This window comes from Oncorhynchus tshawytscha, linkage group LG26 (genome assembly GCF_018296145.1).
Source record: "Oncorhynchus tshawytscha isolate Ot180627B linkage group LG26, Otsh_v2.0, whole genome shotgun sequence".
NCBI lineage: Eukaryota > Metazoa > Chordata > Actinopteri > Salmoniformes > Salmonidae > Oncorhynchus > Oncorhynchus tshawytscha.
Genome location: NC_056454.1, coordinates 38,350,565 through 38,638,922, shown reverse-complemented (window position 1 = coordinate 38,638,922; position 288,358 = coordinate 38,350,565). Strand labels below are relative to the sequence as shown.

The 288,358-nt window shown below is 43.1% G+C and overlaps 4 protein-coding genes across 9 annotated transcripts; 3 read left to right on the top strand and 1 right to left on the bottom strand.

The window, feature by feature from the left end:
* The first annotated feature begins 19,611 nt into the window (after positions 1-19,611).
* On the top strand, positions 19,612-113,159 carry LOC112225600 (integrin beta-5). Of its 2 annotated transcripts, none has more exons than XM_024389692.2 (15): positions 19,612-20,251; positions 20,942-21,027; positions 21,462-21,669; positions 21,957-22,206; positions 23,055-23,223; positions 24,637-24,798; positions 26,961-27,056; positions 27,371-27,460; positions 37,916-38,050; positions 51,192-51,621; positions 89,906-90,128; positions 101,716-101,816; positions 104,818-104,937; positions 111,314-111,480; positions 112,108-113,159. In XM_024389692.2, exons 1-15 carry the CDS (start codon positions 20,170-20,172, stop codon positions 112,201-112,203), a joined length of 2,415 nt encoding a protein of 804 aa, XP_024245460.1. In that variant the 5' UTR covers positions 19,612-20,169; the 3' UTR covers positions 112,204-113,159. The 2 variants fall into 2 exon arrangements, with proteins under 2 accessions (XP_024245460.1, XP_024245461.1); XM_024389693.2 differs by having other exon boundaries at positions 19,647-19,665.
* Positions 113,160-136,976: 23,817 nt separating this feature from the next.
* Positions 136,977-151,023, top strand: LOC112225599 (tumor necrosis factor-inducible gene 6 protein). Its single transcript, XM_024389691.2, has 6 exons — positions 136,977-137,261; positions 143,335-143,472; positions 144,655-144,816; positions 150,142-150,370; positions 150,546-150,586; positions 150,766-151,023. The coding sequence occupies exons 1-6, from the start codon at positions 137,075-137,077 to the stop codon at positions 150,891-150,893; spliced, it is 885 nt and encodes a 294-aa protein (XP_024245459.1). The 5' UTR covers positions 136,977-137,074; the 3' UTR covers positions 150,894-151,023.
* A 9,460-nt stretch (positions 151,024-160,483) lies between these two features.
* Positions 160,484-192,102, top strand: LOC112224865 (telomere-associated protein RIF1). The gene is given in 35 exon segments (XM_042306589.1): positions 160,484-160,655; positions 166,623-166,758; positions 166,934-167,012; positions 167,117-167,213; positions 167,367-167,592; positions 167,866-168,055; positions 168,270-168,362; positions 168,543-168,681; positions 168,942-169,093; positions 170,986-171,097; positions 171,437-171,613; positions 175,553-175,663; positions 176,356-176,418; positions 177,300-177,403; positions 177,570-177,656; positions 178,027-178,100; positions 180,673-180,853; positions 181,026-181,133; positions 181,746-181,895; positions 182,005-182,104; positions 182,202-182,506; positions 183,009-183,211; positions 183,403-183,496; positions 183,580-183,705; positions 184,229-184,371; positions 184,532-184,621; positions 184,730-184,790; positions 184,989-185,996; positions 185,998-189,027; positions 189,234-189,365; positions 189,635-189,721; positions 189,993-190,108; positions 190,662-190,815; positions 191,023-191,143; positions 191,337-192,102. Coding segments are annotated over 34 exon segments (8,298 nt in total). The 5' UTR covers positions 160,484-160,655; positions 166,623-166,648; the 3' UTR covers positions 191,612-192,102.
* Positions 192,103-192,988: 886 nt separating this feature from the next.
* LOC112224863 (nebulin-like) lies at positions 192,989-286,760 on the bottom strand. Of its 5 annotated transcripts, XM_042306584.1 has the most exons (134): positions 286,686-286,760; positions 285,360-285,446; positions 280,535-280,606; positions 278,947-279,057; positions 278,593-278,700; positions 278,244-278,453; positions 277,939-278,043; positions 277,069-277,173; positions 275,337-275,441; positions 275,108-275,215; positions 274,388-274,504; positions 273,634-273,735; positions 271,699-271,806; positions 271,364-271,468; positions 270,804-270,902; positions 269,770-269,874; positions 269,393-269,500; positions 269,152-269,265; positions 268,640-268,837; positions 268,328-268,435; positions 268,008-268,106; positions 267,648-267,752; positions 267,318-267,425; positions 265,982-266,293; positions 264,711-264,917; positions 264,426-264,530; positions 261,991-262,098; positions 261,544-261,855; positions 261,122-261,328; positions 260,912-261,016; positions 260,594-260,701; positions 258,260-258,571; positions 257,948-258,154; positions 257,726-257,830; positions 257,456-257,563; positions 256,942-257,253; positions 256,561-256,767; positions 256,339-256,443; positions 256,139-256,246; positions 255,741-256,052; positions 255,450-255,653; positions 255,149-255,253; positions 254,851-254,958; positions 254,411-254,722; positions 254,120-254,323; positions 253,817-253,921; positions 253,527-253,634; positions 253,084-253,395; positions 252,793-252,996; positions 252,490-252,594; positions 252,202-252,309; positions 251,759-252,070; positions 251,468-251,671; positions 251,165-251,269; positions 250,941-251,048; positions 250,523-250,834; positions 250,167-250,370; positions 248,480-248,584; positions 242,881-242,988; positions 242,237-242,548; positions 241,901-242,104; positions 241,598-241,702; positions 241,334-241,441; positions 240,889-241,200; positions 240,548-240,751; positions 240,293-240,397; positions 239,973-240,080; positions 239,572-239,883; positions 239,220-239,423; positions 238,913-239,017; positions 238,572-238,679; positions 238,160-238,471; positions 237,178-237,282; positions 236,863-236,961; positions 236,566-236,667; positions 236,251-236,358; positions 235,646-235,957; positions 234,047-234,151; positions 233,786-233,890; positions 233,304-233,408; positions 233,002-233,109; positions 232,503-232,613; positions 229,253-229,450; positions 228,186-228,290; positions 227,722-227,826; positions 227,490-227,594; positions 227,279-227,386; positions 226,940-227,053; positions 226,617-226,814; positions 226,072-226,176; positions 225,737-225,841; positions 225,188-225,295; positions 224,868-224,975; positions 224,380-224,487; positions 224,022-224,126; positions 223,504-223,608; positions 223,169-223,267; positions 222,876-222,980; positions 222,493-222,597; positions 222,221-222,325; positions 221,648-221,752; positions 221,339-221,443; positions 220,951-221,055; positions 220,647-220,751; positions 220,433-220,537; positions 219,917-220,018; positions 218,089-218,190; positions 217,754-217,861; positions 217,342-217,446; positions 217,010-217,114; positions 216,668-216,769; positions 216,432-216,536; positions 216,032-216,142; positions 215,761-215,871; positions 215,470-215,571; positions 215,042-215,146; positions 211,913-212,008; positions 209,346-209,456; positions 208,984-209,088; positions 207,908-208,012; positions 207,110-207,214; positions 206,256-206,366; positions 204,744-204,854; positions 203,976-204,089; positions 203,505-203,609; positions 203,159-203,263; positions 197,202-197,294; positions 196,621-196,713; positions 196,021-196,128; positions 195,584-195,770; positions 195,371-195,463; positions 195,023-195,163; positions 194,173-194,276; positions 192,989-193,970 (listed from the first exon to the last, which is right to left on the bottom strand). In XM_042306584.1, the coding sequence occupies exons 2-134, from the start codon at positions 285,417-285,419 to the stop codon at positions 193,797-193,799; spliced, it is 18,627 nt and encodes a 6,208-aa protein (XP_042162518.1). In that variant the 5' UTR covers positions 285,420-285,446; positions 286,686-286,760; the 3' UTR covers positions 192,989-193,796. The 5 variants fall into 5 exon arrangements, with proteins under 5 accessions (XP_042162518.1, XP_042162519.1, XP_042162521.1 ...); XM_042306585.1 differs by lacking the exon at positions 206,256-206,366; XM_042306587.1 differs by lacking the exons at positions 204,744-204,854; positions 206,256-206,366.
* Between the last annotated feature and the right edge of the window lie 1,598 nt (positions 286,761-288,358).

Here is a 288,358-nt window from a genome sequence, read left to right as displayed (position 1 = left end):
TTTCACATTCTTAAAAAATCCCTGTCTTAGGTCAGTTAGGATCACCACTTTATTTTAAGAATGTGAAATGTCAGAATAATAGTAGAGAGAAGGATTTATTTCAGCTTTTAATTTTTTTGAGAAAAAATTGAGAAAACCTCAATTATATTTTTTTAGTTGAAATTTGATGACTTCTCCTAGGGTGACCCCAAAATTAGAAAAAGTGAACCATCGCCTTTGTTCATATTTTCTTTCATGAAAGCTGTACACCACCAGGGTACAAAGATTGTCTTAGGGTCATTTTGAAAAACCACAAAGACACAAACACACACACACACACACACACACACACACACACACACACACACACACACACACACACACACACACACACACACACACACACACACACACACACACACACACACACACACACACACACAATGAGAAATTGAGATTGAACTCAGCCAGCAGCTCCTGAAGCGGAAGATCACCATGGTTGGCACAGTTACTACTCGCAACAAGGGGGAGAGAGGCCTTCTCATCAAAGTTTGTCTTCACCTCCACCATCACTCTAGTTTCTTACCTTCCAAAGAGCGCACTGCACAAAACGGCTGAGATCAGTGATCATGAGGACAGGAAGCCAGCCATCATCCTGGACTACAACCACAACAAAGGAGGCGTGGACAACCTGGACAAGGTGATTGGAACTTACAGCTGCAGGAGGATGATGTTCGCTAGCCCCTGGTCATCTCACATAACATCATTGATGTGTCTAATACATTGCCTTTGTGATATGGAACAAGATCAACCCTACCTGGATGCCTTATAAGTGGAACAAGAGGAGGGTGTTCCTGGAACAGCTGGGAAAGGCACTTGTAACCCCACACATTCAAAGAAGGGAGTGCCTCCCCCGCACAGCAGCCTCTGCAGCGCTTCTGAAAGCTGTTCAGGGGGCTGAATCTTGTCCTGATCCACCTGAGGCTGCATTCACCTGCACTGTCCATGGACACACACTGCATACTGTCCTACATGTGCTAATTAGAGTTGATTTATTTATTTTCTTCAGGTTTTTGTTTAGTATCTATTATCTTATTTTATTCTGATTTCTTATTGTTGTTTATACACCTTGTGGGTGGGGGCAATGGTTAAAAAAATAGGAGAAGACTAGTATTTTGTAGATTAATTCCTCATTGTACAGTATATAAAAATGTATCACTATGCTGCCAAAAAAGTTCAAGACTGTTTCCTTTCAATAAAATGCAGGTTTGTGATGAATGACAGGTTGATCCTTCACGCAAAATAGATTTGGGTGTTAAAATTCAATCAAGCTGCTTTATTTTAGGGGTTTAGTGAAGGCGGGTCATTTTTTACCCTTAGGACAAGGGAGTTTACAGAATGTTAAAGACTACACACGAGTTAAACCACATCAGGAGACCACTTGAGGTCTGGGAAAAATCAAATAATTCTTAGTTTTTAAAAAGTAGTTACCCTTTAATTCAAGTGTGCAGGCACCTAGCACTTGATTAGCTGTATTTCTGTAGCGTACGCATGAGATGGCGTATGCAAAATAAATGGCCACTGGATTGATGCAAATAACCACGGTATCGTTCTGACAGGTAGGCGTAGACTATTTTGTAGCTAGTTAACATTTAATGGGTTGTTTAACATTTAATAAGCCATTCCATCTACCAGAAGACAGTTAGACCTATCATTAGCATCGCTATATTTCTCCTGTTCCTTAATTGTTCGAAACCTGGACGTTTTACTTCCTGTTATGAGGCATGTCTTACCTTGCTTCAAATCAGCCTACAGCCAAAATCCCACCATAGAAACGTGGAGGCAATTATTTTTATAAGGACTTACTCATGTGTTCTCCTGTTCTATTGGTTTTCTTTCAACTTTTCTTATTGTCTAGCACCCAAAGGCATTATCCTAATAATATTAGCAAACCATAATAGTTGTTGCATCTTTAAATCCCCTCTCTTTCTAAGTATAATTACATCTCTGTCCATGAAACCATGTGTGGTGCTCATTTTAGAACTGTGTTTTCCCGCAAATATAATTTTGAAATCATCACACATAGACCTACTGCCGTGTCACACTGGTGTGACTAAAATGTCAATAAATAAGAGTTTAGCAACCTTTTGAGCTAAACGTTCCAATCAGCCCTATTAATTGATACGGCATATACCTCCACATCACTACTTTGATACATATCAGTGGGGATTAAGAATTGAGTATATGCAATGCCCACTGAAAAATAAATGGGTATACAGAGTATATCCCCCAACTATACCACTGCAGTTAGGCCTATGTCACAGATCCTCTATGCACCAGGGGTGATCCAGATGCATATTGTGCCTTATAACCAACGTGGGTTTCAAAATGCAATGAACAACTTGGCTGGTAAATCAACGGGAATCGCTTCAAAATGTTCAAAACACACTATTCAAAGTAATAAGCACAAGAAGGATGCTTCCTCTTACAACACAAATCTCATAACCAATGGATTGCATGTTCACTTTTTAACTTGAGCTAGGCCATTTTAATACAAAATAAATAATATTGTGTCCAACCCATTTACAGTATGTAGTCTCCCTCTCATTGCTTTGGTACATGACATGCATTAAGTTCCTTTACTTTCAATACAGCCCCTCTGTCTTTGTCGATAGAAGAAGGCTGGAAATTCCTTCTCAACAGGTATAGACCATGTCTATCAGTCCCAGCACTTTCTCTGTACTATAATTAGAGAATGATGAAATAGTCTGTTTGTACGTCCCATTTCTCCACCCTTCTCCAGAAGTGTGCACTTGCAAACTCCCTGTCATGGATTTAACAATGGTGGAAACTCTGTCCAGCTTACACCATTCCATCCTTTTAAATCTAAGAAGGGAGTGTTCAAGTGCACATTTTGGGAGAAGTTTGGAGAATCGGGATGCAACGTAGGCCTAACTCTGTACGTTACAGGTCTGTGTTTGACCTGGTGAATGTCACCCGTTTCCAGGAGCTGACCCCAAGCTGCTGGGTTGGTACTTATCCCTGCCTGTAGAGGACAGGAAGTTTATACAAAGTACAGCAGGAACCAGGAAATGTATTACAGAGCAACACAAGCACGAAAGCTCCCATTTGTGTCATTATAGTTTGGCAGTCGAAAACAGTTGTATAGAATCCCTACCCAGTGATACCAAATGACTATAAAATATGAATTATATTGACATAGCCTACTTACTATAGACTCAGTAAAACTGAGCAACGGATTAGTTGTCCTTCCCCTCAACTTTCTTCTCCACAGAGGAAGGAGTATTCCGTCAGCTTCTGCAGAGGCATCCTGCTCTGGAAGTAGCCAGACAACTGGTTTATGTGAAACGTAATGGCTCTGCTTGAGTTATGGCTCTGCTTGACTTTGAACTATTTTCTGTTTTAACCCAGGTTTAATGATCCTTAAGGAAGAATAGCCTACATACCATACTCACATTACTCTGTATATTTTACTCAATTAATCATTTTCTTATACTTTTGTAACAGTTTATATTTGATAATATAACATTTGCTTTTTTAGGAGGAGGAGGAGTAGTAGAAGTAGGAGGAGGGGGAGGAGTAGGAGGAAGAGGAGTAGGAGGAAGAGGGGAGGAGTAGGAGGGGGAGGAGTATCAAATCAAATCAAATCAAATTTATTTATATAGCCCTTTGTACATCAGCTGATATCTCAAAGTGCTGTACAGAAACCCAGCCTAAAACCCCAAACAGCAAGCAATGCAGGTGTAGAAGCACGGTGGCTAGGAAAAACTCCCTAGAAAGGCCAAAACCTAGGAAGAAACCTAGAGAGGAACCAGGCTATGTGGGGTGGCCAGTCCTCTTCTGGCTGTGCCAGATGGAGATTATAACAGAACATGGCCAAGATGTTCAAATGTTCATAAATGACCAGCATGGTCGTATAATAATAAGGCAGAACAGTTGAAACTGGAGCAGCAGCACGGTCAGATGGACTGGGGACAGCAAGGAGTCATCATGTCAGGTAGTCCTGGGGCATGGTCCTAGGGCTCAGGTCCTCTGAGAGAGAGAAAGAAAGAGAGAATTAGAGAGAGCATATGTGGGGTGGCCAGTCCTCTTCTGGCTGTGCCGGGTGGAGATTATAACAGAACATGGCCAAGATGTTCAAATGTTCATAAATGACCAGCATGTTCGAATAATAATAAGGCAGAACAGTTGAAACTGGAGCAGCAGCACGGCCAGGTGGACTGGGACAGCAAGGAGTCATCATGTCAGGTAGTCCTGGGGCATGGTCCTAAGGCTCAGGTCCTCCGAGAGAGAGAAAGAAAGAGAGAAGGAGAGAATTAGAGAACGCACACTTAGATTCACACAGGACACCGAATAGGACAGGAGAAGTAATCCAGATATAACAAACTGACCCTAGCCCCCCGACACATAAACTACTGCAGCATAAATACTGGAGGCTGAGACAGGAGGGGTCAGGAGACACTGTGGCCCCATCCGTGGACACCCTCGGACAGGGCCAAACAGGAAGGATATAACCACACCCACTTTGCCAAAGCACAGCCCTCACACCACTAGAGGGATATCTTCAACCACCAACTTACCATCCTGAGACAAGCCTGAGTATAGCCCACAAAGATCTCCGCCATGGCACAACCCAATGGGGGGCGCCAACTAAGACAGGATGACCACATCAGTGAATCAACCCACTCAGGTGACGCACCCCTTCCAGGGACGGCATGAGAGAGCCCCAGTAAGCCAGTGACTCAGCCCCTGTAATAGGGTTAGAGGCAGAGAATCCCAGTGGAAAGAGGGGAACCGGCCAGGCAGAGACAGCAAGGGCGGTTCGTTGCTCCAGAGCCTTTCCGTTCACCTTCCCACTCCTGGGCCAGACTACACTCAATCATATGACCCACTGAAGAGATGAGTCTTCAGTAAAGACTTAAAGGTTGAGACCGAGTTTGCGTCTCTGACATGGGTAGGCAGACCGTTCCATAAAAATGGAGCTCTATAGGAGAAAGCCCTGCCTCCAGCTGTTTGCTTAGAAATTCTAGGGACAATTAGGAGGCCTGCGTCTTGTGACCGTAGCGTATGTGTAGGTATGTACGGCAGGACCAAATCAGAGAGATAGGTAGGAGCAAGCCCATGTAATGCTTTGTAGGTTAGCAGTAAAAACTTGAAATCAGCCCTTGCTTTGACAGGAAGCCAGTGTAGAGAGGCTAGTACTGGAGTAATATGATCAAATTTTTTGGTTCTAGTCAGGATTCTAGCAGCCGTATTTAGCACCAACTGAAGTTTATTTAGTGCTTTATCCGGGTAGCCGGAAAGTAGAGCATTGCAGTAGTCTAACCTAGAAGTGACAAAAGCATGGATTAATTTTTCTGCATCATTTTTGGACAGAACGTTTCTGATTTTTGCAATGTTACGTAGATGGAAAAAAGCTGTCCTTGAAATGGTCTTTATATGTTCTTCAAAAGAGAGATCAGGGTCCAGAGTAACGCCGAGGTCCTTCACAGTTTTATTTGAGACGACTGTACAACCATTAAGATTAATTGTCAGATTCAACAGAAGATCTCTTTGTTTCTTGGGACCTAGAACAAGCATCTCTGTTTTGTCCGAGTTTAAAAGTAGAAAGTTTGCAGCCATCCACTTCCTTATGTCTGAAACACATGCTTCTAGCAAGGGCAATTTTGGGGCTTCACCATGTTTCATTGAAATGTACAGCTGTGTGTCATCCGCATAGCAGTGAAAGTTAACATTATGTTTTCGAATAACATCCCCAAGAGGTAAAATATATAGTGAAAGCAATAGTGGTCCTAAAACGGAACCTTGAGGAACACCGAGATTTACAGTTGATTTGTCAGAGGACAAACCATTCACAGAGACAAACTGATATCTTTCCGACAGATAAGATCTAAACCAGGCCAGAACTTGTCCGTGTAGACCAATTTGGGTTTCCAATCTCTCCAAAAGAATGTGGTGATCGATGGTATCAAAAGCAGCATTAAGGTCTAGGAGCACGAGGACAGATGCAGAGCCTCGGTCCGATGCCATTAAAATGTAATTTACCACCTTCACAAGTGCCGTCTCAGTGCTATGATGGGGTCTAAAACCAGACTGAAGCATTTCGTATACATTGTTTGTCTTCAGGAAGGCAGTAAGTTGCTGCGCAACAGCCTTTTCTAACATTTTTGAGAGGAATGGAAGATTCGATATAGGCAAATAATTTTTTATATTTTCTGGGTCAAGGTTTGGCTTTTTCAAGAGAGGCTTTATTACCGCCACATTTAGTGAGTTTGGTACACATCCGGTGGATAGAGAGCCGTTTATTATGTTCAACATAGGAGGGCCAAGCACAGGAAGCAGCTCTTTCAGTAGTTTAGTTGGAATAGGGTCCAGTATGCAGCTTGAAGGTTTAGAGGCCATGATTATTTTCATCATTGTGTCAAGAGATATATTACTAAAACACTTGAGCGTCTCTCTTGATCCTAGGTCCTGGGAGAGTTGTGCAGACTCAGGACAACTGAGCTTTGAAGGAATACGCAGATTTAAAGAGGAGTCCGTAATTTGCTTTCTAATAATCATAATCTTTTCCTCAAAGAAGTTCATGAATTTATCACTGCTAAAGTGAAAGTCATCCTCTCTTGGGGAATGCTGCTTTTTAGTTAGCTTTGCGACAGTATCAAAAAGGAATTTCGGATTGTTCTTATTTTCCTCAATTAAGTTAGAAAAATAGGATGATCGAGCAGCAGTAATGGCTCTTCGAGTACTGCACGGTACTGTCTTTCCAAGGTAGTCGGAAGACTTCCAGTTTGGTGTGGCGCCATTTCCGTTCCAATTTTCTGGAAGCTTGCTTCAGAGCTCGGGTATTTTCTGTGTACCAGGGAGCTAGTTTCTTATGAGAAATGTTTTTAGTTTTTAGGGGTGCAACTGCATCTAGGGTATTGCGCAAGGTTAAATTGAGTTCCTCAGTTAGGTGGTTAACTGATTTTTGTCCTCTGGCGTCCTTGGGTAGACAGAGGGAATCTGGAAGGACATCAAGGAATCTTTGTGTTGTCTGTGAATTTATAGCACGACTTTTGCTGTTCCTTGGTTGGGGTCTGAGCAGATTATTTGTTGCAATTGCAAACGTAATAAAATGGTGGTCCGATAGTCCAGGATTATGAGGAAAACATTAAGATCCACAACATTTATTCCATGGGACAAAACTAGGTCCAGCGTATGACTGTGACAGTGAGTGGGTCCAGAGACATGTTGGACAAAACCCACTGAGTCGATGATGGCTCCGAAAGCCTTTTGGAGTGGGTCTGTGGACTTTTCCATGTGAATATTAAAGTCACCAAAGATTAGAATATTATCTGCTATGACTACAAGGTCCGATAGGAATTCAGGGAACTCAGTGAGGAACGCTGTATATGGCCCAGGAGGCCTGTAAACAGTAGCTATAAAAAGTGATTGAGTAGGCTGCATAGATTTCATGACTAGAAGCTCAAAAGACGAAAATGTCATTTTTTTTGTGTAAATTGAAATTTGCTATCGTAAATGTTAGCAACACCTCCGCCTTTGCGGGATGCACGGGGATATGGTCACTAGTGTAGCCAGGAGGTGAGGCCTCATTTAACATAGTAAATTCATCAGGCTTAAGGCATGTTTCAGTCAGGCCAATCACATCAAGATTATGATCAGTGATTAGTTCATTGACTATAATTGCCTTTGAAGTAAGGGATCTAACATTAAGTAGCCCTATTTTGAGATGTGAGGTATCATGATCTCTTTCAATACTGACAGGAATGGAGATGGTCTTTATCCTAGTGAGATTGCTAAGGCGAACACCGCCATGTTTAGTTTTGCCCAACCTAGGTCGAGGCACAGACACGGTCTCAATGGTGATAGCTGAGCTGACTACACTGACTGTGCTAGTGGCAGACTCCACTATGCTGGCAGGCTGGCTAACAGCCTGCTGCCTGGCCTGCACCCTATTTCATTGTGGAGCTAGAGGAGTTAGAGCCCTGTCTATGTTGGTAGATAAGATGAGAGCACCCCTCCAGCTAGGATGGAGTCCGTCACTCCTCAGCAGGTCAGGCTTGGTCCTGTTTGTGGGTGAGTCCCAGAAAGAGGGCCAATTATCTACAAATTCTATCTTTTGGGAGGGGCAGAAAACAGTTTTCAACCACCGATTGAGTTGTGAGACTCTGCTGTAGAGCTCATCACTCCCCCTAACTGGGAGGGGGCCAGAGACAATTACTCGATGCCGACACATCTTTCTAGCTGATTTACACGCTGAAGCTATGTTTCGCTTGGTGACCTCTGACTGTTTCATCCTAACATCTACTCTCTACACTCGCCAGTTTTAGCTTTAGCCAGCACCATCTTCAGATTAGCCTTAACGTCGGTAGCCCTGCCCCCTGGTAAACAGTGTATGATCGCTGGATGATTCGTTTTAAGTCTAATACTGCGGGTAATGGAGTCGCCAATGACTAGAGCAGGGGTGTCAAACTCAAATACCCAGTGGGCCAAAATGTAAAACCTGAACAAAGTCACGGGCCAACATTGAACAAATTAACCTTTTAATATGGACCCAAACAAGTTTTGCTTTAACATTGAATATGGAACAAGCATCGCTTATTACCATACAATATATAATTTAATTGTGGAGACATGCAAAATCGAATTTCAAATGAAAAAACACATCAATGGCATTCATTTATTAAATAAATAAAATTTAAATAAAAATTGTATGCCTCTTTTCTATTTGCAGCCTTCTGATTTAAATACCAAAATAAACTTTTTCCACTGGCTAATAATTTTACAAATAAAATGATAATAAATCAATCAACCATTCAAGCCCATGCCTTGTAGCAAGAAAAAGTGCATAAAGAAAACGTTAATTATTGCACACTGGTCTAATCTGATGTGCCCAAGCCAGATACCTGGCATCTCTTCTTGGATGCTAGTTCATCAATGTCTGGGCTCAAGCTCTGAGCTGAAGAAATCTTCAGTATCGAGCGAAGATGTTCATCAGTCAGACGTCTCCTGTGAGTTGTTTTGGTCATCTTCATCGAGGAGAAAAGTTGCTCGCATAGATAAGTGCTGCCGAACATGGAGAGCATCTGAGCAGCTTGGGTGCGGAGCTGAGGCATTGTGTCAGGGATGAACCGTGGAAACTGTGCGGCGCCCACAGCATCATACTTTGACTTCAGCGTGTCGTTGCACTGGAGTTCAATCAGCTCCATTTGGATGTTGGTTGGTGCATTTTCCACATCAACTGCGAAGGGATTACTAAGCAGTTCAAACTTGCATTTCTGGGCATCGAAGTCGGCAAATCGCCGGCTAAACTCAGCGGCGAGAACACTGAGTTTTTCAGCAAACTGTGCGCATGGGAACACGGCGGTAGAGATCTGCGCTTTTATGGATTGGCAGCAGGGAAAATGGCAAGGGTTTCCTTGCAGCATCTGATTCTCCCACAGGCACAGTTTAGTTTTGAAGGCCCTCACTGCAGCGTACATGTCTGTGATGATGCGCCCCCGCCCCTGAAGCTGCAGGTTCAGCGCATCGAGATGGCTCGAGATGTCACAGAGAAAGGCCAGCTCACACAGGAACTTTTGCTCCCGGAGCTCTGCTGTATCCTTCTCTTTGGTTTCCAGGAATTGACATATTTCCTCACGCAGCTCGAAACATCTGTTCAGTACTTTTCCTCTGCTTAGCCATCTCACCTCTGTGTGTAAGATACGGCACGTCTGCGTATTCCAAACCACACTCCTCCAGAAAAGATTTAAACTGGCGGTGATTTAGACCTTTGGCTCTTATAAAGTTAACTACCTGTGTTACTGTGGTCATAACATGTTCCATCTTTAGGGCTTTGGCACACAGTGCTTCCTGATGTATGATGCAGTGGTAAACAGTTCTCTTCCCGCATCTTCTCCCGAACCATGCCCACCAGTCCACTCTTTTTACCGCACATCGCTGGCGCACCATCTGTCGTTAATCCAACGAGTTTATCCCACGGCAGCTTTATTTCAGTTACACATTTGGAAACCTCCTCAAAGATTTCCTTTCCTGTGGTTGTGCCATGCATTGATTTGAATCCTAATAGCTCCTCCGTAACACACAGATTTGAGTCCACTCCACGGATGAAGACTGACAGCTGAGCAGTATCAGATGCGTCGCAGCTCTCATCCACAGCGAGGGAGAACGCAACAAAATCTTTTCCCTTTTCCATCAGCTGGTCATACAGATTGGTGGCAAGATCACATGTGCGATCAGCTACTGTGTTCCTGCTCAGGCTCACGTTTGAAAATGCTTGTTTTTTCACTGGGCATACGAGGTCACAAACCTTCATCATGCACTTTTTCATGAACCCTCCCTCATTAAAGGGCCGGGCTGATTTTGCGATCTCTGCTGCCACTATATAACTAGCCTTTACAGCAGCCTCGCTTTGTGATGTGGCTTTTTTAAACATATTCTGTTGTGAAACCAAACTTCTTTTCATCTCCTCTACTTTCTGGCTCCTTTGAGTCATGTCCAGGTCCTTGTATTTGTCATGGTGTTTCGTTTCATAGTGTCGTCTAATGTTGTACTCCTTACTTACAGCCACGTTGACTCCACAAACAAGACAAACAGGTTTGTCTTTTACATATGTAAACAGATATTCTGCCTCCCACTTGTCCAGAAAGCTCCTGTTTTCTGCCTTTCTTTTCGCCATTTTTGGGAAGGGTTAGCTCGCTGACAGTTGTAGCGTCTATGTTGCTATGACTACTGTCACAGAGGAGAGAGCATTTCTGGGTCCTGTCCTGATTGGCGCGCGAAAACAGCAGAGCATTATGGGATTCGAGTATTAGTGGTGAATGCGCTGTATAATACCGGCGGGCCAGCTCTAGAGATTAACACATGTAATATAAACATGGCAGATGAGATCTGGGTGAGAGTCAGCGAACCACAAACTGTATAAATCAAGGCTGTGTGGATGTACTACAGTCAAAAAAATGAAAAATGTATAAACAGAAAAGTTACAAAACCAGAGTGAGGCCCCGTACACACATATACAGTCTAGATAGTATGCTGCTTCTTTTTCTTCTGTTTGATTGCAGACGGTGTCATCTTGGCCTTTGTAATTTGGTATTGTCTCGCGGGCCAAATATAATTACCCCGCGGGCCAAATTTGGCCCACGGGCCAGAGTTTGACACCCATGGACTAGAGTTTTCAATTTGTCAGAGCTAATGGTGGGAAGCTTCGGCGTCTCAGACCCCGTAACGAGAGGAGTAGAGACCAGAGAAGACTCGGCCTCTGACTCCGACTCGCTGCTTAATGGGGAAAACAGGTTGAAAGTTTCTGTCGGCTGAATGAGTGACACCGGTTGAGCGTTCCTACAGCATTTCCTTCCAGAAACCGTGAGAAAGTTGTCCGGCTGCGGGGACTGTGCCAGGGGATTTATACTACTATCTGTACTTACTGGTGGCACAGACGCTGTTTCATCCTTTCCTACACTGAAATTACCCTTGCCTAACGATTGCGTCTGAAGCTGGGCTTGTAGCACAGCTATCCTCGCCGTAAGGCGAGTACAGCGACTGCAATTAGAAGGCATCATGTTAATGTTACTACTTAGCTTCGGCTGTTGGAGGTCCTGACGAATCGTGTCCAGATAAAGCGTCCGGAGTGAAAAAGTTGAGGGGAAAAAAATATACATATAAAAACGGTAATTAAAAAGTAAAAACCGTAAAGTTGTCAGGTAGCAAAATAGGTTGGCAACAAAACGCACAGCAACTCGAAAACAAGTCTGCAAGTTGTGACCGGAAATGACGTCAACATACATAGGAGGAAGAGCGGAGGAGGAGGTGGAGGAGGAGGGGGAGGAGTAGTAGTAGGAGGAGGGGGAGGAGTAGGAGGGGGAGGAGTAGGAGGAGGGGGAGGAGAGGAGGAGGAAGGAGAGTAAGAGGGGGAGGAGTAGTAGTAGGAGGGGGAGGAGTAGGAGGAAGAGGGGAGGAGGAGGTGGAGTAGGAGGGAGAGGAGGAGGAGGGGAGGAGTAGTAGGAGGAGGAGGGGGAGGAGGAGTAGTAGAAGGAAGAGGGGAGGAGGAGGTGGAGTAGGAGGGAGAGGAGGCAGAGGAGGAGGGGAGGAGGAGGAGTAGTTGTAGGAGGAGGGGGAGGAGGAGGAGGGGAGGAGGAGGTGGAGTAGGAGGGAGAGGAGGAGGAGGAGAGGGGGGGAGAGGAGGGTAGGAGAAGAAGGATTAGTATGAGGAGGAGGATAGGGAGGCGGAGGGGAAGAAGAAGCAGGAGGAGTAGACAGTAGTCGTGGAAGGAGTAGGAGAGGGAGGAGGAGGAGGCGTAGTAGTAGGAGGAGGAGTAGTAGACAGTAGTAGTAGAAGAGGAGAGGAAGTAGGAGGTGGAGTAGACAATAGGAGAAGGAGAAGGTGTAGGAGGGGGAGGACGAAGAGGAAGAGGAGTAGACAGTAGGAGGAGGAGGAGCCGGAGTAGTAGTAGTAGACAGTAGTAGTAGACAGTAGTAGTAGTAGACAGTAGTCGTAGACAGTAGTAGTAGTAGTAGTAGCGGTAGTAGTAGTAGTAGCGGTAGCAGTAGTAGTAGTAGCAATAGTAGTAGAAGAAGAAGTAGTGGTAGTAGTAGTAGCAGTAGTAGTAGTAGCGGTAGTAGTAGTTGTAGTAGCAGTAGTAGTAGAAGTAGTAGTAGTAGTAGCAGTAGTAGTAGTAGTAGTAGACAGTAGTAGTAGAAGTAGTAATAGTAGTAGTAGCGGTAGAAATAGTAGTAGTACTAGTAGTAGTAATAGACAGTAGTAGTAGTAGAAGTAGTAGTAGTAGATGGTAGTAGTAGTAGAAGTAGTAGTAGTAGTAGTAGACATTAGTAGTAGAAGTAGAAGTAGTAGTTGTAGTAGCAGTAGTAGTAGTAGTTGTAGTAGTAGTAGTGGTAGTAGTAGACAGTAGTAGACAGTAGTAGCAGTAGAAGTAGTAGTAGAATTAGTAGTAGTAGCAGTAGACAGTAGTAGTTGTAGTAGTAGCAGTAGTAGTAGTACTGGTAGTAGTAGTAGTAGTAGACAGTAGTAGTAGTAGTAGTAGTAGTAGACAGTAGTAGGTGTGGTAGCAGTAGAAGTAGTAGTAGAAGTAGTAGTTGTTGTAATAGTAGCAGTAGTAGTAGTTGTAGTAGCGGTAGTAGTACTAGTAGTAGGAGTAGGAGGAGGACTTTATTAATCCCACGAAGGGACATTGATTTCATCACAACAGCATCAAAGTTGTTTTGCTTCAGCTTCCTTGTTTCTTTATTTTGATACAACCATGTTATTTTGTTCCTCTTCCCAACAACATGAAAGAGGATCTAAATCTGTTCAACTGTTCAGGGCACAGAGGAGTCCAGACAGTCTACCACCAGGTGGCAGCAGGAACAGTGCCGCAGTTCAGGGCCTGTCAGCCTCAGCAGCCCTTCACTACCCCAGCAGTGGGCTGTCTAGTCAGCCTATAGGACAGCTTCCAGTCAGCCTGTGGTGATACCAGTGGCGGCCATATTGCCACAGAGGATTCTCCAGGCCGACAGGACGGGCACTGCACCTAGGTCCAGCTGATGTCTCAGCTGTGGGAGGAAGGAGGGTGGCAGGATGGCAACAGCAGTAGTTTGATGGTGTGTAAGGACCCGTCAGTCCAGGCTAGATTCTCTCTGGATATGGAGCTGGAGATGCAGAGCCTGTCTGCCATCCATGACCAATATGAGTCCATGGTCATCTCCATGTCCATGCACGACCAGACGGCAGACTTCCCCATGTTTGACCAGGAGACTCCTCCAGAGAACTATAGTTTCAACAGCACTAGGATGGAGTGTAACAACAGGGGTGCAACTTTGGTTTTAGAAGTGGGGAGACATTATTATTATTATAAAAATGTATGTCAGATAAACACTCCAAACAGCCTACCCGACCTCTCTGAGGAGTACGCATGGTCCTAAAGCACACCAGTGCCTCGCTTGTATCACATTCCATTGATAAAACCTGGGGGGGACCCATCCCCAGTGAAAGTTGCACCACTGTGTAACAACACCACCAACACCAGCATCAACACCAGCCAGTCAGCGGAGCCGGACTGTGACGACTCACTGTCACTCGTGGTCACCAAGGGAAGCACTGAGCAGCCCAGAGGAGCAGAGGAGGCGGTGCCACCTGAAGGCAGTATAGTGTCTTCCTGCACAGGAGACTGCAGCGAGTACTGTGATTGGATTTACGACAACTGCCCCGGGATCCTAGCTAATGAGGAGGAGGCCTCGAGGTACGAGCCAGCAAATAACAATGTTAACTATCACAGTGTTATGGATTAGGATGGGATTGTTTTCATGTATAAAGCAAGTAAATGAGGGGACACCTGATTCAAACGAGACACCCCCACTAGGCGAAACCAAGATGGATCAGTCTCAGTGCACACCAGACTCCACCAGAAGGTGCCGCAGGTCCTGAAGGTGGACGACAGAGAGATGAGATAGGTCCTGTCGGGTACCCCTCGACCAGCTCAGACCCCTGTCTGTCGACTCCCAGAGGATCACCTCGGGGACCATCTACATCCACCCTACAGTTGAGCATCCTCTAGTACCCCTCCTTCCTCTCAGTACATTTAGGGTTGTACTACGCAGTCAGATAATTGACGAGTCTTTGGGAAATGCTCTGTCTGGGTAGGTATATTAATGAATTAAAGAATGAATGGATGAATAAATAAATAAATAAATAAATGAATCGAGTTGGCTGTTGTTGAAATGTTATTCTTTCTATCCTCCAGCGCCTCAGATAGGAGATCCCAGTAGTTGCAGGGGATAGGTAGGGGATATTCGCGTAGAGGACGTCAGTATAGGTGGTGAAGAAGAGGGAGAGTTAAACAGACTGGTGTCCCAGTCTCTTTCATCGATTCTTGGGACAGGAGGGTCCTATAGGGGAAAGGTCCAGTGGTCCACCTGGAGACTGAGGGAAGCAGGTCTGGGAAGGCAGTCATCCTCCTCCCAAAGCAGCCTGTGGCCAACCGGGGGGCCAGGTAACGAGACCTATTCACTCATTCATCCATGGACATGTTGAATGAATAAACATGCAATGCGTTGCACTATGGTGTTCCACAGTGTTCTCAGAGCTGGTTCAGATCCACCTGGATTTACTAACTCTCACACTCAACAGGTGGAACCAAAGACCACAACTCCAGCGAGGCATGGTACAAGGCAGCGGAGGACCGTGGGCCTGAAGGTGGGGCACTGAAGGAAGGAGGTCTGGCTGTGGTCGTGGAGGAGGGTGAAAATGGCAAGTATTTGGGTAGTGGAAAAAGCTGCATGATGGACAGAAGATTTTCCATACACAGATGTTTGAGTTTCAAGTGTTTCAAAGTGCATCGTTTGGGATTGGGTCGTAGTTCAGTATTTGACTGAATATAGCTGAATTTGATGTTTCGGTAACACTACCTATCGGTAGCTACATAAGGACTTCATAACACATTCATAAGAAGTGTTTAAACATGAACTTATATTTTCCTCTAGGAGTCATTAGGGAAAGGGAGAAGGATCAGAGCTCCTTCCTATGCCTACCCTGTGATGTAACGGAGGTAAGCCTCAGTATGAGACAATGTCTCTTACTCAATTAATCTTTTCTCAATTCCTTGAGACTGTTTTGGAGAATGTCCAAGGTCCCTCCCCTTTGGCCTTCTCCAATTCTGTCTGAAAGGAAGCAAGGAGATAGGATGTGAGGAATCAAGTAAAGAATGGAATTGGGAAAGTGTGAGTAATGTGACCACCAGAGAGCAGCAGATCCTAATAAAAGTTCACTGCCTGTCCGATTTTACAGGGAGAAGTAATGCTCTTGTTTGAGAACTATCAGGCATCTGAAGTGAGCAACAACCTCAGTGTAGACTGAAACTACATAACTGTTGTTACACAAAGATGTCAACATAATTACAACTAGATCAATAGCAGAAAGACTTTTGTATTACAAGGGCTTTAACCCTCCACATGAACGAATGGACTACATGTCAATGTTTTCACCTACGTTCTCTGTTCCTGTAGAGTTGCCAAAGTGACCATGAGTGGTCCAAAGGTGGCTGAGAGTGCAGTGCGTGAGATGGACGGGTACAGTATGCCGGGACAAACTGTGCAGGTCGTTCACATTCACTGACCCAGCAACACTGGGACCCCGGGTCAGAGTCAGGGCCAGGGGCCAAACCCAACAGCAGCAGTCAGGTTCCACAGCCAGCACAAAGACAGGGCTATCTGGAGACGCCCCAGGCCCCCAAGACTACAAGACAACACCTTTGTTTTTAAACACAGGTTACTATATTTATTGTCAATTTTGATTCATTTGAATGAGGTAAGCAACTCATCCACTATGTTTAGTTTACTATGATACACAGGCTATACCACCTGTTTTCAAGTCCATTCCCTCATTTTTCACTCCTCTGACATGCAGCAATGATTAATAATGGTGTAATAGCCTACAGTTCTCTTGACATTTTGTTTTATTTATTATGATAGGCTGTTTTACCAGTACGCCTTACTTTCACCCCTGCACATCTCTCATCATCGTGTATGTTCTCGCACGTCTCTGTCTATGGCCAGCAGGTGGCGCAAGCTTCCAGGTTTTTGTTTTTTGTTGATCACCGAATACTTGACGAAATATTCGACTGAGCCATTCTAGTGAGGTGTGAACCGTTGGGGTATCAATGCATATGTAAAAGGGGTGCTGATTACATGTGCTCCCTGGATAATGAGGATTCACTGTACACACGCTCTATCGTATCACTTAACAGAGATCACATCACATGACTGCGGACTGTGCTCAATAAGGCAATTAGGTTATATATTGACTAAGCAGAGACAGTTTTTGTGGAAGACATTATACTGTATAGCTTAATTCTCACTTTATACCATCAATAGACTGGGCCAAGAGCCTAATTCAATATCCTCAATAAGCCTATTTCCTCAAATGGCAGTCACAGCCCTAAATGTGAAATGTATGGTGACCTTACTGCTGTTACAGTAGCATACTGCCTATTCTTTGTTGACTTTTGTAGGTCAATATCATGGATTTGTGTGTCAGCTACCAAGGTTTCAATGCAATGTGTTAAAGCAGGGTTGTCAAACTCATTCCATGGAGGGCCAAGAGGCTGCTGGTTTTTGTTTTTCCTTTCATTTAAAACCTAGACAACCAGGTGAGGGGAGTTCCTTAGTGACCTTAATTAATCAATAAAGTACAAGGGATGAGCGAAAACCCAGAGACACCCGGCCCTCTGTGGAATGAGTTTGACAGGTATGTTACACGCTGATCACACCGACTGACTGCGTTGTGTGCACCAGCCATGCAAAATAATTTTAGACATACATGTTAAAGGCCCTGCATGGTCAATCTGTGTCTGAATTGGCCATGCAATATTTACAGTGAATCGGCCTCTGCAGGGCATTTATACTTCTTACGTTTCACGGAGCAGCGTGGAAGTTGTCAAGGAAGGGAGTTTGTGTTTATACAGGACCTCCTGCCCTCACCTACCATCAACCAATCATGTCAATGCAGAGCTATACGGAGCCCTCCGCAATGTTACAAAATTTGAGAAGTGCATGACGATGCGGAGATGCGTGCCTCCGAAGGCTTCGCAATTGCGTCACACCATCCATATGGTGGCTCCAACCACATTGTCAGTTCAATCATAAATTGGCTCTTACATATTGCATTCTAAAAATATTCAGACCCCTTGACTTTTTCCACATTTTGTTACTTTACAGCCTTATGCTAAAATGTATTAAATTGTTTTTTTTCCCTCATCAATCTACACACAATACCCCAGAATGACAAAGCAAAAACAAGGTTTTAGAATTTAAAAAATATATTTTAGAATAAGGGCTGTGACATAACAAAATGAGAAAAAGTCAAGGGATGTGAATACTTCTGAATGCATGGTATATGGAGCCTTCCGCATTGTCACAAATGTGGGTTTTTACGTTTACATAAGTATTCAGACCTTTTACTCAGTACTTTGTTGAAGCACCTTTGGCAGCGACTATAGCCTGGAGTCTTTTGGGTATGGCGCTACAAGCTTGGCACACCTGTATTTGGGGAGTTTCTCCCATTCTTCTCTGCAGATCCTCTCAAGCTCTGTCAGGTTGGATGGGGAACATCGCTGCACAGCTATTTCCAGGTCTCTCCAGAGATGTTTGATCAGGTTCAAGTCCAGGCTCTGAGTGGGCCACTCAAGGACATTTAGAGACTTGTCCCAAAGCCACTCCTGCGTTGTCTTGGCTGTGTGCTTAGGGTCGTTGTCCTATTGGAAGGTGAATCTTTGCCCCAATCTGAGGTCCTGAGTGCTCTGGAGCAGGTTTTCATCAAGGATCTCTCTGTACTTTGCTCAGTTCATCTTTTCCTCAATCCTTACTGGTCTCCCAGTCCCTGCCGCTGAAAAATATCCCCACAGCAGGATTCTGCCACCATCATGCTTCACTGTAGGGATCGTGACAGATTTCCTCCAGATATGACGCTTGGCATTCAGGCCAAAGAGTTGAATCTTAGTTTCGTCAAACCAGAGAATCTTGTTTCTCATGGTCTGAGTCTTTAGGTGCCTTTTGGCAAACTCCAAGCAGGCTGTCAAGTGCATTTTACTGAGGAGTGGCTTCCTTCCGCCATAAAGGCCTGGTTGGTGGAGAGGCTGTAGAGATGGTTGTCCTTCTGGAAGATTCTCCCATCTCCACATAGGAACTCAGGAGCTCTGTCAGAGTGACCATCGGGTTCTTGGTCACCTCCCTGACCAAGGCCCTTCTCCCTCGATTGCTCAGTTTGGCCGGCCAACCAGGTCTAGGAAGAGTCTTGGTGGTTCTAATCTACTTCCATCTAAGAATGATGGAGGCCACTGTATAGGGAGCACTCCGCATTGTCATGAATTTGGGAGGCGATGCGGTACGGAGCTGAATTTGGCCTCTGCATGCCTCTGGAGGCTACGCAATTGCATTACACCCTCCGTACGGAACCTCCGACCACATTTTCAGATCGAGCATAAATGGGCTTTTATTAAAAAATGTCATCCTAACTGCTCTCACATGTCAACGAGCGTCTGCATAGCCAGGCGCTAAAATAGAACTTGGTTCTATTTGAGACACCTGAAGCACTGTCAGGCCTGCGTTACCCATCCCCTCGTTGTTTTTTATGACCATATACCAATGTGGGTGATTGAAAGATGATTGAGGTTCACATTCCAGTCCAGTTGGTTGCAGTAAAGCATCTTAAAGTTGGTTGCCCAACCGCCATATAAAATCCACAGAAGAAGAAGAGGACAACTACGAGAGATTACTAGAAACTGACTAGGTGTGGATTAATTGTAGGAGTAGAGAATTAAAAAAAAATAATACTTTTTACATTTTAGGTAAAATAACAACACAATTTTTATATTCAAGGACAAATTATCTAGCAACAGCAAGCTAGCTGGCTAAATGTCCATGAATGTTTCGACCTGACCAAAATAATATAGCTGGTTCAGAGTTCGTTTTGATATTTCAACCTGTGTCCTGAGCGAGTCTGGTGGAGATAGACAACGCGAGCTGGTGTGGAATGGTAAACAAAGAAAGGGGTTAACGGATACCCCCCCCCCCTTATTTGGAAATGTGCGGAGACTCAACCCACCAGCGGCAAGTGGGCGGAGTCTCCAACTGGCAAAGCGTTGAACACAGCAGGGGACTGAAGAACAAACTTGTTGGGTAGGGGTAAACTATTCTCGTGAGCTGGAATTCTATTCTACATTTAAGCCAAACTTGTACCTACATTTAATTTTATCAAGGGAATTGTTACACACCAAATAAGGGGTTATAACGGATGGGAAAGTATTGGAAAACAAGAGCCAAGGATGTCGGCTATGGGTGAACTACGGACAACATGATAGGCTGGCTCTGCATAACTATTTGCAAAAATCACAGCTCTTGACTCTGAACCCAGTATTTAAAAAATATTGTTTTGTTTCTGTTATGTGGAATACTTCTGTGGGACAATGAATTGCAATGTTTGTTTAGAGGCCGCGTAACATTGTCGGGCCAATTCGCTTTGCTGGAGTTTAAATGTGACAAAGACTTGTTCACTACTCTGCACCGACGAGAGGACAGAACGTGGATCTATCGAAAGGTTCGACTGTAGACTTTAGTGCCACAAACGTTCCAGAAAACTTATCGAAACGAGACTTTTGAATAACTTTCCAATACGAGGAAATTATGTGGAACCCGTGGCAGTTGTTGTACCGTACAGCTCTTGGCTGCATGATTCTGGAAATATTTATTCACAATGTTGCACAAGGTAAGATCGTTTTTCTTAAATGTTTTGATACCCAGTTTTCGCGAAACTTGTCTTGTAATGGTCTATAATGGCAGTATTCCACGGGAAAGTGCTGACTAGTTTTGGTTTTAGAAGGCAATCGCACCATACGTGTATTAACATCTGGTCAGTTGTTACAGTAGCCGCGAATATCCTGCAACAATGTTGCCATATACACTAGAAAACCACAAAAGGGTAACGTTATTTAGTGTTTAGTCTTTCTCTTTGAAATGTTTGAGAGTATTGTCATGTTGCATTGAAGTATAAATCATATTTAGTAGAAAGAGGAGGAAGGGAGGCCACAATAGTACATGTTGGTAAGGTCCACAATAGTACATGTTGGTAGACAGAAAGTGCTCTTTGTTAAAAGGGGTAAATTGTTCATCAAAAAGAAAGGAGGACCAAGGCACTATGTTTCACTCTATGTTTCACTCTGACGCGTAAGAAATCATTCAAGACTAAATTGTAATTTGCCATATCCTACCTGCGCGCTTTAGCACGAATCAAACTGAATGTAATGTGTCAAATAGTAGGCTATTGTATTACATCGTTTATTAGACTGTGACTTTAATACATATGTCCTGAGTTTCATTGGCTAGTAATCAAATGTCATGAATGATCAAATAGAATCTCTGGAATAATGTTGGTAACTTTGACTTTTTCTACTTTCAGGTCTGAATGTGTGTATGAGTGGCAGCGCTCTGTCTTGTGAAGAATGCCTCATCATCCATCCAAGCTGTGCCTGGTGTGCACAAGAGGTAGGGCAAGTGCCACATTCCTCCAACTTGTTGGGTTTATGATGCACCACGTGGTGACAGTAGTAATCCTCACACTACATTTCTAAATGTGGCATACTGAACCAAATAGCTGGCTGAGTGTGCGTGAGGTGAGGACTCTCATATGGTTAATATTCTATATTCTATATACTCAGGAGTGATGATGGCATGTTGTTTCAAAGAGCCAAAACATGTCAGTGTACCAGTGCAGTTCTGGAACCATTGTTGATCTCTGTTTATAGTGGAGTGTCTACATACCTCCTGTTATAGAGGACCTAGAACTAAACGAATAATATAAAAGATTCCCACCTCCTCTATTTTCCCTTACCATACTCAACAGAAGCCAGGTCTGAGTCAGACCAGTGTGCTAACTCTACACGGGATTACAGGCGCTATTTGTTTTGTTCTTCCGTCAGAAGTTTGGCAGTGCAAGGACCCTGATGTCGCGGTGTGACCTGCGTCAGAACCTGCAGAAGAGGGGCTGTGAAGCCCATCATATGGAGAGTCCCCGTAGCAGCACCAAGGTAGTGAAGAGCGAACCCCTCAGCTCCAAAGGCTCCGGGCCTACCCAGTATGATGTCATCCAGATCATGCCCCAGAAGATCTCCCTCAGTCTCCGACCAGGTAATCCTCCAGTCCTAGCATAGTAGTCCAGTTGGTTTGTTTCATGTATGGCATGAAAACAGGGGAAGTTACCCACTTTACATGCAATATAAGGTAAGCCTAGTTCACCATCTCAGACCACAATGTGCTGCCAAGGCAACAGAGTTTGAACCTAAGGATTTGGAGAGTCCTGAGCTGTACGAGAAAAAAAACAACGTAAAAAGGCAACCTAGCAGAACAATTTGTGTGCTGATTGATTTGTCAGCCTACTAAAGCAATGACACGTTATCCATATCCCCTCCCACAAGGTGACCAGACATCATTCAAAGTGCAGGTGCGTCAAGTGGAGGACTACCCAGTGGACCTGTACTACCTGATGGACCTGTCTCTGTCCATGAAGGATGACCTGGACACCATCAGGAACCTGGGGACCAAACTGGCCGATGAGATGAGGAAACTCACCAGCAACTTCAGACTGGGCTTCGGATCCTTTGTCGACAAGAACATGTCCCCCTTCTCCTACACGGCCCGCAAGTACCAGGACAACCCCTGCAATGGGTGAGGACTCAGAAAGGGCACTACTGCTACTGACTTACAGTAGCATGGTCATGGGTTTGGGTGTAGGATTGAGAATCAAAAAGGAGGATTGCAGTTTAATTTTGGGTCCATGTTGTGACTGTGGTTTTTGCTGTGCAAGTGCAGATTTCTATTTTTTACTAAGAAACTGTCACCAACAGACACAAAATGGACACTGTCCTCATACTGTAAGGTTAGTGATTCTGAGGCTTGTTGTGGATGATGATGGCAGGCTGAAAGGGACCAGACATCACACACACACCACATTTTCCCCGAGGTGAGATTAAAGCTGCACTAACTTACTGACATCATCACACATCACTTCCCAGTTAGGTTATTCCCTGGGTCCTGCGTGTGGACTGTGTGTGTCGCAGTCAAAGAGCCAGTACTGCTGGAAAACATTAAAGGCGCAGAGGACAGATCATAACATCTGGGCCTCTCGTCCTTAACACAGCCCTGCCCTCTTCCCCCTTGCAAAAACAAGCTATACAAATGACTCAAATTCAGGATCTGTGTTTCCTCCAGGATGAAGGGTGTGTTAGAATGTCCCAGAGGTCTTCCTCTTGGGGAAACTGTTTTATTTACATTACGTACACATCCTCAATGTAGCCAACAGACCTAGGTTGAAACAGTATTTCAAATAGTTTGCCTGAAGGAGAGCCTGTGTGGATGTGCCAGATGGGCAGGGTTGGCACTTTTGGGACCATTTAATTGGTTCCATTTGGGACAGACAAGCTCAATTGAACGCAGAAAAACAATGCCAGGTCGGTTACATGCATAGCATCCTCTATGTAGTTAAACATTTTATTTAAAACTTTCTCTCTCCACAGATACAAACTGTTCCCCAGCTGTGTCCCCTCCTTCGGGTTCCGCCACCTCCTCTCCTTGACTGACAAAGTGGATCGCTTCAACGAGGAAGTACAGAAACAGATGGTGTCTCGCAACAGGGACGCTCCGGAGGGAGGCTTCGATGCCATCCTGCAGGCTGCCGTCTGTAAGGTGAGCTGAGGCCACGGTGCGACTAAAGGGACGTGACTGACTGGCATGTCAACCTATAACCCTAACCTTAACCCTAACCAATCAGGACCAGGTCTGCTGTAAGTTAAGTCCTTTTAGTTTTTTCCCTGTAAGCTGTCAGTCAGACAGACATGGTGGATTTAGGCCCTGGTAGTGTTCATTGGCACACACAATGGAAAACTCAAATGAGCATTTCTTATTGGACAAGTCTAGGTAGGTCCTTCCTGTTCCCGGTTAGTTTTTTTTTTTACTGTTGGCCTAATTAACCCAAGTCACAAACACTATTGACCAGGGGGTTGAACAGGAATTGTAGTCTGGTGCAGCTGTTTAAATAAGGAGATAACTGACTCACTAACAGAGAAACAGGCCCAGTCATATCCCAGTGTTGGGCTGTTGTCTGAACAGGAGTTAATTGTTTTTACTGGAAGAGAATGTCTCCCTTCCCTCCCAGCTCTACCATGTAATTGGGTGTAGCACCTTGGATTGGACAGTTTGGTGGTTGGTCAAAACTTTTTTGATATCTTTGTTTCACTTACTGTGAATGATGAATAATTTGCATTGTTGACCAATTGAAGAATATTCAGCTATATGTACCTCTTTGTTCCCCTGTAAAAATAAACACAAGGGGTTCCCTTCAAGGAACGTAAATAGCAAATGGGCATGGTAACATGCTGAACTACAACTCCAGCCAAAACACATTTGAAGTATGGCATAGCTGAATATGACAGGGATGCATCTAGCATGCTGTTCAAAAAGACTGTGTGCCAACTCACATCTCTTTCTTTTGTGTACTGTGGCACATAATGTACTGAGTTGGGCATCACATGGGTGCCTTTATATGCCTACACACTGGTGAAAGGTCAGGTTTGTTTAGTGTCATGCCATTACTCATCACTGTGTTGAGACTAATGCGCTCTCTGCTTCTGTGCTCTTTTGTTGGCCTCTGCTTCCCGTTGACAATGGCCTTGTTCTGGATAAAACACTTGTGTTACCCTCCTTGTTTATCTGTGGGTCAGTGGTTGTCAAGCTGGTGGAAAGTGATAGGGTTTTCCTTTCCTGTTCTTAGTGAAGTGATATTGTTTCATAGGGTCTGGAACTGTTACTCTCTGTATAGCTGAGAGGTTGTGTTGTTGTGCCAAGGTCTTTTTCAAACTCTTTCTAGAACAGTTATATCTCAAATAAATTCCATAAACAATTTCTCAATAACTATCTAGGATCAGTTGGGGAACACGCCTCTTTTTTGTTATTAAGCCTGCATGTTCACATCTGTTTTGATCTCACGGACTTATCCCCTCTGCATTTACACATAGCCTACTATGGAGGGGACTAATGTAGACCCAAGTAAGGTGTCTCTAAGACTTTCAGTGATGTGGCCATCTCCTTTCCCCTGTGCAGGAGAGGATAGGCTGGAGGAAGGAGGCCTTCCACCTGCTGGTGTTTGCCACAGACGATGTGCCTCACCTGGCCTTGGACGGTAAGCTGGGAGGGCTGGTCCAGCCCCATGATGGGGAGTGCCACATGAATGAGAAGAATGAGTACAGTGGCTCCACCAACATGGTAAGACAAGAGTCATGGTTACCATAGATCTACAACATCACTGTCATTATATCATGGTTACCATAGAGCTACAACATCACTGTCATTATAACATGGTTACCATAGAGCTATAACATCACTGTCATTATAACATGGTTACTATAGAGCTATAACATCACTGTCATAACATGGTTACCATAGAGCTATAACATCACTGTCATTGTAACATGGTTACTATAGAGCTATAACATTACTGTCATTATAACATGGTTACTATAGTGCTATAACATCACTGAGATCATTATAACATGGTTACTCTAGAGCTAGGACATCACTGACATCATTATAACATGGTAACTCTAGAGCTAGGACATCACTGACATCATTATAACATGGTTACCCTAGAGCTAGGACATCACTGACATCATTATAACATGGTTACTCTAGAGCTAGGACATCACTGGCATCATTATAACATGGTTAGTATAGTGCTATAACATCACTGACATCATTATAACATGGTTACTCCCAAGCTAGAACGTCATTGACATCATTGTCCCATGGTTAGTATAGTGCTATAACATCACTGACATCATTATAACAAGGTTACCCTAGAGCTAGAACATCACTGGCATCATTATAGCATGGTTACTCTAGAGCTAGAACATCAATGACATCATTATAACATGGTTATTATCCACATTGCCATTGTGATATATTGCTTGGGTTATTCAATAGATATTGAAATTCTCTACTCAAGCGGCACCTCTCAAGAATGGACTTTGCTTTGAGGTAAAGATAACTTCTCAGGCGCATTTTCCGCCGCTGGTCTGATTCTTTGACGACCAGAGCCGAGCTATATTTCTAAAAGGAAGAATGCAGTGTATTCTTTGAAGTATACTGGTTTGCTGAGTCTGCCTGGCTCTGCTTCCGCTGGAGCTCCTGCTTACTGTATTGGGAACTCACTTCATGTCTTATTGCAGCTGCTTATCTCCTGACAGCCATAGGAAGTGCAAGTTAAAAGCTGTAATTATCTCAGGGAAAGTTCACATAGAAGTTAATTTAGACAACAGTTGAGAGCAACAGGCTGAGAGCTCAGCAATGGTCCCATGTGGCTCAGTTGGTCGAGCATGGCACTTGCAACGCCAGCGTTGTGGGTTTGATTCCCACAGGGGACAAGTACGATAATGCATGCACTCACTACTGTAAGTCGCTGTGGATAAGAAATTACTAGAATGTTAAATGTCTTGAGAGAGGACATAAAGACATTCTAAACGCCATGCTAAACAGATCATTTTTTTCATTTAGTTTGATTTAAACAAAGATATATTCATCCACACAGTTTGAGTTTACATAGCTATCGCTATTTGTCCAAAGAGCTAATGTAATGAAAACATAATTAACATCATGTGAATTTCAATCAATCCAACTCAATAATATGAAAATTGGTTAAGTGAATAAAAATATTCTGGTATTCGGGTGGTTTCTCCCGGAATCGCTAAATGTTTCTATAGTTATTTGCTCTGTGTCATTGGATGCTTTGGGCATTGTAGTCATGTTACATCTGATCGCATTAAGTTCAGTGGAGGTACTCCAACACAAATCCAAAGAATTCACCATCTGTGGATCCTCAGCAACAGGCTAAGTAGGTTTCTCCTCTCTCATCTGATTGTGGGACGAAAGGAATACGCACTTCCTAGAACAGAGCTCTGTTTTTCAGGGAAACCGTTGAACTGGAGAAGGTGCAGAGGCAAATGTTTGTCACAGTCCATTTGAAGTGTAACTCTCACTGTTGATTGTCATAGTGTACATCCAAATCAAAGGCTTACTGAAGCCAAAAATCTCAAATCTGATTGTGAGAAAGTGATTATTTATTCAATGCTTAAACATTTTCACTCATTCATACCTTCACCATAGCGAACATTTGACTTAAGTGGAAGTTAGGATTCACATTTTAATGCACAACTCTAGTGCAGAGCTGTAAGTTCATAGGTCTAAACCACTTCAGTGTTCTTTGTCCTTTCTGCTGGCGAGAAAGGAAATGTCAGGGGACACTAACGTAAACACTACACTGGAATCAGGGGAGAAATCGCTTCTCTTCACTAACTTCCTGACGGGGTGAGATGGAAGCTAACCTATTGAACTTTAAAGAAATGTCTCTAACATAAGATTTGTCTCTGTAGGACTACCCCTCTCTGGCTCTTCTGGGAGAGAAGCTGGCTGCAAACAACATCTATCTCATCTTCGCTGTGACAAAAAGGCTGTATGTCATTTACAAGGTATATTTTTTTTATTGAATTGTATGTTCAGTATTGAGATTAGCTGTGTGTTTGGTGTTTATGGTGTGTACAGTTCGGTGTGTACAGTTCGGTGTGTACAGTTCGGTGTGTACAGTTCGGTGTGTACAGTTCGGTATGTACAGTTCGGTATGTACTGTTTGGTGTGTACAGTTCGGTGTGTACAGTTCGGTGTGTACAGTTCGGTGTGTACAGTTCGGTATGTACAGTTCGGTATGTATAGGGGCCTTTATTGTGTGAATTCCTGCAAATATTTGTTTATTTAATAACATTTCTTCTATCTTGTGTTTATGCAGAATTTCACAGCACTGATACCTGGAACCACAGTGGAGATTCTGGATCAGGACTCCAAGAACATCATACAACTCATCGTTAACGCCTACAATGTAAGTAAAGGAGGGTTCTCTTCCATTTGGAGCACAGATTGTGTATGCTTTAGAAGAAAAGAGTCTCAGCTGTCCTCTTTTGAAATGGATGTTGGTTGAAAACATTTTGAAACTGAGCAAAAAAGACAGGTATTCCCTGAACGTGTTGTTTTTCCTTTTTGTGCCCTACTGAACATGACCCTGGTCTCTAGAGGAGAAGAGGAAGTATTGAATGTTCATGTTTCAGCATTAGAGATGGATACTCTCACCCAGCCCTTCTCTTTAGTGTGGGGTTCTGGGGGTTTACTTCTGTCACATGCTACAGCCCTGTGTCTGTAACTCTGCACTAGTCTAGCACTTTATGGTCACAGAACAAGAAGCAGGTTTATGGCCCAAATCCTGAGACTGAGACCCTCCTGTTACTCAAATCAAATCAAAATCAAATTTTATTTGTCACATACACATGGTTAGCAGATGTTAATGCGAGTGTAGCGAAATGCTTGTGCTTCTAGTTCCGACAATGCAGTAATAACGAGCAAGTAATCTAACTAACAATTCCAACAAAAAAAAGAAAACTACTGTCATACACAGTGTAAGGGGATAAAGAATATGTACATAAAGATATATGAATGAGTGATGGTACAGAGCAGCATAGGCAAGATACAGTAGATGATATCGAGTACAGTATATACATATGAGATAAGTATGTAAACCAAGTGGCATAGTTAAAGTGGCTAGTGATACATGTATTACATAAGGATGCAGTCGATGATATAGAGTACAGTATCAACGTATGCATATGAGATGAACAATGTAGGGTAAGTAACATTATATAAGGTAGCATTGTTTAAAGTGGCTAGAGATATATTTACATCATTTCCCATCAATTCCCATGATTAAAGTGGCTGGAGTAGAGTCAGTGTCATTGACAGTGTGTTGGCAGTAGCCACTCAATGTTAGTGGTGGCTGTTTAACAGTCTGATGGCCTTGAGATAGAAGCTGTTTTTCAGTCTCTCGGTCCCAGCTTTGATGCACCTGTACTGACCTCGCCTTCTGGATGGCAGCGGGGTGAACAGGCAGTGGCTCGGGTGGTTGATGTCCTTGATGATCTTTATGGCCTTCCTGTAGCATCGGGTGGTGTAGGTGTCCTGGAGGGCAGGTAGTTTGCCCCTGGTGATGCGTTGTGCAGACCTCACTACCCTCTGGAGAGCCTTACGGTTGAGGGCGGTGCAGTTGCCATACCAGGCGGTGATACAGCCCGCCAGGATGCTCTCGATTGTGCATCTGTAGAAGTTTGTGAGTGCTTTTGGTGACAAGCCAAATTTCTTCAGCCTCCTGAGGTTGAAGAGGCGCTGCTGCGCCTTCCTCACGATGCTGTCTGTGTGAGTGGACCAATTCAGTTTGTCTGTGATGTGTATGCCGAGGAACTTAACTTGCTACCCTCTCCACTACTGTTCCATCGATGTGGATGCGGGGTGTTCCCTCTGCTGTTTCCTGAAGTCCACAATCATCTCCTTAGTTTTGTTGACGTTGAGTGTGAGGTTATTTTCCTGACACCACACTCCGAGGGCCCTCACCTCCTCCCTGTAGGCCGTCTCGTCGTTGTTGGTAATCAAGCCTACCACTGTTGTGTCGTCCGCAAACTTGATGATTGAGTTGGAGGCGTGCATGGCCACGCAGTCGTGGGTGAACAGGGAGTACAGGAGAGGGCTCAGAACGCACCCTTGTGGGGCCCCAGTGTTGAGGATCAGCGGGGAGGAGATGTTGTTGCCTACCCTCACCACCTGGGGGCGGCCCGTCAGGAAGTCCAGTACCCAGTTGCACAGGGCGGGGTCGAGACCCAGGGTCTCGAGCTTGATGACGAGCTTGGAGGGTACTATGGTGTTGAATGCCGAGCTGTAGTCGATGAACAGCATTCTCACATAGGTATTCCTCTTGTCCAGATGAGTTAGGGCAGTGTGCAGTGTGGTTGAGATTGCATCGTCTGTGGACCTATTTGGGCGGTAAGCAAATTGGAGTGGGTCAAGGGTGTCAGGTAGGGTGGAGGTGATATGGTCCTTGACTAGTCTCTCAAAGCACTTCATGATGACGGATGTGAGTGCTACGGGCGGTAGTCGTTTAGCTCAGTTACCTTAGCTTTCTTGGGAACAGGAACAATGGTGGCCCTCTTGAAGCATGTGGGAACAGCAGACTGGTATAGGGATTGATTGAATATGTCCGTAAACACAACGGCCAGCTGGTCTGCGCATGCTCTGAGGGCGCGGCTGGGGATGCCGTCTGGGCCTGCAGCCTTGCGAGGGTTAACACGTTTAAATGTCTTACTCACTTCGGCTGCAGTGAAGGAGAGACCGCATGTTTCCGTTGCAGGCCGTGTCAGTGGCACTGTATTGTCCTCAAAGCGGGCAAAAAAGTTATTTAGTCTGCCTGGGAGCAAGACATCCTGGTCCATGACTGGGCTGGGTTTCTTCCTGTAGTCCGTGATTGACTGTAGACCCTGCCACATACCTCTTGTGTCTGAGCCGTTGAGATTCTACTTTGTCTCTGTACTGGCGCTTAGCTTGTTTGATAGCCTTGCGGAGGGAATAGCTGCACTGTTTGTATTCAGTCATGTTACCAGACACCTTGCCCTGATTAAAAGCAGTGGTTCGTGCCTTCAGTTTCACACGAATGCTGCCATCAATCCATGGTTTCTGGTTAGGGAATGTTTTAATCGTTGCTATGGGAACAACATCTTCAACGCACGTTCTAATGAACTCGCACACCGTATCAGCGTATTCGTCAATGTTGTTGTCTGACGCAATACGAAACATCTCCCAGTCCACGTGATGGAAGCAGTCTTGGAGTGTGGGGTCAGCTTGGTCGGACCAGCGTTGGACAGACCTCAGCGTGGGAGCTTCTTGTTTTAGTTTCTGTCTGTAGGCAGGGATCAACAAAATGGAGTCGTGGTCAGCTTTTCCGAAAGGGGGCGGGGCAGGGCCTTATATGCGTCGCGGAAGTTAGAGTAACAATGATCCAGGGTCTTTCCACCCCTGGTTGCGCAATCGATATGCTGATAAAATTTAGGGAGTCTTGTTTTCAGATTAGCCTTGTTAAAATCCCCAGCTACAATGAATGCAGCCTCCGGATAAATCGTTTCCAGTTTGCAGAGAGTTAAATAAAGTTCGTTCAGAGCCATCGATGTGTCTGCTTGGGGGGGATATATACGGCTGTGATTATAATCGAAGAGAATTCTCTTGGTAGATAATGCTCTTGGTAGATAATGCAATACATTTGATTGTGAGGAATTCTAAATCAGGTGAACAGAAGGATTTGAGTTCCTGTATGTTTCTTTCATCACACCATGTCACGCTGGCCATAAGACATACGCCCCCGCCCGTCTTCTTACCAGAAAGATGTTTGTTTCTGTCGGCGCGATGCGTGGAGAAACCCGCTGGCTGCACCGTTTCGGATTGCGTCTCTCCAGTTAGCCATGTTTCCGTGAAGCAAAGAACGTTACAGTCTCTGATGTCCCTCTGGAATGCTACCCTTGCTCGGATTTCATCAACCTTGTTGTCAAGAGACTGGACATTGGCAAGAAGAATGCTAGGGAGTGGTGCACGATGTGCCCGTCTCCGGAGTCTGACCAGAAGACCGCTTCGTTTCCCTCTTTTTCTGAGTCGTTTTTTTTGGGTCGCTGCATGTGATCCACTCGGTTACACTGGTTGTAAGGCAGAACACAGGATCCGCATCGCGAAAAACATATTCTTGGTCGTACTGATGGTGAGTTGACGCTGATCTTATATTCAGTAGTTCTTCTCGGCTGTATGTAAAGAAACCTAAGATGACCTGGGGTACTAGTGTAAGAAATAACATGTAAAAAAACAAAAAACTGCATAGTTTCCTAGGAACGCGAAGCGAGGCGGCCATCTCTGTCGGCGCCGGAAGTACAAACAGGAAATAGATTCCAGCATTCCAGTACTTTGAAGGAAGGATTCTGGAAGGGGCTGAAAATGTTTCTAGAAGGACTGAAAGGCATCCACATTCTTGTGTATTTTTTAATTCTTGTGTATTTTAATCCAAGGAGTCAATTTGAGGGACAGAAGAGAAACTCATTGTGCAGCAGGTTTAGTTTTTCATAAGGTTGATAAATATTTGTCCTGGGAACATTGCTGAGATGGTTCTAATTGAGGTCACTGCTATGCTGGAAAAACGGCAACAGACTGGTGTGCTAGGAGATTTGCATCTTGTCCTTGTTTAGAATTGTAATTTCATTTTCCCTTGGTTATATGGAACAAGAAACACCACATTTATGGAAAATATAAGACCAGAGATTTAAATCCCCACCAGACTAATTGATGGGTCATGCTAAATCTATCATCTTCATTATACCAAAGTTAAGCCGGGGCCTCTAATTATCTTGAATTATAATTTGACGTTAATGTTTATGATTGTCATAGCAGACCCTCTCCTAATCCATTCTCAAATCATCCGTCCTCCTTCCGTCTTGTATTATTGTGCTGTGGTCTGTTGACTAAAACCGGACTCTAGGTCACCGTATATCTACTTTGCCACTGTGGTTCCTGTTTGGCCATAGAAGGGATCTTAAAGCCAGTCTGATGTGAGTGGTTAGGCTACATTGCCCCAGCCCCATTTCTCAGCTTACCAAACAAAGTGGCGTTCAGGCTGTTGAAATGGCAGATTGTGTCTTTAATGCGCTGCAGGAAGGCAGTTACTGTAAATAATTCACTCTTTTGTACTAGTTGAGAGGAAACAACATTTAAGGGATGAAATAATGTCTTTCTCTGTGTATTTTGAGTATTTTTTTTCTTGTTTTAGTCAAGTTTTCCTTAAAAACAATTCCAATCAAGCCGTGTCATTTTTGTCAGTCAAGCATTTTACTTCCTGTGATTGTTTTTGCATAGTTAAGTACACAAGAGTTGATTCTAGAACTGGTAATTATGGCAAACAAAGTGTTGAGACTGTAAAATATGGATGACCACCAGCGAGCAAAGTGTTGCCTATATTCTGTACATCTATTCACTTGTCAAGATACCACAACATTGGCTTCGTAGCACGGTCTTTATTGAGGGTGGTGCAGTTTCAACGCATAAGCAATTTAGCGATTTCAACACATTTTGTTATGAGAGAAGAAAAAGTCATTCTCAGTTCATTGTGTTCTTTTCCCAATACAGGCCAAAGCAAGGCAGAGATCAATCATGGGTATCTGTCTGTCAGTCAGGCGTAGTTCAATCAATCATGGGTATCTGTCTGTCAGTCAGGCATGGTTCAATCAGTCATGGGTATCTGTCTGTCAGTCAGGCATGGTTCAATCAGTCATGGGTATCTGTCTGTCAGTCAGGCATGGTTAAATCAGTCATGTGTATATGCCAGCCTGGCATGGTTCAATCAGTCATGGGTATATGCCAGCCTGGCATGGTTCAATCAGTCATGGGTATATGCCAGCCTGGCATGGTTCTGATAACCCTCCTGTCACAGTTTTGTAGCTGTGATGCGTTGGAGAGAACACATACTCTCGTAAAATACAGACACTGCTGGCACGTAGCGGAAAAGCCACGCTATTGTACACACACTCCGTATCCATGCCAACCGATCCGCTGTGGGGTAGGATCATAAAAGACAGAATAAACCATTATAAACCTTGCTTAACCAAGGCATTTTATTCTCTCCTATTCTCCATGTTGCTCTCTTTTCCATCCCAACTGCTAACAGAAACAGATTGGATTACAGGCTCTTACTGGTTTCATTATAAAATGCTGAGTGGTGGTGTTTCTGAGTGGATCCAGTGCCAGGGGTACTGGAAAAATGTAACCAGGGTTGCACATTTTGGGGAATATTCAGAGGTGGAAACTTTCCGTGGGAATATATGGGAATTAATATTAATACCATTTAAATGTAGATGTTTTTTTGCATTGGATATATTTACCATATCATATTTATTTATTTATATCACCTTTATTTAACCAGGTAGGCAAGTTGAGATCAAGTTATCATTTACAATTGCGCCCTGGCCAAGATAAAGCAAAGCAGTTCGACACATACAACAACACAGAGTTACACATGGAGTAAAACAAACATACAGTCAATAATACAGTAGAAAAATCTATATACAATGTGAGCAAATGAGGTGAGATAAGGGAGGTAAAGGCAACAACAAAAAGGCCATGGCGAAGTAAGTACAATATAGCAAGTAAAACACTGGAATGGTAGATTTGCAGTGGAAGAATGTGCAAGGTAGAGATAGAAATAATGGGGTGTAAAGGAGCAAAATAAATACAGTATGGGGAGAGGTAGTTGTTTGGGCTAAATTATAGATGGGCTATGTACAGGTGCAGTAATCTGTGAGCTGCTCTGACAGCTGGTGCTTAAAGCTAGTGAGGGAGATAAGTGTTTCCAGTTTCAGAGATTTTGGTAGTTCATTCCAGTCATTGGCAGGAGAGAACTGGAAGGAGAGGCGGCCAAAGGAAGAATTGGTTTTGGGGGTGACCAGTGAGATATGCCTGCTGGAGCGCGTGCTACAGGTGGGTGCTGCTATGGTGACCAGCGAGCTGAGATAAGGGGGGACTTTACCTAGCAGGGTCTTGTAGATGACCTGGAGCCAGTGGGTTTGACGACGAGTATGAAGCGAGGGGCATCCAACGACAGCGTACAGGTCGCAGTGGTATATGGGTCTTTGGTGACAAAATGGATGGTACTGTGATAGACTGCATCCAATTTATTGAGTAGGGTATTTGAGGCTATTTTGTAAATGACATCGCCAAAGTCGAGGATTGGTAGGATGGTCAGTTTTACGATGGTATGTTTGGCAGCATGAGTGAAGGATGTTTTGTTGTGAAATAGGAAGCCATTTATAGATTTAACTTTGGATTGGAGATGTTTGATGTGAGTCTGGAAGGAGAGTTTACAGTCTAACCAGACACCTAGGTATTTGTAGTTGTCCACATATTCTAAGTCAGAACCGTCCAGAGTAGTGATGTTGGACAGGCTGGCTGGTGCAGGCAGCGATCGGTTGAAGAGCATGCATTTCGTTTTACTTGTATTTAAGAGCAATTGGAGGCCACGGAAGGAGAGTTGTATGAAGATGAATATGAAGACAGAGGCATAAACCTTTTACCTTATCAAGTAGACATAATTGCAAATGATTAAATCCTTTCAATAGAAATAAAAAAAAACAATTTAGTTACGAATTGAACTTTAATTGAATGAGTTGACTCTTCACATGGGATGATTTCACTGAACAACAAAGAAAGGGAATATTGAATGATCCCCAATGATCCATCGCATCTCCCAAAAATGTTTTCAACATGCATCTGTAAAATGATAGTCTAGAAATGAAGGCTTTGGTTGTCTTCCTCTCAGACTTCCATGTCTTCTCCCTGGACCTGCTCAATGTCCACTTCTTGAACATCAGACTCTGAGGCCTCATCTTCACTGTCACTTTCCAACCTTGTTGGGGATGGCTTGTTGTCAGGCTCAAAAAGCCTCAAATTTGCCCAGACAGCTACCAATTTTTCAACCCTTGTTGGTCAGCCTATTGCGTACTTTGGTGTGTGTGTGTGTGTGTGTGTGTGTGTTCCCAAACAAGGACGAGTTGCGCTCTGAGGCGGCTGATGTTGGTGGGATTTGGATGATGGAGGCAACAGGGGAAAGAGCCTCAGATCCACAAAGTCCCTTCCACCAGGTGGCAATATGGCAGTCGGGCCAACAAATCTCATCTCCAACCCAAAGCCCATGCTTGGAAGTGTACTTCGCCAGACTGCCAAGAACCTTGCCCTCATCCAGGCCAAGGTGGTAAGACACGGTAGTGATGACACCATTGGCCTGGTTGATCTCTGCATCAGACAGGATGCTCTTGCCAGCATAATTGGGGTCAAACATGTACGCTGCGTCATATATGGGCTTCAGGCAGAAGCCTGAACATCTCTTCACGCTTTTTGATGTATTTCAGAACTGCAGTTTCCTCTGATTGGAGCAACAGTGAAGTGGGCAGGGCAATACAGATTTCTTCACTTACATCTGCGCGCAGAGTATGAACATCAGACAGGATGGCATTGTCTCCCTCAATCCGTGCAATGGTTACTGCTGTAGGTTTCAGGAGTTTCAGGCTGCTTACCACTCTCTCCCAAAATACATCATCCAGGAAGATCCTCTTGATGGGGCTGTCCATATCAGCAGGCTGTGATATGGCCATTTCTTGGAGAGACTCCGTCTCCTCCAAGAGACTGTCAAACATGATGACAACACCACCCCCAATGGGTGTTGCTGGGCAGCTTCAATGTGGTGCTCGTATTCTTCTCACTTTGCTTGGTGAGGTAGATTGCTGCTATAACTTGATGACCCTTCACATACCTAACCATTTCCTTAGCTCTCTTGTAGAGTATATCCATTGTTTCCAGTGCCATGATGTCCTTGAGGAGCAGATTCAATGCACGACCAGCACAGCCAATAGGTGTAATGTGGGGGTAGGACTCCTAGGACCAAGCAGCCTTCATGTTCACAGCATTTTCTGTCACCAATGCAAATACCTGCTGTGGTCCAAGGTCATTGATGACTGCCTTCAGCTCATCTGCAATGTGAGACCAGTGTGTCTGTTGTCCCTTGTGTCTGTGGTCTTGTAGAATACTGGTTGAGGGATGGAGATGATGTAGTTAATTATTCCTTGCCCACAAACATTCGACCACCCATCAGAGACTGTTTTCTCTATGATTTGCTTGACCTTCACTTGAACTCTGTTGAACTCTGCATCCAGCAAATGAGTAGATAAAGCATGTCTGGTTGGAGGGGTGTATGCTGGGTGAAGAACATTCAGGAATCTCTTCCAATACACAGCATGTGAGGATCAGAGGTGAATCAGCTGCATACAGAGCTTGAGCAAGATATTCATCAGCATTTCTCTGACTACGTTCCTCCATTGAGTCAAAAAAAACTTCTGATTCCAGGACCATGAGCTGTTAATATCGATAAGGTGTCTGATTCATAATTTTCACCTCGAATAGAAGTTTTTTGTCAGAGGTTGCTTGTTGTGAGCACTGAGAGATCTTTATGCGCTTGGCCAGATGATTCTGCATCTTTATTGCATCCTTCACATATGATTTGGCACAGTATTTGCAAATGTACACAGCTTTTCTTTCTACATTAGCTGGAGTGAAACGTCTTCCTCACATCAGATAGTACTCGTGGCATTTTCCTGTAAAGATTAAAAAATACAATTCCATGTACAGATAAATATTTAAGCAGTTAGATTAAACTCATTTGTAAGATACTTGTTTTAAAAAAAATGAAATGTATGGAAACAGGTGAATTAACACTCCTCAGTTAGCAGGCTCAAGCAAGCTAAAACCCACATGGTAGCAACAACTAACTAGCAGAAGTTGTTAACAAATTAGAAATTATTTAAACACACTTTGCTGTAGACTACTATTTACTAGTTAACAAAAAATAATGTATATCATATAAAATATATTCACCCCATCCAGTATTGTAATCAAAACTTACCAGAAAGCATGTAGTCCCTGGCTCAGACAGTGTAGTAGTGTGGGATCAATAGTATCTCAGTAGTGTGCAAGATCTTGAGAAGCAGCTGTACATGTGATGGAAGAATGCACTGTACATGTGATGGAAGAATGCACTGTGCATATGATGGAAGAATGCACTGTGCATGTGATGGAAGAATGAACTGTGCATGTGATGGAAGAATGCACTGTGTATGTGATGGAAGAATGCACTGTGCATGTGATGGAAGAATGCACTGTGCATGTGATGGAAGAATGCACTGTGCATGTGATGGAAGAATGCACTGTGCATGTGATGGAAGAATGCACTGTGCATGTGATGGAAGAATGCACTGTGCATGTGATGGAAGAATGCACTGTGCATGTGATGGAAGAATGCACTGTGCATGTGATGGAAGAATGCACTGTGCATGTGATGGAAGAATGCACTGTACATGTGATGGAAGAATGCACTGTGGATGCAGAGGGTTGCAATTCTATTGAATTGGGGATATTTTAACCATAATATGCCACAAGACCTAGAATTGCCTTGTGTGTATCCCACAAAAAAAGGTTCACTGTTATAAGCCAACTTTTTTGATGAATTTAAGCAACATTTCCAAAATTCCCAGGCTTAACTTCCTATGGAACATTTCCTGAAATTCCAGAAATGTACCGGAAGGTTTCTGACCTTTTGCAACCCTAAAAGTAACATTCAGATAGTATAGAAACCACCAGGGAACCTTTGTGCCAACTCTAATATACAGAGATACTTTAACTCTCATGTGATCTATTGATTAGTCTTTGATCAGACTTGTGTTTGGATAGTTGACCAGTGAACCATCTGTCTTGTTTTCAAATAAATCAAACATTTACTACTTTGATGTAAAGGTCAAAAGTACTTATTCATAAGGGTCTGTGTTTTTGTGTTCAAGGCATATGCTTTTGTGAGTTTATTCAAGCCTCTCTCTGTGTCTGTGTCCTCCAGAGCATCCGGTCCAAGGTGGAGCTGACCGTGTGGGATCAACCTGAAGACCTCAGTCTGTCCTTCACTGCCACCTGTCAGGACGGACAACCTCTCCCAGGCCTCAGGAAGTGTGCCGACCTCAAGATTGGAGACACAGTGAGTCATACATTTCCATGGATTTTTGCTATGTGGCCAAGCTGAAAAGTCAAAATTGGCTGTATCTTAAAAATGTATACTGAACAAAAATATAAACGCAACATGTGAAGTGTTGGTCCCATTTTTCATGAGCTGAAATAAAATATCCCAGAAATGTTCCATACGCAAAAAAAGCTTATTTCTCTAAAATGTTGTGCACAAATCTTTACATCCCTGTTATGAGCATTTGTTCTTTGCCAAGATAATCCATCCACCTGACAGGTGTGGTATATCAAGAAGCTGATTAAACAGCATGATCATTACACAGGTGCACCTTGTGCTGGGGACAATTAAAGGCTACTTTAAAAAGTGCAGTTTTGTCACAACACAATGCCACAGATGTCTCAAGTTTTAAGGGAGCATGAAATTGGCATGCTGACTACAGGAATGTCCAAATGAGTTGTTGCCAGATAATTGAACGTACATTTTTTGACCATAAGCCGCCTCCAACGTCGTTTAAAAACCCTTAATTTAACCAAGAATGCAGTTAAGAAAATCCCTAACAAAGTAAGGGATAAGAATAACAAATAATTAAAGAGCAGCAGTAAATAACAATAGCGGGGCTATATACAGGGGGTACCGGTACAGAATCAATGTGTCAATGTGCGGGGGGCACCGGTGTCGAGGTAAATGAGATAATTATGTCCATGTACTTAGAGTTATTAAAGGGGCTATGCATAGATATTAACAGAGAGTAGCAGCAGAGTAGGTGGGGGGGAAATGCAAATAGTCTGGGTAGCTATTTGATTAGATGTTCAGGAGTTTTATGGCTTGGGGGTCGAAGCTGTTTAGAAGCAAATCACATTTATTTATATAGCCCTTCGTACATCAGCTGATATCTCAAAGTGTTGTACAGAAACCCAGCCTAAAACCCCAAACAGCAAGCAATGCAGGTGTAGAAGCATGGTGGCTAGGAAAAACTCCCTAGAAAGGCCCAAACCTAGAGAGGAACCAGGCTATGAGGGGTGGCCAGTCCTCTTCTGGCTGTGCCGGGTGGAGATTATAACAGATCAGGCCCAAATGTTCATAAATGACCAGCATGGTCAAATAATAATAATCACAGTAGTTGTCGAGGGTGCAGCAAGTCAGCACCTCAGGAGTAAATGTCAGTTGGCTTTTCATAGCCGATCATTAAGAGTATCTCTACCACTCCTGCTGTCTCTAGAGAGTTGAAAACAGCAGGCCTGGGACAGGTAGCACGTCCGGTGAACAGGTCAGGATTCCATAGCCGCAGGCAGAACAGCACTAGAATCCTCTTAGACCCAGACTTGGTGCTTTGGTACCGCTTGCCGTGCGGTAGCAGAGAGAACAGTCTATGACTCGGGTAGCTGGAGTATTTGACAATATTTATGAACCTCCTCTGACACCACCTGGTTAACGAGGTCCTGGATGGCAGGAAGCTTGGCCCCGGTGATGTACTGGGCCGTATTCACTACCCTCTGTAGTGCCTTGCGGTCGTATGCCGAGCAGTTGCCATACCAGGCAGTGATGCAACCCGTCAGGAGGCTCTCGATGGTGCAGCTGTAGATCCTTTTGAGAATCTGAGGACCCATGCCAAATCTTTTCAGTCTCCTGGGGGGGGAATAGGCTCTGTCGTGCCCTCTTCACGACTGTCTTGATGTGCTTGGACCATGTTAGTTTGTTGGTGATGTGGACACCAAGGAACTTGAAGCTCTCAACCTGCTCCACTACAGTCCCGTCGATGAGAATGGTGGCGTGCTCGGTCCTCCTTTTGCTATGATCCACTATCATCTCCTTTGTCTTGATAACGTTTGGCCCACGGTGTGTTCTTGCCATTTTAGATGGAATGCATTCTTCCCTTCCTTTGTTTCAGAAAAACAATAATGTCAGGGGACGTGGGATCACTGCACATCTTAATCGCTTTGAATTCTGCACTGTTTAAATGTTCAAATCTTGAGTCTCCTCTAAAATCAGATTTTTAGGACAGAAAAGATTTTTTACTTCTCTGAAATCTCAAGTCACAAAAATAAAGAATATTCTGCAACACCATGGGCCAAAACATTATTTGTATGTCATTTTATTGTTAGTGCATTGTTGGTTAAGGGCTTGTAAGTAAGCATTTCACCTCAAGGTCTGCACTTGTTGTATTCGGCGCATATGACAAATAACATTTCATTCGATATATTGGCCTCAATTAGAGATTTGATCTATTGAAACTCTTAACGTGGGGCTACTTTGCGCCAACACGCAGAGGTCCGACCCTGTGGAATTGTTCTTCCCAAAGCCCCAGTGTCTCCCTCACTCCCTTACTGATTCCTTATTTGTCTTAATTGAATGTTGGGATGGGGAGTCGGGGACTGGGGATTGGGGCTGAATGAATAATGGTAGTGAATGGGGGGAATCCCATCTCTCTATTGCCAGGGTGATGGGTCTTGTGGAATTGTTCTTCCCAAAGCCCCAGTGTCTCCCTCACTCCCTCACTGATTCTTATTTGTCTTAATTGAATGTAGGGATGGGGAGTGGGGATGGCGGCTGAATGAATAATGTTAGTGAATGGGGGGAATCACATCTCTCTATGGCCAGGGTGATGGGTTTAACTCTGTCTTTTGTTCTGCAGTGGGGGAATTTGCTGTGCAGGCCTCTGAGTGCCAATCTGTCCTCCTAAAGAGAACATGAAGCAGCCGAAAGCCCAGGGGCTCGTTACCAATGCATCTATCCTCGATTCCTTGCATCATCTCTACTCGCCTCCTTCTCAAATCGCATTGGAGGAGATGTTCTAGGCTCCCTCCCCTCTGACCTTGTCCTCCATTGCCTTTTGAGAAGGAGGCGAGGAAAGAGGACATGAGGAATCAAAGAAAAACGTATTGGGAAAGTGTCCCAGGTGTCAGTCACATGGTATCTGTCACAGATGGCACCCTATTCCCTATGTAGCGCACTACTTTTCACCACGGCCCATAGTGCTCTGGTTAAAAGTAGTGCCATTTATAGGTAATATGGTGCCATTTGGGACATAACCAGGGTCTCTTGCTGCAGCCTCGCTGCGGGGCCTGATGCTGCATGTCAATGTCCTCACAACAAGAGTTTGTTGGTGAAACCAGAGGCGATGGAAGAACAAAGATCACATGGTAACAGACGTGTGTTAGCCCCAGTGTAGAAAGTTAAGTCCATATCCTATTTAAGGCAACACTCTCTCAAACCCTGAAGAGTACTAAATATGTCCCATATGTACAAACAGATTAGGCTGTTAAGACTACACCAACACACTCCCTGTCTATCAGGCTCTGTCTCTCAGGGAGTATGTTGTTGAATGCCACGGTGAAGGAGACAAAGTACAGTCTAGAGGCATTTTAATCGCATACTGCAGAACATTTCTCCTTAGTAACAATGATCTCTCAAATGTGAAGACAACTTCTTCAGGGTTAGTAGAATCTAATAGAATTTACCACATATAATTTTGTCTTGAAATTCACAGAGTACTATCAAATGTCATTGTCAAAGATGAGAATAGTTTTCCCCTGAGTAAAGGAGATTGTCCTGCTGGGCTACCGTTTACAACATAAAAATTAGTGTGAGCGTATCCCAGCTGTGTCAACTTTTGCTCATGCATGCAAGCACACACACTGCATCTGCTCCCCCCACACACACTTAATTTCTCTCAACCTCTGAGCTAACAGGCCAACTGTGTTACACAGTCAACTCTTTCATTGAGACAGACTCAATGAAAGAATCATCTGCTGCTCCCTCCACTCCACTTCTCTATTCCAGCCCTCTCTCCCAATCACAGCAGTGATGTCCTGTGATTTGCAGATGGCGCTGACAGATATGGCAGCTCTGCTTCTAGCTCCTAAGCAACTTTGCTTAGGAGCTATTTTATTTTTTTGTGTCATTTCTTACATTATTAGCCCAGAATTTGTTTTGTGTTATTACATACAGCCAGAAATAACTTTTGGATATCATAGCAGCGGTAACTCACCAGCATTACGACCAGGAGTGCGACTTTCCTGAGTTGGATCCTTTGTTCGTACCCCGCAGGGCAATTGAAATTGTTCCAGAGGCTGCTCTGAAACACCGCTGGCGGGGAAGATGTATTCAGAGTGGACTTCTAGTCCGACTCGAGAGGCATGCACACCATCCACCGCTTTCAAGTATATTACTCGCTGGTGTTGAGTCTCTGGATAATAAAGTGGATGAGCTCAGGGCGAGGATCTCTTTTCAGAGAGACATCAGGGATTGTGGCATACTCGGTTAGACGGGAACATGGCTCTCTCGGGATGTACTGTCCCTGTCCATACAGCCATCTGGGTTCTCAGTACATCGCGCAGACAGGAATAAATAACTCTCCGGGAAGAAGAAAGGAGGGGTGTATGTTTCATGATTAACTACTCATGGTATGATTGTGATAACGTACAGAAAAGTCCTTCTGTTCAAGTCCTTCTGTTCACCCGCCCTATAATACCTTACATTCAAATGCTGACCGTATTACCTCCCAAGAGAATTCTCTTCGGTTATAGTCACAGCCGTGTATATTCCCCCTCAAGCCAATACCACGACGGCCACACTACACTGGATTTTATGTAAACTGGCAACCACATATCCTGAGGATGCATTTGTTATAGCTGGGGATTTTAACAAAGCAAATTTGAGGAAAATGCTACCGAAGGTCTACCAACATCTTGACTGTAGTACTCACTCTGGTAAAACATTGGACCACTGCTACTCAACTTTTAGAAAATGCCTACAAGGCCCTCTCCTGCCCTCCCTTCCTATAGGCAGAAACTCAAACAGGAGGTACCTGTGCTAAGGTCTATTCAACGCTGATCTGACCAATCGGAATCCATGCTTAAATATTTTTTTTCATCACACACACTGGGATATGTTCCGGTAGCCTCTAAGAATAACATTGATGGATACAGTGACTGAGTTCATCAGGAAAGGTATAGGGGATGTTGTACCCACTGTGACTATTAAAACCTAACTCCTTCTTCGCCCGCTTTGAGGATAACACAATGGACTGTGGGCTCTCCTTCTCTGTGTCTGACGTGAGTGAGACATTTAAGCATGTTAACCCTCGCAAAGCTGCGGCATCCCTACCCTACGGACATATTCAATTAATCCCTATCCCAGTCTGCTGTCCCCACACGCTTTAAGATTGGCACCATTGTTCCTGTTCCCAAGAAAGCCAATGTAACTGAACTAAATGACTATCTCCCTGTAGCTCTCACTTCTGTCATCATGAAGTGCTTTGACAGACTAGTCAAGGATCATATTACCTCCACCCTAACTGTCACCCTTGACCCACTTCAATTTTCTTACCGCCCCAATAGGTCAACAGACGATACAATCACCATCACACTGCCCTATCCCATCTGGACAAGAGGAATACTTATGTGAGAATGCTGTTCATCGACTAGAGCTCAGCATTTAACACCATAGTACCTTCCAAACTCATCATTAAGCTGGAGTCCCTGGGTCTTGACCCTACCTTGTGCAACTGGGTCCTGGACTTCCTGACGGGCCACCCCCAGGTGGTGAGGGTAGGAAACAACATCTCCACTGCACTGATCCTCAACACTGGGGCCCCACAAGGGTGCGTTCTCAGCCCCCTCCTGTTCACCCACGACTGCGTGGCCATTCACACCTCCAACTCAGGTTTGCAGACGACACAATAGTGGTAGGCTCGATTGCCAACAGCGACGAGACAGCCTTCAGGGAGGAAGTGAGGGCCCTCGGAGTGTGGTGTCAGGAAAATAACGTCTCACTCAATGTCAGCAAAACAAAATAGATGATCATGGACTTCAGGGAACAGCAAAGGGAGCACCCCCTATCCAGATCAACGTGACAGCAGTGGAGAAGGTGGAACGTTTTTCACACTGCCTTATCCCATCTGGACAAGAGGAATGAATACCTATGTAAGAATGCTGTTCATTGACTATAGCTCAGCATTCAACACCATATTACCCTCCATGCTCATCATTAAGCTTGGGGCCCTGGGCCTGAACCCCGCCCTGTGCAACTGGGTCCTGGACTTCCTGACGGGTCGACCCCCAGGTGGTGAAGGTAGGAAACAACACCTCCACTTCGCTGATCCTCAACACTGGGGCCCCACAAGGGTGCGTGCCTAGCCCCCTCTTGTACTCCCTGTTCACCCATGACTGCATGGCCTGGCACGTCTCAAACGCAACAGAAGTAGGCCTGATTACCAACAATGACGAGACAGCTTACAGGGAAGAGGGGAGTGCCCTGGGAGACTGGTGCCAGGAAAATAAATAACCTCTCACTCAACGTCAACAAAACAAAGGAGCTGATCGTGGACAGGAAACATCAGAGGGAGCACCCCCCTATCCACATCGATGGGACCGCAGTGGAGAAGGTTGAAAGCCTTAAGTTCCTTGGCGTACACATCACTGATGATCTGAAATGGTCCACCCACACAGAGTGGTGAAGAAGGCGCAACAGTGCCTCTTCAAACTCAGGAGGCTGAAGACATTTGACTTGGCCCCTAAAACCCTCACAAACTTTTAGAGATGCACAATTGAGAGCATCCTGTCGGGCTGTATCACCACCTAGTACGGAAACTGCACCACCCGCAGTGGCAGGGCTCTCCATAGGGTGGTGTAGTCTGCCAAACGCATCACCGGGGGCAAACTACCTGCTCTCCAGGACTGAAAACAGCTCTAATCTGAAAGCCACCAGACCTGTTAAATAGCCATCACTAGCCAGCTTCCACCCGGTTAAGCAATCCTGCACCTTAGAGGCTGATGCCCTATATATAGTTGAAGTCAGACGTTTCATACACCTTAGACAAATACATTTAAACTCAGTTTTTCACAATTCCTGACATTTAATCCTAGTAAAACTTCCCTGTCTTAGGTCAGTTCGGATCACCACTTTATTTTAAGAACGTGAAATGTCAGAATAATAGTAGAGAATTATTTATTTCAGCTTTTATTTCTTTCATCACATTCCCAGTGGGTGGGGAATTTTACAAACAATCAATTAGTATTTGGTAGCATTGCCTTTAAATTGTTTAATTTGGGTCAAACGTTTCGGGTAGCCTTTCACAAGCTTCACACAATTTCTCCTGACAGAGCTGGTGTAACTGAGTCAGGTTTGTAGTCCTCCTTGCTCCCACATGCTTTTTCAGTTCTGCCCACAAATATCTATAGGATTGAGGTCAGGGCTTTGTGATGGCCACTCCAATACCTTGACTTTGTTGTCATTAAGCCGTTTTGACACAACTTTCAAAGTATGCTTGGGGTCATTGTCCATTTGGAAGACCCATTTGCGACAAAGCTTGAACTTCAGGACTGATGTTGCTTCAATTTATCCACATAAGTTTCCATCCTCATGATGCAATCTATTTTGTGAAGTGTACCAGTCCCTCCTGCAGCATAGCACCCCCACAACATGATGCTGCCAACCCCGTGCTTCACAGTTGGGATGGTGTTCTTCGGCTTGCAAGCCTCCCCCTTTTTCCTCCAAACATAACGCTGGTCATTATGGCCAGACAGTTCTATTTTTGTTTCATCATACCAGAGGACATTTCTCCAAAAGTACAATCTTTGTCCCCATGTGCAGTTAATACAGGTATTGAGTGGAGAACAGGGGGGCTTCTTAAAGAAAAACTAACAGGTCTGTGAGAGCCGGAATTCTTACTGGTTGGTAGGTGATCAAATACTTATGTCATGCAATAAAATGCAAATTAATTACTTAAAAATCATACAATGTGATTTTCTCGATTTTTGTTTTAGATTCCATCTCTCACAGTTGAAGTGTACCTATGATAAAAATTACAGACCTCTACATGCTTTGTAAGTAGGAAACACTGCCAATTGTGCAGGTTATCAAATACTTGTTCTCCCCACGGTATATATTTCCATTCTTTTACTTTTAGATGTGTTGTGTATTGTGAATTGTTTTTAGATACTACTGCACTGTTAGAATACTACTGCACTGTTGGATCTAGGAACACAAGCATTTCGCTACACCCATAATAACATCTGCTAAATATGTGTATGTGACCAATAGACTTTGATTTGATTTGGTTCCGTCTTTTTACTCCAGCAGCTTTATCTCATAGCTACTAGTTTCCCTAATGAGCCAGTGTTTGAATGAGCTAAGTTCCTCGTGACTCACATGTCCCCTAAATCTCATTACCTCGTTAGAAAGAGGACTAGCTGTAGTGGACGAGGAAGAGAGACGGGCCGACAGACTTTCCATGTGTTATGCTGTAGTGGACGAGGTAGAGCGACTGGCTGGCAGGTCTTCCATGTTGTGTTATGCTGTAGTGGACGAGGTAGAGCGACTGGCTGGCAGGTCTTCCATGTTGTGTTATGCAGTAGTGGACGAGGTAGAGGGACTGGCTGACAGGTCTTCCATGTGTTATGCTGTAGTGGATGAAATCGAGGGACTGGCTGACAGGTCTTCCATGTTGTGTTATGCTGTAGTGGACGAGGTAGAGGGACTGGCTGACAGGTCTTCCATGTTGTGTTATGCTGTAGTGGACGAGGTAGAGGGACTGGCTGACAGGTCTTCCATGTTGTGTTATGCTGTAGTGGACGAGGTAGAGGGACTGGCTGACAGGTCTTCCATGTTGTGTTATGCTGTAGTGGATGAGGTAGAGGGACTGGCTGACAGGTCTTCCATGTTGTGTTATGCTGTAGTGGATGAAATCGAGGGACTGGCTGACAGGTCTTCCATGTTGTGTTATGCTGTAGTGGATGAAATCGAGGGACTGGCTGACAGGTCTTCCATGTTGTGTTATGCTGTAGTGGACGAGGTAGAGGGACTGGCTGACAGGTCTTCCATGTTGTGTTATGCTGTAGTGGACGAGGTAGAGGGACTGGCTGACAGGTCTTCCATGTGTTATGTTGTAGTGGACGAGGTAGAGGGACTGGCTGACAGGTCTTCCATGTGTTATGTTGTAGTGGACGAGGTAGAGGGACTGGCTGACAGGTCTTCCATGTGTTATGTTGTAGTGGACGAGGTAGAGGGACTGGCTGACAGGTCTTCCATGTGTTATGTTGTAGTGGACGAGGTAGAGGGACTGGCTGACAGGTCTTCAATGTTGTGTTATGCTGTAGTGGACGAGGTAGAGGGACTGCCCAGGAGGAACGTCCTGCAATTTTGCAGTCATGTCTGGTTCTTCAGCCATGAATGTTGTTATGCTGGTGCATATGGAATAAAGTTGTTTTGTTGATTGTCTTTCTTCCATGACTCGTGTTTCCTTGGTAGCTTAGAATACCACCTTGGTTTGGTTTGATGTCGCAGGGTGATGATGTCATGACTGTTTACTCCTCCACAAAGCCAATCCAACACACATTGCTCATTATAGCAGTTTTGTATTAGTCTTTCCTCCGCCTTCGAAGTGTTCAGGATTGTTCAGTCTTTTAGGACACACAGAGGCTCTCTCAGCATGGTCTCTGACCTCTTCATCACTAGGCATGTTGATGTTCGCTTCTTATTGAACGAGGAAGGCTAACGCTGAGATGCATCTGTAAACTCCTATGGCATCTAATAACATAGTTGTTCAATTAAAATAAATGTAAAATGTATTGGTCACATACACATGGTTAGCAGATGTTAATGTGAGTGTAGTGCTTGTGCTTCTAATTCCGACAATGCAGTAATATCTAACAAGTAATCTAACAATTCCCCAACAACTACCACTACCACACAAATCTAAAGGAGTGAATGAGAATATGTACATATAAATATATGGATGAACGATGGTCTACAGCCATGTCTCAGGGTTAGAGGAACTGGAGAAAGAAGATATAGCCAAGGAAACCCAGAGGAAGAGAGATGAGATCATGTATCCTGAGTGACAGGGCTCTGCTCTGTCCCCAAAAGACTCAGATCTGTGCGTTACACGTGGAGCTGAAGCCAACATCAACACAGCCCTAACGCCAAAGTGTTTGGCTTTGGGGCTGCAGTCCAAGAGGCTGTGGGCGTTAGTCTTTGATGGGAGCTGAACTCTTCACATCCCACGACCCCTCAGGTCTCCTGCAGACTGGTGTAGTGCTCCTTCCCTGATCTGGATCCACTGGGATGCGGATGAGTGGCTCCCGAAGATGGCGCCATACTGGATGGCCGCCGTTTTGCAAGCTCCTCTTTCCTCTATTCCTCCATTCTACTGGCTACTAGTCATTCAATAATAAGCTGGATGACCTCCGATCGTGGATTTGCTACCAACGGGACTCTCAAAACTGCATTATTCTTTGCTTTTAAAAAACATGGGTGTCGGACAAGATACTCCCCCATGGCTATTTAACTCAATGGATTCTCCATTCATCGGGAGGACAGGACAGTGGAGTCGGGGAAATTGGATGGAGGGGGGGGTTCCTCTACATATCACCAACTTGTGTGATAATTCCAGCGTGGTGGAAGTGTCGACCCACTGTTCACCTGTCTTGGAATACCTATGCTGACCCTTCTACCTCACGAGGGACTTTTTAGTTGTTATCATGACTTGCATACATTCCACCTCAGGACAAGAAAAATAACATGCTGGCACTTAATGAACTGTACAAGGCTGTCAACAAGCAAGAAAACCTACATCCAGAGGCTGCCGGCGATTTTAATTCCGCATCACTGGGACTAGTGATGCCCAACTTCCATCAATACATCTCCAACGGCACTAGGGGCGATAAAGTCCTAGACCACTGTTATTCTACCCATAAGCAAGCATACAAGGCCCTCCCTCGTCCGGCATTCGGCAATTCAGATCATGACTCCCTACTCCTGCTTGCTGTTTACAAGCAGAAACTCAAACAGGAAGTACCCGTGACTCGCTCCGTTGAGGAATGATCACCAGAATCTGAGATTATCCTAAAGGACTGCTTTGCTACCGCTGATTGGAATATGTTTAGAGACTCTGCCGATAGCATTGACATGCTAACCACCTCTGTCACCAGCTTCATTAGAAAGTGTATTGGCGACGTTGTCCCCACGGTGAGGATTCGCTGCTTCACCCATTAAAAGCCCTGGATTAACCCAGAGGTTGGCGGTAAACTAAAGGACAGGGCTACCAGACACAGAGCCATCGTAGACAACCCTGAGGCTAAGGCCGAGGGCAGAAATAAGTACAAGAAGTCCCGTTATGACCTCCGCAAAGTCATCAAACGTGAGAAAGGACAATATAGGAATAAGGTGGAATCATACTACACAGCCTCCGACGCCCACCGCATGTGGCAGGGGCTACAGTCCACTACAGTCCATTACAAAGGAAGATGACTGTATGCACGCGTGGACAACAACAACATCGTGCCTGGGTGTGAGGACCGTCACTGACTTAGAGGATTGGGTGATCTCGCTCTCTGTGGCTGACGTGAGGAAGGTCTTTAAACAGGTCAACACTTGCAAGGCCGCGGGGCCCGATGGTATTCCAGGGCGCATTCTCAGAGCTTGTACAGAACTGCTAGCAAGCATATTCATGGTGATTTTCAACCTGTTTATCTTATATCCTGTTGCCTAGTCACCTTACCCTTATACATATCTACCTCCATCACCCCTGAACATTGTAAATATGGTATTGGAACTGACCCTGTATATAGTATGCCTACTCCTATACATATCTACCTCCATCATCCCTGAACATTGTAAATATGGTATTGGAACTGACCCTGTATATAGTATGCTTACTCCTATACATATCTACCTCCATCATCCCTGAACATTGTAAATATGGTATTGGAACTGACCCTGTATATAGTATGCTTACTTACTTACTGACTTACTGTGTTCTTCATATTTCTTCTTATTTAATTTTTTTCCGGTCTTACATTGTTATTGATTGTTAGGTTTTGAGTTTGCAAGAAAGGCTTTTCACTGTACTTAAACGTTGAGTGAACCTTCTCAGACAAGTCATTGAACTTCTTCTAGTGCTGCATGTGTTACTCTCATATCGTTGGCCATATTGTGTAGATTAGTTTTCCTCCTTGCTGAACTTTGGTGATTAAAGGAACCATGCTTATCCAGAGAGATGTTTTGGTTGAACGTATTGAAAAGTCAACCACATTTCTTATGAGTTCTATTAGATGTTATTGAAGTCGGTCCTCATTTGTTTTGTTTTGTCTGTTTGTTTCATTTGGCCTCTGGCACTTTAGAACACAGTCCAAGGTTTCATGGAAGGTGATGATATGAAACTGACATGCATTCTGTTGTTTTGTAGATTTCTGGTAACATTTATTTAACCGGGGGAATTCATGCCAGTATCCCATCTAAATGGAACGAAACCACAAAGATTAACATTCTGCCTCATCTACAACAGGCAGTGTGTGGATGGTAGCTGTGCAGTTCAACTACACATTCACGGACACACACACACGCTGGAGATGTTTGCTGTGCAGTTCAGCTACACACACACACACAAAAGATGGTTTCTGTGTAGTTCAGCTACATACACACACTAGAGATGGTTGCTGTGGTAGTTGAGAGACAAACACTAACCCTGCACAGTAACAGTTCATGTTGAGACAGGCCATGCTAAAGGGAGGGTGGTGTTTCTGTCTTGTTCAGACTTCCTTCCTAAGAGCAATCAAATGGATGGAGGTCCTGTTCTGTCTGTGTCATCTGCTCAAATTGGCTGATTAATCAACTTGTATTTATTTTATTATACCTTTATTTAACTAGGCAAGTCAGTTAAGAACAAATTCTTATTTTCAATGAAGGCCTAGGAACATTGGGTTAACTGCCTTGTTCAGGGGCAGAACGACAGATCTGACTCAGCCACATCAACTCTTCTCTGAACTCTATCCGCCCTCTCTCTCTTTATCTTGCTCTTCCCCTTTCCCTCTGAACTTGCTGTCTCAGTGTGTGTCTCTGTGTTGGTGTGTGTCTGAGTTAATTAAGTCCACATGTATAAAAAACAGCTTGCAGGTCATATGTAATACACAGTCCTGTCCCAGCCAAGCCTAATGAAAGCAGAATAGGTTCTGAGTCATATGGAGGAAGATAATGAAAATGTAATGGTTCCAGGTCAGGGTGGCCATTTTTTTAAATCCACTTATGAATAATAGTCACTATTACATTGTTTTTTGTAAGGCCCAACTCCTTGATTGAGAAGTGTTCTCAAATTGTGGCACATTTGTTTTCTCTAGTCCATATACTGACCCTGTTGTACTGTTCTTCTTTCTTCCAGGTGTCCTTCGACGTGAGTATAGACGCCAGAGGCTGCCCCGCCCCAGGTACCCAGCAGAGTTTCACCATCAAGCCTGTGGGCTTCAAGGATCGTCTGGAGGTGTCTGTGGACTACCGCTGTGCCTGTGGCTGCACCGACCAGACCCAGGCTAACAGTACCCACTGCAGCTCCATTGGACAGTACACCTGTGGTATCTGCCACTGTGACCCGGGCTACCTGGGTGCCCGCTGTGAGTGCCAGGAGGGTGAGGCTGGCAGCATGTACCTGAGCGCCTGCAGGCAGGCTGAGGGGATGCAGATATGTGGTGGGAGAGGGGAGTGCAGCTGTAACCAGTGCCTCTGCTATGAGTCAGAGTTCGGGAAGATCTACGGGACCTTCTGCGAGTGTGACGACTTCTCCTGCGCTCGACACAAGGGCATCCTCTGCTCGGGTATGTGTGCATGTATTACAAAGGAAATTAGTATCCTGACAAACAGTAGTGCTTCATACAGTACTTGATATATGTGCAGAAAGAAACTCTGAACAAACCTTCCAAGAGCCTTACATGTGTGGTTATTTAGGGTGTGTCTAAGTTGGCTTGTGCTTTCATGTTGATGCAGAGTTAATGTTTTACTATCGTATCTTTCTCTGGGCTGTGTTTTCTTGGCTTTAACACTGAGTGCTCTAGAACCCAGGAGAGTTGTGGTGGGTGTGTGCAGGATTCAGGAATATTTTCTACTAACAGAACCAAAGCTGAAAGATCCATTTTGTGTTCCGTTCTTAACAAAACTATTCTCCTCCATCCACCAACATTCTCCTCATCTTTCTTTCATTATTTTTGTTTCCCAGAGCATAAATGTACTCTTTTAATTTAAAGATGCATGCCCTGATGTCAACCACAAATGATGTCAAATGTTCTCCATCCTGAAGGTCCTGCTTAAAGCCCATGCATTAGATGTCTGTTATGCTGGTCAGCAGGCAGGCAGGGTTGCTAGCTGGGCGTATAACTGACTGAGTGACACACTAAACAGGCTGTCCTATTACGATTCCCAGAACATCAGGTCCAGTCCAAGCAGCCTCTGTGCATTTTGGGTCGAGACCTGCTGGATGTTGGCCCAGGCCCCCTGGTTTACCAAATCACAGAGAGAGCTTTGTAACAGAGGCCTCGCTCAGTGCATTGTGTATTCCCAAATACTGTGGGGGTTATACCCAGTTAAAGTGCCTTGTTTAATTTATTCAGCAGAGGCGAATACACAATGGCCATTTGTTGATTGTCGGTCGGACCATAAGCAGGCCCTCTAGGTAGCATGCAAACTGGGATGGGAGGGGGTGGGGGGGTTATTTAAATGTTAACAGTCCAGTACGCTCTGTGGTCCCCCACACTCTCCCTCTCTGTCGCTCTCTCACACACACACACACACACACACACACACACACACACACACACACACACACACACACACACACACACACACACACACACACTTCTCCTCCTCTCTGTTCATGGATCTCAATCTATGAGTTAATAATGAGTTCCAAATGATTCAGAATGATAGTCCTCTCCCACACTTCTCTGGCATGGTTAATCGCTGAAGAGTATAAACACTAAACAATGTTGTAAAAATATTCTGTGTCCCAGCACTGGTCTCCTAAACCCACAGATGGTAATGGGAAGGTTCTGCCTGCTCTGTAATGAGTCCCATTCCCCTCCTGTTAAATGCTTTAAAACAGCATTGTACACGGTTTAGATTTGTTAATGCTGCGCTGATAAAAGCTAATTTGCTAAGCTGTGCTGTGTAGTGTTGAGAAAAGCACGCTGGTTTGGATTGAACTGCAGTAGGATCCAGACTGATTAACTGCTAAAAGGCATTCGGATTGAGGAAATAAATTGGTGCGGTGTCCTGGATGGGTTCTCTTTTCTAGCTCAAAGCATTTTAATTCTGCCAGCCTTTGCATCATTGCAGCGAGGTCTGGAAGTCATCTGGAAGGGAATCTTGTTGTTTTTGAAACAGTACTGCACCACCTTATCAGTATAATGGAGCAGTAGGTACCAGCTTTATTGATCTGACACTGCTATTTGGGCAGAACTCACCTGTGTCGGTATTGAACATTAAATAGGTATTTGTAGGAACCACTGTTAGTGTTTTTTTTAAAGCGGCAGGCAGCCTAGTGGTTAAAATCTCTCAAATCAAATTTGATTTGTAACGTGCCGAATACAACAGATGTAGATCTTATCGTGAAATGCTTATTTAGAAGCCCTTGCAGTTCAAGAAATAGAGTTATATATTTACTAAATAAACTAAAGTTTAAAAAAAAGTAAAATCAAAATGTAACACAAAAAAATGACCATAACAATAATGAGGCTAAATGCAGGGGGTACCGGTACCGAGTCAATGTGCGGGAGTACAGGTTAGTCGAGGTCATTTGTAAAGTGACTATGCATAGATAATAAACAGCGAGAAACCCAGCCTGAAACCCCAAACAGCAAGCAATGCAGGTGTAGAAGCATGGTGGCTTGGGAAAAACTCCCTAGAAAGGCCTGAACCTAGGAAGAAACCAGGCTATGAGGGGTGGCCAGTCCTCTTCTGGCTGTGCCGGGTGGAAATGATAACAGAACATGCCCAAGGTGTTCAAATGTTCATAGATGACCAGCAGGGTCAAATAATACTAATCACAGTGGTTGTAGAGGGTGCAACAGGTCAGCACCTCAGGAGTAAATGTCAGTTGGCCTTTCATAGCCAATCATTCAGAGTATCTCTACTGCTGCTGCTGTCTCTAGAGAGTTGAAACAGCAGATCTGGGACATGGTAGCACGTCTGGTGAACAGGTCAGGGTTCCACAGCCACAGGCAGAACAATAGCACGACCAGGCGGACTGGGGAGAGAAAGGAGTCATCAGGCCAGGTAGCCCTGATGCATCGTCCTAGGGCTGTGAGTGAGTAAGTGAGTGAGTGAGTGATTCAATCTTAGTCCTGTATTGACGCTTTGCTTGTTTGATGTTTCATCTGAGGGCTTAGCGAGATTTCTTAAAAGCGTCCGAATTAGTGTCCCGCTCCTTGAAAACGTCAGCTTTAGCCTTTAGCTCGGTGCGGATGTTGCCTGTAATCCATGGCTTATGGTTGGGATATGTACGTACTGTCACAGAGGGGATGATGTCATCGATGCACTTATTGATGAAGCCGGTGACTGAGGTGGTATACTCCTCAGTGGCATTGGATGAATCCCGGGAACATATTCCGGTCTGTGCTAGCAAAACAGTCCTGTAGTGTAGCATCCGCATCATCTGACCATTTACATATTGAGCGAGTCACTAGTATGTCCGGCTTTAGTTTTTGCTTGTAAGCAGGAATCAGGAGGATTTAATTATGGTCAGATTTGCCAAATGGAGGGTGAGGGAAAGTGAAGGTGGACTAGTTTTTTTCCCCCTCTGGTTGCATGTGACATGCTGGTAGAAAAATAGGTAAAACGGATGTAAGGTTGCCTGCAATAAAGTCCCCGGCCACTAGGAGTGCCGCTTCTGGATGAACATTTTCTTGTTTGCTTATGGCCTTATACAGCTCGGTGAGTGCTGTCTTCGTGCCAGCATCGGTTTGTGGTGGTAAATAGATGGCTACGAATAATACAAATGAGAACTCTCTTGGTAGATAGTGTGGTCTACAGCTTATCATAAGCTACTCTACCTCAGGCGGGCAATACCTTGAGACTTCTTTAATATTAGACATTGTGCAAGAGCAGTTATTGACAAATAGACACACACCTCCGCCCCTCGTCTTATCAGATTTAGCTGCTCTGTCCTGCCGTCCTGCCGTCCAGTTTTTTTTACAATGATTGCACGTTGGCCAATAATAGTGGTGGTTTACCTACTCATCTTCAAATTCTTACAATGCACCCCGCCCTCCTCCCCCCTTTTTCTCCGTCTTTCGCTGTTCGGATTTACAGAAGCTATTTTCGGTCATAAGAGACGGTACTGTAGCAACAACAGTATGTACAAAATGAGTTACAAACAATGCGAAAAAATACCACAGTTGGATAGGAGCCTTTAAAACGGCAACCTTCCCCCTCAGCGCCTCTCCAATTCTTTGAGATTAGTGCAATGAAGACGAGGAGATTAGGAAAGGACAGAGTTTAGACCATTGAGAAAGGATGAATGACATCAGCATACTTGCCCTCCTCAGGGTTTAGACCTACAGTAGGCTGTGGGGGTCAGGGGTTAGAGAGCAGACCTACAGGAGGATGTGTGGGTCAGGGTTTGGAGAGCAGACTTACAGGTGGCCAAGCGGATCGAGTTAGCAGCCAGGACTACATTAGGAAGGAGAAGCAGCTCTGCCTCTCTAGGGCCTAGACCATCTTCCCTCTCTTTGACTCTTCCCTGCATCACTCCCTCCGTTTGATGTGACTACTGTGTCACTGGGCCAAAAGGCATGTCAGGACCAGGCCAGAACTCCTTCCTACAAGGGGATTGGTTCCTGCTTACTCAATAAAAGACAGCTGTGGAGTGAGACAGGAGGGAGCCCAGTTGTACCGTAGTAGTTTTTAAACAGAAATGTTTTACTGCAATTTTAAAAACAAAGATACTTGACTCTGCCAACCTGTACCATCTTCTATTTGTGTTTCTGGAATATTGTTATAAACAGTAATTGAGCTTTTACCTACATTTCATTATCTATTGTCACTGTAAAGTGACTTTTCATGATTCTGGTTTATGTTTTTGGATATGGTATTTCCTTCTGCTCCTGGATAGCCTCTTGATATTGTTTGCCCTGGCCGTCTCCAAGTAGAGTGTGAGTGAGGATGACAGTCTGGCGTAGGCCAGGCACGCTCCACACCCAGCGGTTGCTTTTGTCATGTCTGTGCTGCCTGGTGCTGGTGCTTTGGGGATGCAAGGTAGTGCCAAGCCAAACCTCCATAGTGCCTAGCCGCCTACACAGTTGTGCTTTCTGGCCAGTGACTTTCAGCTCTAAACACCTGAACCAATTACACTCACATAAAACCCATTATTCAATCAACTGGTGTATGTAATGTAGTTGGCAATGGTTCAATGAAATATTTCAAGGACTTTGCATGAATGGAAGATTTGAGTTGGTAGGGGTGGTTCAGGTGAGGTGTGTGTGGAGATGTTTATTCACAAAGTTCCACCTTAACCTCTGATAGGATAAAGGGAATTTTTACAATATTTATGTACGGAACAAAGTTCACCTTGTGATACTGAGCACACATAAGAATATCTTATGACTGTGCAAGGACAGCCCTGTTGTTTGTGAGTGGTCTGTAGAACGTGGGTCAGGTCAGGGGCATTAATCTGCCTCGAAAGTTAGTTTGACTGACAGGAGCAACGATGGGGCAGGGGTGGTGTCAGTACCCTCTTGTGGGGCCATGCTGTGGCGTGTGTGTGTGTTGGTTCTGCTCATCTGTGCTCTCGAGACTAATGGTCTATGTATTTCTCTGTATTCACATGCAATCTAACCTTGGTGTCTTCTGAGGCCTGTGCTGAGTCTGTCAGGATAATGAAGTGTAGACTAGAGGTCGACCAATTTATGATTTTTCAACGCCGATACCGATTATAAATAATGAAACCTATTCAATTTGGTTTAAATAATGCAAAAACAAAGTGAAAGAAAGTAAAAGTGCAATACATGTAAGAAAGCTAACTTTTAAGTTCCTTGTTCAGAACATGAGAACATATGAAAGCTGGTGGTTCCTTTTAACATGAGTCTTCAATATTCCCAGGTAAGACGTTTTAGGTTGTAGTTGTTATAGGAATTATAGGACTATTTCTCTCTATACCATTTGTATTTCATTAACCTTTGACTATTGGATGTTCTTATAGGCACTTTAGTATTGCCAGTGTAACAGTATAGCTTCCGTCCCTCTCCTCACCCCTACCTGGGCTCGAACCAGGAACACAACGACAACAGCCATCCTCGAAGCAGCGTTACCCATGCAGAGCAAGGGGAATAACTACTCCAAGTCTCAGAGCGAGTGATGTTTGAAACGCTATTAGCGCGCATCCCGCTAACTACCTAGCCATTTAACATCGGTTACACCAGCCTAATCTCAGGAGTTGATGGGCTTAAAGTCATAAACAGCGCAATGCTTGAAGCACAGCGATGAGCTGCTGGCAAAACGCACGAAAGTGCTGTTTGAATGAATGCTTACGAGCCTGCTGCTGCCTACCATCGCTCAGTCAGACTGCTCTATCAAATCATAGACTTAATTATAACATAATAACTAAATATGCAGGTTTAGCTAAATAGCTAAATATGCAGGTTTAAAAATATATACTTCTGTGTATTGATTTTAAGAAAGGCATTGATGTTTATGGTTAGGTACACATTGGAGCAACGATATGCACCGCATCGATTATATGCAACGCAGGACACGCTAGATAAACTAATATCATCAACCATGTGTTGTTAACTAGTGATTATTATTGATTGATTGTTCTTTATAAGAAGTTTATTGCTAGCTAGCAACTTTCCTTGGCTTCTTACTGCATTCGCGTAACAGGCAGGCTCCTCGTGGAGTGCAATGAGAGGCAGGTGGTTAGTGTTGGACTAGTTAACTGTAAGGTTGCAAGATTGAATCCCGAGCTGACAAGGTGTGTGTGTGTGTGTGTGTGTGTGTGTGTGTGTGTGTGTGTGTGTGTGTGTGTGTGTGTGTGTGTGTGTGTGTGTGTGTGTAAAATAGACGCCAAGAGAGCGTTAAAAGATGTTCATTGAGGCAATGGTAAACTTTCTTTTCTTCTTTCTGTGCATGCATGGATCAGCTAAGTCTGTGTGTGAAAACCATCGGCTGCTTTTGACCAGGCCTGTCTCAGTAAACTTAGACGTTGTAGTCTTCTGCTCTGTCACGTCTACAGCAGGTTCTCAGTAACAATCTAACTGCTCAATAGCACCAAATGCCAGGAATAGCTTGGCTTCGTTTCCAGACTTTCCAGACCGCAAACCCTTTCTCTCCATAAATCTGCAGCCTCAGAGTCTTGTAGAAGCTGGCTGGAGATGGAGGACAAACAGTAAATGGGAACATGTGTTTATTTGTCTGTTAGTGTGTGTGCGCGCGAGTGCGCCTGTGTGTGACTCTCTGCCTGGCACGACCGTGACTGTGCCTTATTGAAATGAGAGCATCTGGCCAACTTCCAATCCCCATCTGACATGGTTAGCCTATTTCAAAAAATAGTTATCCTAGCTTGTAACTAGTCCAATGTTTGCAAAACATTTAGCACACACAAGCACTTTGGTTTTATTGCTTGATGTGTACAAATGAGACACCCTTTATCCTACAGCTTCTCCTACTCTCCTCAGCCAGACACTTCCAGAGCTTTGTTCTAAGGAACTATCTGCAAAAACAGGATTCTGAGATCAAATTGTATTTGTCTCATGCGCTGAGTACAACAGGTATTACCGTGAAATGCTGACTTACAAGCCCTTAACCAACAATGCCGTTTAACAATTTGTGTGCTGTATTGTTTTGAACTTAACATGAATTTGGGTATTTAGAGTACTATAAAAGTAAAGAATATTGAACGGAACAAGGCTATTTCAACAAAAATGCAGATAGAACCTGCCTAGTTAAATAAAAAATAAAATAACCTTATAGTCCCAAGCTCTATTACAAAGACTACAGACATGCTAAACACCATATTTGGGGTAGTGCCAGAGGCATAAGGGGTACAGTAAGATCCAATAACCCATAGGCAGAGAGGTAGCACTGGGTTTTATCTACCTGCCTAGGGACTACTGTTAAATTAGCTGGCTGGCTAAATCTGGCACATACATATTAACACTTTCTGTGAATTGTCAGGTTGCAGTAATGCTGTCTAATCTAATCTGTATGAAAAGCATTCAGCAATATTTTTTTATTTTACCTTTATTTAACTAGGCAAGTCAGTTAAGAACAAATTCTTATTTTCAATGACTGCCTAGGAACAGTGGGTTAACTGCCTGTTCAGGGGCAGAAATATACAGTGGGATTAGTGTGGTAGTCCAAAAAGAACAGGCCTAACTGGAACGAAGCTAATCATGATTTGTAACTCCTGCTAATACCAACTGTAGCACCTACTCTTTCTGTAGTAGTAGTCGTCTGATTTCATTCAATCACTTTTGTTTTTGATTGGAACATAGTTTGAGCAGGATCTGAGGTTCTACAAGGCTGACGCAGAAGTTCATTAAACATTTTGGCACAGCAGTGGAGTCAATTAGTGCTTTATTTGTTGTAAATTGAACACACAGCAATTAGTAGGCAATCTGTTCTGGGTTAATGCTTGACAACATGTAAACTACAGAGCTCAGCAAAGAGCTATGAGCACAAACGTGCCTAACATATTGCTGTACGTATGCGTGTGTTTGATCATTTGGTCCCTTACCCAGTGTCTCCGTCCCCTCTCCCTTGCTAGGCCCCTGAAACTCCCTCGTCCCCTCACAACCCCCCATCAAATCTGACTGAACCTGACCAGGATAAAGACCCATACTCCCTTAGGATTGTTGTTTCTCCACTCTCTCCTTTAACTATAGACACAATAGAAGCCACTCGCCTCCCGTGCCTGCTGTGTTTGGGGCTGGTCTTGCCTCTTAGAAATACTTCAAATACAAGGATCTCCCTCTCAACCCCCCGTGCCTGTCATGTAATAAAGAACCCCAAAAGCACTGCAGGTGTTGCTGCTGGAAACCTACAGCTCTCTCTCTCTCTCTGCACCATCCGGGTGTATTTGATGAGTGGTACTCCAAGACTTGCATCCCAAATGACACTGTATTCCCTATGTAGTGCACTACTTTTGACCAGGGCCCGGACACACCCCAAGACTCGTGCTGCTTAGAGTAGAGTCTCTCCGAAATATGCAGTGAAATGTGACACAGGAAAGGGGGCCAGATCTCTTCTCAGAGCTTCTCTTTAGTCCATTGTCCTGCTTTAGTAGGTAGAGGGTGTTACGGCTCTCGTTGGGAGAAAGAGTCCAAGGTGCAGCGTGGTAGGCGTACATAGTCTTTTTATTGATGACACCAAAAAACAAAATAACAACGACAAAAAACAAAATCGAACAGTTCCGTCAGGCACAGACACTAAACAGAAAATAAGTGGGGAAAAGGGCTACCTAAGTATGATCCCCAATCAGAGACAATGAAAGACAACGATAGACAGCTGCCTCTGATTGGGAACCACACTCGGCCAAAAACAAAGAAATAGAGAACGTAGAATGCCCACCCAAATCACGCCCTGACCTAACCAAACATAGAGAATAACAAGGATCTCTAAGGTCAGGGCGTGATAGAGGGTTAACCGCTGCTGCTGCAGGCCCATGCTGTACACATCAAACACTGTGGCCCACAGGGCATGTAGGCTACTTCCACGTCACGGCAACGAGGTTACTGCCCCTAGGGCAGACAGAAAGCAGAATAGTGGTTTTTGGACAGACAGGAAACAGAATAGTGTAGTTTTAGGACAGACAGGCAGCGGAATAGTGCAGTTTTTGGACCGACGGGTGGCAGAATAGTGTAGTTATAGGACAGACTGGAAGCAGAATAGTGTAGTTATAGTACAGACTGGAAGCAGAATAGTGTAGTTATAGTACAGACTGGAAGCAGAATAGTGTAGTTATAGGACAGACTGGAAGCAGAATAGTGTAGTTAGGACAGAATGGAAGCAGAATAGTGTAGTTATATCATTCCAAACCATCACACTCCTCCTTTTCTCTGGATATATGTAATTTTACTACAAATGGCTGTCATGACTACCTCTTTGTAGATACTTGTATGCAGTGTGATTACCTTGGCTATCAAAGGGCATTGTTATTATCATGATATCGGCTATTCCTACTGTACATTATTTGTTAGATAGAGCTATGGGCAGGTTGCCAATAACTTTTAATAAGTGTGTACACTGAGTGTACAAAACATTAGGAACACCTTCCTATTGTTGAGTAGCACTCCCTTTTGCCTTCATAACAGCCTCAATTTGTCTGGGCTGGACTCTACAAGACTCAACAGGGATGCTGGCCGAGGTTGACTCCAGTGCTTCCCACAGTTGTGTTAAATTGGCTGGACGGCCTTTGTGTGGTGGACCATTCTTGATACACATGGGAAACTGTTGAGTGTTAAAAACCCAGCAGTGTTGCAGTTCTTGACACAAACCGGTGCGCCTGGCACCTACTACCATACCCTGTCCAAAGGCACTTAAATATTTTTTCTTGCCCATTCACCCTTTGAATGGCACATACATTGATTGTGTATCAGCTGTCTCAAGGCTTAAACATTCTTATTTAGCCTGTCTCCTCCCCTTCATCTACACTAAAGTCGATTTAAGAAGTGACATCAATAAGGGATCATAGATTTCACCTGGATTCACCTGGTCAGTCTGTCATGGAAAGAGCAGGTGTTCCCAGTGTTTTGTACACTGTATATACGTCATCTGAGGGATTTGTGTGATGATTCTAGTTGATTGTGGTGGACTTCAAATTATGATTTCAGCCCTTTCTTAGACAACGTTATTTCACGGGAGGAATTATCTTGTCACGACTTCCGCCGAAGTCGGCTCCTCTCCTTGTTCGGGCGGTGTTCGTCACCAGCTTTCTAGCCATCGCCGCTCCATTTTTCCTATTTCCATTTGTTTTGTCTTGTTCCATACACACCTGGTTTTCATTCCCTAATCACACTGCATACTTTTGGTTTATGTTCCATGTGTTTTGGGCACGTTTATGTTCTTATGTGCTTTCCTTTTGGACCGGAATAAAAAGTGCGCCTGTTAACCACACGCTGCTCTCCTGCACCTGACTTCGCCTCCCGTACATACGTAACATGTCTTCTATGGCATGTCACTAAACTGTCATTTGTAATACAGTATAACAGGTCACTTAACACTAGATTCACAAAACATTTGCACCTGAGCAAAGTCAGTAACTTTACGTTCTCCCCAAACCTCAGGTGAGAAGAGTTTACAGTGTTTGCTTATCATTTTGTGGGCCCAACGCATGTTTTGAAAATGACGTGGCAGTATTGTGTGGCAGTATTCTGGGTGGTGCCTCAGCCCTCATAAATCGTCAGAGTTTCAACCCATGGATCTGGACTCTTAAATAAAACTCTATTGCTTGGAAGAGATGAAAAACCACACCTTTGTAAATGGTGCTCTTGGAGTTCTATGGCACCTCAGACCTCAGATCCACAGGTCAGGGTTCTAGAGAAAGAAGTAAATAGAGGAATTGGAAGTAAAGCCTGCTTTCAGTTTCTATTATTTATACAGATACCAGTCACTTTCTCCTAATCCCTGTTTATCCAGATACCAGTCACTTTCTCCTAATCCCTGTTTATCCAGATACCAGTCACTTTCTCCTAATCCCTGTTTATACAGATACCAGCCACTTTCTCCTAATCCCCGTTTATACAGATACCAGTCACTTTCTCCTAATCCCTGTTTATCCAGATACCAGTCACTTTCTCCTAATCCCTGTTTATACAGATACCAGTCACTTTCTCCTAATCCCCGTTTATCCAGATACCAGTCACTTTCTCCTAATCCCTGTTTATCCAGATACCAGTCACTTTCTCCTAATCCCTGTTTATCCAGATACCAGTCACTTTCTCCTAATCCCTGTTTATACAGATACCAGTCACTTTCTCCTAATCCCTGTTTATACAGATACCAGTCACTTTCTCCTAATCCCCGTTTATACAGATACCAGTCACTTTCTCCTAATCCCCGTTTATACAGATACCAGTCACTTTCTCCTAATCCCTGTTTATACAGATACCAGTCACTTTCTCCTAATCCCTGTTTATACAGATACCAGTCACTTTCTCCTAATCCCCGTTTATCCAGATACCAGTCACTTTCTCCTAATCCCCGTTCATCCAGATACCAGTCACTTTCTCCTAATCCCCGTTTATCCAGATACCAGTCACTTTCTCCTAATCCCCGTTTATACAGATACCAGTCACTTTCTCCTAATCCCCGTTTATACAGATACCAGTCACTTTCTCCTAATCCCCGTTTATACAGATACCAGTCACTTTCTCCTAATCCCCGTTTATACAGATACCAGTCACTTTCTCCTAATCCCCGTTTATACAGATACCAGTTACTTTCTCCTAATTCCCGTTTATACAGATACCAGTCACTTTCTCCTAATCCCCGTTTATACAGATACCAGTCACTTTCTCCTAATCCCCGTTTATACAGATACCAGTCACTTTCTCCTAATCCCCGTTTATACAGATACCAGTCACTTTCTCCTAATCCCCGTTTATACAGATACCAGTCACTTTCTCCTAATCCCCGCTTATACATGTGGCATTGGCACTGACCCAGTATATAGCTTCCTCTTATTTATTGTGTTTGATGTATTTTACCTGCCCATTCATGATCCTTCTGTAGATAGGGGTTCATATTGGGAGTGATGTGTTGGAACTGTACAATTAGTCAAATTCACATCGAAATCACAATATTGACAATATGCAATATTCATATCGCAGGATATCTATATCGCATGCAATATTGTGAAAGGCATCTCAGCTTTTATAGTTTATAATTGTTTTTCTTGTTCTTGCAGCTGCTTCCCTCACACACCAATCCCCGCCCCCTGTGACTCAATCAGCGCAGTTCCTCCTCTATGCTGTTAGATTCACAGTTGCATGCTTTTCTGTCAGGTCAAATGCAGTCAACCAATTGTTCCAGGTAGGGTTGTGACTTTCATGGAATTTTGGATGACAGTAATTGGCCAGTCAAATGACCGCGGTCTCCGTAATAACCATTTTGAATGGCATATTTGTTTTACATTATGAAAATAAAAGCTAAATGTACGCACATTCTCTCCTCTTCTTCGCTGACTGCATGTGTTCCCATAAAAATGGAGTAGTCCAGAGGTGTGGACTCGAGTCACATGACTTGGAGCCTCAAGATTTGAACCTCAAGAACTCCTTTGTTAGGCAAGTCTAAATAAGTTCAGGAGTTAACATGTGCATAACAAGCCACTTAAGTTGCATTTGCTCTGTGTGCAATAATAGTGTTTAGCACAATTTTTAAATTACTACCTCATCTCCTTATCTCTGCACCCCACACAATTATCTGTAAAGTCCCTCCGTTGAGTAGTGATTTTCAAACACATATTCAACCACAAAGACCAGGAAGGTTTTCCAATGCCTCGCAAAGAAGGGCACCTATTGGTAGATGGGTAAAACAATCAAACAATCTGTGCTTCAGAGCAAAACATTTGTGTGGCTTGACTGTTGACCAATGACCAGTCATCAGCATTTGCGGGCAAACCTACGTTAATATTATCCATATAAAATTAATTTTAGCAATGTGCTACAGACACATCTTTGCCAGAACATTTCGGTTTTAGTTCTGTTCCTCAAATTTCGTTATTTTCCCTGTATCGGTTTTAACCCTTGGTTATAATTATATACCTCAGTGGTGGTACTGGCTATATGTCTAAAGGATTGTTGTAACATCACACTACCATCAATAATTATGGGATGAAGATGTGACATCATTTGGCAAATTAATTACAATATTTGTAGGAAGAAAAAGGAAGAAGAAAGGGAAAAAAAGGCTACAGACAGATTCTGCTTTCCATCCGATCCTGCAACCCTCTAGCATACAGGTAGACCGTATGATCCTGCAACCCCCTAGCACACAGGTAGACTGTATGATCCTGCAACCCTCTAGCATACAGGTAGACCGTATGATCCTGCAACCCTCTAGCATACAGGTAGACCGTATGATCCTGCAACCCTCTAGCATACAGGTAGACCGTATGATCCTGTAACCCCCTAGCATACAGGTAGACCGTATGATCCTGCAACCCTCTAGCATACAGGTAGACCGTATGATCCTGTAACCCCTAGCATACAGGTAGACCGTATGATCCTGCAACCCTCTAGCATACAGGTAGACTGTATGATCCTGCAACCCCTAGCATACTAGCATACAGGTAGACTGTATGATCCTGCAACCCTCTAGCATACAGGTAGACCGTATGATCCTGTAACCCCTAGCATACAGGTAGACCGTATGATCCTGCAACCCTCTAGCATACAGGTAGACCGTATGATCCTGTAACCCCCTAGCATACAGGTAGACCGTATGATCCTGTAACCCAACCCTCTAGCATACAGGTAGACTGTATGATCCTGCAACCCTCTAGCATACAGGTAGACCGTATGATCCTGCAACCCCTAGCATACAGGTAGACCGTATGATCCTGTAACCCTCTAGCATACAGGTAGACTGTATGATCCTGCAACCCCTAGCATACAGGTAGACCGTATGATCCTGCAACCCCCTAGCATACAGGTAGACCGTATGATCCTGCAACCCCCTAGCATACAGGTAGACCGTATGATCCTGCAACCCTCTAGCATACAGGTAGACCGTATGATCCTGTAACCCCCTAGCATACAGGTAGACTGTATGATCCTGCAACCCTCTAGCATACAGGTAGACCGTATGATCCTGCAACCCTCTAGCATACAGGTAGACCGTATGATCCTGCAACCCTCTAACATACAGGTAGACTGTATGATCCTGCAACCCTCTAGCATACAGGTAGACTGTATGATCCTGCAACCCTCTAGCATACAGGTAGACTGTATGATCCTGCAACCCTCTAGCATACAGGTAGACTGTATGATCCTGCAACCCTCTAGCATACAGGTAGACCGTATGATCCTGCAACCCCCTAGCATACAGGTAGACTGTATGATCCTGCAACCCTCTAGCATACAGGTAGACCGTATGATCCTGCAACCCTCTAGCATACAGGTAGACCGTATGATCCTGCTTTCCATCCGATCCTGCAACCCTCTAGCATACAGGTAGACCGTATGATCCTGCAACCCTCTAGCATACAGGTAGACCGTATGATCCTGCAACCCTCTAGCATACAGGTAGACTGTATGATCCTGCAACCCCCTAGCATACAGGTAGACTGTATGATCCTGCAACCCCTAGCATACAGGTAGACCGTATGATCCTGCAACCCCTAGCATACAGGTAGACTGTATGATCCTGCAACATCGGGATGTCATCATCTGTAGAAGTTTGTGAGTGCTTTTGGTGACAGCCTCTAGCATACAGGTAGACTATATGATCCTGTAACCCTCTAGCATACAGGTAGACCGTATGATCCTGCAACCCCCCTAGCATACAGGTAGACTGTATGATCCTGCAACCCTCTAGCATACAGGTAGACCGTATGATCCTGCAACCCTCTAGCATACAGGTAGACCGTATGATCCTGCAACCCCCTTGCTAGCATACAGGTAGACCGTATGATCCTGCAACCCTCTAGCATACAGGTGTATGATCCTGCAACCCTCTAGCATACAGGTAGACTGTATGATCCTGTAACCCCTAGCATACAGGTAGACCGTATGATCCTGCAACCCTCTAGCATACAGGTGTATGATCCTGCAACCCTCTAGCATACAGGTAGACCGTATGATCCTGCAACCCCCTAGCATACAGGTAGACCATATGATCCTGCAACCTCTTAGCATACAGGTAGACCGTATGATCCTGCAACCCCCTAGCACACAGGTAGACTGTATGATCCTGCAACCCTCTAGCATACAGGTAGACTGTATGATCCTGCAACCCCCTAGCATACAGGTAGACCGTATGATCCTGCAACCCCCTAGCATACAGGTAGACTGTATGATCCTGCAACCCTCTAGCATACAGGTAGACCGTATGATCCTGCAACCCCCTAGCATACAGGTAGACTGTATGATCCTGCAACCCCCTAGCATACAGGTAGACCGTATGATCCTGCAACCCCCTAGCATACAGGTAGACTGTATGATCCTGCAACCCTCTAGCATACAGGTAGACCGTATGATCCTGCAACCCCTAGCATACAGGTAGACGGTATGATCCTGCAACCCCTAGCATACAGGTAGACCGTATGATCCTGCAACCCCACTAGCATACAGGTAGACTGTATGATCCTGCAACCCCTAGCATACAGGTAGACCGTATGATCCTGCAACCCCCTAGCATACAGGTAGACTGTATGATCCTGCAACCCTCTAGCATACAGGTAGACCATATTATCCCTGCAACCCCTAGCATACAGGTAGACTGTATGATCCTGCAACCCCTAGCATACAGGTAGACCGTATGATCCTGCAACCCTCTAGCATACAGGTAGACTGTATGATCCTGCAACCCCTAGCATACAGGTAGACCGTATGATCCTGCAACCCCTAGCATACAGGTAGACTGTATGATCCTGCAACCCTCTAGCATACAGGTAGACCGTATGATCCTGCAACCCCTAGCATACAGGTGTATGATCCTGCAACCCCCTAGCATACAGGTAGACCGTATGATCCTGCAACCCCTAGCATACAGGTAGACTGTATGATCCTGCAACCCCTAGCATACAGGTAGACCGTATGATCCTGCAACCCCTAGCATACAGGTAGACTGTATGATCCTGCAACCCTCTAGCATACAGGTAGACCGTATGATCCTGCAACCCTCTAGCATACAGGTAGACCGTATGATCCTGCAACCCCTAGCATACAGGTAGACCGTATGATCCTGCAACCCTCTAGCATACAGGTAGACCGTATGATCCTGTAACCCCTAGCATACAGGTAGACCGTATGATCCTGCAACCCCCTAGCATACAGGTAGACTGTATGATCCTGCAACCCCTAGCATACAGGTAGACCGTATGATCCTGCAACCCCTAGCATACAGGTAGACTGTATGATCCTGCAACCCCCTAGCATACAGGTAGACCGTATGATCCTGCAACCCCCTAGCATACAGGTAGACTGTATGATCCTGCAACCCTCTAGCATACAGGTAGACCGTATGATCCTGCAACCCCTAGCATACAGGTAGACTGTATGATCCTGCAACCCCTAGCATACAGGTAGACCGTATGATCCTGCAACCCTCTAGCATACAGGTAGACTGTATGATCCTGCAACCCCTAGCATACAGGTAGACCGTATGATCCTGCAACCCCTAGCATACAGGTAGACTGTATGATCCTGCAACCCTCTAGCATACAGGTAGACCGTATGATCCTGCAACCCCTAGCATACAGGTGTATGATCCTGCAACCCCTAGCATACAGGTAGACCGTATGATCCTGCAACCCCTAGCATACAGGTAGACTGTATGATCCTGCAACCCCCTAGCATACAGGTAGACCGTATGATCCTGCAACCCCCTAGCATACAGGTAGACTGTATGATCCTGCAACCCTCTAGCATACAGGTAGACCGTATGATCCTGCAACCCTCTAGCATACAGGTAGACCGTATGATCCTGCAACCCTCTAGCATACAGGTAGACTGTATGATCCTGCAACCCTCTAGCATACAGGTAGACTGTATGATCCTGCAACCCTCTAGCATACAGGTAGACCGTATGATCCTGCAACCCCCTAGCATACAGGTAGACTGTATGATCCTGCAACCCTCTAGCATACAGGTAGACTGTATGATCCTGCAACCCTCTAGCATACAGGTAGACCGTATGATCCTGCAACCCCCTAGCATACAGGTAGACCGTATGATCCTGCAACCCTCTAGCATACAGGTAGACCGTATGATCCTGCAACCCTCTAGCATACAGGTAGACCGTATGATCCTGCAACCCTCTAGCATACAGGTAGGCTGTATGATCCTGCAACCCTCTAGCATACAGGTAGACCGTATGATCCTGCAACCCTCTAGCATACAGGTAGACTGTATGATCCTGCAACCCTCTAGCATACAGGTAGACTGTATGATCCTGCAACCCCTAGCATACAGGTAGACTGTATGATCCTGCAACCCTCTAGCATACAGGTGTATGATCCTGCAACCCTCTAGCATACAGGTGTATGATCCTGCAACCCTCTAGCATACAGGTGTATGATCCTGCAACCCTCTAGCATACAGGTGTATGATCCTGCAACCCTCTAGCATACAGGTGTATGATCCTGCAACCCTCTAGCATACAGGTGTATGATCCTGCAACCCTCTAGCATACAGGTGTATGATCCTGCAACCCCTAGCATACAGGTAGCATACAGGTAGACCGTATGATCCTGCAACCCCCTAGCATACAGGTAGACCGTATGATCCTGCAACCCCCTAGCATACAGGTAGACTGTATGATCCTGCAACCCTCTAGCATACAGGTAGACCGTATGATCCTGCAACCCCCTAGCATACAGGTGTATGATCCTGCATGATCTCACTCCAGAGAAGTGACAGTGAAACATGATATCCCTAGTTTAAATTCATAAATATTTCACACATATTACAGAAATCTAGTGACTAAGTTTTTGCCGATGAGCACCAAAGCTTGGCTCAGCATACAAGAGGCCGCTTGTCATGGCCTGCATACTTGCTTAACACACATTTTTCTGTTGAGAACTGTGTTAGTGTTATCCTCTCAGAGAGAGAAGAAGGACGCAAATTAAGACTGGCCCATCTATCTCTGGAAGTCCAATAACTCACTGTACTGGTGTAGCAGGTAGTCTTGCGGTTAAGAGCGTTGTGCCAGTAACTGAAAAGTCTCTGGTTCTCCGAGCTGACAAGGGGAAACATCTGTCGGTGCCCTTGAGCAAGGCATTTAACCCAAATTTCTCTGGATAAGAGCGTATGCTAAATAACTGAAATGTTTAAAAAATGCAGATGTACTGAACAAACGTCGGAGCAGAGTCAAATACATCATACTGTACAGCAGTCAGAGTAGACTGAAATACATTGTAGCTCAGTCTGCAGCATATGGGAGCAATTTTGAAGGTAGCTAGGCTATATAAAACAGGTGAATTGAGCCAACTTTGTGGTAGGGAACAGTCCCTATCCACCACCACAGTACTCTGCCAGTGTCCTTGGTAACTGAGAAAGTTATGTCCCCCTATAGCGCCTTCCTGGGCCCTTGATTAGGGATATTTCAGACATTGTTTACATTTGAGCCTGTGTGTGTTTCTATGAGGATCATCGGTCGACCTTGGCAGTGCCTCTTCTACCTCTTCTGGTTTCAGGCATTGAGCTGTTCAAGATGCATTGCCCTATGTTGCGTAGTTGAAGAAGTGTTGCGCTGTTGTAGAAGCATTGCGCTATGTTGTGCTGTTGTAGAAATGGATGCTGACAGTAAAGCAGATGTTGTGCTGTTGTAGAAGCGTTGCGCTGTTGTAGAAATGGATGCTGACAGTAGAGCAGATGTTGTGCTGTTGTAGAAGTGTTGTGCTATGTTGCGCTGTTGTAGAAGCGTTGCGCTGTTGTAGAAATGGATGCTGACAGTAGAGCAGATGTTGTGCTGTTGGCAACACCTGGCTGACTATCTCACAGACACACACACACACACAGTCTTGTACAGCTAACCTTGTGGGGACACACAATTCAGTCCCATTCAAAATCCTATTTTCCCTAACCCCTAAATTGTACCCTAACCCAAAAACCTAACCCTAAAACTATCCCTAGCTCCTAACCCTACAACTAGTCCTAGCTCCTAACCCTAAAAGTAGCCCTAGCTCCTAACCCTAGCTCCTAACCCTAGCTCCAAACCCTAGCCCTTAACGTAATTCTAACACTAATTCTAACCTTAACCATAAACCCCCTAGAAATAGCATTTGACCTCCTGGGCACGAACAAAATGTCCCCAGTTGGTCAAATTTTTGTTTGTTTAATATTTATGTGGGGACTTCTGGTCCCCACAAGAATAGATAAACAAGTACACACAGTCCTGGCAGTGCCTCAAGTCTGGTGTAACAGACATTCACACTGCTGCCTTCCCTCTCACTGACGGAGAGCATTAGTTTCTCCCAGGCCCAGCCATAGTCCTCTCTCTGTTAAACTAGGCTACAGCAACACGCTGGATCACCCACTCACAGCCCTGTCATAACACAGTGGACATCACACATTCCTCTCAACTTGGTCTGTGTTTTCCTTTGTCTCCAAGTCAAACCATCCACAGATTCTACTTATCTCCCACAGCTGTCTGTCTCAGAGCATGAGTATAAGTACTTTTTTTTTTTCTGTGATGTTTAAGGTGTTCCACTTCATGTCATAGGACAGAGTAAGGAGGATTTGAACTCACAAACAATTAATCTCATTTGGTATTTTCCCTATGCTAAAACAGGATGTAATTTATTACCATTCCCCCTCTGCCCTCTCCCCAAGTTAGCTTTTTTTCTCTCACAATGTAGCAACATCAAATATGAGCAGCACTGACCTTGAGGCGTTGGGAGGGAGACGGTATTCCCTGTGCGTTATCTCTGACTGTGTAATCTAGGACACTTCTGCTTGCCTGCTCAAGTAGCAGGGGGGGTTAGCAACTGGCTACTCAGAAGGAGCCGTTAGACTGTATACAGACTGTATCTTGCCTTATTCAGACCAGACTCACTTTCTAGTAAAATGTTAACATTTCTCTCTGTCTTTGACTTCTAATTAAACTGAAGGCGGAGGAGCCGTAGCAGAGACTCCACTCTATAAATATGTTAGTAATGCCACTATAACCCCCTTCTTGCTAAGTTTCGTTATCTATCTGGGTTTTTTATCTTGTCCAACTGAAACCTTTGGGAATTGATGTATGATGTGAAGAATTATTGCATTGATTGCATAGGCCTGTCTTGACTTGCAAGCTTTAGTTGAAATTGCCAAGTCTCACAGTACAGTTTCCTTCACTGAAGTGGAAAAGAGCTGGCTGATATGTTTACAGAAGCCACTGTCACGTTGTTGAGACTTTGCTGTGCTCAGTGCTTACAGTCTGTTTTTTGTGTGGCTTTTCTCCCTCATCGTGAAACCATCTCGATACTCTTTGGCAGCGTGCTGACTCTCCGGGAGTGCAGTGTTTCGATGTGGTGTCATAATGGGGAATTGAGAATGTCCCTACAGATCAGCCTCATGGTAAATCTAAATTCTCTTTTGATGGCTTCTGTATGGTGTGTGTGTGTAGAGCAGCCAGGACCCCAAAGCCTGCAGACAGTACAAATAAGCTATCTCCTCCCATTGCTCTAAACAAGATTTGTAGAAAGGCAGATTGTTTGTGTATCCACAGCAGGGTCCTTATAAATGAACACAGACGCAATGTATTCTGCGTTTGAAGACTTGTTTACCTTTGTTCTACTTCGCTATTGGATAACAAAATGAATCGCTTACTCATCACACGCCAGTTCTTTATTCTTTTTTTTATTTTTATTTTTTATGGGGATAGCCAGCTCTTTGTACTGTAGAGACCTAAATACTCTGCGACTGTGAGGCATATCTAATTTGAAAACATATAATTAAGTTGTGTGGTTATGGCGGTATTGTTCTGCTGTCAAAGCCTTCATTAGAGGCAGTATTTTGAAAATACTTCCCATACAAAGGGAGTGGCCCAGTGCAATAATGGATGTATCTAGCCCTTTGAAGATAGTTTAAAGCATGCTACGACAGTAGTTCTCATTTTGTCTTTCAACATTTCAAAATAGCATGATTGACTCTGACTCCACACAAATACATTTCAGAATACATTTTTTTTCAAAATGCTCCTCCATTAGACTCCCAATAATATCAATGACAAGGCCTTTTCCCATATCTAGTAAATGGATCATAAAGGAGGCGTGTCTTTAAACAGGCATCTATGTCTCCAGTCTGTGACACTGTGGAGCGCAGCAAGGCCCCGTTGTAGGTAGGTAGGGGTAAAGTGACTATGCATAGATAATAAACAGCGAGTAGCAGAAGTGTAAAAACAAAGGGGGGGGGCCAATGCAAATAGTCAGCCCTACTACTGGAGTGCAGAAGGGCCCAGCTTCCATCCTTACCTATTGACTTACTTGATAATATTATGTTACTTACCTACTTCCTCTACGCAATCTCTCCCCATCTCATCTCAGCCCTACCATGAATCAGCCCTACTTCCTTGGGCCGAGGTTTGACATCATCCAAAGATGTTTATTTTTGCTCCCTTAGTGACTATCCTCGTTCCTCACACCACTGTGCTCAACTGAGAGCAGGAACTTCAAGGCAGTGTATTTCCTGCTGCTACACACGAGTCGTGGTCGGGGCACTGCAGTATACATGAACTAGAGACGTCGTCCAAGTTGGACGGCCGTTTTCAATGTAATCTACTCACGTTCACATATGCCGTTTCGTGGTTGTCTAGAACTGGTTTTAAAGAGCCCATAACGCCTGCATAGTAGCACTCAGTGCTCACTGGAGATGTCATGATGTCATCCAAAAAAATGACAGACATTGGATGAATATAAAATGTTAAAATAGTCTGAGTGATATAAAAAATTGTCCTCAAAGACAATTACGTGAGTAATTTAATGGATGTTTTGTATACAAAGGTGATGACTGTCTTATTGGGCCGAAGAACATGGCTGACATTTTACATTCTCCCAAGCAATTGTGATATTTTGTCAGTTTTTTGCGTAATGTTGCTGCTACCGTCTCTTGTGACCAAAAATAACTTCTGGACATCAGAAAAGTGATTACTCACCACGGACTGGAATAAACTTTTTCCTTTAACGAGAAGGATATCCTGCTTTCACTGGAACAGGCACAGATCTACAACTTTTGAGTGAAGAAAAGATGCTGGAAAAGGGGCCGCAGATCGGGCATCCTTCTGAGAATCTGGAGGCGAGCAAAGTAAACTCCCACTGCCTTCCATTCTTCTGGCTAACGTGTAATCATTGGAAAATAAAATTGATGACCTATTATTAAGATTATCCTACCAACGGGACATTAAAAACCGTAACATCTTATGTTTCACCGAGACATGGCTGAACGAATATATGGACAATATAGAGCTAGCAGGATTTCCCATGCACCGGCAGAACAGAGACGCTACCTCTGGTAAGACGAGGGGTGGGGTTGTGTGCCTTTTTGTCAAGAACAGCAGGTGCGCAATGTCTAATATTAAAGAAGTCTCAAGGTATTGCTTGCCTGAAGTAGAGTACCTTATGATAAGCTGTAGACCACACTATCTACCAAGAGAGTTCTCATCTGTACTATTCATAGCCGTTTATTTACCACCACAAAACGAAGCTGGCACTAAGACCGCTCTCAACCAACTCTATAAGGCCATAAGCAAAGAAGAAAATGCTCACCCAGAAGCTGCTCTTCTAGTTGCCGGGGACTTTAATGTAGGCAAATTTAAATCAGTTACACCAAATTTATACCAGCAAGTCATGGGGTAAAAAATCCTTTACTCCACACACAGCGATGCATACAAAGCTCTCCCCCGCCCTCCATTTGGCAAATCTGACCATAATTCTATCCTCCCGATTCCTGCTCACAAGCAAAAACTAAAGCAGGAAGTACCAGTGACTCGCTCAATACGGAAGTGGTCAGATGATGCAGATGCTACACTACAGGACTGGAATATGTTCCGGGATTCATCCAATGGCATTGAGGAATACACCACCTCAGTCGTCGGCTTCATCAATAAGTGCATTGATGACGTCGTCCCCACAGTGACTGTACGTGCATATCCCAACTAGAAGCCATGGATTACAGGCTACATCCGCATCAAGCTAAAGACTAGAGCTGCTGCTTTCAAGGAGCGGGAGACTAATCCGAACATTTATAGGAAATCCCGTTATGCCCTCAAACGAACCATCAAACAAGCAAAGGGTCAATACAGGATTAAGATTGAATCCTACTACACCGGTTCAGACACTCGTCAGTTGTGGCAGGGCTTGAAAACTATTATGGACTACAAAGGGTAACCCAGACGTGAGCTGCCCAGTGACGCGGGCCTACCAGATGAGCGAACTGCCTTTTATGCTCGCTTCGAGGCAAGCAACACTGAAGCATGCACGAGAGCACCAGCTGTTCTGGATGACTGTGTGATAACACTCTCGGTAGCCGATGTGAACAAAACCTTTAAACAGGTCAACATTCACAAAGCCACTGGGCCAGACGGATTACCAGGACGTGTACTCAAAGCATGCGCAGACCAACTGTCAAGTGTCTTCACTGAATTTTCAACCTCTTCCTGACTGAGTCTGTAATACCTACATGTTTCAAGCAGACCATCATAGTCCTTGTGCCCAAGGAAGCGAAGGTAACCTGCCTAAATGATTACCGCCCCATGGCGCTCACATCAGTAGCCATGGAGTGCTTTGAAAGGCTGGTCATGGGGCACATCAAATCATTGACTGCAGCTCAGCGTTAAACACTATAGTGCCTACGAAGCTCATCACTAAGCTAAGGACTCTGGGACTAAACATCTCCCTTGGCAACTGGATCCTGGACTTCCTGACGGGCCGCCCCCAGGTGGTAAGAGTAGGCAACAACACGTCTGCCACGCTGATCCTTAACACTGGGGGCCCCTCAGGGGTGTATACTTAGTCCCCTCCTGTGTTCCCTGTTCACCCACTACTGCGTGGCCAAACACGACTCCAACACCATAATTAAGTTTGCTGACGGCACAACAGTGGTAGGCCTAATCACTGACAACAATGAGATGGCCTATAGGGAGGAGGTCAGAGAACTGGCAGTGTGGTACCAGGACAACAACCTCTCCCTCAATGTGAGCAAGACAAAGGAGCTGATCGTGGATTACAGGAAAAGGCGGGCCGAACAGGCCCCCATTAACATCGACAGGGATGTAGTGGAGAGGGCACGAAGAAACATTTTCCCCCTCAGGAGACTGAAAAGATTTGGCAGGAGTTCCCAGATCCTCTCAAATTTCTACAGCTGTGCCATCGAGAGCATCCTGACCGGTTGCATCACCACCTGGTTTGGCAACTGCTCAGCATCTGACCGTAAGGCGCTACAGAGGGTAGTGCAAACGGCCCAGTATATCACGGGGGCCAAGCTTCCTGCCATCCAAACCTATATAATAGGCGGTGTCATAAAATTGTCAGAGACTCCAGTCACCCAAGTTATAGACTGTTTTCTCTGCTACCTCACGGCAAGCGGTACCGGAGCGCCAGGTCTCGGACCAAGAGGCTCCTCAACAGCTTCTACCCCCAAGCCATAAGACTGCTGAACAATTCATAAAATCGCCACCGGACAATTTACATTGACCCCCCCGGTGCCAATATAAAGGTTTTATAGCTGCACCATCGAGAGCATCCTGACAGGTTGCATCACTGCCTAGTAAGGCAACTACTAGGCCGGTGACCGCAAGGCACTACAGAGGGTAGTGCGTACGGCCCAGTACATCACCGGGGCCAAGCTTCCTGCCACCCAGGACCTCTGTACCAGGTGGTGTCAGAGGAAGGCCCTAAAAATTGTCAGACTCCAGCCACCCTAGTCATAGACTGTTATCTCTGCTACCGCACGGCAAGCGGTACCGGAGCGCCAAGTCTAGGTCCAAGAGGCTTCTAAACAGGTTCTACCCCCCAAACCATAAGAACAGCTAATCAAATGGCTACCCAGACTATTTGCATTACCCCCCCTTTCCCCTTCTATGCTGCTGCTACTCTCTGTTATCATCTATGCATAGTCACTTTAATAACTCTACCTACATGTACATATTAGCTCTACACCGGTGCCCTCGCACATTGACTCTGTACTGGTACCCCCTTTATATAGCCCCGGTATTGTTATTTACTGCTGATCTTTAATTATTTGTTATTCTTATCTTATACTTTTTTTTGGGGGGGGGGAGTATTTTCTTAAAACTGCATTGTTGGTTAAGGGCTTGTAAGTAAGCATTTCACTGTAAGGTCTACACCTCTTGTATTCAGCGCATGTGACAAATAAGATTTGATTTGAAGTCACTGCCTCTGGAGGAAGTCTGGCTGACGATCAGCATAGAGAGCTTCTAGTATCCCTGTATGGCCACGGCAACACGTAGGGGATGTAGGGGATATGTATTCTGGGTTATAATCAGGGGTGAAAGTAAGCCGGTCTGGTACCGGCAAAATAAATAGTGGGGGTACAACGTACTGGTAAAACATGAGACTATCACAATAATTAAAACAACGTTTCCAAGACAACTGTAGGATATTACACCATTTATCATTACCGCATGTCAGACTTGTCAAAAATGAGCGAATAGACTCAAATGCAGTGTGGTTCTATGATAGCACTGAAATTATGCCAAGGCAGAGATGAGTGACCAAGAGGCATGTGCGCAGCAGTGTATGCATCAATTCAGGTTACGAGACTTGTGTAGGCCTAATAAAGAACAATCATTGAATGTCAATCATAAAACTGTTTGGTATTTTGTAAGTGATGCATTTATCAAATGGCACTGTATGGATGCCGGCATTATTTTAGAGTGGAGTAGCCTACAAGTTGGACACTGAATGTGGGTCTCACATATAGCCTATTATAATGTTAAAAAAAGCCGATACCGATTAATTGGCCGATTTTATTGATTTTTTATTTGTAATAATGACAATTACAACAATACTGAATGAACACTTATTTTAACTTAAGATAATACATCAATAAAATCAATTTAGCCTCAAATAAATAATGAAACATGTTCAATTTGGTTTACATAATGCAAAAACAAAGTGTTGGAGAAGAAAGTAAAAGAGCAATCTGTGCCATGTAAGAAAGCTAACGTTTAAGTTCCTTGCTCAGAACATGAGAACACATGAAAGCTGGTGGTTCCTTTTAACATGAGTCTTCAATATTCCCAGGTAAGAAGTTTTAGGTTGTAGTTATTATAGGAATTATAGGACTATTTCTCTCTATACCATTTGTATTTCATTAACCTTTGACTATTGGACGTTCTTATGGGCACTTTAGTATTGCCAGTGTAACAGTATAGCTTCCGTCCCTCTCCTCGCTCCTACCTGGGCTCGAACCAGGAACACAACGACAACAGCCACCCTCGAAGCAGCGTTACCCATGCAGAGCAAGGGGAATAACTACTCCAAGTCTCAGAGCGAGTGATGTTTGAAACGCTATTAGCGTGCACCCCTCTAACTAGCTAGCCATTTCACATCGGTTACACCAGCCTAATCTCGGGAGTTGATAGGCTTGATGTCATAAACAGCAGAGCTGCTGGCAAAACGCACGAAAGTGCTGTTTGAATGAATGCTTACGAGCCTGCTGCTGCCTACCACCGCTCAGTCAGACTGCTCTATCAAATCATAGACTTAGTTATAACATGATAACACACAGAAATATGAGCCTTAGGTCATTAATAAGGTCGAATCCTGAAACTATCATCTCAAAAACAAGACTTTTATTCTTTCAGTGAAATACGGAACCGTTCCGTATTTTATCTAACGGGTGGCATCCCTAAGTCTAAATATTCCTGTCACATTGCACAACCTTTAATGTTATGTCATAATTGCGTAAATCTGCCTGGTCCCTAAACGTCCTCGCTCTGCGAGAGAAGCAGAAATGAAAGAGAACTTTACCGACGTCAACTAGATTGTTGATGATGCATTGATCATTCTATCGATTTGACATTATTCTGGTGAGCAAGGCTTTTAGCATTCTAGACAAGCATCAAGCTATGATGAGAAGCTGCATGTATCTAATTATAGACAAGTTGACTAACGAATAGCCTACCAAATGTTGTAAAATATCAGCAGAAAAAATATCTACATGAGGCTATACTTTTATTCCTGCAACATCGGTCTTTCCGCCATTCCTGAGTAACGTAGCCGGCATGGCCATTTTGAAGTGATTGTTTGACAATCAGATGAAAACATGACCGGTTGTGTTTATGCCACATTATCAGGTAGGCTAATACATTTAAAAGTTAAGTGACAAATCTTTACTATTAGGCCCATAGAGATCCTATTAAATGAATATAGATTCTATATGTCATTCTATGATTAGGCCATAGAGATCCTATTAAATGAATATAGATTCTATATGTCATTCTATGATTAGGCCATAGAGATCCTATTAAATTCATATAGATTCTATATGTCATTCTATGATTAGGCCATAGAGATCCTATTAAATTCATATAGATTCTATATGTCATTCTATGATTAGGCCATAGAGATCCTATTAAATTCATATAGATTATATATGTCATTCTATGATTAAGCCATAGAGATCCTATTAAATTCATATAGATTCTATATGTCATTCTATGATTAGGCCATAGAGATCCTATTAAATTCATATAGATTCTATATGTCATTCTATGATTAGGCCATAGAGATCCTATTAAATTCATATAGATTTTATATGTCATTCTATGATTAGGCCATAGAGATCCTATTAAATTCATATAGATTTTATATGTCATTCTATGATTAGGCCATAGAGATCCTATTAAATGAATATAGACTCTATATGTTTGGGCCCATAAAAAAGAATGCGTGCGAACATAGGAGGTCCCCGTACCAGGAAGACATTACATCTACTTTCACCCATGGTTATAATTGGGGTTACTGAGTTATTTAGGGTCATCCTACAGAGCAGGCTTTCTATAGGGTAGGTCTTAAAGCTGATGATACTCTAACATTTTTGGGGGGTCAATATTGCCTAACAGTGTTGCTGGCAACGGAGTGGGGTATGAGACACTAGAGTGATAATGAGCAACATGGACATGAATAATACATTTCATATGAAGCATATTTCAACTTAACTTGATTTCCTCAATTTAGTCATCTCTAATAGCTTGTTCCCAATTGACTGCCACATCTGTACTGGAATTTATGAGCTAACTAACAAAGGAGTGGGTAAAGGAGTGGGCATCAACTCAACCTACTGCCAGTCAAGTCAATGGTGACAAGGATAACTAGACATTTTACTTTACAATTCTAAGCTAGGAAGTTTAAATGGTATTCATCCAGCTAGCCAGCTAGTTAAACGTACATAAAAAAATATATTTTACATTTAGTTTTAGATACACATGGCTAGCTAGCCGGATAAGAGCATCTGCTAAATTACTAAAATGTTTACAGTACCAGTCAAACGTTTGGACACACCTATTCATTCAAGGGGTTTTCTTTATTTTTACTATTTTCTCCATTGTACAATTATAGTGAAGACATCAAAACTATGAAATCACACATGGAATCATGTAGTAATCAAAAAAGTGTTAAACAAATCCAAATATATTTTAGATTCTTCAAAGTAACCACCCTTTGACTTAATGACAGCTTTGCACACTCTTGGCATTCTCTCAACCAGCTTCATGAAGTAGTCACCTGGAATGCATTTCAATTAACAGGTGTGCCTTGTTAAAAGTTAATTTGTGGAATTTATTTCCTTAATGCGTTTGAGCCAGTTGTGTTGTGACAAGATAGGGGTGTTATACAGAAGATTGCCCTATTTGGTAAAAGACCAAGTCAGTTAAGAACAAATTCTTATTTACAATGACGGCCTACCCCATCCAAACCCTAACCCGGACAGAGCTGGGCCAACATATGATGTTTGAAATCTTTCTACCCTTTTTAAAAGCTAGAATCCTTAATGGTGAAACTTCTACGTCCGTTTGCGATATTATAACAACAAGGAAGTTACTGCAAACAACAAACAGTTTTTTCCCCTCAGACATCATTTCACGCATGATAGAAAAGCACAAAATGTACCTTATTTATTATTATATTTTTAATTTAAACAGTGCCACTGGCCTTTCCCACTACTGCAGATTCCATCTTTAATGGAGGGCTTAACATTTCAGTGACACGTTATTATTTTTAGCTGTAATGTTTTCATTGAAATAATATTTAGGTCCATAAATGAGCAACAGAATGAAAAGCAGCAAAGAGGGCTAAAGGTAATGCTTTCAACGAGACTCACACCAGTTCTAAAGCAGCTGTTAACTGATGTGGGTCTTCTGACAGAAAAGCCAGCTGAGCGCAATCAATTGAATGACTGCTGCCCTCCCATTTATGATTTCTCTCTCTCTTCTCTCTTCTCTCTCTCTCTCTTCTTTCTCTTAGTTCTCTCTTTTTTTCCCCTCCTCTCTCGCCCTCTCTCTTTCTTTCCCTCTGTGTTATGAGAAGACACCAGAGCAGTGAGTCAAGCAGGAGTATTAACACTCAGGCAGCAGACAGTAAATATTTGGAAAAGCACAGCAGTTGGTCCAGAAGCGGCCTGCAAAATGTTTCTACCATTTTGTTTTAAAGCAGAATCTCTCCACCTTGTCAAACGTAGACATTGATAGGCTCTCTCTCTTGCATCGACCATTCTCTACCCCACACTTACCAGCCCCCCTAACATTTCTTAGAAATCAGCCAACCTAATACTCAACGCATTCAAACCCTATACTTCATCCTACACTATATATACAAACGTATGTGGACACCCTTTCAAATGAGAGGATTTGGCTATTTCAGCCATAGATGTTGCTGACAGGTGTATAAAATCGAGCACACAGTCATGCAATCTTTGTAGACAAACATTGTCAGTAGAATGGCCTTACTGAAGAGCTCAGTGACTTTCAATGTGGTACCGTCATAGGGACGGCCGAGTGCTGAAATGTTCGACGAGCAGGTGTCCACATACTTTTGTGTATATATTATCCTATATTCCAGCCCTATATCTTCAGTGCTATTAAACCCCAGCAACGAGGGAAGCAACACTCTCCTCTCAGCCCAACCTCCCACTTCTGTTTTAATTACTCTCTTGTTGTCTCTCCCTCTCTCTCTACCTCTCTGTGGGTGGATCTGCACTCGCCCGTGTGTGATTTGGTTGCTTTACCTTAGCCTAGGGCCCTGGACTGAACTAAGCTGAGCTGGGCTTTGGCTGTGAAAGGGATAGACTGCTAGATGTTAGCAGCCTTTCATGCATGTCCCTTCTCTGTCACGAGAGGTTGTTGCTGGGCTTTGGCTGTGAAAGGGGATAGACAACGCGTTGGTTGATACTTTTCTGCCCTTCTCTCTCCATGGCGCTCAGTCAGAGAGGGCATTGATGCGAGGTGTGCATTAAGTTAATTAACTCGCTGACCTGCATCCTGCCAGGGAGAGAGAGCATGCAGAGCTGGGATAGAAGGAGAAAAAGTGGCTGCGGATAGCTGCTGCAGCATACCAAGCTTGTCTGGCTGAGATGAAGTGGGTCGGCGCTCCCCTCACTATGGTTCTGTTTATCTGGGGCTATGTCTGATCTCTCAGCCACATTATACTGGCCTGGTGTCAGGATGACCAGGTCATTAGGAAGGGGGAAAATGTATATATAATGCTGATGAATAACAACAACACAAGACTATTGCTGAAGTCCCAAATGGCACCCCATTCCCTGTATAGTGCACTACTTAAAGTAGTGCACTAAATAGGGAATTGGGTGCCACTTGAGATGTATACTATGATGATTAACAGCACCAGAGCAGTACCTATGCATTACGCCAAACATGCATCTGGTTGAGGGTGTGAGAAAAATGTATTGATGATTTTAGCATGTGTGCTAGTTGTTACGTACAGTTGGGTGTTTTTATTATTTATTTCTACCCCAGTAACCCACACTACGCTATGCTTTTTCACTGCACGTATGTTGGTGACCCATGCCCAATGGAAAATCTCCAATATCCATTGTAAGTGGGGATTTTTGTCCAGAAATCCAGAAAATGACCCTTAGCATTATAGCACCTGATGTTATACCTACAGTCATCTCGGAGACCAAGAACTAAAATCTTGCTTAATTGCATCAGATGCTCGATTAAATTCTGGGGGGAGTTTTGTTAGAAAAGATACTAGAATGAGGAGTGGAAGCAGGGCGGTGCACTCTCAGGGGGAAAAAAGCTATGTAGAGCCATTTGTCCATGTAGGAGAACCCTCCTTAAAAAGGTTCCAGATGGAACCCTTTCGAGTCAGATAAAACCCTTTTTGGTTACAAATAGCACCCTTTGAATGGTTATATTTGGAACCAGAGGTCCCCTCCTGGACCAAGAGCCTTGCTGTCTAATATTTGTTTTGCGCATGTAGCAAACTGTGAGTAGCAGTTTTTAGTCACTTGTATAACTGTATGAGCTGGGATTTCTCTCCTACAAATACTTTAGGTCAGAGGCTGTATAAAACGTTCGCAATGCGCTCGTTAGCATGATTTTACATGATTTTGTTAGCATTGCTACCCTTCGGATTACAGAGGCTCAGCGGGGTTTAAAAATATTGTCCCTTGATTTGAGTGCCAGTATTACCGAATATCCCAGGATGGCACAAGGTCGGTATGAAGGTATGACAATCTGGAGACCGTCCAAGCCTAGTAAAGGCGCGAACACCTATGAAATCATGATTTGTCTAAATTATCAGTGACAGAAAAAACATCGTACCAAACAAAGTTCATTGTTAGTAGTCACATCCCAGTCTGTTGACAAACACTACCACACCATTTATGTGTCTATCAACAAAATAATATACAGTACCAGTCAAAAGTTTGGATACACCTACTCATTCAAGGGTTTTTCTTTATTTGTACTATTTTCTACAGTGTAGAATAATAGTGAAGGCATCAACACTATATAAAATAATACATATAGAATCATGTAGTAACCAAAAAAGTGTTAAACAAAAAAAGATATATTTATATTTTAGATTCTTCAAAGTAGCCACCCTTTTCCTTGATGACAGCTTTGCACACTCTTGGCATTCTCTCAACCATCTTCACCTGGAATGCTTTTCCAAAAGTCTTCCCAAAAGTCTTCCCAGTTCCCACATATGCTGAGAACCTGATGGCTGCATTTTCTTCACTCTGCAGTCCAACTCATCCCAAACCATCTCAGTTGGGTTGAGGTCGGGTGATTGTGGAGGCCAGGTCATCTGATGCAGCACTCCATCACTCTCCTTGGTCAAATAACCCTTACACATTCTGGAGGTGTGTTGGGTCAGTGTCTGGTTGAAAAACGAATGATAGTCCCACTAAGCGCAAACCAGATGGGATAGCGTATAGCTGCAGAATGCTGTGGTAGCCATGTTGGTTAAGTGTGCCTTGAATTCTAAATAAATCACAGACAGTGTCACCATCACACCACCTCCTCCATTCTTCACGGTGGGAACCACATATGCAGAGATATGTGCATTCACGTACACTGCGTCTCACAAAGACACGGCAGTTGGAACCACAAATCTCAAATTTGGACTCATCAGACCAAAGGGCAGATTTCTACCTGTCTAATGTCCATTGCTTGTGTTTCTTGGCCCAAGCAAGTCTCTTCTTCTTATTGGTGTCCTTTAGTAGTGGTTTCTTTGCAGCATTTCGACCATGAAGGTCCGATTCACGCAGTCTCCTCTGAACAGTTGATGTTGAGATGTGTCTGTTACTTGAACTCTGTAAAGCATTTATTTGGGCTGCAATTTCTGAGGCTGGTAACTCTAATGAACTTATCCTCTGCAGTAGAGTTAACGCCAGGTCTTCCTTTCCCGTGGCGGTCCTCATGAGAGCCAGTTTCATTATAGTACTTGATGCTTTTTGCGACTGCACTTGAAGAAACTTTCAAAGTTCTTGACATTTTCCGGGTTGACTGAACTTCATGTCTTAAAGTAATGATGGACTGTCATTTATCTTTGCGTATTTGAACTGTTCTTGCCATTTGGTAAAATACTTGATCTTCTGTCAAATGGGGCTATCTTCTGTATACCACCCCTACCTTGTCACAACACAACTGATTGGCTCAAACGCATTAAGAAGAATAAAAATTCCACAAATTAACATTTAACAAGGCACACCTGTTAATTGAAATGCATTCCAGGTGACTACCTCATGAAGCTGGTCGGGAAAATGCCTTGTTGACAGCTTTGCACACTTTTGGCAAAGGGTGGCTACTTTGAAGAATCTCAAATATAAAATATACTTTGATTAGTGTAACACTTTTTTTGCTTACTACATGATTCCATATGTGTTATTTCATAGTGTTGATGTCTTCACTATTATTCTACAACGTAGAAAATAGTAAAAAAATAAAGGGACTGGTACTGTACCTACAGTACCCAAGTGAATGCAGACATTGTGAGGTAGATGATTAATGTTCCTCTCTATCTACATTCTGTAGCTAGCTGGTCCTATGATGTAAATGGTGACAAAGGGACAAGAGTTAGTCGGGCTCTGTGAGCATGAGTCAACTACTGCTGATCTTACAAAGGAAGTCCTCAAACGGTATCAAAGATCCTGATGCTATCAGATGAAGTACTTGACATCCCTGACTGGGGCATTAAATACAGGATTACACAGCATTAAACCAGCTCTACTGATCCTCATCGAGATGTTCTGGGAACCACACACACACACATTTAATAATGAGCAGCAGAGCAGAGAGGATGGAAGAAACAGCTGTGATGGCAGCATGTCAGGACTTGCCTCTTACCGTAGAAGCCGTAACATTGAGACAGCAGTGTGCCAGGTAGACAGTCAAGTGAGCATTACCTCCAAGATGAATCTAGTGTAATCTGTCTGTGTCCTAAATGGTACATTATTCCCTTTCTACGTTTCTACCATAGACCTGGGTCCAGGTCAAAAATAGTGCACTATAAAGGGAGATTCAGTCTCTACCTATGAACTTTCCAGAGGTGCAGTGCTCTGTTCCCAGGCCTCAAGCCACCAGACTCAGGTGGCACCCATACCTCATGGTTGTGCACACACACAGTTCTGTATTGCTATCCTTGTGGGAACCAAACAATTGATTCCCATCTAAAAATCTTATTTTCCCTAAATCTAAATCTTAACCTAACCATAACCCTAATCAACCGTAAGCCTAACCTTAACCCCTAACCCTAAAACTATACCTAACCCTAACTCCAAACCTAACTTTAACCTCTAACCCTAACCCCAACCTTAATACTAACCGTAACCATAACCCTAAACCTAACCCCTGAGCCCAAAATAGCATTTTTTTCACTTGGGGCCGAGATTATGTTCCATGTTTTACTATCCTTGTGAGGACTTCTAGTACCCACAAGGATAGTAAAACAAAAACACTCACACGCCCATCATGGTTGTGCTTCTGGCCACCACCAGTGACCAACAGTCATTGAGCGCGGCGACGTGACCATAAACCACAGGAACAATTTAATCACACCAGACTCAACTTTTCCACCTCTTAAAATATGGTCCTTATTAACAACAGTACATGCCCTTTCCACAGGCCCTGGTGTAAATGTCTTAAGTTACTACTCACCCAGGGCAGTTTGGGGAAAATATGAGTAAAGAAAAGCAAATTCTACTTACTAGAAACTTCTTACACACATCATACAGTGCCTTCAGAAAGTATTCTGCCTTCTTGACTTTTTCCACATTGTTGCGTCACAGCCTGAATTTAAAATTGACTAAATTGAGATTCTGCATCACTGGTTTACACACAATACCCCATCATTTCAAAGCGGAATTGTGTTGTTGTTTTTTTATATTACAAATTCATTAAAAATGTAAAGCTGAAATGTCTTGAGTCAATAAGTATTCAACCCTTGTTATGGCCTAAAAACGTTCAGGAGTTAACATGTTAACAAGTCACTTAAGTTGCATTCGCTCTGTGTGCAATAATAGTGTTTTAACATGATTTTTAAATTACTACCTCATCTCCTTATCTCTGCAGCCCACACAATTATCTGTAAAATCCCACAGTTGAGTAGTGATTTTCAAAAACATTTTCAACCACAAAGACCAGGGAGGTTTTCCAATGCCTCGCAAAGAAGGGCACCTATTGGTAGATGGGTAAACAATCAACTATGCAGACATTGAACATCCCTTTGAGCATGGTGAAGTTATTAATTACACATTATATGGTGTATCAATACCCCCAGTCACTACAAAGATACAGGCGTCCTTTCTAACTCAGTTGCCGGAGAGGAATTAAACCAATCAGGGATTTCACCATGAAGCCAATGGTGACTTTAAAACAGTTAAATGGTTTAATGGCTGAGATAGGAGAAAACTGCGGACGGATCAACAACATTGTAGTTACTCCGCAATACTAACCTAATTGACAGAGTGAAAAGAAGGAAGCCTGTACAGAATAATACTATTCCAAAACGTTCGGCCTGTTTGCAACAAGGCACTAAGGTAATACTGTAACAAAAATGTGGCAAAGCAATTGATTTTTTGTCCTGAATACAAAGTGTTATGTTTGGGGAAAATCCAATACAACACCTTACTGAGTAATTTTGAAGCATAGTTATTGCTTGTAATCATTAAGAACTGGGGAGTTTTTCAGGATAAAAAAAACAAACAAAATGGAGCTACGCACAGGTAAAATCCTAGAGGAATGCCCGGTTGTCTGCTGTCCACCAGATACTGGGAGATGAATTCACCATTCAGCAGGACAATAACCTAAAACAAAAGGCCACATCTACACTAGAGTTGCTTACCAAGAAGTCAGTGAATGTTCCCGAGTGGCTGAGTTACAGTTTTGACTTAAATCTACTTAAATCTGTGGCAAGACCTGAATATGGTTGTCTAACAATGATCAACAACCAATTTGACAGAGCTTGAAGAAATTTGAGAAGAATAATGGGCAAATTTTGCACAATGCAATTGTGGAAATCTCTTGAAGACTTACCCAGAAAGACTCACGGCTGTAATCGCTGCCAAAGGTGTGTTTAATTTTCAATACATTTGCTACAATTTCTAAAAACATGTTTTCACTTTGTCATTATGGGGTATTGTGTGGAGATGGGTAAGAAAAAAATCGATTTAATCAATTTTGAATTCAGGCTGTAACACAGCAAAATATGGAATAAGTCAAGGGGTATGAATACTTTCTGAACACAACGTATATGTTTATGATCAAATTGAAAGGGCTTTTTGAAAAGCGTATTTTAGGCATTGTCTTTTTATTGCTTTTAGGCACCATCTTTCCGAGGGGCACTTCAAGCTGGAACTCATTACCCATGATTGAGATGTATGTCCTTAAAACAAAGTATCCTACTCCAATAGACAGCACAAATTAAATTAGTTAGGCAACCTACATTCTCTGGGCCCTGTCTGTCAGTCTGCATACATCTTAACCAACCCACAACAGAATGGAATCCTTCTATATTCTAGAACAACTTTAACAAAATAACCCTAATAGGTGTTCTATAGATGAGGCAGCACTCTGTGTGCTAGCAGTGCAGCACTGTTGTTGTGCTGTAATGTTCAGACTGGTTAGTTTGCCCCCCTGTTGTCCCGTCTGTAAAGTTTATTATAAGTCAAATGAAGTAAGGCTCTTCTAATACCTAATCTCAGTGGAATTATCCTGCTGTTAGAGGAGAGGGAGAAGTAGGCAACAACACATGGATTGCATTAGGAGAGCTTTCTTGGAAGATCAGACCAGACTTGGCTTTTTCGATGTTAGAAAAGGCCTGAGAAAGCTCTGTCTCACGCAATTGAGGCCTAAGTCCAAGTGTCCCCTTACTTCCGAGGTCTAAATAGATGAGTATTGCAGGTGGAGATTCTAAAGAACCTTAGAGGTCACTCTGTTCCATACAGAAGACATCCTGCTTTTTACTAGAGCTCACAGGGTTGAACAGGGTTGAGGCCTGTAGGAACAGGAACAGGTCAGTTCAACCTCCTGTACTCTCCTACAGCAGTAGACTCCCACCTCAGACAGTAACCTCCAGCTACCAGCTGTGGTGTGGTGGGGCTCAGTTAAACAGCAGTGCTGTTACACTTCCAGGTCAGACTAACCCCCCTGGCTAGTGCCTCTGTCCCAAACAGGGCCTTTTTTTAAAAAGTTGCTTTATTTCAGATTTGCCAAGTTGATTGTTTTTTTTTTTTTAATTGCAAGGCCTTTGGTCATCAGATGTAGACTAATTGTGTAACATTGAGGCTTGCCATCTCTTTGCTTCTGTGCTGGTTGTCTTTTGCTTTTTTCAAATGCCTAATATGAATGCTCTTGTTGTGGGGCCTTGTGGGAACAACTGGCTTAAAGTCAGCGTGGAAGCACAGCAGTTAAGACTTAACTACAGCTGTTCTTGTCTGAAGAACCCAGCCTTCCCATCTCACACACACACACTGACACAGGGCCCGCTACTAAAACAAGTCAGTGTTTGAACAGGGATTATTTCCACTGTGACATCACACCCTTGGGCTGCCTCTGGGTTGACCTCTGGTCCATAGCTTCCGATGTCGATAAGGTTTCTTCCATTAAAGTCCCAATGCAGCCATTTTTAAATCAATATCAAATCATTTCTGGGTAACAATTAAGTGCCTTACTGTGATAGAGTTCCATTCAAATTGGCAAAAATATAGCTTTATAGCAAAAAACTTTCTCAAGAAATAATTTTGCTAGGACTGTCTGGGAGTGGTCTGAGTGTGGAGGGGAAAACTGAAAACTAGCTGTTATTGGCAGAGAGGTTTGGAACTCTCTTTTTTTATTGGTCTTTTAACCAATTTGTCACCATGGAAAGCCGAAACTCCCGTCCATGCAAACCTGCTGATTAGAAGGTCCTATGTAGATTGTATTTTCAACCAGCAACTACAATGTCAGGAAATAGCACTGATCAAATGTTTTCACACTTTTACAGTGTTAGTTTCATCAGCTGTTGTACAATATGATATAAAATGGGGGAAATGCATTTGGACTCCACTTGGCCTTTTTAAAGACTGTTAGTGTTTCATGGCTTGTTGCCGGCATTAGATGCCCAAGCTCTCCCCCGACTGAAATAACTGTGATCTAGTCTAGTTGTTCATCACTGGAGACACATTTCTGGCCAGTAAACAGCTTTTCACAGATTTTGTGATCAATAACAGATGATGAAGTGTGTGTGATTGGCTGTATTGTCTATAAATGCTTTGTTAATGTTTGGAAATCATTCCTTGCTAGATAATGGCCTGTTGTGGGAATTTAAATGTGGATGTGTATTTTTTTCCATATCACTTTGTCTCAGAAATGATTTTATCTGTGTTTTTAGTTTTCTTGTGTAAAGCTAATTGGCGCTAACATATTGACTTGTTTTTATACAATTTGAAACTCTGTTTGAAGAACTGTCCTCACAAGCTCCCTCATCTATCCTCTCTTCCTCAGGTCACGGAGAGTGCCACTGTGGAGAGTGTAAGTGCCATGCGGGCTATATCGGGGACAACTGTAACTGTTCCACTGACACCTCATCCTGTGTGTCTGATGACGGGCAGATCTGCAGCGGGCGGGGCAGCTGTGCCTGTGGGCGCTGCCAGTGCACTGAACCAGGGGCCTTCGGGGACACCTGCGAAAAATGCCCCACCTGCCCTGATGCCTGTGGCACCAAGAGGTATGGGACAGGGAGGAGAGAGGGAAGGGAGAGAGGCAGAGGAGAGGGGAAGAGAGGGAAGGGAGAGAAGGGGAGGTGCAGAGAGATGGAGGGAGAGATACGAGGCAAGAAGAGGGAAGGAGAGAGAGAGGGAGGGAGAGATACGGGGCAAGAAGAGAAGGAAGGAAAGAGAGGGGAGGGATCGATATGGGGCAAGAAGAGAGAGACGGAGAGGTGGGATATGGGGCAAAAAGAGAGGGAAGGAGAGAGAGGGAGAGAGATATGGGGCAAGAAGAGAGAGAGGGAAGGAGAGAGAGATATGGGGCAAGAAGAGAGAGAGAGGGAAGGAGAGAGCGATATTGGCCAAGAAGAGAGTGTGAAGGAGAGTGAGATATGGGGCAAAAAGAGAGGGAGGGAGAGAGAGATATGGGGCAAAAAGAGAGGGAGGGAGAGAGAGATATGGGGCAAGAAGAGAGAGAGGGAGGGAGAGAGATATGGGGCAAAAAGAGAGGGAGGGAGGGAGAGAGATATGGGGCAAGAAGAGAGGGGGAGGGAGAGAGATATGGGGCAAGAAGAGAGAGGGGGAGGGAGAGAGATATGGGGCAAGAAGAGAGAGAGGGGGAGGGAGAGAGATATGGGGCAAGAAGAGAGAGAGGGCGAGGGAGAGAGATATGGGGAAAGAAGAGAGAGAGGGAGGGAGAGAGATATGGGGAAAGAAGAGAGCGGAGGAGGGAGAGATACAGGGCAAAAAGAGAGGGAGAGAGCGAGGGAGGGAGAGAGCGATATGGGGATCTATCGGGATCTGTTGGTTGACCAGGTGACACATTACGAGGTGCTGAAAAAGGAAATCCTGCACCGGTATGGTTACACCCTGATTAGCAGGTCACAAAGATTCCATGATTGGGCACATGATCCTACAGTGTCCCCCCGATCGCAAATGCATGATCTAATTAGGCTGGCCAAGAGCTGGCTAACTGCTGAACTCCTGATGCTCACGCCCATTGAGAAAGTGGGCATAGATCAATTTATACACTCTCTTCCGTTCGAAGCTAAAAAGTTAACCAACCAAGCTAACCTGCAGGGTGCAGATCAGCTGGTGGAACTGGTGTAATGACAACAGGTGGCTTTTGAGGTCCTGCGCAGAGGACAACCATGGAAGGCGAATCCTCCAGTCGCCCAAAGGAGCGAAAAGGGGAGGAGGACCATGCCGGGACCCCGGCCAAGGATAGGAGGACACTCACAGTCAGCTCCCCCGAGACGACACTCCTTCCTGAACCTGGACAGCAGGAAATGTGTGTGGCGAGCCGGGACACATCACCTGGAACTGTTCAAACCACGATGTCCGATGCCTTTGGCTTCAGCCAGTGACATAGCCAACGGGTGGCCCTGCGGCTTGCTGATGGCATGCTGGCCTAGGGAGAGTGGTCCTTCCCCTGTCACCCCGGTAAGAGCCAATGGAAAGTACACCACGGCACTTGTGGACTCCGGGAGTATGGTGACCCTGGTCCGACCTGATGTTGCCCAGTCCTCGAACCTGGCGGAGACCGTGGCCATTACGTGCATACACGATGAGACCAAGGACTACCCTACTACACTCTTCCACCTACAGACCACAAAGGGACAGCACATGGGACCAGTGGGAGTCGTCCCAAACCTGCCTGTCACGGTCCTTATCCGGAGGGATTTCCCGAAGTTCCTCCGATTGTGGACCAGGATGTCCGGAGACGTGGGGAACCGAGGGAACCAGAAGGGAGGAGGAAGGTCGAGAGGTGGGAAAGACGCCAGGAGGAGGGATGCCCGGATGTGTGGATTCCAGGAAGTGGACCCCCAGGCGTCAACTGACCCCCTCTCAGAGGGGGACTCTGTTGAAGCCAGACTGGAGGGAGAGGTGGTGAGTCGGAAGACATGTTCCCGATTGACCATGATGTGGCGCCAGAGCCCGCCTCTCTAGCGGGCCGGTTTGGCACGACCCAACTGGAAGATCCTTTCTTGGCCAGCGCTCTCCAGCAGGTGACCATGGTGGACGGAAAGCCCGTGGAGGGGTAAGTCAAATCACCTACCCCAACTTTTCTATAAAGAAGAAGTTCCTATATCAGGTCATGAAGAAGAATGATGAATGTATGGAGTTGTTGTTGGTGCCCCGTCCCTTTGTACCATCTGTCCTGCATTTGGCGCACTCCCACCTTCTTGGGGCTCACCTAGGGGTGAAGAAGACCTTAGACAGGATCAAGGCACGTTTTTTCTGACCGGGGGTGAAGAGAGCAGTGGAATAATACTGCCGCAGTTGCCCAGAGTTCCAGCAGGTGGTGCCAAAACTCCCATTTTCACAGTCCCTTAATTCCCCTACCCATTATTTCAGACCCATTCAGCAGGATTGCGATGGACCTGGTGGAACCTCTACCAAAGAGCAACCGAGGGCACCTATACATTCTGGATTATGTCACCAGGTACCCAGAAGCCATTCCCCTGTGCACCATGGCCACCAAGGGAATCGCACGTGAGTTGGTCATCCTGTTCTCCCGAGTAGGCATCCCCGACAAGATATTGACCGACCAGGGCACCCCGTTCATGTCGCGAATCATGAAGGATCTATGCAAGCTAATGAAAATGAAGAAGGTGATGGAGGCTGACGGAATTAATTGGGACCAGCTGCTACCCTACCTGATGTTCTCGATCTGAGAAGTGCCCCAAACTTCAACAGGATTCTCTCCCTTCGAACTCCTGTACGGGAGACGACCCCGAGGACTGCTGGACGTGGATAAAGAAACGTGGATAACACGAAGAACAAAAACCGTCTTGGCGGCATACATCGACGACATTGTGGTCCATGGGAGCGAGTGGGAGACATCTAAACCAGGTGAGCGCAGTACTGCAGGCCTTACAGGAGGCGGGGCTAACAGCGAACCCAAAGAAATGTCAGCTCGGCCTGGAGGGGATGTGTCAAACCCCAGGTGAAGAAAGTGGAGGCGATTTGGGACTGGCACCGCCCCCTCACCAAGAAGCAGGTACGCACATTTGGGGGGTTGACTAGTTACTACCGGAGATTTATTCCCCACTTTGGAGAAAGAATGTCTAGCAATAAAGGGGAGCTGGAAACGCTGAAACCACTGGTTTGGATGTCACGGAATAAGGACAGTAACGCCCGGGTCACCCGCTGGTTCCTATTCTTACAGCTCTTTGCTTTCTCCGTTGTCCACAGATCAGGTGCAGCCCATGGAAATGTCGATGCTCTTTCCAGGAGGGATGCTCTAGGGAGCTGGACTGCCCCTCCCTCCCGGTCAGAGCTGAAGGCGGGGGGTGTGTGGCAGACGGCAGGGAGAGGTGAGGGGAGTGGTTATTGAGGGGAGATATCTTGCAACCCGCTGGCTCAACCCCAATCCTTATATGGACTTCCTGCCCCAACGAGGCGAGGCTCTGGATCATAAAGCCAGGGAGTGCTTGGAGATAAAAGAGGAAGTGGCCTGCACAAAGAGGCAGAGAATGGAGAGAAAAACGTGCATTATGAAGAGTGGGAGAAGAGAGAACCATATCTGTGTGATTACCCGTTGGGACCTGGACTGTCTGATTTACCCACCTTGTGTACCGGATTGGCTGAGGACCCGAGTTTTAGGATTACCCCTGGAGAATGGAACGGACAACGGGAACGGCTTGTGGACTGTGAGGTAATTGGTGAATTCCCCCTTCTTCCCCAGTATACAAAAAACCCTAATAAACTCTCATTTGCATTCTAGTTGTGCTACTGGTGCATGTTTGTTATTGTACTTGGCGACGTGGAAACCCCACACACTTGAGCCTGCTACAAGTGTTATTTCTTACATTATTTGCTCAGAACGTTTCTTGTATTATCTACTGCCAGAAATAACTTTTGGATATTAGATCGGCAGTCACTCACCAGAAATTCGACTTCCCTGACCTGGATCCTTTATTTGAACATCAGGGGCAACTCTGTTCATCCCGGGAGTGGCACCATGCCGAAGAAGAGGTAAAACGAGTGAGGCCCTAGTCAGACTCCAAAGGAGTGCATACCATCCACCGCTTCCGAGTATATTACTTGCTGACATTCAGTCCTTGGACAATAAAGTAGACAAGCTCAGGGCAAGGATCTCCTTCCAGAGAGACTTCAGGGACTGTAATATACACTGTTTTACAGAATCATGGCTTTCTCTGGATACATTGCCCCTGGATACATCAGCCACCGGATTTCTCCGCCCATTGCGCGGACAGGAAGAAAAAAACTCTCTGGGAAAAATAAAGCGGAGGGTTTGTTTCATGATTAACAACTCATGGTGTGATTGTGGTAATGTACAGGAACTCAAGTCCATTTGTTCTTCCGATCTGGAATATCTCACCATCAAAAGCAGACCGCATTACCACCCAAGATAATTTTCTTCACTTCAGTCATCGTCACCGCCGTGCGTATATTCCCCCCAAAGCAGACACCGCTACGGCTCTCAAGGAACTAAACTGGACTATGTGCAAACTGGAAACCACATACCTGAGGCCGCATTTATTGAAGCTGGGGACTTAACTTTTTCGAGTTTGTGCTACTATTTATGTGATACTGGAAAGTCCAGGGAGAATAAGAGCACCTCCTCCCAGCTGCCCACTGCATTGAGGCTAGGAAACACTGTCACCACCGATAAATCCATAATAATTGAGAATTTCAATAAGCATTATTATACGGCTGGCCGTGCTTTCCACCTGGCTACCCCAACCCCGGTCAACAGCCCTTCACCTCCCACAGCAACTTGCCCAAGCCTCCGTTTCTCCTTCACCCAAAACCAGATAGCTGATGTTCTGAAAGAGCTGCAAAATCTGGACCCCTACAAATTAGCCGGATTAGACAATCCGGATCCTCTCTTTCTAAATTTAGCCGCCGAAATTGTTGCAGCCCCTATTACTAGCCTGTTCAACCTCTCTTTCGTATCGTCTGAGATCCCCAAAGATTGGAAAGCTGCCGCGGTCATCCCCCTCGAAAGCCAAGTTAACAAACAGATCACTGACCATTTCGACTCCCACCGTACCTTCTCTGCTATGCACTCTGGTTTCTGAGCTGATCATTGGTGCACCTCAGCCACGCTTAAGGTCCTAAACGATATAACTGCCATCGATAAGAAACCATACTGTGCAGCTGTATTCATCGACATGGCCAAGGCTTTCGACTCTGTCAATCACCACATTCTTATTGGCAGACTCAACAGCCTTGGTTTCTCAAATGACTGCCTCGCCTGGTTCACCAACTACTTCTCAGACAGAGGTCAGTGTGTGAAATTGGAGGGCCTGTTGTCCGGACCTCTGGCAGTCTCTATGGGGGTGCCACAGGGTTCAATTCTCGGGCCGACTCTTTTCTCTCTATACATCAATGATGTTGCTCTTGCTGCTGGTGATTCTCTGATCCACCTCTACGCAGACGGCACCATTCTGTATACCCCCCCCTTCTTTGGACACTGTGTTAACTAACCTCCAGACAAGCTTCAATGCCATACAACTCTTCTTCAATGGCCTCCAACTGCTCTTAAATGCAAGTAAAACTAAATGCATGCTCTTCAACCAATCGCTGCACCTGCCCGCCCGTCCAGCATCACGGTTCCGAATATGTGGACAACTAAAAATGCCTAGGTGTCTGGTTAGACTGTAAACTCTCATTCCAGACTCACATTAAGCATCTCCAATCCAAAATTAAATCTAGAATTGGCTTCCTATTTTGCAACAAAGCATCCTTCACTCATGCTGCCAAACACACCCTCATAAAACAGACTTCTGCCGATCCTTGACTTCGGCGATGTCATTTACAAAATAGACTGAGTAGGAGGCTATCTACACTCTGTGTAGTCTATCACAGTGCCATCTGTTTTGTCACCAAAGCCCCATATACTACCCACCACTACGACCTGTATGCTCTCGTTAGCTGGCCCTCGCTTCATATTCGTCGCCAAACCCACTGGCTCCAGGTCATCTATAAGTCTTTGATATGTAAAGCCCCGCCTTATCTCAGCTCACTGGTCACCATAGCAACACCCACCCGTAGCACGGGCTTCAGCAGGTGTATTTCACTGCTCACCCCCAGAATGTTGTTCATTGACAACAGCTCAGCCTTCAACACCATGTGCCCTCCAAACTCATTACTATGCTCAGGGCCCTGGGTCTGAACCCCTCCCTGTGCAACTGGGTACTGGACTTCCTGACAAGCAGAACCCAAGTGGTGAAGGTACTCAACACGGGGCCCCACAAGGGTGCGTGCTCAGTCCCCTCCTGTACTCCCTGTTCACCCATAACTGCTTGTCCAAACACGTCTACAACTCAATTATCAAGTTTGCAGATGTCACAACAGTGGTAGGCTTGATTACCAACAACGATGAGACAGCTTACAGGGAGGAGGTGAGAGAGGTGGTCCCTTTACACAGACAGTGTGGTGAAGAAGGCTCAACAGCGCCTCTTCAACCTCAGGAGACTGAAGAAGTACGGCTTGGCCCTTAAGACCCTCACAAACGTCTACAGATGCACCATGGAGAGCATCTTGTCAGGCTGTAGCACCGCTTGGTACGGCAACTGCACCGCCAGCAACCTCAGGGTTCTCCTAAGGGTGGTGAGGTTAGCCCAATGCATCACCAGGGGCATGCTACAATCTAGAAGGCGTACAGGTTCTTCAAAGCTTGGACCGAGAGACTGAGAAAAAACTTCTATCTCCAGGCCATCAGACTGTTAAACAGTCACCACTAGCCAGCCTCCACCCAGTACCCTGCCCTGAACCTTAGTCACTGTTCTAGCCGGCTACCACCCGGTACTCTACCCAGAACCTTAGAGACTGTTGCCCTATGTACAGCGTCATTGAACACTGGGGTGGCAGGTAGCCTAGTGGTAGAGAGTTGGACTAGTAACCAAAAGGTTGCAAGATCGAATCCCCGAACTGACAAGGATTCTGCCGCTGATTGTCATTCTGCCCCTGAACAAGGCAGTTATTCCTAGGCTGTCATTGAAAATAAGAATTTGTTCTTAACTGACCTGCCTAGTTAAATAAAGGTAAAATAAAAAATGTTTACATACTGTTTTTCCCACTGTATATGTATATACACTATTCTAGTCATGGCTCTACCTATATAACTGCTGTGCTCTACACATCTTTTCTATTTTTCGATATTGTCATGAACCGGCTCAAAGCCCGTAACAAAGGGAGACAACGTGTAACAAAATATATGTTTATTAACTAAAGCAACTAAGGAAAATATACAATGGTGTGTGTAATCAGTAATCAGAAGTGTAAGTGAGTGTTTTGCATGCATGAATGTGATAATGCAGGGTGTTGAAAGGTGCCAAAGCAAACAAACAAACGGCCACCAAGAACCACAACACAATCTACAAAGGTGTCTGCATGGAGAGAGTCTCCTCCATGAATGTGGAAGAGGTCTATTTATCCTGGGAGACACCTGGCCCAGGTGTTTCCCATGAAGCTGACGACCCTCCCAACTCCGCCCACCGGCATCCTAATAAGGAAACAAGAACAAAGACAGAATACGGCAGACAGAGTGGGAGGGTCGTCACAATATACTGTCAATGGTGTCTTTGCACACCATTTTATATATTTGTGTGTGTGTGTGTGTGTGTGTGTGTGTGTAATATATACAGTGCCTTGCGAAAGTATTCGGCCCCCTTGAACTTTGCGACCTTTTGCCACATTTCAGGCTTCAAATATAAAGATATAAAACTGTATTTTTTGTGAAGAATCAACAACAAGTGGGACACAATCATGAAGTGGAACGACATTTATTGGATATTTCAAACTTTTTTAACAAATCAAAAACTGAAAAATTGGGCGTGCAAAATTATTCAGCCCCCTTAAGTTAATACTTTGTAGCGCCACCTTTTGCTGCGATTACAGCTGTAAGTCGCTTGGGGTATGTCTCTATCAGTTTTGCACATTGAGAGACTGAAGTTTTGTCCCATTCCTCCTTGCAAAACAGCTCGAGCTCAGTGAGGTTGGATGGAGAGCATTTGTGAACAGCAGTTTTCAGTTCTTTCCACAGATTCTCGATTGGATTCAGGTCTGGACTTTGACTTGGCCATTCTAACACCTGGATATGTTTATTTTTGAACCATTCCATTGTAGATTTTGCTTTATGTTTTGGATCATTGTCTTGTTGGAAGACAAATCTCCGTCCCAGTCTCAGGTCTTTTGCAGACTCCATCAGGTTTTCTTCCAGAATGGTCCTGTATTTGGCTCCATCCATCTTCCCTTCCCTGTCCCTGCTGAAGAAAAGCAGGCCCAAACCATGATGCTGCCACCACCATGTTTGACAGTGGGGATGGTGTGTTCAGGGTGATGAGCGGGGTGTTGCTTTTACGCCAAACATAACGTTTTGCATTGTTGCCAAAAAGTTCCATTTTGGTTTCATCTGACCAGAGCACCTTCTTCCACATGTTTGGTGTGTCTCCCAGGTGGCTTGTGGCAAACTTTAAACGACACTTTTTATGGATATCTTTAAGAAATGGCTTTCTTCTTGCCACTCTTCCATAAAGGCCAGATTTGTGCAATATACGACTGATTGTTGTCCTATGGACAGAGTCTCCCACCTCAGCTGTAGATCTCTGCAGTTCATCCAGAGTGATCATGGGCCTCTTGGCTGCATCTCTGATCAGTCTTCTCCTTGTATGAGCTGAAAGTTTAGAGGGACGGCCAAGTCTTGGTAGATTTGCAGTGGTCTGATACTCCTTCCATTTCAATATTATCGCTTGCACAGTGCTCCTTGGGATGTTTAAAGCTTGGGAAATCTTTTTGTATCCAAATCCGGCTTTAAACTTCTTCACAACAGTATCTCGGACCTGCCTGGTGTGTTCCTTGTTCTTCATGATAGTCTCAGAGGTCCGTTAAAAGGACCTCTGAGACTATCACAGTGCAGGTGCATTCATACGGAGACTTGATTACACACAGGTGGATTGTATTTATCATCATTAGTCATTTAGGTCAACATTGGATCATTCAGAGATCCTCACTGAACTTCTGGAGAGAGTTTGCTGCACTGAAAGTAAAGGGGCTGAATAATTTTGCACGCCCAATTTTTCAGTTTTTGATTTGTTAAAAAAGTTTGAAATATCCAATAAATGTTGTTCCACTTCATGATTGTGTCCCACTTGTTGTTGATTCTTCACAAAAAAATACAGTTTTATATCTTTGTTTGAAGCCTGATATGTGGCAAAAGGTCGCAAAGTTCAAGGTGGCCGAATACTTTCGCAAGGCACTGTATATACAGTTGAAGTCGGAAGTTTACATACACCTTAGCAAAATACATTTAAACTCAGTTTTTCACAATTCCTGACATTTAATCCTAGTAAAAATGCCCTGTCTTAGGTCAGTTAGGATACGTTGCTCAATTGGGATCAAGAGACCTAATGTGTGCCAGGAAATCATTCCCGCGACCTGCCTGTACCGTTGACACCAGTCAGAATGGGGCCATGGACTCAAATCAAATTTTATTTGTCCATGCTCCAAATACAACAGGTGTAGACCTTACAGTGAAATGCTTACTTACAAGCCCTTAACTCGTACTGCTTACGCAAAATCCTGACTCTGCCTTTAGCCCATCCGTGACAAAGACCAACGAGTTGTGTGTTCCAAGATGCCTTTCTGCACACCACTGTTGTACTGCGTCGTTATTTACCTGTTTGTGGCCCGCCTGGTAGCTTGCACTATCCTTGCCATCCTTGCCTGTTTTCACCCACAGGACTGCCGCTGACTGAATATTGTTTTGTTTGTCGCACCATTCTGGGTTAACCGTAGACACTGTGTGAAAAGCCCAGGAGGCCGGCAGTTTCTGAGATACTGGAACAGGCGCGTCTGGCACCAACGATCATACCATGCTCAGTCACTTAGGTCACTTATGTTGCCCATTCTTACGTTCAATCAAACAGTAACTGGATGCCTGTCTGCCTGCTTTATATAGCAAGCCACGGCAACGTGACTCACTGTCTGTAGAAGTGTACCTAATAAATTGGCCACGGTGTATATTTATATACCAGTTTCTGACATTTCTCATTATGATATTTCATAAGAGTACGACGAGACGGCCTACAGGGAGGAGGTGAGGGCCCTCGGAGTGTGGTGTCAGGAAAATAACCTCACACTCAACGTCAACAAAACTAAGGAGATGATTGTGGACTTCAGGAAACAGCAGAGGGAACACCCCCCCTATCCACATCGATGGAACAGTAGTGGAGAGGGTAGTAAGTTTTAAGTTCCTCGGCATACACATCACAGACAAACTGAATTGGTCCACTCACACAGACAGCATCGTGAAGAAGGCGCAGCAGCGCCTCTTCAACCTCAGGAGGCTGAAGAAATTCGGCTTGTCACCAAAAGCACTCACAAACTTCTACAGATGCACAATCGAGAGCATCCTGGCGGGCTGTATCACCGCCTGGTACGGCAACTGCTCCGCCCACAACCATAAGGCTCTCCAGAGGGTAGTGAGGTCTGCACAACGCATCACCGGGGACAAACTACCTGCCCTCCAGGACACCTACACCACCCGATGTTACAGGAAGGCCATAAAGATCATCAAGGACAACAACCACCCGAGCCACTGCCTGTTCACCCCGCTATCATCCAGAAGGCGAGGTCAGTACAGGTGCATCAAATCTGGGACCGAGAGACTGAAAAACAGCTTCTATCTCAAGGCCATCAGACTGTTAAACAGCCACCACTAACATTGAGTGGCTGCTGCCAACACACTGACTCAACTCCAGCCACTTTAATAATGGGAATTGATGGGAAATGATGTAAAATATACCACTAGCCACTTTAAACAATGCTACCTAATATAATGTTTACATACCCTACATTATTCATCTCATATGCATACGTTGATACTGTACTCTATATCATCTACTGCATCCTTATGTAATACATGTATCACTAGCCACTTTAACTATGCCACTTTGTTTACATACTCATCTCATATGTATATACTGTACTCGATACCATCTACTGTATCTTGCCTAAGCTGCTCTGTACCATCACTCATTCATATATCTTTATGTACATATTCTTTATCCCCTTACACTGTGTATAAGACAGTAGTTTTTTTGGGGAATTGTTAGTTAGATTACTTGTTGGATTATTACTACATTGTCGGAACTAGAAGCACAAGCATTTCGCTACACTCGCATTAACATCTGCTAACCATGTGTATGTGACAAATAAAATTTGATTTGATTTAATTTGGGGGGGGGTGTTATGTGTGTATTGTTTAGTATGTTGTTGCTAGGTATTACTGCACTGTTGGAGCTAGAAACACAAGCATTTCCCTGCACCTGTGTACGCAACCAATACACTTTGATTTGAACTTGTTGCTATCAGTCAGGAGTCAGGACTGTGGTACCCTCACAACATGCTCCTATCGTCACACATGGATCTTATTTGAGAGAGGTAAAAGGTAACCTTTTAGTGTGTGACCATTGACCCTAACCTGACCTTAACCTCAAGTCCTGTTCACACACAGTCTGTTCCCCTCTGTGCTCCTATGAACACGTCACGTGTATGATGTATGTCATTATGCCACGCTTACAGTCTCTCTCTCGGTCTCTCTCTATCCATCCCTCCCTCTCTCCGCTCCAGGGAATGCATCGAATGCCGGCTTTTCAGCTCTGGAAGACTGTCCGACAACCAGACCTGCCAGCGGCTATGCAAGGATGAGATCATCACTGTGGAAACGCTTAGTGAGTAAACACACTGACTGTGGTTCCTTTCTTTAACATCAGCTGGCCTGCAGACACACATAGAGAGGAGTATCAACGTCTGTGGTTAGCGTCTGCAACACTTTCAGTTGTGTCGACGCAATACATACTGTGCTTCTTCCCTTGTTTATTAGCTGTCCCCTACTCTTACTGGGCAGAGCCTCGCCAAAACATGCCATACATACAACTGTTACAGCTGTTTTAGATAATGTGACATGACCCAGCTGCTCTGACAGGGTAGCTTCAGACCAAAGTAAAGCACACTCATGAACGAACACACACAGTGCCTGGCCATCTCTGTGCTAATACAGCCCCCACGTCACATGTATATTTAATTATGAAAATAAATATACCCTCTCCAGTCCAGAGTGGGCGTCTGTTTATGTTATTATCTGGCGAGTGTCAGTCTGGGTCTGTAGTGGCAGAGCAGACAGATATCTTCTGTTCTGTCCTCCTGATAGCAGCTTATAGTAACAGCCGGGCTGCGCCATGCAGCCAAAGCCTTCATTTTGTCCAAAGACACGCAGTCCCATTTAAAATATGACGCCCTAAAGGCGTCCGAATACGTAGGTTTGGTTTGCTTCTGGCAGAACTCGGCTAGGCGACGCGAACGTCTGTGATTGCATATTCTCTATGGGTCTTTGCTTGAAAAACTAGAAAAAAGTGGCAAAATATTACTGTTTGTCCTTTTTGAGCCACCGTAGCAACAACGTGCCCAGTAACATTTCTTCATAAATCAGAATTAATCTAAGATAAATCAAGAAATCTGTAATTAATTTTGACCTTTTTGCAGGGGTCTTAATCGAGCAATTTTACATCTATCTAAGATGTTTGGTGCACTTCTTCTCAAGAGAAAAAATGTAGGGTGGCTTCCATCTTTCTTAAATGGAAGAAGTTTGGAACCACCAAGAGTCTTCCTAGAGCCGGCCTCCTGGCCAAACTGGTGAGAAGCGCCTTGGTCAGGGAGGTGACCAAGAACATGATGGTCACTCTGACAGAGCTCCAAAGTTCCTCTGTGGAGATGGGAGAACCTTCCAGAAGGACAACCATCTCTGCAGCACTCTACCAATCAGGCCTTTATGGTAGAGTGGCCAGACTGAAGCCGCTCCTCAGTAAAGGCACATGAGAGCCATCTTGGAGTTTGCCAAAAAGCACCTAAAGGACTCTCTGACCATGAGAAACAAGATTCTCTGGACTGATGAAAGATTGAACTCTCTGGCCTGAATGCCGAACGACATGTCTGGAGGAAACCTCAGCACCATCTCTATACAGCGAAGCATGGTGGTGGCAGCATCATGTCTGGAGGAAACCCGGCTCCATCTCTACAGCGAAGCATGGCGGTGGCAGCATCATGTCTGGAGGAAACCTGGCACCATCTCTACAGCGAAGCATGGCGGTGGCAGCATCATGTCTGGAGGAAACCCGGCACCATCTCTACAGCGAAGCATAGTGGTGGCAGCATCATGCTGTGGGAACGTTTTTCAGCGACAGGGACTGGGATACTAGTCAGGAATGGAGCAAAGTACAGAGAGATCCTTAAAGAAAACCTCCTCTCAGGACCTCAGACTGGGGCCAAGGTTCACCTTCCAACAGGACTACGACCCTAAGCACACAGACAAGACAACACAGGAGTGGCTTCAGGACATGTCTCTGGATGTCCTTGAGTGGCCCAATCAGAGCCCGGACTTGAACCCGATTGAACATTTCTGGAAAAACCTGAAGATAGCTGTGCAGCTCCCCATCCACCCTGACAGAGCTTGAGAGGATCTGCAGAGAAGAATGGGAGAAACTCCCCAAATACAGGTGTGCCAAGCTTGTCGTGTCATACCCAAGAAGACTTGAGGCTGTAATTGCTGCCAAAGGTGCTTTAACAAAGTACTGAGTAAAGGGTCTGAATACTTGTGTAAATGTGATATAAGTTTTTTTACTTGCATGTCTTTCTCCACCTGTTTTTGCTTTGTCATTATGGGGTATTGTGATGTCATTATGGGGTATTGTGATGTCATTATGGGGTATTGTGTGTTGATTGATGAGGGGGGAAAAACAATTTAATACATTTTAGATTAAGGCAGTAACATAACAAAATGTGGAAAAATCAAGGGGTCTGAATACTTTCCGAATGCACTGTATGCGCAAACTGTTTAGACTGGGAAGCATGCCACAGGTTTAGAAGCACCCATGCCTACCTCCTCCCTACCGCGCCCTCAAAACAAACATGTAACTCTACCTGCAACCATAAAGCTAAACTGTCATCGCGTGATGTCTTTTAAAAGCATGGCCCGTAAGTGGAACAGAGTCCCAGGGCTTTTGACCGTAAAAAAAAAGCTTTTCACTCCACCTCAGCATTGCGGGATATATTTAACTTGTGCCTAGGAATGTTTTAATAAGTTAATGTTAGTTGTCTGGGAATTATCATGATGGCATGCCTGGCGGAGATTTGAAGGGCTTGTTATTAAACTATTTTAAGGCCCTTCCCTCTGTGTCACCCAGCTCTGCCCTCCCTGTTCCAGGACTGCTCTGTTTTACTGCATTCTCTCTCTGCTATTCCAACCATCTGACTTCCCCTAATGGACTCCTCATGTACATTCCGGGAACTTATCTTTCGCCAAAAGCGAAGGGGAGAAGGAAGGGCTGGAGGTGGCGATGGGGAAAAAGCAAAAGGCTGGAGGTAGTCTGGCTCCCCAAGGCAGTTAGAATATTTCAATAATAAAGAGTTCACAAAAACAAGGACAAGAAAGCAAAGCAAATGTCTGTCCTTACCGTGGAGTGCAATCATTCACTATACAAGAATGCTTTTCCAATAAAATAATACAAGTTGATCTGTTTTTGCACAGTGTTGTGCTGTTGGATCTCTCCCCATTCTCTTGTTTTCTTTCTTTTCTCTTTCTCTCCTCTCTCTCCCTGAAGCTGTACGTTTAGCCAGCTGTTTTATTGCTTGTCTCTCACCAGTGCCTCCCTCTCTCTCTTTTCTCCCCTCTCACAGAAACAGACGACCCCAACGCTGTCCTCTGCCTGTACAAGACGGAGAACGAATGTGTGATGAAGTTCACGTACTCTGAACACGCCAACGGCATGTCAGTCCTCACAGCTCTCAAAGAGCCAGGTCAGTACTGGTCAAAGACTATCCTCTGCTTCACAAAACATGGACATAACCCATCAGCCAACTGCTTCTCCTCATACATTCATTTTCACAGAAATGGAGGAAGAAAACACAAACACAGAAGGCCATGTGTTGCTGATGTACGAAAATAGACCCTATCTGTTTATTATTATGAGTCTGTGCTGGGCCTCTTGTGCACATGCATTCTATTGGACAGTGTGGGGATGATATTAGATTTATATGTCATTGTGTAAACAAAGGCCTGTTTTTTAAGAGCCATTGTTTATATTAGTTTGTTTGTGACTTTCCTGTGTATGTATCCCTTCCTGTCTTTGTATCCTGTCCATGCCTTTTTCTATGTTTCTGGTCTGTCTCTTGCCTATATCGGTTTATTTATATGTTCCTGTCTATATATATCTCTTTCTATATTTGTCCTGTCTATCTGTCTATTTCTATGTTCCTATCTACAGTGGGGAGAACAAGTATTTGATACACTGCCGATTTTGCAGGTTTTCCTACTTACAAAGCATGCAGAGGTCTGTAATTTTTATCATAGGTACACTTCAACTGTGAGAGACGGAATCTGAAACAGAAATCCAGAAAATCACATTGTATGATTTTTTAAGTTTTTAATTTGCATTTTATTGCATGACATACAGTGGGGCAAAAAAGTATTTAGTCAGCCACCAATTGTGCAAGTTCTCCCACTTAAAAAGATGAGAGGCCTGTAATTTTCATCATAGTTACACTTCAACTATGACAGACAAAATGAGAATAAAAATCCAGAAAATCACATTGTAGGATTTTTAATGAATTTATTTGCAAATTATGGTGGAAAATAAGCATTTGGTCACCTACAAACATGCAAGATTTCTGGCTCTCACAGACCTGTAACTTCTTCTTTAAGAGGCTCCTCTGTCCTCCACTCGTTACCTGTAATAATGGCACCTGTTTGAACTTGTTATCAGCATAAAAGACACCTGTCCACAACCTCAAACAGTCACTCCAAACTCCACTATGGCCAAGACCAAAGAGCTGTCAAAGGACACCAGAAACAAAATTGTAGACCTGCACCAGGCTGGGAAGACTGAATCTGGAATAGGTAAGCAGCTTGGTTTGAAGAAATCAACTGTGGGAGCAATTATTAGGAAATGGAAGACGTACAAGACCACTGATAATCTCCCTTGATCTGTGGCTCGATGCAAGATCTCACCCCGTGGAGTCAAAATGATCACAAGAACGGTGAGCAAAAATCCCAGAACAACACGGGGGGACCTAGTGAATGACCTGCAGAGAGCTGGGACCAAAGTAACAAAGCCTACCATCAGTAACACACTACGCCGCCAGGGACTCAAATCCTGCAGTGCCAGACGTGTCCCCCTGCTTAAGCCAGTACATGTCCAGGCCCGTCTGAAGTTTTCCATAGAGCATTTGGATGATCCAGAAGAAGATTGGGAGAATGTCATATGGTCAGATGAAACCAAAATATAACTTTTGGGTAAAAACTCAACTTGTCGTGTTTGGATGACAAAGAATGCTGAGGTGCACCCAAAGAACACCATACCTACTGTGAAGCATGGGGGTGGAAACATCATGCTTTGGGGCTGTTTTTCTGCAAAGGGACCAGGACGACTGATCCGTGTAAAGGAAAGAATGAATGGGGCCATGTATCGTGAGATTTTGAGTGAAAACCTCCTTCCATCAGCAAGGGCATTGAAGATTAAACGTGGCTGGGTCTTTCAGCATGACAATGATCCCAAACACACTGCCCGGGCAACGAAGGAGTGGCTTCGTAAGAAGCATTTCAAGGTCCTGGAGTGGCCTAGCCAGTCTCAACCCCATAGAAAATCTTTGGAGGGAGTTGAAAGTCCGTGTTGCCCAGCAACAGCCCCAAAACATCACTGCTCTAGAGGAGATCTGCATGGAGAAATGGGCCAAAAAACCTTGTGAAGACTTACAGAAAACGTTTGACCTCTGTCATTGCCAACAAAGGGTATATAACAAAGTATTGAGAAACTTTTGTTATTGACCAAATACTTATTTCCCACCATAATTTGCAAATAAATTCATTAAAAATCCTACAATGTGATTTTCTGGATTTTTTTTCTCATTTTGTCTGTCATAGTTGAAGTGTAACTATGATGAAAATTACAGGCCTCATCTTTTTAAGTGGGAGAACTTGCACAATTGGTGGCTGACTAAATACTTTTTTGCCCCACTGTACGTATTTGATCACCTACTAACCAGTAAGAATTCCGGCTCTCACAGACCTGTTAGTTTTTCTTTAAGAAGCCCTCCTGTTCTCCACTCATTACCTCAAATCAAATCAAATTTATTTGTCACATACACATGGTTAGCAGATGTTAATGCAAGTGTAGCGAAATGCTTGTGCTTCTAGTTCCGACAATGCAGTAATAACCAACAAGTAATCTAACTAACAATTCCAAAACTACTGTCTTATGCACAGTGTAAGGGGATAAGAATATGTACATAGAGATATATGAATGAGTGATGGTACAGAGCAGCATAGGCAAGATACGGTAGATGGTATCGCGTACAGTATATACATATCAGATGAGTATGTAAACAAAGTGGCATAGTTAAAGTGGCTAGTGATACATGTAATTACATAAGGATGCAGTAGATGATATAGAGTACAGTATATACGTATACATATGAGATGAATAATGTAGGGTATGTAAACATTATATTAGGTAGCATTGTTTAAAGTGGCTAGTGATATATTTTACATCATTTCCCATCAATTCCCATTATTAAAGTGGCTGGAGTTGAGTCAGTGTGTTGGCAGCAGCCACTCAGTGTTAGTGGTTGCTGTTTAACAGTCTGATGGCCTTGAGATAGAAGCTGTTTTTCAGTCTCTCGGTCCCAGCTTTGATGCACCTGTACTGACCTCGCCTTCTGGATGATAGCGGGGTGAACAGGCAGTGGCTCGGGTGGTTGTTGTCCTTGATGATCTTTATGGCCTTCCTGTAACATCGGGTGGTGTAGGTGTCCTGGAGGGCAGGTAGTTTGCCCCCGGTGATGCGTTATGCAGACCTCACTACCCTCTGGAGAGCCTTACGGTTGTGGGCGGAGCAGTTGCCGTACCAGGCGGTGATACAGCCCGCCAGGATGCTCTCGATTGTGCATCTGTAGAAGTTTGTGAGTGCTTTTGGTGACAAGCCGAATTTCTTCAGCCTCCTGAGGTTGAAGAGGCAGTAATAACTGCACCTGTTTGCACTCGTTACCTGTATAAAAGACACCTGTCCACACACTCAATCAAACAGACTCCAACCTCTCCACAATGGCCAAGACCAGAGAGCTGTGTAAGGACATCAGGGTTAAAATTGTAGACCTTCACAAGGCTGGGATGGCCTACAGGACAATAGGCAAGCAGCTTGTTGAGAAGGCAACAACTGTTGCCGCAATTATTAGAAAATGGAAGAAGTTCAAGATGACGGTCAATCACCCTCGGTCTGGGGCTCCATGCAAGATCTCACCTCGTGGGGTATCAATGATCATGAGGAAGGTGAGGGATCAGCCCAGAACTACACGGCAGGACCTGGTCAATGACCTGAAGAGAGCTGGGACCACAGTCTCAAAGAAAACCATTAGTAACACACTATGCCGTCATGGATTAAAATCCTGCAGCGCACGCAAGGTCCCCCTGCTCAAGCCAGCGCATGTCCAGGCCCATCTGAAGTTTGCCAATGACCATCTGGATGATCTAGAGGAGGAATGGGAGAAGGTCATGTGGTCTGATGAGACAAAAATAGAGCTTTTTGGTCTGAACTCCACTCGTCGTGTTTGGAGGAAGAAGAAGGATGAGTACAACCCCAAGAACACCATCCTAACCGTGAAGCATGGAGGTGGAAACATCATTCTTTGGGGATTTTCTGCAAAGGGGACAGGACGACTGACCGTATTGAGGGGAGGATGGATGGGGCCATGTATCACGAGATCTTGGCCAACAACCTCCTTCCCTCAGTAAGAGCATTGAAGATGGGTCGTGGCTGGGTCTTCCAGCATGACAATGACCCGAAACACACAGCCAGGGCAACTAAGGAGTGGCTCCGTAAGAAGCATCTCAAGGTCCTGGAGTGGCCTAGCCAGTCTCCAGACCTGAACCCAATAGAACATCTTTGGAGGGAGCTGAAAGTCCGTATTGCCCAGCGACAGCCTCCGAAACCTGAAGGATCTGGAGAAGGTCTGTATGGAGGAGTGGGCCAAAATCCCTGCTGCAGTGTGTGCAAACCTGGTCAAGAACTACAGGAAACGTATGATCTCTGTAATTGCAAACAAAGGTTTCTGTACCAAATATTAAGTTCTGCTTTTCTGATGTATCAAATACTTATGTCATGTAATCATACAATGTGATTTTCTGGATTTTTGTATTAGATTCCATCTCTCACAGTTGAAGTGTACCTATGATAAAATTACAGACCTCTACATGCTTTGTAAGTAGGACAATCTGCAAAATCGGCAGTGTTTCAAATACTTGTTCTCCCCACTGTATATGATTGTGGACTACAGGAAAAGGAGGACCGAGCACGCCACCATTGTCATCGACTGGGCTGTAGTGGAGCAGGTTGAGAGCTCCATGGTGTCCACATCACCAACAAACTATCATGGTCCAAACACACCAAGACAGTCGTGAAGAGGGCCCGACCTAACCTATTCCCCCCTCAGGAGACTGAAAAGATTTGGCATGGGTCCTCAGATCCTCAACAAATTCTACAGCTGGACCATCGAGAGCATCCTGACTGGTTGCATCACTGCCTGGTATGGAAACTGCTCGGCCTCCAACTGCAAGGCACTACAGAGGGTAGTGCGTACGGCCCAGTACATCACGGGTGCCAAGCTTCCTGCCATCCAGGACCTCTATACCAGGCGGTGTCAGAGGAAGGCCCTAAAAATTGTCAAAGACTCCAGCCACCCTAGTCATAGACTGTTCTCTCTGCTACCGCACGGCAAGCAGTACCGGAGCGCCAAGTCTAGGTCCAAAAGGCTTTTTAGCAGCTTCTACCCCCCAACCCATAAGACTCATGAACAGCTAATCAAATGGCTACCCAGACTATTTTTTTATTTTTTTTATTTTTTTAACCTTTATTTAACCAGGCAAGTCAGTTAAGAACACATTCTTATTTTCAATGACGGCCTGGGAACAGTGGGTTAACTGCCTGTTCAGGGGCAGAGCGGCAGATTTGTACCTTGTCAGCTCGGGGGTTTGAACTCGCAACCTTCCGGTTACTAGTCCAATGCTCTAACCACTAGACTACGCTGCTGCCCCTCTGTTTATTATCTATACATAGTCACTTTAATAGCTCTACCTTCATGTACATATTACCTCAACTAACCGGTGCCCCCGCACATTGACTCTGTACCGGTACCCTCTATATATAGCCTCACTACTGTTATTTTACTGCTGCTCTTTAATTATTTGTTACTTTCATTTTTTACATATCTATTTTTACTTAACACTTATTTTTCTTAATACTGCATTGTTGGTTAAGGGCTTGTAATTAAGCATTTCACTGTAAAGTATACACCTGTTATATTCGGCGCATGTGACAAATAAAATTGAATTTGATATGTCTCTATTTATCCTGTCTATTTAAATGTTCCTGTCTATATCTCTCGTTGTATATTTGTCTTCATCTTTGAGTATTTTCTTTGTTCCTGTGTCTGATATGTATATGATCTGTATATCTGATATGTATATGATCTGTATATCTGATATGTATATGATCTGTATATCTGATATGTATATGATCTGTATATCTGATATGTATATGATCTGTATATCTGATATGTATTTGTATGTCTGATATGTATATGATCTGTATGTCTGATATGTATATGATCTGTATATCTGATATGTATATTCTGTATATCTGATATGTATATGATCTGTATATGATCTGTATATCTGATATGTATATGATCTGTATATCTGATATGTATATGATCTGTATATCTGATATGTATATGATCTGTATATCTGATATGTATATGATCTGTATATCTGATCTGTATATCTGATATGTATATGATCTGTATATCTGATATGTATATGATCTGTATATCTGATATGTATATGATCTGTATGTCTGATATGTATATGATCTGTATGTCTGATATGTATATGATCTGTATATCTGATATGTATATGATCTGTATATCTGATATGTATATGATCTGTATATCTGATATGTATATGATCTGTATATCTGATATGTATATGATCTGTATATCTGATATGTATATGATCTGTATATCTGATATGTATATGATCTGTATATCTGATATGTATATGATCTGTATATCTGATTTTTATAACCTTTGTTTTATGTTTGTTTGCCTCCTCTCCCGTCTCCAGAGTGTGGCGCAGCGCCGGACGCCATGACGGTCCTCCTGGCGGTGGTGGGCAGTATCCTACTGGTGGGCATCGTGCTGCTAGCCATCTGGAAGCTGGTCATCACCGTGCACGACCGCAGAGAGTTCGCCCGCTTCCAAAGCGCACGCTCCCGCGCACGATATGAGATGGTGAGGAAGGGGAGTAACCTGCCTACTTCAGTGATTTACATATGAAAGGTTGAATTTATGAGACTGACAATTTTCTGCCAAATACTGTAAGTTATGGGAAGGATAACTGTCCTATCTATTACACTGACTACAGTATCTATCAAATGAAAGGCTGTGAATTACTGTTACTGACTGTTTTGGGCCAGAGTAGATCTAATGCATGTCTGAGAAGGATAGGATATATGCACATTCCATTTTAAATGTTGAGATGTAATGTAGACGTCTAACAGTTGTGGAATTTCAAGGTCATTGAATCTTATTGTGGTGTACCCTTTGGAACAGTTTACAAATATCATAACACTCCAGCTAACTGAAGACATATGTAGGATCTGGGATGGGAACATAGTTGTGTATGATACGATCGGTGTGATCAGTGTGATCAGTGTGATCAGTGTGAACAGCCTAAGTTGAAGCATCCGCAGGAAAAAAAACATATGTTGATTGAAACCATCAGATAGATGTCTTCTTGGACAACAGAGCTGTTTGGAAAACTGACTGTTCCAAAGTTCAGAGGCTGCACCTCAAATGTCCACCCTGCCTCGACATGTGCATTTTAATCAACTGACTGACCCATTTTTCCCCCCCCAGGCCTCCAACCCCCTGTACAAGCAGCCCATCTCCAACGACTATGTAGAAACCGATTTCAGTATGTACAGCAAGTCTTACAACGGAGCAGCCCACTGACCTCCTCCACACGGGGTGTTGTTGTGGCGGGGGGCACGGCAGGACCGGTCCAAGTAGAGAACCAAGAGGGCTGGGAAATGAAAAAAATAAACTCAACCATCTATCTGATCTGCCGAAGACTTATGACGAACTGAAACAGAAGTGGAAATAGTAGTCTGGATTGTTTCTGGGGAACCTGTGGCCTTTTTTCTCTCCCTGACTGAGAAGGGAAATTATCCACTGCCATGACGTGATGAGATGTGACTGAAAGCTCTGGTCGGACCTGTGTGCTTTACTGAGCTCTGATCTGCCCTGTGTGCTTTACTGAGCTCTGGTCTGCCCTGTGTGCTTTACTGAGCTCTGATCTGCCCTGTGTGCTTTACTGAGCTCTTGTCTGATCTGTGTGATTTACTGATGTCAGTAGAATACAGCCCAGAGGACGAGCAGCAACATTCATGGACTCTTGGTCTGGAACTTGTTTAAAGAGGACAGAAATAATATGTGGTCCTCCGAGTCTTTTCCCCAACTAACAAGCAGATGTTATATAAACAAAATGGACTTCGTAGACAGAACAATGAAACCATGTCTTTCACTGACAATTTGAGTGAATTTACCAACTTTATAGTACATAAACCATAACTCCTCCTTCACATAAGCAGCAATATATATATATATATTGTACAGACAGACAGACAAGGCATCAAGTTATATTTTAGTTTTTTTTTACTCTGAAAAATGCCTTTCCTGACAGTCAACTATGCATCCTTCTTCATAACAAGTGGAAATATTCAATAATGTAACGTTACATCGGCAGGAGTCGTTCAGGTTCATGACATAAAAAGAGCAGATATTTTTGGGTGACGATGACGTTGACATCATGGTACTAAACATTAAAAGAGCACTAGTTTTCTTACCCTTGTTTTACACAACAGATGAGGATGTTATTAGGAGAGTCTCATAAAGTGACTAAGAATCTCTCTATTCTCGTTGTGTTGTTGTTACACGCCATTTGCACTCTAGTCTTGATCTGTTTAGTTAGCCTGGACCCAGATCTGTTTGTGCTGTATCCAACCCCTATGGTCATTGTCATTGCCAAACAAATAGATACATTTGGATACATCACTAAGAGATCTGGCCCCAGGCTACTATTAAGTATGGCTGCAATAACCCCTGCTGTCATGCTGTGAGGGTGGGTGGGTGGGTGGGTGGAGAGGCTGGGAAGGCCTCTAAGCTGTGTTGACATGGGACATAACTCTCCCTCACCCATTCCCACAGGAAGAGGCAGGACTTTAACATGGCACTGGAGTAATGAAAGTGCTTCAGTATGAGTTGGGAGGGATAACTCCTTGTCAAATGTGTTCTGTGACCTTTTTTGTGATGGTGTGTGTATGTGCGTGTGTGTGAGAGAGAGACAGACAGACAGACAAAGGGAGGAGAGAAGGAGTGTGTGCGTGCCAGCGTGAGAGTGTTTGAGACAAGGGGGGGAGAAAGAGTGTTTGAGACAGAGAGAGAGAGAGCGTTTGAGACGGGGAGAGAGAGAAAAAGAGAGGGAGAGAGAGAGAGTGTGTGTTTTAGAGAGGGACTGAGTGTTTGAGACAGGGGGAGAGAGTGTGTTTGAGACCAGGGGAGTGATTGTGTGTGTGTTTTGAGACAAAGGGCGACAGAGAGAGAGTGTTTGAGACAGTGGGAGAGAGTGTGTTTGAGACAAAGGAAGAGAGTGTGTGTGTTTGAGACAAAGGGAGAGCGAGAGTGTTTGAGACAGAGTGTTTGAGACAGAGAGAAAGAGAGAGAGGGTGTGTTTGAGACAAAGAGAGAGGGTGTGTTTGAGACAAAGAGAGAGGGTGTGTTTGAGACAAAGAGTGTTTGAGACAGAGAGAAAGAGAGAGAGGGTGTGTTTGAGACAAAGAGAGAGGGTGTGTTTGAGACAAAGAGAGAGGGTGTGTTTGAGACAAAGGGAGAGCGAGAGTGTTTGAGACAGAGTGTTTGAGACAGAGAGAAAGAGAGAGAGGGTGTGTTTGAGACAAAGAGAGAGGGTGTGTTTGAGACAAAGGGAGAGAGTGTGTGTGTGTGTTTGAGACAAAGGGAGAGAGAGCGTGTGGATGCGCCAAATGTAATAAGAGTCCCATAATAACTGTCTCACAGTTGCGTTGTGCTTACTTGTGTCTTGGCACCCTGTGGGGAAAAGCATTAGCCCAGACCTTTGTGAGTTCAACAGTAAAATGTACATTGTACAGCATTGATAATTCACCAATAGAGACCAGTAGATTTACAACACTACTACATGCACACTTCATTCTGCACACAGAGCAGGAATACAGAAAACAGCAATAAATGGATGACATAAAAGCAAACGTATAGCCCACTTATTTGATGTTTACTCCCTGTGGTGACCCTCTTGCAATTTTTTACCTGTGCAGTTTCACCTGTGCAGCAATCGTGAAATTATACATTTTGAAATAACTACAGACCGGCTGTTAATTTTTGTTGTTTTTGAAGGAAATTAACTGTAAGTGGTGGAGGGTGACACCAAATATTAACTAAGAAAGGCATGAATGAATTGGGGGTGTGGCTCTGAACCAGGGCTGCTGTGTCTGTGTGTGGCTCTGAACCTCGGGTGACAGGCAGCTGTGTCTGTGTGTGGCTCTGAACCTCAGGTGACAGGCAGCTGTGTCTGGCTCTGAACCTCAGGTGACAGGCAGCTGTGTCTGTGTGTGGCTCTGAACCTCAGGTGACAGGCAGCTGTGTCTGTGTGTGGCTCTGAACCTCAGGTGCCAGGCAGCTGTGTCTGTGTGTGGCTCTGAACCTCAGGTGACAGGGCAGCTGTGTCTATGTGTGTGTGTGTTCAAACATCTGTTCTCCCTCTTAACCAATAAGCAGAAATCCATCATCCTCATGTATGGTCATCTGATCATATAGAAACAGATGAAAGGTGGTCTGGTCTCTGATTCTGTCATTTACACCTCCCCAACGTAGCTCATCTACACCTCCCCAACGTAGCTCATCTACACCTCCCCAACGTAGCTCATCTACACCTCCCCAACGTAGCTCATCTACACCTCCCCAACGTAGCTCATCTACACCTCCCCAACGTAGCTCATCTACACCTCCCTAACTTAGCAGGCGTAAAAGAACCACCTTCCTAACGTAGCAGGCGTAAAAGAACCACCTTCCTAACCTAACGTAGCAGGCGTAAAAGAACAACCTTCCTAACCTAACGTAGCAGGCGTAAAAGAACCACCTTCCTAACCTAACGTAGCAGGCATAAAAGAACCACCTTCCTAACCTAACGTAGCAGGCGTAAAAGAACCACCTTCCTAACGTAGCAGGCGTAAAAGAACCACCTTCCTAACCTAACGTAGCAGGCGTAAAAGAAACACCTTCCTAACGTAGCAGGCGTAAAAGAAACACCTTCCTAACCTAACGTAGCAGGCGTAGAATAAACACCTTCCTAACTTAGCAGGCGTAAAAGAAACACCTTCCTAACGTAGCAGGCGTAAAAGAACCACCTTCCTAACCTAACATAGCAGGCGTAAAAGAACCACCTTCCTAACCTAACGTAGCAGGCGTAAAATAACAACCTTCCTAACCTAACGTAGCAGGCGTAAAAGAACCACCTTCCTAACCTAACGTAGCAGGCGTAAAAGAACCACCTTCCTAACCTAACGTAGCAGGCGTAAAAGAACCACCTTCCTAACCTAACGTAACAGGCGTAAAAGAAACACCTTCCTAACGTAGCAGGCGTAAAAGAAACACCTTCCTAACCTAACGTAGCAGGCGTAGAATAAACACCTTCCTAACTTAGCAGGCGTAAAAGAAACACCTTCCTAACGTAGCAGGCGTAAAAGAACCACCTTCCTAACCTAACGTAGCAGGCGTAAAAGAACCACCTTCCTAACCTAACGTAGCAGGCGTAAAAGAACAACCTTCCTAACCTAACGTAGCAGGCGTAAAAGAACCACCTTCCTAACCTAACGTAGCAGGCGTAAAAGAACCACCTTCCTAACCTAACGTAGCAGGCGTAAAAGAACCACCTTCCTAACCTAACGTAGCAGGCGTAAAAGAAACACCTTCCTAACGTAGCAGGCGTAAAAGAAACACCTTCCTAACCTAACGTAGCAGGCGTAGAATAAACACCTTCCTAACTTAGCAGGCGTAAAAGAAACACCTTCCTAACGTAGCAGGCGTAAAAGAAACACCTTCCTAACGTAGCAGGCGTAGAATAAACACCTTCCTAACTTAGCAGGCGTAAAAGAAACACCTTCCTAACGTAGCAGGCGTAAAAGAAACACCTTCCTAACGTAGCAAGCGTAAAAGAAACACCTTCCTAACCTAACGTAGCAGGCATAAAATAAACACCTTCCTAACCTAACGTAGCAGGCGTAGAATAAACACCTTCCTAACTTAGCAGGCAAAAAATAAACACCTTCCAAACGTAGCAGACGTAAAAGAAACACGTCCCTGGTGTCCCAGCACTCTGCTGTCGGCCATGACGTCCCTCACCATGTGCTTTTCTCCTCAGCTAAACCAGTTATGTGTAACGGTTGTCGTCTGGAGAAAGAGAGGACCAATGCGCAGCGTGGCAAGTGTCCATTATTTTAATAAAACAACTGAACACTGAAAAAAACGACAAACGAACAGTTCTGTAAGGTGCAACAAAACACTGAACAGAAAATAAACACCCACGAAACCCAGGTGGAAAAAGGCTACCAACTAACGACACCTGTCTCTGATTGAGAACCATACTAGGCCGAACACAAAAACCAACATAGAAAAACAAACCTAGACTGCCCACCCCAACTCACGCCCTGACCATACTAAAACAAAGACAAAACAAAGGAACTAAGGTCAGAATGTGACATTATGTATTAGTTGCATAAATTCAGCATATTTTTCTGAGTTCAAATGACCTGCAAATAAGACTCATAGAAGAAGTAACAACCCAAATTAATGTCAAACACATGGAAATATTTGTTTGTTATTCCGTTTTCAGAGAGCTTGATGGTTCACATGAGCTGGAAAATGCATACTATTTTCTTGCTGCTAACTGCATAGTTTTGGAAGACACCAACTATAGAGGGAAGGGGGGACTAATACTGGGATATGGAACATGTCTATGGGACTGGATGGGCTGTTATTTCAGCCTGAAGTGAGGTCATAAATCTCCTCCAATACCCCGCCAGCGTTTACAGACACACACACATCCATCCAGCAAGCCAGCACAGTCCAATGTGAAGACATTCTCCCAGAGCAGTCGGGGCCCAACCTCAGTCCAGGTTTCAGTTATGGGGGGAAAAGTAGGTTAGCTTGTTAGTTTATTCTCTCTGCCGGACGAACAGGGATTTACAGAGAGGACTGTTAAAATAGAGGCTACAGGGACTTCCAGTAAGGTCAGTGAAACATTTACTATGAGCTAACTCTGCAAATAGCACTGCTGGGTGATTTGAAAAGTCAATCGATCAATACTATAATAATACTCTTAGCAAAAATGTTTACCTTTAATTTACAATCTGTAAAAGATAGATGTGAGGGGTTGAGGGTAGCTGAAGGCTGGGACTAAAAACAAACAAATAGCCTAAGTATTATTGTCCATTTAAGTTTACTACAATTAGGGGAGGAGTGGTAAGGTTAGGGGGAAATAATAAAGAAGGAAAATATATTTTAAAAATCTATATTTCAAATATATCTATTTACAAAACAATATACAGTGTCTTCGGAAAGTATTCAGACCCCTTGACTATTTCCACATTTTGTTACGTTACAGCCTAATTCTAAAATTGATTGAAAATATATATATCCTCATGAATCTAAACACAATACCCCGTAATGTCAAAGAAAAAATAGTTATAAAAACTCTGAAACATCATATTTACATTACACTCAGTACTTGGCTGATGCACTTTTGGCAGACATTACAACCACGAGTCTTTTTGGCTGTGATGCTACAAGTTTGGCACACCTGTATTTGGGGAATTTCTCCCATTCTTCTCTGCAGATCCTCTCAAGCTCTGTCAGGTTGGATGGGGAACGTTGCTGCACAGCTATTTTCAGGTCTCTCCAGAGATGTTCAATCGGGTTCAAGTCCGGGCTCTGGCTGGGTCACTCAAGGACATTCAGAGACTTGTCCCAAAGCCACTCCTGCGTTGTCTTGCCTTAGGGTGTACATAGGGTTGTAGTCCTTTTGGAAGGTAAACTTTCGCCCCAGTCTGAGGTCCTGAGCGCTCTGGAGCAGGTTTTCATCAAGGATCTCTCTGTACTTTGCACCGTTCATCTTTCCCACTGACTAGTCTCCCAATCCCTGCCGCTGAAAAACATTCCCACCGCATGATGCTGCCACCACCATGCTTCACCGAAGGGATGATGCCAGGTTTCCTCCAGACGTGATGATTGGCATTCAGGCCAAAGAGTTCAATTTTGGTTTCATCAGACCACAACATCTTGTTTCTCATGGTCTGAGAGTCTTTAGGTGCATATTGGCAAACTCCAAGCGAGTTGTCATGTGCCTTTTACTGAGGAGCAGCTTCCATCTGGCCATTCTCCAATAAAGGCCTGATTGGTGGAGTGCTGCAGAGATGGTTGTCTTTCTGGAAGGTTCTCCCATCTCCACAGAGGAACTCTGGAGCTCTGTCAGAGTGACCATCGGGTTCTCGGTCACCTCCCTGATCATGGCCCTTCTCTCCCGATTGCTCAGTTTGGCCGGGCAGCTAGCTTTAGGAAGTGTCTCGGTGGTTCCAAACTTCTTCCATTTAAGAATGACGGAGGCCACTGTGTTCTTGGGGACCTTCAATGCTGCAGAAATAAAAACCTGTTCTCGCTTTGTCATCATTGGGTATTTTGGGTAATTTATTAGGATTCCCATTAGCTGTTGCAAAAGCAGCAGCTACTCTTCCTGGGGTCTACACAAAACATGAAACATGACATTAAACAGAACATTAATAGAATAGAACAGCTCAAGGACAGAACTACATTAAACAAATGTAAAGGCACACTTAACCTACTGTATATTGCAATACGTACACACAAACAATCTAGGTTAAATATTGGAGAGGCGTCGTGCCGTGAGGTGTTGCTTTATCTGTTTTTTGAAACCAGGGTTGTTGTTTATTTGAGCAATATGAGATGGAACAGAGTTCCTTGCAATAATGACTCTACAGTTGAAGTCAGAAGTTTACATACACCTTAGCCAAATACATTTAAACTCAGTTTTTCACAATTCCTGACATTTAATCAGAGTAAAAATTCCCTGTCTTAGGTCAGTTAGGATCACCACTTTATTTTAAGAATGTGAAATGTCAGAATAATAGTAGAGAGAATGATATATTTCAGCTTTTAGTTCTTTCATCACATTCCCAGTGGGTCAGAAGTTTACATACACTCAATTGGTATTTGGTAGCATTGCCTTCAAATTGTTTAACTTGGGTCAAACATTTTGAGTAGCCTTCCACAAGCTTCCAACAATAAGTTGGGTGAATTTTGTGCCCATTCCTCCTGACAGAGCTGGTGTAACTGAGTCAGGTTTGTAAGTCTCCTTGCTCGCACACGCTTTTTTCAGTTCTGTCCACACATTTTCTATGGGATTGAGGTCAGGGCTTTGTGATGGCCACTCCAATACTATGACTTTGTTGTCCTTAAGCCATTTTGCCACATATTTGGAAGTATGCTTGGGGTCATTGTCCATTTGGAAGACCCATTTGCGACCAAGCTGTCTTGAGATGTTGCTTCAATATATCCACATAATTTTCCCTCTCATGATGCCATCTACAGTGGGGAGAACAAGTATTTGATACACTGCCGATTTTGCAGGTTTTCCTACTTACAAAGCATGTAGAGGTCTGTCATTTTTATCATAGGTACACTTCAACTGTGAGAGATGGAATCTAAAACAAAAATCCAGAAAATCACATTGTATGATTTTTAAGTAATTAATTTGCAGTGAATTATAAGTGAAATAATCTCTGTAAACAATTGTTGGAAAAATTACTTGTGTCATGCACAAAGATGTCCTAACCGACTTGCCAAAACTATAGTTTGTTAAAACCTCTCTGGGATATGTGGGACACTAGCGTCCCACCTGGCCAAAAGCCAAGGAAAATGCAGGGCCAAATTCAAATAAATTACTGTAAAAATCAAACTTTCATTAAATCACACATGCAAGATAGCAAATTAAAGCTACACTTGTTGTGAATCCAGCCAACATGTCAGATTTTAAAAAAGCTTTTCGGCGAAAGCAAACAATGTTATTATCTGAGGATAGCACCTCCGTAAAGAAAGAGAGAAAAGCATATTTCAACCCTGCATGAACGACTTACCTTTAACAAGCTTCTTTTGTTGGCACTCCAATATGTCCCATAAACATCACAAATGGTCCTTTTGTTCTATTAATTCTGTTGATATATATATCCAAAATGTCCATTTATTTGGCTTGTTTGATCTTGAAAAACACTGGTTCCAACTTGCGCAATGTGATTACAAAATATCTAAAAAGTTACCTGTAAACTTTGCCAAAACATTTCAAACTACTTTTGTAATACAACTTTAGGTATTTTTTAACGTAAATCATGAAGTGAAGTGCTTTGAGAGACTAGGACCATATCACCTCCAACCTACCTGACACCCTAGACCCACTCCAATTTGCTTACCGCCCAAATAGGTCCACAGACGATGCAATCTCAACCACACTGCACACTGCCCTAACCCATCTGGACAAGAGGAATACCTATGTGAGGATGCTGTTCATCGACTACAGCTCGGTATTTAACACCATAGTACCCTCCAAGCTCGTCATCAAGCTCGAGACCCTGGGTCTCGACCCCGCCCTGTGCAACTGGGTACTGGACTTCCTGACGGGTCGCCCCCAGGTGGTGAGGGTAGGCAACAACATCTCCACCCCGCTGATCCTCAACACTGGGGCCCCACAAGGGTGCGTTCTGAGCCCTCTCCTGTACTCCCTGTTCACCCACGACTGCGTGGCCACGCACGCCTCCAACTCAATCATCAAGTTTGCGGACGACACAACAGTGGTAGGCTTGATTACCAACAACGACGAGACGGCCTACAGGGAGGAGGTGAGGGCCCTCGGAGTGTGGTGTCAGGAAAATAACCTCACACTCAACGTCAACAAAACTAAGGAGATGATTGTGGACTTCAGGAAACAGCAGAGGGAACACCCCCCTATCCACATCGATGGAACAGTAGTGGAGAGGGTAGCAAGTTTTAAGTTCCTCGGCATACACATCACAGACAAACTGAATTGGTCCACCCACACAGACAGCATTGTGAAGAAGGCGCAGCAGCGCCTCTTCAACCTCAGGAGGCTGAAGAAATTTGGCTTGTCACCAAAAGCACTCACAAACTTCTACAGATGCACAGTCGAGAGCATCCTGGCGGGCTCTATCACCGCCTGGTACGGCAACTGCTCCGCCCACAACCGTAAGGCTCTCCAGAGGGTAGTGAGGTCTGCACAACGCATCACCGGGGGCAAACCACCTGCCCTCCAGGACACCTACACCACCCGATGTTACAGGAAGGCCATAAAGATCATCAAGGACAACAACCACCCGAGCCACTGCCTGTTCACCCCACTATCATCCAGAAGGCGAGGTCAGTACAGGTGCATCAAAGCTGGGACCGAGAGACTGAAAAACAGCTTCTATCTCAAGGCCATCAGACTGTTAAACAGCCACCACTAACATTGAGTGGCTGCTGCCAACAGACTGACTCAACTCCAGCCACTTTAATAATGGGAATTGATGGGAAATTATGTAAAATATATCACTAGCCACTTTAAACAATGCTACCTAATATAATGTTTACATACCCTACATTATTCATCTCATATGTATACGTATATACTGTACTCTATATCATCTACTGCATCTTTATGTAATACATGTATCACTAGCCACTTTAACTATGCCACTTTGTTTACATACTCATCTCATATGTATATACTGTACTCGATACCATCTACTGTATCTTGCCTATGCCGCTCTGTACCATCACTCATTCATATATCTTTATGTACATATTCTTTATCCCCTTACACTTGTGTGTATAAGACAGTAGTTTTGGAATTGTTAGTTAGATTACTTGTTGGTTATTACTGCATTGTCGCAACTAGAAGCACAAGCATTTCGCTACACTCGCATTAACATCTGCTAACCATGTGTATGTGACAAATAAGATTTGATTTGATTTGAAGTGACCCTCATTCAAGATGGCCATACTTCTTCATTACACAAAGGAAAAACCTCAACCAATTTCTAAAGACTGTTGACATCCAGTGGAAGCGGTAGGAACTGCAAGAAGGTCCCTTTGGAAATCTGGATTCCCAATGAAAACACATTGAAAAGAGAGTGACCGCAAAAAAAAAAGAATCTGAATGGTTTGTCCTCGGGGTTTCGCCTACTAAATAAGTTCTGTTATACTCACAGACATGATTAAAACAGTTTTAGAAACTTCAGAGTGCTTTCTATCCAAATCTAGTAATTATATGCATATCTTATCTTCCGGGGATGAGTAGAAGGCAGTTGAATTTGGGCATGCATTTCATCCGGACGTGAAAATACTGCCCCCTGTCACCAAGAAGTTAACAAGAAATTTGTGGAGTGGTTGAAAAACTAGCTTTCGTGACTCCAACCTAAGTGTATGTAAACTTCCGACTTCAACTGTATATAATACTGTACGCTTTCTTGAATTTGTTCTGGATTTGGGGACTGTGAAAAGACCCCTGGTGGCATGTCTGGTGGGGTAAGTGTGTGTGTCAGCGCTGTGTGTTAGTTGACTATGCAAACAATTTGGGATTTTCAACACATGAATGTTTCTTATTAGAGGAAGTGATACAGTCAGTCTCTCCTCAACTCTTCACCAAGACAGACTGACATGCATAGTATTTATATCATCCCTCTGATTACTATGATGAGTAAGAGCTGCAGCTTAACTAGGTCTTCCTTGCAGCACTCGACCACATGACTGGACAATTATCTGGTCCCTGCAGGACTTGCTTTTTGGAATGTGGTGTCAAAAAAGCAGAGCATCTCTTTATTATGTACAGACCTCGCCCCATCTTTACAACCATTGAATCTATATGTTTTGATCATGACAGTTTACAATCTAAGGTAACAGCAAGTAATTTAGTCTCAACTTTTTCAACAGCCACACCATTCATTACCAGATTCAGCTGAGGTCGAGAACTTAGGGAATGATTTGTACCAAATACAATGCTCTGTGTTTTAGATATGTTCAGCACCAGTTTATTACTGGCCACCCATTCCAAAACAGACTGCAACTCTTTGTTAAGGGTTTTAGTGACTTCATTAGCTGTGGTTGCTGATGTATATATGGTTAAGTCATCAGCATACAGTACATCAACACAAATACTTTGTTTAAATACAGCAGTAGGTCATTGGTAACAAATTTAAAGAGTAGAGGGCCTAGAGATCTGCCCTGCGGTACACCACACTTTACATGTTTGACATTAGATCATCTTCCATTAAAGAAAACCTTTTGAGTTCTATCAAATAGCTCTGAATCCATGATATGGCAGATGTTGAAAAGCCATAACACATACATTTTTTCAACAACAGGTTATGGTCAATAATATCAAAGGCTGTGCTGAAATCTAACAGCTCCCACAATCTTTTTATTATCAATTTATTTCAACCAATTATCAGTCATTTTTGTCAGTATCGTACATGTTGAGTGCCCTTCTCTATAAGCATGCTGAAAGGCTGTTGTTTATTTGTTTACAGAGAAATAACATTGTATTTGGTGAAACACAATTATTTCCAATAGTTTTCTAAGAGCTGGCAGCAAGCTTATAGGTCTGGTGTTAGAACCAGTAAAGGCCGCTTTACCACTCTTGGGTAGCACAATTACTTTGGCTTTCCTCCAGGCCTGAGGCAAATACTTTCCTCTAGGCTCAGATTAAAGATATGACATATAGGAGTGGCTATAGAGTCAGCTACCATCCTCAGTAGCTTGCCATCTAAGTTGCAATGCCAGGAGGTGTGTCATTTATTGATCGTTAACAACCATTTTTTCACCTCTCCCACACTAACTTTACAAAATTCAAACTTGCAATGCTTTTCTTTCATTATTCATTATTTTTATGCCTGAATACGATGTCTCACTGTTCCTGCCTAAGTTTGCCCACTTTGCAAGTGCAGTAATCATTTAAATAATTGGTAACATCAATTGTTTTGTGATGAATTAGCCATCTGATTCGATAAAAGATGGAGTTGAATTTGTCTTCATGACAATAATTTAATTTAAAGTACTTTTTTAAATCATTCTTTAAATCATTGATCTTGGCTTCATTTTTTGTTGTTGTTTAGTCACATAATTACTCAATTTGCAGTATGTCAGCCAGTCAGATATGCAACCAGACTTATTATGTTTATCAATAATTGTAAGAAGCAATTTCATAAATTCATCAAGTGCAGCATCTGGATTCTCCTTATTAATCACATCAGACCAATAAATATTTTTAACGTCATCCACAAATGAGTCACAGCAAAATATTTGGTATGATCTCTTATACGCTATTTTTGGCCCAGCTTTTGAAACTTTAGCCTTCCTGGTGATAGCCACAATATTGTGATCACTGTGTCCAATTGATACGGATTCAACTTTAGAACAAAGTTCTACAGTATTAGTAAAAATGTGATCGATACATGTAGTGTTTGTAAAGGCCCTGGTAGATTGATTAATAACCTCAACCAGATTACAGAAACTGGTTACAGTGAGAAGTTTCCTCTTGAGTGGAAAACTTGATGAAAGCCAGTCAATATTCAGGTCCTCTGTTTACTTCACAAACACAACCAAGCATTTCACACATATTATTTAGATACTGACAGTTGAACTTGCAACACCCCAAAAGAAAAGGCTTTAGATGTGCCAAGTGAATCTGCAACCACAACACTTCATTTACACATGACATAAGATATTTTCTTAGCATTACAGGGATATGGCTCTAAATACAGCAACACCTTGTCTCTTCTATAGATGTTATATCCTTGTATTGCTACTGCTGTATCATCAAATGAATTATCTAAGTGTCTTAGAAATGGCTAATATATGAATGATATCTGATGTTAGGAAGTTATTGATTTCATTAACCTTATTTCTAAGGCTACACATATTAATATGGGCTGTTTTCAGCCCTTTCCTGGGTAGCTTATCATACGGAAAAGAGCAAACAAAGCAAGATAAAAATATAGATATATATATACATTCAGCACTCCATTAATCAATTGGTGTATGTGTGCTGCGGGGTTGAAGCTATGAACCCATAGGCTTGGCTCTCTCATCCCTTCCAGGCTTCTGGGAGGGAGGGTGGACAATGAGCCTGTCATAGCGGATGTAAGCAATGTCCCTACGCGCTCTGGCAGCTTTCGTGGGTGGGATAAGTTCTTTCCTCTTTTGGTCTACAGCTTTAGGATAGTCCTCGTTGAAGAAGATATACATTTCTCTAAAGTTCTTGGCTCTTTCCAGAACAGCTACCTTGTCCTTGAACCTCAGGAACTTGACCACTATCGGCCTGGGTCGGTGGTGGGTTTTCCAGTCCTGTGGGCGCGCTCCACCTCAATCTTCCAGTCGTCCATCTTCAATTTCTCTTAGATAATTTCCCTCACTTTGTTCTCCGACTCCGTCTAGGTCTCGTGGGGATTCAGCAATTGCGTCCACAACCATGTTGTTCTGCCATGATTGTCCCTCGATCTGATTTATCCGTCATTGTTATCATGGATTCACACACAGAACTGATGTCCTCTCTCAATGACTTACAGATTGCTGTGATCTTGCCGTTCTCCTGTTTCTCCTAATCGAGCTGACCCTGGGAGAACTGCAAACTGTCCTTCAAGTCCTGGACCTCTCTGGTCAGGTTGTCCATTCTTTTATTATTTGAATCAACCAGTATTTGGACAAAACACTTGAAACTATTTTCTTGTTGTTGTAACAACTGCTTGTAGAACTATTTCTGTTAGTTTAAAAGACACTTCACCTGTGACAGAGATACACCGCTGTCCTCAACTGTACTCCCGCCGGCTTTGGTCTTTGTCATGGTAGCTAGCAATGTAGGTTACGCTGATACTCCTCGCCGTTCCAGACAGGGCAGGTCACAGGGAAGATTGAACACAACAAACAGCAGGGATCTAGACAGCCACAATCCCGGGACAATCTACTGTCCTAGTCACAATGACCAACTGCATCGGGGGCTGCGTTCAAGCCCTCGAAACCCAGCTAGCTTGATAGGCAGCTAGGCTAGCTGCTACGCCAAATAGCTCCTCAGACCCGGCCTTGGTCGGCAAGATCACTGGACAGAGAGTAGCAGTCCCAGCAACTGATGCCAAATGCGTCGCGGGATCCAAACTAAAAAGTTAGCTAGCTACTAAGAAACTTTCCAATACACTTTCAAAACAATAAACTTTGTAGTTTGGATCCCGCGACGCATTTGGCACCGAGTTCTCATTTGATCCACGTTGTCGATTGCTGAGGATTTATTATTTATTTAATCAATTTTAGAGTAAGGCTGTAACGTAACAAAATGTGGAAAAAGTCAAGGGGTCTGAACAGGGGCGATTTTAGCATGTACATCTTGGTGGGGCAAAAACTACTAAAATAAGTGGGATGCATGCCAGCAAAGCCACTACACAACACAACACTAAACAATACATTAATTGCACTATAACGGTGACAAACGGTGCCCTCAAACTGTTAGGGCCTATAAAAAGTTGTCCCAACAGCAGTCCCAACATCTTACCACTGCTATAAGCTGAGCCTTGTCTGGCAGTGAAACAGTTAATTCATTCTAATTTACTGCCTTTAAAATGTGTTTTCCAATAAATGTGGTTTCCAATAACAATTGAGATGTACAAACTATGGCATAAGGGGACAACAAGCGGATAAGAGGCTATCCATAAATTTGATTAAGACATTAATGAGCGAGCTAGGACGGACGTAGTGAAAATAACTATTTGTTTAGCACTTTTGAAATGTACAGCGACATAATTCAAAACATGGACCGGTCTTACATTGTTCTCCATGTGCACCAAGCCAGAAGCGTAGAATAAATAAAGGGGGCATATAAGCAGACAATGAAAGCTCTTACAGAATTTGATGAGTACATTTCTCTAAAACAGGTTAGAACAGTAGGTGAAATTAAGAGGGGCAAATAGACCAAATTATTAGCGTGAGGCACATGGGCTGCTTACAGCTTACTACACAACATACACTTAGTATTACTTTCTTAGCCACAGTATACTGTACATATCTCCCTGGCATATTACATAATTTATTCAGCAGCATTCAATACATGTTTGGGCTCACCTTGTGCTGTGCTCACTTGAACAGAAAGGTGGCATGGCGGTCCTTCATGGGCAAATTGTGTCATCAAAGTCTGCCATTCTCTGGTTGGTGCTTTCAAGACAACTGAGAACTTGGGGGAAAAAACAAGGTCAAATCATGATGACGTCATTGATCTACGGGTCATAGCTCTAGAAAGAGGCCCAGAGTTCCCAACTTACAATTCCGAGTTGGATGACCGTTCAAAACTTATTTCCCAGTTGGAGGTCGTTTTTTTCCGGAATTCGCAGTTATCTTGAACTCACTAAAGTCAAGTTTTCGCAGTTCTGAGTTAACAGTTGTTTTGAGCACAGCCCAAATCATGCTTCATTGACAGCATGGCCAATGTTGAATGTTTATCATTTCGAACTTGGAAAAGAGAAACTTAATCCCAGATTTGGGACCACACACCCACGGCACTTCTAATGTAACTCTATGGCAGCTCCCAAGGGGCTTGAATTTTTTAGATCTACTCTTAGACTTGGCGGTGACATACTGTCCCCACGAGTGACAAGAACACAGCTAATCATGGCGCAACTAGAGAACATTACCAACACATACGCTCTGTATTTTCTGCTGGCTGTCCCACCACCACAGAAAGCACTGAGCTCGGCTGAAACACCTGCATTTTGGAGCTGCCTTAATCAAGAAAGCAAAAAAGAGACCATGTTTGTATGCGGCTTTCAATGTTGTTTTTAGTTAAAATAGTGGGGCTCAAAACAGGCCTAGCTTCCCTGAACGACAGGTCACAACTGGGTCTGAATACTTTCAGACCCAGGCACTGTATATGGGAGATTAGAAATTATGCAGACAATTATATTGATAGAATCCACAATCTATGTGAATCCACAATCTATCAACACACTGGTGCACTCCCTAAGGTCAGTGCACTAGTGTGTTGAACAGTAAAGGACAACTACTGAGGCCTATGCAATGTGTCCAACAGTGACGGAAACAACCCCCAAGGCTTCTGAATGATCCCGCCCAATCAGCTGTGAGGATTAGATGTCTAGCCTCTTTAACGTAATCAATACTTTAATTAAGCTTCATCGACTGCACTGGAGAGTAATGTAGACTAGCTGACTGTGGGGCTGGAGTGTAATGTAGACTAGCTGACTGTGGGGCTGGAGTGTAATGTAGACTAGCTGACTGTGGGGCTGGAGTGTAATGTAGACTAGCTGACTGTGGGGCTGGAGTGTAATGTAGACTAGCTGACTGTGGGGTTGGAGTGTAATGTAGACTAGCTGACTGTGGGGTTGGAGTGTAATGTAGACTAGCTGACTGTGGGGCTGGAGTGTAATGTAGACTAGCTGACTGTGGGGCTGGAGTGTAATGTAGACTAGCTGACTGTGGGGCTGGAGTGTTATGTAGACTAGCTGACTGTGGGGCTGGAGTGTAATGTAGACTAGCTGACTGTGGGGCTGGAGTGTAATGTAGACTAGCTGACTGTGGGGTTGGAGTGTAATGTAGACTAGCTGACTGTGGGGCTGGAGTGTAATGTAAACTAGCTGACTGTGGGGCTGGAGTGTAATGTAGACTGCTGACAGTGGGGCTGGAGTGTAATGTAGACTAGCTGACTGTGGGGCTGGAGTGTAATGTAGACTAGCTGACTGTGGGGCTGGAGTGTAATGTAGACTAGCTGACTGTGGGGCTGGAGTGTAATGTAGACTAGCTGACTGTGGGGCTGGAGTGTAATGTAGACTAGCTGACTGTGGGGCTGGAGTGTTATGTAGACTAGCTGACTGTGGGGCTGGAGTGTAATGTAGACTAGCTGACTGTGGGGTTGGAGTGTAATGTAGACTAGCTGACTGTGGGGTTGGAGTGTAATGTAGACTAGCTGACTGTGGGGCTGGAGTGTAATGTAGACTAGCTGACTGTGGGGCTGGAGTGTAATGTAGACTAGCTGACTGTGGGGCTGGAGTGTTATGTAGACTAGCTGACTGTGGGGCTGGAGTGTAATGTATACTAGCTGACTGTGGGGCTGGAGTGTAATGTAGACTAGCTGACTGTGGGTCTGGAGAGTGATGTAGACTAGCTGACTGTGGGTCTGGAGAGTGATGTAGACTAGCTGACTGTGGGTCTGGAGAGTGATGTAGACTAGCTGACTGTGGGTCTGGAGAGTGATGTAGACTAGCTGACTGTGGGTCTGGAGTCTGATGGGGGGGATGGAAAGGGCTGATGTTAATAGTATATGTAATTTTGTGCAGGGAGGAAACTGCTACTTTATAGCCTTGAGGCTGATCAGACCGGCATGTTTCATCTTTGTCTTTGCATAGTGGATGAGGAAGAGAAGCTTGAGAGTGAGTGTGTGTGTGTGTGTGTGGTGGTTTGGTTATTCTAACCTTGTGGGGACCTAATGTCCTTACAAGGATAGTAAAAGAAGGAAAATTCTCCATCGTGGGGACATTTCCCACGTCCCCATGAGGACAAAGGCTATTTTAAGCTGATGTGTTAGGTGTAGGGTTAGAATTAGAATTAGGGTAAGGGGTTATGGTAAGGGTTAGTGTTAGGGTTAGGGAAAATAGGAGTTTGAATGGAAATTCATTTTAGGTCCCCACGAGGATAGAAGAACATAACTTGTGTGTGGCAGTAGCAGGCTGGTGTGAAAGTGTGTCCTCTCTGGACCTTGACATCTCACCTCTCATCACACTCCTCTGAGAAACCTGCTCCCATTGGACACCTGACCTCACTTCTACCCTGTTTCTATTCTTCATTCCTACATCCCCTTTTTGTTTTAACTTATCTGCTGTCTAATAGGCTATCGCTTCATTTCCTCTTTCTCCTCTGTCCACTCTCTTCACATCCTCTTTCCATTCCAAAACTCTTTCAGCTCTGTTCACCTTCTTTACTTCCCATCTCTCACCTCAGAAGTCTCAAGATGTCTCAGTCCAGTTGTAATCCCCTACATCCTGAGGGAGAGCACTGACCAACAACTACCACCCTACATCCCGAGGGAGAGCACTTGCCAACAACTACCACCCTACATCCCGAGGGAGAGCACTTGCCAACAACTACCACCCTACATCCTGAGGGAGAGCACTGGCCAACAACTACCACCCTACATCCTGAGCACTGACCAACGACTACCACCCTACATCCTGAGGGAGAGCACTGACCAACAACTACCACCCTACATCCTGAGCACTGACCAACGACTACCACCCTACATCCTGAGGGAGAGCACTGACCAACAACTACCACCCTACATCCTGAGCACTGACCAATGACTACCATCCTACATCCTGAGGGAGAGCACTGACCAATGAATACCACCTTACATCCTGAGCACTGACCAACGACTATCACTCTATATCCTGAGGGAGAGCACTGACCAACGACTACCACCCTACATCCTGAGGGAGAGCACTGACCAATGACTACCACCCTACATCCTGAGCACTGACCAACGACTCACAGCATCAGCAGGTCTGCTATCTGTCTGCTATTTTGAATACTGTTTCTAGCTGTACTTATAGCCCCGGACCTCGACCACGCAGTACAATGAGAGTTTATGCGTTTGGTTGGGGCCAGGAAAACTGTACTCCCACTTCCAAGAAGAAATTCAATAACTGACAATCACTAACATGACTGGAATTAGAGGAATGTTAAATGAGCTTCTCAAAGCGAGACACTATCATTTGATTCCTCGGAGGGAAATTCCACATAACAAGTCACTCATCACTCAATGGTCTGTCTGTCCTAATGTTACTCTACCCAATCCCATCTCCTCGAAAAAGAGGAAAGCACACACACAAAGTCAACACTCACATTTCAACATGCTTTTTCTTAGATTATCCTTATCCAAGGAGGTGGGCAGAACAAGCAAGGAGGTGGGCAGAGCCAAGTACGCGCTAGTGAGATCCTATTGGCGCGTTCTAGTACACATCTGCATATTTTCGTTAGGGAACGCCTACTCTGTGAAGTGCTCGTGTGCAATAACTCCATTTGCCTTGGCACTCCTTCTAAACAACGTCATTTAAAAAAAAAAAAATTTGCAAAGGGTGAAGTCTACAAAACTTAGTCCGTTCTGTTCATAACAGATTTTAGTTTTGGGAACAGAAAACTGTTTTGAGATCAAATGTTTAATTAATTAAACAATTTGCAGAATGTCTCCCAAAATCCATCTTGTTGAATCTTCTCCCACTGCCCCCCAGTGGGCATCCTCTCACTAGTTGGTAGTAAGTGGAAATGCCAACCGGATGTTTCCCATGTATACAGCCAGTGAGATATCTGTCTCATTGTTCTATCTGTTTTTTAATGTTGACGTTTCAGAAGCACAAAGGCCTTTCTCTAGACCAGTCACATTGAACAATGCTGTGTCACTAAAGTGCGTGTGTGTGTGTCAGTGCGTGTGTGTGTTAGTGCGTGTGTGTGTTAGTGCGTGCGTGTGTTAATGCGTGTGTGTGTTAGTGCGTGTGTGTGTGTTAGCGTGTGTGTGTTAGCGTGTCTGTGTCTTAGTGCGTGTGTGGGTGTTAGTGTGTGTGAGTGCGTGTCTGTGTCTTTGTGTGTGTCTGGGTGTTATTGTGTGTGTGTGTGTATCTGTGCCCCCATCATAACCAGGCCCTTGGCCCCACAATTGGCATCCACACGCTTCCATGCATATCCCTCTGCGCTCCCATGCCCACGCCCATTGTGCCAACTGTGTTACAGTGTTCAACAGAGCATGTTACAAATCTCTTTCACAAAAGCCCTGTGAGCCATAACAAGCCCATTAGTTTACCAGAACGTCATGCTTCTGTGACTGAATTGTCCCTCTGTTTTCAAATGCTTGTATTGTCTACCTGCATCAATCCAGATGTGAAAGGTCCATCACACGAATTACATCTACCTTTGTAAATGTTGACACACACACACACACACACAGGTCTAGTTAAACTAACACAGAGACAGGTCAAAGATTATGAGTTAGCTCGATCTAACAGATAATATAGAGAGAATAGATAGAGAACTATCCATGCAAAAAGCCATGTTGCTCTCTCCTTTTATTAGGCAGCATGATATCTGTTATCATTTGGCTCCACAAGCTGGACATTATGGGACATGACATCTCTGGAGTAACAATGGCCGATGACGTTAACCACACTCATATACAGTATCAAATCAAATCTAATTGTATTGGTCACGTACACATGGTTAGCAGATGTTAATACGAGTGTAGAAAAATGCTTGTGCTTCTAGTTTCGACGGTGCAGTAATATCTAACAAGTCCACAACAACTACCTAATACACACAAATCTAAGTAAAGGGATGGAATAAGTACATATAATATGTACATATAAATATATGGATGAGCGATGACCGGGCGTCATAGGCAAGATGGTATAGAGTACAATATATACATATGAGATGAGTAATGCAAGATATGTCATTATTAAAGTGACTAGTGATCCATTTATTTAAGTGGCCAATGATTCCGAGTCTATGTAGGCAGCAGCCTCTCTGTGTCAGTGATGGCTGTTTAACAGAGGCAGGTAGCCTAGTGGTTAGAGCGTTGGGCCAGTAACCGAAAGGTTGCTAGAACAAATCCCTGAGCTGACAAGGTAAAAATCTGTTGTTTTTCCCTCTCTGTGTCTCAATACATTGTCTTTTATCACCATCTGCTGGATGGAGAGAGTATCAAGCAGTACATTTTTTTATTTAACTAGGCAAGTCAGTTAAAGAACAAATTCTTATTTACAATGACGGCCAAACATGGACCATGCTGGGCCAATTGTGCACCGCCCTATGGGACTCTCAATCACAGCCGGATGTGATACAGCCTGGATTCGAAGCAGGGACTGTAGTGACGCCTCTTGCGCTGAGATGCAGTGCCTTAGACCACTGCACCGACTTTATGTTGACCTCCTCTCTAGGAGAGACACACTATGGCAGTTAGGCTACTATCAGCATGATCTCAGCAGGGATGGAAAACCCAGAGGGACCCGCCTTGGGATAGAGAAAAAAACACTATGTTTGACACAATGTCCCCATGCCATGTTGTCTTCGTACCTAGATTCAAGTAATATTTGTTTTCATTCGAATACTTAAAGTTTTTCATATGTTTTGTATCATATTGTACAACAGCTGATGAAACTAACACTGTAAAACTGTGAACAAATTTGATGTGTTATTTTCCTGATAAATGCTGGTTGAAAACACAATCTACACAGGACTTTCTAAACAGCAGGTTTGCATTACTATTACAGTAAGGTACAGTTGAAGTGGGAAGTTTACATACACTTAGGTTGGAGTCATTAAAACTCATTCACAAATGTATTAACAAATTATAGTTTAGGCAAGTTTGTTAGGACATCTACTTTGTGCATGACACAAGTAATTTTTCCAACAATTGTTTACAGACAGATTATTTCACTGTATCACAATTCCCCACCCACCTGGCACTTGTGGTAGATTTTGTTTAAAGAAAATAAATACTATTTGAACCCTGGTCGGGTGAGAGGGAGTGAGTGAGTGAGTGAGTGAGTGAGAGAGAACAAACGAACGAAAAGCCACCTCCAGTTTGGCACACAGAGATGGCAGGATGTCATCACAGTTAAAACAGCCTGGAAACAAAGACTCCCTTATCCCCCTCTCCTCTACAACCAACCTCCTGTGTTTCATGTTGTAGTGCGTTTACTGGGCTGTAGTTCACAATGACCACACAGGCCCATGCAGTGGGACTCTGGACAGTGTAAAGAACACATGCCTAGAATGTAGGCAGATCTTATTGTTGGACAGTATAACTGTCGTGTACACACAATGTGAATCCTGTGGGAGGATATAATTATGATAGTGTTATAACATCTGTTTATCGCAGATGACTCAGGGAAACTTTCAATGTAATAACACGTTAGCTCTGAGATTGTGTATTTGAGGTTAACACATACTGGCACTGGTCCTTTCAATTCGAAAACACACAAACTATAGACATTTTAAAAATTAAAGACGTCAACAGGGAATATAACTTTATTGTCAAAGCTGCAAACAATGATGGTTAATTGTTCTGTATGTCACATACACTACATGACCAAAGGTATGTGGACACCTGCTTGTCGAACATCTCATTCCAAAATCATGGACATTAATATGGAGTTGGTCCCCCCTTTCCTATTATAACAGCCTCTACTCTTCTGGGAAAGCTATCTACTAGATTTTGGAATGGGGACTTGCTGCAGGGACTTGCTTCCATTCAGCCACAAGAGCACTGGTGAGGTCGAGTACTGATGTTGGGCCTTTAGGCCTAGCTCACAGTCGGCGTTCCAATTCATCCCAAAGGTGTTTGATGGGGTTGAGGTCAGGGCTCTGTGCAGGCCAGTCAAGTTCTTCCGCACCGATCTCAACAAACCATTTCTGTATGGACCTTGCTTTGTGTACGGGGCATTGCTATGCTGAAACAGGAAACGGCCTTCCCCAAACCTTTGCCGCAAAGTCGGAAGCACAACATTGTCTAGAATGTCATTGTATGCTGTAGCGTAGATTTTTCTTCACTGGAACTTAGGGGCCTAGCCCGAACCATAAAAAACAGCCCCAGACCATTATTCCTCCTCTACCAAACTTTACAGTTGGCCCTATGCAGGTGGCGTTCTCCTGGCATCCGACCAAACCCAGATTCGTCCGTCGGACTGCCAGATGGTGAAACGTGATTCATCACTCCAGAGAACGCGTTTCCATTGCTCCAGATGCCAATGGTGGCGAGCATTACCCCACTCCAGCCAACGCTTGGCATTGCGCATGGTGATCATAGGCTTGTGTGCAGCTGCTCGGCCATGGAAACCCATTTCATGAAGCTCCCGACAAACAGTTATTGTGCTGACGTTGCACACAGCCATGCAATCTCCATAGACAAACATTTGTAGTAGAATGGCCTGCCTTACTGAAGAGCTCAGTGACTTTCAACGTGGCACCGTCTTGGATGCCATCTTTCCAACGAGTCAGTTAGTCAAATGTCTCCCCTGCTGGAGATGCCCCGGTCAACTGTAAGTTCTGTTATTGGAAATGTTTGGAAATATTATAATATCTACAGTACCAGTAAAAACTTTGGACCTAACTATTCATTCAAGGTCTTTTCTTTATTTTATTAATTTCTACATTGTAGAATAATAGTGAAATACATCAAAACTATGAAGTAACACATATGGAATCATGTAGTAACCAAAAAAGTGTTAAACAAATCAATATATATATATTTTATATTTGAGATTCTTCAATGTAGCCACCCTTTGCCTTGATGACAGCTTTGCACACTCTTGGCATTCTCTCAACCAGCTTCATGAGGGGGTCACCTGGAATGCATTTCAATTAACAGGTGTGCCTTCTTAATAGTTCATTTGTGGAATTTCTTTCCTTCTTAATGCGTTTGAGCCAATCAGTTGTGTTGTGACAAGGTACAGTAGGGGTGGTATGTACAGAAGATAGCCCGATTTGGTTAAAGATCAAGTCCATATTAGGGCAAGAACAGCTCAAATAAGCAAAGAGAAAAGGGAGTCCATTACTTTTATCACGTTTTAAAGTATGACAGGTGCAGACAGTGTTGAAGAAAACAAAAGTGTATTCCTTGAACAGGGGCAGGCAAACGGCAGGTAAAGGCAGGCAGGGGTCAATAATCCAGAAAGGGTGTAAGGTACAGGACAGCATGCGGGCTCAGAGTCAGGTTAGGTAGAGGTCAGTAATCCAGGGTAGTGGGGCAAAGGTACAGGACGACAGGCAGGCTCAGGGTCGGGGCAGGCGGAATGGTCAGAACCAGGATATTAGACAACAGGAGCAGAAAAACAGGCAGGAGCAGGGAAACAAAACACTGGTAGGTTCTACAAACAAAACAAACTGGCAACAGACAAACAGAGAACACAGGTATAAATACACAAGGGATAATGGAGAAGATGGGCGACACCTGGAGGATGGTAGAGAGAATCACAAAGACAGGTGAAGCAGATCAGGGCATGACAACTTTAAGACATGAAGGTCAGTCAATCTGGAACATTTCAAGAATTTCAAGAAATTTCAAGAAAGTAGCAGTTGCAAAAACCATCAAGCACTATGATGAAACTGGCTCTCATGAGGATCACCACAGGAAAGGGATTTACCTCTGCTGCTTTATTGTTCTATTATTGAGTTACTTTAAAAAAATTTTTTACTTTAGTTTTATTTAGTAAATATTTTCTTAATTCTATTTCTTGAACTGCATTGTTGGTTAATGGCTAATAAGTAAGCATTGCATGGTAAGGTCTACTACACCTGTTGTATTCAATGCATGTGACAAATATAATTTGAATTGATTTGAGATATGCCCAAAGAGCAACATATCTGGTGAGTATGCAGGCCATGGAATAATGGACATTTTCAGCTTCCATGAATTGTGTACAATTCCTTGGGACATTGGGCCGTGTATTATCATGCTGAAACAGGAGGTGATGTTGCAACACAGCTGGGTTAAAATTTGAGAGGTGCACGCGATTCAATTTGGCTTCTTTATGCCTCCAGAGGTTCCGCAATTGCGTCACACCATCCACACGGCGCCTCTGACCACATTTCGGATCAGGCATAAATTGGCTCTAACATTTTAAATGCCAGTTGTCAGATGAGCAGCGAGCACAGCGCGAACGGTAGCAGCTGGCCAGAGGACATCATAGCGCAGCGCACAGCTCTGATCTGTACAAGGAGGAGGATGCGAGTCTTCGCTGTCATCTGGGCCATTGGGTTCTTCTTGAAGGAAGCGCAAGCCTGGGGCTTCAGAAATGGAATATTTCATAACTCCATATGGCTGGGTAAATCGCGCTTTCTTTGTTACTTTGGGAGCCTTAAATCATTAGGTTGCTTTTCAACAAGGGATTCATTTCGGAAGTAACCTTTATGCATGCCAACAATTGCAAACATTGGCATTCTGCAGGACGTTCTCCTGAAAGTTTTCTGTGTTTGTATTTTAGAAGATGGTTGTGGAATGTTCAGTTGTAATATTTAGCACTACTATACCACATTGGATCTTTCAAAAAGTTGGGTCGCTTGGACAAAGACATATAAGAGGCGCGGTTTCCCTTTGATGTGTCCAAAACTGAATTTTAAAAAAATCCTTATTTAGGCTAATTATCATTCCCATATGTCAGAAAAGTCTTATTTTATGTTCACTTTTCTAACAGCTCTTTATCTTCAACATACTCTCACAATCCTGCACAACATAGGCTATTGACAATGTTGTAAACATGTAGCATTTTCCCTGATAACACTTTGCCTACATAATCTTTACAGTCATGTAACGTTATTAAATGACACATAGCACTGTGATGTGTGTTCAGGTAAGGGGTAGAGTTGGACACTGGCATATGTATGACTGAACACTGTGTATGAGGTTGACTTGCCAACACACTACTTCATTTTGTCTAAGGGACAAGAAACACACATGAACAAGAAAGCTGTGCAAACTTCAGAACATTATTTCAGTGTTCAGTTTAGGGCATAGCATTGCAGTGGAGAAAAATGTACCAAAATGTTATACTTGAGTAAAAGCATGTATGTAGAAAATGACTCAAGTAAAAGTCAACCAGAAAAATACTACTTGAGTAAAAGTCTAAAAGTATTTAGTTTTAAATATACTTAAGTTTCAAAGATCTATCTAATTGCAAAAATATACTTAAGTATCAAAAGTAAAAGTATGAATCATTTCAAATTACTTATAACAAGAAAATCAGATGGCACAATGTTCTTTTTTAATATATATTTTTATTTTCAGATAGCCAGGGGCACACTACAATACTCAGACATCATTTTCAGATAGCTAGAGGCACACTACAATACTCAGACATCATTTACAGGTAGCTATAGGCACACTACAATACTCAGACATCATTTACAGGTAGCTAGAGACACACTACAATACTTAGACATCATTTACAGGTAGCTAGAGGCACACTACAATACTCAGACATCATTTACAGGTAGCTAGAGGCACACTACAATACTCAGACATCATTTTCAGATAGCTAGAGGCACACTACAATACTCAGACATCATTTACAGGTAGCTAGAGGCACACTACAATACTCAGACATCATTTACAGGTAGCTAGAGGCACACTACAATACTCAGACATCATTTTCAGATAGCTAGAGGCACACTACAATACTCAGACATCATTTACAGGTAGCTAGAGGCACACTACAATACTCAGACATCATTTACAGGTAGCTAGAGGCACACTACAATACTCAGACATCATTTACAGATAGCTAGAGGCACACTACAATACTCAGACATCATTTACAGGTAGCTAGAGGCACACTACAATACTCAGACATCATTTACAGATAGCTAGAGGCACACTACAACACTCAGACATCATTTACAGATAGCTAGAGGCACACTACAACACTCAGACATCCTTTACAGATAGTTAGTGGCACACTACAACACTCAGACATCATTTACAGATAGCTAGAGGCACACTACAACACTCAGACATCATTTACAGATAGCTAGAGGCACACTACAACACTCAGACATCATTTACAGATAGCTAGAGGCACACTACAACACTCAGACATCATTTACAGATAGCTAGAGGCACACTACAACACTCAGACATCATTTACAGATAGCTAGAGGCACACTACAACACTCAGACATCATTTACAGATAGCTAGAGGCACACTACAACACTCAGACATCATTTACAGATAGCTAGAGGCACACTACAACACTCAGACATCATTTACAGATAGCTAGAGGCACACTACAACACTCAGACATCATTTACAGATAGCTAGAGGCACACTACAACACTCAGACATCATTTACAGATAGCCAGGGGCACACTACAACACTCAGACATCATTTACAGATAGCTAGAGGCACACTACAACACTCAGACATCATTTACAGATAGCCAGGGGCACACTACAATACTCAGACATAATTTACAAACAAAGCATTTGTGTTTAGTGAGTCCGCCAGATCAGTGGCAGTGGGGATGACCAGGGATGTTCTCTTGATAAGTGAGTGAATTGGACCACTTTCTTGTCCTGCTAAGCGTTGCAAATGTAACGAGTACTTTTGGGTGTCAGGGAAAGTGTTTGCAGTAAAAAGTACATTATTTTCTTTAGGAATGTAGTGAAGTAAAAGTAGTCAAAAATATAAATAGTAAAGTACAGATACCTAAAACAACTACTTAATTAAGTAGTACTTTAAAGTATTTTTACTGAAGTACTTTATACCACTGTAGCAATGAAAGAACAAGGACAGAGTGTTATATCAGTTTGAAGACATTTCTTTTGTAACACAGAGACTGCTATAACATCTGCCCTTGAAACACTCAGTTTATAGACCAGTGTGTTTATTTTCTAATAATGTTATAGTGCCCCAACCCATTTTAATGGAATATGTCATAAAGGCTTCTTCAGATAAGAGTTAATGAGCTCGACTTGCTCACCAGACCTACACCCATCTGGAACACACAAACTTAACTGCATGTTTACAGTAATATGTCATGTAACCCAAACCTCCTATATCATTTGGTTCTGCTAACAGTGAGATACACCACCCTCTGGGGTTATAATGAGAACGAGGCACCACCTCACAAGGCACCTTGGAGGGTTGGTTTGACTAGTAGGTGAAAACATGAGTTCGTAGCTAATTTGGAGTGCTCTCCAAGTCCTACAAGGTCATGCATGCGTGATATCAAAACAGCCTCAAAGGAGGACTCCCCATAGGGAATGGCCACTTCCAACAGGGAGATTACAAACACTAAGCTTCTGTCCTAAGGGTTTCTATCCAGCCACAACATGTTAGAGTTGAAAGATTTTGGCCTATCCACCGTGTGTGTTTCATGTTTCTTTCCTTCCGCTTTGGACTTCTTAGTCTGAAGCCACTTTGCTTGCTCTAGCTCCCTGAGAAAGATGCCTCCAATCTTGTAAAACAGAATCTTTTCTGCTTGTTTCCTCTTGCCTGGATATGTATTGTTGTAGTTGTGTCTCACTGTAGTGCTTTGATGGTGATGGCAGTGTTGACTGACAAGAAAAACACCGTCACCCATTTCAAATCAGGCCACCGCCACTCACGAGGACTGTGAACTCTCGTTCTCATTGGCCATTTAAGCATGTTAACCCTCACATGGCTGCCGGCCCAGACGGCATCCCAAGCCGTGTCCACAGAGCATGTGCAGACCAGCTGGCTGGAGTGTTTACAGCAGTGGAGGCTCCTCAGAGGAGGGGAAATAAAACTAGTGAAACATTAACAAGAAGTTATCCTTTTTAGATATACTAAATATATTCACATGTAGTCAAATAATTGATTAAAACACAATCTACAGTAGCCTCAATAGCACTCTGTAGGGTAGCACCCTGGTGAAGCTGGAGGACAGCTAGTTTCTGTTCTCCTCTGGGTACATTGACTTCAATACAAAACCTAGGAGGCTCATGGTTCTCACCCCCTTCCATAGACTTACTCAATAATTATGACAACTTCTGTAGGACGTCGTCCAACCGATCAGAGCTCTTGCATCATGAACTGACATGTTGTCCATCCAATCAAAGGATCAGATAATGAATCTAGTACTGAAAGCATAAGCTTCAGCTAGCTAGCAATGCCATGCATAAAATGTGGTGAGTAGTTGACTTGAGAGAGAACAACAACAGTTGAACAGTTTTGAACAAATGAATTTCTTTATAAAAGGAGAAGCAAGAGAGAGAGAGGGAGGGAGAGATATCTATAATTTGCTGTATTGTTTTTTTCACTTAGCTAGTGAATGCAGCTAGCTAGTTTGGCTGAATCAAACACCCAGCTCAAGCAGATATGGCTATGACTGTCCAACACTGGAACTCTTCCAAGTCAAGATAAGCTTTTGCTTCATTAATCTATTGACACCGGGACCCGCCGGTGTAACTGCCAAACTGCTTGCTGACTGTACACTGTACTGCATGATTTAAGTGGGTTTACTATCAAATCAAGTCAAATTGTATTGGTCACATACACATATTTATCAGATATTATTGGGGGTGTAGCATTAGTTCTAGTATCTATGTTGACTATGACATTAGCTAGTTAATATGGCTACAACAATGTAGGCTGTGTGTAGCGGTTAGTGATTATGATATGAGTGTTCTGTTGAAAAAGATGCAGGCAAGAGTGTGTGACCTGTGCACCTACATTGTAAACTTTCATTCATAGGCTAGGTTGTAGCAACCTCATGATGGGTATAGGGAACATTTTAGTATCATGTAGTAGCCTAAATCTATCAATGTTACGTTGAGCTGGCTGAATGGAATATGAATGACAGTCATCCAATAAAATGGCTACCTCCCCGTAGTACTCACTTCTGTCATCATGAAGTGCTTTGAGAGGCTAGTTACGGAACATATTCCCTACACCTTACCCGACACCCATATCGGCCCTACAGATCACCATTGGACTGCACACTTCCCTATCGTGTCTGGACAAGAGGAATACCTATGTAAGGATGCTGTTCATCAACTAGAGCTCAGTCTTCAACTCCATAGTGTCCTCCAAGCTCATCGCTAAGCTTGGGGCCCTGTGTCTGAACCCTGCCCTGTGCAACTGGGTCCTGGACTTCCTGACGGGCCGCCCCCAGGTGGTGAAGGTAGGTAATAACACCTCCACTACGCTGATCCTCAACACGTGGGCCCCTCAAGGGTGGGTGCTCAGTCCCCTGCTATACTCCCTGTTCACCCATGACTGCGTAGTCACACACGTCTCCAACTCAATCATCAAGTTTGCAGATGATACAACAATAGTAGGCCTGATTACTAACAACGACGAGACAGCCTACAAGGAGGAGGTAAGGATTCTGGAGGAGTGGTGCCAGGAAAATAACCTCTCCCTTAACGTCATCAAAATTAAGGAGCTGATCGTGGACTCCAGAAGACAGCAGAGTGAGCACGCTCCCATCCACATTGACAGGGAGTAGAGAGGGTGAAAATCTTCAAGTTCCTCAGGTGAACATCACTTACAACATGATATGGTCCACCCACACAGACAGTGTGGTGAAGAAGGTGCAAGGAGGCTGAAGACATTCCGCTTGTTCCCTAAGACCCCCACAAACTTCTACAAATGCACTATTGAGAGCATCCTGTCAGGCTGTATCACCACCTGGTATGGCAATTGCACCATCCGCAACCGCAGGGCTCTCCAGAGGGTGGTGCGGTCAGCCCAATGCATCAACAGGGGCACACTGCTTGCCCTCCAGGACATCTACAGCACCCAGTGTCACAGGAAGGTCAAGAATATCATCAAGGACCTCAGCCACCCGAGCCACGGCCTGTTCACCCCGCGACCGTCTACAAGGCGGAGACGGTACAGGTGCATCAAAGCTGGGACCGAGAGACTGGAAAAACAGCTTCTATCTCCAGACCATCAGACTGTTAAGTAGTCACCACTAGCCATCCTCTGCCCAGTACCCTGCCCTGAACCTTAGTCACTGTTACTAGCCATCTACCACCTGGTGCTCTACCCTGCACCTAGAGACTACTGCCCTATGTACATAGTCATTGAACATTGGTCACTTTAATCATGTTTACATGCTGTTTTACCCACTTCATATGTATATACTGTATTCTAGTCGAGGCTCATTCTATATATTATTACTGCTGTACACACATTTTCTATTCATATACTGTCTAAACATATACAGTATATTGAAATTCCAGACTCTGACATTGCTCGTTCGGATATTTCTTAGGTCCTTAATTGTTTTACTTTCATTTGTGCGTGTTGTTTTGTATTGATAGGTATTACTGCACTCTTGGAGCAAACATAGTTTGCAGATGTTATCGAAATGCTTATGTGTCCACGACCAATAAAATTTGATTTGAGTTGTTGTTTTTTCCTGGACAGAGCAAGCCGCCGGAGTCTACCACAGGGAATCGCGTAAAGGGAGATACCAGCTGACTTATAAGGAAGCCAAGGCCGTGTGCAAATACGAAGGAGGGACACTGGCCACTTACGATCAACTGGAGGCTGCTCGTCAGATAGGTTTGCAATGCAATAACTGGTGGTGGTGGTGGTGCTCTCTCTCTCTCTCTGTCTCTCTCTCTTTCTCTCTGAATTTACCAGACAAGGAGTCTGGAGGAACATAACTCACAAGCAGCACAATGTTGCCAATTAGATTCTATCAATGTCAATGACTTTCAACCTAAGCACTGGCAGTTCATGAGTGGCCCCTGAGTTTACAAAATGCCATTACCACTGTTGATTAACGACGCCTCACAGTTTGCCTAAGAACACATGTAACCAGTTTATATTAGCCAAACATGTGGTCACTAGTATCACTGGTCAAGCAATGGCAGGAAGAGCTGTGTTTATCTTGTCTTTCTCCCATGAAATCAATCAAAGACATCTTGCAACTACAGCTCCTGCAACCCGTTGCTTTGTGGGACTGCAGCCGGTCCCAATTCTCTCCCTTCCCCTTGGGCCTAACCCTTTGATGTTTGCTGATCTGAAGGGTAAATAAGCAGTGTAAGGGCGTGGCCCTTCCACCATATTCCCAGCACTTTACAGCTCTACAAACATTGAAGGGTTAGGACCAAGGGGTGGGGAGGGAATTCGTCCGGCTGTGATCAGAGGCCTCTCAAGTATTGTAAGAACGATAACACCTGCCTAGCTGGGTAACGATGCTGTTCCCATGGCTGGCAGACGGATTGAAGCCCAATCAGGCCCTGGAACTCAGGATCTGGCATTTGGAAACCACTACTCGTCTGTCTGTGGTTAGAGCTGAGCTGCCCTATGGCCAATCAACCTAGGAGCCTTGAGTTTATCTCTCTTGCCTTTTCTCACTGACTGTGGTCCGCTGATTGACTGGAGGCTTTTACGATACATTGGAGTTCATTATGCTTTACCCCAACCATCCACCAACCATCCCCTTCCACATCCCCCACATCAATGGTCTGCTTGTAATTGCAGATGCAAAAACACATTTTTGACAGGGACAATAGCATTTCCAAAGACTTGGTTTTGTTTTAAGGATATGACCAAGCCGAATGGCTGGTGATAATCCAATATTCCCTTGAGATCTTCTGTTAGAGTGTTTTATCTGTGGTACTAAGACGGGGATGGATGCTAGCTCTATAAACCAAGCTCTCTTATGGTTTTATCAGTGACACTCTTTCGTGAATCTTTCAGATTGGTTACCAGGCAAATTTTTTGCCTCTGTCTTAGGTTTACATGTGTGTGCGGCTGGATGGTATGACAAAGGACGTGTGGGCTACCCTATCGTCAAAGCCGGTGCCAACTGTGGTTTCGGCAGGGTTGGCATCATCAACTATGGGTACAGGTTGAACAAGAGTGAGAGATGGGACGTCTACTGCTACAACCCCAACTGTGAGTAGTAAAAACATGACAAATGGGAGCATTGTAGTTACTCCACAATACTAACCTAAATGACAACCTGTACAGAATACAAAATATGCAAGACATGCATTCTAAAGTAAAACTGTAAAAAATGTGGCAAAGAAATTCACTTTATGTCCTGAATACAAAGCATTATGTTTGAGGCAAATCCAACACAACACATCACTGAGTACCACTCTTCATATTTACAAGCATGGTGGTGGCTGCATCATGTTACGGGTATGCCTGTCTTTGGTAAGGACTACGGAGTTTTGGGGGGGATAAAAATAAATAGAATAGAGCTAAGCAAAGGCAAAATCCTAGAGGAAACTTTTAGATTTGTGTATTGTTGTGAATTGTTAGATACTACTGCACTGTTGGAGCTAGGAACACAAGCATATCGGTACACCCGCAATAATATCTGCTAAATATGTGTATGTGACCAATAAAATTTGATTTGAAAACCTGAATCAGTCTGCTTTACAACAGACACTGGGAGACAAATTCACCTTTGTGCAGGACAATAACCTTAAACACAAGCCCAAATATACACTTGAGTTGTTTACCAAGACCACATTGAATGTTCCTGAGTGCCTAGTTGCGGTTTTGACTTAAATCAGCTTGAAAATATATGGCAAGACTTGTAAATGGCTGTCTAGTAATGATCAACAACCAACTTGTCAGAGCTTGAAGGATTTCAAAAAGTATAACGTGCAAATATATAATCCAGGTGTGCAAAGCTCTTAGAGACTTACCCAGAAAGTCTCACAGCTGTAATGGCTCTTAGAGACTTACCCAGAAAGTCTCACAGCTGTAATGGCTCTTAGAGACTTACCCAGAAAGATTCACAGCTGTAATGGCTCTTAGAGACTTACCCAGAAAGATTCACAGCTGTAATGGCTCTTAGAGACTTACCCAGAAAGTCTCACAGCTGTAATGGCTCTTAGAGACTTACCCAGAAAGACTCACAGCTGTAATGGCTCTTAGAGACTTACCCAGAAAGTCTCACAGCTGTAATGGCTCTTAGAGACTTACCCAGAAAGATTCACAGCTGTAATGGCTCTTAGAGACTTACCCAGAAAGATTCACAGCTGTAATGGCTCTTAGAGACTTACCCAGAAAGACTCACAGCTGTAATGGCTCTTAGAGACTTACCCAGAAAGATTCACAGCTGTAATGGCTCTTAGAGACTTACCCAGAAAGATTCACAGCTGTAATGGCTCTTACAGACTTACCCAGAAAGATTCACAGCTGTAATGGCTCTTACAGACTTACCCAGAAAGATTCACAGCTGTAATGGCTCTTAGAGACTTACCCAGAAAGTCTCACAGCTGTAATGGCTCTTAGAGACTTACCCAGAAAGTCTCACAGCTGTAATGGCTCTTAGAGACTTACCCAGAAAGTCTCACAGCTGTAATGGCTCTTAGAGACTTACCCAGAAAGTCTCACAGCTGTAATGACTCTTAGAGACTCACAGCTGTAATGGCTCTTAGAGACTTACCTAGAAAGACTCACAGCTGTAATGGCTCTTAGAGACTTACCCAGAAAGTCTCACAGCTGTAATGGCTCTTAGAGACTTACCCAGAAAGATTCACAGCTGTAATGGCTCTTAGAGACTTACCCAGAAAGATTCACAGCTGTAATGGCTCTTAGAGACTTACCCAGAAAGTCTCACAGCTGTAATGGCTCTTAGAGACTCACAGCTGTAATGGCTCTTAGAGACTTACCCAGAAAGATTCACAGCTGTAATGGCTCTTAGAGACATACCCAGAAAGTCTCACAGCTGTAATGGCTCTTAGAGACTTACCCAGAAAGTCTCACAGCTGTAATGGCTCTTAGAGACTTACCCAGAAAGACTCACAGCTGTAACCGCTGCCAAAGGTGATTCTAACATGTTTTGGCACAGGGGTGTGAATACTTAAGTAAATTAAATATTTCTGTGTTTTATTTTCAATACACTTGCAAAAATGTTTTAAAAAATGTGTTCACTTTGTCATTATGGGGTATTGTGTGTAGACGGATCATGAAAAAAATGTCATCCATTTTGAATTCAGGCTGTAACACAACAAAATGTGGAATAAGTCAAGGGGTATGACAACTTTCTGAAGGCACTGTATCTTCCTAATACCCCTGCACATGACTCTGTATTGGTATCCCGTGTACTGTATATAGCCAAGTTATCGTTACGCATTGTGTATTTATTCTTTGTGTTATCTTTTTCTATTATTATTATAAAAATAAAATACATCTCTGAATTGTTGGGAAGGGCCAATAAGTAAGCATTTTATTTTTGTCTACACCTGGTGTTTACAAAGCATGGGACAAATAAAAATGTGATTTGATTTGGAGGTTTTTGAATAACTTCCTTAATGTTCAATTCATGTTTTAACAATACTTTTAATAACACTACTTGCAGATAGGACACATGGACTTTAATTTCCTTAGGCATTAATCATGCAAACACATTCCTTTTTTTAGTGAGATTCGAACATATATTTTTCTGTTTTTATTCATAGGAGTAGTTCACTGTGCCACCAGGATGGAGCTAGCGTGCCATGTTTTTTACACATACAAAGCTGTTCATTTTAGTTCAAACAGACCCCATTTCAAAGGAAACAAGCGTTCATTAAGATCAGGTGTGGCCATTTAGTGGGCGTGGCCAACACACCTGAGAGAGTTTTGTTGACGCTGAGAACGGAATTTTAATTCCCAATTCTTAAGACTTTCTCTGAACATTAATAAAGTAGAATGTTTTCTTAAAATTCTCAGAACAATTTGAGAGACATGACTTTATATAGAACCATGAGGAATCCTATAGGAAACATTATGCTGAAGTACTGAAATTCCCACAGAAGAACATTGTTTCTTAACATTCTCTGAACTATTTGAGAACATTCCCAATGTCAAACCAGTTGGAAACATTCCTGGAACATTACCAAAAAGGTAACCATGTTTGAAATTGTAGGAAATATTCTGTTAAAGTAATGAAATACCAAGAAAATAATGTTGTTTTGTCAAGTTCCTTAAATATGCAGAGAATTTTCCAAAGCCAATCAACTATCCTGCATCATTCCCAGAAAGTTGTGGGAAGGTTGTACACTCTCACCAAGATCTAAGAAACATTTGGTTCTCAGAACGTTATGTGTTAGCTGGGACTGGACTGTTTAATGGTGTGTCAGTCTTATAGAATGGCGAGGCCGAGGCAAATAATTATACAAGTCTGTGGGTAAAGCAAAGAAACACTTCAAGATGCAAAGCCTATTAGGGATAAACTGAAACCCAAATGGCCCGAACATCTCTAGATTGTATGTAAACCTCGTACATTATAGATTGGAGTGGCAAACCAACACTTTGAGGTGCAAAGTCAGCAAGGAACACTTAATATCCAATGACTGTTATTTGTCTCGATATGATATAAAAATGCTAAACTTTCAGTAATGTGGTAAAAATCCAGTCTTTAAACTATCCAATGGTGGCACAGCCTGCCCCCTCTTGCAGGGGGGCCTCATGCTCTGACTTATCAGGGGGCCCTGTGAAACTGCATTATTGCCACTGACGGAAATCAAATACATTAAGTCAATGCAACACGTTGAGGTGTAAATCCAAAGAGGAATACACTGAACTCTTAATGGTCTGACTCTAGATAATACCAAAATTAAATCTGTGGTAAGAACCAAGTCTTTAAACTCTTAACTCCTTTTGTGATACGTACTCAGTATTTATTCAGTCATTATAACTATTAGGGACGTATTTACAACACTTTTACAACATATTTAATTAATCATGACAAAACAGCTGCATTGGGGCCTGTTTTTATGTTTTTATTGTGGAGAATGATACATGATAGTTGGCACCACGTGATGACTGTACTCAACATGGAAGAGGTTGCCTCATTGGATGAGATAGCTGCCTTGAGTGATACTGCCTGTGGCGCTGGTCAAAAGGTAGTACACTACAAAGGGAATAGGGTGTCATTTGAGAAACCGGCACAAATGTTCTCCCTAATTCCCTGTGACGTTGAGGATGTATGGTTCACATTTGATAAATGACGGTTGAATTGCATAAAACCAACTCTTAATTACAGAAATGTTCCCTCTACAAATCCTGGGGATCTAGGGGAGCTTTTGATTTAATTTTCACCCAACTGCACACGTGGAAGGAATTGTGTTCATTCAGAAGACAAAGTCTCTTTTCTAATTATTATTATTTTTTGTATTTTACCTCCCCTTTTCTCCCCAACTTTGTGAAATCTAATTGCGATCCAATTACGATCTTGTCTCATTGCTGCAACCCCCCAACGGGCTTGGTAGAGGTGAAGGTCGAGTCATGCGTCCTATGAAACATGACCCTTTAAACCGCGCTCCTTAACCCGGAAGCCAGCTGCACCAATGTGTCGGAGGAAAGACTGTTCACCTGACGACTGAATTCAGCCTGTAGGAGCCCAGCCCACCACAAGCAATTGCTAGAGTGTGATGAGCCAAGTAAAGCCCCCCCGGCCAAACCCTCCCCTAACCCGGACGACACTGGGCCAAACCCTCCCCTAACCCGGACGACATGGGCCAAACCCTCCCCTAACCCGGACGACGCTGGGCCAAACCCTCCCCTAACCTGGACGACACTGGGCCAAGCCCTCCCCTAACCCGGACGACACTGGGCCAAACCCTCCCCTAACCCGGACGACGCTGGGCCAAACCCTCCCTAACCCGGACGACGCTGGGCCAAACCCTCCCCTAACCCGGACGACGCTGGGCCAAACCCTCCCCTAACCCGGACGACGCTGGGCCAAACCCTCCCCTAACCCGGACGACATGGGCCAAATAATACGCCGCCCTACTGGACTCTCGGTCACGCAGTTATGACACAGCCTGGGATGGAACCGCGTCTGTAGTCACGCCTCAAACACGGCAATGCAGTGCCTTAGACTGCTGTGCTACTCAGGAGGCCCCTAACTTTATTTCTAACGTCATTCAGTGGTCACATCAGAGAGAACAACATAAGCAAAACAAAATACCCATATTTTAATTTATCATAATGCATTTACTTATGATGACAGCAAATGTAATACACTGATGTAGTAATACATAATGATAGTTCTTGCTGAAATGTTTTGCTTATATGATATCATTACCCTAGAGTCTAAAGCAACAGCTAGTGTGCAGAATATTCTCTTTACTTTTATCTATGGACATTACCCATCACAAAGTCTTATTTAATCCGCTAAAGTATTCGTCTATCTCATCTAATATATAAAGTTAACTTTTATCTCTTAAGTATATTTCCTCATCCTATCTCCTCCTTCTTTCGCCTGGTCCACAGCAAAGGAGTGTGGAGGTACTCTGACAGATCAGCAAAGGATCATCCAGTCACCCGGTTACCCGGAGGAGTACCAGGATGAACAGATCTGCTACTGGCACATCCGTGTACGCTACGGACAGAGGATACGCCTGCACTTCCTGGAATTTGATGTGGAGGAGGACACGGCCTGTCTATCAGACTTTTTAGAGATCTATGACAGTTATGACGACATCACTGGCTTCGCTGGGAGGTGAGGATCTAGGTTTTGATTGAATGTGCCTTTACATTTAGTTTTAGTTTGTTGAGTTCACGTTGTAATGGAGACTCGTAAGACTCATGTCTTTTCCCACAACATACTGTCATAACATAGGCTACTGTCTGACCATGTTGATCAACTATCAAGTAAATACATGTATTATTTCCAGGTACTGTGGAGATTATTTACCAGATGACCTCATAAGCACAGGTATGCACAAACACATTCCTATTTTATTACCATATTAAATGCTAATATTATAGATCAAAAAGCTACAGTAAATGTCTGGCACTGATAACCCTTTTTAATCATCAATTGTTTATTGATTTCCAATTATAAGTGTTTTCATTGATAAGCCTGTCACCTTTCTCCGTTTCTCTCTCCCACAGGGAATGTGATGACACTAAAGTTCCTGTCCGATGCCTCTGTAGTCGCAGGAGGCTTCCAGATGGAGTACATTGCTGTGAACTCTTCTCTCCTCCACTTCCAGAATGACACCAGCTGTTGCTTCACCTGACCAATGTTTACTTCTTTTTTCAGCATGCTCAGCTTTTATACAGGTAACAAGCTAAGATTAGGAGAACTCCCTTTAAGAGTGTGCTCCTAATCTCAGCTCGTTACCTGTAGAAAAGGCACCTGGGAGCCAGAAATCTTTCTGATTGTGAGGGGGTCAAATACTTATTTCCCTCATTAAAATTCAAATCAATTTATAACATTTTTGACATGCGTTTTTCTGGATTTTTTTTGTTGTTATTCTGTCTCTCACTGTTCAAATAAACCTACCATTAAAATTATAGACTGATAATTTCTTTGTCAGTGGGCAAACGTACAAAATCAGCAGGGGATCAAATACTTTACTCTCTCACTTGTCGGTGATCAGGTCTACCACTGTTTTGTCTTGTCGGTGATCAGGTCTACCACTGTTTTGTCATCGGAAAACTTAATGGTGGTGTTGGAGTCGTGCCTGGCTGTGCAGTCATGCGTGAACAGAGAGTACAGGAGGGGACTGAGCACACACCCCTGAGGGGCCCCCGTGTTGAGGATCAGCATGGTGGATGTGTTGTTACCTACTCTTACCACCTGGGGGCGGCCAGTCAGGAAGTCCAGGATCCAGTTGCAGAGGGAGGTGTTTAGTCCCAGGGTCCTTAGCTTCGTGATGAGCTTTGAGGGCACAATGGTGTTAAACGCTGAGCTGTAGTCAATGAATAGCATTCTCACATAAGTGTTCCTTTTGTCCATGTGTGAAAGGACCATGTGCAGTGCAATAGATATTGCATCATCTGTGGATCTGTTGGGGCAGTATGCAAATTGAGTGGATCTAATGTTTCTGGGATAATGGTGTTGATGTGAGCCATGACCAGCCTTTCAAAGCACTTCATGGCTACAGACGTGAGTGCTACGAGTTGGTAGTCATTTAGGCAGGTTACCTTAGTGTTCTTGGGCACAGGGACTATGGTGGTCTGCTTTAAACATGTTGGTATTATAATAGAAAACAGGCTAACTAAATATGGTTCTCAATCAGGGACAACGATTGACAGCTGCCTCTGATTGAGAACCATACCAGGCCAAACACAGAAATAGCAAATCATAGAAAAACTAACAGACAACCCACCCAACTCACACCCTGACCATACTAAAACAAAGCCATAACAAAAGAACTAAGGTCAGAATGTGACATATTTGGTATTGTGTTGTGAGACAAAACTACACATTTTAGAGTGGAATGGTATTGTCCCCAGCACAAGGTAATAATGCACCTGTGTAATGATCATGCCGTTTAATCAGCTTATTGATATGCCACACCTGTCAGGTGGATGGATTACCTTGGCAATGGAGAAATGCTCACTTACAGGAATGTAAACAAATTAGTGTACAAAATTTGAGAGAAATAAGCTTTTTGTGCATATGCAACATTTCTGGGATCTTTTATTTCAGCTCATGAAACATCGGACCAACACTTTACATGCAGCATTTATATTTTTGTTCTATATAGCTAGTCTCCTGGTCTCAGCATAAGGGTTGGCAAATGCTAATAAGCTAGCGTTAGCATCCTTAAGCTATTGGGTATCGGTCAGTGTTATTTAACAGTATATTTGGTGAATGGGAAAGCTAAGGATGTTGATATAAGTCATGTTATTAGGAAAAGTGTTTATTTCCAGCGAGTGTATTTGATGGGTTTCTGTAGGTAGCGTTTAATGAATTATAGAGGTCTTATAACCTATTCAATTGTACAGGTAAAAATGGTTGGCTCATGTCTGTTATTTCCATATAGTCTATATAACAATTTATAACAATTAAGAAAACTGCCCATTATTAAATTGGGGAAATGATTTAATTGAGCTTTTATTTGTACTACTCTTGTTGCATTGTCAACCTGCAAGGAAGCATTTCATTGCACTGTACACTCCATTGATATATTGTGTATATGACAAATAAACAAAGTTGAGCTTAGAAGGGAAGGGGGAGACAGCTAGAAAGAGAGGGGAAATAATGGCCAGCTTTGTGGTTATATTGTAGTTGAACAAAACATTGAAAATGCATAGGCCCTTAAATTCTGTCTCCTCAAATGTTATGTAATCTAAAAATCTCACAATAGCTGGTAGAACTGACGAAATGAAATGAATCATAGAGGTTTTATAACCTATTCCATTCTATAAGTCATTTTTTGAGGCTCATGTCTCTTTATATTCATATAGCCTAGAGGCTATGAAGCTTCTTATCTGTCGTGTTTGGAGTTGTGTTGCACTGTTGCGCAGACACTTGCGTTTTCTTGACAGTTGAGTTGCCCTGGTCATGTTGGTATATAGTAACTTTAAAGAGCAACTAAAAAAACTAAAACCAACTTCTCATTTAGAAAACAGCTTATGTGGCATCGATATGAGTCAGATACATTTATTCTAGTGTCAAAATTGACTACAAAGTGTAAATAGCATAATTTGTCATTAAGTCAGTCTCGTCCAAAATTCAGTTTTGTGTGACTTATGGTCGTGATAGCATAACAATGTACAGTAAATGAAGGTTGCGTTTCAATCCTGCCCACAGCTCCTGCCCATATGCCCACAGCTGGCAGCACACAAGTAATCATACATTTGGAGTGCAGTTGCATGTGACCCAATCTGATCGTAATGCCTGTGGTAAATTTGGGTGAACATTGGATATCCCTATGGGGCTAGTTTTAGGGACCATCGGTAAAATACGCAATGCACATGGGACAATATATTACAATTCCAATAGCTCCAAATGTCAATTACTTAAAAACCTTAAACCAACTATAAATTGTAGAAATTCATATACGAATATTGAACGCATTTCAGGAGAAAACTAAAAGGTGTGCAACATAAAAAATATTGTATAATTTACATTGTGTAATTTATTAACGTTCCCTAACTAGCCTCAGAGAGCCTACAAGCATTTCGCTACACTCGCATTAACATCTGCTAACCATGTGTATGTGACAAATAAAATTTGATTTGATTTGATTTGAGAGATAGGCTATCCAAAGTCAAAAGTCAAGTCGCACACCCGCCGGCTGAAGCTAATTGGCTAAATAATTTGTCTAACTCTTCCCACCTGCGAATATACACACACGAGACACCCACATCAAACCACACCCCGAAACCAACCCCCATTTGAATTCAGTCATGGTCGCTAGCGTTTCTTAATTAACTAAATCTAAAACGATGCCCAATCAGGAAGTGCAGTCACCCTTTAAAACTAACTGAAGATGTTGCACCTCTTCCTTGCCACCTTTCATATGAACCAAGGAGGAGGGCAGATGAGAACAGCAGGCCAACAGAGCACTTTGAACAGCAGCAGTCAGGGGCAAATGGTAGGAAGAGGATGATTTAGGTGAACCCAGACCCAAAACAATTTAAGTTACCTGTTAAGGGTTGCGTCAATCAAATCTGGTATCAGGATAAATATGACACTGAGTCACCGTATTGTATACTATGTACTTTTTATTAGCTAAGCAATAAGTGGTAAATGTAATTTTTGTATATATGGGTTCACTGTAACACCCCACAAGGTAGAACAGAGAACTGACTTGTTCCTGACAAAGTTATTATAATATACTCTGACAGAAGTAGTTCCTGCTTTCGAGCCGGCCTGTCACAGAGTAGAGACTGGGCGTGGTTTAAACTCATTCAGCCTATCGTTGATTGTTGGCGCACGAGCTGGTCCCAGCACCCTAGGCGGTTCAGCGGTCAGTCGTTGTAGTTATGTAGAATATCTATGCGCTCACACACTCGATACAGTTATCACACACCTGGCTCCTGTTATCTAACAAAAGACTGTTTGTTCCCTACACTACGTTCTGTATGCGTCCGTTTTTATGTTCTTCTGTATTTTTCCATCACGAGAAAGGCCCATGGCCCTGAAACTGTTAACGATGTCTCAAATCAGCTATGTTGCATAACACATACACCCACACAAGCCAACAGCAAATAATATTCCATCACATATGATATGGTAACGGGCTATAGTGCATAACACAGATCCTCACACACCCCAGTATCCCCTTGACTATTTTGGATTGCAAAACTAGACAGAAAAATAGGGGATGGAGAGAGACACCAGAAGAACAGAACAGGCCATAACAGAAGAGGATAGACAAAGGAGACAGTAACAAATATAAGAACCTGAGACAGCAACAGACACGACACAGACAGCAACAGACAAGACATAGAGAAAGTGATAGAAGAGGGCAGATGGAGAGAGAAGAGGTGGATTGAGCACACTGTAGACTGTATCACATCAAGCTGTTGTATAGATTCTAATTAGTTGTATTTATTTGCACAAATTATAAGAGGTGAAAAACAGACTGTTAAAAAGTTAAACATGGTTTACAAAGAATTTGCAGGTGAGTTGAAAAAGCCTGTGACTATTACTATTAAAACAATTGTTTACTTTTACACTTTACAATTAGGACAGGACGAGAGAGGAGGGTAGACAAGCGACAGCAACATAGAATACTAAGAGATGGGGCCTCCCGAGTGGTGCAGTGGTCTAAGGCACTGCATTGTGCTAGCTGTGCCACTAGAGATTCTAGGTTTGAGTCCAGGCTCTGTTGCAGCTGGCTGCAACCAGGAGACCCATGGGGCGGTTCACAATTGGCCCAGCGTCGTCCGGGTTAGGGGAGTGTTTGGCCAGCAGGGATGTCCTTTTCCCATCACGCACTTGCGAGTCCTGTGGTGGGCTGGGAGCAGTGCACACTGACACCGTGTACAGTGGTGACACATTGGTGCAGCTGGCTTCTGGGTTAATTGGGCATTGTGTCAAGAAGCAGTGCGGCTTGGTTGGGTTGTGTTTCGGAGGTCGCATGGCTCTCGACCTCTCCCGAGTTCGTAAGGGAGTTGCAGCGATGAGACAATTGGATACCATGAAATTGGGGAGAAAAAAGGGCTAAAAAATATATATTTTTAAGAATACTAAGAGACAGCAAGAGAAGAGGGCAGACAAGGGAGACAGGAACAGACATAGAGAAGGCAAAGGAGAGAGGCAGAGGTGGGGTGAGCTGCTCTATGGATTCTATGTACTGCACAGTGTGTGTGTTTGTGCGAGAGATGGAGGGTGTTTGGGTATTGTGGGATTCTTTATTCAGTTTGGCTCATTGGACAGGTCAGAGTCTATATTTAAACAGTAGAGAGTGTTCCAGAGTAGAGAGACCCACGGTAGCAACTGTAATTGAGTATTGGCAGTATCTGCTGTGGAAGGTGGGAAGGTGCAAGTTACCTGAAAAAGATGTAATCTCTCAATGTTCATCTCAAAGTGCACCAAATATATGCATTTAGCTGTTGAAATTCCTTATTTCTTTTTCTGGGGGGGGGGGGATGCCACCAGACCCCCCTAATGACTTTGGGCTAAGCTTCAATGTCTCTAAATCCTAGAACCCCAGATTTGTATTTATTTTTATGTGAGTGTTGTTGAGTACTTCACTACTGTACTTCACTCTGTCACATGTCCCTTCCTACCCTTATCATTGTTCGGATGATCATCAAGGTGTGAATGGAGTCAAGGTGTGAATGGAGGTGACAGATTCTAATGCAAATATTTTCCCACGAGATGTTTCCGTCAAATTGACGTTTTGCTGATACAAGGCTGTGTGTGATGATGTAGTGCACATGTGATTAAATTCCCATGTACCAAATAAAAAATGCAAGTTAAATGGGTTTCCATCACATTTTCAAATCTACTGATGGTTTGTTTTCTGATAAAAATGTTTGCGTTATAAATTTTGGCTAGAGTGCACGTAGGCCTATGTATAGCCTAAATGAGATTATTATGGACAAAAGAGCCAGATTTAATTTCATTTGTCAAAAGGCAATCAAACATCGATTATCATCTCACCAGAATAAGACCCTCAATATGTATTGGAAAGGAGCATCAAGCTCATCACCTTGCACTTTCACCACCCTGTGAAGTTCATCATAATTGATTTCATCTGTAGCCTTATAAACTTCATGCTTTCCTGGACGAGTTGTAGTGGGAGGACCACACACCATATCTTTGCATGACTCCAAGTTTACTTCGATATGATGGTTATTACACTGAACACAGATATAAACACAACATGTAAAATGTTGGTCCCATGTTTCATGAGCTGAAATAAAATATCACAGAAATGTTCCATATGCAAAAAAAGCGTATTTGTCTCAAATGTTGTGCACAAACTTGTTTACATCCCTGTTAGTGAGCATTTCTCCTTTGCCAAGATAATTCATCCACCTGACAGGTGTGGAATATCAAGAAGCTGATTAAACAGCATGATCATTTCACAGATACAAATTGTGCTGGGGACAATTAATGATCACTCTAAAATGTGCAGTTTTGTCACACAACACAATGCCTCAAGTTTTGAGGGAGCATGCAATGGGCATGCTGACTGCAGAAATGTCCACCAGAACTTTTGACAGAGAATTGAATGTTAATTTCTCTACCATAAGCTTCCTCGAAAGTTGTGTAACCAAGCCAGCCCAGGACCTCCACATCCGGCTTCTTCATCTGCGGGATCGTCTGCAACCAGCCACCCGCACAACCAAAGACTTTCTGCACAATCTGTCAGAAACCGTCTCAGGAAGCTCATCTGCGTGCTCGTCGTACTCACCAGGGTCTTGATCTGACTGTAGTTCAGCATCATAACCAACTTCATTGAGCAAATGCTCACCTTTGATGGTCACTGGCACACTGGAGAAGTGTGCTCTTCATGGATGAATCCTGGTTTCAACTGTACCGGGCAGGTGGGGGAGCAGTTTGCTGATGTCGAGGTTGTGAACAGAGTACCCCGTGGTGGGGGTGGTGTCATTGTATGGGGAGGCATAAGCTAATGACAATGAACACAATTGCATTTTATGGAGGGCAATTTGAATGCACAGATGTATGACAAGTGACAAGATCCTAAGGTCCATTGATGTGCCATTCATCCGCCGCCATCACCTCATGTTTCAGCATGATAAATCATGGCCCCATGTCGCTAGGATCTTTACACAATTCCTGGAAGCTGAAAATGTCCCAGTTATTCAATGACCTGCTGACTCACCAGACATGTCACCCATTGAGCATGTTTGGGATGCTCTGGAGCAACATGTAAGACAGCGTGTTCCAGTTCCCGCCAATATCCAGCAACTTCGCACAGCCATTGAAGAGGAGTGGGACAACATTTCACGGGACACAATCAACAGCCTGGTCAACTCTATGTGAAGGAGATGTGTCAGGCTGCATGAGGAAGATGGTGGTCACACCAGATACTGACTGGTCTTCTGATCCATGCCCCTACTTTTCTTTTTTAAAAGGTGTCTGTGACCAACAGATATACAGTGCTTTGCAAAAGTATTCGGCCCCCTTGAACTTTGCAACCTTTTGCCACATTTCAGGCTTCAAACATAAAGATATAAAACTGTATTTTTTTGTGAAGAATCAACAACAAGTGGGACACAATCATGAAGTGGAACGACATTTATTGGATATTTCAAACTTTTTTAACAAATCAAAAACTGAAAAATTGGGCGTGCAAAATTATTCAGCCCCTTTACTTTCAGTGCAGCAAACTCTCTCCAGAAGTTCAGTGAGGATCTCTGAATAATCCAATGTTGACCTAAATGACTAATGATGATAAATACAATCCACCTGTGTGTAATCAAGTCTCCGTATAAATGCACCTGCTGTGATAGTCTCAGAGGTCCGTTAAAAGCGCAGAGAGCATCATGAAGAACAAGGAACACACCAGGCAGGTCCGAGATACTGTTGTGAAGAAGTTTAAAGCCGGATTTGGATACAAAAAGATTTCCCAAGCTTTAAACATCCCAAGGAGCACTGTGCAAGCGATAATATTGAAATGGAAGGAGTATCAGACCACTGCAAATCTACCAAGACCTGGCCGTCCCTCTAAACTTTCAGCTCATACAAGTAGAAGACTGATCAGAGATGCAGCCAAGAGGCCCATGATCACTCTGGATGAACTGCAGAGATCTACAGCTGAGGTGGGAGACTCTGTCCATAGGACAACAATCAGTCGTATATTGCACAAATCTGGCCTTTATGGAAGAGTGGCAAGAAGAAAGCCATTTCTTAAAGATATCCATAAAAAGTGTCGTTTAAAGTTTGCCACAAGCCACCTGGGAGACACACCAAACATGTGGAAGAAGGTGCTCTGGTCAGATGAAACCAAAATTAACTCTTTGGCAACAATGCAAAACGTTATGTTTGGCGTAAAAGCAACACAGCTCATCACCCTGAACACACCATCCCCGCTGTCAAACATGGTGGTGGCAGCATCATGGTTTGGGCCTGCTTTTCTTCAGCAGGGACAGGGAAGATGGTTAAAATTGATGGGAAGATGGATGGAGCCAAATCCAGGACCATTCTGGAAGAAAACCTGATGGAGTCTGCAAAAGACCTGAGACTGGGATGGAGATTTGTCTTCCAACAAGACAATGATCCAAAACATAAAGCAAAATCTACAATGGAATGGTTCAAAAATAAACATATCCAGGTGTTAGAATGGCCAAGTCAAAGTCCAGACCTGAATCCAATCGAGAATCTGTGGAAAGAACTGAAAACTGCTGTTCACAAATGCTCTCCATCCAACCTCACTGAGCTCGAGCTGTTTTGCAAGGAGGAATGGGAAAAAATTTCAGTCTCTCGATGTGCAAAACTGATAGAGACATACCCCAAGCGACTTACAGCTGTAATTGCAGCAAAAGGTGGCGCTACAAAGTATTAACTTAAGGGGGCTGAATAATTTTGCACGTCCAATTTTTCAGTTTTTGATTTGTTAAAAAAGTTTGAAATATCCAATAAATGTCGTTCCACTTCATGATTGTGTCCCACTTGTTGTTGATTCTTCACAAAAAAATACAGTTTTATATCTTTATGTTTGAAGCCTGAAATGTGGCAAAAGGTCGCAAAGTTCAAGGGGGCCGAATACTTTCGCAAGGCACTGTATATCTGTATTCCCAGTCATGTGAAATCCATAGATTAGGGCCTAATTGATTTATTCCAATTGACTGATTTCCTTATATGAACTGTAGCTCAGTAAAATATTTTAAATTGTTGCATGTTGAGCTTATATTTTTGTTCAGTGCATATCAATATTTGCACATAAAGGCGTTTTCACAATACATTTTACTGGCACAAAAATATCCCATCATGTCAAAGGAACAGATTATCTGTCAGCATTTATACAATTTTACAGAAAGTCCTGTTTTATATGGTATAACTTTGCTGCATAAAAACTATGGATGGAATTGTGGTTACTGTCAATGAAAAGATGTGGAAAGGCAACACGCAATTCCAGTCACCTTATTAGGCTTATATAGCGCAGATGAATAGGGAGTTAGTTATCAGTATCTTTGGATATAGGCTATATTATTCTGCAAATGTAGACTAACATAAAAAAGGGCATGTGCAGGATATGCTTTTTAATTAAAAATATATTGCCTACCCTACATTACAAGAATAGAAAGATATCACATTTGAAAGAGGAAACCTTTCGTTGAAAGAATATTTGGATATATTGCTCTGTGTATAATATACTGATAATAACAGAGAATTAATGAGGGGTACAAAAATGCAGAGTGGGCAGTCCTTACGTTGGGTCAAAGTTTATTTGCACAGCGTGCTAGTTTCGCGCCAGCATTTTCGCGGGTGGTGACAACTACACTGATAATCGGCGTGAAATGAAACACCCCAAATAAGATAATATCGGTTATACTTGCAGTATATTTGTGGCGTTCATGGTATACTTTTATTTGATCGTTTGTATTCTATCAGGAGTACTAAGGTGAGGAAGTGCATCTGGCTGCGTTTTGTTTGTGTTTATTTTCGCGCTAGCGGAGGGAGTGACTTGCTATAAGAACAAATACTCTTTGGAAATTGCAATTACTAGTATTGGTTTTGACAGTGCTGTCTTTCAAAATGGTTTAGTAAATTGGGAATATACCTATAGTTCGTATTGATATTAGATGGCTAGGTAAGCTAGTTTAGTGGCTGGCTAGCTAGCTAACCAGTTCGATCAGTGAAAGTGAATTGATTGCACTTGTATGCTAGCTAGCTATCTTGATTGACGACTAGTTAGCAAACCAAACTACCGGTATTCTTGACCATTGTCAGCTATATCGTTTGATCGTAGTTTGCAAAATTGTTGATGAACATCAAACCAACCCTAGCCATGTGTTTGCCACGTTGCCTGACGGTATGTTGTAGTTAGCTAGCTAACGTTAACTATTTTTCCTTGGCTAGTGTTTGTAAACTTAAGGTAAGTTAGAGTTGATCTCTATTTTTAGAATTAAGTTACAGTATTACGCTTGTGTAGATATCCTGTATATTGACCAGCTGCTAGCTAATGCATTTTTTTCACCTCTTCCACACTGACTACAGAATTCAAAAGTACAATTCTTGTCTTTCATAATTTGGTCCGATATTCTTGGATATGTAGTGTCAGCGTTTGTTGCTGGCATGTCATCCCTAATTTTGCATATCTATCCAATGAAAAAGTAATTAAAGTAGTTTGTAATATATCAGTGGGCTTTGTGATGAATGAGCCATCTGATTCAATGAATGAATGAAGGAGCAGAGTTGGCTTTTCTTCCCCAAAATTTCATTTAAGGTTTTTATCTTTACATTTTTTATCATTTGTTAAATATAATTTCTTTAAATATAATTTCTTTTTCATAATGTAGTTAATTTTTTATTTAGTTTACTTACATTATTTCTTAATTTGCAGTACAGTACGTTGGCCAATCAATTGGGCTGCCAGACTTAATTGCCATCCAATCCTTTTGCATCTTCCCTCTCAACCATACCATTTTTCAATTCATCAATCCAAGGGGATTTAACAGTTTTTACAGTCATTTTCTTGATGGGTGCGTGCTTATTAGTAACTGGAATAAGTACTTTCATAAATGTGTCAAGTGCAGTGTCTGGTTGCCCCTCATTACACACCACAGACCAGCAAATATTATTTACATCAACATATGAATCACTACAAAACTTCTTGTATGACCTCTTATGCATTACATTAGAAACTTGGAACTTTGGTTTTCCTACATATGGCTATTATATTGTGATCACTACATTATATGGATTTGGATACATGCTTTAAAGCAAATATCTGCAGCATTAGTAAACATGTGATCAATACATGTTGATGATTTAATTCCTGTGCTGTTTGTAATTACCCTGGTAGGTTGACTGACAACCTGATCCAGATTGCAGCCACTGGTTACAGTCTGAAGTGGGTGGCTTGATGAAAGCCAGTCAATATTTAAATCACTCAGAAAATATACTTCTCTGTTGATCACATGCATTATCAAGCATTTCACACATATTATCCAGATACTGACTGTTAGCACTTGATGGTCTATAGCAGCTTCCCACAAGAATGGGCTTTAGGTGAGGCAGATAAACCTGTAGCCATATTACTTCAACAGTATTTAACATTAGATCGTCTCTCAGCTTTCCTGGAATGTGGTTCTGAATATAGACGGCAACACCGCCTCCGTTGGCATTTCTGTCTTTTCAGGTCGATGTTATAACCATGTATTGCTACCAGTGTATCATCAAAGAGAGTTTCAGAGATAGTCCGAAAATGAATGACATCGGTTACAAGCAAGTAATTGACTTCATGGACCTTGTTTCTTAAGCTACATATGTTAGTATGGGCTATTTTTAGCACTTTTCTGGGTTGCTTGATTGTTTTTAATGCTTTACTGGGAAGCTAAAAAGCTGGGTCATTGCCGATCGTGTGTGAAAACAGTTTTGACTGGCCACTATTTGAAAGAAGATGCCAACTTTCTCATTCTGCTGTATTTATGGCTCAGTTCTTAAAATTAACACATGAATCTGCTTTACAAACAGTGTAGCCTACCTGGTATATCTGGCACATGAGTTTCAAGTTTGGGGAAGCCTACCTGTTATAATATAGCATTCCATATATCCTTGCATTTGCAGACTTATGTAAGATAGCAACTAGTCATAATTTAGGCTAATATAACACAATCCCTGTTTGCAGAAAAAGACTTCAATGCATGGTTGAGTGCATATATAGAGTAGGTTACCGTAATTTCCGGACTATAAGCCCCTACTTTTTTCCCACGCTTTGAACCTCGCGGTTTATACAATGACGTGGCTAATTTATGGATTTTTCCCGCTTTCACAAGATTCATGCCGCCAAAAAACTGAGCACCGTCACATAATGTGACGTAAATCGAGCGCGCTCAAACTTCCCATCATTCTGATTACGGTAGTCATTTTGTCACCCTCATGGAAAGACACGGAGAAATGCATATGATGCAGCTTTCAAGTTGAAGGCGATCGATCTGGCTGTTGGAAAAGGAAATAGAGCTGCTGCACGGGAGCTTGGCCTTAATGAGTCGATGATAAGACGTTGGAAACAGCAGCGTGAGGAACTGACTCAGTGTAAAAAGACAACAAAAGCTTTCATAGGGAAGAAAAGCAGATGGCCTGAACTGGAAAATTAGCTTGAAGACTGGGTCAACACACAGAGAGCAGACGGCCGAGGTGTTACAACTGTGCAGATCCGACTGAAAGCCAAAACAATCGCCACCACAATGAAGTTTGAGGATTTTAGAGGTGGACCATCGTGGTGTCTAAGATTTATGATACGTAAAGGCCTGTCCATCAGGGTACGGACGAGTCTGTCAGCAGCTCCCTCCCGACTACGAGGAAAAAGTTTCAAACTTCCGCAAATTCACTGATGCAAAGATAGCGGAGCATTCCATCGGTCCGCACGACATCATAAATATGGATGAGGTTCCTCTGACGTTTGACCTGCCTCTCACTCAGACTGTCAACAGGAAAGGCGATTCATCCGTCACGCTGAAAACAACTGGGCATGGAAAAACGCACTTCACCTGTGTTCTGAGCTGCACGCCATCGGGAGAAAAACGCACTTCACCTGTGTTCTGAGCTGCACGCCATCGGGAGAAAAGCTTCCACCGATGCTGATTTTTAAACGCATGACGATGCCAAAAGAAAAATTCCCGAGAGGAATTGTTGTGTAAGTCAACAAGAAAGGATGGATGATGGAAGGCCTAATGCATGAATGGCATACGGAGTGTTACGGCAAGCGACCGGGAGGATTCTTTCACAAGAACAAGGCATTGCTCGTGTTGGACAGGATGAGGGCCCACATAACAGAATCTGTGAAAGAAGCCATCAAGAGGACAAACTCAATTCCAACTGTGATTCCTGGGGGCACAACAAAGTATTTGCAGCCACTCGACATCAGTGTAAATCGTGCATTTATGGTGGCGCTCCGTGTTCAGTGGGAGGCTTGGATGACAAGTGGGGAGAAATCCTTCACTAAAACAGGCCGCATGCGAAGAGCAACTTATGGTCAAGTCTGCCAGTGGGTCCTGACAGCGTGGAGCATTGTCAAAAAATCCACTATCATCAACGGGTTTCGAAAGGCTGGACTGCTGCGTGTTGAAGGGGCAGCATGAGCTCAGCGGGGAATTTGCCTCCGGATGAAAGTGACGAGAGCCACAATGAAAACGATCCAACATCGGATGAAGCAATTCTGAGGCTATTCAACTCCGACACCGAAGGAGATGACTTCAGTGGTTTCAGTGCACAGGAGGAGGAAGATAGTGAGCCTATTTATTTTTGTTACAAGCAGTGTTTCGTTTAAAGGCTGTGTGAAGTGCATTTGTTTCAATGTACCTGTAGGCACCTGCGGCTTATTTATGTACAAAATACATATATATTTTTTAATTCAGTGGGTGCGGCTTATATTCAGGTGCGCTTAATAGTCCAGGAATTACGGTATATGCTATATCAGAAGTTTCTGGCCTTTTTATAAACACATTTCATGCATTTCTACTACACTTTGACTGGAGACATTAGCAGAATCTTTTTTAATTAGACAAATTACAGCCTACTCTGACAAAGATCAATAAAAACTACATTGTTCATATAATAGTCTTATGAGAAGGAGAGACACAAATAGAATATAATGTCCATATAAACTGGAGTAGGAAATGATTATCCAAATACGAACTGAAGTAGCAATGACCCAACAATGATAAATAGTGACTATGTTGTGTGTCTCAGTTGGTAGAGCATGGCGCTTGCAAGGCCAGGGTTGTGGGTTCGATTCCCACGGGGGAACAGTACAAAGACAATGACTGATGAATTGTGTGCAACCTGCACAAAAGAAACAGCAGAGCTCTGTCCTTGCATGCACCTTTTTTTTTTCAAATCATCATTAGTGTCGCATCATGCTGCCTTGGAATGTACTGAAAACACAGCCTAATGTTTGTATCACAGCTGTAAAAAAACAAATGGAGGAGGACCGGTTTGTTTAACCACTCAACACAGAACTTTTGCTTTGGATTATAGTGGACTAAGCCAATCTATTACTTCTATGCCTGAACTTTGAATTTGGTTGGATTACACAATTCCAGTGACTTCTGTGCCCCATAATTCTACTCACACAAATGCTCGATATAGGCAGAATACTCTCCCTCGGAAATCGTTTGGGGATAATACCTCTTCTCTTTTAATCAGCTATGTTCAATTGTATTCTTCTTACTATAAAATAATATACACTGAACAAAAATATAAATGCAACAATTTCAAAGATTTTACTGAGTTACAGTCCATATAAGGATCTCAGTCAATAGAAATGCATTATTTAAGCCCTAATCTATGGATTTCACATGACTGGGAATAACCATATGCAGGTCACAGACACCTTAAACAATTAGGGGTGTAAATCAGAATCTGTCAGTATCCGGTGTGACCACCATTTGCCTCATGCACTGCAACATCTCCTTCGCATAGAGTTGATCAGGCTGTTTGATTTTGGCCTGTGAAATGTTGTCCCACTCTTCTTTAATGGCTGTGCAAAGTTGCTGGATATTGGCAGGAACTGGAAAACGCTGTCTTACCCATCAATCCAGAGCATCCCAAACATGCTCAAAGGGTGACATGTCTGAGTATGCAGGCCATGGAAGAAGTGGGACATTTCCAGCTTCCAGGAACTGTGTACAGATCCTTGTGACATGGGGGGGCTGTGAATTATCATGCTGAAACATGAGGTGATGGCGGCAGATGAATGGCACAACAATGGACCTCAGGATCTCATCACGGTATCTCTGGGCATTCAAATTTCCATTGATTTAAAATGGAATTGTGTGTTGTCTTTAGCTTATGCCTGCCCACACCATAACCCCACAGCTACCATCTTCTTGATTTTCCACACCTGTCAGGTGGGTGGATTATCTTGGCAAACAAGATATTCTCACTAACAGGGATGTAAAACAATTAGAGATGTGTGTGTGTGTATGGGAAAATGTCTGGGATATTTCATTTCAACTCATGAAACATGGGACCAAGACTTTGCATGTGGCATTTTATATTTTTGTTAAGTGTAAAATAATACCACGAATCTTGTCTGCTAAATGAACTAGTGTAGCCCACAGCCATATGACATAGCCAGATCAGGGCCTAACATAAGGATGACAGAAATGGCTGACATTTTCTTTGTATTTTTTAGACCTGTCTAAAATAAATAATGGATTTATTGTGATGGTTTGGGCTATATTAAATTGATTTATTTACTTTTTTAAATGTAGATGTTCCAAAGGTCTGCATCAGTGTCTTGTAGGCTATGCCTGAAAGCCAGGAAATGCTATGACCTTGTTTGTTAATTAACGTTAAGTACCGTGAGACAGGTAGTTATTTGCATGACAATCACCGGCTGATCATTTTATGATCACCACAGCCCTAGGTGTGAGAGGAACCAGGATGATGGCGACAGTGCCCCTGACCAGCTCCAGTCTCCTCCCTCTGCTGGAATCTCTGGAGGATATCACAGCCGGACAGCCGGAGCAGACAGACGCCTACCTCACCATTGTCAAGTAGGTGCTTTAGATGGACATAGGCAGCCTATGATGACCTCGTTATCCCTAGATGCTGATCGATATGCATGTCAGGTGTATGTTTTTCTCTAATGAGCTGAGGTAGTGGGTAGATCTGCAACACTTATAAAGACGTCTGTTTCCATCCTAAATGCTGGCTCTGCTTTGTCTTCAGTCGTCTCAGTGGGGATGATGGAACACAGTTTCTCCCTGCTGTTGTAAAGAACTTTTCACGTTTGGGTAGAACTTTCCAGGTGAGTGCATGCTTTATATGAAGGAGATTTCTGAAGGAAAAATGTGAACATCTCGTTGACTAAAGGATTGTCATGAATGTTATGTTTTTGTCATGTTGTTTTAGACCCATATCGCCAGTCAGAATGCAGAGCTGAGCCAGGCTGCACTACAGGCCCTGGGGTTCTGTGTGTTCCATGCCAATGTCGTCTCAGCTATCCCAGGTACTGAACAAGTAGAATTCTTCATGTTTACATGGGACTTGTTTAACTGATGGATAAAAATCAGCAATTCAGATTCTCCATTAAAAGTTAAATAAGCCTGGTAAGAATGGAGATCACATCATTTGAAACAGGGTTTTCTTTGGCTTTCTCCAGCTAATTTTGCAGAGGAGCTACTGTCAGCTCTTTCCTCTCTGGTGGTGAAGTCTACAGACAAGAACACATGCACCAGAGCGTTATGGGTCATCTCCAAACAGAACTTCCCTCCAGAGGTGGTGGCCAAGATGGTGCCAGATATTCTGAGAACCCTGGAGTGTGTACGGACTAGAGAAGACATCCAGTCTGTTGTCATAGAGCATGAGTCGTTGAATGTTATCATAAGGTAAACAAAAACACCCAGTTTTTGTACATGTACTCTCCTACCCTGGAATCAATAGCTTTGATTGGCTATGACTCTCATTTAGGAATGCACAATTTAATGGTTCAGTATGATAACCCTGCCACTAAGCAAATGGATGTTATTGTAGTCTACCTTGCTTAACATTGTATCTGTTTTGTATAGTGCTCATAGCTCTCTGGTCTGGAAAATACTGTCTTGACAGTATTTCAGTGATCATCAGCTCTTTCTCTGTCTTGCCCCTCTGTCTGTGTGTAGGCTGCTGGACCAGACCCCAGCCCAGATGGGTGAGTGTGCAGTGCAGTGGGCCAAGCTGGTCATCCCTCTGGTGGTCCACTCAGCCTCTAAAGTGCGCCTGCGGGCGGCAGCAGCCCTGGAAATGGGTCTGCCTCTACTAATGGAGAAACAGAAAGAGGTGGCAGCCATCATAGAACCCATCATGTCCTCTGTGAGTGTCTTTATACTCTCTACTAGAGCCATATGTATTTACATGATTATATCTAAATACATGGCACTGCCCTCTACTGTCTGCCACTCACACACACTTACAATACAGTGAGTGCATATGTTTTTAGTAAGTTGCTTTGGATAAATGGAAGGTTCAGAAACTCTTTTGATGCTAATTTCTTCACAATCTGACAGTTGTTCTTGTTTCGCTCCAGAAACTCATCCCAGAGCTCCAGAAACTGTTCTCTACGAAGAACGAGACCAATGTTCTGAAACTCTGGCCGTTGTTTGTCAGGCTCCTAGGGAAGGTGAGGCTGCATGGTTTGAATCCTCAGGAGATGCTTACATGTAAGGCTCTCAGGAGTGTAATGAATTAATTTCATACGACACTATTGGTTCCTCCACACCTTGTATCGGTGGAGAGTTGGGAAAAGACACATGTCCTTGTCTATGACCATTGACAGTCAGTCTTTCGCCTGATCCCCCAGCTGCTCCATAGAGGTGGTCCCTTCATCAACTCCCTGCTTGGCCTGGAGGAACTGGGCTTCCGTAGCTCCTCCCCCAACATCAAGAAGATCGCCTTCATCGCCTGGAAGAGCCTCATAGACAACTTCTCCCTCAATCCAGGTGGGAAACACACAATACAACAGAGTGCCATTACTTCTTCACGTGTTTTTGACCGGTTGCTTCGTTTAGACAGAACTTAATGGTTGGCTGTACAACAGAAAGTGTGTGGCAAACTAAATGCTCTTAACATCCACTCCACTCTCTCTTCATGCGCTCTTTCCTGTAGAGAACACTTACTCGGATTAGATTAGACTGTATAGTCTATTCAGAGTGTCAGATTCTTTGCAAAGTGATTGACTGACCTGTCTCCCGTGCTGTAGAGATCCTGTGCAGTGCCAAGCGGCTGAAGTTACTGCTGCAGCCCCTCCGCTCCATCCAGGTGAGGACTGAGGCCCTGCTGCTCACCAAGCTGGAGGTCTGGTGGTACCTGGTGGTCAAACTGGGACCCAACCTGCCTGCACACTTTGAACAGGTACAAAAAGGGATTTTCATTTGTATTGGTTTGATATTATGTGTCCGTTTGAATGTTTTTGTGGAAAAATGCCTATAAAGGGTTTTGTTACGTTAATGCCGAATTATCAAACATGACTTGATGCATTCAGAATCCAAGCAGGATTTGATGCATTCAGAATCCAAGCAGGATTTGATGCATTCAGAATCCAAGCAGGATTTGATGCATTCAGAATCCAAGCAGGATTTGATGCATTCAGAATCCAAGCAGGATTTGATGCATTCAGAATCCAAGCAGGATTTGATGCATTCAGAATCCAAGCAGGACTTGATGCATTCAGAATCCAAGCAGGACTTGATGCATTCAGAATCCAAGCAGGACTTGATGCATTCAGAATCAAGCAGGATTTGATGCATTCAGAATCCAAGCAGGATTTGATGCATTCAGAATCCAAGCAGGATTTGATGCATTCAGAATCAAGCAGGATTTGATGCATTCAGAATCAAGCAGGATTTGATGCATTCAGAATCAAGCAGGATTTGATGCATTCAGAATCAAGCAGGATTTGATGCATTCAGAATCAAGCAGGATTTGATGCATTCAGAATCCAAGCAGGACTTGATGCATTCAGAATCCAAGCAGGACTTGATGCATTCAGAATCCAAGCAGGACTTGATGAATTCAGAATCCAAGCAGGATTTGATGCATTCAGAATCAAGCAGGATTTGATGCATTCAGAATCAAGCAGGATTTGATGCATTCAGAATCAAGCAGGATTTGATGCATTCAGAATCCAAGCAGGATTTGATGCATTCAGAATCCAAGCAGGATTTGATGCATTCAGAATCCAAGCAGGATTTGATGCATTCAGAATCCAAGCAGGATTTGATGCATTCAGAATCCAAGCAGGATTTGATGCATTCAGAATCCAAGCAGGATTTGATGCATTCAGAATCCAAGCAGGATTTGATGCATTCAGAATCCAAGCAGGATTTGATGCATTCAGAATCCAAGCAGGATTTGATGCATTCAGAATCCAAGCAGGATTTGATGCATTCAGAATCCAAGCAGGATTTGATGCATTCAGAATCCAAGCAGGATTTGATGCATTCAGAATCCAAGCAGGATTTGATGCATTCAGAATCAAGCAGGATTTGATGCATTCAGAATCCAAGCAGGATTTGATGCATTCAGAATCAAGCAGGATTTGATGCATTCAGAATCCAAGCAGGATTTGATGCATTCAGAATCCAAGCAGGATTTGATGCATTCAGAATCCAAGCAGGATTTGATGCATTCAGAATCCAAGCAGGATTTGATGCATTCAGAATCAAGCAGGATTTGATGCATTCAGAATCAAGCAGGATTTGATGCATTCAGAATGATGCATTCAGAATCAAGCAGGATTTGATGCATTCAGAATCAAGCAGGATTTGATGCATTCAGAATCCAAGCAGGATTTGATGCATTCAGAATCCAAGCAGGATTTGATGCATTCAGAATCCAAGCAGGATTTGATGCATTCAGAATCCAAGCAGGACTTGATGCATTCAGAATCCAAGCAGGATTTGTTATGAAGGAACGAGATTAAGTTAATAAATTAGGCCTATTATAAAATGTAATTGAAATTAAGTTTGAGATTCGATCTTGTCATAAATTGTCATCTTGTGTGAGAGGTGGATAGTGTTATCATTGTTTTGTGATTGGAAATGGCCTGCTCGAGAGCTGTCTTGTGTTGCTGACCAATAGTCTTGTGTTGCTGACCAATAGTCTTGTGTTGCTGACCAATAGTCTTGTGTTGCTGACCAATAGTCTTGTGTTGTTGACCAATAGTCTTGTGTTGCTGACCAATAGTCTTGTGTTGCTGACCAATAGTCTTGTGTTGCTGACCAATAGTCTTGATGTGTTGTCAGGTTGGTGTTCCTCTCCTCCAGTGCACCCTGGGCACTGACTCTGCCTTCCCAACTACTCCAGCCCGGAGCTCCATTCAGAACAGTGCTGTGGGGACCAGTACACACAAAACTGGTAGTCTTACTGTGGGGACCACTATACCTACAACTATTCATGTCTTACTGTCTTCCATTGTCTTTTCTCTTTGCTAGTACTATGGAACATTGACTGCTTCTAGCTGTTGGTTTTCATAATTTGCATGCATGTGTGATACAAGTATGTCATTTCATTATATAATTCTCCTACCTAGAATGCAGAACATAGAAAAGCTCTCTTGAATGGTCATCTTGGATTTACCTGAAAAGTGCCACCAGATAATTGTGGAAACGTTGGATGTAAACATGTTCTAAATGTCACTTTTTAATTGATAACGGAATTTGTTCACCTTTGTTGCTCTGTCCCTCGCCCCACCAGGTGCCCCAGCCTTCTCCAGCCCTACGGTGATGCCCCGTCTGAGCCTGAACTGCAGTGTGGTGGCGGGCCAGGCCTACCCCTCTATACAGCTGCTGGGATTAGAGATGCTGCTGCACTACTTTATGGGGTCAGAGGTCACCGCCGCCGCTGCCAAGAACCAACTGACGCTCAGCCTGGGTGAGAGACGTGGTGGTTTTACCTACTTTAGTTGAATGCACTGAATGAAGTCGATCTGGTTAACCTCTCTGGGATATGTGGGACGGTAGCGTCCCACTTGGCCAAAAGCCAGAGAAAATGCAGAGCGCCAAATTCTATTAAATTAGTATAAAAATCAAACTTTCATGAAATCACACATGTAAGATACCAAATTAAAGCTACACGTGTTGTGAATCCAGCATGTCAGATTTCTAGAAGGCTTTTCGGCAAAGGCAAATGATGCTATTATCTGAGGATAGCACCTCCGTAAACAAGAGAGAACATATTTCAACCCTGCAGGCGCGACACAAAACGCAGAAATAAAAATATAAATCATGCCTTACCTTTGAGCTTCTGCTGTTGGCACTCCAATATGTCCCATAAACATCACAAATGGTCCTTTTGTTCGATTTAATTCCGTCTATATATCCAAAATGTCCATTTATTTGGCGCGTTTGATCCATAAAAACACCGGTTCCAACTTGCGCAACGTGACTACAAAATATCTCAAAAGTTACCTGTAAAACTTTGCCAAAACATTTCAAACTACTTCTGTAATACAACTTTAGGTATTTTTTAACGTAAATAATCGATCAAATTGAAGACTGGATGATCTGTGTTCAATACAGGAAGAAAACAAACTGACGCTACCTTTCTAGTCACGCGCCTCTAACAAACAGTACACTTGAAGTGACCCTCGTTTTGAACAGGGGTTCTTCATTACACAAAGGAAAAACCTCAACCAATTTCTAAAGACTGGTGACATCCAGTGGAAGCGGTAGGAACTGCAAGAAGGTCCCTTTAGAAATCTGGATTCCCAATGAAAACCCATTGAAAAGAGTGACCTAAAACAAAATATATTGGAATGGTTTTTCCTCTGGGTTTTGTCTGCTACATAAGTTATGTTAATCTCACAAACATGATTCAAACAGTTTTAGAAAACACTCTGAAGTTTCTATCAAAATATACTAATAATATGCATATCTTATCTTCTGGGGATGAGTAGCAGGCAGTTGAATTTGGGCATGCATTTCATCCGGACGTGAAAATACTGCCCCCTGTCACCAAGAAGTTAAGAGCTAAATTATTCATGTAATGATGTCACAGTCTCAGTCGTTAATCAGTACTCAGTGATGTTTGTAAATGTTTAATATATACAGTTGAAGTCAGAAGTTTACATAGACCTTAGCCAAATACATTTAAACTCAGTTTTTCACAATTCCTGACATTTAATCCATGTAAAAATTCCCTGTCTTAGGTCAGTTAGGATCACCACTTTATTTTAATAATGTGAAATGTCAGAATAATAGAGAATTATTTCAGCTTTTATTTCTTTCATCACATTCCCAGTGGATCAGAAGTTTACATACACTCAATTTAGTATTTTATCAATTTGGTAGCATTGCCTTCAAATTGCTTAACTTGGGTCAAACGTTTCAGGTAGCCTTCCACAAGCCTCCCACAATAAGTTGGGTGAATTTTGGCCCATTCCTCCTGACAGAGCTGGTGTAACTGAGTCAGGTTTGTAGGCCGCCTTGCTAGCACATGCTTTTCCAGTTCTGCCCACACATGTTCTATGGGATTGAGGTCAGGGCTTTGTGATGGCCACTCCAATACCTTGACATTGTTGTCCTTAAGCCATTTTGCCACAACTTTGGAAGTATGCTTGGGGTCATTGTCCATTTGGAAGACCCATTTGCAACTAAGCTTGAACTTTCTGACTGATGTCTTGAGATGTTGCTTCAATATGTCCACATAATGTTCCTACCTCATGATGCCATCTATTTTGTGAAGTGCACCAGTCCCTCCTGCAGCAAAGCACCCCCACAACATGTTGCCACCCCCGTGCTTTACGGTTGGGATGGTGTTCTTCGGCTTGCAAGCCCCCCCCTTTTCCTCCAAACATAACGATGGTCATTTTGGCCAAACGGTTATATTTTTGTTTCATCAGACCAGAGGACATTTCTCCAAAAAGTATGATCTTTGTCCCCATGTGCAGTTGCAAACCGTAGTCTGGCCTTTTTATGGCGGTTTTGGAGCAGTGGATTCTTCCTTGCTGAGCGTCCTTTCAGGTTGTTGAAATAGGACTCGTTTTACCGTGGATACAGCTAGTTTTTAAAAAACCTGTTTCCTCGGCATCTTCACAAGGTCCTTTGCTGTTGTTCTGGGATTGATTTGCACTTTTCGCACCAAAGTACGTTAATCTCTAGGAGACAGAACGCGTCTCCTTCCTGAGCGGTATGACGGCTGCGTGGTCCCATGGTGTTTATACTTGCGTATTATTGTTTGTACAGATGAATGTGGTACCTTCAGGGATTTGGAAATTGCTCCCAAGGATGAACCAGACTTGTGGACGTCTACAATTTTTTTTTCTGAGATCTTGGCTTATTTCTTTTGATTTTTCCCATGATGTCAAGCAAAAAGGCAGTGAGTTTGAAGGTAGGCCTTGAAATACATCCACAGGTACACCTCCAATTGACTCAAATGATGTCAATTAGCCTATCAGAAGCTTCTAAAGCCATGTCGTCATTTTCTGGAATTTTCCAAGCTGTTTAAAGGCACAGTCAACGTCGTGTATGTGAACTTCTGACCCACTGGAATTGTGATACAGTGAATTATAGGTGAAATATTCTGTCTGTAAACAATTGTTGGAAAAATGACTTGTGTCATGCACAAAGTAGATGTCCTAACTGACCTGCCAGAACTATAGTTTGTTAACAAGAAATTTGTGGAGTGGTTGAAAATGAGTTTTAATGACTCCAACCTAAGTTGTGTATGTAAACTTCCGATATATTTGTACTTTTATTTAACTAGGCAAGTCAGTTAAGAACAAATTCTTATTTACAATGACGGCCTGGCAAAAAGCCTTTGGCGGCGACGGCGGCTGGGATTAAAAATATAGGACAAAACATGCATTACGACGAGAGAACACTACAAAAGAGAGACCTAAGACGACACAGCATGGCAGCAACACAAAACGGGGTACAAACATTATTGGGCACAGACAACGGCACAAAGGGCAAGAAGGTAGAGACAACAATACATCACACAATGCAGCTACAAGAGTGTCCGTGATTGAGTCTTTGAATGAAGAGATTGAGATAAAAATGGTCCAGTTTGAGTTTGTAGCAGCTCGTTCCAGTCGCTAGCTGTAGAGGCGATTTAATTCACATCACAATTTATTTTACATGCATTTCACAAGCCTCGCCACACTACACAGAAACCCGTATTTGTATTACAGCTGGATGACACCTTTCACACATGCCAATGGCTTTACAGTAAACCTAGGCCTCACTCCCCTCTCTACCTACTGCAGCCCTCATCCTCCACATACAACACCCGTTCTGCCAGTCACATTCTGTTAAAGTTCCCCAAAGCGCGCAAATCCCTGGGTCGCTCGTCTTTTCAGTTCTCTGCTGCTAGCGACTGGAACGAGCTACTACAAACAGTCAAACTGGACAGTTTTATCTCAATCTCTTCAAAGACTCAATCATGGACACTCTTACTGATAGTTGTGGCTGCTTTGTGTGATGTATTGTTGTCTCTACCTTCCTGCCCTTTGTGGTGGTGTCTTTGCCCAATGTTTGTACCATATTTTGTGCTGCTACCATGTTGTGCTGCTACCATGTTGTGTTATGTGTTGCTGCCTTGCTATGTTGTCTTAGGTCTCTCTTTATATTTTGGTGTCTCTTGTTGTGATGTGTTCTGTCCAATATTTGTATTGTATTTTTAATCCACCGTCTCCGCAGGAGGCCTTTTGCCTTTTCTAGGTCGTCATTGTAAATAAGAATTTGTCCTTAACTGACTTGCCTAGTTAATAAATAAAATTTAAATAAACGATTTATGCATCAGATAAATATGTTCCAGTTGGAAACGGCTTGCCTGGTTCTCTGAAATGACTCTCCTGTATTGTTTTGGCAGAACCTCTGGTTCACCCCTTCCTGTCCAGCCCCCCCTCCTTCACCAAGCACGGCTCTTTGCTTATCTCCGCAGTCCGCGACAGCTTCATCTGCATCGGCAAAGACGCCCCAGGTACCTACCTGCCCTCAAGTAACTCAATGCAAATTATATTAGCATAGGCTCTATGGCAGCCATAATGGCTGACTATTCCAAACATGTTCAGAGCCAGCCTCGGAGTGTGTATCAGGTTCTTCCACTGCCAGTTAGCTAGTCAGGAAGAGGGCACAAATCCACTGTAGTCCAGTTAGGAAACATGTAGGCCTAACTTCCTGCCACTATGAAAAACAACAATTTCAGACCCTCCTATACCATTCACATTGTAGGAGCCCAAATCCCACCTCTATGATGTAGTGGTATACTATAATCCTCTCATAGTTACCCTGTCTAGCGTAATTTAAATGTTCTGTAGGAATGAGGAACTAAAAGAACAAACCTATTCACAGCATCAAGGTTATTGTGCTACAATGAAAATGACTTCAGCTGGCCTTTCTCAAGGAGCCGAGGCGCTAGCCTCTAGAGATGTGCGTGTTCATGCTCAGTGCTCTCGCCACAAAGGGGATAGGATAGCTCTGGCTTGACTTGCTAGCTTAGAGGGGCTCCCTCACATGGACGAGTGATGTGGAAACAGTTTCTGAGAGTCACTGCGTGGGGTAGAGGGGGAGTTGGAAGGAAGAATTGTGTGTTTTGTGTAGAAGTGCATGCGTAGGGGTTTGAATGACGGCCACTTCATGTGGGGTGACTTGCGTGTTCTCTCTCCCCTGCAGATGCCTTGCTTGCCCTTATATGGAGGAACCTTGTCAGTTTCGTAATCACAACGATTGATGCTGGTGAGTACCAGCCAAAGTCAACCACATCACCCCCCACAGAACAGATTGCATGCTGTTAAACAGTGGAGGGCCTGTTAGTGATTAGAGTTAGAGAATAAATCCCATCATGATGTAAGCCTGCAGGCCATCCAGGAAACACTAACCTAAGTCACTCATCAGTTAGTTTCAGCCTTGGCTAACTCCTCCTAAGTGTTTCTCAATCCTCTCCTACAGCGTCCCCAGCCGTTCTACCTACTTCATGTATTGTAACACTGGCACAACTAATTCAACAAATTTAAGGGTTTGGTGATAAGTTGACCAGTGAAAAATGTGCTATTACTGGAATATAGGAGTGATGGAGCCCCAAGCTGCGTGCCCCACTCTGCTGGATAATTAATGCTGTACAGTTTAACCTCACTCCATCTTCATTTAGTTAGCTAAAAATGGTCAATGTTCTGTGGCTGCTGCTCAGTTGGCTGACCCTTCCTGCCATGGGTCAGCCCTGCAGCCCCACACAGAGTACCACAGCTGGGCCTGGGTCCTGTCTGTCAGGTGTTGGAGCTGAAAGACCCAAGCCTCCCCCACCACAGGTCCAACCCCACTGTCATCAGTTTAAGTCTGAGCGGACCTTCGGGTTTGGAACCACTATGACGAGGAATGAAATCTGAGGGGCCAGTCCCCAGTAATGACCATCCAAAGAAATGACAAATTATTTTCTATGTTTAGTTTCTACTGTTCAAAATGTGTTCGATGAGAAAATCCAAAGTCCCTCCCCTCTGACCTTTTCCGCCAATGCGTTTTGAGGTGGCTCGGAGTGTGGATTTGAGGAAAGGTGACTTGAGAAAACGCCCTGGTGTCTTCAAACGTCTATCCTCCTGTCCCTTGTACCTTTTATGTGACAGCTGGCCATAAGAAAGAGCGCCAGGGCTCTGAGCTCCTCCCCCTGTTGCTACAGGCTCTACAGAGCATCATCTCCTCAGAGGCCCTCCCTGCACACAGGGCTCTGGTAAGACCTATCTCTATGCTTCAAACAGGTCTGCTTGTCTGCTGCTAGCCTGTGTTAGTGGGTCATGTTGCATTGAGGAACTCAATGTCCTAAAATGCTCCTCTTTGTTTATTTAAGCCTGTTTAACCCTTTCCTTGTATTCTTTCCCTTGTTTCTCTGTATGCAGAGTCTGCTGGAAATGACAGTGAAGGGTATCCCTCAAAGGATACTGGGATCTGCCTCTTACCAAGTGGGCAAAATGGATCTTTTGAACGTGAGTGTCTAGCTTCTCTCTTCCTGGACATTGTATTTAAATGTAAATGATGTAACCCAATCTGTCCATCCAGTCGCTCCCTGCTAGTTCTGGCTCTGTCCTTTGTTGCAAATGATAAATCTGAAATAAATCGGACCCATGAAAGCTGATTTTACTTGATACATGGCTGTAGACACTTATGATGACAACCCTGTAACCTGCTCTATAAAGATGTATTCTCTAGGGCAGTGTAAATTAACATCCTGCAGTCTTTGATATGGGGCTCTTAGGAAATGTCTGTGTTACTCAATTAGTGTTCTGAATGCTGTGTGGTCCTTGGCCTGGTTTGGTTACTTGGTCTCTTCTCTTACTCCTCCATTTCTGCCCCCAGGGAACTCCGGCTCTGTTCCTGATTCTCCTGTTCTACAACAGCAGTCTGGTGGGAGGGTTCGTAGAAGATGAGAGGTCGGTTTCCCCTTAAGTGAATTCTGTTCTTTTCCTCTGTCCAACCAGAAACAAATGTCTCCTGGGGCTTACCACTTCCAAGAACTTGAAACTAAAATAATTGTTCCTTGAGTTTTTTGCAACCAGCATTCGTCAAATCAAATGTTATTGGTTGTGGATGTTATTGCGGGTGTAGCAAAATTTACACACACGAATATTAAAAAGTTGTAAAAATATTTAAAGAAATATTGAATGAAGAAATATAAGGACGGACAATGTCTGAGTTCTGTGTGTGGGATGTGTAGACATTATGAACAGTGTGCATAGAATATGTAGTGAATCTGAAGAATACATAGAACGGAGTATCCCAGTGTGTTCCTATGCTTGGGAATATATTTACATATTAGTCATTTAGCAGACCATCTCATCCATAATGACTCCCATTCAGTGCATTCAGGAAGGTAGGCAAAACTCATCACACACTACATTTGTCATTTCACAGACGTGCTTATCCAGAGCAACTTACGTGAGTGCATACACTTTCATATTTGTTAATACTGGTCCCCTGTGGGAATCAAACCCACAACCCTGGTGTTGCAAGCGCCATGCTCTACCAACTGAGCCACACGGGACACTACAAAAATATGTGGACATCTGCTTGTCGAACATCTTCAAAACCATAGGCATTAATATGGACATGGTCCCCCTTTTGCTGCAATAACATCCCCCACTCTTCTGGGAAGGCTTTCCACTAGATGTTGGAACATTGCTGCGGGGACTTATTCAGCCACAAGAGCATTCGTGAGGTCAGGAACTGATGTTGGGTGATGGCCTGGCTCGTAGTCTGCGTTCCAATTCATCCCAAAGCTGTTCGATGGGGTTGAGTTCAGGGTCTGTGCAGGCCAGTCAAGTTCTTCCACGTTGATCTCGACAAACCATTTCTGTATGGACCTCGCTTTGTGCACGGGGGTGTTGTCTTGCTGAAACAGGAAAGGGCTTTCCCCAAACTGTTGCCACAAAGTTGGAAGTACAGAATCGTCTAGAATCTTTAGAGGGCACGATAACACCTATTCCCCCTTAGGAGACTGAAAAGATTTGGCATGGGTCCTCAGATCCTCAAAAAATTCTACAGCTGCACCATCGAGAGCATCCTGCACCTGTAGAATTTTTTGAGGATCTGAGGACCCATGCCAAATCTTTTTGCGTCACTGCCTGGTATGGCAACTGCTCGGCCTCCAACTGCAAGGCACTAGAGAGGGTAGTGCGTACGGCCCAGTACGTCACTGGTGCCAAGCTTCCTGCCATCCAGGACCTCTATACCAGGCGGTGTCAGAGGAAGGCCTTAAAAATGGCCAAACACTCCAGCCACCCTTGTCATAGACTGTTCTCTCTGCTACCGCACGGCAAGCCGTACCGGAGCACCAAGTCTAGGTCCAAGAGGCTTCTAAACAGCTTCTACCCCCCCAAGCCATAAGACTGCTGAACAGCTAATCAAATGGCCACCAGACTATTTTCATTGAACCCCCCCCTCCAGCCCCATTTTTATGCTGCTGCTACTGTTTATTATCTATGCATAGCCACTTTACCTCAACCTGCATGTACATATTACCTCAACCACATTGACTCTGTACTAATACATAGCCTCGCTACTGTTATATTGTTGCTCTTTAATTATAAAAATATATATATTTGTACAGTTTATTTTAGTAAATACTTTAACACATATTTTTCTTAACTGCATTGTTAAGGGCCTGTAAGTAAGCATTTCACTGTAAGGTCTACTACACCTGTTGTATTTGTCACGTGACAAATGAAATTTGATTTGAATGTCATTGTATGCTGTAGCATTTAAGATTTCCCATCACTGGAACTAAGGAGCCCAAACCAGGAAAAACAGCCCCAGACCATTATTCCTCCTAAACCAAACTTTACAGTTGGCACTATGCATTGGGGCAGGTAGCGTTCTCCTGGCATCCGCCAAACCCAGATTCGTCCATCAGACTGCCGATGGTGACGCGTGATTCATCACTCCAGAGGACGCGTTTCCACTGCTCCAGAGGCCAATGGCTTTACACCACTCCAGCCAACGCTTGGCATTGCGCATGATGGTCTTAGGCTTGTGTGCTCGGCCATGAAAACCCATTTCATTAAACTCCCGACGAACCGTTCTTGTGCTGACGTTGCTTCCAGAGACAGTTTGGAACTCTTTAGTCGGTGTTGCATCCGAGGACAGACTATTTTTTACACGTTTCAGCAGTTGGTGTTCCCGTTCTGTGAGCTTGTGTGGCCTACCACTTCATAGCTGAGCCGTTGTTGGTCCAAGATGTTCCTACTTCACAAAAACAGCACTTGCAGTTGACCGGGGACGTTCTTGCAGGGCATAGATTTGACAAACTGAGCTGTTCAGTACGTGCCTTTCTACTGCCAATGGCGATTGTATGGTTGTGTGCTCGATTCTATACACCTGTCAGTAATGGGTGTAGCTGAAATGGCCAAATCCACTCATTTGAAGGGGTGTCCACATACTTTTTAGTTGTTGTCCACATAGTGTATCTTGTTCCTGTCCTATTTGAGCTGTCTCTGCACCCCGCAGGTTTTTCCTGTGTTTAGAGACCCTAGTGAGCTGTGGTCTCTCCGGCCTCACGTCCCCTCTGGCATTTGGGGAGGCGGTCCTGGGGGCGGTGGGGCGCAGCGCCGGGACTCTGGGGAATAAGGAACAGCTGTGGAGGATGTGGAGTGTGGTGGTCAACCCACTGACTGTTACCATCACACAGGTATGAAGTGGACACTGTAAATACATGTCCTGTAACTGCACTGAATATGGTGCTTGTTTGATGCAAGACTAATTCCACCAAGTGGACACAAACTACTATTATAATTATTATTAACCTATGTGTTTCACAAATAGAGATTGTTTTTAATAAGGTTTTTCTCCCTCCCTGACAGACCAATGAGGTGAACCAAGGGGATGCTCTGGAGCACAACTTCAGTGCTGTTCACACTGCCCTGATGTTCCCCATCACACACCTGCTACCTGGCAACGCCCTGCCACATGTGAGTCTCAGAGATTCTGTGGATTGCCATGCTTTAGGATTTTTTTTTTTTTTAAGTTGGCGACTGAATGAATTCAGTGCTTTGCATATTTTGAACAGTAGAGTAGTTATTTGGAATGCAGGAGGATTTGATGATAAAATATGCACTGTCCCACTGCAAGGGCGCCTGGTAGCCTAGCGACTTGAGCAGGGTTTTCAGAACTCGGTCCTTGGGACCCCAAGGAGTGCATGTTTAGTTTTTTTCTCCTAGCACTACACAGCTGATTCAAATGGTCAATGCTTGATGTTGAGTTGGTTATTTGAATAAGCGGTGTAGTACTAGGGGGAAAAAACAAAACATGCACCTCTGGGAGGACCGAGTCTGGGGAAACCCTGAGTTCGAGTGAATGGACCAGTAAACGAAAGGTTGCTTGTTCCGATGTGCCCTTGAGTAAGGCACTTAACCCTAATGGCTCCAGGGGCGGCGTTGATAATGGCAGGCCATGGCCCTGCTCTCCGAGGGTGTCTCGGGAGAGTTGGAATTTGCAAAAAGCACATTTCCATTTCAAAATAGGACAAACATAAGCCCCATTGGTCAATCTCAAACACGGATTTTGCTGCCTTTCCTCTGTAGGTGACCCAGAAGTCCATGCTGGGTACGTGGTCCAGGCTGTATAAGGTGTTTGCCTGCTGCTCTGCCCTGGTGGCCACGGCCGAGGAGAATGTCTGCTGTGAGGAGCTGTGTGGCAAAATGGCTGCCCTATTGGACAGGAAGGCCCTGAGGGTGAGCGGATTGTTACTGGGATTGTTAGTCCTTTGAATAAGAATATTATACTGCTGCACAATAGTTTTCATTGTTCAGATTCATTGATTGTATTATGATTCTTTTCCAGGTTCCGTCAACGTTGGATGCGGTTGCTAACATCCTCCTGGTCATCGTTGAGAGTTCTGACTTCTCTCCCTACACTTCACAGTTTCAACAGAAGATGAAATGTAAGCTATCTATAGATATCTCATTAAGCAGAAGCTTTTGGCCAAAGAAATCCTTTGTATGCATGAGTGGCCTTGCTTACCTTCCTGTGCCTTCCAGCTCCCCATACCCCTCTGGCCTGGGTGCGTAAGAAAAGCAAAGCCCTTGGGAACCTGTCTACCTTCCAGACCCTGCTGGTCCAGGCCCTGGAGGCCTTTAATGCTGTTGAGTCTCCTGAGACTGTCCCTGAGGGTACAGGCCTGGCCCTGGTCTCCATCCTCTCTACCCTGTTCTCTAATCTGGCCCTGGCTACAGCCATCCAGGAGGCCCTGGCCTCTCTCACACTGCCCCTCACAGCCCTCTATGAACAGCCCGGGAGGACTCCAAATGAGCAGCCGAAATCCACCTCAAGTCTTGGAGCAAAGGTGTGTTCAAATGTTTACTATTTTCTTTTTGTCCAAAAGTCTCCTTAACAGCTTAACCTGTACCCCCACACATTGACTCGGTACTGGTACCCCCTGTATAGAACCTCGTTGTTTTGTTACTTTCTATTTTGTAAATATTTTCTTAACTCTAATTCTTGATCTGCATTATTGGTTAAGGGCTTGTAAGTAAGCATTTTTCCCCCACCTTTATTTAACCCGGTAGGCCAGATGAAAATAAGTTCTCATTTACAACTGCGACCTGGCCGAGATAAAGCAATGCAAAGAGTTACACATGGGATAAACAAACGTACAGTCACTAATTTCACTGTAAGGTCTACACCTGTTGTATTCAGTGCATGTGACAAATAAGATTTGATTTGAAATGTTTCTCTATATAAACTACTGCACTAATATTATAGAAGTATTGGCTATGCTTTCTTTGCAAGCTTCAGCTCTTTAACCAATCCTTTTTGTCTGGGTGGTCGTGTCCCCGTTCCTTCAGCTGGAGAAGCTCCTGGTTGATGTGTTGGGCTGCCTGCAGACATGTTCCGCCCTGGCCTATGATGATGAGCTGCTGTCCCTGCTGTCCCCCCTGCTCTGTGTCCTGTTCCTCCACCGGCGAAAGCACATCCGCTCCCTCGTCACACAGTTCTGGAACGCAACCTTCGCTAACGCTTTGGTCCTCGTCTACCCAGAAGAACTCAAGTAAGAATCTACATTTAGAAGTTAAAGTTTGAGCCAAATAATGTTTTGTTTATATCCATTATAAGTGTTTTAGGTCAGCATTAGGCTTGATCTAGGTCTGGACCTAAACTAATGATCAGGTTTTCATTAAGTGTTCGGCTTAATCTAGGTCTGGACTAATCATTTTTGCTCGTGCTTCTTTCTGTTTCCAGGCCAGTGTTGAGCCAGGTGAAGCAGAACACTCCTATCCTCCTACCTGGCTTTCAGTCTGTTGAAGTTCCAGATGAACTCAGTGGACAGTACTCAGTGAGTGTTTTCCCTGTTGAATAAGTCAAATCTAAGCAGAAAGGTATACTAATCCTTGGATTATGTTCTGGGTGTGTGTGCAGAGTGAGAGCTCTCAGCTGGAGACCAAGGTGAGTGGAGTGCAGGTGACTCCTGGGGTGAAGAGAGACTCTCTACTGGTGAGGGTTGGAGAGATGGACAGGAGCTCCAAGACATGCAAGCCTGTCTCGGTAAGGACCAGTTTTATTTAGTTCTCCATTCTCAGAACGCACCAATCACATTTATTGAAGCCCTTTATAAATTGGCAGTTATTACAGTGCCAGTTTGAGCCAGATAAGCTAGGTAGCTTTCATATACAGCGAGCTCCAAAGGTATTGGGTCATTGACAATTTGTTTTGTTGTTTTGGCTCTGTACTCCAGCACTTCGGATTCACCTTTAGTCACTTTTATTATAAATAAGAGAATGTTTCTTAACACTTCTACATTAATTTGGTTTCTACGATTAGACATAATCCTGAATGAATCGTGAATAATGATTAGTGAGAAAGTTAGAGGCATAAATATCATACCCCCCTGTTATTGTAATGGTGAGAGGTTAGCATGTCTTTGGGGGGTATGATATCTGTGCGTCTTAACTTTCTATCATTATTCACGATTCATTCAGGATTATGGTAGCAACCACAATGTGGAAGTGTTAAGAAATATATTTTCTTATTTACATATTGGAGATGACTTCTATTCCCTCCCCAACAGATGAAGCTCGACTTTGGCTCTCCCAAGCCGCCTCGTAGAGAGGAACTGGAGGAGCAGGCCTCTATAGACTTTGTGTTCATCCCCCCCGAGACCAAGGAGAGAGTCCTCACCGAGCACCAGAAAGAGGTCAAGAGAACCAAAAGGTCCGTTTCAAGCAAATCAGCTATCTTTATTTAACCACAAAGTCCCTTGAATACTTTTTTATTTTTCTCAGGGAGCCTTAATTTAGACAAACTAGAAGTTATAGAAATGCTTCTTCTCACTTTCTAGTAACAAAGCTTTTGTATGGGTTTTATTTGAAAGGGTTGACATTCCTGCCATGTACAACAACCTGGATGCTTCCCTTGATACCACGGCCTTCACCCAGTACACACAGAGTCAGGAGGAATCACTGTAAGTACTTGTTGACTGCTACCGTTACACTGAATAACACAGATCTATGAAGAAAGAATGATTGCTTCGTGGGGGACCCAATGTTTAAAACATGCATTTCTTTTACAGGGACAAATTTCCAGCAGTTGAACAAGCCGAAGATGCTGAAAAGGATGAGGTTAAAGCAGAGGTAAAGAGAAATTAACAACACAAGCTATTCATTGTTACATTTACCCCCCCCCGAGGTCTGAAATGTCATTATTTGCCCCAATATACGGTTTTCTTTTGATTGAACACATATGGGTGCCTTCAAAGCCAACAGGCCTTTTCTTCAAATGAAAGTGAAAATCCCCAAATACAAATGTCTCCTCCGTTCTTTTCTTCACAGGTTCCAGAAGAAAACATGGAAATGGGGGAGGACGTTGCTGACGATACCCAGGAATATATCAGTCCAACCAATGAGACAACAGAATCTGCAAAGGGAGAGGATAAGCCTGCTGATGAGTTACTTCCCGAGTCTGCAGACATTTCCATGGAGGAGGATGTCAATGAGGATGTTTTATTGAAGGAAGACTCTGCTGTGGAGACCAGAGAGGACACCAGCCCTGACGTCTCTGGCGGCTCTGACATGGTCTCAGGGACGCCTCAGAAAACCAACAGTCGTCGCCAGTCTTTCATCACTCTGGAGAAGTATGCTGAGGGGAAGCCTGCTAGTCCTGCCAGCGTGGTGATGTTTACAGGCCCCCTCACCAGGACTGCTAACAGCCAGGCGCAGGCGGCTTCCTCTCCGGAACCACCGGCAAGGGCCGGCCAGGCGCAGGCGGCTTCCTCTCCGGAACCACCGGCAGGGGCCGGCCAGGCGCAGGCGGCTTCCTCTCCGGAACCACCGGCAGGGGCCGGCCAGGCGCAGGCGGCTTCCTCTCCGGGAACCACCGGCAGGGGCCGGCCAGGCGCAGGCGGCTTCCTCTCCGGAACCACCGGCAGGGGCCGGCCAGGCGCAGGCGGCTTCCTCTCCGGAACCACCGGCAGGGGCCGGCCAGGCGCAGGCGGCTTCCTCTCCGGAACCACCGGCAGGGGCCGGCCAGGCGCAGGCGGCTTCCTCTCCGGAACCACCGGCAGGGGCCGGCCAGGCGCAGGCGGCTTCCTCTCCGGAACCACCGGCAGGGGCCGGCCAGGCGCAGGCGGCTTCCTCTCCGGAACCACCGGCAGGGGCCGGCCAGGCGCAGGCGGCTTCCTCTCCGGAACCACCGGCAGGGGCCGGCCAGGCGCAGGCGGCTTCCTCTCCGGAACCACCGGCAGGGGCCGGCCAGGCGCAGGCGGCTTCCTCTCCGGAACCACCGGCAGGGGCCGGCCAGGCGCAGGCGGCTTCCTCTCCGGAACCACCGGCAGGGACTGACACGGACTCGCAGGAGACTGAACAAGCAAGATGTAGAAGCTTCAAGAATCAGTCTTCCAAAAATGAGGGAGAGAAACCTGAACCTTCAGAAGACAAAAAGCAATCTGAGGTTGAGAAACCAGCTGAGAAAAGAACAAGTGAAACTGACGAGGACGACGTCATCCCAGACACCCAGACTCCGGTGGAAATACTGACGGAAGTTCTAGTTCCTGCATTTGAAGAAGTAGTAATGGAAAACAACAGTCAGAAAGAGGAATCTCAAGGTCTTCTGGAAGGTCCTCCCAGTTCCCAGGCCGATCTGAGCCAAGGTGAACCAAGGCGGTCCGGAAGGCGGAGGAGCAGGCCACTGAGACCAGGAGAAGATGCAGAGGAATGGGAAGAGAAAGACAAACGGAGGAAGTCTCAACCCAAAGAGGCAGAGTGTCAAATGGATTCACCAAAGACTGTGCCCTCTCCTGTCAGTCAAGCAGACGGTCAGTCACAGGGTAGAGCCAGTAGGAGAAGTAAGCTGGCTGTTGACGTGGAGGACTGTGGAAAAGACAAGCTGAGAAAAATAAGTCACAAGGAGGAGAGCGAGTTGAGCCGATCAAATTCACAGGTGGCCACGCCTTCACCTGCTGCTGATATCAACAGCCAATCACAGAGTAGCACGGTATCAAGTAGAAGGAGCAGCAAATCAGAGGATTTGGTCAAAGACCAACAAAAGAGAGGTGTTGCAGAGGAGGAGCTCAGTCAAAGTGACTCTCAAACGGACACCCCCTCTGCCTCTAATGATAGCCAATCACAGAGTAGATGTAGTAAGAGGAGTAAGTTGGCTGTGGAAGTGGAGGATGATTGCAGGCAGAAACTAAGGAGTATTAGGGCTCAGAAGGTGGAGGAAAAGACGAGCCAAATTGATTCACATGTAGCCAAACCATCTCAACAAGAGAGCCAGTCACAGGGTAGTGCAAGCTGGAAGAGCAAACCACTCAGTGATTTGGAGGAGGTTGACTTTGTCGATGAGGTTGACAAGCAGGATCCTACTGAGCACGAAAGTGATTCTCAGATTGCCACACCCTCTCCTGCTGATCAAACAGGAGATGGCCAATCGCAGGGTAGATCTAGCAGGAGGAGTAAATTGGTCACCGAGTCAGAAGAACAGGGTAAAGGCAAGCCGAAGAGGAGAGGTGGTACAGAGCTACTCAGCCAAATTGACTCACAGACTACACCTTCAACCACACCTTCAGCCACTCCAACAGACAGCCAGTCGCAGGGTAGAGCAAGCAGGAGAAGCAAGGTTCCCATTGAAGTGGCTGAGTCTGAGGTCAAAAGAAGCCTGCATTTGGCCACTGATTCAGCAGCAACACCAGAGAAGAGCCAGACTCATTATCAGGTCGCTCCTTCTGCCACCAGTCCAACAGACCGCCAGCTGAGGCCCAGGGGCAGAACCAGTAAAAGAAACAAGATGTTAAAGGAGCAGGTAAAAGCCAACAACAGCCCTAACCCAACTCCTAACATGGAGACTGAGAACTCACAGGTGGCAGATACAGAATCCTCACAAGGAAGTGGAAGGACTAAAAGGCATAATGCCTCCCAGGCCTTACTAGTCTCCAACGTGGAGAACTCTGAGTCGGATGCTTCAGAGCCCCGGGAGGATGTCCAGAAAGGCCGGAAGCCCACATCAGCTGGAGCGGTTCCAAGCCCTCTGGCTACAGTTGGATCAGCAGAGCGAGGGGCTGACCAAGAGATTCCAATGGATAGTTCTGAAACTTCTCTAAAGTCAGACTCGCAAAACCCATCAAGTGATGCCTTAGAAGTTGTCAAAATTCCACAGGATGTGGAGGAAGCCCTTAAAATGGTCAACTCCCTTAAACCTGAAGTGCTAGTTCCAAGTCTTCCTGTGATGACTAAGAAAGATCTGGGGCAGAGGGAGACGGACATGGGGGGTATGGTTAAGGCAGTTGACCCCTTTGTGCCAGAGAAGGCTGAGAGTGAAAATGCTAAGCTTTCTTCTCAACAGACGGACTCTTCAGTAGAACCTGATCTAGAACATATGAAAAGCCAAGATGTGTGTATGTCTCGACGGAAGAAGGAACGTGGACATAAATGGTCAAAAAGCAAAGCTAATTTCAACACAGTCTCCTCTCAGGAGAGTGACCATGATGACCTAGAGTGTGACAGGCCAACACAGATCCAAAGAATGCTGCTCAATTACTCTGAGCAGGCCAACTCTCTCACTCCTTCCACTGAAGGAAATGCCATCTCTGAAGATGGACTAAACAAACTATGTACACCTCCCATTGCCAATGGCCTCCCCACAGATACTTCACCTACTGAGGCAACAGAGGAGAAACTGAGTCTTAAGGTCTCTGAGTCCTCAGAGAAGGTTTTAGATGGGCTGAAGCCTGTGGCTGTCTCCAGTGAGGAGGTGACAGAGGAGCAGATGGGAGAACACGAGGAGAACAGACATCCAGAGTCTGCTACCAATGTTCTAGAGGAGGACCAACGTGAAGATGTTGGCAGGTCTATTGGGCAAGCCCAGTCAGGGTGTTCCAAAGCCTTAGATGAGGAGCAACGGGAGGAGCAGTACACATCTATCAAAGAAGGACAGCCAGAGGCTGACGGCACCTCTACTGGAACCAGAGAAACCCACACTGAGCCTCAGGCGGACAACATTCAAGATATCACTCCTCTCCAAGAGAGGGCAAAAACTGACAATGTATCTGGCCTCGAGTGTGAAGAGGAGGGTGAAGAAACCCAGATGGCCAATAATGACCTAGATCTATCTCCTTTAAACTCTTTTACCCTTGTGCCCTCTGACCTTCACGAAGCCCCAGTGCCTCTACATCACCCAAGTACCTCTAAAGACATGTTGTGCCAAGACTCCCCACCCAAGCAGAAGGATACTGTGATGGGGCTGGAGGTGGGCCATAGCCCCAGCAGTGGCAGGACCAGGGGGTTGTGGTCCCCCTTAGCTTCCCCCTCCACCTCTATCCTGAAGAAGGGACAGAAAAGACCAATAGAAGAGGAGAGTCCTTCGCCTTTCACCAAGGTAATGTGATCAGGGGTACTTAATCTATGACGATTTACAAATCATAAATAATTTATGCATATATTCTAATTATCTATGTTCAACTGTCAGTATAAATTGAAAATGACATGCTTTCAGTTGAAGAGACTCTTTGATGTATCTATGATGGCATTAGCAGGTTTTGAAAACAAAGTGTGATAAATTAATCCATACTTTTCATTTCGCAGTCTCGACGAGTATCATTTGCTGACCCAATTCAACACCAGGAGCTGGCAGATGACATTGACCGTCGCAGCCCTGTCATCCGATCCAGCTCCCCAAGAAACAAAACTACCAGCAGCAGCATCCCTCAGGCGAAGGTACATGATCCACTAGTGATGTGTAATAAATGTCATTTTAAATACTCTGCACTAAATCATTAAAGGCTCAATTTAGTTAAGATAAGTGTGTGAAACTTCAACTTTTGCCAAAATCATCAATGGGAGACAGTGATATTCTGACTTGATTTCTGTATAATTAACTCAGTGGCCACAGATTAACTGAACTCTCCCTTGGCTTTTTTTTTTAGAGGTCTCTCTTTCATTTAGACCCTTTTATTGTAATAGCCTAACCTCTGCTCTATTTGCAGTATATCACAACACCGACAAAGGGCTTACTGATCCTCAGTCCACGCAATCTCCGCAGCCCGGGGTACAAGAGCTCCAAGAAATGCCTGGTATGTAACCTCAGATACATAGGAAGTACCCAAGTTATTTTCAGACTAGATCATAATCCTAAATTCAATCCTTTTTGTAAAACCTAATGGATTAGATGATGATCTTATTATCCACAAGGACATTCATTTTGCAGCATGCATACATTCAGTACATATAGACAAAACGGCTCATTTGGTCCATTTAAAAAAAAAAATGGTTTACTGTCCATGATTGTTGTGCATGTGCCTGAGTGTCATTCCTACTTAGCTTCTAACTTGATGAATGTTTCAGATCTCTGAGCTGGGCCAGGAGCCGAGACCCATCCCTAAGGACTGTGTGTACCCGGCCCTGGTCCGCTGTTCTACCCCTGTGGAAGCAGTGCTGCCTCAGATCACCTCCAACATGTGGTCAGTGTAACGAGAGAACTCTGGTCCCAAAACAATGAACTGCTTGTACAATAAATCAAGTTAAATACAATGCGAGTTGCAACAAGGGAACAACAATCCAACATGGGTTCCCATACAACTGGAGCAGATATCCAAAGCTTTATGCGTTTCTTTAGAATTAAAATGGGCCATCAGCCATTGCTACATACAATTTTGGACTTATAAATGTACTGATATGTATCCAATGATTCTTGAAGAATATAACTTAAATGCCTCATGAGCTTAGTTCAACTGTCACACTCCATGAGAACCCAAAATATAAGCTTGTTTTCTCCAATATTTATAGACAAAGTAAATGTAAACAAACACTATATAGCCTCAAAACATGGTTAAAACTGTAATGTTGATATCATGGATGGTCAGTCCTTGCATCCATAGCTCTATGAATTTGCGTGTTACATTTCTCCAGTCCCATCCCTCAGCTTTTAGCCAAACATCGAGTGAGGAGGGTGTGTTGCTATTCCTTCTACTGCTGATGGCTGCTGTAACATATTCTGTCATTATTTATCCTCAGGCCTCGTGGCTTTGGCCAGCTTGTGCGAGCCCGGAATATCAAAACTGTCGGAGACCTCAGTGCTCTCACACCAAGTGAAATCAAGAACCTTCCCATTCGTTCCCCAAAGATTTCTAATGTGAAGAAAGCACTTAAAATATACCATGAACAGCAGGTATTATGCCCAAACTTAAAACCTGTGACTTTCTCCTACCTTCTGCAAATGCAAATGAGATTCATACTTTAGATTATACCCAAGAGATATTGCTTACACAGTTAATGATAATTGTGATACGTGGTTAATTCTTGTGGAGATGAGCACAGTTCAGGTGGTTTATCTGTTTGGTCTGTAATGGACTGTTTCACCTCGTCACTGCTTCAGCAGAAGGGCCGTAGTGATGAGCTGAAGAGTTTTGAGGAGATGGAGAAGCTGACATCTGAGCTGGAGGAGCCAACTGTTCCTCAGAACCAGGGAGAGGACAAGACTCCAGGAGATGCCCTAGGTGAGTTCAATAAACCTGTGTTGTTTCCAAAGGCCAATTTGTGCAGTAAGAGAATAAGCTTGGGGGAAAAAATATTTGAAAGTTGCTGTGAAATTGCTCACAAATACATTTTTTTTGCTGTATTTCTAATTCCGTTCACTAAACAGAACTCAATATCATAGATGATTATCATGCATGATGTTCCCTTCTGTAGTCACAGAGTTGTTGGATGAGCCAGTGTCCAAGGAGCACAAGGAACATCCAGAGGAGAGACCGGACCAGAGCAGGCCTGACCACCAGAAGACTGCTGAGGGTGGTCTGCTGTTGGAGGTGGAGTCTCTGGCGGCTCATCTGACTGGGGAGGGATTGAGCCACTGCTCCTCTGACCAGCTGGTTCTGATCCATGATCAGCTGGGAGGCATGATGAGGACGGTGGTGCTGCAGCTGCAGAGCAGACTACTGGCTCAGAACAAGGACAGCGGACCCTGATCCAAACACTAGACAGTCCCACGGTTTGGATTACATATTTTGGGAATGCCCCACGTGAAGTCTCTTGAAGATGCCTATTGACAACTGTGGGGGGGCGGCACATTGGTGTTTGAATTCTTAGAGGTCTTGATTTGTTTATGTGGGGGCCCGGGCCCCCCAGCCCCCATCAAGGTTTCCCCTCTCACACTCCGACTCAAGATCTAAGAGTTAACCAAGTACTACACCACAAGTCCACCAGGATCTGTTTGGATTGTGTTTTTAAACTCTTTTTCCTTGTCCTCTCTGATGGCTGAGGGAGACATTTTTATAAATGCTAGTTCAGGCTAAAAAGTAGTGGTGGCGATTAGTTGTCATGATGAGTGAAAGCGAAGCATGGTCTCTGATTGGCTATACCAAGGCTTTGCCAGGAAGTGATATTTTAACCATACATTGTGGTCCGGAGGATGGCACTTTTTACGTTGTGTACCTATTAAATAAAGGTTTGAAAGATGGAGGCTGTATCAGTGTTGTTCTTTCTTTAATCTTCAATGCTGATGGTTTTCACTCAAAATGGGGGACACGTCTGGCACTGCAGGATTTGAGTCCCTGGTGGCGTAGTGTGTTACTGATGGTAGGCTTTGTTACTTTGGTCCCAGCTCTCTGCAGGTCATTCACTAGGTCACCCTGTGTGGTTCTGGGATTTTTGCTCACCATTATTGTGATCATTTTGACCCCACAGGGTGAGATCTTGCGTGAAGCCCCAGATCGAGGGAGATTATCAGTGGTCTTGTATGTCTTCCATTTCCTAATAATTGCTCCCACAGTTGATTTCTTCAAACCAAGCTGCTTACCTATTGCAGATTCAGTCTTCTCAGCCTGGTGCAGTTCTACAATTTTGTTTCTGGTGTCCTTTGACAGCTCTTTGGTCTTGGCCATAGTGGAGTTTGGAGTGTGACTGTTTGAGGTTGTGGACAGGTGTCTTTTATACTGATAACAAGTTCAAACAGGTGCCATTATTACAGGTAACGAGTGGAGGACAGAGGAGCCTCTTAAAGAAGTTACAGGTCTGAGAGCCAGAAATCTTGTTTGTAGGTGACCAAATACTTATTTACCACCATAATTTGCAAATAAATTCATTAAAAATCCTACAATGTGATTTTCTGGATTTGTTTTTCTCATTTTGTCTGTCATAGTTGAAGTGTACCTATGATAAATGACAGGCCTCATCTTTTTAAGTGGGAGAACTTGCACAATTGGTGGCTGACAATACTTTTTTGCCCCACTGTACCTTTACGCAAGCTGCTAAAGCGGTGTCTGGCTTGAACTATTGTTGTAGGAAATGTAAGTTGAAGTGGAGAGGCCACAAGGTAGAGAAATAAGAACACAAGACCTCAGTAGTGCAGCAGGTTGGTGTTTTATTATCTACTGATCAACGGTATTTGACTTCTTTACCCCCAGACCCAGGTAATCAGGGAACGAAACACATGCAATGAGTGACCAGCCTTCGGCTACTTCAGGAGGGAAGAGGCTTCTCAAACTGGGTGGTGAAACTCAAAGCTGCTGATAGAAATAAGAATAGGGAATCGTGTCCGCTCTATTCATTCTGATAGCCAATCATATCTGTACGTTTGGTAATGTTACATCCTCAGGAACAGAGCCCTGGTTTTTAGGTTCGATGGATGATACCTCAAGGTTACACATCTTTTAGTCTTTTCTTCATCAACCCCTTGTGGTTTTGGGTGATTAAACAACTTTATTCTCTCCATATGGTACACTTTCCTATCATCCATATACTTCACTTTCTCATCACAGGAAAGTTTGAATTGCATGTAAGCTCATCTGTTTTTGTGTGAAAGTTAACTTTCAGTAAAGCTTTTCAAAAATATTTAACTGACATTGATTAAATCAGGTTCTGTCTGCAATTTACAAAATAATGGGCTTTTCGTCATTGTTTCAAGATGAGGTCTTGGAAAAGGATGAATGTTCTTCTACAGTAGTCTATATAGGTATTTATACATTTCAGATTCTCATGTCACATCCACAGGGTCTTGGGAAACGGGCATCAACACTATAGACTACTAATACTACAGCTACAAAAATCTAATCTGAGCGATAGTCTACACATAACAGGTTTACGAAGCGACAGATTCAACCGTAGATGGCGGCCAATCAGGTAGCTAGGTGGATGTGTCGGTGGGACTTGTCTTTAGATTGCTTCAACGTAATTGGCCGGCAGCATGCCAGTCTTGCCTGAGCGCTGCACAGTGCCGTACATCCAGCCCTCGTCGATGGACTGCACGTTTACGATAACATCACCATCCTTGAAGGAGACCTCGTCCATGTCGGCAGAGGAGTAGTCGTACATGGCACGCACAGTTTTCTGAACGGGACAAAAAATATTTTTTAGTAATGACTGCTGATATAGCTTACATTTTTGGAACATGGTAGTGAGTAGTGCACAGCAACCCAACGAAGAGGAAATTTGCCCAACACATGCTTCCCTGTTTCACAGTCAGTCACGTCAACGATGTCTGGTTTCCACGGTAATGATCTATGTCCTGTGAGCCTAGTACAGTACTCACCCCAGTGGTGGACGGGTGGGAGGGGACAGAGGACACGGTGGTCTGCTGTGTGGCTACAGAGGAAGACCTCTGCTGCAGCTCCACGGTCTTGGTGTGTGTGTAACCTGCAGGAGCAGATAGGAAAGACATAAGTCAGCTGTCACAGTTAGAATGAGGGCTTAGGTATAGATACTTCTACCATAGCGGGCTGGGAACAGGGCACTGACTGTACCAAGTATTGTTGAAAGTTGACGAGGCTTGAATATAAAGGTCTGCCATCTACACAGTGTATTAGGAACACCTGCTCGTTCCATGACATACTAACTAGGTGAAAGCTATGATCCCTTATTGAGGTCACATGTTAAATACACTTCAAACAATGTAGATGAAAGGGAGGAGACAGGTTAAAGAAGGATTTTTAAGCATTGAGACAATTGAGACATGGATTGTGTGTGTGTGCCTTTCAGAGCGTGAATGGGCAAGACAAAATATTTGAGTGCCTTTGAACAGGGTATGGTAGTAGGTGCCAGGCGCACCGGTTTGTGTCAAGAACTGCAACACTGCTGGGTTTTTCACGCTCAACAATTCCCTGTATGTATCAGGAATGGACCACCACCCAAAGGCATCTAGCGAACTTGACACAACTGCGGGAAGCATCGGAGTCAACATGGGCCAGCATCCCTGTGGAACGCTTTCGACACCTTGTAGAGTCCATGCTCTGAGGCTGTTATGAAGGCAAAAGACGGTGCAACTCAATATTAGGGAGGTGTTCCTAATATTTTGTACACTCAGTGTCTATGGAATTGGTCTGTGGTTTGGTGGTGTGATATCTGAACTGGGTTGTGATGTGGGCCCACTACAGTAGACCTACCCATGGAGGAGGTAGCAAAGCCATTGCTGTACAGGGACACATGGTGGGCTGGGTCCTCAGACACCTCAGACTTCTCATCACCAACACCACTCATAGCGCTTGTGGAGCGGGAGTGCTCCTTGCTGCGACGCTGGGCTTGGACTGTCACACAGAGGGCAAAGGTCAGGGTTCAACAAAACCTAAAAATATTGGTTGCACTTTATATTGAATGAATAGGCCATTATAAATGCTTTATAAATTATTATACATTATTATGAATAAAATCATAATGCTTATAGATGTTTATATGACAAATCAAAGAGTTTCCTGTGGATTATGCTGTTCAGGTGTGAGGCTTCTCTCTCTTACCTGACATCATGTGCAGACTCCTGGACTGGATGTTGTCCTCAGCAGGGTCGTAGTCAAACACAGAGCCGGGGTTGGTGCGCCATACACGCAGATCTGAGGGTGAACAGACAGGTTTTACAGAATGGCTGGTACAACATAGATCAAATGGATGTAGAATAATTGGTTGGTGTTTGTTTGTGGGTCTCGGCACAGCGTGTGTGCTGGTGTGCGTACCGGTGACTGTCTCCTGTTCGTGCTCCACCACGCGTCTCTTCTCCATCTCCACCACGCGTCTCTGGATGCCACGGTAGTTGATGTCGCTGAACTCCTGGGTGTTCTTCTTCACACGGTCCATCACGGGGTCAGAGGTGGTGGGAGTGAAGCTGCCCTTACTCTTCTCAAAGTCCTGGTGGTATCTCACCTGGTGGACAGAGAGCCGTGGGATGCTTTTATATCAGTCGGGAATGAGTAATCAACTTGGTATGGCATTTGTTATTACATTTTAATAAAAGACTCAGTGGTAAGACAATAGTTGAACTTTAGTGGTATGGTTTTACATGGGTAGGAATTATGAACGTGAGCAATTTTGTCTGGCATGTGTTATTACAAGAAAAAGACTCTTTACAAGCCAACAAGAGATATTATAACATCTACAAAAACCATTGACTCACTCCAGATATGTTGCGCTGGGTCTCCTTGACGCGTCTCATCTCAGGTGTGTCCAGCACAAAGGCAGCCTTGCCCTGCACCTGCTTACGGAAGCTGTCAGAGTACAGCACCTGTGGGACAGCAGAGAGGACAGCAGAGGAACAACGTCAGCACCAGAGTTAACCCCCTTTATCTGCTGAACCTGTGTGTGACAGAATGTGGCACAACAACAACAACAACAGATAGGGTCACTCTGAGAAGGGCTTATTATTGGGACCTCAGATGATATTAGCAGGGAGATTCAAACCTTCAGAGTGGGGGTGGATTAAGAGGGCGTGTCCCAATTTATAATGGAGTTAGGAGGGGTGTGTTCCAATCCTTAATTGGGGTGTTGGGAGTGGGAGGAAGCCAGGGGAAAAGGAGGAGTTGACTAGTTTCAATAACAAGGCAGAGGGTTAGCCATGATATACAAATAGATGAGAGCAGAGGATGACTACTGTAGATCTGATTAATGAGGTTAACTAGAGCCAGAAGAAGAACAGGAGGGAGTTAGATGAGAGGGTTAACGTGGGTTCTAAAGGGTTCTAAAGGGGCACACAGGTCCTGGAGGATGGCTGGTGTACCGAGCTAATCTGTTCTTGGTTCCGTTTCGCTCTCTCCATCTCTGGAGTGAACACCTGGGGCGTTCCTTTGGCAGAACTGTCCTTATACAACACCTACAGGGCAGAAGCACAGCCCCAGGGGACAGTCAGACACACTGCAACAACACAATCCAACACACACCAACACACACTAAAACATCCCAGCCTCCACAGCATGGCAAGGATGTTAGTTGCCACACTAAAACAGGAGATAAATAGCACACCTCTTAAAGGAAGAACGCTGCTGGGGAGATACACATTTTAAAAAAGGTTAAGCAAAAACACTCAAAATGTGAGGAAGTAATTTTGAAGAGGGTGTTTTAGCTGAGGTTAGAATGAAGGGAGAGTCAAAGATGATTTACTGAGGGTGGAAGGTGGAAGGATAGATTGAAAGGAACGAGGAAGGATGGAGAGGGATGATGTGTTGTATTAGAATCAGGGTTGATTGTTGATGACAAGGGCTGAACCGATAGAGAAGACAGTTTAAGGCGGTAAGGGAGGATCACGCACAAATCTGGACTAAACAGTGAGAAACAGAAACACGTGTTGGTTTCCTCTAGTACCGAGCTGATGTTCTTCTGCATCTCACGAACCCTCTTCACCTCCGGTAGGTCTGAGATGGCTGTGCACCGACACAACGAGTCCTTGTACTTTATCTACCCATCAGATCAGCATTATGGTCCCATGCAGAAGAGAGATGATGTCACAATGGACAAACACACACAGAGAGAGCAACCGTGAACCAGAGACAGCAGAGAACAGATTACAGGAAGTACTGTAGCTACAAATGACATTGAACTGTTAATAGCACAAGGGACAAGAGCGTATGCAGAAGAATAAAGCTAGATTGAACACATGGGACACAGCAGCAACTTCAGCAAAATCATTTTGGATCGTACACCTCTTCTGAAATAATATAGACTATTTAGATATATGCATGTACTCACAGGGAGGGGTTCCTCCATCATCATATTGTTTAAACATATTGTGGCTTCATGTTACCAGAGAACTTGACATGTTTTAATATTCAATTTTTAAATCATTGTCTACTTACAGTACGCTTCCTTTTTAGGTTTATATATAGGTTTTGGGCTGGGGTAAGACTAAAAAGGCTTGGACAGGGGAATTAAAGTGGGCTTGGAGTTGTACATGGGCTTGCGTAACAGGAGCAGGACAGACAGGAGTATATAAATGAATCAATAAATGAATGAATCAATTGATTGATATACTCCTGATCATCAAGCCCCTGTAGAACTATATGGGTGGTAGATGGAGGGTAAAGAATCACAGTATAAAAACCTGTACCATGCTAATGTGTTGCTGGTTGCGTTTAACTCTGTCCATCTCTGGGGGTCTGATATAGCTGCTCCTCTTTGTACTGAATCTTTAAACAGTGACACAGAGACAACCAGTCAAAAACACGGTTTATTGCCCACTTAAATAAAAACTAAGGAGATGGTAAACGGATGAGGGCTGCCATAAAAATGCATGCAAAGGTTTGGGTTATAGTTAGACTACCGTTTCAAAAATCTCACAGCACTTCAGTAAAGAAAACTGAAGAAATAGAATTATAAGACAAAAACACTTTATGATGAAGATTAATAGAAACAAAAAATGGAGAAGAAAAATCACAAGGCAATTTGTTTGTCTGGTAGGAAACCAACCAATAGAAAACAAGAAAACAAACATGGGATGAATCTATTTAGGGCTTTAGTTTGGAGGACAATATGGAAATGAAGTTATTTTTGTACCGCTAAGTTATTTTGAAGCGCTAGACTTCATCTTGGCACACAGAAGTCAAAGGTCAGGAGAATAACCACTGATGCTTTAGGGGGCATTATTGGAGGTCAGTTAGGGGTCATACGACAGAGAGGGTGAGAGGTTTTTTGAGGTTTGTTGGTTGGGAAATTATGGGGGGCCTCCTTTATGGGAGGGACTAGATAGAAACTCGAGTACCGAGCTGATGTTCTTCTGCATCTCACGAACGTTCTTCACACCCAGTAGGTCTGAGATGGCTGTGCCCCGACACAACGAGTCCTTGACCTACTCTGGGGGTTCCATGGGAAACACAGAGACAGAGACAAAGCAAGACAGATAACAGATATAAAGCACACGTACTGTACACTACACGTATACTACAAGTATGCTACACGTATACTACAAGTACGCTACACGTATACTACAAGTACGCTACACGTATACTACAAGTACACTACACGTATACTACAAGTACACTACACGTATACTACAAGTACACTACACGTATACTACAAGTACACTACACGTATACTACAAGTACACTACACGTATACAGCAGCAGCAGCAGCAAGGACGATGGCCTCACTGAAGACAGTGAGAATGCAGCCGGCATAAAGCAGGTAGATAACACAGTTGTGACATTTACATTGCATGTCAACAGCAGTTAAGTGCTTTTGCTTTTACAGAATATACTGCAAACTATATAACACTATGAACTGACTAGGGAACCTCTGAGCAAATGAAAGGTAGATATTTGGTTTAGTTTATTACAGATCTTAGATGTAATGTTAATTAATTATTTTAATGTTCTGATGAGTCTGGTGGCACAATGAACTCTGAGATTAGCACAAACTCTGCAAAATGGGGTTGAAAATGTGGAAAGAAAAAATGGTTGCAATTATGTAGAGATTAAAACATATGGTTTTTTGTTGTTAAATTTGAGATCTGGGGGGGTTCAAAGGGTAGACTGAGTGAAGACAGGCAGGGTCACTCTATAGTGTTTGTCTGATTGCATCTAACTCTGTCCATCTCTGGGGTGTCTGACAGAGCTGTTCCTCCTCCCAAGTCCTCTTTGTTCCGAATCTTTAAACGGTAAGAGGAGGAAAACACTAGTGAGTCTTGAGAGGTTGGGAGGTTGGGAGGTTGGTTGAGATCAGTTGAGAGGTTGGGAGGTTGGTTGAGATCAGTTGAGAGGTTGGGAGGTTGGTTGAGATCAGTTGAGAGGTTGGGAGGTTGGTTGAGATCAGTTGAGAGGTTGGTTGAGTGATTTGTGCATGGGAAAAAGACAGGGGAAAGACAGATAGGCCTACAACAGACAAAAAACCAGAAAGAAGACGTTTCTAGATGACACATGACATTACGAGTCATAAAGCATGAAACCTGTTGGCTCAAAGTGTTACCATACGCCGTATTTCATAACGACATTGCTCAAACCAGAGATCTAAAATCTAAAAATGTTATTAACCTAATACAGAAACACAAGTTCGGCTATGATTAATCTCTCATTATCAGCTCAAGAGGATATTAAGGGTAATAAGAAAGGGGAGGAAAAGAAAGAGGTGAAAATGTGCTGTAAGAAAAGGTGAAATATATCTATATTTTAAATACTCATGGAGCAGTAGGTATCCCCAACTGAAAATCGTTCTATTCTCTTTAACACAAAGCATTTCAGGGCTTTGCTTTATTGATGACACTTTGTCTTTTACGTTTTTAAGGTGGTCTGTCTGGTACTGAAGCTACAGGGAAAAGAGCACAAGTGCAGTTAACATGTCTCCCAATAACAAAAACATCAAGAAAAGAAAAGAGAGGTTGGAGTCATTAAAACTCGTTTGTCAACCACTCCACACATTTCTTGTCAACAAACTATAGTTTTGGCAAGTCGGTTAGGACATCTACTTTGTGCATGACATAAGTAGTTTTTCCAACAATTGTTACAGACGGATTATTTCACTTATAATTCACTGTATCACAATTCCAGTGGGTCAGAAGTTCACACTAAATTGACTGTGCCTTTCAACAGCTTGGAAAATTCCAGAAAAGGATGTAATGGCTTTAGAAGCTTCTGATCGGCTAATTGACATCATTTGAGTCAATTGGAGATGTACCTGTGGATGTATTTCAAGGCCTTCCTTCAAACCCAGTGCCTCTTTGCTTGAGATCATGGGAAAATCGAAAGAAATCAGCCAAGACTTCAGAAACAAAAAATGTAGACCTCCACAAGTCTGGTACATCCTTGGGAGCAATTTTCAAATCCCTGAAGGTAGCACATTCATCTGTACAAACAATAGTATAAACACCATGGGGGTTTATATGCAAGTATGAACACCATGGGACCACGCAGCTGTCATACCGCTCAGGAAGCAGACGCGTTCTGTCTCCTTGAGATGAACGTACTTTGGTGCGAAAAGAGCAAACCAATCCCAGAACAACAGCAAAAGACCTTGTGAAGATGCTGGAGGAAACAGGTACAAAAGTATCTATATCCACAGTAAAACGAGTCCTATAACGACATAGCCTGAAAGGCCGCTCAGCAAGGAAAAAGCCACTGCTCCAAAACCGCCTTACAAAAAGCCAGACTACGGTTTGCAACTGCACATGGGGACAAAGATCGTACTTTTTGGAGAAATGTCCTTTGGTCTGATGAAACAAAAATAGAACTGTTTGGCCATAATGACCATTGTTATGTTTGGAGGAAAAAGGGGGAGGCTTGCAAGCCGAAGAACACCATCCCAACCGTGAAGCACGGGGGTGGCAACATCATGTTGTGGGGGTGCTTTGCTGCAGGAGGGACTGGTCGACTTCACAAAATAGATGGCATCATGAGGGAGAAAAATTATGTGGATATATTGAAGCAACATCTCAATACATCAGTCAGGAAGTTAAAGCTTGGTCACAAATGGGTCTTCTAAATGGACAATGACCCCAAGCATACTTCCAAAGTTGTAGCAAAATGGCTTAAGGACAACAAAGTCAAGGTATTGGAGTGGCCATCGAAAAGCTCTGACCTCAATCCTATGGAAAATTTGTAGGCAGAACTGAAAAAGCGTGTGCGAGTAAGGAGGCCTACAAACCTGACTCAGTTACACCAGCTCTATCGGGTGGAATGGGCCAAAATTCACCCAATTAATTGTGGGAAGCTTGTGGAAGGCTACCTGAAACATTTGACACAAATTAAACAATTTACAGGCAATGCTACCAAATACTAATTGACTGTATATAAACTTCTGACCCAATGTGATGAGAAATAAAAGCTGAAATAATCACTCTCAACTATTATTTTGACATTTCAGATTCTTAAAACAAAGTGGTGATCCTAATTGACCTAAGACAGGGAATTTTTACTAGGATTAAATGTCAGGAATTGTGAAAAACTGAGTTTAAATGTATTGGCTAAGGTGTGTGTAAACCTCTGACTTCAACTGTATCTAATAAGCCATTCTGTTATTACATATACTGAACAAAAATATAAATGCAACACGCAACAGGAAATCTGTCAATTAAAATGAATTCATTAGGCCCTAATCTAAGGATTTCACATGATTGGGAATACATATATGCATCTGTTGGTCACAGATACCTTTAAAAGAATGGGCCTCACAATAGGCCTCAGGATCTCATCACGGTATCGCTGTGCATTCAAATTGAAATCAATAAAATGCAATTGTGTTCGTTGTCCGTAGCTTATGCCTGCCCGGACCATAACCCCACCGCCACCATAGGGCACTCTGTTCTCAATGTTGACATCAGCAAACTGCTTGCCCACACAATTTTGTAACAAAATACACTCTCTCTGATGTATCCCGAGGCTCTCCCCTTCGCAACAAGTTCTCTCTGTCAAGTAATCCAGCCCTTATACTGGCATCTTTCAGGACCTGAACGCTGTAGCACCGATTCAAGACGCGATTCTCCAATTCAGCAGATTTGACACTGTAGTCTGTTTCCTGATCGCAAATTCTGCGGACTCTTTGGAATTGGCCATATGGAATATTCTCTTTTAGCCTTTTGGGGTGAAAGCTGTCTGCCCTCAGAATGGTATTCCCATCTGTAGGCTTCCTAAAGATTGATGTGTGCAAACAACCTTTCTCATTTTTACTAATGTCGAGGTCCAAAAAGTGAATGTTATCCTTGCTGTACTCCATAGTTAGTTTGATGTTGTGTAACCACTCCCTCTTCCAATTAGGGCTGATTGGAAAAGCTGTTCAAAAGAGGACCTTGTATTCCTTTTTTTTGTGCTCCCTGACGAAGACCATGCAGCCGAAACGCATCGTTTAAAAAAAACGTTGTTTCTATTGAACATGCCATACTAATAAAGGCATTTGTATTAATTATATGAAGAGTGCCTTGGTCCTCCTTTCTTTTTGACTTTACATGTTGCATTTATATATTTATTCAGTGTAAACTAAATTATGAAATTAGCTACTCTACTTTCCAACGACAATAAAAAGTCTTGAGCCTGGCTTTTCTGAATCGGTAATTAGATAATAACCATAATGTCCACCTGCTGCTGGTTTCTTTTAGTTCAGACAGCAAAACACAACAGATGTCCATAAAGAAACAATGAACATATACATGTATATAAAGTATTGAAGGTGATACTTTGAAGTCAAGATACTGAAGATGCACAGAGACACACCTTGCTGCCACTGACTGACATGGGGGCATGGTGAACCTGAGACCTGGAATCCAGGCCTTGGTTCCAAAGGGAGGGTTCTAAAACGGAAGGTTCTAAAATGGAACGGAGGTTTTAAAGGCTTCTACTTACAGTGCTGAAGTTCTTCTGATTCTCACGGACTCTCATCATCTCAGGCGTGTCCAGGACGGGCACATAGTGAGACATGCACTTCTCAGCCTCCTCCCTGTACTTTTTCTGTTGGGACACAGTACAGAGAGAGATAGAGAGATAGAGAGATAGAGATATAGAGATATAGAGATAGAGATAGAGAGAGAGACATCACATAAGAGCTTGGTCATTCAACTCTAATGGCAATGTTTTCAAAGCATATTAGTCTATATCAATCAAATTGATGCAAAATGTATCTACATAGTTTATGAAGTGTTTACGTACACAGTTAATAGACATCCACAGTAGTTTGGAGCGTTCCTCTTACCTGGCTGACCATGTTCCTGATGTTCTGTGCGTGGAGGATGTCAGGGGTGTCGATAACACTAGTGTAGCTAGCCCTGTCTGCCTCGGCAGTCTGCTTGTACTTTTGCTGAGGAGGGACACAAACTGCAGCTCAGAAGCACACTCTTTGTTAAATAACATCTACATGCACTGATGGAGAGTGGTTGTTCAGTATTCTTGGTACAGTACACAATTATAGTATTGAAGGCAATGAACATGGTGGTTATGATTATAGTGTGCATTCATTACATGTAAAATAGCTATACAGCAACTCAGGTATAACGAAGACAGTTGGGCAATATGAAATAGCTTCTAGGTTACAAGTAAATGCTATTGTGGTAGTTATCACCTAAAAAAATATGGCTATAATGTATTATGCTTTTTGAAATTACTGGACTTAACGCACATATTCCAAAACAAGGGTGTCTTGGCCCAAAAACCCTGTCCCACTGACCTGGCTGAGGATGTCTGTAGCATTCCTAGCCCTCATGAAGTCTGGCGTGTCTGTAGCCAATGCCAACATTCCCTTGCCCTTGATCTCTGTCTCCAATGCCTTCTTGTATTCTTTCTGCAAACAGCCACATTACACACAGTCAAGTCAAACACAATACTATTTATAGTGAGTATTCAAAATAACTACTGGATATTATGTCACATTGGTTTAGGGGCTGCAGAGCCAGAAACGTCACAGGTTAAAACATCTTCAGCTAAGGGGATGATTAAGGAGACTCCTAGGGAACCGTGAACAGAGAGTTTAGCATCACAAACCAACAGGAACAGATAATGGGATTAAGTTACAAGTGAGGGAGAGTGATGTGAGACAGGAAGGGTCCACTCAGAGCTGAAAGACAGAAGAAGGTTTAGTGTGAATCACAGTGAAAGTTGTTTCAGACATCATATTATCTGGTTAACCTGGGGAACTACTAGCCTGGTGCCAGATCTGTTTGTGCTGTCTTGCCAACTCCTGTAGTCACTGTCAACATTGGAGTTAGCAAGACAGCACAAACAGATCTGAGACCAGGCTGGGGGAACGACACTATTAGCTCCACAACTGCGTTGGAAACACATTAGTAATGTCATTAGCCAGAGCCAAGAAGAAAACCAATCAGCTGCCTGGTTAGTTAGGTGATGAAGCAGGAAGAGGAGGAGGAAAAGAAGCAGAGGAAGAGGGGGATGAGCGAGGGATTAGAGAAGAAGCCTGTTCCATCTGTAGCAGTCCTACCTGACTCAGGATAGCAGTGGCGTTCCTTGCTCTCAAAAGCTCAGGAGTTTCCTCAAAAACAGTTATCCCTTTACCCTTCACCCCCTCCTCTAGATCCCTCCTGTAATCTCTCTACGGGGCGGAAGAAAGAACAGAGAGGCTGCAGAGAGACAGGCAGGGTAACACAGGCAGGGCACACAGACAGGACACGGTACGGTAAAGGCTCAGGTGGCAGTACCTCTCACTCATAGATTCTCAAAGCCACCAAGTCTCGCCTTCAGATTATGACAGACCAGTTCTGTCATTTTGGTTGACATGTATAGACAAATATTGAGTTGCCAAATCGGACATTATTCTTATTTTTTACAATAAGTATTATGACCAATAGACTTATTAAATTAGACATTGGAAAGACATTGGTGAGTTTGGTAAGCAGCCTGATTAAAAAAAACTATCCCATTTTATCAGACAATAGGACAATAAATACCCACAGAATCTTTGGTACAAGACAGTTTGTTCATGAGGCTCTTTGTCAAAAGCACTCATGCCTACATTTCATTAGGGCATAATGCACAACAAACACAGGAAACAGGGTTAATTTACAAAGCCAAACCAGACAGAAAAACCAGATGGACAAAGCAGACAAATGCAGACAGTTGTTTTGCACCAAACCTCCTGTATTGTCCTACTACATGGAGGGAATGGTTGTTTTGCAGCAAACCTCCTGTAGTGTCCTACTAGATGGAGGGAATGGTTGTTTTGCACCAAACCTCCTGTAGTGTCCTACTAGATGGAGGGAATGGTTGTTTTGCACCAAACCTCCAGTATTGTCCTACTAGATGGAGGGAATGGTTGTTTTGCACCAAACCTCCTGTAGTGTCCTACTAGATGGAGGGAATGGTTGTTTTGCACCAAACCTCCAGTATTGTCCTACTAGATGGAGGGAATGGTTGTTTTGCACCAAACCTCCAGTATTGTCCTATTAGATGGAGGGAATGGTTGTTTTGCACCAAACCTCCTGTAGTGTCCTACTAGATGGAGGGAATGGTTGTTTTGCACCAAACCTCCTGTAGTGTCCTACTAGATGGAGGGAATGGTTGTTTTGCACCAAACCTCCTGTATTATCCTACTAGATGGAGGGAATGGTTGTTTTGCACCAAACCTCCTGTACAACTAAAACAGTCATGCAGCATTACTATGGTACTATGAACATGGAAAAGGGTGTATTTATTATGTGTAATAGTCATAGAGTGTATTATCTTCAGGTGGCGAACCATGCAAGCTGACCACATCTAACCTGGGTGTGACAGAACAATTAAGAAAAAGTCACAAGTGGGGTTAAAAGAAGGAGGGCTGTGGTGGTTGTGAGGGACTTAGTACGATTACCAGGGGTGGGTGAAGAGGAGGAGAATGAGAATGAGGAGAATGAGGAGTAGAGTGAAGAACTGGACGAGGAGAAGGAGGAGGGGAATTAGGAACTGGAGGAGGAGAAGAATGAGGAGTTGAAAGAGGTGGTAAATGCCCGTTCGTTACCTCGTTGGCTATTTTGGTGGCATGTCTGACATGTAACATGGCAAGGGTGACCTCCAAGCCTGAGAGGTTCTTTCCCTTTATGGACTCCTCATATTCCTTATGATAGTCTTTCTATTAGCCACAAAGATAAGACAAGTGACAGACACAGCTGAGATACAACATATAACATCCAAGCGTAGTAAGTCCACAGTCACAATGCAAGCTTCACCTCAATATTCTTACTAAGAACAAATCCGGGGTGTATTGCCTTACGCATTACCACAGTATACCTCTGGTGTGGGTAGTGTTTTTGGACACACAATATTAGATTTGAAACCTTTTTGTGTTTGTGCATGTATAATAGTGCTCTTTTGTGTAAGGAGCCACGTCTTCTTCAACAGTCAATATGTTCCCTACATTACATCAACGCAGTATGGTAAGTCTTGTGTTCTGCGTCAGTCTGTCTGTGCACTAGCAGGGAAACATGACTACCAGACAGACATCCCATCCAGTACCGTTCCTTAACCCTGGATCATCAGAGGAACATTTGGATTTCTGAACTTACAGTACATCATGTGTCAGTGCCATAGAAATCTGTTATGGGCGCTAGTGCCAGTGCTTACCTTTCACATCAAATTACACATAGGGAGAGTACAGTTCACAGACATTGTAGTAACACTTATGGAGAACACACAACAGTCTGCAGAATCTCCAAATACCACCCCAGAAATACAGTACAGATACATTGTCAGGCAAAAACAGTTGAGTGTTCCGTGTTCTCTTCTGAGCATCAGCGAAAATCCCAACTGCAAAGTAAAATGGTTGTTTGAACCAACAGTTAGATATTGGGTTGAAACGATATAATGTGTATTTACCGCGCTCTGCATATGCTGGGCTTCCTTAGCCGTCACATAGGTGGGGGTCTCGAAGTCCAGCATGGCCTTTCCTTTAGCCTTCTCATACTTCTCCTTGTACTTCACCTGTCAGACAAAGAGGAGTCAGACACATATATTCACAATATCATAGTTTCTTAATGTATTTATTGAATAAAGTTGACTTACTTTATTGAATAAATATGACTAAATAGGCCATTTAAGGTTACCATTGAGGCCTACGATACCAACTGGGCTATAACACCATAACAGTGTAACAAGGTGTCTTCAGAACACACTGACAGGGTTTATGACACAGGTTTGTTTCAATATGGTGAATTCTGGTCCAGAAATAATTTCCACTTAAACCAGGGGAAGTTCATTTTTACCTTCTAATCCAGAGGGCAAAATTACTCCACACAGAATGGAAGCACGGGAACCAGTTTATAAGGATTGCGGTATAAACCTCTCAGGTTTAATGATGGTGTGACGAGTGGATTCATTCAAAAATGACTTACATAATAACACACAGCCCAACCAACACTTCCAGTAAAACTGTTTTTGCAAGTCAACAATACAAACACAAATTATTTCTCAAAGTGTTCCACTATTTAATGACTTCACAGTTAGGAGAAGAAACCTGGGAGAATTCAGAATTTAGATTCGCAGGTCACATGATGAATTGTAATATTGGAGAGATGATTTTCAAACAGGAAGTTGACATCTCAAACACGGGAAGTTAAAACCGGGTGATGCCAATAGGACTGGTTCATAGGTCGTCCCATACATTGGCCCACTTACGTGACTCTGTAGTTCTGAAGCCTCCTTGTGATGAAGCTGTTCTGGTGAGTCAGCGATCATGAGGTAGTGACCCTTAATGTCCTCATGTTTCTTCTTGTACTGGTACTAAGAGGGAATCAGCGCCCAGTAAACAGCTCAGTACAAAGGTGTAGGGAAAAAGAGCCACTGTCGTTAGCTCACTCAATGCCACCCATTTAAATATAGATGTTTTTTAACAAGAATGTTTTATAAAAAGTTAACGAGCGGGAATAAAAAGGAATAAAAAATAATGAAATGAAAGAAAATGAAAAAAGAGAGAGTGAGGCAGAAAGTTTTGAGCGTCAGTGGTTATAGAAGACTAAGTTATGATATACTAAGTTAGATTTTTATGAAGAAAAGAGGAAGAAATCCATTCTGCACACGATAACATGCTAGACGGAGACGATGTGTGAAAAAGACTCATCTAGACCATAGATTAATGAAAAGAGACATGGAAAAGAAGGTTACAGCAGGTTCTAGTACTAGTACTGGGAGAACAAGGGGTTATGTGAGGAAGTTTGTAGGTCAAAAGGTGAGAAGGTTCAGGGTCACTACCAGATGATGTCCTTGAGGATTAACTCACTATTGATCTTTGTTTTACTACGGCTTAGATAAGCAAAGCAGGACAAAACTGGCTGAAATGACATCATTACAACTACATTACAACTATTTCTGGTTGTAAACTGGCTGAAATGACATCATTACAACTACATTACAACTATTTATGGTTGTAAACTGGCTGAAATGACATCATTACAACTACATTACAACTATTTCTGGTTGTAAACTGGCTGAAATGACATCATTACAACTACATTACAACTATTTCTGGTTGTAAATTGGTTGAAATGACGTCATTACAACCAGATGTGCCTGCTGGGAGAGAAATAGGGAGAGCCAGTGATTCCTAATGATATGGAATGACTTGGTTGGAGGGTTGCCGTGGCGAGGCGGTTGGTTTTTGAGAAGGCGGTTGTTACGCAACGCAGGATGATGGTGATGATGACACTACCGGGATTCAAGAAGGTGGTACAAGGGCTTATGTGAGATTGTCTTACGTCACTGGACAGCTTGCTGGTGCTCAGGTTGTGCTGCATGGACAGAGACTCTGCCATGTCGGTTACAGGTTTGTGCAGCTTCTTCAGGTCACCCTTGTACTTCACCTGTGAGATGAGAAGACAGACAAAGGAACATCATCGTATTATAGAGAGCTATTATATAGATAAATCATTATAATATAGTGTAATTATTATATAGATATATTATTATAGAGTTTTCTATAGTACATCTCATGAACTACTTGGTCCCGGTTGCTTGGTATATCTTTGATAAACACCTGTGAGTAAAGACCTCTTAGCCTGAATGAGTATTTATCATATTAAAAGAGTGGTACTTCTACTTGGGTGAGTGCAACACGTACCTCACTAGCCAGCTGGTGTGCATCCTTCTGAGTCTTGTAAACCACACTCTCCTTCATGTCATACTTTGGCCTGAGCCCCTTCTCCTTGTCATACTTGGCCTTGTACTGCACCTGGAGGGATATCACACGGCAGTGTGTGTGTTAGTCTCAGTCTGATTGTGTCTGTGAGGAAGGTAGCCAATCAAATCAGACGCAGAGAGAGTAGGATTAACGAGGAGAAAAACAGTACACCAGAATACAGTATTCGGTCACATAATATAAAAAGGGCTCATGGTTAGTTGAATGATTTTAGAGGGATCCAAATCCAGAGTTTCTGAATCTATGTAACTACTTACTGTCCTCAGTTACTAGCCCTTGTTATACAGCATAACCGTTTCAAGTCAAAAACCATAGGTTGCCTTCTAGGACTAATTTGATATAATGCATCTGTGGGTATAACACATTAATAAATAAGCACTATTTTTTTACTTTCAATGAGCAAACTAACCCCAGAAGGCAATTAAGACATAACAGTCAGGGGAAACACATTTACACACAGAACATTGACTCCATATATAGGCTGTTGGAACAGTATATATGGTCGTCAGAAATAGAAAATGAGGGAGAAAGTGATGCTGGGATCCCATTGCAGAGAGAGTCTGAGGTACTCCTAATCAGTAGAGGAACCAGCTGAAGAAAAGTCAGGGAGAGAGAGAGAGAAAGAGGGAGAGAGAGAAACACCAGGGAGAGATAGAGAAACACTGGGGAGAGAGAGAAAGAAAGAGGGAGAGAGAAACACCAGGGAGAGATAGAGAAACACCGGGGAGAGAGAGAGAGAGAGAGAGAAAGAGGGAGAGAGAAACACCAGGGAGAGATAGAAAGAAAGAGGGAGAGAGAGAAACACCAGGGAGAGATAGAGAAACACTGGGGAGAGAGAGAGAGAAAGAGGGAGAGAGAAACACCAGGGAGAGATAGAGAGAGAAACACCAGGGAGAGAGAGAGAGAAAGAGGGAGAGAGAAACACCAGGGAGAGATAGAGAGAGAAACACCAGGGAGAGAGAGAGAGAAAGAGGGAGAGAGAAACACCAGGGAGAGATAGAGAGAGAAACACCAGGGAGAGAGAGAGAGAAAGAGGGAGGGAGAGAGAGAAACATCAGGGAGATAGAAAGAAAGAGGGAGAGAGAGAAACACCAGGGAGAGATAGAGAAACACTGGGGAGAGAGAGAGAGAAAGAGGGAGAGAGAAACACCAGGGAGAGATAGAGAAACACCGGGGAGAGAGAGAGAGAAAGAGGGAGAGAGAAACACCAGGGAGAGATAGAGAGAAAGAGGGAGAGAGAAACACCAGGGAGAGATAGAGAGAAAGAGGGAGAGAGAAACACCAGGGAGAGATAGAGAGAGAAACACCAGGGAGAGAGAGAGAGAAAGAGGGAGAGAGAAACACCAGGGAGAGAGAGAGAGAAAGAGGGAGAGAGAAACACCAGGGAGAGAGAGAGAGAAAGAGGGAGAGAGAAACACCAGGGAGAGAGAGAGAAAGAGGGAGAGAGAAACACCAGGGAGAGATAGAGAGATAAACACCAGGGAGAGAGAGAGAAAAAGAGGGAGAGAGAAACACCAGGGAGAGATAGAGAGAGAAACACCAGGGAGAGAGAGAGAGAAAGAGAGGAGAGAGAGAAACATCAGGGAGAGATAGAGAAACACCAGGGAGAGAGAGAAACACCAGGGAGAGATAGAGAGAGAAAGAGGGAAAGAGAGAAACACCAGGGAGAGATAGAGAGAGAACCACCAGGGAGAGATAGAGAGAGAAGGAGGGAAAGAGAGAAACACCAGGGAGAGATAGAGAAACAAAGAGGGAGAGAGAGAAACACCGGGGAGAGATAGAGAGAGTTAAGAGGGGGAGAGAGAGGAATGAGGAGTGTGTAAATCCAATAGAAATGAGCAAAACAATCTTCTATTTATAATATGCTCCAAATGAAAAGGCAGTGACAGAACTTCTGGCAAACTAATAAAATGGTTCTCATAGGGGTCAACTCTGTCTGTTGTGAATAAGATGCCTTAGATAAGCTTTGCTACAGGATGTACACAGTCCTCATAGCACAGAGATAATGCTGTAATTCTGTAGAATGATGCAACAACAATAAGCCCATGGCACGGTACCACATCAGACAGAGACATCGACTAATAAAATAAACATCTATTTAATATTTTTCTTTGACTTGAAGGAAAATAGTTATTGCATCATCATGCTTGTCTATGTTTGGTGACCAGCGAAGCTTGCGATGGGAGATACAAAGAAGGTAGCTACAGATATAAGAGAAACAAAACAAAAAGGACTGGAGGTCAAATGAAAACAAGAAAATGGAGGAAAAAGGGCGGGAAAATTATCAAATCATAACAGAAATGAAAAAATGTCCCTGAGTCCTTGAGTTACGGAAGCAGAGGTGCCCCAACAAACGCTCCCAGAAATCAATCAATCAGTGAGTCATTGAATAGAAGGAGAAAATAAGTCACAAGGCACAGACAGGAAGTTGCAGGAAGTTGCAGCCCATTGGTCCCCGCCCCAGGGTCTCAGAGGTATTCCTTTCTTACATTACTAGTCAGAGCACTCATTTTCTTAAGGTGGCGGCTCTGAGGAGTATCGATGGAAGCAGCTCCGTGGAGGGAGGGCCTGGCTTCCAACTCCTCCTACAAAGCAGCAGTAAGACGGCAGGGTGAGAAAACAAAGACACGACAGAATGGAGGGAGGGAACAAGTAGAGATAGGGGATTAGGGAGGGAAGGATGGACCCAGCAGGCAAAACTGCTTGAAATGATGTGGTTTCAACACTGTAACAACACTACAACTCTGAATTACAACACAGTTTTGCCTGCTGAGAGACAGTACAGGGGAGAGGACTATAAGTATATGGAGGAAAGGGAGAGGGCTATACAGGGGTAGTACAGGTATTAAAGGGAGTATATTAACATGTAACTATGGAGAGGAGATGGAGAGGACTAGTATATTAACATGTAACTATGGAGAGGAGATGGAGAGGACTAGTATATTAACATGTAACTATGGAGAGGAGATGGAGAGGACTAGTATATTAACATGTAACTTTGGAGAGGAGATGAAGAGGACTATAGGGAGTATATTAACATGTAACTATGGAGAGGACTAGTATATTAACATGTAACTATGGAGAGGACTAGTATATTAACATGTAACTTTGGAGAGGAGATGGAGAGGACTATAGGGAGTATATTAACATGTAACTATGGAGATGAGGTGGAGAGGACTATAGGAAGTATATTAACACGTAACTATGGAGATGAGGTGGAGAGGACTATAGGGAGTATATTAACATGTAACTATGGAGAGGACTAGTATATGAACATGTAACTATGGAGAGGAGATGGAGAGGACTATAGGGAGTCTATTAACATGTAACTATGGAGATGAGGTGGAGAGGACTATAGGGAGTATATTAACATGTAACTATGGAGATGAGGTGGAGAGGACTATAGGGAGTATATTAACATGTAACTATGGAGAGGACTAGTATATGAACATGTAACTATGGAGAGGAGATGGAGAGGACTATAGGGAGTCTATTAACATGTAACTATGGAGATGAGGTGGAGAGGACTATAGGGAGTATATTAACATGTAACTATGGAGATGAGGTGGAGAGGACTATAGGGAGTATATTAACATGTAACTATGGAGAGGAGATGGAGAGGACTATAGGGAGTATATTAACATGTAACTATGGAGAGGAGATGGAGAGGACTATAGGGAGTATATTAACATGAAACTATGGAGAGGAGATGGAGAGGACTATAGGGAGTATATTAACACGTAACTATGGAGAGGAGGTGGAGAGGACTATAGGGAGTATATTAACATGTAACTATGGAGAGGACTAGTATATTAACATGTAACTATGGAGAGGACTAGTATATTAACACGTAACTATGGAGAGGAGATGGAGAGGACTATAGGGAGTATATTAACATGTAACTATGGAGAGGACTAGTATATTAACACGTAACTATGGAGATGAGGTGGAGAGGACTATAGGGAGTATATTAACACGTAACTATGGAGATGAGGTGGAGAGGACTATAGGGAGTATATTAACATGTAACTATGGAGAGGACTAGTATATTAACACGTAACTATGGAGATGAGGTGGAGAGGACTATAGGGAGTATATTAACACGTAACTATGGAGATGAGGTGGAGAGGACTATAGGGAGTATATTAACATGTAACTATGGAGATGAGGTGGAGAGGACTAGTATATTAACACGTAACTATGGAGAGGAGATGGAGAGGACTATAGGGAGTATATTAACACGTAACTATGGAGATGAGGTGGAGAGGACTATAGGGAGTATATTAACATGTAACTATGGAGGGGAGATGGAGAGGACTATAGGGAGTATATTAACATGTAACTATGGAGATGAGGTGGAGAGGACTATAGGGAGTATATTAACATGTAACTATGGAGGGGAGATGGAGAGGACTATAGGGAGTATATTAACACGTAACTATGGAGATGAGGTGGAGAGGACTATAGGGAGTATATTAACATGTAACTATGGAGGGGAGATGGAGAGGACTAGTATATTAACATGTAACTATGGAGAGGAGATGGAGAGGACTATAGGGAGTATATTAACATGTAACTATGGAGAGGACTAGTATATTAACATGTTACTATGGAGAGGACTAGTATATTAACATGTAACTATGGAGAGGAGATGGAGAGGACTATAGGGAGTATATTAACATGTAACTATGGAGAGGAGATGGAGAGGACTATAGGGAGTATATTAACATGTAACTATGGAGAGGACTAGTATATTAACATGTAACTATGGAGAGGAGATGGAGAGGACTATAGGGAGTATATTAACATGCAACTATGGAGAGGACTAGTATATTAACATGTAACTATGGAGAGGAGATGGAGAGGACTATAGGGAGTATATTAACATGCAACTATGGAGAGGACTAGTATATTAACATGTATCTATGGAGAATAGGAGACAGTCAGAGCTCACAAGGACAGAATAGGACATGGGTAACATGGGTAGTTATGCAGGGTGGCAAAAGAAGCACCTAATGGATGGAAGGTCACTACTACCTATGCTACAGACTAGCTAGGACAGCTGAGCAAATACTATAGCAATACTATAGATCCAGGGGTGCAACTTTGGTTTTAGAAGTGGGGGGGGATATCACTTTTTAAAAATTATTATTTAAAAAACATGTTTTTATCCTTTCGGATAAACACTCCAAACAGCCTACCCTACCACTTGGAGGAGTCCGCATGGTCCTAAATCCCCCTGTTGCCTAGGTTTGTATCACATTCCAATTATAAAACTGGGGGCAACAAAAATGCAATTTCAGAATGTTGGAGGGACATGTCCTCCCTGTCCCCAGTGAAAGTTGCACCCCTGTATAGATCTCTATGAAGCAATCATGATCTCTAGGAAGCTGAACTGAAAGGCATGCCAACTGGGCTGCTGAATTTACATCTTCAGTGACAGTGAATAAAACTGAAAATATTTTCTGATCGCAGAAAATAACTGACAATGAAATGATTAAAAAAAATGAACTGAGACAAACATAATTAAATAAAGGGGAATAAAAACATTGAAAACAGCCCGAGGTGTTGGGAACAACTGGTCAATTCAGACTCGGAGGGTTTGGTGTTGACCGTACCTGGCTGTTAAGCTTGGACACCGCAGTGGCCAGAGCGATGTCTGGACGGTGGACCAGGGAACCCCCATGGGCAGCCTCCTGGCGAGCCTTCTCACGGTAGCCAATCTACCAGACACAATATACAAACCATGAGTGGACTGGACAATACAAGGGAAAGGGGATACCTAGTCAGTTGCACAAATGAATGGATTCAACCCAAATGTGTCTTACGCATTTAACCCAACCCCTCTAACAAACCATCAGTGGGTAATGCAAAGACAGACTGTTGTGATATGAATTGTTTTGGTGCCTTTGATGGCGTCATGCTGAGAATATAAACAACAGCATGAATATTCATCTCAGAGAGGTAAACAAATACAAAATCCCTTTAATTTTGCAAAACAGTCTTCGCCACTGTGTAGGCTATTCACTGTGTGCTAAACACTCACATTGCTGGCGAGCTTGGAGGCCTGTGTAGCCCTCATGATGTCTGGGCGCATAGCCACAGAGGTGTAGTTGAGCTTGGCCTTAGCCTCCTGCCTGTAGGCAAACTAGAAATGGAGAGAGAGGATAGAGTGATATTTGTGACAACTGCTGATGTAAAAAGGGCTTTTATTAATGCATTTGATAGACTGACTGATTAATAACAATCAATTCCATAAAACATGGATGAACTATTGACTGTCTTTAATAGAGGAGATATACAGTCGTTTCATAGAAGAGGAATGTGACTGACTTACATTGCTCTGATTCTTGGCTACGTCCATGGCGTGCTGCACATCGGGAGGCACTCTCATGTTGTTGTACTTGGACTTGCCCTTCTCCTTCTCAAACTTCTGCTTGTACTGTTTCTGTGGACAGAACGGCGGAGACAAAAGACGTCAAAGGTAACAAATGGCTCAGGACTGTACAGTCTTGGGAAGTCTCATTCACTTTGTGCGAGAAATCTGGAAATTAAGGTTCAGGACTGTATTCCAGCTCTAACTAAACAGCTGGTATGGGGAGACTGACCTCGCTGACCAGTTTGCCCATGTCCTTGGCGTGGATGGTGTCACGGGTCGTGGGCAGAGTGGTGAATTGTCCGGTCTGCTGCTCCATCTTGCCAGCCAGCTTGTATTTGCTCTGAGGACAGAAAGAAAACCAAGGACTAGTGTCAGACTGGAATCTGATTGGGCGCTGTACAAACCAAATTAACATACTGTACAGTTACATTCATTATAACAAGTGTTCTTGAGATATTTTGTGACAAATTCCTCGTTCATCCATAAATTAAGGTTCACATTATGACATTTAAGATCCATCTATAATAACTATACTGTAGGTTAGTAAGGAAAGCCATTTATTGGCAGTAATAAACATTACATAGTAAGTATCTGCAGTTATCATGTTTCTGGTGTTTTCTGCCTCTTACCTCAGATGCCAGAATGCGCACTGACTTGGCATGAAGGTTAGTAGGAGTGTCCAGAACAGTCTTATACTGGCCTTTTGCCTTCTCAAACTTCTCTCTGTATTTCACCTGGTGGACAGAACAAAGAACCACAATTAACACAGGCTTTTCTTCACCTTCAGATTTCATTTCCATGTGTCAGAATAGAACAGAACAGCTTTATTTTGATTGATGGGTGGCCGGTATAGGAAACGACTCACATTGCTTAAGTCAGCATTCATCTTAGCCAGGACGGCTAACTTGTCGTCCACGATGGAGATCACACAGCCCTTCATCATCTCCTTGTCATACGTGTACTCAATCTGAGGACAGCAACACATGCAGCAGGGGTTAGACCAGAAGAGCCATGTCAAAGGAATCAGTATAGAAACCTGGGCCGGTGTTTTGTTGTGTGTGTAGCTAAGTCATCTAAGTCACTATTGTTTTTAGCATTGTATTCTTCTACACATAATTTTTCATTCTTAGAAGATGAGCCCCCTTGTGGGCTAAAATACATACAAACAAACATACAAACAAACTAAGGTCTTTTGTGCATGACTCACATCACTCTGCTGGAAGTTGGCCTTGGCAGCTTGGATAAAGTCAGGTCTGTCGACAGTCCAGATCCACTTGTTCTTGGTGGCCTGGTACTTCTTCCTGTAGTCCAGCTGGAAGGAGACAAATCATACAGGAACAGAACAGTGAGTGAAGGGTCTGCCCCAAGAAAAAACATTTCAGAAGGGTGGAAAACATCAGGTATAACACCTGGTCCTAACAAGCCAACTTCATTCACTAATACACTCATTCATTCATTCATTCATTCATTCATTCATAAGTGGTGTTCAGAGGTAAATGGATAGGAGGAGATGAGGAGTACTGGAAGAGAGAGACTCACATTGCTGATGTTCTTGTAGGCTTCCTTGGCAGCGCGGATTTCAAAGGATTCAGGGTCCATGTTGATCTGGGCCTTGCTCCTCTCATATACCTCCTTGTACTTCAGCTGAGACAAAGGAGAGAAAAACACACTGATACAGAACCAGGGATATGACTGTACCTGCCTCCATCCAAATCTTAGACATGTGGTCGTAAGGCTTTCCACTTGATAGCATAGCCACAATGTCTAAATTGGCAACATCGTAAAAAATCATGAAAATATTAGCTTTATGGTCTTAATTTAAGATTAAGGTTAGGCATTAGGTTAGCAGTGTGGTTAATAAGATTTTAAGAAGAGCAATTGCAGAAATAGGTGGGGTTTAAGACTTTGTGGCTGTGTTATGTGTGAAATGGAAGGCAGCCAGAGTACATACCACGCTGGTGATCTCCTTGACCTTCTTCATGTGTGCGCTGTGTGGAGTGTCATGGCCCAGGGTGTAGCCCTTAGCCTTGTTCTTGTTATACTCCATCTTGTAGACATTCTGGAAAAAGTGATGGGAAAATGTTGCAAGTCACAATTATTCAAATATAGTGTTATGTTGAGAAATACACAGTAGTAACAAAATCATACATTTATACATTATATGATTTTATTAAATATTTATTTAATTTTGTTACTTTATTTATTTTTCTGAGAAGAGGGAGACCTTGACAACAATTGCAACAAAAAGTATCTTTAATTGAATGTTGTGTGACGAAGTGAACTCACGTCTCCGATGGCTTTGCTGCGTTTGTGGCTCTCATGCTCGGGAGTCTCCAGGATGGAGGTGAACTTGTTCTTAGCAAGTTCATACTGCTCCCTGTACTTCCACTGTGGTGATGGGGGCAGGACACCAGAGTTAGACACACTCACACATGAGACATTACTGTCAAATCGGTATCAATTTACCTTATTTACAGTGTTTCAATTATCTATAGATGATCTGTGTGCTTTGCAGATTGATTTTATGAGTTAAGTTTACATAGCTTTATCCATTCCTGATCAAACTAAATGTATGTGCTAAAAAAGATAATGACATTTAAAATGTAGTGTAGCATGAAAAGGAGATTCTGTGAAGCGTGATTACAGTACATGTCAATGTAATGAATGAACGCAATGGGAAGACACCATGCACAGGTTGGAACATGCTTTATGGAAACATGCAACACAATGAAATGATGTGCAAAGAGATGTCCACAAACACACAGTGTGAGAATGAAAACAGTGCTTTTCTCATGGTTCATTTTCGTCAGCTGACGTTTGATCAGCTCGTCTGCTTCGAGTCCTACGTGTGAGTCTGGTGCTAATGATGGTTGTATTTATTTATTATCATTTGGATAAAAAATGTGAACTTAAATAAATGAAAATAAACAAAACTATTGGCTTTGTCATAGGAAATATGTATTCCTCATTTAACGTACAATGTCTTTCTAGACGGTTCAGTCTGTACTTGTGATGTGGGTTACAGGGAGCAGGATCATAACTTGGGATGAACTGGGTAGCTTGGGTTCAGAGGTCAGTGGAGATTCAAGACTGTTTCTGAAGCAGGGAGGAAAAGATGTCCAGAATTTGACAAATGTGGTGGTTGGCGGCAGGTAGCCTAGCAGTTAATAGCATTGGGCCAGAAACCCAAATCTGTTGATGTGCCCTTCAGCAAAGTACTTAACCTTAATTGGTCCTGTAAGTCGCTCATATTGAAATGTGAAAAAATGGGAGTGAAGGAAGCTACTGTCAATTAGGAGTTCAGGATGGGTTTCCGTAGCTGAAGTTAGCTAGGGCTGAGGCTGGGAAGACAACTGCAGCAGGAGGGAGAGGGAATTGGGAAAACTGCGAGGTGAGTTTGGTTGGTCTGCTGGGCCGATGGACGATTACCTTACACTGCTCGCTGGACTGGTAAATGGCGCTGAGGATGTCTGGGCAGAGCAGCTCATTGCAACCGTTCTTTAAGAGCACCCTGGCCCTGGATCTATATTTGTTCTGTCCACGGAGGGACACACTAACACACACACACACACACAGACACAGCATGCTGAGGACAGGCACGGGGTCAGTGGACAGGACGGAGTGGACTGGAGAGGAGCTGCGGAGATCCTAGGCCTGGAGTCTGTGTTGTGTCCTCCTGATCTATTCCCTCAGAACCATTAAATCTAGTTCAATCTGGTTCAATCAATCATATGGGCTTTTTTTATTAGCTTTTATGATTTTGCCAATGCTTTTAAAAAATGTTGACATTTGTCACTGACATGATAAAGGGGCTCAACCAAGTCTACGGGTTTGACTCTGAGTGCACAGATCAAGGAGAGTGTAGCCGCTCACTCAGAACACCCAAGAGGGCTATTTGAGTGACAGAGTACGACACCTGCTGCGTGAGGAAAAAGAGAGAGAGAGACGTGAACACGACCAACCATGGACATTATATCCATGCAACTACGACCTCCCGCAGGCCTGCAGTCAGATGACCTCATGCACCGGTCTCGGAAGCAGGTTATCTGATAGGCCCAGAGGAGGTAGAGGCGGACGAGGGCGGGGCTCAGCAGTAGGAAAATCATAGCTTTACCTGGCTATTCTTGGCGTTCTCCTTAGCCAGGAGGGTTCTAGGATCATCCAACACACTGCTGTACTTATCCTTGGTCTTCTCATAGGCTGCTCTATAGTGCCTCTGCTCAGAACATCAAAAAGGAGTTAAAGACAACTGACAAACAAACAGGGAGCTGTGACAGGGGATAAAAAGACTACAGGAAAGAAGGCCAAGGTTAATCCCATGTGATACATAGAGGAATGAACTGCAGAGACAAAAGAAACTTGAGTGACAACAACACGGTACTGTGGCTAGGATTACCTCAGGAAGAAGCCAGGTGCATTCATCATTACAGAAGATATTCATAACGTTATGAACTAATCATGACCATCTTTTACCTTCGAAGCTGAGAATCCAAATGAGATGCAGTAGAAAGAAAACATGTTATACTCATTACTGCATCTGTTTTTCATAAGATCGTTTCAATAAGATCAAATCTATCCAGTATATCCAAATTGAAACCAAATTGAAACCAAAAGTGCGGCTGTGACTTACATCGTTGATAATAACCGAGGCATTCTTGGTGGCCTGGAAGAATGGAGTGTCACAGGTATACTTGAAGTGGTGTCTGTTCTTCTCGAAAGTTGCTTTATAGTGTCTCTGTTTACAAAAGAGAAGAGGAGAAAAAAGACGGGTGGTTATGGAAGACAAAGATACAGTAAGAGCTGAGGGTTTTATTGTATTTGCAGCGGTAGATGATCTTCGTTACCTCACTGAAGAGGACCTTGTTCTTCTCAGCCTGGACCATCTCAGGTCTGTCCCACACGTAGCAGCCAATACCCTTCAGCCAATCCAGATCCTCCTTGTACTTGATCTAATATTGGACAGAGAAATTAATGGTGTGGGTCATTCATAAACACACACGTTACATAAAAGCATTCTAATACGCTGAAATGGACAATACCATTGTTTAATGATAAACTACCCATTCTAAGTATTCAAATGTACTGAAACTGACAATACAATGACTCTGCCCTGAGGGTATTTTCTGATGTTAAGGGGACGTCACTCACATCGCTGATGTTTTCACCGATGATTCTGCTGTGGAAAAACTCTGGACGGTCGGGCATGGATCTCCATGTACCCAGAGAGTTGATGTACTTCTCTCTGTATTTGACCTGTGTGAAGGAGAGAAAGAGAAGTGTCTTATATCTGTATGATAACATACATGTGTACAGGCTAAATCCACATGCCAAAAGTCTGTTTAATGGGCCAAATCATCCTATTGGATGGCTCTGAGCCAGAAGGCAAAGCTGGTTGAAACGACTTAGTTGAAAGAGATCACTGGTCGTAAACTGGTTGAAATGAATAGGTTGAAAGAGATTACTGGTTGTAATGATATAATTTGAAACAGTTTTGGTAGCTGGGGAGAGATCTTTTCTAATCGGCTGACATACTGACCTCGCTGATGTCATCGGTGACCCTACGGTGACACACGATATCCAGGGCATCCTTGACACTGTGGTAATGTCCCTTGGATCGCTCAAAGCTCTCCTTGTAGCGCAGCTAGAGAGAGAGAGAGAGACAGAGAGAGAGAGAGAGAGAGAGAGACAGAGAGAGAGACAGAGAGAGAGAGAGAGAGAGAGAAAGAGAGATGGAGAGAGAGAGAGCGAGAGAGACAGAGTGTGTGTAATAGGTCAGTCATTTGTAAGAAGGACAACTTAAAGACCAAAGACAGGCGGAGGAGGGATCACCAGAGAGCATACTCACATCACTGGATTGTAGGTAGGCCTTCTTGGCCCGGACCAGGATGGGTGTGTCATGGATGCTAGTGTACTTGTGCTTCATCTTCTCATACTGATCTCTGTATTTGATCTGGGGACGAATCAGAGGAGAAACTGTGTTAGAGCAGCGGTGAAGGGCAAATACTATGGGACGTGATAACCTTCACACTGGGACGTGATAACCTTCACACTGGGACGTGATAACCTTCACACTGGGACGTGATAACCTTCACACTGGGACGTGATAACCTTCACACTGGGACGTGATAACCTTCACACTGGGGCGTGATAACCTTCACACTGGGGCGTGATAACCTTCACACTGGGGCGTGATAACGTGATAACCTTCACACTGGGGCGTGATAACCTTCACACTGGGACGTGATAACCTTCACACTGGGACGTGATAACCTTCACACTGGGGCGTGATAACCTTCACACTGGGACGTGATAACCTTCACACTGGGACGTGATAACCTTCACACTGGGGCGTGATAACCTTCACACTGGGTTGTAAGGACGAAAAGTGTTTGAGTTAAATTGCGTTAGAAAGACTTACCTCGCTGTTGACCACCTTCATAGCCCTGGCGTGGTCCATTATTGGGGTGTCCACCTCCGGAGTGAAGTGGGCCCTCTCCTTGGAAGCCAGGTCAGTGTACGTATACTGCAGTTATGAGATACATGAACAAAAATGTCAGAAATCACTTTCTTTGTACCTCGTTTTTGTAATTGTTGTGCTTTAAGTTGGTATCAATACAAATCTTAACACAGATATCAGTCCTCCAAGAGTTCACCAGGTTTATTGTATCTATGAGAGCTAAATTGACTTGCCTTGTTGCTGAGCTGTTGGGCCCATTTGACTCTCTTGACATCGATGGAGTCCAGGGTGGTGGTGCACTTGGTCTTGTCCACATTGCCCTGGGCTCTGTACATCAGCTGAGGAAGAGAGGTTAAAGGTTAACATAGCCACTTCACACTGCCTATTCAGACAGAAAGACAGACCTGTTAAACCATATTATAATACGGCAAAACTTCCATTAAATGCTGAGTCTCCAACAAGCAACGGCCTCGTATAATGGCAGTTTTACTGTATTCTGTTAATATATTGTATATTACAATATGATATATTAATAATATATATAGATCTATATATTATATATCTATATATATATGTGTGGGAAATGGTGGGCGATATAGTAGAGAACATGACTCACGTCGCTCATGTGGGTCTTTAGCTCAGTGACGCGCTGGTACTCTGGTGTGTCCAGGACCACAGTGAAGTTGGCATGGTTCTTCTTTGCCTCAACTTCATAGTTGGCCTATTGTGGTAAGACAAATGAATATGGATTAACATGGAGCAGAAATATTACAGACAGTATTTACAGTATTTGCAGATTGTGTATACTTAGCTAATTACTTAGACCAATCGCCTCGTGAGGGTTGTAATCCACCAACTGATTGGTGATTGAAGCCATAACAAAATGAGAAAGAAAGGAAAGGTACCTACTCTAAACTTGGTAATGTTGCGGACAGTAGACATCTCAGGTGTGTCATACAGGAAGCAGCCAATGCCTCTCAGCCACAGAAGGTCCTCCTTGTATCTCAGCTGGTGATGGAAACAGAGACACAACGATTACATTACTGTATAATTATTCATTAGGCATGGAGGGACTTAGAAAAGTAACAATAAACCATTAACCCTTCTCATATTCTCACTGAAGTTAACTTAAGTATTTGGTGAAAAAAAACATATTTCAGTAGTTGTATAGCCTAAATATTGCCTGTTTCAGAAGTTACTTGGCTGCTTTGTTTTCAGTGAGTGAACATTATTGGGCCACGTACGTCACTGGTGATCTCGTTGACGTGGTTACAGTGTATCATCTGGGGAGTGATGCCCATGGGGATCATGGTGCCTCTGTTAGCGAAGTACTTCTCCTTGTAACACAACTGCATGGGACAGAGGGAGACACACCGTACTTAGAACATGTGACAAACTAACTTCACAGCAAATAGAACAAATAAATCCATTGTTTTTAAACGAAATGTCTCTAAATATAATGAATGTACAGTATGAATGAAAAAATAGATATAATCATGATGAATTAGACTTGTAGCAAGCATCAACACAAAGCCATAGTGACAAACATCAATGAGGCATAGTAACAAACATCAATGAGGCATAGTAACAAACATCAATGAGCCATAGTAACAAACATCAATGAGCCATAGTAACAAACATCAATGAGCCATAGTAACAAACATCAATGAGCCATAGTAACAACCATCAATGAGCCATAGTAACAAACATCAATGACAATAGTACAGGAGTGATAATGACAGGATGTCAAAAGGTCACGTACGTCGCTGACGGCCTCCTGGGTCATCTTGACCTGTCTGATCTCGGGTGTGTCATAGGTGGTGTGGATCTTGCCCTTGCCCTTCTCATACAGCTCACGGTATAGACGCTGAGACAGACAGACAAACAGACAGAGAGAGAGAGAGAGAGAGGGGAAATAACATCACTACTACTACACCACAAAACAATCCTTTTAATAATACCAACATACTAGAGTCTTTGACTCTATAACGATTCAATATCTTTCAAGGGATTCATAACAAAAAAATGTATAGAAGGATCATCAATCAAATTGAATAATTAATAAATTATTATATTTTTCCAAATAGTGAGGGAAGAGTAGCAGACGTTTGTAATCCTACCGGGTTGGTGACCTTGTTGGCGTTCCTGATGTTGACGAAGCTGACACCTTCTGGATCCATGGTATAGTTCGTAGCCTTTGACTTTTCATAGTCATTCTTGTACTTCACCTACACAACAACACAATTCCACGAGTGAGGTACTACGATACAAATCCAACATATTACCATTCTACGGTAACTACACATATAGGCTTCCTTTAATTCACCTACACAAGACTGTTCCTAGTGTAACTCCACTACATCCATCCAGTCATACTACAGTACACAACACAAGACTGTTCCTAGTGTAACTCCACTACATCCATCCAGTCATCCTACAGTACACAACACTCCTGCAGTATGTGCCTCTTATAACTGAAACTTTGCATCTGAATAGATTAATATTATTTTATTTTATACAATGACCTCACGGAATGTGAATGGTTCATATTTTATACACAATGTAACAAATTGATGAACATTTGAAGAAAATAAAGTGTGTTTCTTACGCTGCTGGCAACAATGGAATTTTGTTTTGCCTGCTTCATGAGAGGATTATCGTGGGGAAGAGAGTAGCCAGTGGGCATGGAGTTCTTGTTGGCCTCCTTGTACAAGTTCTGAAGAAAATAAGGAGAGGAGTAATCAGAAGAGGACATAAGATATGAGAATCATCATAGAAATTACAGTCAGCGTTTATATCCAGAAACAGTTTGAGGGAGTAGGTACTATCTATGCATCTTTGAAGTTATGAGTGATGTATGCTTTGTAAGAGTGTACTTAAAGCAAATAAATGATCAAAGAAAATAAGTAAGAATTGAAAACATCTTACATCACTCTGGTTGAAGTTGGCCAGGCGTGCCCTCTCTGTATCCACGGTGACAGCGGGGGAGGAGTTAGTTCCCTTGACATTGGTGACGTAGTCGTTACGGTAGTGGAGCTGAGAACATGAGAGGATAGAGGACGAATAGGTGAGAACTTAATATGCTTCATCATTGAACTTGAACGATCTGGCCTTAATGTACATGCACTCTTGTAATCTCCACCCGGCACGGCCAGAAGAGCACTGGTCACCCCACAGAGCCTGGTTCCTATCTAGGTTTCTTCCTTGGTTCCTGCCTTTCTAGGGAGTTTTTCCTAACCAACATGTTTCTACATCTGCATTGCTTGCTATTTTGGGTTTTAGGCTGGGTTTCTGTATAAGCACTTTGTGACATCTACTGATGTAAATAGGGCTTTATAAATGCATTTGATTGATTGATTGAGAATTTTTTAAAGTCAACTTGAATTTGTTCTTAACTGACTCGTCTGATTAAATAAGGGTGAAATAAAACATTAAGATGGTGATATAGAAGTAAGAAGCTTTAGTGACAGTACTCACATCGCTCAGGTTCTGAGAACTCAGTTTTGCAGTCTCATAGGTAGGAGTGTCGATGACCACAGAGTAATCCTTGAACGCCTCAATGCCCTTGGCTCTGTACTTGTTCTGGAAGACAAGAACAAACACACAAATACATCCACATCTTTGTCCACATCTGTGGGGTTAATCTGATTCCTACAGTCATTAGATTAGGAGAGGAGAGGAGAGGAGAGGGAGAGGAGAGGAGAGGAGAGGAGAGGAGAGGAGAGGAGAGGAGAGGAGAGGAGAGGAGAGGAGAGGAGAGGAGGAAAGACGGATTAAGAAAGATAGGTGAGAGGCATGCGGAGGGAGCATACATCGCTCTGCAGTTTGTCAGCAGCCTTGACTCGCAGGATCTCAGGGGTGTCCCAGGCATAGCAGCCAATTCCCCTCAGCCAGGTCAGGTCCTCCTTGTAGAAGATCTGTGGAGTTACAGAAAAATATCAGTTAATGAAGTCCTAATGACAAGCAAGAGGAAGGACAGAATTAATGCACTATAACTTAGAACTACATAATATAATGAACTACACACATATAACTGTTAGTTTAGAAGTAATTTCCAATAGTAGTTACTTTGTCTGACACATTCTACCAGATCGTAAATGAACAACTACACACCAGAAAAAAAAATAACACTAGGTCTTCCTGAAGAAAATGTTTTTTAATATGTAAAAAACATGATATATTTGATTTGAAAATAATATTGTTTATAATAAGTATGAATAACACATTTTATTATAATTATAATTATAATAATTTAACTTCACATGACACTGTGATTAAATGCAATGTGAAATTCCAATAAATGCAGTTTTCCACATAAAAAAAGTGTATTGAAACATGAATTGTTCAGATGACTCACGTCGCTGAGCTGCTCGTTGACCTTGCGTGCCTGGACGTACACCTGCATATCAGGCATACAGATCCACTGGTGCAGGTGCTTCCTGTAACCGATCTCACTGACATGGTTCTGGGTTTGACGGGCTGAGAGGACATCTAGCATATCTGGGGGGATGTGGTTCTTTGCCTTGGTCTTCTCATAGTCCGCCTTGTACAAGCGCTATACGTAGGGAGGGTACATAAACCATTAAACCATCTACATTTCTATCGGTTTAAGATCAATGTGTTTGACTGCCATATGGAAAGAGCAAAGAGGTGATCATGAAAAAAGGCAACAAGACTCACGTCAAGACCCATCTTTCCAGCTTTGAGGCAGCGGAGAGTTTGTGGGTCGTCCTCAAGGGACTTGGGCAGGGTGTAGAGGGACTTGAACTTCTCATAATCCTCCCTGTATTTAACCTATAGGGGAGGGGATCATATGGGTTGCTTTGAGTAGAAGATTTAACAATGTACACGCAACTTTTATGTGTGAGATTACTGATAAACCAAATGAATGACATTGAATCTTAGGGATCCAAAACAACAACTTGAAACAAATGATGAATTCTCAATAAAGAGCATCAATAGTTAAAAAACGTGTTGGACTACGAAAGGGTTTTAAGTTGGGTGATATGTTGAACTCACATTGCTGAGGATGACCTTCTGTTGTTTGGCGTGTTTCAGGGCGTGGGAGTCTGATGGCAGCGTGTAATCCTTAGCCTTGATCTTGTCCCAGGCAGATGTATATGCTTTCTAGATGACACAAAAAGAAAGATAAACATTCTAAATACCGCATTTAAAATCCTAATAGATCATTTGGAGACATAGTGTCTGTCTACAGTAGAGCCACACTCACGGTGCTGTAGATGTCCTTGAGGTTGGCATTGTGTGCATAGTCATAGGTATCCAGAATTGTGGTATAGTTATGCTTGTCTTTATGGTAAGCCTCCCTATAGTTCAGCTGTGGAGATAAAGAGCATATGTTTTGATACAAAGCAGATTTTTTATATTTTTTTTATACTATTAGAGGAATTGTGTAGTATGATGCAGTATAGTATAGATTTCTGTATAGTACATCTGACACTCACATCACTGGCCCAGGTGTGACCCAGGAGAGCAGTCACATAGATAGGGGTGTCTGTCACGATGGAGTAGTTGTTGAATTCCTTCTTACCCTCCTCCTTGTATTTGAGCTGTGAGAAAACAAATGCAGAAGCCACATGGTCACGTGTGGCTCAGTTGGTGAGAGCAAGGTGCTTGCAATGCCAGGGTTGTGGGTTCAATTCCCATGGGGGACCAGTATGAACATGTATGCACTCACTACTGTAAGTCAATCTAGATAAAAGCTTCTGCGAAATGACTAAAATGTAATAGTCTCCACACAGGAATATAACTTTTTAAATAATCTCTTATCACTATTATGATCAAATATACTATTTATTTAGTATTTATGATGGACTGGTAGTCAATCATTAACAAACAAAAGACTAGGGGAGTCATTGGTATAAATGACAGTAAGTGTGACAGAGGTGACGTCTCTCTTTGAACTCACTTCGCTCTGCAGCAGGTAGGCATTCTTGGCACGGACAAGCTCAGGTGTGTCCCAAACATAGCAACCAATTCCCTTTGTCCAGTTCAGGTCGTCTTTGTAGTACACCTAGCAGATCGATAGACAATACCACAATGCAGAGATCAGATCAGTTGGATTTAATGGGATTTTACAAATACTGTGATAGTGTAACGTAGTGTAGCTAACTAAGGACAGCAGAGGGATGAGGAACAGACGAGCCAACATTATTATTACTTCTATTTGTTTCTTAAATACAGCATGTCATTGTATTGTTTTTAAACTATATATATATATATATATATATACACACTGAACAAAAATATAAACGCAACATGCAACAATTTCAAAGATTTTACTGAGTTACAGTTCATATAAGGAAATCACTCAATTGAAATAAATTCATTAGGTCCTAATCTATGTATTTCGCATGACTGGGCAGGGGTACAGCCATGGGTGGGTCTGAGAGGATTTAGCCACCCCGACAGACAATCCTGTGGGTAAAGAAGCCCGATGCGGAGGTCCTGGGCTGGACCTGGCACGTGGTACGTAGTCCTGGCATGTGGTCTGCAGTTGTGAAGCCAGTTGGACATACTGCCAAATTCTCTAAAACGATGTTGGAAGCAGCTTATGGTAGAGAAATGAACATTACATTCTCTGGCAACAGCTCTTGTCGACATTCCTGCAGCCAGCATGCCCATTGCATGCTCCCTCAAAACTTGAGACATCTGTGGCATTGTGTTATGTGACAAGACTGCATATTTTTAAAGTAGCCTTTTATTGTCCCCAGCACAAGGTGCACCTGTGTAATGATTATGCTGTTTAATCAGCTTGTTGATATGCCACACCTGTCAGGTGGATGAATTGTCTTGGCAAAGGAAAAATGCTCACCAATAGGGATGCAAACAAAGTTGTGCACAACATTTTAGAGAAATAAGCTTTTTGTGCGTATGAAACATTTCATGGGACCAACACTTTACAAGTTTTTTTGTTCAGTGTATTTTTAACTTATTTGTAAAGTATGTCTTGAACATGTGCGAAATACAACATACATCACTCAGGATCTCATTGTTCTTGCGGGCTCTGAGAATGTCCTGCTGGTCGGGGTGGCAGGTCCAGTTGTGCAGTAAGGTGCGATACAGCACGTCACTGAGCATGTCCTGGCACCTCTTAGCCACCATGTTGGGAATGATGTCAGCGGGGATGTGGTTCTTGGTCTTGTTGGTATTATACTCCTTCTGGTAATTCCTCTGGAAGAAAGAACAGGGCACTGTGTTCAGATCTCCAGATACGTGGATTCTTTTCAAATCCAAAATATAATCAAATCAAATGAAAGCATATTTGTCACATGCACAGGATAAACGTGGTGCACAGAGTACAATGAAATGCATACCTGCAGGTTCACCTCTCAACATTGCAACAACAAAATAAGATTAGAAGTAAGTAAAGCATATTCAATCAAATCAAATAACAAATAAGTAGGAGAACCAGAACTAAACATATGAATAAGAAAGTATATCTAAGGAGTAAATATGGCATATTCCAAGTTCCAACAGAGTGTATTTGTTAACTTTTATTTATACAGGTAGATTTAAGAACAAATTCTTAATGATGACCTTCTGTTGTTTTATTGTATCTTTGGCGACTGTAGCAACTGGATTTTCATGTGTGCGATTTACTAGATTATACTGTGTAAGTGATATCTTAATATATGTGAACATATCATTTTTTGATATCATATTCATATCATATCATTTAACTAGGCAAGTCAGTCAAGAACAAATTCTTATTTACAATGACAGCCTACAGGGGAACAGTGGGTTAACTGCCTTGTTCAGGGGCAGAATGACAGATTTTTACCTTGTCAGTTCGGGGATTCGATCCAGCAACTTTTCAGTGACTGGCCTAAAGCTCTTATCACTAGGCTACCTGCCGCCCTGAATATGCAGCAGTATCATATTTTACTAGATATACTATAGATATACTAATGATATACTATACTATAGATATACTATACTATAGATATACTGTAGTATTATAGTTGTATCATATCTTACTAGATATGCTGTAGATATATAATTATAGCGGTATTATATTTTACTAGATAGACTATAGATATACTATATTATTATAGCAGTAATATATTACCTAGATATATGGTAGATATACTATAATATTTTAGCATTATCATATCTTACTAGATATACTGTAGATATACTATAGTATAATAGCAGTATTTTATTTATTAGGTATACTGTAGAAACAGTGACTTCGGAAAGTATTCAGACCCCTTGACGTTTTCCACATTTTGTTACATTACAGCCTTATTCTAAAATGAATTAAATCGTTTTTTTCACTCATCAATCTACACACAATACCCCATAATGACAAAGCAAAAACAGTTTTTTGTCGAACTTTTTACATATTTATTAAACCTGAAATATCACATTCACATAAATATTCAGACCCTTTACTCAGCACTTTGTGGAAGCACCTTTGGCAGCGATTACAGCCTTGAGTCTTCTTGGGTATGATGCTACAAGCTTGGCACAGCTGTATTTGGAAAGTTTCTCCCATTCTTCTCTGCAGATCATCTCAATAGGGAGTGTTGGTGCCCAGCTATTTTCAGGTCTCTCCAGAGATGTTACTGTAGATCGGGTTCAAGTCCAGGCTCTGGCTGGGCCACTCATGGACATTCAGAGACTTGTCCCGTAGCCACTCCTGCGTTGTCTTGGCTGTGTACATAGGGTCTGAGGTCCTGAGCGCTCTGGAGCAGGTTTTCATCAAGGATCTCTCTGTACTTTGCGGCGTTCATCTTTGCCTCGATCCTGACTAGTCTCCCAGTCCCTGCCGTTTAAAAACATCCCACAGCATGATGCTGCCACCACCATGGTTCACCGTAGGGATGGGTGCCAGGTTTCCTCCAGATGTGACGCTTGGCATTCAGGCCAAAAGATTTCAATCTTGGTTTCATCAGACCAGAGAATCTTGTTTCTCATGGTCTTAGAGTCTTTAGGTGCCTTTTGGCAAACTCCAAGCGGGCTGTAAATGTGCCTTTTTACTGAGTGGCTTCCATCTGGCCACTCTACCATAAAGGCCTTATTGGTGGTGCTCTGGAGCTCTGTCAGAGTGACCACCGGGTTCTTGGCCACCTCTCTGACCAAGGCCCTTCTCCCCCGTTTGCTCAGTTTGGCTGGGCGGGCAGCTCTAGGAAGAGTCTTGGTTGTTCCAAACTTTTTCCATTTAATAATGTTTAAGGCCACTGTGTTCTTTGGGACCTTCAATGCTTCAGCAATGTTATGCTACCCTTCCCCAGATCTGTGCCTCGACACAATCCTGTCTCTGAGCTCTACGGACAATTCCTTTGACCTCGTGGCTTGGTTTTTCCTCTGACATGCACTGTCAATTGTGGAAGCTTATATAGACAGGTGTGTGCCTTTCCAAATCATGTCCAATCAATTGAATTTACCACAGGTGGACTCAAATCAAGTTGTAGAAACATCTCAGAGATGATCAATGGAAACAGGCACCTGAGCTCCATTTCAGGTCTCATAGCAAAGGGTCTGAATAAGGTATTTCAGTTATATTTTTTGCAAAAATATCTTAAAACCTGTTTCACTTTGTCATTATGGGTTATTGTGTGTAGATTGCTGAGGATTTGTTTTTGTTAATCCATTTTAGAATAAGGCTGTAACGTAAACAAAATGTGGAAAAAGTCATGGGGTCTGAATACTTTCCGAAGGCACTGTATTCTATAGTTTTAAAAACTATAGCCCATAAAATTGTCAGAGACTCCAGTCACCCAAGTCATAGACTGTCTTCTCTGCTACTGCACGGCAAGCTGTACCCGAGCGCCAAGTCTAGGACCAAAAGGCTCCTTAACAGCTTCTAACCCCAAGCCATAAGACTGCTGAACAATTAATCAAATGGCCACCGGACTATTACATATATCTACAGACTGTAGATATACTGTTCAGTACTATAGTATTATAGCAGTATTATATCTTACCAGACAGACTGTAGATATACTGTACTATAGTATTATAGCAGTAGTATATCTTACTAGATATACTGTAGATATATTATAGTATTATAGCAGTAGTATATCTTACTAGATATACTGTAGATATATTATAGAATTATAGCAGTATTAAATCTTACCAGACATACTGTACTATAGTATTATAGCAGTAGTATATCTTACTAGATATACTGTAGATATATTATAGTATTATAGCAGTAGTATATCTTACTAGATATACTGTAGATATATTATAGAATTATAGCAGTATAATATCTTACCAGGCCCTTCTGTTTCTCCTGTTCTCCACAGCGCATCACCTCAGGGAAGTCCACCAGGGTGTCAGCCAGGTAGTGGCCCTTGGCCTTCTCATGGGCGTCATGGTATTTAACCTGAAATGTTTTAGTTTCAAAGAAAGAAAAAAATGTCATCATCGATTGCAGAGAGCAAAGCGCTTTGTTGATACAGCAAGTATACATAGCACAGCACAGTGGACAAACAATCTCTGCTATATTTGCATGTTTTGCGTCTGCTTCTGTTGCCACAGCAACATATGCAACCACTAGCAGTTACTAATTGATATGATCAAACTGACACACATTTAACACATGTTAAGAAATCCAATATATTACCAACTATTCTGACTAGATTTAATAGTACTAAAGTCACATGTCAGTTGCTCTTTAATTATTATGTATATTTAATAGTAATAATCATTATATTTTTTCCTGTTAATCATATTTGTATTGTTGGTTGTAAGAGACTATGAATTAGACTCACATCGCTGACAATATCCCTGGTCTTCTTGGCTCCGACTACAGGGATGTAATGGGCGTCCAGCTGGTAACCAGTGGCTTTGCTTTCATCCCAGGGAAGTTTGTAGTATTTCTACAAATGACAACAAAACAATCCACAATGTAAACATCGTTTCAGACATGTATTTATTTTGTATAACATAGAAATAATAAAATGTATGAATTATTATCTACATTATTAAAATGATATTTTGTATATAAAATTAGACATTTATGCAGATGGGTGTTTCTGTGAAGACGAAGTCCTATGGATGTAGAGTACTTTACCTCACTGATGACCTTGGCGACCTCTCTGCTATGGGCCAGCTGGGGTGTGTCCTCTGAGCCGATGTACATGCCCTTCTCTGCATTGAAGGTCTCCTTGTACTTCAGCTTTACAACAGAAGGACATATAGGCACAGGTCATGATCAATTTGAAGGATCCCGCTTAACACAATGTCCTCACATGTTTCTCTGAGGTATGGGTCAAAGGCTATCTGAAGGAGGTACTCTATCCTACCAGGGTTGCTTTCAAATAATACTTTGAAACAGTGGAAATGTACATCCCAAAAAGTATTTGCCCCCTTTTTTTGTTATTTGTCATTTGTATTTTGTATTTTGGTTGAAGATCTGATAACATTCAAGATCAAAAATATATAAAAATAGAGAAATTCAGAAAGGTGTCAAATACTTTTTCATGGCCTGTAGTTGTTTTACTTTTGGTAAACTTAGCTAAGATAAAATATAAAGTAGTAAATTCATTCATTCACATCACTGAGGTTAAAAGCATTGATGGTGGCCAGGATATGCTCAGGACGATCCACGATGTGTGTGTATTTGGCAAAGTTGTCTTTGGCATCCTTCTTGTAAAGCCTCTGCAAAAAGACATTAGAGAGAGAGAAAGACATGGTAAGAATTCCCTGAAGGGTAGCACACACATACAGTACTAATGACAGAGATGTGAGGAGCAGAATGTGTCCAATGAAACCTAGAACCACACCAACAGCTTGGATACAGATAAAGGAACCTACCTCGTTCATGATCTTCTGGGCATTCCTGACTTTGACGTGATCGACACATTCGGCAGCAACCCATCCACATCCACGGAGCCATTCCAAATCGGCCTTGTAGACAACCTGCATACAGACAGAGGAGAGAGTCAGACAAACAATCATTTTAAAAGGGGTGTGGGGTAGAGAGAGAGGGGGAGAGGGGGGGAGATAGAGAAGGGGAGAGAGATAGAGAAGGGAGAGAGAGAGAGAGAGAGAGAGAGAGAGAGGAGAGAGAGGGAGAGGGGGAGAGAGAAAGAGAGAGAGATAGGGGGGAGAGAGAGAGATATACACAGTACAACACATTAGGAACATCTTCCTAATATTCAGTTGCACCCCCTTTTGCCCTCAGAACAGCGTCAATTCATCGAGGGGAATGGACTCTACAAGGTGTCAAAGCGTTCAACAGGGATGCTGGCCCATGTTGACTCCAATGCTTCCCACAGGTGTGTCAAATTGGCTGGATGGCCTTTGTGTGGTGGACCATTCTTGATACACAAGGGAAAATGTTGCGTGTGAAAAACCCAGCAGCATTGCAGTTCTTGACACACTCAAACCAGTGCTCCTGGCACCTACTACGATACCCTGTTCAAACCAGTGCTCCTGGCACCTACTACGATACCCTGTTCAAACCAGTGCTCCTGGCACCTACTACGATACCCCGTTCAAACCAGTGCTCCTGGCACCTACTACGATACCCTGTTCAAACCAGTGCTCCTGGCACCTACTAAACGATACCCCAGTGTTCCTGGCACCTAACCAAACCAGTGCTCCTGGCACCTACTACGATACCCTGTTCAAACCAGTGCTCCTGGCACCTACTACGATACCCTGTGCTCAAACCAAACCAGTGCTCCTGGCACCTACTACGATACCCCGTTCAAACCAGTGCTCCTGGCACCTACTACGATACCCTGTTCAAACCAGTGCTCCTGGCACCTACTACGATACCCTGTTCAAACCAGTGCTCCTGGCACCTACTACGATACCCTGTTCAAACCAGTGCTCCTGGCACCTACTACGATACCCTGTTCAAACCAGTGCTCCTGGCACCTACTACGATACCCCGTTCAAACCAGTGTTCCTGGCACCTACTACGATACCCCGTTCAAACCAGTGCTCCTGGCACCTACTACGATACCCCGTTCAAACCAGTGCTCCTGGCACCTACTACGATACCCCATTCAAACCAGTGCTCCTGGCACCTACTACGATACCCCGTTCAAACGCACTTTAATATTTTGTCTTGCCCATTTACCCTCTGAATGGCATATATACACAATCCATGTCCCAATTGTCTGACGGCTTAAAAATGAATATTTAACCTGTCTCCTCCCCTTCATCTACATGTCTCCTCCCCTTCATCTACATGTCTCCTCCCCTTCATCTACACTGATTGAAGAGGATTTAACAAGTGACCTCAACAAGGGATCAGATTCACCTGGTCAGTCTATGTCATGGAAAGAGCAGGTGTTCCTAATGTTTTGTACACTCAGTGTATATGTATCCTGGAAGCCCTAAAGCATAACGGACATACTGCAATTGTTAAGTTGTGTCAGGTAGGCCAATCTATCTACTCACGTCACTCTGAAGGTCGTAGGCTTTGCGGGCCTGTGTGACATCAGTGGAGTCTGGCAGACAGGTCCAGTTATGTAGACGGGTCCTGTAATGGTCGTCATTGACCTGGAACTGGCATTTTTTTGCCAGCTCAAAGGACAACATGTCCACTGGCAGATGGAACTTGGTCTTGGACTGGTGGAAGTCCTTCTTGTACAGAGCATCACTGGCAATCTTGGCTGAGTTAATAGCCAGCACGAGCAGAGGGTCATCCTCGACACAGCGGGCACCAATGTGGTGGCCAGCCTGCTTGCGATATTCCGTCTTGTATTTGTGCTGTGAAAGAGACACGTAAAGTATCAAAAGTGTGCCTTACTGAGTTGCAATTGAATTGACTGTTTATTTATACATACAGAGACTGCAATAGAGATCTAAAGCATTTAGAAGGAAAACGGCACTGAGAGAATGGATATGTTGAGTCACTTACACACTCCACAGGATATTAAGAACATTATGTCGTCAATGTTATCTTTATTGGGAGTGAACGGACAATACTGTTCCATTACATTTAGATGAGATAAGTATCAATGACAACCTGTTGAAATAAAGGAAAACACTGTGATACTCACGTCACTCTGGACTTTATTGTTGTGGATGCACTGCTTGATGGGAACAGCATCTCCGGGCATGAAGAAGCCGGTAGCTTTGACCTTATCCCAGTCCTTGGTGTATAGTTTCTGTGAACAGGAAGATAGATAGGAACAGAGATTACAGAGTGTAATACACTACATGTATTAGGAACATTTTCTTCCGTTTTTCTTTCTTATTTATTTCAAAATGGAAAGTGGAATTCCCCTCTACCTTCATTATTCAGACTGGCAAAGGCACTTTGAGCATTTCAAATGTCTGAGAACTCTGATGTAAAGAAAGAAAAGGTATCTTACCGGATGGAGATTCTTGGCCACCTCTCTTGCTGTTGCCAATCCTGGGGTGTCTGTGACCGTGTACTTAGTCTTTTCTGTGTGCCACAGGGCACGGTAATTAGCCTGCATGAAAAAAAACAACACAAAAGCAATTGATTAGTATTGTACTTAATGACTACTGTTCTTGTTGCTTCAACAGCCCAATGTTTTTTTCCTTCATTGTGATACCTGTTATCCACAAAATGTGAGAAGTTCCAAAAACATTGTGATTCTTTCATGCGTTATAACATGTCAAAATTGTCCCATGTCCCGACTCACCTCATTGAGGATCTCTGCAGCGTTCTTGGCGCAAACCATGTCTATTCTGTCCACAGGAGCTGTGAACTTCTGCTGATCCAACTTGACACGGTAGCCTCTCTGCAAGACAACATTAAACAATGTCTACATTAACAACAACAATCAAACCAAAATCAACCATCAATACATGTCATTAAATGTTAACCTGTTTCAGTCCACAAATAAAATAAATCAGGCAGATGACACACTTGCTTGCAGGCATTATTACTATATACTATCATATTATTCTATATATATAATTATTATTACATATATTATATGTTTTAAATGACTTACGTCAGCCAGGACCGCTTGGGCGTGTTTGACTTTCAACACCTCCACAGACTCATGGGGGTTCCAACCACATCCCCTGAGCCACTCCAGATCAGCCTTGTACACCGCCTGGGAGAAGACAACAGGGTGTTTGTATTGGCATAGGGGTCAATGTGTCACTAAACACTGATAGCCTTTCCCAAATATGAATGAACAGAGGGTTAAAATCAACAAAGATATATGGGGTGAGGATGTCCCTGAAATACTTTGAGGTGAACACAGCATATACAACATATTATCATAAGCAACTAATTACAATTTCATACAGGGATAAAAAAAAAGGGATGTGAAGTATTTATTAGTATTTATTTGATTAGTATTGTAGAGCAGCCCAGCTCCCGAAGTGACTCTTTACACTGTATGCAATAATTTCCTTTGTGTTGTCTTAGGAATGCTGCATTATCTCTCCAACCCCCATTCTGTCTCACCTCTGGGTAGCAGAGGTCTCTCTCTCTCTCTCTCTCTCTCTCTCTCTCTCTCTCTCTCTCTCTCTCTCTCTCTCTCTCTCTCTCTCTCTCTCTCTCTCTCTCTCTCTCTCTCTCTCTCTCTCTCTCTCTCTCTCTCTCTCTCTCTCTCTCTCTCATCCCTAGAATATACCTTGTAATGATCGTTCATGCTTTTTTAACTTAAGTGCATGCCTTGTATAATGTATCGTTAATTTGACAAAGTAATTAAAAACACATTTAGAATTCCATTCTCAGACCTTTCTTGATTGCCCATTATTGTAACTCAACTATAGTCTCCTGCTTATTGCTAAATCATCATTATGGGGTCAGATATTCAGTTTAATAGACTTTGATTATATTAGTTGCAGTCTTATTATGGGTTGCATGTGAGGTGTATACAATATGCATTTATATAAAATATTACCCCACTACAGGATCCCTATTAACAGTTGTAAAAGCAGAAGCTACTCTTCCTTGAGTCCAAATATGGTAAAACTCACATCGCTCTGCAGATCATAGGTTTTCCTGGCCTGGACGACATCAGTGGAGTCTGGCAGACAGGTCCAGTTGTGCAGGTGAGTTCTGTAGTTGAAGTCGTTAACCTGGACCTGGCATTTCTTGGCCAGTTCAATGGTCAGCATGTCCACTGGGAGGTGGAACTTGGTCTTGGACTTGTTGAAGTCCTTCTTGTACAGAGCATCACTGGCAATCTTGGCTGAGTTCATAGCCAACATGATCAGAGGGTCTTCCTCGACACAGCGGGCTCCAATGTGGTGGCCAACCTGCTTGCGGTAGCCCTCGTGGTATTTGTACTGAGGGAAAAAAAGGAGGATCAGAGAGTTAATTCCACTGACTCCATTGAATCAAGTGACCTTAATGAAATGGACGCCGACTTCAGTCATTTTCTCTTACGTCGCTGATGATGTCTCTAGATTTTCTGGCCTTCAGCACTGCGATGGCGTCCTCCTTGATGTGGTATCCCTTAGCCTTGTCGGCATCCCAATCCTTAGTGTATAGTTTCTGTGAAATGGAAAGATCATTGAGTTGGTAAGTCAAATAATAATATCTGGGCATACTGTTATGTGATTATAAACAAAACATGTCTATAGGTTTCTTTATTTGTGTATCTGAATTAATGTCATTATATTGTTGTTGACTGAATCTGTTCACTGCACATACTATAAATAAGACAAAGGACACATCCAAAGTATGTGCCTTGGCAGTGTGCAAAGCGTTCAGTGAAGCAGACTTACATTGCTGATGGCGATAGCATTAGCCTTGGACAGCACCAGAGAAGGAAGGTCATTGTTCAGGTGGATATTGGTCTTCTCAGTATCCCAAACCTCTCTATATTTCCTCTGTGAAAAGCAACAAACACACACAATCAAAGAGTTAATGATAAATCCAACCACTGTTATCGCAGACTAGATCTATATTTCACAAAATGTCTATCTCTGCAGTTACCAGAAATGCTTTTTTTTACAAAGAGACCAAGATAACAGGTCAGGTTTGGTTACTTCAATAGAAGGACACTTCAATGGCTAAAAGCTAAGTACTCACATCACTGAGGATCTCAGCGTTCTGCTTCGACAGGACAACCTCTGGAGAGTCAACAACACTGGTGAACTTGATAGAGCTGGGGGGCTGGCGGTACAGCCTTTCGTTGAGGATAGTTTGGCCATTTTTAGCCTTAATGACATCCACAGAACCCTGGGGCAACCAGCCGCACCCTCTGAGCCACTCCAGATCAGCCCTGTACACCGCCTGGAAGGAAGGAACCATGGTTCAGGTAAAGTAATTACTCCTTGTGGGATAGTAGTGCAATAGTTGTTTGAACTTCAATGGTTGGTGGGTAGAGTAAGGAGCCAGTGATAGCCAAAACGGATTGGACCATGATTCTCTGTGTACTTACGTCACTATGCAGAGAGTAGACCTTCCTGGCGCGGACAACATCAGTGTTGTCTGGCATGCAGGTCCAGTTGTGCAGTTGAGTTCTGTAGGTGAATTCTTGGATCTGGAACTGGCTTTTCTTGGCCAAGTCGACAGACATCATGTCAAGTGGAATGCTGAACTTGGTCTTGGTGAGGTGGAAGTCCTTCTTGTAGTTAATATCACTGGAGATCCTGGCTGCATTGGCAGCCAGCACAAGCAGAGGGTCATCCTCAACGCACTGGGCTCCAATATGGTGGCCACACTGATTGCGGAAGCCGGCCTTGTACTTGTACTGAAAAAAGAGAGGACTAGCTAAGTATTGTGTTGTTTTATATGATGGCTGCCAATGCTCATTCAGAGGAGATGGATATACAAACTTACATCACTGATGATCTCTCTGCTCTTTTTGGCATGTTGGACAGCAATGGCATCCTTATCCAGGTGATATCCCTGTCCGATCATCTCGTCAAATCCCTCACGGTAGAGTTTCTGAAATAACACCATTATATATTTAGTGCCCTCATTCGAAGGTACTGTAATTCATTTCTTAAAAATATGATGTGAAATTGAAAAAAAAAAAAAATTGAAGCGGTTGAGAGAGTCAAATCATGTAGAGACATAGCTATAGAGAAACAGATACAACTACATCAACTTGAGTAAATGGAAACAGCTTGAAGGAGTGCAAAGTAAGAAAGACCTACATTGCTCATGGTGATCGCGTTGGCCTTGGCCAGCACAAGTTCTGGAAGCTCATTGCCGACGTGGATTTGGACCTTATCGGCCTCCCACTGTTGAACGTACTGGTGCTGAAACATAAGAAAACAACGGCAATGTTATAAGAAAATAATGTATCTCACTATTTTTAATAGTAGTCTCTGCATCCTGTGAATCTGAATGTACAGTATGTATACCTGAGTTCAATTTCCCTCCACTCTAGAAAGAAAGCGGCACATTACCTTGTCCATTATCTGGGCATTGGCCGTAGCCAAAGCATAAGGCATGTCGTCGGTTGTGGCGGTAAATTTGAAATTGCTTGGGTGCTCGCGATATTTCCTCTCGCTCAGGATCTCGGCGGCCTTCTTGGCTTTCTCAACGTCGATCGAGCCAATAGGGACCCAGCCAGTGCCTTTGAGCCATTCCATATCAGCCCTGTACACAGCCTGGTTTTATATGGGAGCAGCAGAGGGAAAACAATTTGGTAAGAAAGTACATTTCGAAGGTATAATGTTTGTCTTGTCCTGAAATGATAGGTGAGGCCCACCCTCATAACCTTAATGAGTGTTCACATTCTACTTACGTCACTATGCAAAGCGTAGACCTTCCTGGCCTGGACGACATCACTGGAGTCTGGCAGACAGGTCCAGTTGTGCAGGCGAGTTCTGTAGTTGAAATCATTGACCTGCATCTGACATTTCTTGGCCAATTCAATGGTCAGCATGTCCACTGGGAGGTGGAACTTGGTCTTGGACTGGTGGAAGTCCTTCTTGTACAGAGCATCACTGGCAATCTTGGCTGAGTTCATAGCCAGCATGATCAGAGGGTCTTCCTCGACACAGCGGGCTCCAATGTGGTGGCCAACCTGCTCGCTGTAGCCAGCCTTGTACTTGACCTAAATGGAAGCAAAAATGTATATACACTTGTACTTTAAGTCAACATCACATACATGATGATAATATATTTGCATCAACTCTTGACATTTTTCAAATAATGTGAAAAAAAGATGGAAAATATCCAGCACTCACGTCACTTATGATCTCTCTACCATGCTTGGCAGCTTTGATGGCGATGCAATCGCTTTTCAGGTTATAGCCCTTCCTGTACAACTCCTCTAATTCAGCTTTGTAGAGTTTCTGAAAAGGTATATAGGGACACAGCTTAGAAACAGAGCCAACACATTATTAAGGATCACTAGAACTTTACTAGAGCTTCAGCGGAAGTCTTAGGTTACACAACATTTATTGAATGTGTAGTAATGTATGTAGTGAAGGAAGCAAGAGGGAGCTTACGTTGCTATTGTTGATCGCATTGGCCTTGGCCAGCACAAGTTCTGGAAGCTCATTGCCGACGTGGATTTTGATCTTATCAACATCCCATTGTGCAACATAGTTGCCCTGAAATAGGAGAAAAAACATGATTATGTTATAAGAAAATATGAATAAGGTAATATTACATGGGATTTTAACTGCACATTTGTCAGACCCAAGGACCTTGAAAATAGCTACCAGAAATGCAAGATTGACCATCTAAACCACTGATCTGAGTGAAAGACATTGTTACATAATAATCTATGTATTGAACATTTCACCAACCTTGTTTATGATCTCAGCATTGGCCTTGGCCAGCACCATAGGCATGGAGTGCATGTCGGTGGTGTATTTAAGAGAATCTGGTTTCTGCTTGTAGAGGCGATCGCTCAGAATCTCTGCAGCTTTCTTAGCTTTCAACACATCCAGAGAGCCAATGGGGACCCAGCCAGTACCTCTAATGAACTCCATGTCAGCACGGTAGACAGCCTTGGATGTGGAGAGCATCAATTAACCAACCAACCAAACAAATACACTTACTGTAGACATTTTAAAAAACGTGGAAGTGGGTCATGGAAAATAAATAAAGCATTTGATATAGTATATTGAGAAGGAGCTTACGTCACTGTGCAGATCGTAGACTTTCCTTGCATGGACGACGTCAGTGGAGTCTGGCAGACAGGTCCAGTTGTGCAGGTGAGTTCTGTAGTTGAAGTCGTTGACTTGGATCTGGTTCTTCTTGCACAACTCAAAGGCCATCATGTCCAATGGGAGATGGAACTTAGTCTTGGACTGGTGGAAGTCCTTCTTGTACAGAGCATCACTGGCAATCTTGGCTGAGTTAATAGCCAGCATGAGCAGAGGGTCTTCCTCGACACAGCGGGCTCCAATGTGGTGGCCAACCTGCTTGCTGTAGCCAGCCTTGTACTTGTACTGAAATAGATCAGAAGAGAATTTGACCACAGTCAGACAAGGATGAACTGATTGAACATCCTTTCCTTATAAATCAAAGACATTCCAGGTATCTTCATGCCTGATTTATTCCATTTTCAGGAACTGATTCAGGAACTAATTCAGAAACTGATTCAGAAACTGATTCAGGAATTGATTCAGGAACTGATTCAGGAATCGTCATTCGTATACGACTTTAGGACTATAATAATTGGGAAAATGTTCTAGAAATGACATTTACACCACTGATAATTTAGCTTGAGGGTTTGGAAAAAAACTCTATGAATAAAGGGGGACAAAAATACAGTACTCACATCACTGATAATCTCTCTACCGTGCTTGGCAGCCTTGACAGAGAGAGCATCCACAGGAAGGTAATAACCCTTCTTGATGGTTTCATCAAATCCTTGTTTGTACAGTTTCTGTAAAAAAAGGAGAAGGATCAAGCGTTTAAAAAACTGAGTCGCAAAACATTGAAGGTTGAGAGATATATAGAGATATAAAGATATAGAGATAAAGATATACTATATCGAGATATAGATATTCTATACAGAGATATAAATATACTATATAGATATAGATATACAATATAGAGATAAAGATATAAAGTTATAGAGATATAGATATATAGATAGAAGATATAGATATATACTGTATAGATAAATAGAAATAAAGAGATAGAGATATAGATTTACAGAGATATAGAGATATAGCTATAAAGAGATATAGACATATAGAGATATAGATATAGATATACAAAGACAGAGATATACAGATCGAGATACAGTTGAAGTCGGAAGTTTACGTACACCTTAGCCAAATACATTTAAACTCAGTTTTTCACAATTCCTGACATTTAATCAGAGTAAAAATTCCCTGTTTTAGGTCAGTTAGGATTACCACTTTATTTTAAGAATGTGTAATGTCAGAATAATTAGTAGAGATAATTATTCCCTTGGCTGAGAATTATTATTTATTTCTCATCACATTCCCAGTGGGTCAGAAGTTTACATACACTCAATTAGTATTTGGTAGCATTGCCTTCAAATTGTTTAACTTGAGTCAAACATTTCGGGTAGCCTTCCACAATAAGTTGGGTGAATTTTGGCCCATTCCTCCTGACAGAGCTGGTGTACCTGAGTCAGGTTTGTAGGCCTCCTTGCTCGCACACGCTTTTTCAGTTCTGCCAACAAATTTTCTATGGGATTGAGGTCAGGGCTTTGTGATGGCCACTCCAATACCTTGACCCTGTTGTCCTTAAGCCATTTTGCCACAACTTTGGAAGTATGCTTGGGGTCATTGTCCATTTGGAAGACCCATTTGTGACCAAGCTTTAACTTCCTGACTGATGTATTGAGATGTTGCTTCAATATATCCACATAATTTTCCTCCCTCATGATGCCATCTATTTTGTGAAGTGGACCAGTCCCTCCTGCAGCAAAGCACCCCCAGAACATGATGTTGCCACCCCCGTGCTTCAAAGTTGGGATGGTGTTCCTCGGCTTGCAAGCCTCCCCCTTTTTCCTCCAAACATAACGATGGTCATTATGGCAAAACAGTTCTATTTTTGTTTCATCAGACCAGAGGACATTTCTCCAAAAAGTACGATCTTTGTCCCCATGTGCAGTTGCAAACCGTTGTCTGGCTTTCTTTATGGCGGTTTTTGAGCAGTGGCTTCTTCCTTGCTGAGCGGACTTTCAGGTTATGTCGAAATAGGACTCGTTTTACTGTGGACATAGATACTTTTGTACCTGTTTCCTCCAGCATCTTCATAAGGTCCTTTGCTGTTGTTCTGGGATTGATTTGCACTTTTCGCACCAAAGTACGTTCATCTCAAGGAGACAGAACGCTTCTCCTTCCTGAGCGGTATGACGGCTGCGTGTTCCCATGCTGTTTATACTTGCGTACTATTGTTTGTACATATGAATGTGGTACCTCAGGCGTTTGGAAATTGCTCCCAAGAATGAACCTCTACAATTTTTTTCTTTAGATTTTCCCATGATGTCAAGCAAAAAGGCACTGAGTTTGAAGGTAGGCCTTGAAATACATCCACAAGTACACCTCCAATTGACTCAAATGATGTCAATGAGCCTATCAGAAGCTGCTAAAGCCATGACATAATTTTCTGGAATTTTCAAGCTGTTTAAAGGCACAGTCAATTTAGTGAATGTAAACTTCTGACCCACTATAATTGTTATACAGTGAATTAAAAGTTAAATAATCAGTTTGTAAACAAATGTTGGAAGAATGACTTGTGTCTTGCACAAAGTAGATGTCCTAAACGACTTGTCAAAACTATAGTTTGTTAACAAAAAATTTGTGGAGTGGTTGAAAAACTATTTTTAATGACTCCAACCTAAGTGTTTGTAAACTTCTGACTTCAACTGTATATATATATTATATATAATCTATCTATATGTATCTATCACTCTCTCTATTATATATATATTTATATATATATATATATATATATATATATATATATATATATACAACGTATATCTGTATCTCCATATATATACGTATATATACACTGCTCAAAAAAATAAAGGGAACACTTAAACAACACAACGTAACTTCAAGTCAATCACACTTCTCTGAAATCAAACTGTCCACTTAGGAAGCAACACTGATTGACAATAAATTTCACATGCTGTTGTGCAAATGGAATAGACAACAGGTGGAAATTATAGGCAATTAGCAAGACACCCCCAATAAAGGAGTGGTTCTGCAGGTGGTGACCACAGACCACTTCTCAGTTCCTATGCTTCCTGGCTGATGTTTTGGTCACTTTTGAATACAACCCACACAAGTGGCTCAGGTAGTGCAGCTCATCCAGGATGGCACATCAATGCGAGCTGTGTCAAGAAGGTTTGCTGTGTCTGTCAGCTTGGTGTCCAGAGCATGGAGGCGCTACCAGGAGACAGGCCAGTACATCAGGAGACGTGGAGGAGGCCGTAGGAGGGCAAAAACCCAGCAGCAGGACCGCTACCTCCGCCTTTGTGCAAGGAGGAGCAGGAGGAGCACTGCCAGAGCCCTGCAAAATGACCTCCAGCAGGCCACAAATGTGCATGTGTCTGCTCAAACGGTCAGAAACAGACTCCATGAGGGTGGTATGAGGGCCCGATGTCCACAGGTGGGGGTTGTGCTTACAGCCCAACACCGTGCAGGACGTTTGGCATTTGCCAGAGAACACCAAGATTGGCAAATTCACCACTGGCGCCCTGTGCTCTTCACAGATGAAAGCAGGTTCATACTGAGCACGTGACAGACGTGACAGTCTGGAGAACGTTCTGCTGCCTGCAACATCCTCCAGCATGACCGGTTTGGCAGTGGGTCAGTCATGGTGTGGGGTGGCATTTCTTTGGGGGCTGCACAGCCCTCCAGGTAGCCTGACTGCCATTAGGTACTGAGATGAGATCCTCAGACCCCTTGTGAGACCATATGCTGGTGCGGTTGAACCTGGGTTCCTCCTAATGCAAGACAATGCTAGACCTCATGTGGCTGGAGTGTGTCAGCAGTTCCTGCAAGAGGAAGGCATTGATGCTATGGACTGGCCCGCGTGTTCCCCAGACCTGAATCCAATTGAGCACATCTGGGACATCATGTCTCGCTCCATCCACCAACGCCACGTTGCACCACAAACTGTCCAGGAGTTGGCGGATGCTTTAGTCCAGGTCTGGGAGGAGATCCCTCAGGAGACCATCCGTCACCTCATCAGGAGCATGCCCAGGTGTTGTAGGGAGGTCATACAGGCACGTGGAGGCCACACACAATACTGAGCCTCATTTTGACTTGTTTTAAGGACATTACAGTTGGATCAGCCTGTAGTGTGGTTTTCCACTTTAATTTTGAGTGTGATTCCAAATCCAGACCTCCATGGGTTGATACATTTGATTTCCATTGATCATTTTTGTGTGATTTTGTTGTCAGCACATTCAACTATGTAAAGAAAAAAGTATTTAATAAGAATATTTAATTCATTCAGATCTAGGATGTGTTATTTTAGTGTTCCCTTTATTTTTTGAGCAGTATAGATAGATAGATAGATAGATAGATAGATAGATAGATAGATAGATAGATAGATAGATAGATAGATAGATAGATAGATATAAAGAGATATGAAAATATAGATGTATAGATGTATAGAGATATAGAAATTCTGCATAGATACAGTGCCTTGCGAAAGTATTCGGCCCCCTTGAACTTTGCGACCTTTTGCCACATTTCAGGCTTCAAACATAAAGATATAAAACTCACCATTTGTGAAGAATCAACAACAAGTGGGACACAATCATGAAGTGGAACGACATTTATTGGATATTTCAAACTTTTTTAACAAATCAAAAACTGAAAAATTGGGTGTGCAAAATTATTCAGCCCCCTTAAGTTAATACTTTGTAGCGCCACCTTTTGCTGTGATTACAGCTGTAAGTCGCTTGGGGTATGTCTCTATCAGTTTTGCACATCGAGAGACTGAAATTTTTTCCCATTCCTCCTTGCAAAACAGCTCGAGCTCAGTGAGGTTGGATGGAGAGCATTTGTGAACAGCAGTTTTCAGTTCTTTCCACAGATTCTCGATTGGATTCAGGTCTGGACTTTGACTTGGCCATTCTAACACCTGGATATGTTTATTTTTGAACCATTCCATTGTAGATTTTGATTTATGTTTTGGATCATTGTCTTGTTGGAAGACAAATCTCCGTCCCAGTCTCAGGTCTTTTGCAGACTCCATCAGGTTTTCTTCCAGAATGGTCCTGTATTTGGCTCCATCCATCTTCCCATCAATTTGAACCATCCTCCCTGTCCCTGCTGTGTTGCTTTTACGCCAAACATAACGTTTTGCATTGTTGCCAAAAAGTTCCATTTTGGTTTCATCTGACCAGAGCACCTTCTTCCACATGTTTGGTGTGTCTCCCAGGTGGCTTGTGGCAAACTTTAAACAACACTTTTTATGGATATCTTTAAGAAATGGCTTTCTTCTTGCCACTCTTCCATAAAGGCCAGATTTGTGCAATATACGACTGATTGTTGTCCTATGGACAGAGTCTCCCACCTCAGCTGTAGATCTCTGCAGTTCATCCAGAGTGATCATGGGCCTCTTGGCCGCATCTCTGATCAGTCTTCTCCTTGTATGAGCTGAAAGTTTAGAGGGACGGCCAGGTCTTGGTAGATTTGCAGTGGTCTGATACTCCTTCCATTTCAATATTATCGCTTGCACAGTGCTCCTTGGGATGTTTAAAGCTTGGGAAATCTTTTTGTATCCAAATCCGGCTTTAAACTTCTTCACAACAGTATCTCGGACCTGCTTGGTGTGTTCCTTGTTCTTCATGATGCTCTCTGCGCTTTTAACGGACCTCTGAGACTATCTCAGTGCAGGTGCATTTATACGGAGACTTGATTACACACAGGTGGATTGTATTTATCATCATTAGTCATTTAGGTCAACATTGGATATTCAGAGATCCTCACTGAACTTCTGGAGAGAGTTTGCTGCACTGAAAGTAAAGGGGCTGAATAATTTTGCACGCGCAATTTTTCAGTTTTTGATTTGTTAAAAAAGTTTGAAATATCCAATAAATGTCGTTCCACTTCATGATTGTGTCCCACTTGTTGTTGATTCTTCACAAAAAAATACAGTTTTATATCTTTGTTTGAAGCCTGAAATGTGGCAAAAGGTTGCAAAGTTCAAGGGAGCCGAATACTTTCGCAAGGCACTGTATATAGAGATATGGATATAAAGAGATATAGATATAAAGATATATATAGATATATAGAGAGATATATAGATATATAAATAAAGAGATATAGAGATATAGATATATATATATAGATATAGCTATAGAGATATAAATAAAACTAGATCAACTTGAGTGAAAGAAAACAGCTTGAGGTAAAGTAAGGAGGACCTACATTGCTCATGGTGATCGCATTGGCCTTGGCCAGCACAAGTTCTGGAAGCTCATTGCCGACGTGGATTTTGATCTTATCAGCATCCCATTGTTCAACATACTGCCGCTGAAATATGAGATAAACATAGCTATGTTATAAGAAAATAATAATAATAACAATAATACATGTCATAATTTTGCACTTTTCTCAGACTCACAGACACTTGAGAAAAGCAAACAGAAATGTAAGTCTGAGTGGCAGACATAGTTAAGAAAGCATCTATGTATTAGACTGAAAAAAAATAGCAACAATTTCAAAGATTTTACTGAGGTACGGTTCATATAAGGAAATCAGTACATTTAGATACATTAATTAGGCCCTAATCTATGGATTTCAGATGACTGGGAACACAGATATGCAACCTTTGGTCACAGATACCTTACAAAATAGGTAGGGGCATGGATCAGAAAACCAGTCAGTATCTGGTGTGAAGCCTATTTGCCTCATGCAGCGCGGCACATCTCCTTCGCATAGAGTGGCCTTTCGGATTGTTGTCCCACTCCCCTTCAATGGCTGAGCGAAGTTGCTGGATATTGGCGGAAACTGGAACATGTCAATCCAGAGCATCCCAAACATGCTCAATGGGTTGCATGTCTAGTGAGTATGCAGGCCATGGAAGAACTGAGACATTTTCAGCTTCCAGGAATTGTTTACAGATCCTTGTAACATGGGCCGTGCATTATCATGCTGAAACATGAGGTGATGGCAGTGTATGAACGGCACAACAATGGGCCTCAGGATCTTGTCACGGCATCTCTGTGCATTCAAATTGCTATCGATAAAATGCAATTGTGTTCGTTCATCCATGAAGAGCACACTTCTCCAGCGTACCAGTGGCCATCGAAGGTGAGCATTTGTCCACTGAAGTCGGTTGCAATGCTGAACTGCAGTCAGGTCAAGACCCTGGTGAGGATGACGAGATGAGCTTCCCTGAGACGGTTTCTGACAATTTGTGCAGAAATTCTTCGGTTGTGCAAACCCATAGTTTAGCAGGTGAAGAAGCTGAATGTGGAGGTCCTGAGCTGCCGTGGTTACACATGATCTGCGGTTGTGAGGCCGGTTGGACGTACTGCCATATTCTCTAAAACGACGTTGGAGGCGGTAGAGAAATGAACATTAAATTCTCTGGCAACACCTCTGGTGGACATTCCTGCAATCAGCATGTCAATTGAAAACTCCCCTCAAAACTTAAGACATCTGTGGCATTGTGTTGTGTGACAAAACTGCACATTTTAGAGTTGTCTATTATTGACTACAGCACAAGATGCCCCTGTGTAATGATCATGCTGTTTAATCAGCTTGTTGATATGCCACATCTGTCAGGTAGATGTATTATCTTGGCAAAGGAAAAATGCTGACTAACAGGGATGTAAACAAATTTGGGCACAAAATTTGAGAGATATAAGGTTTTGTGTGAAAATAACATTTCTGCTAGTGAACATGGGACCAACACTTGACATGTTGCATTTATATTTTGTTCAGTGTAATTATCTATTTATTAGATAGGGTATCAGGCTTGATGTTGAGGTGGACCTTGTTATTTCAGCAGCTCCATAAAAAAATGTATGTTATTGTATTGAATTCGGGTGTAAAACTGCGGAAACTGCGTTAACTGCGCTAACTGCGTCGTTAGCTGGAATAAGTTTACCTTGTTCATGATCTGGCCGTTATGTTTGGCCAGAACGATATCCATGCCGTCGAGTGGACTTTTGAAGTCCAGAGTGCTGGGGTGCTGGCGGTATTTCTTCTCACTCAAGATCTCGCCGGCCTTCTTGGCTTTTTCCACATCAAGTGAGCCAATGGGGACCCATCCAATTCCCCTGAGCCACTTCATGTCAGCCCTGTACACCGCCTAAGAGGGATAGCATACTCCCATTACTTGTTGCCATCTCAAACCTTTTATCATTGGGTTTGACCAGTCCTGGATGTCTCATTAACAATATGATTAAAAATGTAACAGGAAAGAGGTCTTGGAATTGAAAATACAGAACATTTGAAACATACCTCACTTGCTATGTCATAGACATGTCTGGCATGGACAACATCAGTGGAGTCTGGCAGACAGGTCCAGTTGTGCAGGTGAGTTCTGTAGTTGAAGTTGTTGACTTGTATCTGGTTCTTCTTGCACAACTCAAAGGCCATCATGTCCAATGGGAGATGGAACTTGGTCTTGGACTGATGGAAGTCCTTCTTGTACAGAGCATCACTGGCAATCTTGGCTGAGTTCAGAGCCAGCACGAGCAGAGGGTCATCCTCGACACAGCGGGCTCCAATGTGGTGGCCAATTTGCTTGCGGTAGCCTGACTTGTACTTGTGCTACACCGAACCAAAAAGGTTGCATGTAGTGGGGATTTCAATAAATTAAAGGTAAACACAGTATTGATATAGTTCATTCCTTTGTGATAACAAAATAAGTACTTACATCACTGATAATTTCCCTGCCGTGCTTGGCTGCAATGACAGCAATGGCATCATTGCGCAAATCATAGCCCTTCTTCTTATCCTCTACCATTGCTTTCCTGTATTGGTTCTGTATGAAGAAGAAAATAAACATCCAGAGATGTTATTGTATATCTCCACAATAAGTTTTAGTTTCAAATGTTTGCATTCACAAGGAGGGTTTCCTTTGTGCTATCAGTTACTTACCCAACTGTAGTTGGACTTGTTTGCATTGGCCAAAACAATGTCCATCGCATCTGGCATAATGTGGTTCTTGGTCTTGTCCTTCTCCCAGGCCTCAGTGTAAGCTTGCTGCAATAATGAGTTTCAAGTTCAAACTAACAGCGTGAAGTGCCTATTCATATAAATGGCTGAAATATAATCCAAAGTAGGGGAGATCAGATTACCTTAAAGCAGGTTTAAATGATGGAATCATTATTTGAATATAATCTACCAGGAGAAACATTCAAAGGCAAATGATGAATAAAGATATACCAGTTAGTCAAATACCTTGTTGGCATTATCATTATTTTGTTTAGCCAAAACCATTCCAATGTCTTGAACTGAGCTGGTGAACTTGAAGTTGCTTGGGTGCTGACGATACAGCTTCTCACTCAGGACATCGGCGGCTTTCTTTGCCTTCTCAACATCAAGTGAGCCGATGGGAACCCATCCGATACCTTGCAGGCTCTTTAGTTCAGCCTTATACACAGCCTAGACACAACAATACCACAATGGTCAAAATGGATGGAATAAAGACAGTTACACTGGAAAAACATGATCTAGTTCATTCATACTTACATCACTCGCTATGTCATAGACATGTCTGGCATGGACAACATCAGTGGAGTCTGGCAGACAGGTCCAGTTGTGCAGTCGAGTTACATATTTGGCATGGTTGACCTGGATCTGGTTCTTCTTGGCCAACTCAAAGGCCATCATGTCCAATGGGAGATGGAACTTGGTCTTGGACTGGTGGAAGTCCTTCTTGTACAGAGCATCACTGGCAATCTTGGCTGAGTTAATAGCCAGCATGAGCAGAGGGTCTTCCTCGACACAGCGGGCTCCAATGTGGTGGCCAATCTGCTTACGGTAGCCAGTCTTGTACTTGTGCTACAGAAAGCAAATATGAAATGGCAGTGTTGAGGAAGTCTTTATTTTACAGACGTACATTTGATATATTGTGTCATGAAATAGTAAAGAAATGGAATCGCTTATGATGGATAGATGTTCATTGAACTTACATCACTGATAATTTCCCTGCCGTGCTTGGCTGCAATGACAGCAATGGCATCATTGCGCAAATCATAGCCCTTCTTCTTATCCTCTACCATTGCTTTCCTGTATTGGTTCTGTATGAGAAAAAAAATCCATAGACATGGGTATTTAAAATCAAATCACAAATCATTTAAAGTGCATTTAACAAAATCACAACACACTTTACATGAAAAACTAAACAAAAACAATGTTTTTATTTTTTAGAAATGTTTACATTCATCAAGAGGGTTACCTTTGTGCAATCAGTTACTTACCCAACTGTAGTTGGACTTGTTTGCATTGGCCAAAACAATGTCCATCGCATCTGGCATAATGTGGTTCTTGGTCTTGTCCTTCTCCCAGGCCTCAGTGTAAGCTTGCTGCAATAATGAGTTTCAAGTTCAAACTAACAGCGTGAAGTGCCTATTCATATAAATGGCTGAAATATAATCCAAAGTAGGGGAGATCAGATTACCTTAAAGCAGGTTTAAATGATGGAATCATTATTTGAATATAATCTACCAGGAGAAACATTCAAAGGCAAATGATGAATAAAGATATACCAGTTAGTCAAATACCTTGTTGGCATTATCATTATTTTGTTTAGCCAAAACCATTCCAATGTCTTGAACTGAGCTGGTGAACTTGAAGTTGCTTGGGTGCTGACGATACAGCTTCTCACTCAGGACATCGGCGGCTTTCTTTGCCTTCTCAACATCAAGTGAGCCGATGGGAACCCATCCGATACCTTGCAGGCTCTTTAGTTCAGCCTTATACACAGCCTAGACACAACAATACCACAATGGTCAAAATGGATGGAATAAAGACAGTTACACTGGAAAAACATGATCTAGTTCATTCATACTTACATCACTCGCTATGTCATAGACATGTCTGGCATGGACAACATCAGTGGAGTCTGGCAGACAGGTCCAGTTGTGCAGTCGAGTTACATATTTGGCATGGTTGACCTGGATCTGGTTCTTCTTGGCCAACTCAAAGGCCATCATGTCCAATGGGAGATGGAACTTGGTCTTGGACTGGTGGAAGTCCTTCTTGTACAGAGCATCACTGGCAATCTTGGCTGAGTTAAGAGCCAGCATGAGCAGAGGGTCTTCCTCGACACAGCGGGCTCCAATGTGGTGGCCAATCTGCTTACGGTAGCCAGTCTTGTACTTGTGCTACAGAAAGCAAATATGAAATGGCAGTGTTGAGGAAGTCTTTATTTTACAGACGTACATTTGATATATTGTGTCATGAAATAGTAAAGAAATGGAATCGCTTATGATGGATAGATGTTCAATGAACTTACATCACTGATAATGTCCCTGCCGTGCTTGGCTGCGATGACAGCAATGGCATCATTGCGCAAATCATAGCCCTTCTTCTTATCCTCTACCATTGCTTTCCTGTATTGGTTCTGTATGAGAAAAAAAATCCATAGACATGGGTATTTAAAATCAAATCACAAATCATTTAAAGTGCATTTAACAAAATCACAACACACTTTAAATGAAAAAAAAAAAAAAAAAAACATATTGTTTTTGTTTAGAAATGTTTACATTCATCAAGAGGATTACCTTTGTGCAATCAGTTACTTACCCAACTGTAGTTGGACTTGTTTGCATTGGCCAAAACAATGTCCATCGCATCTGGCATAATGTGGTTCTTGGTCTTGTCCTTCTCCCAGGCCTCAGTGTAAGCTTGCTGCAATAATGAGTTTCAAGTTCAAACTAACAGCGTGAAGTGCCTATTCATATAAATGGCTGAAATATAATCCAAAGTAGGGGAGATCAGATTACCTTAAAGCAGGTTTAAATGATGGAATCATTATTTGAATATAATCTACCAGGAGAAACATTCAAAGGCAAATGATGAATAAAGATATACCAGTTAGTCAAATACCTTGTTGGCATTATCATTATTTTGTTTAGCCAAAACCATTCCAATGTCTTGAACTGAGCTGGTGAACTTGAAGTTGCTTGGGTGCTGACGATACAGCTTCTCACTCAGGACATCGGCGGCTTTCTTTGCCTTCTCAACATCAAGTGAGCCGATGGGAACCCATCCGATACCTTGCAGGCTCTTTAGTTCAGCCTTATACACAGCCTAGACACAACAATACCACAATGGTCAAAATGGATGGAATAAAGACAGTTACACTGGAAAAACATGATCTAGTTCATTCATACTTACATCACTCGCTATGTCATAGACATGTCTGGCATGGACAACATCAGTGGAGTCTGGCAGACAGGTCCAGTTGTGCAGTCGAGTTACATATTTGGCATGGTTGACCTGGATCTGGTTCTTCTTGGCCAACTCAAAGGCCATCATGTCCAATGGGAGATGGAACTTGGTCTTGGACTGGTGGAAGTCCTTCTTGTACAGAGCATCACTGGCAATCTTGGCTGAGTTAATAGCCAGCATGAGCAGAGGGTCTTCCTCGACACAGCGGGCTCCAATGTGGTGGCCAATCTGCTTACGGTAGCCAGTCTTGTACTTGTGCTACAGAAGGCAAATATGAAATGGCAGTGTTGAAGTCTTTATTTTACAGACGTACATTTGATATATTGTGTCATGAAATAGTAAAGAAATGGAATCGCTTATGATGGATAGATGTTCAATGAACTTACATCACTGATAATGTCCCTGCCGTGCTTGGCTGCAATGACAGCAATGGCATCATTGCGCAAATCATAGCCCTTCTTCTTATCCTCTACCATTGCTTTCCTGTATTGGTTCTGTATGAGAAAAAAAATCCATAGACATGGGTATTTAAAATCAAATCACAAATCATTTAAAGTGCATTTTACAAAATCACAACACACTTTACATGAAAAACTAAACAAAAACAATTTTGTTTTTATTTATTTATTTTTACAAATGTTTACATTCATCAAGAGGGTTACCTTTGTGCAATCAGTTACTTACCCAACTGTAGTTGGACTTGTTTGCATTGGCCAAAACAATGTCCATCGCATCTGGCATAATGTGGTTCTTGGTCTTGTCCTTCTCCCAGGCCTTAGTGTAAGCTTGCTGCAATAATGAGTTTCAAGTTCAAACTAACAGCGTGAAGTGCCTATTCATATAAATGGCTGAAATATAATCCAAAGTAGGGGAGATCAGATTACCTTAAAGCAGGTTTAAATGATGGAATCATTATTTGAATATAATCTACCAGGAGAAACATTCAAAGGCAAATGATGAATAAAGATATCAGTTAGTCAAATACCTTGTTGGCATTATCATTATTTTGTTTAGCCAAAACCATTCCAATGTCTTGAACTGAGCTGGTGAACTTGAAGTTGCTTGGGTGCTGACGATACAGCTTCTCACTCAGGACATCGGCGGCTTTCTTTGCCTTCTCAACATCAAGTGAGCCGATGGGAACCCATCCGATACCTTGCAGGCTCTTTAGTTCAGCCTTATACACAGCCTAGACACAACAATACCACAATGGTCAAAATGGATGGAATAAAGACAGTTACACTGGAAAAACATGATCTAGTTCATTCATACTTACATCACTCGCTATGTCATAGACATGTCTGGCATGGACAACATCAGTGGAGTCTGGCAGACAGGTCCAGTTGTGCAGTCGAGTTACATATTTGGCATGGTTGACCTGGATCTGGTTCTTCTTGGCCAACTCAAAGGCCATCATGTCCAATGGGAGATGGAACTTGGTCTTGGACTGGTGGAAGTCCTTCTTGTACAGAGCATCACTGGCAATCTTGGCTGAGTTAATAGCCAGCATGAGCAGAGGGTCTTCCTCGACACAGCGGGCTCCAATGTGGTGGCCAATCTGCTTACGGTAGCCAGTCCTGTATTTGAACTTAATACATGATAATGAGATAGTTAGGTGTCATTCAAATGCTGAAGTTCACACACCATTTATTCAATAGACAGTTTTTCACTTACATCGCTAGCAATGGATGTGCCCTGTTTGGCTGCCAGGATTGCAATAGCATCATTGCGCAGGTCATAACCCTTCTTCTTGTCCTGTTCATTGGCAAGCTTATATAGTGACTGTACAGGAGGAATAAAAAACAAGTTTTGAATGAATTAGGACAATGCAGCCTAAATGAACACTACAATGAGGTGTGGAAGGTATGACTCACAGCACTGCAGTTGATCTTGTTGGCTCTGGCCAACACCACCTCCATTGAGTCTGGCATGATGTGGACAGAGGTCTTATCCTTATTCCAGGCGTCAACGTACGTTTGCTATAAGACAGATATACTTCTTATTGTTTTGATGTATTACCATGTATTTGTATTGTATACATTATAATATATACAGTTCACATATGTGCATAGACATTCAGTAGATACAGTAGATACCTTGTTCATGATTGCATTGTTAGCATTGGCCAGGATGACGTCCATGGAGTGCATGTCCTTGGTAAACTTAAAGCTGCTGGGGTGTTGGCGGTACAGTTTCTCACTGCCAATCAGGCCAGCTGTTTTGGATCTCTCTACATCCAGAGAACCAATGGGAATCCATCCTGTGCCTTTGACGCTTGTCTCATAGTCACTTTTGTACAAATTCTGCGGTAAAAAGGCGATAACATAACCAAACTTTTCTCACAGATTCAGATGTGTCTTAACAGCTCAGAATCTGGGAATGGTTCAATAATTATGAGAGAAAAAATGTATTGTATACAAAAACATGTTTTGTTGTTCTGTTTGTTTTTATAGTATTATGAGTCAAATAATACTTACATCACTGGCGATCGTCTGCATCTGCTTAGCCAACTCCACGTTCATGGCATCAGCAAGCACAGTGTAATGGTGCTGAATCTTCCTGTAGCCAGCAAAGGTCTGCACTGTGGAGGCGTGCTTGGCATGTACAACACTCATCATGTCAACTGGAGAGTGGAACTTCAGTTTGGACTTGTGGTAGTCCTTCTTGTAGTTCTTGTCACTCTGCAACCTGGCCACCTCCATGTAGTGCACCAGTAAGGGGTCGTCCTGAAGAGTGCGGCAGCCCACTTGTTTTCCCCTATTCATCCGGTGACTCAGCTTGTACTTGTACTGTGTAAATAAACAACAACAATTTATTATTCCCAGGACGAATATTTAGCTTTGATGAAGATTACTTTATAGTATACAAGGTCCAATGGAAATTCTACTTCTGCTTTATCCCAACACCTCCGATACACATGCATACATACAGAGGTTGGAGCAGATTGTAAAATGGTTTTAAAGCCTTTTATTGCTGGTCTGAGTCACTCACGTCACTGGCGATTTTGGTGCCCTGCTTGGCAGCCTGAATGGCGATGGCATCAACCTTCAGGTCATAACCCTTCTTATACATTTTCGCCAGGCCTGCTTTGTAGATTTTCTGGAATGGAGGAGAAACAATTGATTAGAATATGATCAAAATAACATTTGCTAAATATTTCAAATTCCAAGAGATATTTCAAAGTTATATTGCAAAAGCATGATGCATTACAAAGAGGAATATTTTGAGGGTAACCTACATGTTTGAAAAAGGTAGCCTTACCTGACTCATGTTGATAGCATTAGCCTTTGCCAGGACAATTTCAGGGGCATCTGGCATCACATGGACTGTGAGCTTGTCATTATGCCATTGTTTGGTGTATTCTTGCTGCAATGTCATTGGTACAAACACAAGTCAATTATAACATTAGGACAAATGAGAAAACATCACATTTTAAACTATGTGTTTTTAATTTCAAATATGGCGTTATGGTTTATAGTGTACCTTGTTCATGATCTTGTTGTTGTTAGTGGCCAGGACAATGTCCATAGAGTCCATCAGCTTCTTGAACTGGAATTTAGAGGGGTGTGTACGGTACCTCTGTTCACTCTGGATGTCCCCGCCAACCTTTGCAAGTTCCACCGGCAATGAGCCAATAGGAATCCATCCTGTTCCTCTCACAGAGTTGTTCCAGTCAGACTTGTACTCAAACTGGGGAATGAACCAAACACAAATGAATGAAGTATTTGACACCCACAAGCGTGTTAACAGAAAACACCCCTAGCACTAGGCCGAAGTCACATGAACAGTACTCACGTCACTGGAACTGGCATTCATGGTGCGAGCCAACGCAAGGTTCATGGAGTCAGCGGTAAGAGTGTAGTGGTGTTGGATCTTCCTGTAGCCAGCAAAGGTCTGCACTGTGGAGGCGTGCTTGGCATGTACAACACTCATCATGTCAACTGGAGAGTGGAACTTCAGCTTGGACTTGTGGAAGTCCTTCTTGTAGTTCTTGTCACTCTGCAACCTGGCCACCTCCATGTAGTGCACCAGTAAGGGGTCGTCCTGAAGAGTGCGGCAGCCGATTTGTTTGCCCTTTCCCTTCACATAGTCTTTCTTGTACTGGATCTGAAAGGTAGAAGTAAAAGAATAATCAGACAATCCGACACTATTGGACGTAGCAACACTGTTGTGGACTACATACTGTATAGCTCTTTCTGTCCTCCTGGGCCCAGTTTTTCAAAAGTGATCTATCTGGATTTTGCCTAGCAGATAGGATTAAATGCATATAAATACAATGAATGGAACAGGAATCCCAATTCAAGTCAGAGGTATTGTTAACAAGCACTCCGCAAATAAAGAAAATGAGAATTAAAAACAGGTTCAGCCCCTGGTTCGACCATGATCTGGCAGAGTTACTCCACATCAAGAACATCATTTGGCAAAAGACTTGGCACTCAAATAGTCAGGCTGACTGGCTCTCGTTCAGGCAAATTAGAAATAAGTGAACTCAGGCTTTCCAGAAGGCCGAAGTTAGTTACTTTAAGAAGCAGTTCTCTCTCTGTGGGTCTAACCCCAAGAAGTTCTGGAAAACAGTGAAAGATCAAAGATCTGGAGAATAAGACCTGGAGACGAGTATGAAAATGTATGCACTCACTACTGTAAGTCGCTATGGATAAGAGAGTCTGCTAAATTACTAGAATGTAAATGTAAACCCTCCTCCTCATAGCTGCCCATGTCCGTTAATGTTGATGATGTGGTTGTTACTGACAAGGAGCGCATGGCTGAGCTCTTTAATCACCACTTCATTAAGTCAGGATTCCTATTTGACTCAGCCATGCCTCCTTGCCCATCCTCATCTCCCAGTCCTTATACTCCTTATAGGTGCTAAAGGAGCTCCTTAAACTTGACCCCTAAAAAACATCTGGGTCAGATGGTTTAGATCCTTTCTTCAAGGGTTGGCAGGGTAGCCTACTGGTTAGAGCGTTGGACTAGTAACCGAAAGGTTGCAAGTTCAAATCCCTGAGCTGACAAGGTACAAATCTGTTGTTTTGTACCTTGAACAGGCAGTTAACCCACTGCTCCTAGGCCGTCATTTTTACATTTTTTATTTTGACGGTCATTGAAAATAAGAATTTGTTCTTATCTGACTTGCCTAGTTAAATAAAGGTAAAACCTCTCCGGGGAGGTTCCCAGTGCCTGGAAGGCAGCCACGGTACGTCCTTTATTTAAAGGGGGAGATCAAGCTGATCCTAACTGTTACAGGCCAATTTCTATCTCGCTCTGTTAATAGAAAAAAATTGAAAAATGTGTCAATAATCAACTGACTGGCTTTCTTGATGTCTATAGTGTTCTCTCTGGTATGAAATCTGATTTCCACTTAGGTTATGGATGTGTCACTGCAACCTTAAAGGTCCTGAAGAATGTCACAACTGCTCTTGATTCTAAGCAATGTTGTGCTGCTATTTTATTGACTTGGTCAAAGCTTTTGATACAGTAGACCATTCCATTCTTGTGGGTCGGCTAAGGAGTGTTGGTGTCTCTGAGGGGTCTAAGGCCTGGTTTGCTAACTACCTCTCTCACTACCTCTCTCTGCAGTGTGTAAAGTTAGAACGTCTGCTGTCACAGCCACTGCCTGTCACCAAGGGAGTACCCCAAGGCTCCATCCTAGGCACCACGCTCTTCTCAATTTACATCAACAACATAGCTCAGGCAGTAGGAAGCTCTCTCATCCATTTATATGTAGATGATACAGTATTATACTTAGCTAGCACTTCCTCTGATTCTTTGGTAAACGCTCTACAACAAAGCTTTCTTAGTGTCCAACAAACTTTCTCTGCCCTTATCCTTGTTCTGAACACCTCTAAAACAAAGGCCATGTGGTTCGGTAAGAAGAATGCTTGATGTGTGTTTTGTCCTATATTCTTATTTTTTATCCAAACACCGGTCACCACAAGATGCCTTTTGCCCTTTTGGTAGGCTGTCATTGTAAACAAGACTTTGTTTTGAATTGATTTGCCTAGTTAAATGAAGGTTAAAATAATAACATTGATGATTCGTCCGTTGTATTCATTCTATTTCTATGTGTTTAATCTGATAGGTGATATCCAGGTAGATCACTTTAGAAAAAATGGTTTATTGTGTCCTTACATCACTGGCAATATGTCTGCCATGCTTAGCATGGATGACAGAGATAGCATCTGGCTTCATGTCGTATCCTTTGGCAATATCTTCCACCCACTTGTGCTTGTAGTGAGACTAGAAGGAAACAAAGAAACCAGTCAAACACAGTCAAACATCGCAAAACTTGTACTTGCACATCTTTAAAATGCAAGAGAAATTGAGACTGTGTGTGTGTGTTTGTGTGTTTGTTTTTGTGTGAGTGCATGTATGTGTGTGTGAGTGTATGTATGTGTCTGTGTGTGTGCGTGTGCTTGTGTGGTTGTGTGAGTGTGTGTGTGTACTGACCTCGCTCATGGTCTGAGCGTTGCACTTGGCCTGGAGGAACTGGGGGCTGTCTGCAGGCAGGTTGTAGGTGTGCTTGAACTTCTCACCAGATGCTCTGTACGAAGCCTTCAAAGAGAGACAGAACCAGGTAATCACATTCAACATCCATATTAGGGAATAAATACTCACATTTGATCCTAATAAACGATAAACAAAGTTGTTTTTTCTTACATCATCAAGTAGCTTGGTGTTGGTCATGGCAAGGGCCATGCTCATCTGGCCAGTCATACTGGTGAACTTCAGGGTGCTGGGGTGCACACGGTAGCCTTGCTCATCTCGGGCTGCCATGGCTGTCTTAGCCAACTCTACCTGCATAGAGCCAATAGGAACCCAGCCAGAACCCTTGTACATGTTGTTGTAGTCGGACTTGTAGGCGTTCTGTAGAGACACACAGGGAAACAGGAAATGTATCACAACAGGTATTAAGAACAGGTATCAGGGTAGGTATCAGGACAGGACATGTAGGTATCAGGACTAGTATAAGGACTGGACAGGTATAAGTACAGGTATCAGGACAGGACAGGAAGGTATCAGGACAGGTTTCAGGACAGGACAGATATCAGGGCAGGTATCAGGTATTGAAATGAACTCACGTTGCTCTGGATCTCCATCATGGTGTGAGCCAGCTGAATAGGCATAGCCTCAGGGAGAAGAGTGTAGTTGTGAAGGCTCTTCCTGTAGCCAGCAAAGGTCTGCGCTGCGGAAGCGTGCTTAGCATGCACAAGACTCATCATGTCAACTGGAGAGTGATACTTCAGCTTTGACTTGTGGTAGTCTTTCTTGTAGTTCTGCTCACTCTGCATTTTAGCCACCTCCATGTAGTGCACCAGCAAGGGGTCGTCCTTAACATTGCGGAAGCCGACATGCTTGCCTCTTCCCTTCTCGTACGCCAGCTTATACTTGTACTGTACAGGAAATACAATGATGAATGTAAGTACCACGTATAACATGTCATGAATATGGTAAATTATGACCAATAAACCCAAATACAGATTTCCAATTCCTTCCAATTCTTCCACTTCCTTCCAATTCATACGTACATTGCTGGCAATATTAGTGCAGGCCCTGGCAGCGAGGATGGGGATGGCATCTGCCTTCACCTGATGTCCTTTGAGAATGTCTTGACGGTGAGCGTATGTGTAATAGTTCTGTGATGAGGAGAATGAGAAATAAACACATTACTTACAGTCATGAGCACATTTCAATTAATGCAAAATGGTCAATGAATGTGTACATTAAGTGTATTTAAAAGCATTCAAAATTATATACACACTCAGTAGCCAGTTTATTAGGTACACCACCCAGTACATGAAAATCGTTCGCTCCTACAGACAGTGAGTCAGGTGGCAGTGGCTTGCTAGATAAAGCAGGCATTTAGTTACTGTTTGATTGAACATTAGAATGGGCAAAACGAGTGACCTAAGCGACTTTGAGCGTGGTATGATCGTCGGTGCCAGGCGCGTCGGTTCCAGTATCTCAGAAACAGCCATCCTCCTGGGGTTTTCACGAACGACAGTGTCTAGGGTTAGGGCCGAGATGGCACAGAACTCGCTTCGCCACTCCTCCTCTAACCTCTCCCCCTTTCAGTGCGTATTGTGTTACCAGCCAGTACTGGCACCGTGGCATCAGGGTCAGACCGAGACTCCTGCGGTGGACGACTGGTTTAGGTGCGCAGAGGAGACATGGGAGGCCGCCCGCGTCCATCTCCAGCGAGCCGCGCGTCGCCAGAAAGCCAGCGCGGACCGTCACCGCAGTGAGACCCCGGTGTTCGCACCGGGTCTCGCTATCGACCCGTAACCTGCCCCTCCGCCTGCCCTGCCGGAAGCTGGGTCCGTGGTTTGTGGGGCCATTTAAAGTCCTGAGGAGGGTGAACAAGGTATGTTACAGATTACAGCTTCCCTCTGATTATCGTATTAACCCCTCGTTCCATGTGTCTCTCCTCAGGCCGGTGGTGGCTGGTCCGCTCCAGGAATCTGAGGTGCGGGAGGTTCCTCCGCCCCCTTTGGACATCGAAGGGCCCCCGGCGTACATCGTTCATTCCATCCTGGATTCGAGGCATCGGGCGGGGGGCCTTCTATACCTCGTGGAGTGGAAGGGGTACGGGCCGGAGGAGAGGTGCTGGGTTCCGGTTGCAGATGTTTTGGATCTTGAACTGCTGCGGGAGTTTCCCCGTCGCCGGCTGGATCGCCCTGCGCCTCGTCCTCCGGGTCGTCGCGTCAATGGGGGCGGGGGGGGGGTACTGTCACAAAGTCGGCTCCTCTCCTTGTTCGGGCGGGGTTTGGCAATCGAAGTCACCGGCTTTCTAGCCATCGCCGCTCCATTTTTCATATCTCCATTTGTTTTGTCTTGTTCCATACACACCTGGTTTTCATTTCCCCAATCAATCTACTTGTATTTAACCCTCTGGTTCCCATCATGTTTTGTGTGTAATTGTTTCATGTTATTGTGGTGTTTTATTACGTGCTTTACTTTTGTTATGTTCAGTGTTTTGAGCGCATTTGATTTATGTAGTTCTCTCGTTTTTGGAACTAAAATAAAAGTGTGCGTGTTTACATCACTCTACTCTCCTGCACCTGACTTCGCCTCTAATACACCCGTTGACAATTAGAGCAAGCTGGTTGGCCGTAGGCATTTCCATATTACGGCATATTAATGAGTACTAGGTATGTTATGTCATCTGCATTACTAGAGGCCTAAACAAAGGCTTCCCAACTGGCCGTGATTACAGGGCAAAACAGATCAAATGGACATGGGTAAATATTCAACCATTAAAAGTTTTAAGACCCCCTACCACCGTGATCTGTTCCCTATATACATTTAATGGTTAGGGAATTACTACCACATGTAACTTAAATTGTTACGGCACTCTCACTAACGGGTACAAAAAAATAAAGCCTCTTACAAAACACGCCTCAAAATATGAGTGAGAAACAACAATACCTTGCACCCAATAGAGTTCAAAAGGTTTCTGGCACTCCAGAAATGTCAGATGGTACTGTATTGTGAATTACAGTAAATTACTGGCAGCAATTGGCCAGTAAGTTACTGTCGAGTTTCAGGACAAGGTTTGTAGAATTCCTAAAATACAGTATGTTACCGTATTCTGTGGAGGTACAGCATTCTCACTCACAGATGCAACAAATATAGGCTCTTACATGGGACGCTTTAAAATATGTTAATTAACAGAAACTCTTTCCCCGCCCACAACATTTTCCCACAATGCACCATAATTAATACTGTAAAACACATTTACAGTATTTTATTGTGCATTCTATGATAATCTACTGTATTCAGGTTATATAGTAAGTTACTGATAAAATTACAAATATGGCTAACAGTTCTGTGATCATTCATCATATAACCAACTATATAGTAATACAGGCACATGGCATGGATAATTAATATATATGGGTATTGAATGTGTATAATAGCATAGTTGTATAATAGTATGGACAGTGATCTACATTTAACCCACCTTGCTGATGTTGACAGCATTGTATTTGGCTTGCATAAACTCTGGTGCATCTGCAGGGAGATTGTAAGTGTGCAGGAACTTCTCTCCACTGGCTTTATATTCTTGCTGCAAAAAAATAACATCATAACACCATATATTTCAATCAGCAGTTTTGTTCAGATCAGTTCAATTCAATTTGGTGCAACACAAACACATTTTTAAAAAACACATTAAATAGAAAAATTCAATTCAATGGACAACTAGATATCTGATTGGTGGCCTTTCTAGTAAGTAAGTACTACTCACAACATTCATGATCTTTTGGTTATGCTTGCACAGCTCCATATTCATACCGTCCATCTTGCTGGTGAATTTAAAGTTTTCAGGGTGCTGCCTGTACTTGTGCTCATCCAGAACAGCCCCGGCCTGCTTGGCTAGCTCCACAGGAATGGATCCGATGGGGATCCAGCCAGTTCCCTTCACAGAGTTCTCCCAATCTGCTTTGTAGTTCACCTGCATCCGGCAAGGGGAGGAAACCATGTGAGAAATGCTGCAAATTGCCACTACTGTAAAAACCAAAGATGCAGCATTACAACTTACACGTTGAAGTTTTTTTCAAATCAGGCTAGTAGAAAATGTGCCTAACTAGCCCACCAGGCAAGTGAAATGTTGTCTTTTCAAATACAGCATGGCACAGATTAGTAGTAGAATATCACCTGGGCTAGTAGAATATCACCTGGGCTAGTAGAATATCACCTGGGCTAGTAGAATGTCACCTGGGCTAGTAGAATATCACCTGGGCTAGTAGAATATCACCTGGGCTAGTAGAATATCACCTGGGCTAGTAGAATGTCACCTGGGCTAGTAGAATGTCACCTGGACTAGTAGAATGTCACCTGGACTAGTAGAATGTCACCTGGGCTAGTAGAATGTCACCTGGGCTAGTAGAATATCACCTGGGCTAGTAGAATATCACCTGGGCTAGTAGAATATCACCTGGGCTAGTAGAATATCACCTGGGCTAGTAGAATATCACCTGGGCTAGTAGAATGTCACCGGGGCTAGCAGAATGTAACCGGGGATAGTAGAATGTCACCTGTCACCGGGGCTAGTAGAATGTGGGCTAGTAGAATGCCACCGGGGCTAGTAGAATGTCACGGGGCTTGTAGAATGTCACGGGGGCTAGTAGAATGTAACCGGGGATAGTAGAATGTCACCGGGGCTAGTAGAATGTGGGCTAGTAGAATGCCACCGGGGCTAGTAGAATGTCACGGGGCTAGTAGAATGCAACGGGGCTAGTAGAATGCCACCGGGGCTAGTAGAATGTAACCGGGGATAGTAGAATGTCACCGGGGCTAGTAGAATGTGGGCTAGTAGAATGCCACCGGGGCTAGTAGAATGTCACCGGGGATAGTAGAATATAACCGGGGCTAGTAGAATGTCACCGGGGCTAGTAGAATGAAACTGGGGCTAGTAGAATATAACCTGTGCTGGTAGAAAATCACAGTCTACTAGCCCTTCAGGCCAGTGCGGGAAATCCTATTGTTCTTTCCCTGTGTAGGAGTCAAACTACTTACATCACTGGCATTGGTGTTCATGGTGCGAGCCAGCTCAAGGTTCATGGCCCCAGGCAGAAGACTGTAGTGGTGCTGGATCTTCCTGTAGCCAGCAAAGGTCTGCACTGTGGAGGCGTGCTTGGCATGTACAACACTCATCATGTCAACTGGAGAGTGGAACTTCAGCTTGGACTTGTGGAAGTCCTTCTTGTAGTTCTTGTCACTCTGCAACCTGGCCACCTCCATGTAGTGCACCAGTAAGGGGTCGTCCTGAAGAGTGCGGCAGCCGATTTGTTTGCCCTTTCCCTTCACATAGTCTTTCTTGTACTGGATCTGAAAGGAAGAAGTAAAATAATTATCAGATGTGACCCTATTCAACGTAGCCTATATGTGTATTATTTACTGTATAGCCCCCACCCAGTACCCTACTCTGAACTTAATAGAGTGTGACCACCTGGTTACTCTACCATGCACCGTAGAGGCTGCTGCCCTATGTACATAGTCACGGAACACTGGCCACTTTAATAATGTAACGCTGGTCACAGTTTAAATAATATTTACATACTGTTTTACCCACTTCATATGTACAGTATATCATTTCTTGAAATGTTCCAGATTGACTGACCTTCATGTCTTAAAGTATTGATGGACTGTCGTTTCTCTTGCTTATTTGAGCTGCTCTTGCCATAATATGAACTTGGTATTTTACCAAATAGGGCTAATTTCTGTATATACCACCCCTACTGTACCTTGTCACAACATAAGTGATTGTCCTAAATGCATTAAGAAGGAAAGAAATTCCAAAAATTAACATTGAACAAGGCACCACTGTTAATTTAAATTCCAGGTGACTACCTCATGAAGCTGGTTGAGAGAATGCCAAGAGTGTGCAAAGCTGTCATCAAGGCAAAGGGTGGCTAATTTGAAGAATCTCAAATCTCAAATATATTTTGATTTGTTTAACACTTTTTGGTTACTACATGATTCCCTATGTGTTATTTCATAGTTCTACAATGTCGAAAATAGTAAAATAAAGAAAAACCCTTGAATGAGTAGGTGTGTCCAAACTGTTGACTAGTACTGTATATATATATATATATATATATATATATATATATATATACACACACATACATACAATTTGGACATTGCTCATCCTAATATTTCTATTTCTATATTTATTAATTCCATTATTTTACGTTTAAAATGTGTGTGTATTGTTGTGTATTGTTAGATATTACTGCACTGTTGGAGCTAGGAACACAAACATTTCGCTAAATATCTGCTAAATATGTGTATGCGACCAAACAAATTCGATTTGAGTTGATGTTGTCCTGGCAATTTATTGTGTACTTACATCACTGGCAATGTGTCTGCCGTGCTTAGCATGGATGACAGAGATAGCATCTGGCCTCATGTCGTAGCCTTTTGCAATGGTTTCCTCCCAGCTCTGCTTGTAGTAGTTCTGAAATAAACCAATACGGTAAATGCATACACTATTTCCATGAGACACTAATAATATAACACAGTAAATGCATGTAGCGTACACCCAAGAAGGCACAGCAGCATTGAGAGGAAAGATGTCTAAACACTGTAGAGTAGTGGGCAGGCGACGATAATACATTTGATAATTCATTAAATGAAATATGAATATAAGGCACAAGTTATCAGTCTTGGTCAACAATACCTTGCTGATGTTGTAGGCGTTGCATTTGGCCTGAAGGAACTGGGGGTCATTATGGGGCAGCGAGTACTTCTGGTGGATCTCCTCTAGACCCTTCTTGTAGTGAAGCTGCAAGGGAAGAAGAATACTCATTCAAATTAGTAGCTACACAAACCCTAAAATAGGTTTTCCATCCACAGAAATGAATTAGTGATATAAAAGATTTGTACTAAGTTGAATACAGCATGTAACCTTCATGAATTACCCAGTTTACTCGACACAGAAGCTCAGTTGAAATAGCTTTTTCATCCAGCACTGAGATGAATCTGTGTTCGGGAATGAAGACAGATCACAATGTCCATACTATCATGCAATAAAACTCACATCACTCCTCATTATCTGGTTGACCTGGGCCTGCATCATGACGGGGTGATCAGCGATGGAGGTGAAGGGGACAGTGTCTGGGTGCTGACGGTACTTTCTCTGAAGTGGAGGATCAAAAGGGTGCAAATATTATGTCAAAGCAGATTAAACCAATGTGTTTTTAACTTGTCAAGGCGAGAAAAGACTTTACACAATTAAAAATATATTACAACTAATGCTGTTTCTATTGTGAGAGCTCTGGTGAGTACGGCTTCCTGTGTATTTACTGCATTATGACAACTAGAGCGGTATATTAAACTAGATCGTGTAGTGGTAGCTACCTCATTGAGGATATCTCCAGCTTTCTTGGCCTTCTCCACTTCCATGGAGCCGAAGGCGACCCAACCAGAGCCCTTGGTGGAGTTGTTGTAGTCTGAATGGTATTCATTCTGTAGTGAAGGAAGGAGTCATAAAGTAGTGTGAGAATAACTTTCTTTATATTTACACTGTATAATGCTGCAATGCTATTATAACCTTTTCCCCAGATGTTTACTAGGATAAAACCAAACCAATCAATTAATGAACACATTAATAAACAAATCAATTAGACCAATCAATCAATCAATGTGATCAATCCATCAGATGAATCTTACGTCACTCTGGATGATGTTGGCCTTCTTGGCCAGGTCCAGGGACATGGCGTCATGAGGAAGGAGGTAGCGGTTGTGGATGGTCCTGTAGCCGGCCATGCTGGCGATACCCTGGGACTTCTTGGCCAGGGTGTTAGACATCATGTCCAGCGTGGTGATGTACTTGGTTTTTGTCTTCTCATAGTTCTTCTTGTACTCGCGCTGTGGAGAGAGTTTGAGACAATTAGAAGGTGAGGCACGACATTCTCTCCATGACAAAAAAGTGTTTACTTAATATAAAGTTGAGATGAGTCACAGTGAGCCCTAATAGCCCTTTCACACTGACAGACACAGTCCTCATCTTTCTGTTTTATACCAAAACTCAGTGGAATCTACTTTATTAGGTTTATTTGACAGGGTATGTACTTGTACTTTAACAATGTACTTTAACGAACATTTTTGTAAATGTTCCAGATTATGATAGACAGCTCATTTGTAGTCTAATCTGTAGTCCTTGGGAAGGAAAAATGACTTACATCACTCTGGATTTTGGCCACGTGCATGGAGTGTAGAATCTTGGGGTCGTCATGGATGCTGAGGGCTCCCACCATCTTTCCCTTGTTCTTCTCAAATTCCTTCTTGTATTTGACCTGAGGGCAAAGAGCATGTCAAGGCCTTTACTACACAGGATACAAAAGGAAACAGTCAGCATTGATCAGTATGAACAATAACATTACATGTATGTGTAGATGTTAATTTCAGTGCATGCCTACTCACATCACTCGCTATGTTTGTGTGGGCACGGGCTGCAAGGATCGAGATAGCATCACCCTTGACCTCGAACTGCTTGGCTTTCACGTTCTCCCACTCATGCCTATAACAACTCTGCACAGAGGGAATAAACGCATTTAGGATATTAGTATCATACAATTAAAGATCAGGAGGGTTTATCCAATGAGGGTCAACAATAACCAAATACAATGACTGTGAAATTATGTCAATACAAGCACAGAATTTTCTAATCACCTTATAACAAATTCAATTAAAACCCTTATCTACAGTATCATCAACAGAACATTATCGCAAAAGTAAAATGTTCTACATAATCACCAACAGAACATGACCAACATTATCATCAACAGAATTGCACTTACATCACTAAGGTTATATGCATTGGCTCTGGACTGGATGAAGAAGGGGTAGTCTGGGGGCAGGGCACACTTAAACTTATCCAACTCATACGCTGCGTGATAGTTGAGCTGGAAAACAGAGGAAGAACCACATGAATACACATGAAAATACAGCACAGTCAGGTAAAATGTACTGTTGGCAGTGCATAGAGCTGAGTAGAGCTATAGTGACTCCTTGTGAATTAGATGAGTACTACCGGGGTTGTTTCACACCACTAGAGGGCAGTGCTGCCTGTCTGTGAGGAGTAGGAAGCCAAGAGTTGTCTCAACTGTCAGCCCCCCCTCCTCTCAAGAGACTAGGGGTTATTTTCATCAGACTGAACGCATGTTGCTATTAATACTACAGAGAGAGAGATAGGGCTCTCTGGTTTCCATGGCGTTTGCAGGAAGACAGCTGGGTTATGTGGGGCTCCAGAGTGGCGCAGTGGTCTAAGGCACAGCATCTCAGTTTATTTATTTTTTAAATTTCACCTTTATTTAACCAGGTAGGCCAGTTGAGAACAAGTTCTCATTTACAACTGTGACTTGGCAATGCTAGAGGTGTCACTACAGACACCCTGTTTCGAATCCAGGCTGTATCACAACTGGATGTGATTGGGAGTCCCATAGAGCGGAGCACAATTGATCCAGCGTTGTCCGGGTTTGGCCGGGGTAGGCCGTCATTGTAAATAAGAATATGTTCTTAACTGACTTGCCCAGTTAAATAAAGTTAAATAAACAAACACAAAAAGTGCTGTGTAGATGAATGAGCACATTTTCAAGCAACAGCTATCAAGAACCTTTAGTGTCATGGCAACGGCTCAACCGACATCTCTTTTCCAGCCTTTGTTCATAAACTCTAACAAAATGATGTCACATATTTTAAACAGGTTGTCCCACTGAGGTCAACATACCTATTTTCTAAGCTAGACAGACAGATGTAATTGTAATTCTATAGCGTAACTAGTTAATATTGAACTTAATAATCGTCTGGTCTGTAGTAAAAGTTGAATACATACGTCACTCAGCTGTTTGGCGTTGATGGCAGCTTGCACTTGAACAGGCGAGTCTGTCACTTGCGTAAACTTCACCGTACCCGGATGTTGCCGGTACACTTTCTGCAAAATGAAACAACACACATGAAAGATGTCATTTATAAACTGGATGGTTCGAGCCCTGAATGCTGGTTGACTGACAGCCATGGTATATCAGACCGTATACCACAGGTATGACAAAACGGTTAATTTTACTGCTCTAAATATGTTGGTAAGTAGTTTATAATAGCAATAAAGCACCTCAGGTGTTTGTGGTATATGACCAATATATCACTGCTAAGGGCTGTATCCAGGCACTCCGCATTGCATTGTGCACAAGAACAGCCCTTGGCCATGGTATATTGGCCATATACCTCACCCCCTCGTGCATTATTGCTTAAATATATCATATCAATACCAAGAACAAAATGAAGACAATGTTAACCAAAATCAAATAATTCTGTCAATCTAATGTTCAATGGAAAGGTCTTGTCCATGCTCATCATACTGCAACTGACTGGTTCTAGTTTCCACCATTTCCTTACATCTTTACACTGGGCAACTTTCTTATGAGCTTCATATTCTGGTGACATGGTTTGAGGATAGAAACATCTTGTCTTGATGTCCTCATAATCAGCTTTGTAGTTTTGCTGAAAAGACAAAAGAAAAGACTGTTACTTTCTAATCATTCAGACCTGTCGTACAGTAAAAATACAATGTGTGCATCCCAAATGACACCCTATTCCCTTATTAGAGGAGAAAACAAGACAAAACCAATGTTTTATTCTTATCCATGTAATAGAGGAGAAAACAAGACAAAACCAATGTTTTACTCTTATCCATGTAATAGAGGAGAAAACAAGACAAAACCACCACTTACTTCGCTCTTGATCTCCTCCATTTTCTTGCAGTGTTGTGTGTAGATATCCTCATAGCTGCCAATATAGTGGCCCTTCACCTCATTCTCATACTTGTCTTTATAATGTGCCTGTGAGGGGGGACAGAAGAAGTACACATGAATCCATGTAAGATCCATTTGCCTCAAACAATACAGTTGAAGTCGGAAATTTACATACACCTTAGCCAAATACATTTAAACTCAGTTTTCAAAATTCCTCACATTAATTCTTAGTAAACAATCCCTGTTTTAGGTCAGTTAGGATTACCACTTTATTTTAAGAATGTGAAATGTCAGAATAATAGTAGAGAGAATGATTTATTTCAGCTTTTATTTCTTTCATCACATTCCCAGTGGGTCAGAAGTTTACATACACTCAATTAGTATTTGGTAGCATTGCCTTTAAATTGTTTAACTTGGGTCAAACATTTCGGGTAGCCTTCCAAAAGCTTTCCACAATAAGTTGGGTGAATTTTGGACCATTCATCCTGACAGAGCTGGAGTCAGGTTTGTAGGCCTCCTTTCTCGCACACGCTTTTTCAGTTCTGCCAACAAATTTTCTATGGGATTGAGGTCAGGGCTTTGTGATGGCCACTCCAATACCTTGACCCTGTTGTCCTTAAGCCATTTTGCCACAACTTTGGAAGTATGCTTGGGGTCATTGTCCATTTGGAAGACCCATTTGTGACCAAGCTTTAACTTCCTGACTGATGTATTGAGATGTTGCTTCAATATATCCACATAATTTTTCTCCCTCATGATGCCATCTATTTTGTGAAGTGCACCAGTCCCTCCTGCAGCAAAGCACCCCCACAACATGATGCTGCCACCCCGTGCTTCATGGTTGGGATGGTGTTCTTCAGCTTGAAAGCCTCCCCCTTTTTCCTCCAAACATGACGATGGTCATTATGGCCAATCAGTTCTATTTTTGTTTCATCAGAACAGAGGACATTTCTCCAAAAAGTACGATCTTTGTCCCCATGTGCAGTTGCAAACCGTTGTCTGGCTTTTTTATGGCGGTTTTGGAGCAGTGGCTTCTTCCTTGCTGAGCGGCCTTTCAGGTTATGTCGATATAGGACTCGTTTTACTGTGGATATAGATACTTCTGTACCTATTTCCTCCAGCATCTTCATAAGGTCCTTTGCTGTTGTTCTGGGATTGATTTGCACTTTTCGCACCAAAGTACGTTAATCTCAAGGAGACAGAACGCGTCTCCTTCCTGAGCGGTATGACGGCTGCGTGGTCCCATGGTGTTTATACTTGCGTACTATTGTTTATACAGATGAACCTGGTAACTTCAGGTGTTTGAACATTTCTCCCAAGGATGAACCAGACTTGTGGAGATCTATAATCTTTTTCTGAGGTCTTGGCTGATTTCTTTTGATTTTCCTGTGATGTCAAGCAGAGGCACTGAGTTTTAAGGTAGGCCTTGAAATACATCCACAGGTACACCTCCAAATGACTCAAATGATGTCAATTAGCCTATCAGAAGCTTCTAAAGCCATGACATCATTTTATGGAATTTTGCAAGCTGTGATAAAGGCACAGTCAACTTAGTGTATGTAAACTTCTGACCCACTGGAATTGTGATACAGTGAATTATGTGTGAAATAACCTGTCTGTAAAGTAAAGAATTGTTGGAAAAATGACTTGTCTCATGCACAAAGTAGATGTCCTAACCGACTTGCCAAAACTATAGTTTGTTAACAAGAAATTTGTGGAGTGGTTGAAACACGAGTTTTAATGACTCCAACCTAAGTGTGTGGAAACTTCAGACTTCAACTGTACAATGAATAAAGGAAATCCACTTTGAAAGTTCAGTTAAGCTTGTTGCTGCCATTCTTACGGTACAATGATTTGTTGAACAATTAAAACATTAAAAACATTATCAACAACATCAGTGAAGGGAATACTCACGTCACTGAACTGTTGTACAACAGAGTCCATCTTGAACTTGGGCGTGTCACAGTAGTTGATACTTGACCCCCTCGATTTCTCATAGCTGGCCTTGTAGACTTTCTGCAAAGGTAGTGATCAGAGGAGAAATGTTGAACAGAAAATAATGACACTAAACTAGAGTTATACATCTCAAATACAAATCAAAGTTATTTGGCTTTCAATCGATGAACTTCTTCAAAAGGATCTTATATCCAAATATAAGGTTCTGTGAATAGCTACAGTAATTTTTAACACAAATTGATAGTGAGTGACTAGTAACTAAGTAGACTCATTAAAGTAGTGCTTGGGGTCATGTTACACCTCCAGTCGGTTAACTATAGTATACAGGCATCCACGTTGTCAGAATTATCCCCAGTAATATGATGATTAAGTTAAAGGGGGTTCCCCATTACTCACCGTTACCACTTAACTAATGGGAATCTGCTGTTAAAACCGTTACCCTGTCTAACAAACTGCCAACTGTCTAGCTAAAAGTGTACTAATAAACACCATACAAGCTCATTTGAAACACGAGTAGCGACTGTTGAGAACAGAGATGAAAGAGAACTGTTGTAATCAGCTAGAATATGGGATGGGATACTGAATGGTTTTCTGTAACTAATGACTGCCTCTCATAGAAGAAATGTGATTGTTTAGCTTCCTGTAACTTCTGTCTATTTCAGTATGACACCTGTTTGGACCAATGGTTCAGTCTCCCGACTTAGACACTTACGTCACTCAAGATGGTGCCAGCGTATCTCAGCTGCCTGAGCAGAGGGTTGTCTGTGGCTGGGAGAACGTTGTAGTCAGCTACCGATTTGCTGTTCTCGTAATCCTTCTTGTATTTGATCTGAGGAGAGAAAAATGGGCACAAGTCAATACATGATGTGTTAATTTTACTGTGATACAGCGATTCATGGAAAGGTTAATACGATTACTCATCACCATAGCAGATTTTGGATTGACATGTCAGCATGCGTTGGTATGTGAATGAAGCCGCGGTGTGAAGAGTGTTTACATTTGATTGATAAGTGCTAAGAAACAGTGGCTCCTTCACGAAAGCTAGAGTTGTGTTACTAGCTACGGCATAGCCTGAATGTCTTTCAACTACTGTCTGACAAGACAACTATTTGTCATTTATCTGAGTACGGAACATGTGTGGACACATCCTGATGTCTGCGTGACAAAAGAGTCATGGTTTTGAGTGACGCTCTGATCAGACAAGGTCACAGGTCAACCCAGTGTGTCTATCTGCCTGCTGCCGCATCAGATGGATCTATAAAAATACACTCACTTACCCTGCTTCCTTTCTCTGAGAGAAGCAGTAGGTGGCTGTTTGGTTGGTTGATTAGCTAGTTGGTTTGATGTGTGTGTGAGTGTACGTGAGTGTGTTTTTGTGTGTGTGTCGTGTGTGTGATCTCCTTTATGTCCCTCTGAGGGCTTATAGACTCACCGAGCTAGCAGCGTGACCAGCCTTCTTGTGCTGTTTGTATTCTGGCGTCTCGGTTTGCATAAAATTGATTTGGTCTTTTATGTCCTCATACGCAGCCGTGTACATTTTCTGAAATGAAAAAAGACAAATGGATTAAATATAGATATTAAATGTGTTATGATTTGATGAACACAATGTTTTGTCACCATGCCAATAACTAATCATATGCTACAAGATAGTGGGCTCTTACATTGCTAAGGTTGTCCATAGCTACCCTGGCAACAGCCACCTCAATGTAGGGCGTCTCACACCAGTGGCCCTTGACGTTCTTGTTGTAGTCCTCATGGTACTTGAGCTGCAAGATAAAGGCAAGGAAAAGTCAGACATTGGGGTAATTTAGAATAAGAAGAATTAAAGCTTTGCCTCAATAACTACAGTAAGAAGAATTCAAGCTTTGCCTCAATAACTACAGTAATAAGAACTAAAGCTTTGCCTCAATAACTACAATAAGAAGAATTAAAGCTTTGCCTCAATAACTACAGTAATAAGAATTAAAGCTTTGCCTCAATAACTACAGTAATAAGAACTTAAGCTTTGCCTCAATAACTACAATAAGAAGAACTGAAGCTTTGCCTCAATAACTACAATAAGAAGAATTCAAGCTTTGCCTCAATAACTACAGTAAGAAGAATTCAAGCTTTGCCTCAATAACTACAGTAAGAAGAATTCAAGCTTTGCCTCAATAACTACAGTAAGAAGAATTAAAGCTTTGCCTCAATAACTACAGTAATAAGAATTCAAGCTTTGCCTCAATAACTACAGTAAGAAGAATTAAAGCTTTGCCTCAATAACTACAGTAATAAGAATTAAAGCTTTGCCTCAATAACTACAGTAAGAAGAACTGAAGCTTTGCCTCAATAACTACAGTAAGAAGAATTAAAGCTTTGCCTCAATAACTACAGTAAGAAGAATTAAAGCTTTGCCTCAATAACTACAGTAAGAAGAATTAAAGCTTTGCATCAATAACTACAGTAAGAAGAATTAAAGCTTTGCCTCAATAACTACAGCACAAATATGGTATGAAACAATCAAGAAAGACAACAAATATACAGTCAAAGTGTTCCTTAAAAAATCATTCTAAACAAAATGATACGTTGCTCCCTTTCTGTGTCCAGAACAGGGCTGCTGCCCTCCAGTAATATCATGGAGCAGGTGCCAGTTATGCCTTTCTGTGTCCAGAACAGGGCTGCTGCCCTCCAGTAATATCATGGAGCAGGTGCCAGTTATGCCTTTCTGTGTCCAGAACAGGGCTGCTGCCCTCCAGTAATATCATGGAGCAGGTGCCAGTTATGCCTTTCTGTGTCCAGAACAGGGCTGCTGCCCTCCAGTAATATCATGGAGCAGGTGCCAGTTATGCCTTTCTGTGTCCAGAACAGGGCTGCTGCCCTCCAGTAATATCATGGAGCAGGTGCCAGTTATGCCTTTCTGTGTCCAGAACAGGGCTGCTGCCCTCCAGTAATATCATGGAGCAGGTGCCAGTTATGCCTTTCTGTGTCCAGAACAGGGCTGCTGCCCTCCAGTAATATCATGGAGCAGGTGCCAGTTATCCCTTTCTGTGTCCAGAACAGGGCTGCTGCCCTCCAGTAATATCATGGAGCAGGTGGCAGTTATCTCTTTCTGTGTCCCAGGGACAAGGACGGCAGGGCTGGGGACAGCAGAGCTGGGGACGGCAGGGCTGGGGACAGCAGGGCTGGGGACGGCAGGGCTTGGAGAGGGACTTGGAGGGGTGTGAGACTTCACCCATGCCAAGCAGTTACTGACAGCACCCCTGCCCTCTCTGTCAGGACTCGATAGCTGAGGGCTATGATACAGTTCAACATGATAATGTTGTCAAGGATGATGAGTGACTGATGGATACAATGACAGAGAAGCCATCGTCGATGTATGTGTGTGTGTGTGTGTGTGTGTGTAGAAGCACTTACGTCACTGCGCTGTTCAAAATTTTTCTTGGCCAGCTCCATATCATTAGGGACAGCCAGAGATGTGTACTTTGCCGTTCGCTCAGCATGCCCCTTCTTGTACAGGATCTGCCGAGTAGGGTTGAAACAGAACAGAATGGTGAGATGAACAGATGGTTGAGATGAACAGAATATTGAGATGAACAGAATGGTGACAGGAACTGAATGATGAGATGAACAGAGTAGGAGAAAAACAGAACAGAATGGTGAGATGGACCTCTAGTTTCATGGTTATTGGACACAGAGATAGGGTATTGGATAAATTGGATAAACAAATGAACTGGATAAATTGGATAAACAAATGAACTGGATCAGTGGAAACCTGAAGCTCACTTTAAAAAAAGAGCGAAAGCAGTGACCATTTTAATTGCATCCTATATATCTGCTCAAAGGAAATGGTTCCATATGGGACATCTGAGTAACAGAAAACTACAAGCTCAGAGAGAAAAAATAGAGGGTTTAAAAGGTGGGTGGTTACTGTACTTTTCTGAAGTGTGATTGATGTAGGGCGCCTTTCTGCGATGTGAGCAATTCATTGTTCTAAGTGAATTACAAAAGAGAACCACCACACTCATGGCTCAGCCAACGGACTGACTGACTGACGCAGAGACTGTATTCTGGGAATATTGTTGTTTAGGAGGATATTTATGATTGACAACAGTTAGAGTAAGAAATGAATGTTGTTAAGTCAAACATAACTATCTTAATCTCTGATACAACTGATCTAATAACACTGATATTAACTTGTTGTAATTACTAGTAAAAGTGTAGTTATGTAAAGAATATAATACAATACAATACAATACAATATATGTTTGTAGTTGCTGTACTCACATCACTGAGGACCTCCTGTGCCTTGGCCACCCTGCGCAGCTCTGGAGAATCGCTGTAAGGATAGCACATGGTCTTGTCCTCATCCCATTGCTCCCTGTACAGTTTCTGATCACACAGAAAAATAAAATGACAAGTTAGCTTGCCTTTTTAGCTACCTTTTTAGCTACCAAGTTAGCTACCTTTTTTTGAGTAAAATGTCATCTTAATTGAGTAATCTACAAAATATTAAAATAAAAAAAATATTGAAAAAAAATAAAATATTGTTATAATCTCATACGACTGAGTAGGGTTCAGTATGACGATACCTTGCTGTAGTTGGCAGCATTCTTCACAGCCAGGACAAGTTCCGGGGCATCAGGGGGCAGCAGGTACCTGTCCTTTGTCTCATCCCACTTTGCCCTGTACAGAACCTTGCTGATCAGCTCAGAGACATGCTTGACATGGGCGATCTCTCTAGCCTCCCCATCATACAAACTGGTACACCTGACCTTATTGCCCTCCATGCGGTACTTCACCTGGTAGGGGCAATGAGTCAAGTGTTAGAAAATAAAAGTTGTTGTTTAAACAATTTTCTTTTTGAAATTGACTGAGACTGATATATATGATATCTATCAGAAAAGTGGACAGAATAGAAGAGAATGGAGGCCCCCATACCTCAGACAGCTGCTCCTGAGCCTTCTTGATCCTCATCATCTCAGGGGTGTCAGCCGTGATGGCATAGGGTTTCCCCTTAGCCTTGTCATAGGCATGACGGTACTTGTTCTGTTAGGGACACATAGGAACATCATAACATCATAATCAAACTCTGGTGAGCCAGAACAACAGTGGGGGTGAAGCATTCACCTGGGTTTTGTTCATTATGCTATAAACTGATAAAAACTGACAGAAACAGAGAAGGTACTACTTGGACTTGTCCAATAAGAAACACAAACTTTCCCTTTCCGTTTCAAAACGTTTTGCTACGTCTTGCCATAATGAACATGACCTGGTTGACCTGGGCTTGCTTACGTAGGAGAACAAGTCCAGCATCTTCTGACTGTGGGCCAAGTAAGGAGTCATGAACTTGGAGGTGTCCACCTTAACCTTCTTCCTGACCACTCTCCTCGCAGGAACGCCAGGCTGGGAAATAGAAGAAAGGATGTTAGTTGCGTGACCGTTGTTCGTTAATGATAGGAAACCAGGCCAGAGGTATACATCCACTTCCAACTTACAATCCACTTACAAAGGCTAGTGACACAATACAGAGAGATCAGAAACAAGATGGAATCCTGACTACTGTAACAATGGAAGAGTAGTACTAGGTAGGTATAATATAAATACATGGGTAAACAAGTGCTAGAACAGGCCGTGTATATAATAACATTTATAGCATCGAAAAATTATTTAGAATTACATTTTGACTATCATAAGACTCTTACAAAAAGGACACTTGTGTGTTAAAGCAACAATGGCTTAGGCTAGTTCATGCTATTCTGCAACCAAGTGCACTTACTTGCAAGAATTCAATACAATGGTGAACAAAAAAAGGATAACCTTAAGTTACAAATGGTGTTTTTTCACCCTATCATGTGGGCCCAGTTGTTCAAAAGTTATCTGGATTTCCCCTATAGGATAGGATTAACTGCATAGAAATCGAATGAATAGAACGAGAGTCCCCATTGAAGTCAATTATTTGTCCATTCTATTCATTGTATTTCAATTAATTTAATCCTATCCAATAGGCAAAATCCAGATAGATAGCTTTTGAAAAACTAGGCCCATTACAGGGAATGATTAGAGAACTACACTGAGTACACCAAATACTAGGAACACCTTCCTAATATTGAGTTGGCTTGGTTAAGGTCTTGTAGGGACAGAGGATAGGATATATTATCAAGGGTACAGAAAAGTACAGGAACTGAGGGAAAGGGACTTGAATGAAGGAAAAGAAATGAGAATGAATGAAGGAAAGGAGACTGAAAGAAAGGAAATGAAAGGAGACTGAATGAAACAAAGGAAATGAAAGGAAAGGAGACTGAAAGCAAATGAAAGGAAAGGAGACTGAATGAAGGAAAGGAGACTGATCCAAGGAAATGAAAGGAGTCTGAACCAAGGAAATGAAAGGAAAGGAGACTGAATGAAGGAAATTATAGGAGACTGAGCAAATTAAAGAAGGGACTGGCCATGAATGAGCCAGTGGACAAAAGCAGTGTTGGGCATAGCAAGACACACAGTTTCACAGTTGACCGACTGCATGCATCACTTAGCAACACCGGGCTATATGAGGGCTATTTCATCTATCACTCACTAGCCTTAGGGCCATCTGAGGACAATTAACATGAAGTCGTGATTTGTGAATTACCCAAACAATCGCCTTTTTGTTTGGGAACTCACTTTTGGAATGGCAAAAAAAATATTCCTCGACTTGAGTAAATTGTGAATTATTGTTAAACAAGGGAGTTTGTTTAATAATCCACGGGGCCACAAACACATGGCTTTTTAAACAGTATCCTTTCTTGTAGAGTGCCTTTCCTTCGTTGGTGGAATAACCCTCATGGCATGCAAGTACCCAGCATGATGAACTGCTGGTGCTGTTTAATTCACTGTTGTCTTCTACCTGTTGAGTTACCGCTGCTGCCCGAGATGTGGTCTGGTGAGAGGTGGTCGAAGTCACCGTCTCCTCAAAATACTATAAATATAGGAACAATTCGCAGGTTTCAAAATCGCCATTACAAGTAAAAGGAAGACATACTGTATCACAAATGTTTTGCATTGAGTTTTTCTCCCAGCTCTGCTGCAATAATACCCTGATCTCTGGCCAGTGGTGGAACAAGTACCCAATAGTTATACTTCAGTAAAAGTAAAAATACCTTCATAGAAAATGACTCAAGTAAAAGTTAAAGTCACCCAGTAAAATACTACTTGAGTAAAAGTCTAAAAGTATTAAAAGTAAAAGTATAAATTATTTCAAATTCCTCAGACCAGGGATGTTATTTTGATTCGTGAGTGAATTGGACTATTTTTCTGTCTTGATATGACATTAAAAATGTAACGAGTACTTTGGGTGTCAAGGAAAATGTAGGGAGTAAAAAGTATAACATTTTATTTAGGAATGTAGTGAATTAAAAGTAAAAGAAGTCAAAAATATGAATAGTTAAGTAAAGTACAAAAAACTACTTAAGTAGTACTTTCAAATATTTGTTTACATAAGTACATCACACCACTCTCACTGACACAGTCAGTTAGCCTTTTATACGGGAAACAACACTGACAAACAGTAATAATTATACTGACTTAATACTCATCTGCACTGTTGCCACAATTATCTGGTTATAGTAGCTAAGTCAATTATCTGGTTATAGTAGCTAAGTCAATTATCTGGTTATAGTAGCTAAGTCAATAATCTGGTTATAGTAGCTAAATCAATAATCTGGTTATAGTAGCTAAATCAATTATCTGGTTATAGTCGCTAAGTCAATTATCTGGTTATAGTAGCTAAGTCAATTATCTGGTTATAGTAGCTGAGTCAATTATCTGGTTATAGTAGCTAAATCAATAATCTGGTTATAGTAGCTAAATCAATAATCTGGTTATAGTAGCTAAGTCAATAATCTGGTTATAGTAGCTAAGTCAATAATCTGGTTATAGTAGCTAAATCAATAATCTGGTTATAGTAGCTAAATCAAATATTCTGCACTAACGTTTAAAGTTCAGCTACAGTCTTTGATAATTACCAGAATTATATAGTAATTACATTCACTATAATGTAATAAAAAGTCCCATGTATCCCAGATCTCACCAGTGACTTTAAAGGTTTCCTTTTGGAGCCTGGAATATGCTGTGATTACTGAACAGTGTAATGAAGCTCCTATTCCAGGGGGAAAGAGGAGCAGGAGCCTATAATAGCAACTGACTGACTGACTCTCTGTCTGCCTGACTGCCTGCCTTCTGCATCTGCCTGACAGAGCCCTATGACCAGACCTGGGTTCAAATACTATTTGAAATCATTTGTAATAATTTAGCTGGTCTTGACAGAGCTAGTCTGGCACAATGGAAACAATAGAACAGTTGCAAAATGGCAAACTCTGGCATTTTTCAAAAATGATGTGAAAGATTAGAATGTGAAAGATAGTATTTGCAGTGAACCCAGGTCTGACCAACAGAACCCTCTGACCGACCATCCCTGGGAACATAGACACCCTCACAAGACCTCACTAGCTATTTATGTTGGTTATTACATTTACAAGTCCATTGTTCTTGTTCTAAATAGCCGTTATGAATGTGAATATCAACAAGACAGATAAAACTCTTTTAATATTTAGAGATTATACTAATAAATATCCTACAATCAGTTTCAATCGGAGCAGCATACTGTACTAAACTAAAAGAATTCCAAACATATTCCCTGTATAGCCTGTGTCTAACTTTAACTAGGATTAAATTGTAGCCAGTGACCTGTCAGTTGAAAGTGACAGTACCTTGAACTCTAACAGTCATCTCAAACATCTCAAATGCAACATCTGTTTGTGCTATCTTGCAAGGAGTTGGATCAGGTTAAGATTCTCCTACTGCTACAGAGCTGCTACAGAGCCTAGATCTGCATTCCTCCTCTAGCTAGGTGCAGGTTGGCTGTCGGTTTCTCAAGACTTGTATCTACCTCCTAAGCACATTCTAAATTGAAGTTAGCAGACCCTGGGCTACTGGTGATACTGCCATGTGATTTAAAACAGGCAGCACAACCCTTCTCACCATCCTCCCGCTCCCTCCCTCCCTCCCTCCCTGCCTGCCTGTGCCATAGATGTCCACAGCTAAATTTGTATCTCCAGTGCTGTGCTGTCCAGAGAGTTTTTAACAGCCACAGCTCAGAGCTTAGAGTCAATGTTTCTCACACTGGGAAAACAATATACTGTGAAAAGTTCTCAAATGTGATTAACGTCAAGAGAGAAAAGTAGCATAGCATAAGACTATTAGGCTGAGTACCAGTCTATTTAGCTAACATTCCACTTCTTGCCACTCCTTGTCTTTGTCACATGCCATGGAGTACAGGGAGACGATTAGCTAAAGAGAGACTGGTACACAGGCTATAAAACCATGTATTACTATTTAGAGGAAGTGCTTTCGTTAAATGCTGAATATTAAATACTTACCATCCATATTAATAACCACTTACTAACCATAATGAAATATCAACAAACAAGTATACAAAAACATGGGGGGGTTATATTTCCAAATGCAACAATAAAAGATCAGAAGTTTCTTCCACATCTTCAATAAGAAGAAATGATTCCGATTCCCCTATAAGTTATCAACAACATAAAGTTTAGATGAATACGAGGCTAACTTTTAGACAAATACGAGCCTAACTTAAATCCTATTTCACCAGGAAATAAAATATTACATTATTAGTCTTCTACTTTCAAGCTCTGGCACAGAGTGGACCATCACGAAGAAATAAGAATAAAAATACTTCCTTAAAAACTTGGATAGACTATATGGATTATGGTGATACTACACAATGGCCAGAACTGCCAGCTAAACGGCTCAAAATATATTTTATTGCACATTCTTGCAGAAAGGCACAGTATTATCTCACTGATTCTATCTACAGTATCAACAAAATGGCGGCTCCCCAAGCTTGCAGGCCTTCCATCAATCCATCATTCTTATGAATGGAACATCACAACATTACTACACCTTTTACACCAATGGTGTAAGAAATGTTCTAGATTAAGAATCTTCCATTGAGGCATCTGCGGTGCAGTGTAACCTAATGTGAATTTACAGTATCTGCAGGAATGTCAGCAATGTCTTCACACTGGCTGTTGTGTAACAACTAGACCTATTACATCAGTGTGCTCCTACCATCAAAGCCCATAGCTGTCTGGGAGTCTTTAGGATAAGGTGGTTGGTCAGGTAAAGTGTACTTCTACTACATGTATCAACTACCAAGTTAAAGGTGCAATATTCAGAAACTGCTCTGCCATTTCCTGGTTTCTAAAATTCTAATAGCTCGCCTAATTTCAGTTTATCTGACAAAACAAGCAGTCATTGCGTAGAGTATCTTTGTAACATCGAAACTGCTGTGAAATATGTTTTCAATAACCACAAATATTTTATGTTCAGCTGTTTGAAGCTGGTGTTCAAAACCGAAAGCAAAGGACACAAAAATGAAGCTTAAGAATGGGAAGCATAGAGATAGCGCACATAGAACAGATCTACTGCTTCTTAGACCTGCTTTCAATTAGAATGACATATCTGTAGCTCACATTTCTATGTGAATTTGGTCTGGTTGCCCAAAAAGTTATGTAGCTTTAAAGAAGAAGTTTTCCCAATTTGAACTTTGCACTGCTTAAAACAGTTTTTTATCTATATCTATATTTTAGTTTCAAAATCAAATCATTTCTGGGTAACAATTAAGTGCCTTACTGTGATTGATTTAACTTAAAAAGGTGAATATATATATATATATAATTCCTAGCAAAGAGACATTTCTCAAGCAAGAATTGCGCTAGGACTGTCTGGGAGTGGTCTGAGTAGGGAGGGGAAACTGAACATTTATTGGCAGAGAGGTTAAGAACTGACATTATTATTGATGATTTAACTAATTTACCGCCTGTTGATGTCACCAGGCATCAACAGGCGATAAACTTTATCCCACCAAAGCAGACAGAAATTTCAGGCGGTATTTTCAAACAGCTTTTACACTAAAGGGGCACTATCATAATTTAAACAATTTCACAGTATTATTCCAACCTCATTCTGTGAACATGTATATATATATATATCATTTTTGACTGCGCTGGGCCTTTAAGTGCAATTGTCCTTGTAAACAAAATGGTGTGATTGCTTTTTATGCTCATAACTGGGCTTTAAAATGTCCAGGAAAAGAGGAAAGTGGCAGGGGTTTTGATTTTAATGGGTGGTCTGATTTACAGTTCTCTGGTCTGTACAGTGTTGGCCAGGGCCATGTCTCTAGCTAGCTAGCATATAAGGAGATGGGTGTTCTACTGAAACAGGATCTAACCCTCCTCACAGCTCAGAGATGCCTGGCCTCCTGAATTGCTGACTGGGGTGGTATCAAAAGTAAGTTTACTATTCATAGGGACTGAGTAAAGCTGGCCACTGAATTTGCAGACCCACCAGTACAGGGGCCAGAGAAGCCCAGTGGAGCCATATAACTCTGACCTAAGAACATAGAGGGTTTGGAACAGGGTCGAGGTGCCAATTCCATGACAATCAGATCAAGTCAGGAAGTAAGTAAACTGACATTCTGATTCCATTTCCAATTTTCCTTGACTGATTTGGAATAGAATTGACCCCAAGACCAGTTTGGAGGGCCCACAAGGCCTAACCCCGCACCCCTCTGATTCAAAGAGGTTGGGTTAAATGCAGAAGAGAACTATGGTATGTTGTGTCGATCTTGTGAGAAAATATTTACTTACCTCTTCCTCGAAAATCTCCTCTTCCTCAAACTCGTCCTCAAATTCTTCATTCTCATCCATGATGATGCAGTTTTAGGGGTTGTCTACCTGAAACACACAACAATCATTTGATTTCTCAATGAAGCACCTCCCAGTAAACTATGGTACACAATGTGTCTTTACCAGAGGCTGAAGGACAACATTAGCATAAATATTTTAAGAATCTGCCTTGCAGTGGCTTTTTAAGCCAAACCACCAAAGTCAAAGACAGAATATGGACAAAACCCTCTAACAAAGTCTGTCACACAAAGTGTGTAACATGATATTCTGATATTTCTTCATCTCTTGTTTCTTCTTCTTCTTTTGTCATTGTTTTGTTTAGGGATTATTTGTGTATTAGTATTATACTGTTAGACATTTGCTGCACTGCTGGAGCTAGAAACCAAGCATTTCGCTGCACCTGCTTTAACATCTGCTAATCTGTGTATGCAACAAATAAACTTTGATTTGATTGTAACATGTACACACAATAATGCCAGAATGCCAACCAATGCAACATGCTGTACCCCAGTTAAGATTCCTGTAGTATTTCCAGTGACCTTAGAGTAAAGGAAGCTGCTGACTTGCCGTCCACTAGAGCCCCAAACTGATATTCCACTTTGCGTTTTGCCTTCAAACCCAGACAAAAAAAACAAATACTATTCAAAATTCCCAGTCGGATAAAGATCAGGTAGAGCTAAAAGGTGTGACCACGGGCCAAGTTGCACTGGACTGCTTTTCACAGGCCTATAGGCTTTGTTGAGGGTTTGACACCCAAAACCCCCTCTAGAGCAGTCCTGCGCCTCCTGGCTGAAGGGTTGGCACAGCTGTCCTCATATCGCTCCAGCTATTTGTCATGTAAGCTAACACCTCTCTGCCTGATTGGCTGGCTTTGTTTAGCTAACGGCGCTCCAATGCCTTCTGAGGCTGCAGGTTAAATATAGGACCGCTGTACTAACTACCCTTTTTTAGCGCTCCACTCCCAAACTCTTCACATAATAAAAGATTTCCATCAACAATGACTAGAAACCAGAAGCAGAAGAGGTTGGGGAAAATGCAACCAACTTGTGGGTGTTCCATTGTTCCATTGACAGCCCTGTTGGTCTCTGGAGGTCCACTACTCTGAGACTCCTTCAACCAGGACACAGACCTGGGCGTATTCCTTGATTAACTATCCCCAAACAATCCACTGGAGCAGCAGAAGACAGATTGTACCAAAAAAAGTCCCAAACAAAGGACATGCAGAGGGTGTGCTGCAGCGGTAGGAAGAAAGGAAAGAAATATGTTCAGTTCATTTTTTTTGCTTACCAGTTTACTTTATAGTCAAATCGTTTCCCAAGCCACCAAAGAGCCTCCCCAACTTCCCTCCACAGAGACGATGGGCGACAGCTCACAGGTGCAGCGGCACCCCGGTTATCATGTGGTCCAAACAGCCAATCAGAGGGCAGCGCTCTCAGGTTTCAAAATCTAAATATACCTAAGTGATCCCTTCAGAAAGGAGCACCTGTTCAGTAAATGTATCAGAGAGAAATAGATACAACTATGAGGAAGAGAAGGGGTTGGGGTAGAGAGGGAAGAGAAATCAAGAGAAAACCCCAACTACCTTCCCACCTAAGGGCTAATGGGAGGTGATCGCCAATGTTGACTGGTTTGGGGGTGATGTCAGTGGGGACACTCTTGCAGGGGGAAGTGAGCTCTAGGTTATTTCAGAGTAGGAGTGCTAATCTAGGATCCAATTTGCACTTTAGATGATACTTAATGTGATTATAATATGGACAGGAAGGACCTCATTCTAAATCAGTACTCCTTCTCTGAGATGCTTGATACATAAGCCGCCTGGGGAGACTGGTACTGATAGTTCAGGTGAGGGTACTGCATACTAACTGACTGTATGCAGGAGACTCTCTGACTGAGATCATGTGTTAATTGACCCTGGTCACAGGGCTGTTTGGTGTCTGGAACAGGGTCAAAGCCAGAATGGGCCACTGGATTTAATGGGAAGGGAAGCAAACCGTTGACCTGCTTTTCCACCACCAACCCTAAATAAATACGCACCATAAATAAAAAACATAGCAACTGAGCCCTCGGTGTGATGATATCCTGAAAAAAAATGATTACGTGTTACTCATGACATACTTCTAGAGTGAGCTCAGCATGCGAACTAAAGGTTAGATCAGGCACCAATCAAGCTGATATGACATTACCCTGTTATGGTTTGTGGTGTCAAGCCATCTCCATTTTTCCAACAGTTTCCCTCAATCTTTGTAGTCTTGCATGTCTCTCCTAGTCTCACCCCTGCTTTCCTTCATCTGCACTGACCTGAAAACACAGGATAGGTGATATGTTGGATGCCCATCAGGCATCTTCTTTTATTTCTCCAGTCAAAGACACTTTAGACAACATATCTACAGCCTAACTGGGAGGGGCGGGGCCTTGGGTCTTCACTGTGAATGCAACAGCTTGTTATTGAGACCCAGAGCTTTGAGATGAGTCAAAGTTTTGAGTTGACCCCATGGATTGACAGATGCTCACTGACTAAGGCGCTAACTACTTAGCCTAACACACAGCGTGACCAGAGGTGGAATTGAATGCCTTCTCTCTACAGCTCTTCTGGGCTCTAGAACAGGCAGCTGCTGTCTGACCCATTCTACTGCATCTGACCTGAACTGACTGAAGGATATAAAAAGTATTCAGAGACGTAAATAAAAAATACAGCAGGGGACTATTTCCAGCTACAGTGGAAGTACATGTACAGTGGGGGGATGTGATGTGAGAGTGATACAGCATTCCCTTGGAGAAAAAAAACAACCTCTACCGAAGTTGGTTGTCGACAGTATATAAATAAGTTCATAGAAAAAGTATAGTACATTTATTGTACCTCATGAGGCCTTGTTTTACGTCAGATGGCGTCACTCCTATGCAGTGGTGATTTTAGCATTTTGGTGGGGCAAAAAATTAAAATAAAAAACAAGTGGGATGCA

Coding starts and splice junctions, on each gene's coding strand:
- LOC112225600 (XM_024389692.2), top strand. CDS start 20,170: ATGTGGAACCCGTGGCAGTTGTTGTACCGTACAGCTCTTGGCTGCATG. Junction 51,622..89,905: donor CAAGGGCATCCTCTGCTCGG/GTATGTGTGCAT, acceptor TCTCTTCCTCAG/GTCACGGAGAGTGCCACTGT. Junction 90,129..101,715: donor GATGCCTGTGGCACCAAGAG/GTATGGGACAGG, acceptor TCTCCGCTCCAG/GGAATGCATCGAATGCCGGC.
- LOC112225599 (XM_024389691.2), top strand. CDS start 137,075: ATGAGCAGCGAGCACAGCGCGAACGGTAGCAGCTGGCCAGAGGACATC. Junction 143,473..144,654: donor GGAGGCTGCTCGTCAGATAG/GTTTGCAATGCA, acceptor CCTCTGTCTTAG/GTTTACATGTGTGTGCGGCT. Junction 150,371..150,545: donor ATCACTGGCTTCGCTGGGAG/GTGAGGATCTAG, acceptor TATTATTTCCAG/GTACTGTGGAGATTATTTAC.
- LOC112224863 (XM_042306584.1), bottom strand. CDS start 285,419: ATGGATGAGAATGAAGAATTTGAGGACGAGTTTGAGGAAGAGGAGATT. Junction 224,488..224,867: donor ATTCCATTGTTGCCAGCAGC/GTAAGAAACACA, acceptor GTTGTTGTGTAG/GTGAAGTACAAGAATGACTA. Junction 220,538..220,646: donor ACAAGGTCCTCTTCAGTGAG/GTAACGAAGATC, acceptor TTTTGTAAACAG/AGACACTATAAAGCAACTTT.